The sequence below is a fragment of the Simochromis diagramma genome, unplaced genomic scaffold (assembly GCF_900408965.1).
Source record: "Simochromis diagramma unplaced genomic scaffold, fSimDia1.1 OVJJ01000685.1, whole genome shotgun sequence".
Lineage (NCBI taxonomy): Eukaryota > Metazoa > Chordata > Actinopteri > Cichliformes > Cichlidae > Simochromis > Simochromis diagramma.
This window is the reverse complement of record NW_024387477.1, coordinates 4,538,506-4,826,863: the sequence shown is the minus strand read 5'-3', so window position 1 is coordinate 4,826,863 and position 288,358 is coordinate 4,538,506. Positions and strand designations below refer to the sequence as shown.

General features: G+C 42.2%; 1 protein-coding gene across 8 annotated transcripts; it reads left to right on the top strand.

Annotated features, from left to right (window-relative positions):
• Positions 1-75,730: 75,730 nt before the first annotated feature.
• On the top strand, positions 75,731-286,991 carry tenm2 (teneurin transmembrane protein 2). Of its 8 annotated transcripts, none has more exons than XM_040015147.1 (37): positions 75,731-79,021; positions 131,354-131,704; positions 152,136-152,429; positions 159,730-159,780; positions 232,445-232,676; positions 243,523-243,761; positions 253,720-253,842; positions 255,213-255,418; positions 255,954-256,149; positions 257,642-257,743; positions 258,257-258,451; positions 259,905-260,105; positions 262,968-263,153; positions 264,114-264,140; positions 268,545-268,691; positions 268,940-269,150; positions 270,063-270,182; positions 271,530-271,791; positions 272,070-272,337; positions 273,572-273,715; positions 274,722-274,971; positions 275,353-275,373; positions 275,521-275,750; positions 276,922-277,076; positions 277,369-277,470; positions 277,708-277,881; positions 277,965-278,602; positions 278,860-279,035; positions 282,153-282,388; positions 282,481-282,777; positions 283,023-283,580; positions 283,674-283,943; positions 284,042-284,452; positions 284,569-284,679; positions 284,772-285,039; positions 285,432-285,562; positions 285,738-286,991. In XM_040015147.1, exons 2-37 carry the CDS (start codon positions 131,479-131,481, stop codon positions 286,473-286,475), a joined length of 8,196 nt encoding a protein of 2,731 aa, XP_039871081.1. In that variant the 5' UTR covers positions 75,731-79,021; positions 131,354-131,478; the 3' UTR covers positions 286,476-286,991. The 8 variants fall into 8 exon arrangements, with proteins under 8 accessions (XP_039871081.1, XP_039871080.1, XP_039871083.1 ...); XM_040015146.1 differs by having other exon boundaries at positions 255,192-255,418; XM_040015149.1 differs by lacking the exon at positions 159,730-159,780 and having other exon boundaries at positions 255,192-255,418.
• The last annotated feature ends 1,367 nt before the right edge of the window (positions 286,992-288,358 follow it).

Below are 288,358 nucleotides of genomic sequence, written 5' to 3'. Positions count from 1 at the left end.
GTTTTGAACTGTTAAATTCTTCCTTAATCGCGTATCCCATTTTAAAGCTTCACGGTGTGTGCTGTGCAGACCATTTCCTTTATTAGCAGGGTTCTGCAGAACTAGTAATTCCCAGGTGAGATGTAAGAGAAAGGCAAATGAAAAACAATAAAGCCATGTAAAGATGTGCTTAAATATGTCACATACAAATGGCCTTGCACTGCATCAATGCTCTGTTGAATACTTATACTTCTTCTTTAACAAATAACCCATTGTAGTCAAAGGTCTAAATAACAAATTTAAAAAATATATATATTTATCTGAACAGCCGCTGGTCTTGAGATATAAACTGGAAAAGAACAGAGATCATTTTAAAGATGAAATAACCTGGTATATTATTCCATTTTCCAGCATATACCGTTCATCTGGTTGTCATGGGACTTGTTTTCTTTGAGAACCTTTGCACACAGCACGGTAAAAAGATGTTTCTCCAATCCATTTCATTTCAGCATTTATGTCGTTCCTGACACAAATAAGTATGCTTCTGTGTAAAATTGCTATTAGTCATTTGGTTAAGCCCTTCCATCTTGAATCGGGGTAGCATTATGCTGTAAAAACAGCAGCGTGTTCCCAGCCTCATCCCAGGTTCTCAAGGGGGAAGAGCAGCAGTTGTTGTTGTTTGAGCTCCATTCATTCTAAGCTGGTGAAAACACACCAAGGCATATGGCTGCTTGATTTAGTTAGCTTGTAAAATGATTTCAGAAACTACATTTGGATGAAGATAACAAAGTAACCAAGCAATTAAATCGAGTATGGTCAATTTGAAGCACCTGATAGCGCAGACCCAGCTGTGGCGCAACATCTGGTGAAGGCTCCACAGATCAGTAAGGCAAAAAGCTGTGGATTCCACTCGCCTTTGCAGATTCGCTTGCAGAAGCATGCATAAGTAAAATGATGTTCTTTTGTGTTTGTGTGTTACGCTTGAAATGTAATGTTACATTCCCATTCAAAGGCACATTTAGAGGTAGATTCAAATAGTGGTGGCATTCAAGAGTAAAAAAAAAAAAGAATGAAAGAAAGAAAGTGTTTTCTGCCACCTGGCAAATGAAAAGGGCATTTGCTTCCTCTGATCTCACCAGCATGGCAACAGCAAGAAATGCTGGCATATAGCCCTGCTGCCTAACCTGTATTGAAAACTCAGCTGCCGCAAGATCTCAAGCTGGACTGGAGCTGACCCTCGGCGCACGTGCTTGTAATTTTTTGAGCTTATTTTACCTGAATGAGTCACCTGCCTCACCTTCAGTAACCTTTCTCTTCTCATGATATGCATTGAACTGGCTTTTTTTTTTTTTTTTTAAAAAAGACATATCTTCATCTGCTAAGCGCATAAAAACAGATCCTCGCCGCTGCACAGTAGCAATGTTTGAGCAGAGATGAATGCAATCAATAGATGAAAGACTAAGTGAAACAAATGGGAGTTAGCGAAACAAATGGGTTTGATTTGAGGTTGTAATCTGTGTGAGTGCTGCATGGGGGCCTAAGAGACAGTAACAACTAATATTAATGGTAAACAGTGAATAAAAAGACCATAATAAGGCATGCATGATTAGATAAAGAGGAAAAGGTCACAGCAGGTTGATGCATCTGTCTCATTAGCTGCTTTATTTGTGTCCCTTCGTTTACCCTTCATTAGCTTGCCTGTTTTATCCTTTTTCCTTCTCCTCTTCTCTAAGTCTCGCCATTCATTAGGCCTGCTGCTCTCCACCGCTTCCTCTCTATGTGTTGTTTCTGAGTGTAATGGCTTCCCACAGTGTGTCTGTCTTTCGAAAATGTCACCCCACTATCCAAACAGCGTACTACTTTTGACATGAGCGCAATGTGCGGCAGACAGGGCACAGGGATTAATTTACCATGTGTGTATACCTCTGCGCCAGACAGGGGTAGAGACTGTGACTGAGGTCTATCTGACAGCAGAGACAGAGCTTTACTCATTGGATCCTTCAATTCTCCTACTGCACTTGATGTCGCAGGCAGTAAGGGAAAACGGGGAGGTGCGTGATAGACCAGGAGGTGTGAACGTAGCCCTGTGAGAAAGATAGAAAGAGGGTGAAAGGGAGGGGGTGGCAGGTGGAGATATAGGGTGGGAATATGCATGGCGTCGGGGTGAAAATAAGCAAAAGATGGATCCCAGCAAGGAGAAATGTGAAAGTCCAGCTTGCAGGGAGTTATCACTGTAATGCAACTCGGTGCCAAAAGAGGTCATGTGTGTGCTGCAGATTCATTAGTTTCAGAAGACATTAATATCCTATAATCATTACCAGTTATAGCAAAGAACATTTTGTATGTGTGAGGCTTTATTAAGCACCATTCCATAAACCTTGGGTAAAGTCGGAGATTAATGAAATTGTCTCTACAGTGTCCTGATCTGCAGTTCATTAGTCAGTGCTCTGGGAAGAAAAACTGTTTCATCAGATGTGGCTGCATTCATTTTAAATATAAGACACTCATATGTCTTTTTATTCCCTTCTTTTCAAGTTCATTTCTTCTCTTCATTTCTTCTCTGAATACATTTGGCTGGTTACATTTTTAAGTCACCTAGATAGATGTGAACTAAGTGCAATGTTCTTTTTTCTTAGAAGAATCTCGTGGCCTTTAAAAGGAACAAAACTGGGAAATAGCAAGGTCACTGACACAGAAGCAGCAAAGTCTCTTTTCATATATCAGCTATGGCAAAGGTCGAAAGTCTGAAGCTGGAATAAAGTTAAGATGCTTAGATATATATATTTATTTTTTATGTTTATCAAATAGATCAAAACTGTAAGCAGCAAACAAAAAAAAATGATGTTCATATGGTTATGTCAGTCAGAGATCTGATGCTACACGACTGTGCCTTGCTGTGAGTTTTGACAGTCTGGCCATTTGTCATCACCATCTCAGGACACGAAACAAAAAAAAAGAAATGTTACTGCTACGCACACAGGCTCCTTTTACAGCAAGTGCAGGACAAAGTGCATGACTGTGTAGGAGCTGCCAATGACTCAGCAAGTGTTTAAATAACGTGGATAAAAGTAAGCAGTGAAAGCTAGTGCTGAAGTTACTTAGCAAGTGAGATTTACTGGCTGCCACTTCTGTTCAGACATGTCATGTAATGTAAAGCATTCCGTCATAGATGACTTTTACTTTAATGCTCTTTACAGCTTCAGATGTAAACGGGGTAAAATAGCAAGTAGCGCTCAGGCACAGTCAGTTCATTTCAATATCAAGGGCAAAAAAAAGAGACAGGGGTTTTTCAGCACAATTGGCAGTAAAGTGTGTGTTGCAAACATTAGCACATCATTTTGTGGGCTTGATTTAAATATTCTCATGTGCAACAGGGTCAGTCACAAAAAGTCCCCAAGTTCCCAAACCCAGTTTCTACCTTAAGGAAGATAAAGTGGAGAAGAAGGTGCGATCCGTTAATTAGACTTATTTCAGCTAGCCTGGAAAAGTCTTGATTTGCTTTTAATAACTGCTATTAAAAACAAGAACAACTTCAGGTTTCTTATCAGAACTGTAGCCAGGTGGACAAAGAGTCACGGCTCTGTTGAGCCTTGTATTCCTCTCAGCACTAATGACATCATGAATTTATCTACAAATATGGTTTTAAACATCAGAGGGAAAAAAATTAACAAGTGCCTTTCCACTGATGTCACAGATTAAAGCTGTTCTACTTGAAGTAGAGCAGCTTTAAAAACCTCAACAGTTCATTTAGCTTAATCATCAACATGTCTGTTAGACTCCATTCCTATACATCTGCAATTATTGATTCTACAGAAACTGTAAATCATTTCTTTAACAGCATACACACGATCCAGATGTTTCAGTCAATAATATACGATCCAGATGTTTGAGACAATAATATACTGGTTTTCAGACTTTTTTTCTTTACAAAGTTTCTTTTTTAGTTTAAATGAATGATGTGATCATCTGTCGAAGATTAATTTAGTGATAGAGTTTCAGTCAGGATTTAAAGTACATCATTGCATGGAAATGTCACCAATGCAGGTTACTAATGATCTCCTCACAGCCTTATACAACAAACTCTGTTTGTCCTGACAGATCGTCATTTGATACCACTGATCAAAACGTTTTACCATTAAGACTACAATACCCCACTGGGATTAAAGAGCACATTTTTGTGCTCATTTTGTGAATCCCAATTATCTGATAGATTCCAACATGTTAATTAAGGAATGAATTTTCCTCACACACAAAAGTCAGGTGTAGAGTTCCACAGGGTTCTGTACCGAGAACAAATAATTTTTAAGGAGTGGGTTGCTTTTGTTCCTGGATGCCCAATCACTGCTAGTTCCCCTTTTTGCTAATCTAAGTGTCCTCTTGAGTTGTAAATTGCTGGTTTATAATTACTCACCTGCCTTTTTTAAATCATTTTTAATCAAATTTGTATCTGTGTAAAGCTTTAGTCTCAGGTTTGCAACTCTTGAGTACCAGTAGCTGAACTAGGTTTGTTTTTAGCCTAGTTGCTATTTTAAAAGTATGGCAATGCAGAGCTTTCTTCAGCTTTGAGAGTACAAAAAAGACTACTACTCCCAGCAAATCTGATGTCTATCCTCTTTTTTAGTCATCTATTGTCAAGATGGGGAAAAAGATTTTACTTTACTGTTCATACCAGATGGGGATAAAAATCTTCACTCTCAACCTCTCTTGCCCCATTTGAAGAGCTGATGGGGGTAGTGACTGCATGTTCACTGGTGTTCACTTCAGAACATTCCAGCTTGGTTTATCGTTCACACATGGCCAGAAAGCTGCAATTACTCCTGACACCTCCGGTGTCCAGTGGAAGTGACACCGTAGTCATTCCCCTCCTGCGATTCCAGGCTTTGAGTGCATTCCTGCCAGGCTCCAACCGCTGACCAGCCTACACAGTGGTGTACTGCTGTGGCTAGCAATGCCATCCCATGCAGTGACAGTCTCCCTCTGGCCTACCACCGAGATGAAACTGCTTAAATAATCTTGGCTGAATTTGATTCTACCCCAGCTGATATCACAATCAGCGTCTTTCATTAAAACGTTGTGTTTACGATAGAGGAATGTAAGGTGTTGTGGAAAGAGGACAAACATCCTAAAATCATCATTATTGGGGATTTCATTGCTAGATCTGATGGACTTCCTTTTATTATCTCATATTATCCTTCTGGCAGCAAAGTCGCAGTCATTACTGATATTTCCCCAGTCTTCCCCTCCATCTCTCAGCTCACACACCAATTGTTCACTTGGGTACCAATGACATCATAGATAAACAATCAATTAAACTCGAGTCTGTGGTAATCATGATTCAGAACATTTCATTTACAGTCTGCATGAATGGCTAAAATCCACCAGATGTAACCTTCACAAATAAGATGGTTTATACCCAATCACAAAAGGTGCTAAACAACTTAATAAAAACCTAATTTTGCAAATTAGCTTTAATTCTGACTCAGCATGACCCTGCCCTAGAAATCACTCCTGTTCAAATTGATGAGCATCTCAACCAGGGTCCCGCTGAACACTTCCCCACATATTCTCCATCTGTGAGGGTCACATTATACCGTCCTGTATACAGACTGTGATCACTGCTGAGCCTGTTTCTAAATTTTCAGTTGTGTTTTGTTTACTTAATGTGAGATCTTTAATGTGCCAGCTCACAATATTGATTTCTTTTTTATTACCGAGTTCTGGCTCAGTTCAGGAAATCATGTCCAAGTGACTGAGATATGTCCCCCCCCTATCTACTCCTGCTTTAATCAACCTAGACACTCAAGCCATGTAGGTGGCATAGCTATCATTTTTAATAGCATCCATAAATGTTCACCTGTCTCTCTTGCCACATTTTCGTCTTTAGAAACTCTGGGTTTTCATTTATATGGCTAGCACCCATCTTGTGTGTTTGAATTTACACGCCACCTAAGGCTTAGTCTTTCTTCTAATTTTATTGACCTTTTCTGGGTCCTTTAATATGAAACAGTGAAGAAAAAACAAAACATAACAGGGGACAAACACTTGACCTTGTGCTGTCCCATACCACGTCTCTAAATAATGTTTAACTACTTATTTTTATTCCCTGTCATCTACTATTTTCCGTACAGAAACAATCAAGATGCATTTGCCCTCACTGTCTTCATTCCAAGTCATCCAGAAATTTGTGTGAAAACGTCTTTTACTCCTTTACCCTGATCAAATGGATCTGTTGGTCAAGGAACTGTTATACAATTTCAATAGAAAATGTAAATCTGTCTTTCATGACATGGCCTTTTAAGGCAAAACATCACAAACACAATGCTCTCCCATGATGCTGTGATCATATGACAGATATAAAGAGGAAATGCCGAAGAGCTGAGAGTAAATGGAAGAAAAAGAAATATATTTTATCTTTGTATAATCTAAAAAATACAGATGTCAGCCCATTATCATAGAGTGAAACAAGCAAGGAGTACTTATTTTCTCTCTTATTTTTAAAATTTAATCTTTAGTATACAGGGAGTGCAGAATTATTAGGCAAATGAGTATTTTGTCCACATCATCCTCTTCATGCATGTTGTCTTACTCCAAGCTGTATAGGCTCGAAAGCCTACTACCAATTAAGCATATTAGGTGATGTGCATCTCTGTAATGAGAAGGGGTGTGGTCTAATGACATAAACACCCTATATCAGATGTGCATAATTATTAGGCAACTTCCTTTTCTTTGGCAAAATGGGTCAAAAGAAGGACTTGACAGGCTCAGAAAAGTCAAAAATAGTGAGATATCTTGCAGAGGGATGCAGCAGTCTCAAAATTGCAAAGCTTCTGAAGCGTGATCATCGAACAATCAAGCGTTTCATTCAAAATAGTCAACAGGGTCGCAAGAAGCGTGTGGAAAAACCAAGGTGCAAAATAACTGCCCATGAACTGAGAAAAGTCAAGCGTGCAGCTGCCAAGATGCCACTTGCCACCGGTTTGGCCATATTTCAGAGCTGCAACATCACTGGAGTGCCCAAAAGCACAAGGTGTGCAATACTCAGAGACATGGCCAAGGTAAGAAAGGCTGAAAGACGACCACCACTGAACAAGACACACAAGCTGAAACGTCAAGACTGGGCCAAGAAATATCTCAAGACTGGTTTTTCTAAGGTTTTATGGACTGATGAAATGAGAGTGAGTCTTGATGGGCCAGATGGATGGGCCCGTGGCTGGATTGGTAAAGGGCAGAGAGCTCCAGTCCGACTCAGACGCCAGCAAGGTGGAGGTGGAGTACTGGTTTGGGCTGGTATCATCAAAGATGAGCTTGTGGGGCCTTTTCGGGTTGAGGATGGAGTCAAGCTCAACTCCCAGTCCTACTGCCAGTTTCTGGAAGACACCTTCTTCAAGCAGTGGTACAGGAAGAAGTCTGCATCCTTCAAGAAAAACATGATTTTCATGCAGGACAATGCTCCATCACACGCGTCCAAGTACTCCACAGCGTGGCTGGCAAGAAAGGGTATAAAAGAAGAAAAACTAATGACATGGCCTCCTTGTTCACCTGATCTGAACCCCATTGAGAACCTGTGGTCCATCATCAAATGTGAGATTTACAAGGAGGGAAAACAGTACACCTCTCTGAACAGTGTCTGGGAGGCTGTGGTTGCTGCTGCACGCAATGTTGATGGTGAACAGATCAAAACACTGACAGAATCCATGGATGGCAGGCTTTTGAGTGTCCTTGCAAAGAAAGGTGGCTATATTGGTCGCTGATTTGTTTTTGTTTTGTTTTTGAATGTCAGAAATGTATATTTGTGAATGTGGAGATGTTATATTGGTTTCACTGGTAAAAATAAATAATTGAAATGGGTATATATTTGTTTTTTGTTAAGTTGCCTAATAATTATGCACAGTAATAGTCACCTGCACACACAGATATCCTCCTAAAATAGCTAAAACTAAAAACAAACTAAAAACTACTTCCAAAAACATTCAGCTTTGATATTAATGAGTTTTTTGGGTTCATTGAGAACATGGTTGTTGTTCAATAATAAAATTATTCCTCAAAAATACTTGCCTAATAATTCTGCACTCCCTGTATGCTACAACCCCAGGGTCTTCTTTCAGACAGTACCCCCATTACCAGGCTTACCAGACCTGCTCCTACACAGCAACGAGAAGCACCCATAGACATATGAACAGTTTCTTTATCATTTCTTTAACAAATGAGAAGACGTCCAGTTTTACATCAAACTTGGAACCAAAAATTATCTGTCTTTTTTAATGGGATCTCAGAGCAAGAATTCATTTCTCCACCTTTCAGCTTGACAGTATTCCCTCTAGATTTGAACTGACCACTGGTCCTCATATTTTCATTATGACCAATTTTTTGATTTGTTTTGTTTTTTGAAGCAGTTGTTAGTTTTATCTCCAAATTAAAATAACACTCGATGCTCTCAATTAATATTGCATATGAATAACAATAATGTTTTTCTAACATTATCAATCAGGTTTCTGTGCCCGGCATGACACAGAAACAGTTCTTATCAAGGTGACAAGTGATTTATTTAATTGTTGCTGACCCTGGTGTTTGCTCGATTCTGATTCTTCTGGAACTGCGTTCTGCCTTTGATACACTTGACGATGACGTCATTATAAACCACCTTGAATGCAGTGTTGTAATCAAGGACATCCTTGCCTGGTTTCAAGGGGGGGTTTCTCCTCACCCTTTCTCTGACGGTCTTCCTTGGGAGTCAGTTCTTGTTCCTCTTTTATGCTCTATTTATGTCATATACAATTATAATAATCTTTGCTGTTTTGCAGATGATACACCACTGTATGTAGCACTGACAGGTAGTAAGATAAATACAACCTCAAGTCTTATGACCTCACTCTCTGATCTTAAATGCGTGGAGTCAGTAAACTTCTTGAAGGTCAGTGATTTCAAATCTGAGGTCCTCTTGTTTGCCACCCCCAAACCTGACCTGAATTTGACAAATAAAATCTGGGAAACCTGATCTTCAAAACCACTCCACCCACAAGCTGAGTGACTCAGACCTTTGTCTATACAAACAAATCACCAGCACACTACATCCATTTTTTCTGCAGCTAAGAATTAGTGCAAAAGTTAAACTTTTTTTTTATTTTTGCTTTTTGTTTTTGTTTCTATCTCAAGCAGACCCTGAAAAAGTCATCACAGGCTTTCATCTCATCACAACTGGACCTCTGAATAATTTAATAGTTGCTTTCATCATTACAGAAGCCACATCCTATTTGTGGGAAGACATCCATACTCAGATTAGTAAACAAATCAGACAACAATTAAACTCGAGCTTTTGTGACCATGTGACAGTTCACCTGGCTAGATTAAGGATCAAATGATGGCAATAAATAAACTTATTGCTGTTGTGGTGCACGCATAAATGAATGCAACTCTCTTGCTTTATACAAGCTTGTGAAAGACTTTTTTTATATTGCAGGTATGAAGAAAGACTTCTAGAAATAGCTGAAAACAACATCTTCAATGTAAATTGAGCTGCCGTGGTCATTTTTGTCAAAATTCACTTTCTTGATCAAGGTAAAGACAAAGTAGAAGAGTGGATAAAACCTCAATTCTCAGTTTGACATGAACATTTGTGTGTATACATTTTTAGTGTTGGGAAGGTTACTTTTAAAATGTATTCCACTAGAGATTACAGAATACAGGCCCCCAAATGTAGTTTGTAAAGTATTCCGTTACGTTATTCTGAATACTTTGGATTACTTAATATAGTGTCATGCTTTTAACAACTACATAAGTGTACTATTGCTGTGTGATTTATTACTGGGTGGCTGTAGCTCAGGTGGCAGAGCAGGTCAGCCACTAATCAGAAGGTTGGTGGTTCGATCCCTCTTGGCTGCATGCCAAATATCCTTGGGCAAGATACTAACCCCATGTTTGCCTACTGGTGGTGGTCAGAGGGCCCGGTGGCCCCTGTGTCTGGCAGCCTCGCCTCTGTCAGTGCGAGTATGTAGCTTGCTATCGCCAGTGTGTGAATGACTGAATGTAGTATAGAAGAAAGAGATGGCAATCAGGGTCAGAGATCAAACTGATTCCTGAAACTGAGAGAACAGAATCAAGCAGCACAGACAACAAAGGTGCTGGTATATATATATATATATAAAATATCTTTTATTTGTCCCAGAGCATATAATGCACTAAAGGCAAAAATCTGGAAAGCCATGTTATTAATATAGATGTTTCCCTTGTTTTCTCAAGCCTAAATAAAAGCCTTGTCCTCACACATGGGCAAGTTCCTTGTAAAGATTGCTAAAAGGACATGTGATTCAGTGTTCTGTTTCCTGGCACTTTCTGATGTAAGCCCTGGACAGCAGGATTTAATATTGATGCAGGATTTCCTGCAGAAGAAAAAAATAGCAGATATATTTTAAATACATCGGGAATCATCACAGAAATTGAAACAAAACTACAAAAGCGTTCTAAAGTGAAACACTGTATCATGGATCAATACATGTGGCTTAAGTTTTTTTTTCTGAAAAACACACAAATGGGGAAAAAATCTTGCTGAGAATCTGACTCTTTTTATTCTTCCTCATAACATCCATTAATCAGCCCAACAATACTCAGGTATGATTATTTCATACAACTGAATCTATTCTTTAGCCAGCATATCAAGGACATTAGAGGACTGTTAGAGCCGTGTGTGCAGCAGAAGCACAGTTAGGCTATAATAGTGATCTTAAGTTCTTCATGTTTTCACATGCTGCTCTCACCATCCACACTAGAAGAGCTCAAACGCTCAGCTCATCACAGGTCCTATCGTGTAGGGGGTCATGGTCACAGCTACAGACAGCCCACTGGTGTGACCAATATGACGTTTTCAGCCTGCATCCCACACTTCAGCACAGTCTGAAAGAGCTGTGATGACACGGAATAAATGCATAAAATAGGCAAGGTCAGCTAACTGTGAAAATTCACCCATATCTATGAGGAAAAATCACAAGCTCTATCCGCTTACGAAAGTACTTCTTCTCTGGCGCAAATCAAATCTGTCTTAGCATGAGAAAATTCTTGCCCAGTGTCAGGGAGGGAAAATAAGGTTTACAGGCAACCAACCAAACTGTACGCAAATGCATAGATTCCAATGTAAAACCACATTTATGATGAAAGTTTAATGAAAGTTTTAAGCTCACACAACTTTATGAGTTATCAGGATGAGTGGATCCTTTTTGGACTTTTTTTTTTTTGCCCATCATTGCCCATTCAGCTTGTGACAGTTTTCTTGGCAGGTTCCTTTCACTCACTTTACTAAACTTTAGAAGGGAACATCCAATTGCTGTGACATTTAAGTTCAGCACAGTGTCCTCATCTGCTGGCTCATACACGGAGTGCCCATTGATCCTGAGACTCTCTGTGATCCAAGCTATTCTGCATGCTCAAAATGTAAAGGTTTTGAAAAACGTCTTCAGGAAACTAACGTTTTTTTGATCGGATCAATATGCCCAAATTATTATGCAGAATCCATTCACATCAATGATGTTTCTCCATTTCACAGCCATAAGCTAGTTTTAGGAGTGTTAATATATGATGATATGAGAAAATTGTTTTGACACAGCTCAGCTGGTATTAAAATGTGGGTAAAAACACTTTTCACATGCTATAACTTGTTTTGACCGACGACCTGTCCCACAGTGATAAGACCTTTCAAAGTTTACCCAAAATGTCATCTTTAAAGTTTTTCCCAGTAATCACCAGTACCGGTGCTTCTGTGTGTCACTCCATGTCACAGATATTAAAATGTTGCAGTATTGCTGATAAAACTATGATAGATACCTAGAAATCTTTTTTATAGAAGAAATCAGTCTGAACAGAAATGACATTTTGGCTATGGATTGTGATCATGGGCTTGGAATGGGTGTAAAATTGATTTGGTTGCAGAACTTAAATGTGTTTTTAGCTCTGAAACTTTAATGTGGCACTGAATCTGCTGTATTTATGAAGTTACGAAGGATTAACATTGCCAAATAGCACGGAGGTAAACATTCATAATTGGTAAAATATTTATAGAGTATTTATTATGTAGAACTAAAAATTTATATCCCTTTTTAAATCCATTCATACATCAATCCACATCCTTCTATTCAGAGCCACAGGGAGAGAAGCAGTGCACACCCAGATTGCCAGCCTGTCGCAGGGCTGACACAGAGAGACAGCCATTCACACTCACATTCAGACCTATGGACAATGTTGTATCACCAGTTAATTTAATCCAACTAACTGCATGTGTCTAGATGGGGAAAGGCCCCCTTATATGTATATACTAAAATTATTTTTTATACAAAAGTTGAGTTGATTTTGTTGTCCTTGTTTCACTGAATTAATATAAAAAAAATTTCAATCTCCAAAAAATGTTGAACTGTATATCTTAAATTGAATGAGGACCAACTGACCAGATATGAAAGGGTTTTATGATTTTAGAGATGTGTTAATTGTGCACCCTCATCAAGTAAACCGTATTGTCTGCGTGCTTGGTAATGCGTATTGATTAGAGAATGTGCTGAAATGTTAAAATCACCTCATATCCAGATGTGAAATTGTGAAAAAAAAATGTATTGAAACAAACTGAAATCAGCAGTCTCCTGGCAAACTTGTTTTCCTCAGGTTATTGTTGTTTCATATCATGCGGTGAATTGAGCAACTCAAGTTTCAGAAGACATGTGTGCAGCTGTTGCTTGGTCTGTTGACAATGACACGTAAATTCTATTAAGGTCTGACCTCGAGAAACTGGCCTGCATCTTTAAGAGTGCACATTCCCACATGAAGCTAACATGTTCAGATGCTGTCAGATTGACCGAAAGACGTGCACGTCTGAAGGTGACTGATTCTAACTAGCTATTCTGCTTTTTCAGAGGAATGCTAAACAGACAACATTAGAGGTCCTCTAAAGTGCTACAAGCTCTAAAGATCAGACAGCCTAGAATGTTTAAGAAACCATTTAAAAAAGAAGAAATATACAATGTGCATTGCACTAATGGTTCATTGTTCTTGACTTGTTGTCATTGCCTTTGTAACACTATTCGCTTTGGGCATTATTCTGAATAATAGGCTCTACGGTTGCTATAAGTTCCACTCCCAGCTCTTTGCAGTACAGAGTTAAAGAAACTGTAAGAGTGGTAACATTATGTAGTTGAACTGCTGTCCTGACCTTTTTCTAGTCTGCAGGGAACATGGCAATTTACAACAGAAAACAACAGTGAAAGCCATCCCGCTCTATTCTCCAGTGATGAACTTAACCAATGCATGCACCACACCTGCATTATTACAGCACTGTTCATGCCAGCCCACTGCAGCCTCGCCCTCTTAATAAAGTAATGTCTGGAGTGGCTGTGAGAGCCTTGTCTGGGAGAGTATGCAATGGGCTGGGGAGTAATGAGCAAGTCTGAGATAAATAATGGATCGCCGTCATTCACATTACAGAGGAAATGACTGTAATGGTGCTTGCAGGGTGAAAGACCTCCATCTAACACATTAACACTCGGGACAAAGACAGAGAGGAAAGGGGGGACCAAGGGAAGGAAGAGGATGAGTGGATGGCATCAATGTGTGGGAGGAGAACGAGATCATCACCCACAAAACACGCTGCCACTTGAGAATGGCACAAAATGAAGTGAGAAAGGAAAGAAAGGAAACGAGCACATGACTATTTTGAGGTTGCGATCGATTTAAACACCTGAAAGCTTCATTACCAATATGACTTATATCTGAAGGAAGTTCTCTTTCATATTCTGATACCTTCCTTCTCCAGCCCCCCTCCCACATGTTCACCCTACCCTCCCACCGCCGTGCTCTCTCACTCTCTCTATCCACTATGCTCTCCCAGGGCATTAGAAACAGAATGGTCTGAATGTGAGCCTACAATAGTGGAGATAAATGGGATTTGAAGCACAGGCTATAAGGAGTGGCAGTCATTAGACAGTAAGTGAGCCAAGCGAGTTGTTAGGACATGAGCTGTTCTAGTCGTTAGGAAGGGATGGAGGGAGAGAGAGAGAGATGGAGCAATGGAGGGAAGGAAGGAGGCCACTGGCTGTTTGTTCTAGGACTAAGTGCTGGATAATGAGATCAGACTGACATGACCCCCAGAGCTGAGAGAGACAGCTTTGGCATTACACCTCTCTCTCTCTATCCCTCTGTTTCTCAATCTTATTCTCTTTGTCTTACACATACTTTCTCTCTATTTCTGTGCGTATCTTTCTTTGTCTTGTGCAAACTACATCTTCATCAACCAGTGGTATGTGAGCTCTAAAGCTAATAAACCACTGGCATTGTATAAATCTAAACAATAAAATAAGACTACGCTTAGGTTAAACCTTTAATTCGCTGAATGGAGGTGAGCACAGAGAAGACGTTAGTAAAAACTGTAAAGACTCAAGAGAGCAGGCAGGGAATGTGCTATTTTCAGATATTTTCAGAGGCAACAGAAGGAACTAAAATTACGGCTGCGTTATATTTTATTTCACAAGCTCGAGGCCCTCACTATACACTAAAGCACTTGTCAGATGATCAAACAGTGTCTGAAATCCATCTCCCTCAGCTTATAATTTCTATGCAATCTGACAAGCACACCCACTTCATACAATAATGGGCCAGGTGTGAAGTGAAGCTTCTATGCAATAGTCAGATTTCTTCCAGTGTTTCCCCCTCGTATAGCTCGGCAACAATGAGGAGCATGAGGCAGAGGATAACTGTCTCCTCTAAACTTCCACGGTAGCTCTCAGAAGCAAAGTCATGTAGTCATGTAAAACAGGAATGCAGTACTTTTGAAGTCTGCAGCAACTTGTCCTCCACCCTACTGTGTAAAAGAAAATCCTGTAACACTTTAAAATGAAGGAATCTTCCAGGGTTTTTTCCACATTAAATTTTACAATTTACAGAAACTGTTAAAAATGATTTATGTACTGGCAGAAAATTACTGGGACATTTCCCTTTTTTTAACAGTGTTGTTTACTTCGTAAAGTGATCAAAAGGTTACTTTCAGCAGACAGATCACCATTCAACAAGGTATTAGTGTTTGGAAAGGTGAGGTACTTGGATCATAATGTTATCTCTGGACAAAGAGACGCCAGCGTCTTTGCACGTTTAACTAAAAACGTAAAGTCATATCAAAGCCATGTTAGCACAACCTAAAAAATATAAATGGAAGCCGACCATACTGAAAGCGTCCTCAAAGTGTGAAAAGTGAACATAGTTGAAAAAGAAAGTCGCTTTATATAAATACTAGGTTCTGAATACTCCTATATTTCATGAATGCCCACTGTGACTATCTGCAATACTGATCTTAAGGTCTAACATTGCTAAGATGTCCTGTTTTTACAAAAAGCATTAAAAATACACTCTGTTAAATAGGATTGGTTGAGAGATTTTGATTCAGTTCAGTCATCTGAATCCTCTAAACCAATTGAGTTTTTAAGTATAGGGTGATGCTCTCCCTGTAGCTGCAAAATTGCAGGGCACACTAATCATATGCAGTTATCCAGTGGAAGTAAATCAATATCCTCCCAAAGAAAAATCTCCAGGCTTTTTTTTTTTTTTACCAAACTCACTCTATAAACTCCTCCCCCCCCCCCCCCCCCCCCCCCCCCCCCCCCCCACGTGGATACACAGGGAGTAAAAATTCCACCAAGTCTTACATATGTTGTCTCATGACAATAAAAGAAAAATTTCGGGGGCAATTTTCGCCTTTACTAAAACTTGTCTATCAACCAAACTGTAGCAGCATATCTCAGTAAAGTCATCAGGCAGCTAGAAATACTATCCACAGGCAAAGAAATGACTCTAATGTAACTGTAGTACATGAAGAAATCGGGCGTGTCCCAAAGCCCCAAGCAATCTCTTCAGCCTGCAGACAGCAGTTCACCATAAGGGAGCTGTTCGGGGGGTACCGCAGATGTATGAGAGTTGGCATCAGCATCAGCCAAAGCTAGTACAGTCAGGCCCATTTAATTATACAGGTTTGTGTGGGTACATCATACAGGAAGTCTTAGGGAGAAGAAATGCTCCTTAAAGCAAGCCACACGTTGTTCCACAATCCTCTGGTGAGCTTGTAGGACTATTCAACATTTGATATGCTCCTATGGTATTTATATGGCTGGTAGTTAGTTTGGTAATATATTGTATAAAAACCAATACGCAGCCTCAGACTTCAGAGCGCGAGCATATGGCTGTTTCCTGGAGGCAGTACTTACCCTTGCTGAACCGACCGATGTCTAACCTGCAAAGTACCATTAAGAATGGTTCATTTTTGGCTAGAACTACCTGAGCTAGGCCTAACTGTAATTTTAAACAGCATACAATTTTCATAGAGACTCTCTAAATGGGGAGGAAAAACACAGAAAAAGTTAAGATGTTATTTGTGAAAGAGGGACTGATAGCTCATCACAGACTGTTTTTATGTTTTTCTATGTTGAATTTAAAAAAAAAAATCCAATACTTTTACACAGGGTTTTTTTTTCCCTCTGTGTGTGCACTAAAAAAGGTTATGTTGGAAAAGGTGGCAGCTGCAGGCCATTTATCCAGAAGATGATTTCTTTTTTTCTTTTTTTCTTTTTTTTTTTTACAGTTCTGCAGCCACTTTTGTGAAAAATGAATCCAGGTGGCCATTGTTTTTGCCAAAGAACAGATAGGCAAGCTTTAGAACAGTGAATGTCTATTAATGACTGTTTGACTGACAGTTGTTTGAATGCAGCCATCATTTCTTATTTGGCAGCTGATTGATTGAGTTCTTGGATGACTAGGATGAACGCCTTTAGATTTGTGAAGTTGCTAGTGTATAATTTGTGGGCTTTGATGTCCCAGAGTAAGTAACTAAATTGCATTATATTACCTCTTTTCTAAAATCTCAAGAATAAGTTAGTTGTTAGCCTCTATTTCCACCTCTTTTGTTTTTGTGATGGGGATGCTGCTACAAGTCTTAAGTATATTATTCAGTTAGACTTGAATCATACACTTTAGACTTGTAGCAAGTCTAAACTCCAGCATGATTGCCTCAAACCAAAAAGACTTGGTTTGAAGGTTGGACAAACATGGTTCAGACCTTGTACATTTGTAAAACCTTCATTTTTTTTCTTTTAGTTTTTAGTTTTAGTTTGGTTTTAGTTTAATAATTGCACACCACTGCTTTTCTCTTTTCACAAATTTCTCTGCCTTTTCAGATGAGCAACCACAGGGACAGTCGCCAGAGGATTGAGATGACCAGGTCAATAGAGCTGCCAGAGGACAGAAGAATTAATTACTCAAACTTTCTTATTACTGATTTCATAAATGTGTCTTTTTTTTAGAGAAAGCATATGGTAGGGTACCAAGAAAATAACTGTTTTACTGCATTAGGAAGTCAGGAGTGGCAGGACATATATGAGGACAAGGAGACAGAGCAGACCGAGGGGTTTAAGGTGGGGGCGGGATTAAATCAAAGATCAGCTATGAGCCCCTTCTTTCTTGCATCGGTGATGGACAAGCTGAAAGATGGGGTCAAGCAGGAGTCTCCATCTGCAGTAATGTTCACAAGTGTCATTGTGATGTGTAGTGAGAGCAGGAAGCAGTTTAAAGAGAGATTAGAGAGGTGATGGCATGCTCTGGAGAGAAGAGGAATGAAAGTAAGTAGAAGCAAGAGAGAATGTGCTTGAATGAGAGCGAGACAGGTGAAACAGTGAAGATGCAAAGAGCACAGGTAGTGAAGGTGGATGAGTCTAAATACTGTGGGTCTAAACCATCTAAAGCAACGTAAACTGCGCAAGAGAGGTGAAAAAGCATCTCAGAGGTGATTTGTGACTGAAGGATGGCAGCAAGAGTGAAAGGAAATCTTTAAAAGACTGTAGTGAGATCTGGGCTCATGTATAGTTTGGAGACGATGGCGCTAACAAAAAGACAAGAGGCTTAGCTGGAGGTGGCAGAGTTAAGGATGTTAAGATTTTCATTGGAAATGACCAGAATGACCAGGACTGGAAGTGAATATATGAGAGGGCCAGCTTAAGTTGAGCTGTTCCAAGCAGTTTGGACATGTGCAGAGGAGGAATCCTATGTTGAACAAAGGATGTTGAAGAATAAGCTGCCAGGCAGGAGGAAAACTGGGAGACCAAAAAAAGCTAAAGTTAATGGATGTAGTAAAGAATGACATGCAGAGGCGTGGTGTTGCAGACGATTCCAGGGACAGGGTGAGATGGAGAAAGATGAAGAAATATTAATGGAGCAGTGTGTGTGTGTGTGGGGGGGGTGCGCGTGTGATATATTGTTACATAAATTTTAATATTGACAGAACATAACCCCAGCAAATACAAAATGTAGGAAATTTAAATTTACTTCATTGAAAAAGGAATCTGTGCTCTCGTTAAATCATGGATTAACAGTGATTAACTGCATATTTTTGAAAGTTTAGTTACCTTTTACTATCCACACCCAGGCCTGTTTACTACTAGGCCTGTTGAATCAACAAAACACTAGAACCTGTCTGACAAAATGAAGTAGGCTAAAAGATTTCCAGAAGCAATGTGTCATGCACTGAAACTGCTGCTGACATCTGTCAGTCTGAGGCTACAGAGTCAAGTATTTGGGACTCCAACCAGTCACAGTGAGAGTCATTTTCCACAAATAGAGTAAACTTGAAACAGTAGTAAACCCTACCAGGTGCAGTTTTGGTAAAGTTACTTGAAAAAAGTAATCAGTAACTAATTACTGATTATTTCCCAAAAAAGTAATCCCGTTACTTTACTGATTACTTATTTTCAAAGTAATTAGTTACTTAGTAACTAAATAACTAACTTAGTTACTTAGTTGTAATCAAATTACATTTGATTACATCATATAAAATGTAATCAAATGAAAAAGTCTCTTTTTAAAACTTGTTTTATTAGTTTTAATCTTTTAACTTTATGCATCAAGCAAACATTAAATTATATGCAACATTCTCTGACTGGAAGAAATTTGTTTAACATTTAAACCTATTTTCTGCACATTCCAGCACATAAAATAAAATCGTTTTTTGTGTTTACACTCACTCTTTCAAATAGATGCATGTAAAACACAGCAGAAGACTCAAAGACTCAGCGGTCCTGTTGCTCTATTTTCACCTGTATAGCAGTTGAGCAGGCGGAGGTTTGCCCTGGTGCAGGTGTGACGCAGCGGTCAGTGGAAGGATACGGTGTTCTGGCAGTTTCTCTGTGAATTTCACATTCCAGCAGCAGCACACGGTGCTTGCTTGGACGTTTAGGGGTTTTTTTTGCTGTAAAAAGAAGTTTTCTTCCCACTCAGTGAGCAGCGGACGCTAATGTTTTTGTCACTTTTTACAGAATTAAACTCAAAGTAAGGTCAGTACTTCCACTCGTTAAATGCTGCACGGTTATATGCTCTCCTGCACTCCTTATATTATCCATTTTTGATCTTCACACAGCTGTTGTCACGAACGTTGCACTCGCTTACGTCATTGTCATGAGACGCTCTCGCAAAAAAATCACGGTTTTAGTAACACGGTTTTAGTAACACGTTAACGCAGCATGCTTACAGGAAAGTAACAGTAATCTAATTACCTTTTTTGCAATAGTAATCCCTAACTTTACTCGTTAACCGAAAAAAGTAATCGGATTACAGTAACGCGCCTGACCAGGTGTGGCCAAAATTACTCCATTGCACATCGACGACTTATCAAGGAGGTAAAAAAAAGAACTGAAAACAAAATCTAAAGAACTGCAGGACTCAATTGGTTCTGTTAAGGCCAGTGTTTCTGATTTAACAATAAGAAAGAGACTGGGCTATTATGGTTTCACAATTACCAGACTGAAGGAGCAGACTCAGACAACTGTAGAAAGGTTTAAAAGATTTATTTACAAACTGGACTGAATAATGGACCAGCAGTAGATTTATTGAGCAGGAGCTAACTTCAACACTGATGACCAGAGAGAGTCTGCGGAGAGGGAGAGAGGCTATTAGCAAAGACCAACAGTGAAAGGGAAGCAGTAATTGCACTGTGAGTTTTTACTTTGAGTCCTTACTTGAGAACTGACAGAGCTGCGCTGCAAGAGGGATTGCTGTGGAGCAGGTTTGAATCCAAAGGCGATGGAAAGAGTCAAGCAGAAAGTAGGTAGGCAGGTGAGTTTCAGGTAAGTCCTTTTTTTCAAGGATCAACAGGACTAGTGTGCTGATGAGATTCTGACTGAGCTTTGGACTCCACGAGAGAAAACAGGTAAGTACTTCTGTTGGTGAGGCAGGAAATATAGGTGAGGAACAAGATAGCAGATGAGAAACAAGTGTTACAGAGCAAAACATACAAAGGCAAGAGTCAAACAAAGGGTGCCAATTTACTGTCATGGTGCAGGCAACGATTTGGCAGAGGATCACTGCCACAGCCGGTCATTTAATACTCAGCACTTGATGGAGCAATGAATTGCAGGTGTGTGAGAGCAAACCCAGGAAAGGCAGCACTGCCCAGAGGCAGAGGCAAAAATGATCTGCCCACCTGAGAGACAAAAGAAGGAAAGGGGGGCAGAGAAAGAGAGAGTAGAGAAAACAGACAGAAATGGAAAAAATCATATCATGGCTTCAGGACCTGGCAGACTTTTTAATTCCAGAGTGTTAATCTAGTGGACAGATACGTGAAAATGATGCTCTTTAATATGAATTGACGTCTTCCTCTATTATTTGCATAGACATCGTCTCACATACAGCGATTCCTGACATCTGTATATTTAAATTTCCCAATTCCAATGCCAAATCCCAATTCTTTTGATTTTCATATTCATCATCATCCCGCAAGTTCAGTATTATGTTCTTTATTTGCATGTTTCACATTCAACATATGCTGCCTGCACATAACTTTACGGTCACCGAAAATTTGATACTGCAACAGTTTTTCTGTGAGAAACCCGCAAATATGGAATAAAGAAATCAAAAAAGTGCCACAGGCTTGGCAGAAAATGCTTGTATGGTTGTGCACCTTTGAACTAAAGCTGAGGGCCATGACATTATATATAAAGTCTACATCTAATTTCATAAACATTCTGACTGCTTTCAATTCAGCAGCATACAGCAAACACTGGAAAAACACATGAAGGACCTGAAAGAAGAACAGAAAGTTGACTTCCTTGAAGTTCAAGCATTCAAACACCCTCCTCCAAAACCAAGGAAATCAGACAGTTCTTGGAATCACAAGGTAATATAATGGAGTAGCGTCTATGTCACTGACAAGCCTTCCAAGATCAGCAAAATGACTTTTTTTCATAAGGATGCATTAATATAATTACCACACTCTTTTATGAGAATTATGCGTTTATGTTTGCACACCATTAAAATGCTGCATAGAGATCTGCTCTTTGCACAGCACATTTTAATGGGTGGAATCAAATGGTCCAGGATTATGGTGCCAGCTGTGGTATGGGGGTAAAAGCCTCAGGGGTCAAGGAAAAGGCTTCTATTTTCAAAGAGCACTTTAGTCTAGCAGACCTAACTATGTGCAGCACCAAGGAAAGTGTCGCATGCAAGCATTCTTACACTAAAGTAACAGGCTCCATACATGTGAAGATGTCTCTTACACATGAATTTAACTTGCTGTACTGTAGTAAATCATGCGATATGATTTATGCATGCAAACACCTTTTTTTGCAGTGTTGCTAGTTGTGCATATTTTGTGTTCATATTCCAGCTATTTCAAATGTACAACTGAGAGAGAGCACACTAGCAAATAACGTTTTACAGGATTTTGCAACTGCCATACCCAAGACTAAAAATATCTTATGTTTTTACATTGCATTGCTAATGCTGTTCTTTCCCTCCTTACCTGATGCTGTGATAACAGTGTTTTTCCATAGTGGAACTATGAAAAAACAACAGGACTTCAAAGTAATGTCGAACAGGTTTGCTGAGACAATCTTTGTCAAGTTTTTCTTTACTTTTTCTGTGCTTTGCTGACACACACACACACACACACACACACACACACACACACACACACACACACACACACACACACACACACACACACACACATAAGGCTAGAAAAGAGTGATTTGTGTAAAGAGGCTTTAACAGAAACAGGAGGGGAGCTGCTGAAACATTTCTCTCTTTCTTTTTTCTCCATCCAACTGACGAGGGATATTTGGAGAAACTGCAACTATATTAATTTTCAAATACATGTCTGTGGAGAATTCCGCTGGGATCTTCAGCTACATGATAACCAGTGCGTGTTTCCCCACACATAGGTGCATAATAATAAGCTTCACAGAAATGTAAGCGTGTTCTTTTGAATATTTCAGACTATTTTTCTGTACAATTCGGAATCATGGTTCTGTCATGACTCATTCCATTATCTTCAGTGCTAGCTATTCTCTCAAGCCACAGTCAGTTTTACTGGTTTTTTACACGTACCAACAGTATTTCTCTCTGTGGACCCATCCTCCATTTCGCCTTTATCTTCAGGCCTGTCTTCTTACCAGCCATGCTCACCTTCAGCTGCACTTACTAGCTAGACAATTTTGCCTTTTTACAATAAAGCTTTTAAATCTTCTCTCTGTGTCTGTGTGCTGTGTGTGTTTGGGTCCACCATGTTGTTTTAAAGAACAGAGACATGTGTTAAACTTCAAGATTAACACAAGTCTTTGTGAGTTTACCCTTGTGAGTGAGGTCCGAGCTGTGATTGATGAGTCAGTCAAAGTCTGTGTGTTGATGAGACGACTGTTTAACACGCACCAGCCTGAATACAGGCTGCTGTGTTTTGAATGGTATCGACTCATTCTGAATCATCTTTGGAAAAAAATGAAGCTATACATCATTTGAAAGCACAAAGCCTCCCTATTTAAAAAAAAAACACTACACTATTCTAGGATATCAAGACCACAGCAGAAGCAGTTCACCATTTTGTAATCAAATGTACATTAGCTGAACAAAATGCTCCTGCGCTTTTAGTCCATGTAAGTATGTGGATATGGATATGTTATTTTGAGGTTGCATCTACAGTTGTTTTGTCTTGCTCATCTATCGCATAACTTCTATTCTTCTTTTTAGGCATGTGTCCGTTTAGCAGTTAATTCCTAAGGTGAGCTCCAAGATGGGTTAAAACTGCATGACAAAGGAGAGATGGGTTCTGCAGGCGAATCAACAAAGTGCCACAGCGAAGCAAAATGTGATGCGTGCTGCTGGGTTTGTGGAATCGCAGGATGGGGAAATTGAAATCAGCTGGCTTTTCTATTTGATAAAATGCATGTGAGCAATTTAGGGGAAATCTTTTGATAAAGCAGCATGGGCCTCTCCTTTTTTTCACTTAGAGGTTTTATTTCAATCACATTTTTAGCAGAATAACCCACCTCTGCCAATGAAAGGATTCACACCTAGATCAGTGTTAATGAACTGGGAAAATAGAGGGGAGTGGATGTGAAAAAAACTGGGCTTTAATGTTGAAGTGATTAAAATTGGACAAAAATAGATAATGGCACTTTTGTGGACAGTATTTCTGGCCCAAAGTGAATGAATGAATAGTTTCTATGGGCATATCAGATGGTTTGATACTAAGCGAGTTTGCACTTATATGTTCTGTCTCCTGGAACTAGCAACTCCAGCACGACAAAAGATCTTTCTTTCTCGCTGTTATTCAGTTCTAATGTGTTACACAATAAAATGGCAGTCAAATAAATAGCAGAGTGGCAGAATGGCTTGCTTTAACATTTCCAGGTGGTGAGTGAGTGCATATTCTTGCCCTTCTTCTTTCTTATAGCTGTATACTTTTGCTGCAGTGATCGTTGGGTATTTCAAACTGATACAAAAGGAACTCAACCGAATGGGAGCTTGAGGGCTTGCCGGATTCCTTCATGTACCGCAGTCAGATGGTAGACTTACTGCTTGTTAGCCTGTTGGCCTATTAGCCTGTGCATATTACTTTCTGATTTCTGCTGCCTGACAACTTTGGAGAGACTTGGTGCAGCAGCTGCAGTTTGTTAAAGTTACAGAACTTTTAGATCCTTGAGAATCCTTTCTGGTATCCCTGTGCTGGTCTTGGCAGAATCCAATTAATAAGTTGGTTGCACAGCTTAGTGTGTGCTGTTCCTACTTGCTGCTTTGCCCTGAAGTCTGAGGCATCTTCACTGTCCTACAAATGACCTCTTGTTTCAGTTCTTGTATTAAGTCCAGTCTTTATCAGCTCTTTCTCAGATATTTTAATATTACTTACCCTTTTGAATCAACCAACCTTTCCATTTGTAACGTCGGGTTGTGTTTAGTGGTTGAGAGGAGGCGGTAAAAACACTTAGCAGGATAGTCAAAAGAATACACACTCACACTGGCATTGGGAATTCCACAGCGTGTTCTTTAATATAGCTTCTCTTCGTCAACCATATAAGCCCGGTTGAACGGCTGCAGCTTAACAAACATAGCGCACAGTGTTCGTACAACCCATAACGTTGCAAAACAAAGGTGTCTGGAGAGGTAAAACATGAAATCCGTCCCTCCTCATGCACTAGCGTGCAAACACATGTCCACACAATCACACACAGAGCAGTGGCGCATACCGATGACAACATTAACCCTCGACTTGGGTTATCTTACCACTATACCACTGTGACTGTTACACATTGAACTGCTTCTTTTTCCTCTCCATTTACAAATTCACCTGCTGCAGCAAGATATTCTCATGGCAGGTTATTGTGCTTTGGATTCAGTAGGGACCATCCAGAAATAGGCTTACATGTTTAATCTCTTAGTCACGGTCCCCCTTTTTTCCCAGCAGGTGTGTTCGGTTAATCTTTTTATATGACTGACTGGTTGGAATCCTTAAATCATTAAGATTCTTGGTGTCAGCAACTTTCATGTCCCAGCTTGGCACTTTAAAACACTATATCTGAAGGCTGGAAGGGTGCATGTGTTTCATGAGCTTCAGAGCCTCAGTTTGAGCTTAATCACCTGTCTGATTATGTCAAGATACTGCACATAGCACACTTGAATAATCAGTGCATATAGTGTATACTGTATATATATATATATATAGTGTGTGTGTGTGTGTGTGCGCGCTGTTCTTTTTATTATTATTTGGAATGGGCTTCTCTATTTTGGGAAGGTTAAGTTCTGTTGATTTGTTCTGGAACTGTTTTGTTTCTGTGGAAGCTTCAAAATCAGCTTTTAGGTTTGTTTTCTACGTTGGGAGATAGTACGGAACCTCATTGTGTTTCTTCATCTGAAAAGAAGATTAGACATAGAAGGAAGCATGAAGAAAATTCTCTTTTTGGAAGAATACGCTTCAGAACTGAATTAGATTGTGCCTGTATTAACACATATCCTCTTCTGGCTTTTCCTTGACAAGCTTGTTTTTTCTTGTCTATATTTTATACTATACATCTCTTGAACAACTATTTGTCAGTGGTATTAGTCAATGAGTCTCTACAAGGTTTCCATGACACATCCCTCAGTTTGACTGTTCCATTTCTAATTGGTTCCTTCTACCAGAAAGAAATGGCACACATGGATTCACAGATGAGCGGTGAATATTGTAGGAAAGATTCTACAACAAACTGTGTGCGCTGTATCCTGTGTCAGCATAAAAAAAGCTGAGTTGAGTTTTCAGGAAACAGATACAGCAGTACTATCTAGTCTGAGCACAGTACACATAAGTATTCATGGGTGGCTCCCACTTGAGCTCATCGGCTGTATCCTATATCACCAGCACGTGAGTCAGGTTTCCAGTAGGCAGGCTCAGTAGTCCCAACACATATTGATTAGAAGCACCTGAATGAGGACAGTCTGCAGCTTTCAGTACCATCTGTTCACTAAGAGTTTGCAAATACCAGTGAAATGTGTAAGAAAAAAGTTTTTTTTTTTTCAGTAATATACCATTCATACTAAATTATACTAGATTGAGATATGTGAATATGCTTGTGTAGCTTACAGAGCTCCCCTGCCAAACCTTAATAAGCATATACTTTGTGACAAATAAATAACAGACTAAAATTATTAGCTCTCTCTCCACTCAGTTTCTCATTTCATAGCTGGACTCCAAGTCCACAAGTTTTGAGTCCCACGGATGGACTCCAAAATCCACAAATTTGGGCTGCTGCAGGCAACATTAGTCCATGTTCTGCTCAATGAGCTCAGTTTTCCTTCTGCAGTTCTCCTTCTGCTTAGAATGGCCATCCAGCTTGCAGTGGATCTAAAGAGAACAAGGACTACAGTCAAAAGCTGTAGTCTAAGACGCTAGAGTTGGAGTCCATCTGGTGCCGATCTAGAGACTCACTGAAGAGGCAGCTAAATGATACAAAGGACCACAATAACAGCAACCTGCCCACCCAAGGTGAACATGTAAAGGAAAGGGCCTGGGCTAGATGCTTAGCAATGACTTAACTGTCAAAATAAGAGCAAGCAGATTATCCAATAATAAGTCAGTTGCAGATGGTGTCATTCTCTCAGAGGGCTTAAAAAAATCCAAATTTAGTTGCCAAATGTACTTGGGTGGCCGTTGATAAACCTGGGTGGCTGCCCAAGTGCAGACTGTGTGTGGGAAACTATTGGGCTCATGATGGACAGTAAAAAAGATCCAATTTGATGCAGCAGTATTTAATGTGTCATTTATTTTTCCTTTCCTCTTCTTCTTCTTCTTCTTCAGTGTCAAAACCTGCTGTTACCCACAATGCAACTTGACTGCTAACTGTCTGTTCAGAGATTTGTTTGTGCTATGCTTGTGTCAGCTAATGTAGCCTTAAGCTGCTAGCCTCAAGCGGAGATGAGGAACGGGTTACAGATGGTAAACTCACATTTTTTTTGTCTTTGTCAAACTTCCAGTCTTTACGCTCAACCAACATAACTTAAGGCAATTGAGAAGACTTCATGAAGCTCCCTCTGGGGCCACAAAAGGCTTTAAAGAAGTTTTTTTTTCTCCCCACATTTGCAGTAGCATTCACTGAGACCTGTAAACAGCCTTTGATGTACAAAATTGTCGACTTTTCCCTTTAAACCCTGGGATGAAAACATGCGTCACCGCCCACACCGGTAAGAGGAAGCAACACTGTGTCAAAGTAACTGTTTCACCATGGAGTCACTTTGTAACATTAAATTAACATTACGACCACTGGCAATGTGGAAGCGTGGTGATGTTTATACTGCAAGTCATGGGAATAAGGGGCAAATCAACCTTCTTTGATTAGACGCCACCCACAAAAACGCCCCACAAAAAAACAAAAAAAGCTTCCACAAATGACTGCTACTAATGAGCACATGAAATCAATTTATTTCGTATCTGAACTGTAATGAAAAGATCATACTGGTGATGCGGAAAATATCTGGCAAAACAACAGATGTGAGTTAGCAGAGAGTATTAAATTCAGTCTTTTAGTTTCCCCTCACTAAGATCTGCAGGTGCTCTTGGAGGAACCGCAGAGACCACGGCAAATCGCAGAGTATCTTGCCTGGATACAGCTGAGCTCTAGGCTGGGGTCAAAACCTGGCAGGTGGTGTTCCACAGCTGCCCCAAAACATCACTCTCAGTTGAGCCATAACAGAGACCAGCAGATGGACTGTTGATTTGTATTGTTGATTTTTATCTACCACACTTTTGCATTTACCCACCTAACCCAACTGTTCAATAATTACAAAAGGTTGTATTTAAAGTGTTTAAGTGCAGTGATCTCTTCATGGGTCTAGATGACAAATGCATGAAGAGTACTGCATAGTAAAAAACACCATTGAATTACCAGAAACCTATTTCAAACTCTGCTTATAGGACTTATAGGTTATCCCAATTCTATACTGTGTGCCTCGTGGTAACACTGAGGCTTGTTAACGTCTGCCAGTCTAGACAATGATTGTCTGTCTATAACCTTTGGCAAGCAGTTCTTACAATGCTTCACATTGTGATTAGGCCCTGATTCTTCACTGGAGACGTGCTCCAAGTGGAGTGAAGATACTTTGTGACAAAGGCATTTGAGGAAGAGGTGAAGACCCCAGAAAACAGCATTTATCTTGTTGATAAACCTGTTGCCCTCCAGTACAGCCAGGATGCCCTTCAGAAACTGTTATCTAGAATAAAAACCCTTGCTGAGATTTCAGGCTGTTTGGGTCCCTCACTCTCTTGTTTTACCATGGATTGAGGAACTGGACTGAAGTAATAGGAACTCTGTGATTTTGAAAATTGGTCTGACAAGGTACCCATTTAAGACCCCACTTAATGCCCCTGCATTTGAGGTTTGAATTTTTTCCCTTCACTTCCATCAAAACATATTGTAACAGGAAGCTCTGGGCAACAGCTATTTCCTGGCTTATTCATTAATGGGTGGAGTCAAAACTCTCTTTGTCAGCAGCAGCACCTAAACTGTAATTGTGAGAAATAGTTGGCTGTAAAAGCTGCAAGTGGAAGCCAAGAAAAGAAGAACAACAAGTGACGTTAAAAAGCATCCTGCAAACTCACCAACCTCCACCCGCCAAAAAAAAAGACATCTTCCTCAGCAAAAGCTGTCCCAGCACCTACTGGCAGCAATAAACCACTCACCACCTAAAATCTTAAAAGACAACCAGGGTTTGACAGAAAAGCCGTTGTCCACCTTCACACGTGGAGATTACACTTTAAGCATATTCATTGCAGTCACAAGGTGCGTTAGGTGTAAAGCACTTACTCATTTGGTGTCAGCAGCCACACAGGCAGGAAGTGTAACTGAGAGTCGCTGTAACTTTAGAGGCATGCTGTTTAAGAAAATTGAGATGTTTCTTTGAGACCTCTGTCCATTAGGTCTTTGAGAGTGTCGTATTTTTATGTACCCCACCAAACTGAGACGATGTAATGATTTATAATACAAATGTAATGTATTTTAATAGAATACACATTCCCTGCTAGTTTAGTATTTCAGTCTTATTCAAATTAAAAGTACAAAGACCATAAGCAAATGCAAATATATGCCCAGTTGGATGTAAGTTAATTGTATTTCTATGGTTTACATATCCATTTGTTTAACAGTTTAGCCAGCATTGGTCCTTTGTGCATAGCAGCTCTTTTGGGTCAGTTACGTCCAGAGGTTAATGGTTTCCTGTGAAGTTAAATATAATTTTCGTTGCACTATAGCAGGGTATGTCAGGATTTGCAGTGCCAAGGGCCAACTGTTACTGAATGTTATTGGCTAAATGCTGTCCATTTAATCTTCAGTGTTCCTGTTAATTATTCCCATATTAGTTAATTAGTTTTGTTTTTAAAACTATGAAATGAAGCAAACAACTAATATTTTGTCAACATCAACAATTACAGTTTTATAATCACTAGTACTTTTTAAGAGTTAAAAAACAGGTATAAAAGCTATAAAAAGGCAAACAAGTACAAATATAAACCAAATATCTGATCTTTAACAACCAAAGAAACTGTTAAAGCTTCCTCAATAAAATTCCAGAGTCCATCAAGCCCATCAGGCTTATCTCCGCCTTGGACAATTAGAGCAGCATGTTCCACTGATAGCGAGTCAATAAAGTCTTTATGCCTGTTCTCCATACTGAAACAGTTTGGTTTTCATCGTTTTCAGGTCAATAAAATGATCCATTTGGCTGATAAAATAGCCAGTGCTCTATGCACACTTTTCGATTTTGCCTCTGTCATTTTCACATCGAGGTCTGACAAATTTTCTGTAATATTTATTCTGAACAGCTCAACAGGAGGGCAAGGCTATACCCTCTACTTCACAGCCATGCCAACACAATTGGGATGATGTATAAGCAGTTTTTGTCAAAAGGAAGGTTGTGATGTAGTGATGTAGGCCATGTGTACTACATTTAGTTGAAAGCTCTTGACATCGTTCCATATTTTGTAGTATTTCCGAGCGCTGTGTCCCGCTCTGTTATTATTATGGATATACCCGAGTCACATTCCCATTGCAATTCAGCTGTTCTCTGAAGTTAAATATAATTTTCATGCACTGTGTACTGTAAGGACTATTACTGAGTGTTATTAAGACTAATGAACAAGGTCGCTGCTAATTCTTGTCACTAGCATCAGATGATTTGAAACTATAAAATTAAAAACAAGCAGGGGACGTTTTCTCAGAGTTCATGACCACCATCAATGTCAACATCATCATCATCATCAAGCAGCTAATGTACAGTCATGTAATGGCTTTTGAGGTCATTGCGTTATTAAAAGCCTACATCTGAGCATATTTCATCAACACCAAATAATTAGTGAAAAATGAATATTGACTCTAATATTTCTTGGAGATTGAAATGGTAACGTGTTTCAAATGAATGTTACAGTTCCCATGCCTCAGATGCTCTACTGTGGGCCAACATAATGGAAAGACAATTTACCAGTTTATATCAAAAAGAACTGCTATATCAGTGTCTAGATTATAAATGAATAACAAAACTGATTTCCCCTCCCCTTCTCAGAGTTTGTAGTCTACACATACTCCCCGACCCCTGGACTGGTTAAGAATGAGTTTCTGTCTCTTTTCCACCCCCGTTTTTGTTTGGTTTTTTTCTTGAAATCCTGATTCATTCGCACCTTTTTAACTTTCTTCGTGTTTCTGTCTAGACTGTTGCATCCTAATTTTCTGTGTCTTATCCCTGCATGCACCCTCTGCAAATATAAAGAGCTCCGGTCACAATGTTAATTACATTAAGTTGCTGATTGATGAATGTTATTAGAAAGCACTTTCATGAGCTATTTTTAAGCTAAGTGTTTTAAAAGAAAACTGTAGGTTTTCCCACTAGCCCTGCCCGGTACAGTTACCAAAACATCACAGGACCTTCCAGTGGTTTCTTCTCCCTGACAGTCTGTGTATTGATTCAATTACCTGAAAGTCATGTCAGTGTTTGTTACTGCCACTCTCCCTCCTTCATTTCACAATGTTAGCTTTGTCCACGTTACCCACACACGGTCTCCCATGCTCCCTGGTTGTCAGTCTCGTTTTCTGTCCGTCCAGGTCTCTGTGCGTTGAGAGCCTCTCTTCCTTTCCTCTCATGTCGACATCTTACATTCATTACCACATGGCCTTGGCTCAGTCTGCTCTCTCCCCTTCTGTGGTGCTCAATTACTCTGTCTTCCTGGGGCAAGCACTGGTGTCAAGCTACTGTAATGACTTTCTGATTATCTGTCTTTATGTGATGAATGAGATGGAAATGTACCACCGCGGCCAAACGGGGGCTGGCGCCAGGCCAAGCTGCCACACCACAGTACGGGTGGATGCGAGGGGGGGGGGACACAAAGAAAATAAACATTAGATTATAATGATGCAACTCTTGTTGTGTTTGCCACTCAAACCAAAGGAGCCTCGCTCGATTTCGGGATTTCAATCGCTCTGATCAGACTTATTGTTTAGGAGTGAACTTGCGAAACCGCGGCTTGCGCCCATCCAGTGATTAAATAATCAGCTGGCTTGTGAGGAAGAGATAAAGACAGGATGCAGGATGCAGGATGCCGGTGACACATGGCCATAACCTCTGCCTGAGTGGGCGTGCTCTGTGAGAAGATGCAACTGTGCGGAATTCACCCAAAGACATTAAAACACACCCATCAATGGCAAAATCATTCTCCGTTTTAACATCTAAAACTGGGTGGCTTCTGTGATGTAAAGCGATTGTTGATGCTTGACTTGACCTTCTAAAACTCTCCTATTGATTTTCTCCTTTTTCCCCCAGATGAGTGTTGATGCCTGCTCAGCCTCTAATGTGCTGGAGGTGAAAAATGAGGTTGACGTAGACATGGTTAACCATAATGCGAAGGTGGATGCCACCCGATAGCAGCCAGACACCTGAGATAGCAGGCCTAAGTCCAGCTCGCCACTCACCCCCCTCTCCGGTTCTATTATTCATCCCTCTTTCAAATGCCTTTTATGCTGCTCAATTACCCCTCCAGCGGCCCAGTGTGGACACTGTAATGACATTCTGATTATCAGTCTGTAAATGAGAAATGAAATGAGTGTGTGATGCCGTGCCAGGGGAAGAATGGAACGGCGAGGAGCCTTTCAAAAATGGAGCCTGTGGAGGAGAGAAAGGGGCGGGGGGTGAACAGAGGGAGGGATGAGTGCGGCACTCTGGTGATCATCGACAAGACGATAAAAAGAGGAAACATTTTGTAACACGCTGCAAATGTATGAAATTACACTTTAGAATTTAATTGCCCCCTTATTCAAGGCTTCACTGTGCTCACCAACAATGCAAGGAGAACCTTTATGTTTCCAAACAATCAGTCGAGTAGAAAGGAGTCGTGTTGCAATTGAAAACGCGTCCAATCGTTTCAGGGCGAGCTTAAATACCAGATATCCTCTTCACGTGGTGAATTGGGTTGAATGGAGAAGTAAAATTCGGCGCTTGCACCATTTACAACCAAGATATGATATGAAGGTAGTATAGCTAAAATGCTCGTAAGAAGAAGAAGACTGCCATCTCCTCAAGATAAAACACTGTCGAGGCAAATTTAACACTCCAACTAAAAAAGCCCATGTCAGAGTTTGCTCTGGGAATTTGTAAATGAGGATTACAGGCACACCTTGCTGTACTCCAACGGTGAATGGCGGCGAGTTTAATGACAAATAAATGTTGATTCAAGTCGGCTGAAGTGAAGGATCCTTTGAGAATTATTATACTGTGTGATACCATGTTAAAAGTGTGATTTTCAAAGCCCCTGTTCTTGTCCTTTGAAAACCAGCATAACTGTCTGGTTCTGGCTCACATGACTAGAAAGTTGTCTGTCCACTTGGCGTTTTATTGCTCCATGAAATGCCTTTCAGTAGCAATTACCCAAAGTTGTTCTTGTCCAGGTTTATCTGGCAATAAAATGCAACTCTGGGCCATCTCTGTGTTCATTAGATCAGCAATCTAACTGGCCCACTAAACTACAGTCACTTCATGCTGGAGAGTCTCTCTCATTTCAGCCCAATCAACAGAAATGCTCTGCAGCCCCAGACTGCTGTTTAATAGGATATTAACATCCTGATCAATCACCTTAATTGATATTTTTTAGGCATTAACGCTCTCAAACTCTAACAGATGTAATTGTCAGATAGGGAGTGGGATCCCCATTGGCAGTAATTGGGCCATTATGGATGCAGGCATGACTGAGAGATTTAGAATGCCAATGACATAGGAGATAGATAGAGCCTGGGCCTTTGTGGGTGGATCTGTATATCACTCATGCTTGGGCACCAGAGGATTGTCTGCTAAAAGGCTGGTCTAAATTAGCCAGGGATGCACTTAGATGTGATTTTAACAATCCTGCGCAAGTGTGCACAAACGTGTGTGCAAACAAATCTGCAATGCCTGTATTTTCTCTCAAGTGCACTGGGGTTTCAGCTCAAAAAGTTCCCCGTGTGTGAGCGGCAATGGTGCCATATGGTGTCCTGTGTTGACTGCATTAAGGTTGTGTGCTGTGCCATTAGAGCCAGGAGCCAAGGGGTGACTTTGGCATCTTCATTAATCCTGGCTAAATTCCGTGTGCCGGAGGAGCCCGTTTCCTTGAGCGCCTGCTGACGCTAGCACAATGTCACAGCTCACTCAGTCACTGCTTCTTCTCCCTTTGGTGCAAAGTAGGAGTAGAGGGACCAATTGTTTGCAAAATACCTTTCATTACTCCATTGGCTGAGAGCATTTGAAGTGAATTTGTGTGAATTATTGCCCATAGCTGAGTTTATGATGAGAAATTTCTGTAAGTGCACTTCGAAGACGGCTTTTATCCAAGCGTGGAAGAAAGCGCTGAGAAAGGACTGCGCAGGCTAAGTGGGAAAATCACACGATGTAACATTTTCCCTCTTCTTAAATATTATCTGTGTTCCTCCTAAGGAATAAAATCTGTGAAAGCAGCCTTGTGCACATACAGGTGACTAATTAACAATATTCCCTCAGTTTAGTTGGAGAACGCTGATCGGGATGACTGGGAAGACCATAGCATACAATATATATTTGTCAAACAACTATAAAGTGACGCACTCATGGCTTATCCATGTGTGCAACAGCTTCCTTGACCATCCGGTTAGGACAGAAGTGTTTCATCATGCGATAAATCTGATCGTTAAGGTCACCTTTGTATTGATTTGAAGCCACATGTCTCCTCAAGACAACTAAACTTCAGATCCCATCGTGATTAAGCATCAAACCATCTGCACATGTCTGTAAAGAAGAAACAAAATGTATGAAAACAGAACTGATCAAACTCTCCTTTTCACATATCTGAAAAATATATACACACAAGGTCCATGACCAGTACGAGTGTTTCATTGATGTCCAGAAATGTTCTATTTGTGTTAGAAAAGATCTAGTAAGCATTGAGCATCTTGGCTGGCCATGAAAAGTCCTCACACTTTGTGGCATAAGACTCTGATAATAGGTAACATGCTTAATATGTGGAAGAGAAAAAAATACAACCTGGAGATTTTTTGTGTGTGTAACAAGTAATAATAGGTGCAACACACATCTTGTTTCCATAACAACAGGCTGCTAATTTCTTTTACCTGTTGCCTTGTTACAGGCATGTTAGATTTTTTTGACGATGTTTAATTATTACAACAACAAGTTTCTCCGCTGGCACTTTTCTCCACGTTTATTATTCTTAGGGGGAAAATGAAACCCAGCTTGTCCATTGTTAAGATTGATTGGTTGCCAAAAAGCATTTAGCGGCACTCACATTTGTTACAGAGGCCACATTCTCAGCATTACCATATGCTGCTGCTACCTGTAGGTTTTTGTGAGGCAGCAGCAGTTAAACATAGCCTGAAGCAACAGCTGTATGTATTTGATATTTACAGAGCAGCACCTGCTGAAAATCCTTATTTTTTTCTGACCTCAACCAGCTAATCCTACCTTTCTGCAGTGATGTAGATGTACTCCAGGGTTTGCCAGTACATTATAGCAAAGCTGGTGGGTGTGGTCAAAGGGACAGGAGTCTTGCACTCTTGTACTATGAATCATAAAAGTGTACCCACTCAGTTATTAGGTTTTTGTAAAAAGAATCATGCATACCACTTGCAGTGAGTGAAGTCAGACTAGGCCCTATTAGGGAGATCAGGTCCCTCCTATGTCACTGCAAACTTTGCACATCGCCACTGCTGTAGTCTAAATTTTGTCAGCCCTCAGGGCCCCCCACTGTCCTGGGTCCCAGAGCAGTCACCTGCCTTGCCTAGTGGCAAGCAGCAAAACACTGCTGGGTGCAGGGTTAATTCAACTGACACCTGACATGTTACACTCACATACATATACACATTTTTTTTTTCAATCACCAATTAATCTAACACAGATGTCTTTGAAAAGTGGGAGAAAACTGGAACCCAAATACAAAATCCTTGCAAGCACAAGGAGAACATGCAAATTCCACAGAGAGCGGCCCCAGCTAACGAGCAAACCTACAGCCTTCATGCTGTGGGGCAAAACCTACAAATAACAGATACAAATTGTCTTTTATCCCCTAATTATTTTTACTATGAATTCATTTCATATCACTTCGGTAAATGTAATTTTCATTTAGTTAGGAGGTAGCACTCACTAATATTATTTGATCGTAGATAGATAGATAGATAGATAGATAGATAGATAGATAGATAGATAGATAGATAGATAGATAGATAGGAGCAGTTTTCTGTGTCCATTAGTAAAAGTTACTTCTGAGTTGTGGAATGTAAGAAATTCTGTAGTGTTCTGCAAAATAATAATAATAATAATTATTATTATTATTATTATTATTTCATTAAAAAACATAGCACACATAACCTGCAAACTTCGTTGTACACTTTTTTTATATTTATTTATATGTATTAGCTCTTATCGTGATTGACACAAGCCATTTTTAATTTCGTCATATTATATCTGTCTCTATGTTATACTGATTACACACAACAGTATTTTACTTTCAGTCCTGCTGGTGTATTTTCTTTTTTGTCTCCGTTTTTTTTTTTTAACTAAGCCCACTATGCTATGGCCCTTTTGACTGAGCAGGAAAGCTGCTCCAAACAGAGCCATTACACAAGGTCAATTGTATTTGTCAGAATGCATCTGACGGAACCTATCACATTATCTCATTGTTTCTGCTTTAGGGCTTGTGCATCTGTTCAAGTAGCAAATGAGCCTAGAAAAGAAGACAGTGCTGACAGTTTTCCTCTCGCCGTATTCAGGTCACACTGTCTGGTAGTTAGATAGGCAGATCAGACTGCTTCAGCGCCAGAGGAGATTCCTCTGTCTGGAACATCATTTTTTAGCATATTATCAGTTGATGCTAGACTATATTCAGAGTATTCTATGTATGATGTGTTTCCTGAATTTCAAATCTGTATGTATTTTGTGTCACGGCAGATACAACGAGAATTGCGACTGCAGAGGGTGGACTTTATATAGCCTGCGTTGTTTTCATGACATTGTTTTGAGCACATGAGACCTTTTCGGCATTTTACTTCATCGTTTTTGATTTAGATGTTCTGCAGCTACGACTGCCAAATATTTTCCTCATGCTGGTGATTTCTAGAGAACCACTAATGACTGAGGAGGAAAGTCAAGAAACTCAAAATCCAATTTTTTAATATTTTTAAAATTTATTTATTAATGAAGGTTTTTCAGGGAAAGAAATGACCTGATGGTGAAGCTGGAGGTCGGGGGAAGATGTCAAGTCAAACTTATTACAAATTTATCAAGTGGAAAACATGAATGTTTATACCAAGTTTCGTGTCAGTAGGTCAAAAGTTTTTCACACTTTTCTCTTGAAATCATGAGCGTGAACCATGCAGTGGCACTGGTGGAAAGTCGGACTGACTTGATGTTTTGGTACCACAAATCCCTGTAAAAATGTTTGTGTCAATCCGTCACATAGACGGGAAAAAAAACTGGAGTACTACCAAAGTCAGTGGGATTTATCCACTGGGGAGTGTTCCAAATTTCATGGCAATCCATCCAGACTTAGTGTGGACCAAATTGGTGGACTGACCATCTGACAGCCTGACATTGCCTAAAAAGTTGAAAAAGGAACTCTGATAGAGACAAGAAAGAGACGAGAGCCACGATCGATGAATCAAACAGATACTCTGCCCACATTACCTACAATCTGGTGCTTTTGAGAAAGTTTTAATATGGAGAATACTGACACAAGCTAATCCGTCGTTGATTGAATAAAGCATTTTTCAGATATTACAGCGTGGACAAAGACCCTGAAATCTGAGTAGAATTAAATAAGTGACTTTTAATTCTTACCTTTAACATAAACGTAATAACAGGTCTCACTATTGGGCCGTGTCAACAATGGCGTTGTGTCTCTGTAGTGTTTTGGATACGCTTTGAGCAAAACTCCAGTGTGAAGTTGCACTTCTTTGTCAGCACAGAGAACTTTGTGAGAATACATCTGAGATAAGCGCATTTGTCTGACTGAGGGCATTCTTTTGGAGATGGGCAGAGTGCTGTCTGACTTTGCACATTTGTCTTCTGCACTGAGGCACATCAGCAGTTCATCTTGATAACGGAAAGGGCTATGCGAGCGGATTTGGCGAAATAACCTTTTGTGAATATAAAATGAAAAACAGAGCATGGGTGGGTGAGTGTAGGGGTGAAAATAAAAAGAAGAAGCGGAAGTAGTTGCATCATTTTATCAGATTTCCATCATATATAACATTTTACCGGAAAGCCTTTTGTAGCATTAACCTGTGTGATGGTTTACCAGTTTAGTAGCAATTAGCTTGCTGGTAGGCTGCACTTTTCTTTTCTTTGTTTTGGTTTTTTTTAATCTATTTTATTTTTTCTGGATGGTAAGCATCCCTTTTATATCTGTTTATATTTAAGTTGTTTATGCCATTAGAAAATTCCAGATTTTAGCGCTATTCTAAATTGTCTGTTTCAACGTCTGTAGCATTAAATCGAGCTGCTGGAGCACACATACCTTTTAAGAAGAGCTGGTGAAAAGCAAAATACTATCTCAAACAGGAATGTCAAAATGTTGAGATTACACATGACTCGTATGAAAATTAAATTTATTAATAAAGAAAACAAAAGTGAAATATAACATTAGTTCATCAGTAGTACGTGTGACAAAACACAAAAAAATTATGGAAAAGCCTGTGATCATATTGGCTAATATTCCTAGTAAACACAGCAATTCCTACTTGTTTGAAAGAACTGGGAATGCCTATGTTGTCAAAACATTTACACTGATGGGATGAGCGTCTTCTTGTCCCACATAGGTTAGGGCAACTTTTGCAAACTTAAACAGACACAGTCAACTGTGCCCAAAACTACCTGACAAATATTGCCGCACTCTCTCAGAGATGTTCTTCCCATGTGTCACAGTACACAACCACGTCATCTAAATAAACTGCAAAACCCTCCAATTTATGCACCATTTTGCTCATTCGAATGTGCTTACTGCATTAAGCAGTCCAAATGGCATGGTGGTCTAAGAATGTAGGCTTGATGGTGTTACAAAAAGCACAGATTTCTCTGGCTCTTTCAGAAATGGAAACCAGACAATAACCCTTAAGAATGTCAAAAAATACTGATAAATTTCACACCCCCACTGCAGACGCAGATGTGAGTGAGAAATTCTGTTGTTCTTTCTGAGAAATCCTTTTACAGGTAAATACAGTGTAAGTTGCAGCTGTGATAGCCATAGTTTTCTGTCATGTGACCGACTCAATAACGTGGCGACTCTCCCAGAGCTCCAGTTTGTTAACATCTGCGTGTATCTTGTAAAGAATCGCTCGCTTTACGCTGCTGCCAGTTGCCAGACAGCTGCATGTATTTTTGATCTGGATGGGTAAAAAATGCCACCACGTGGGAGGTGAAGAACAAAAAATTGTTCATTGTTAAAGCAAAGGTAAGCACTGCTATAAATCCTACGTTTTGTTGACTTGGACTTTTAAGCTGTAGGGTCGCAAAAGTTCAAGTAGCATTTATTTGTCTTATTATTGTAGTGCTGTAACAATGAAGTTGATGAATGTCAGGTAAATGTTTCCTACAGTTTAAATGAGTCGCCACTCTCTTCTTCACAACCTGGGTCACTGTGGAGAAGCAGGAATTATTGTGATTTCACCTGTGAGGCAGGGTTAAGAGAAGTGTGATCACATGTTGGTGCCGTACCATCCTTCAGGCAGCTGTAAATAAACACTGATCAGTGCATCTGATAGCACAACTATCTGCTATTTTAATTAAGTTAAAGTCGGAAACGTTCAAAGGAAGGCTTTTTTTAAACCTTCACATTCATCTCCCAGGGCCTCGCTGTCAGTGTGATGTTCTAGATGTCTTTTGTGCCATCTACCATGGTACCAACAGTTTTCCTGAAACTTCACCCACCCATCCATCCATCAATGTTCTGCTTCTTGTAGTGGTCTGTGTCCTGGAGGAAGCAGTCTAATCTGAAAGGTAAAGAATCCCTGGCCACCTTCTCCAGCTCATCTAGAGGATACTGAAGTGTTCCCAAGCCAGTCTTGAGACATTATCTCTCTACCGTGTCCTTAATCTAGCCTGGGTCCTTCTCTCATTATGACATGCCTGTAACACTTTATTCAGGAGGCATCCTTGTCAGATACACAAACCACATCAACTGGCTCCTTTTGATGTGGAGGAATAGCTGTTCTACTCCGAGCCCCTCTCAAACGACAGAGCTCCTCACCCTATCTCTAAGAGGGAGCTCCTTGTACCTTGTATCCATAATTTCGTTCTTTTGGTCAGGACCCACAGCTCGTGGCCATAGGTGAGGGTAAGAACATAAGTCTTCACCACAACAGATTGGCGATTTCATCACTGCTGAGGCTCCGTCTGTCAACCTCCCACTCCGCTCTGCTCTCACTCTTGAAAAAGACCCTAAGACACTATTCTATGCCCCTAAAGCCAGTCTTAGCAACCAGGGATCAGACAACTAGAGCCTCTGCCCCTGATTGCCAACCAATCCAAAAGGCACCCTGCAACTTTAAGTTAGAGTCACCATTTTTGACACAATGGAAGAGATTCCTGCATGCATTACAAATGAGAAAATACAAGCTGTCAGATTGAGACTTCCAAGGAGCATTTTAAAAGTAGCTGTAAGGAGATGGCATCAAGAGAATAGAAGCCAGATTTAAATCTTTTTTTATTTTATTTGTATGAATGTTTGTTGATTTCTGCAGAAGTGTTTGAGTTTAACTTTTCCACAATTTCAAATTTCTGTCTTTCAGCATTAACACGCTGACATGGCTCAGAGCAGTGGACGTATGATAATAGCTAATGGTAACGTTTTGTTTTTGTGAGAATTTTGACATCAGAAGAAGATGCTGGGTTTACATTAAAATCACTCTTGCTTTTTTTTTAGTTTATTCAACCACTAGCCATTTAAACTTTAAGAGGTTTTTGCTGCTCAGGCAGATCTGATCCGATATGCTCGTGTCGGTTTTACATCACAATCCACTGTAAGCAAAACGCCACATTCAGAGATGCGCATTATGATCGCTGAGGAAAAGGACAAAATAAGGGGATTGTGTTTTAGATTTTGGGATTCTACAGACATACTGGGATTAAATATTGAAGTTTGGAAATATTTTTCATAGCATGTTCTCTTTAAAAAATTCTGGCAAAGATGCAGTGCAGTGTATGATTGACAAAAGAGTGGCAAAAAACTGAAATTGTCCTCTAAGTGTTTTATCAGTGCATCCAAGATCTCTATTTTCCATGTGAATAGGACAGTGAAGTGGCTAGATGGAACATGCAATGGAAAGAACCTGTGAGTGGGACTCTAAGAGGCCAAATGGAACCCTCTTCAGCCAATTAGAGTCCTGGAGGGTGCAGTACAGTTAATCCCCATGGTAACACGGATGAAGGGCACAGTACTACATCCTCCTGCTCCTTTTCTGTCCCCAGCTTTTCATGTGAAAATGTATTCCATTGTCTCGAGCTCCTGCTGCAGAAATAGGCTTGTGGGGGGTAAAAAAAAAAAAAAACATCTTCATTGACAGGAAGAGATGTTTTCCAGGAAAGAAATACAAGTGGGCAAAAAAACAACTTAAAAAAAACCCCAGAAATACCATTTCAGATGAGATGATGGAGAGACTCGCTAGCACACTGACTTTGTTTACCTGTTTACTAATTTAACATGTTTTCAAGAAGTTGTAAAATGTACTTTGTCTGTTGTGGAGGAAAGAAATGATTCAGAGATACATTAGCACATGAATTAAAATGAGACAGTTCCATTAGCATGATTGTCTCAACATCCTGCCATACAAGACCTGCATGGTAGATGGGCTTTGGAACCCAAAAAAAACAAAAAAACAAGAATGAGTCATGGGTTATTCATACCTGTTTCGGGCACAGTAAAGAGGTTAAACTCACAGTGGTGGCAAGCTACAAAAGGATCTATGTGGACCATCAACCCTCATTTGACCACAAGTTAGAGCTTGGCATTGAGTGATAGAAAGTGTACATAGTAGCGGGGTGGGATTGGGGATTATCTCAGGCAACATTTATGAACACTGAAAAGTGCATATAAAGCAGTTATCATCATTATTTATGATTAATTGTAATTTGGAGTGATAATGGCCATGGCAAAAATTGTCTTTTTGACATCACAAGAAAGCATAATATATATAATATATATAAATTCAAAATAGGTGAGGGGAAAATGTTAAATATATCAGTTTTAACAAATTAATCAGCTTTTTAGCTACATTTACTCTTTGTGTTTGTCACATAGCAAGTGTGACAAAGCATCTCTTCCCCATGCACATGCTTACAGTGTATTTGCCTCTTCACCACACTCCTCACCAGCCACCAAAGCATTTTTTTTGCCTCACCTTGTCTCTCCAGACATATTTTTTTTTTGCCACATATGGCAGATACTTTTCACACTTGGTAGACACTTCTTGCTCGAGTGTGAGATATTTTCAGTTGTGATGGCAACTACTTCCTACTACTATGGATTGCACCTGTCGCCAGCTCTACTTGAGATGAGCCGATTCATATCTGTATGTAGGCTATATAATGCCAGGGCTGGGGAAAAAGGGGTGGCCCTCACAAGTATGATACTTTTTGAATTCAAGCCAGTACTGTATTAGTGTACATATTTTACAAGCATGGCCATGTTTTGTGTGAGATGCACTTTAAAACTTTATTATTATCCCTCATTGTGCAAAATTACATGAGCATAAGACTCAGAATTAGACCCCTTTCATCATCCCAGCTTTCCTGAGATGAGAAAAATCTAGTATTCATAGTAGTACTCATATTGCCTAGCCTAATCATATTTGAACTCTTCAGTTTGTTATCAAAGTAAAATGTAGCCTACACATTTTTTGGTTGTGTAATTTTAGAAAAAATACATCTAACTCCACCTTTGCAACCTATAGGCTACAGATGACTCTTTTTTACCTAGCCTATTTGAGGTGAGGGCATACTTAAAAAATCTACAAGGAATTAAAGGTGAGTGGTCTATTCATCACTTGCTATTAGTGCAGACACCCCTTTCTGCTTGTGTCTGGCACAGCAGGTTAAAAGGCAGTTAAGGCCTAAGCAAAATAATGACAACCTTTTTCTATAATGGTATTTGCGTGTGTGTGCCCCGATTTCAGTGCGTGTATCTGAGAGAGTAAATGTAAGCCTGTTCACGTGCGCTTATTTATGTTTGTGTGCACGCATGTGCTAACCAGTGGTACAAGATGACCACGCCAAAGTACAAGAAGCAATTATACCCCGGGCTCCCGCTTAGCGGAATTTAGCTGTTGTGAATGTGGACTTTTAGGAGAGCCTGGGGTGATCCAGCAATTGGAGCAAGAGACGGAAATGGTGTGAGACGGATGAAAAACAGGAGCGCAAAGATAGGTGTGTAAGTGAAAACGCTCAATCTGGAAGAGCGAGGAAGTGCTATAATAGCTGCAGAGCAAGGCAATCTTATGGAGTTGAATGGTGTTGAAAGTGCCAAGACGGAACGGTAAAAACGGTGGTTAGCCTGGGATGAATGCTACAGTGAGGCAGAGGTCACATGCAGGAAGACAGAAGCATCTAACTAACGTGGGTAGTCTGCTCACATCTGCCCCGAGCGTGAGCTGATGGCGAATTTGTGAGGGCTGCTGATTTCCTCTATCTCACCTACCTTCCTCTATTTGTGCTCCTCAGATGCGGTCAGAATGGGTCATTGACACCTGAACACCAAAAAGAGTCTACAAAGGTCACGCCAAACTTCCCAACGCCATCTGCAGCACAAATGTAGGTGTGTGAGGGCAGAACATTGGAAGAACAGAAGGTCCAACATTCAAAATGTCAGATCAAAGCTTGCTTGCAGCAGGGCAGAGGATAAAAAGATTGTGGCCTTGATCTTGGAGGCACACAAGCCAAACCACATGCTTGCACATGCACACTGCAACACGAAGCCAAATGGATGTATTGCTGCCAAACTGTTCATCCAGATGGTTCGAAACAGGGGCGCTAAATTAAAAGTTTTCCTTATAAAATCACACTTTATGGAATCTGAGGGGACAGGATGAGTGGGTATTGTACTTAAGGTTTTCTTTTTGTTAGAACAAATCACAAATCTGCCTTAAAGCTATGAAGCATCTCTATCCAGGTCATAAAAAACTTAGACTTCACCAGTGTGGATCTGCACCCAATAAAAGAGCAAATAAAGTAGGAATAGGTAGGTGTCCTTTTTTTTTTACTCAGAAGCAAAATAACGCCTGTATTGTTAACTTTAGATCGGAAATACGTAAATACCTTTACCTTTGGTGACAAGAAAAAACAAATAAAGGTGACATCTGAAAATCTATAGCATCCTATACAGGTATCCAGTCTTCCACTATTAAAGCTATTCCTAGGAGACAGGCAAATGCCCCACTAGTTGCTCCTCAGAGATAATGAGCTGCTTAGTGCTGAGTGAGATGTTTGCAGGGCCAGAGGGCTGGGATTGGAGCTGCTTCAGTGGCTCTGTATGGAGAGGGCCGGGGCTCGGCTCTAAATTAGTGAGCCTTCTGGATCAATGTGGGTTGTAATTAGCTGGTATTGATCCCAGACAGATCAGCCACTACAGTAGGCCACAGCCAAGCACCTCTCAACGTCCATCAAGTTCCATCCCCACAGCACAGCAGCACAGCCTCAGATCACTCTGAGAGCAAACAAATAATATCAGCCAGCACACTCAGCTCATGGTAAGTGCACTAAAGATACTGTTGGACATTTCAGGATTCACTTACATATTCCATTAGTGCACTACACAATGCATCTTTTTGATTCAGTGTTTTATCTTGCTTTCCATTAAATCTTATAGATTACATTATGTGCTTGCGTAAGATGCAGAGGGGGAAAAAACGGGCCAAATCTTGGATTCTTATCCTGATGCATCACCCATAAATCAGCTGTCATTAGTCGCCAGAACTGCGGACAACACCAGAGATGATGACATGCAATCTGGCATTTGGAAAAAGAGATATCATCTTCTCGAAAATGATCACAATCAAGGGTTTTTTTTTAAAGATATCTCATCAAACCGAAGCAAGCGATTTTGCTAATTTCACAAATGCTAATGGTCTAGGCCCCCTCATTAGAAATGTGATGTGTGGGGGGTTTTTTCCTCTCTTTTTTTCCCCCCGTGCTCAAACGAAGCTTCACAGGGTGGCCCTGAAGTGATTGGCAACAACAAGCCTTCATCTAAATAGGAATCTTTTCAGATTACCCCTCATTTTTACCCATTTTAAGAAATTGTCACCGACACTTGTAGAAAGTTTCCTATTCTCTTTCTCTCTTGCCTGAATTTGTAATCACAATAAAATATATTGCCTGTAATTAGAATAGGCCTGCCTGTCAGAGATATGAAGCAGAATTCAAAGCCTGAATTATTTAAGTCTATTAAACAAATGCAATTCAAACAAAGGCAAGAGAACTGTGAAATGTGGTCAAAATTACACTCTTCACGTTCTAATTTCTCTTCAAGAGCCACTGTCTAAGGACCTCGTACTTTCACGCCTAATAGACTTGAAATTTCTCCTCGTGTAAGTTAGAAATGATCATGCTCAAATCGTTTCATTGAGCATGCTTCAAAGAACAGTAATGGCAGCATTAAAGATTCAAACCTGTCCACTCTGTTAAGGGAGGGTTTATGAAAAACCAGCTTCAATCTCACAGGGACATTCATCCTTGTGAGGTGTATAATTAACAGTGTTGACCTTTTCAAACAAACAATTTCTCTATTTAGAAATGCTGCTGAGTAAAGATGGTCCTCACCCGAGGGAGGAAATAAAGTCAGGCTCCAGCAGGAAAACAGTGGGACAGAAATAATGTGGCAGAATATTCTCAGTCATCCAGGTCATAGGATATGAGGAAGTTCAAGTAGAAAACATGATGACTTGTTTGTTCTTGAGAGCCTTTCACCTCTCATATAAGAGTAACCATCAGCTCCAGTGATAGCAGTAATGATGCCATTTGGATGTGTTGTTTTATTTAAAAGCAGTTCAGACTTTGGCCAACTTCGGTGTCGAACATGAATAATTGCCTTTGCCTCCATCCAGTTCTGGCCTCAAGCTTATTGAACTACTAGAATATCCAATTTCATCCAGTCCAAATGTCCTTTTTGCTGCAGTCTGGCTTGGTTAGATTCAATATTGCGGTGATGTGAGCAATTCCAAGCCCAAATGAATCTCCCAGCACAAGCCCATCTCAGAAAAGATGTTTCCAGAGATTGAAGCACGGGGATACCAGGTGGAAGAGTACTGGTGCAAAGTGAGTGAGAGTAATTTGCACTCTGTAGGTTAAACCAAACTTTTCTCTGATATACAAAAATAGAATCTCGAATCAGCAAGAAAAAAAAAGGTGAGCGATTTTCTCAGATGTTTTAAGTTTGGAGTCGTTGTGTGTGTTTTCCTTTGGTTGTTTTCTTCTGCTTAGACTGGATTAAGAGGGACATTATTTCAAAACCATCTACCAACAAGTGTAGCTACAGCTCTTTGCAGGGCTGATGAACCTTGGCTTAAACTTTTACAAGAAACAAAGAACATGTAAACAAAAACCCACAATTATTACCTTGGGGAAAAACACAAGAGTGACTACAATCATTGCTATGCTTAGCCAAACTTTAACTGACCAAAACACTGCAAAAGCGTACTACACAGAGGTCCCCAGGATCAGCTTCAAAGCTATTTGTTGTTTTTATGTATGTTCGGCATAAAAAAAAGATTCTCAGCCCTCATAAACACGAGGATATAACTAAGTAAAATGCAACTGAAGTATATAAAGTCAAAGTTTTATTTATTCAAATAATTGATCATTAAATTATAATTAAAAAGGAACATATATTTTGTATAAACTGCACACATATGAGTCAAGTACATAACATTTGACTAGATTTCTACAAAAATTTAGTGTTTACATTAAACTTACCAAAAATACATGGAAATTTCATATTTGGTCAAATAACTCAAAGTCAGATTTTGGGCTTTTTTTTACTGCAGATTGCTAGCATTCTGAAATATGTGAAATATTACTGATCATACGGTATATATTTTTGTTCAGTTGCACACTATCTGGTTAATTAACCAATTAACTGATTTGCAGTTGAAATGTTTAAAACTAGACTCCAAAAGGGTTTGTTTTTCCGCCTACATTGTTTAAATAAAGTTTGTGTGTACTTTAATATGATTATGTTTATTTTACATAAAAAGTAAAAATGAAATTAGCCAACAAAATACTGCTTTATATAAAAAAAAATGTTGTTTTTTTTATCTTGCCATGATATGTTAGTGTCATTCAGATGGCCCTGCCTGGATGACTGTGTTTGAGATTCTAGCTGTGTTGCGTCCTATAGTGTCCACTTGAGTCAGTGCTCAGACTCAGAGATGTGTCAGTGGCTCCGATGCGGCTTGTCAGGCATGCTCTAGCTTCTGGCCAGCCTGGTCCAGCCAGGCCCAACCCTTCTCACCCTCCTGGGACCATCTACAGACAGCCATCACAACCCTGGTCTCTCTCTGTCTCTCATCCTCTCATCACCCTTCTCCTTGTCCCTCAATTCACACCACTGGAGTGTGAACATCAGGATTAGGTAAATGACAGGACGAATCCAAAGTTGACTAGGCAAATGTCCTTTGGGTCTGTCTTTTATCCTGATATGTGGACTTTGGAAAGAATGCCAATCTTTCTTCTTCTTTTTTTTTTTCCCCCGGAGTTAAAAACTGAGTAGTTTGTTATTGCTCTGTGTTTGCATTAGATTAATCAATTTCCATCAATTTTACCATCAGCCGCATCAATAAACTTTAAAGATTTTTCTTACACTCTGAGGCCAATCAGAGAGCTTCTCCTCATAGAGACCAGGAAATAGAGACACGCTAGATTTACCCACATCACTTAATGTCATTACCACCGGAGGGGAAGCTGTCAAAATGAAGATGAGCTTCACTGCATTACACCTTCATTGCTCAGGGTGCTCTCATGTGTAAGGTATACACTCCAAAACAAAGCAGCTACTATTCACACATTCACAGCATTCCATTTTCACGAGCCGCCTTTCACTCGCTTCTATTCAGTTCACTAATTTCAGGAAATGAGTGAAAGCCGAATGACGAAAATGAAAAGTGTTGGGCCTGTCACGTTAGATCGGCTCCAAGTTTTGCAAGTCTCACTGCATTCCTCCTGCATTTGGTCTCGTGTTGAAACCGTCTGTACCGTAAACCTTCACTCATCTGCCCTGTCTGTATGTGTGCTCTAGAGTCCCAGGAGACGCTTATTACCCAGTCATTAGTTTAGTTTCATCTACAGAGAAAGACTGTTGAAAGCCTGATAAACCTTTGACCCTTTTATACTCCTGTATGGAATTTGGCTGCCCTGTGCTACTTTGTTTCTTTGCCAGAATGGCTATTTCAGCCATTATAACAATAGTAAATTGCAGCGAAGGAACCAGTGCATGGATTGGAGTTTATTCATTAGCACTCAATATGTGTTATGGAGGGCTACTGAAAATAGAGAACCTGTCAGGCATAAAAAGGGCATGTGGCTGTTCTTTTCTTGCTCAAAACTGCATTTGTGCCTTCAGCAAAACAAAATGGCAAAAAGATGTGATTTGTTGGGTCATTTGTCCCTTTATTGCAAATGGCTACTGCAACAATTTAACTGGAGACATTGCAAACGTAAGCTGTAATATCGTCAGCTAAATGGTTATAAATAATTTTTCAAACTTTGGAGTTATAATGTGCTATCGTGTAGGCTTTTGTCTGGTAGATAGAGACCTCATTTATGCCAGGGTTTGAAATGACTTTATTTTCTTTTTTTCCCCAATACTGTCCAAAAGTCTTCAATACGTCAGATGTTTCCATTCTTATGCATCACACATTACCATCATAAAAATGTCTGACCCATCCCAGATGACCGCAAATATACATCTTAAACAACAAGAACAAGAAGTCCTGCAACAGATGATAGGATCCCGCAGAGCCCAGGGGCTTGTTCTCCGTATGTGGATGAGCATTTTAGGTGGATTAAACTGTTGACAACTTGTTGTGATCCTGGATTTTATTTTTATTTTTTTTAGAAGGGGGACGGGGTCTTCAAAACTGTTGCTGGATTGGTTGTCACAGCAACATATCTATTAGGTCAGCCCAACACAGGAGCAGTTTATTGAATGGAACAAAAATAAATACATGATTACCCTAGTCTTACACATCCTTGATGTTCTACAGTAATACTTGTTTACTAAGGAATAAATAATCAAACTATATACTGTATAAATGACTATAGACTATGAATGCAGTGAACGAACACACAGAACAGTTAACATATAATATGTTTGTCTCTTGTGGGATCTACTAACATATCCTCTCTCTTCAGTCAAAGGCCACTCCATTTTTCTGAGTCAGTTTCCTGGTCAGTGAACAACAAGCTTAAACGTTAGCTATGTTAGTCATGATTGCCTAAAATAAAGACTTCCTTCATGTTACAGAGTTCTCTTATCACTACCACATACACAGTTTTAAATCAGTGGCTGCCTTACATGCATGAGACAACATGTGAGTCCAGGACAGGAAAAATGTCAGCTGAGTCTGCCAGCATCACCCCTGTTCCTGTGTCAGCAGATATTTTCCCCTCTCTTTGAGTCAAAAACAGCTAACATGCCCCCTGTTACAGAGTTGACTCTTGACTCAGCAGATATTTCCTCTATCCCTGAATGTGACTACAAGTCAGTTGACACAATTGCTCTAGCCCTGAGTCAGCTGATGTCCCAGTCATCGCCCAGAGTTTTTCTCCCTAATTTATCTACACTACAAAACCCCACCCCGATTCTGAACCTGTTCAAGAGTTGTTTATTGTACATTTGAAGGGTGACAAATATGGATCCCGAACCACAGCAGTTATAGCCAAGGCTGATTTGCAATGCCTATCCCAAGATGGACCTTTAGATACAGCTGTTAAAGTTAACTTTTAGTCCAAGGAACATCTGTCTGCCCTGCCAACTGCTCTGGTTTTCTGCCTTTTGGCTCTCCCTCATCGAGCACAGCCCTCCAATATCTTTTTTGCTTGACTCTGAGGGCCCAACTCAACCACCATCCACTTGCTGGACCCGCCCGAGATGTCCCAAGTTGACCACTATTTGCCCTGACTCTTAGCTATCTCCAGCCCCCAAAACGGTCATGCCTGTCGGTCTCGCCTCTGGGCTGTCTTGCTGTCGTAAAAAAGAAGAAACGTGACGTTCCACTCAGCTAGAAATTATGCCCACATCACACCAGTTTTAGCCAACCTACACTGGCTCCCTGTTAATTATTGTGTCAATTTCAAAATTCTTTTGCTTACCTTTAAAATTTTAAATAATTTGGCTCCCAGCTATCTATGAGAACTCCTTCATTTGTATATCCCTAATAAGGCACTTAGATCTTCCAATCAAATGCTCCTGACGCAACTGAGGTGTTGTCTGAAGTCCAGAGGTGATCGGGCCTTTGCTGTCGTAGCTCCCAGACTCTGGAATAACCTCCCTCCTTATATTCGTTCCTCCGAGTCCATCCAGTCTTTTAAATTGCATTTTAAAACTTATTATTTTAGTCTGGCTTTTGATTCTAACTAGTATGTTATTTTGTGGCTAGTTTTTGTCTCAAACAATTGTCATATTGTTTCCTACCCTCCTTTTAACTGTTTCTTTTTTATTCTGTCTTATGCTGTTGCTCTTACCGACTGTGAAGCACTTTGGTCAACTTTGTTGTATTATTATGTGCTATAGAAATAAATTTTCATTTGATTTGAGCTAAGGTCAAAAATAAGTATACAAAGGATGATGATGAATGCCAGTTTCATTCTAAGACCAACAAATACTTTACTGAAGCAGATTATAGATTCTTGTTGGTTGACCAGCAAGAATCCATTGAACCCAACCTGTCTTGACTCAATATTTGTTGGTTGTGGTGCAAAGGTCAACTGTCTCTTCACTTTTCAAATCTGAATCCAAAAGAACACAGATGAGTTGCAGTATACATGCAGCATGATCCTGGAGCTGTCAGAAGTACAGAAATGATATGATGTATTCATTTTAATATTTACCGATGTCTCACAGTGAGTTTCTGAGATCTAGTGGAATCTATGCCATGAAGAACTGAAGTTATGCTAAAAGCAAAGGAAGCCCCCACTTAGAAATACTATGTTGTCAAGTGCTTGGCGTGTGAATATGCATATACAGTATTTGTTTATGAAGGCACAAAACAGTAAAAAATAATATGTGCCGAACATCTGTTTCTTTATCACAAGATGGGAACACTGTTGACGTGTAATGTAATTAAGATTTAAAGAATACTCTGGCAATTACCTGTCTAATGGGGCGTTTATCAGCCCTCATTCTCCAAGCTGTCTGTCTTACAGGCTGGCTCACTGAGAGGCACGCAGATGGATATGAAAGCACTTTCAATATACAAAGGAGAGAAAGGAGAGGCTTTAGCAGGACAGTCGTCTTACCGCAAGAAGTGCTTGGCCCAGCTGACGCTGACTCTACACTCTACGCTTCTTGTTGTCATGGAGGAGAAAGAGCAAGCATTTCCCAAAGTAGGAGAAGCTGTTGATCGCTTCGCCAACTCCTCGCCAACAAACTACCTGTTTCTGGCACTCAAGCATAAACGGTAAAAAGAGGGCACCACCAGCAGTAGGAGCGTAACCACATGGAACAATCCATATTCAGTGATGCAGTGAGGTGGGTGGTGGGGGTGGGGGCTTTACCTTTTCCATCTCCAGTGACACCTGAAAGACACCCTGCAGTGTTGCCCTGACAACAGTTATGAACCTGCTTGCCCCCCTGGGTATGAGGTCAGGGTTGAGTGACATCTTGTCTTCCTGTCTTTTTGCTCCAGTAGGTGGTGCAGACTGATTGTGGCACAGCGGGTGTGTGCGTGTGTGTGTGTGTGTGTGTGTGTGTGTGTGTGTGTGTGTGTGTGTGTGGCAAGAAGAGAGAAAGAGTTGTGCTGTGTCTCTAGGGTCAAGAGGTTATAATATTCAAATGATCATTGGGCACTTAAAAAAATAGAAAAGGACAGGAAAGGTGAAGAAGACGAGGTCTTCGCAAGCTGAATTGGTTTTCTCAACATAACATAATGTACTGACTGGGAACGCTGCCTGTTTCAAATGGCGTTAATGTGTGGTTGAATATTAACATATTTTGTATTATATGACATTGAATGTACCTTAAACACTTGCAAGAGGTCAGTGAACAACGTTGGTGGATTAGAGCAATGCCGTATAATTTTAAGAAGAAATAATGACACCTGCAGAAGTCCTATGATGCTAAAATATTAGCATGTGTGCGTCTTTTTCCTTCCCTTGCTCATAAAACATCGGGAAAAAAAAGAAAAAGTAAATAAGTATTAAGAATTTACAGTCTACTGTTGTTCAATTTATTCTCAGTGTCCTGAGATTTTTTTGCCTGTGATAATGAGCCTAGCTGTGTTTTATAGCTGTCTGTGGGCGTCTGTGTATGCTGAAAATACAGCTTTGTCCATTTGGATTGATCAGTGGGTGGTGGTTGATTAATTTAATTGGGCTCTGTGGTGCATCAGGTTAGTGGTTGTCAAATTATAGCTCTTAATTGATTGATTCATTTTTATTTCTCATGTAATGAAATTACCCATTGACAAGCCAGGCAGACTGGTTCTAATCAATACACGCTGGTAGAGGATAAGGTTTCAACAACCGTCTGTGTTTTCGACAGTTATTTATGCTTTTACGTTTAGCAGTGTCTAATATATGCACGTAGAGATCATAGTGAATTGGTAATGATATTAAAGAAGCAGCGTTTAGTGTGAAAATAGTTTTGATAACATACAGAAAGGATAGTAAAGCAATAATGTACTGATGGTAGGAAAAATATGCAATAACAGTCCCATCAGATTAACATGAGAAACCTTTTACCAAATCCTATTTTTTAAATGAAGGATGTGTCTTGATATAGGCAAAGCGCACTGCAAATGAGATGTTAATACCATTCTGTTAAAGTATGATTAAAGAGCATTGAAATTTTGTTGAATTTCTTTCTCTTTTTTGATTTTTAAATTTCAAAGAATGCAGTACGTGTTTGAAATAAAAGGTTTTTCTCTAACTCTATAATTTCACGTGAATTGTAAGCACCCATATTTCATACTTTTGACAGAGACTCCATTGTCATTTTCTCTGGTTTTTTTGATTCAGTCAGAGATGATTACAATACATTTCATTTTACTCAGCATTAAATAATAACTTTCAACACCCTCATCATTTCATCACAATGAGACCAATTACATAACCTCACAATTCAGGTAGGTTTGTCTTTTCAGTACAAAGTGCAAAGTGAAACTCATATTGACACAATATATTATAACTCCCTATTATCCTTCAATCAGCCACCAGCGCTAGCTAGTGCTGATACTGTGTGTTTTGCAGCACTGGGTTGGTCGCCCTTTTTACCTTCAGAACTGACGTCTTTCTTCATAGAACAGATTCAGTGAGGCGCTGGAAACATTTCTCAGAGATTTTAGTCAATGTTGACATGAGAGCATCACACAGTTGCTGCAGGTTTGTTGGCTTCTCATCCATAATGTGATGTTCCACATCTCCAAGTTGCTCTATTTGATTGAAATCTGGTGACTGTGGAGCCTATTTGAGTACACTCCACTCAGTCTTCTCAAATAGCCTCAAGAAACCAGTTTGAGATGATATGAGCTTTGTGACATCTCGCTAAAAGCAGCCATCAGAAGATGTACACTGTGGTCATAAAGGATGAACATGATCAGCTTTAGTATTCAGGCAGGCTGTGGTGTTTAAAACAATACTCACCACACCAGCAGCAGATAAAAGGCAGGATGAGTCCATGCTTTCATGTCGTTTACACCAAATTCTGGCCTACCATCCAAATGTTGCTGCAATGGTCCGGCCAGGCAATGTTTCTCCAGTTGTCTTTTTTCCAATTTTGGTGAGCCTGCACAAACTGTACCCTCAGTTTTCTTGTAGTTGGTTGACAGGAGTGGCACCCAGTGTGGTCTTCTGCTGCTGTAACCCATCTGCTTCAAGATCAAAAATCTTGAACATCCACAGATGCTATTCTAAACCGAACGTTACAGGGTGGGGCAGTTATTTAAGTTACTGTTGCCTTCCTGTCAATCATTTTTCTCTGACCTCTGGAATCAACAAGGCATTTTTAGCCAGAAAACTCTCGGTCACTGGATATTTTCTCTTTTTCAGACTTTTATCTGCAAACCCCAGAGATGATGGTGCATCAAACCCCCAGAAGATCAGCAGTTTCTGAAACAGAACCAACGACAACAACCATGCCACATTCAGTGTCACTTAAATCACCTTTCTGGTAGTTTGTGGCTGTAAAAAACATTAATTTAATTCTAAAGCCAGGCTGCTGTTTCAGTAGATTGGTCAATGTACTGTGACACCTCATAAGGAAGCGGTTGAATTTGTTTTACCATCTTCCATTCATGCTACTCTCTTCACAGAGAACAACGTGTGGATGTTCGTGCAACAACACGAGTATATGTTGTAGTCTAAGCAGAAACTATCTTAATACTAAAACATACTCCCCTGTCATTCACCGCTTCATTTCTACACTTGGCTCTCTTTTTTTGCTGCAGGCATTTGCTAATAGGAACCTTGCCCGAGGCGCCGTACCTCACACTAAGAGTATCGCTGTATGAACACTGGGCCACTATATGAACAACACATGAACTTTCTCATTAGTTCTGCTTCATTTTCTCAGGACTTTCTCAGCTTTTGGTCATATGGAATCTTGTCATATGGAAAAGAAAAAGGTTATTAATGATGAGAGACGAGATGAATGAATGCGTTCTCCTCTGTAGGCCATACAGAGGACATTATCAGCAGCAGCATGCTGGGTCCATGTCTTTTCCAATCATCTGACCTAGTTACAAAATCACTCTAAGACACACAGACCCACACAGCTCTCTAGCGGGTATTGCTGGGGATAACTAGTGTCATTTCCTCAGCAGTGTCTCGTGATTCAGTGTGTAAGCATAGTGACAGTTCAAGGAGACTGAAGCAAAGGAAACATTGGCTATGAGGACCTCATTCAGTGTGTTTTTCTATTGTGTCTGTGTGTGTAGTGTGTGTATGATGCACATTCTGGCTGACTCTTCTCTCTGTGGCAAAGCTGCTCTATAGCACACAGACCTCACAGTTTCTCCCAGTTCAGCCTCCACTCAATCAGCTGGCGATCTTTCCCCGTTATTCTCAGATTTGACATAAACGCTTTCTCTCACTCCTCTCTTGTACTATATTTGTCTTTTTTTTTTTCATTTTACCTTTTCCGATGTTTTTCTTCCCTCAGTTTGCACGTGCTAAAGTTAAATGCAAATCAGAAAATAAATCAAGCCAGTAAAACCAAGACATTGCTTACTTTATATGTGATTACTATTGCACTTCGCCAGCGTGTGCCAGTGGTCAGCTTTCACAGAAATAAGAAATTGTGTCACGAAGGAGCCAAAGGCAATATTTTTTTTCCCCCTCTAAAATGTTGGCACACAGAAGATAAGTGCACCATATCCAACGCAGACAGGGGGGAAAGCAGTGAATATATTTGTGTTTTGCACTGTACATAGCTAAAATAGCAGGATGCGTTTTTTTCTTTTTTTTCTAACCGTGCGTGGGATGTGGAAGTATACACATTTCTTGAAGATGGTCTTAAAGGATATATTGTTAGAACAATCTGCCCACATCCTGTCAGACGTGAGTGTGTAGTATGTCATGGGAATAAATGGCCTGTTTATAGGTTCGTCAGTATGCATGCAGAGGGTCTGTACCCTTGAGGCTGGGGTCTGCCTGATACATTGACGGTGAGTGTCTGAAACAAGGGGATGGAGGCCCAATGACAGACTTGAAGCCCAAGGTGGGAAAACCTGCATCCAGCTGCATTTAATTTTCAGTGTTTCTCATTCATCTCACTCGCTCCTTAAAACCCAGTACAACATTGCAGTAGGTGTTTTCGTCATCCAGGATATGTTGTCTTATTCTCGGGGTAGAAGGTGTTTTTGTGTAAGCGTTAAGTACAGGGCCTCGTTCCATAATTGAAGCGGGCTCTGAAAGTGTTCGGCTGGAGTGAATAACTTAGGCAGAGGTCTGGAGCAAGGGCACACAGCCATCATCTTTGGCCGTGGCTTATGTCAGGGTTGTGGCAGTGATTGCGATGCCACACAGCCCAGGGATATAGTAGCTGTGGCTCTTGCCCCTGTTTGCTTCCTCGTCCTCCATGTTGTGAGGCACACTACTGCCCTGGAGCCGGGAACTGTGGCACAGAGCCTAGCTGGCCTACCTGCTTCTGCCCTTATCCCATCAGCCAGCTGTGGCAGCTCTGGGTGTGAAAAGACAAAGTGTGTTTGTGTGTCTCTTTGTATTTTAAGAAAGCTGCAAAAAACAGTGGCTGATTGCAAAGCGTGTAGGTGCATCGAAGCTTGCACTTTATCTTTTTGGGGGAAAATCCAGGGGGAGTTCATTTATTTTGAGATTTGTTGAGGGTTCCACCTCTTATTGGACCAAGTGTACTCTGCAGCCACACCGCAATGTTACAAATGACAGAGTCTAAAGGATGTCAATGATGGTTCAAAAACTGCCATTTTGCTATTCAAAGGCAATTTCTTCAAGTGTGAGACAAGCGGGCTAGTCCATTTCACAAAAGGCATGTCATCCATCAACAAGTTGATTTGAAAGCGAGTTGAAGAGACAACACTGCCCTTTTCACTACCACTTTATGATATGGACTGTATCTCCTTTGATCTGCCAATATTATCAGCTTTGTTGTCTTTTCAATATCTCAGTTTCCAGAGGTCATCAAAATCCCTCGGGGGTTAAACGAATTAACTCCAACAATAAAACATTGTAACAAACTGTAATGTTAGACTTTTTATCAAGTTTTTAGTTTTTTATCAATTAAATTCTTTTCAAGTACTTACAGTAATACATAGTCTTCTTTTGTTTACAAATTTATATCTAGGCATAGCCTTATGGAACCACAATGGGTCATAGTAAGGAAGTTATCCTTCGTGTTATGTGATTACACGATGAGATTGGCACCTATATTTTTCCAGCTGTTATTTTATCTCATTGGAGTTCAAATCCAACATTACTTTGTGTTAGTGCTTTCTGACTTCCTCATGGAGTGTTTGTGACTCTCACCCCTAATGCCATTTGTCGTTGAGTACATTTATTTAAATTCACGTATGTATGGATCCTTTAAAAAAAACAGGAGGTAATTATTGTTTTTAGTATATGTTTGCCAGACAGGAGCACTGACTGAAGTCTATTTTCTGCTATTGATTTTTACAGAAGTACAAAGGGTAATATCGGACTAACAGAGATTAAGCTACAGTGCCTATTTTCAACATGATGAAAGAGCATGTAACCCAGTGCAAAGGTCTTGTTCACTTACATGCTTTTAAGAGCTTCTGAACAACAATGCTTGTACTCTACACTGTAAAAAAAAATCAACATTAAACAAATCTGTTATATCTCCTGGTAATTTTCTGACATCAATGATCTGTTTTGGGGGGTATTTTTAGTGTGTGTTTGCATTGTTTACAGATATTTGTGGACATGTCTGTATGTAATACACAACAAAATCCAAAGTAGACAAATATCCATGAAAAATATCCGTAAAAAAGATCTTATATTTTAAAATGGTCCATTACACTGTATATTTACGGAATATTTTTTCAGCTTATATCATGGATGATTGAAATTACATTTAACAGGAGCTACATGGGTGATAAATATTTATATTTATAATTATTTTATTGTTTGTTTGTTTTTTTTGTTCCCATGAACAAAAAAATAGAATATGACCAGACCTGTATGCAAGTCAATATTTTATGAGCCAGTATGTTGTGCACTTAAGCTTAACCAGTACTTTAACAAAAGAGAGTGCATCATAACTATATCCATGACATGTTATGAATGCTTGTTACTGAAGACAGTAAAATAAATAAGTAACAAAATAAATGGTAAAGATGGAGTAGATTTAATTAGCTTAATGATTTCATTAAATTGAAAGTAAAAATTGAAACATAAGATTCTTCCTGGAAACCCACAAGCACACAGGGATGTCTTTTTCTTCTTCGTCGTCTTCTTCTTAATAATAATAATAATAATAATAATAATAATAATAATAATATTCTTAGCCATTTTTTGGAAAGACTAACTATATACAGATACCTAATAACATAACATTGATAAAACAGAGTGTGAACAGCTTTGCAGTTATTTCATGGCTAATCTTCTGTATTTTATACACACACTTTAACATTTGCTCATTTTAAAAGCTCACTACTGTTCAAGACTGACTGCTTTTCAATAACTGTTTCTAATACTCAAAGTGAGTAACAGCATTGCCAGCTACAGGTCCTGTGTGGATATAGTTATTGGATAAACATGAAGCTTATGCATAGGATCAGTAAGGATGATCTGTAATCACTCGTCTTCCTGCTTTCCTGCCTGTTTAGCTGCTAGTCCATTCTTTACATTGCTACGACTTTCCCACACTGTCATACTCAATGCTGTTAGTCCAATCATCTTCTTGCTCGTCGTCTTTGAGCCAATCAGCCTCAACTGTGCATGGTTTAAATCTGCGGTCTCTGTCATTCTCCCTTTCAGGCATTCGATCATGTAACCCCCAACTCCACCTCACCTGAGTCACTCCATCCAAGCCTCCATCTTCATCTTCACCACCACCAGTGACTAGACTCTAGGTGGTCCTGTCCTAAATCCTGTCACTAGTGATGTTTCCCAGACAGGAGCACTGACTGAAGTACATTTTAAGTAGTAATCACCAAATACACTAACTTCTCTATCTCAATAAATCATGTTCAGCTCATCCAAATTATCCGTCCTTATTAACGTGATATTAGAGCTCTATATCTATAAATCTTTCTTCTCCATGATTTATGCATATTGTGATATATTTGCTGCTTTTACTTGTTTGTTTGTTTTTGTTTATTAAGTGAGTATGTGGCCTAAACTTTGCACCTCTCTTTACTGAGAATTTGTCCTCACCAGACCAAACAGTGCCTTATATACCAGATACAATCCTTTATTTCCAATGTCCTGAATACATCCATGACCCCAGCCACTCACCCCAGAGTATGCACTTATCCTCCATGTTTCCCAGAGTCACCCCTCACTTCCTCTGCCCAAGGCTATCTATCATTTGTCCCAGATCCTTCTCAGTGGGATGCAGCAACATTCTCCCCAACAACTACAGGGTCCATTTGGACTTGCTCCAGTTACCACAAAAAACACAAAACAAAAAAACAACAACAAGTAGAGCTGTGGCACGAACAAACAGTAACAAACAGTCTTTAGACACAAAATAACTGCAGATATACTTTAATATGCATGAAAAAAAACAACAACAAAAAACCACTTAGACAAATGAGGACTTCATCCTGGTTCACTTTTGTTCTACACGAAAACTGGTATCTTCAAACTAAAAGGACTGCTATGGCTTTTTTGCTCTGTCTATCATTTATTTAACACTCCAAGACCGGAGTGTGTGTGTGTGTGTGTGGGGGGGGGGGGGGGGGGGGGGGGGTTGGGTTTGGGGACAGTGCATAAAGAAAAGCCCCCTGGTAAAATGCAGTGTACACATGTAAACTGGCACAAAATCATGACCCAAGACATTCATTTCTTTCTTTCTGTGCCATTCTTTGTTTTCTCTTCCACACTCACACCGACTGACTTAACCACTGAAGAAAAATACACAACATCATTCAAGCAACCTAACACATTCACACACAATGACTCTTAGTGAGACCAATTAATTTTGCATGGCCCCACACACACACACACACACACACCTTCTACACCAACACAAATAAACTCGTGGAAGTTTGCCCCTGGGGCAAAACAGTGCACCCAAACACATTCCTAGTAGGGAAAAAGCTCAAACACTTCTTACAGTCCCTTTTTATCTCAGTTGTTCTGTTTGACATCGGCTGCATCCCATCTCATTTCTATCGATCTGCGATCTGAGGTTATAGTGTCCAAGGTCAAAGTTACACGGGAAGGAGGGGGGAGTTAAAAAAGCATTCAGCCTTCAAATTCAAAGCTATAAAAACTTGTCTGTGCTAGGGATGTCACAAAAGGATGCGTCTTGCTAGTAGACTTGCATGCAAACACACACAAACAGACACACAACAGGCTCCTGCAGCTTTCCAATGCTGTAATTTCTGCTTTTTGAGGGCAGACTTCCTTCGCGGTGCTGTCCAAGGTCCTGACCAGCTGACGTGATACAGGAGCTGTCCAACGTCCTGAAACTTGTTTTGGCTCTTGCATACTAGGTGGTGGCAAGAAGCTGGTTTACATGTTATGAATTCGATGGACTCTGTTAAGGTGTTTGGGGGTTTTTGCTCAACAAAAGTGTGAAAAACAATCAAATTCACTTTTTTTTCCATTTTATTTTATTATCAATACCTCAAGCACTTTAAGATCAGCTGTTATCTGAGTCGTCTTAATGACATTTTTCACCATTTAAGTAAGCAAAGTTAAAGTAAATATAGCCTGTGAGTGGCAGAGGGATGCTATAGATTCTATACAGCTAGGTCTGGGGCAGAATTTCCAAGGTACAGTGAGTCATGATGCTGTGGCAGACCTACCGTTTAATGTGATTTCTCAGACTTCTCTGTACTTAGCAATGTGGGACACAGTTCAAACGAACAGCTCAGACAGAATATATCGGGGATGCTGCGTCTATGTGTTACCATGTGTATGAGAAAGCTGATGAAGTTTGCGTGTGCGTGGAGGCGATGCATTTGTATGTGCCCGGATGCATGCGGCGGTGTGTGCGTGCACGCACGCGCACACACTAAGTTGGGCGTAACGATGGATTCAAAAAGAAGCCTTTGAAGTATTTTGATGTTCCCTGGCTGCTCTCTTGCCAGTTTCCTAAATAGGTCAGAGACTCTGCTCTCTGCCTCCTGCACTGTGCTAGCTCTCCTGCAGCCTGCTTGAGTCAGAAATGGCAAGAAAAGAAAAACAATCTACTTAGCTTGACATCGCCTCGCATGAACTAAAAATCGTGCCGTTCTAGTGGATAGAATCATTTTTGTTTTCATGCCAGTGTTTGTATTTCTACCTTGAAGACTCTAAAAGTCAGTTCCGTTTAATTAGAGATGGAAAAAGAAAAGCAGACAACTGCAACAGATCAGAAGAAAAAGGATGTAAAATGGATCCGGACATTTAAAAAACAAGAAGACTGACATAGAATGAGGTGCTGATGAGAGGGATGGCACAGAGGTAGCTTATGTGAGGGCTGGTGTGGTCCTGCAGGCCATCTGTCTATGGTGCTGTGTGGGTTCTGGCTTCGTGCTGCTGGTTCCATGTAGGCCAGTCATTTGCATCTTCCAGCCTGCTGATTAATTTGGTATCTGGAGGAAGCCTTTTCTCAGACATATCAACTCAGTCATGCCCATTTCAGGGCTGGCGTGCACGTGTCTCTCTGTGTGTACACATGCACGTGTGCTCATGCCGGCATGTGTGGCTCTTAATTCTGAGCTTGGAGGTGGTCTTGTTCCAGTCTCCGCAGGTGCTAGGGTGAGTTCAGCACAGAGCCAGACTCAAAACTTGAATGCCAAGCTTAGATAGCAGGTGTCTTTTGGGGCAATAAAAAAGATATCAGGGTGGTCAGCATAGCTGTCCATTTATCCTCCTTTTCTCGTTCTTGCTTCTCATTTACACGCAGTTTAAGGAGGCATCCTCGAGCATCTGAACAGGCACACATGAAAGCAAGCAAGCTCCTTCTGCTCACCATTCCCTGGGACCCTGTTAGCACCTCCTCTTCTCCTCCTTGCGATGGGAGGAATAAATCAGAATGAGTGAAGTGCTTGTTTTAGTTGCCAGTGGTGGCATGTCCAACCCTTCTGGGTGGAGGGGGGGGGGGGGGGGGGGGGGGGGGGGGGGAGTGGCGTGATTTATTGTCGAGTGGCACAAAGTGGGAACAGGAGACACCCCCACAGAATGTGATTTGCCTTCTGTTGGGCTGGATCATATTAGCAAATAAGGCAGAACCCATCCCCTGCCCAGCTCCAACACACACACAAACACCCCTTTTTTCTTGCCTGAAATACTGCGGATAAGCCAGTGGAAATCAGAGAGAGAGAAGCTGGTGTATGAGGGAGGGAAGCATTTATATGTTCGGAAAAACCATATCCCTGCTTCCTTCTGCTCCACCCTGCTCATTTGTGGCCCACAGCCCTACAAAAAGAGTCCCAAACTCCTCTCTGATCCTCCCCATCCCCCCCCCCCCCCCCCTACCAGCAGGAGGTCTGGACTCAACCAGAACCCCCCCCCCCCCGGGCTTTTATGATCTCCTCCATGTCCCCGCCATGGATAAAAGTTGTCTTACATCCTCACAGATGTTAGGCCAATTTTCCAACACTCAAGGCCCCCACACAGATGCACAGGTTTGTGTCACAGTCAAAGGCACGATCACCCACACAGCCACCGCATTCGCACAAGTGCACACATAGCACATGCAAATGTGTGCACACATAACTAATGTGTGTCACTGCTGCATATCAAAGTCTTTATGCCTCCCTACAGACTCCAAAAAACATCGGATACACTCGCCCTCTCCCTCTGACAGACGTGCTTGATGCACATTTTATAGCATGCAGTGCTCCCTTGCAATACGCTTTTGTGTTCATTTGTTGTTGTTTTTGTTTTCCCGTTTTCGTTATGCAGCATGTTTCCGCGGAATAACCACGAGATTAAATGCAACTAAGTCAAAACTAGACAGATGCCCTATCACATTTGAAGTATCGCCACCTGCTGTGCTTTGAAAAATGAGTGGCTATATTTGAAGCATGAGCGTCGGGTCTGCTACCCTCCACTGTTTATCTTAGTTGACTTCCCATGGGGGATTGTAATGCTTGTGTCAGTGGGCACACTAATAGAGATGTGTGAGGTTAACACTATTGTATACATCAATGCTGGGGATCTGTGCTCCACCATTATAGGCCTGTCACCTTCCTCCGGGGATTATACAGGTTTAGAATAGAAGATGGGATTCTTACAATACAATACTGAGGGGTTTTAATCTAGACAAACAACACCTTCATATGAGGTATTATAACAGACTGTCATCCGTAGATCTCACTTCTTGTAGAACAGGACGTGGAGGTGCTTGCAGAAGACCTGCCACAGACCATATTATGAGGATTAGTCAAAGTGAATCTACCTGTAAAATGTTAATGTGCTAAACCAAATGAAACTGTCTCAGCCTGCAATAAGAAGCATGAATTGGTAAAGTTTGAGAAGGTTACTTTCAAAATGTCATCTGAATCAGAATAGAGATTTTCCGCTGCAGATTGCATGGGTAGCATGACATTTTGTGTCTTCCGAAGTGCACTTCCGATCCTTACAATATCCCAGCTATAAATTTTCAGCCACGCAAGTGACGCGACTCGAGAGAGGGCAACGTTGGGCTATTGGCTGTGATTTTTAGCGGGAATTTGTTGGCAAGTAGCGTGTGGAATCAAATGGATTTAATGTGCTGTTTACATCTGATTAGGCAATGTTAGCATGCAAAATGCAAGATGTAAGACATGAGCATTATAAATGCTAAACATCAATATGTTAGCGCTGACAGTAGGAGCATGTTGGCATGGTGATGTTAGCAGTAACTCTTAAATGTAATTTTTCCCTGATAACAACATCCTCAAACGTGTGATAGAACATTTTTATTTTGTCACATCAACATCATGGATACACATCGAATGAGCATGAACATTTAGCATTTTCTCTAAAAATAAAATGGTACGCAGCCGTATGGCTCAGACATTTAACCACTCCAAACAGGTTCCTTGGATTTAAAGTTTTTCATTACTAGCTCAAAGCCATTTCTGACAACTGGAGTGGCTGTACAGAGGTGAAGAACAGTTTCCCTTAACCCTGAGGCAAGGTGATTGTGTTTGTTTTCTTTTGTGTCTATGTAGATGTTTGTGTGCCGGTGGAAGTTTGCGTGGCAGATACATGTTTTTTTTTTCTTCTTTTTTTTCCCATTTCTGAAATAGCTTTCTGACCTTTCTGTGAAGTTTTTCCTCCTCTTTTGTGCTGTCAGCCATATCCTCCTCTCCTAAATCGATGGCTGCTACTTGTGCTCTCTTCCTAGCAGCAGCACAGGACTGGCATTGCTTAATGTTTAATAATGATAACAATCTTGATCTGACCCCCTACCTTCAGTTTGACCTCTCCTCTTTCTACCTTTATGTGAATTTATTCATAAAGGCACACAGTGATTTAACCAAAAACCAAATAGCTATGGCAAAGGCCTGAAAGAAGGGTAACAAGTTGAGGGAGAAAACACATCAAACACAGCAGTCTTCATTTACATTTTCATTTAATTTTCCTTTGGCCTGTAGCGCTGTGTACAGAATCAATCTTTCTAACTCCATTTCCAATATGTTACTGAGAGACAGCAGGAAGAGAGGGGAAGTATTGATTGACTGAGTGTTCATTGTGTCTTCTCACAAAGTGCGCACTTCATAAGCACGGCAATGAAATTGCTGTTTGTTTCCTTTTTCTGTGTCTTTATTTTATATGAAATAGTAATAATGGTTGTTTGATATGGCTGAGGTGTGACAGTCAATACACATCTCTTTGTCTTTCTGCATCTGACCGTTCACTCACTGAGCAGCCTTTCAGTCCTATCTTAGCAACTGTAACTAGGCACAATATCTCTGTCAAGGTCTGGAATTCTCCACATGTGGAGATGATGTGCATGAGAGCATCTTAAACATACATAATTTCTACCACAAGGGCTATCGCAATCAAACCAATTGAAGCAGTGGATTGAGGATGTCTTTAATTAACTGCAGCTACTGTAGCTGACGGAGATGAGTGGTGCTGTTTTTGTTTTTATTTTTAGTCACGCTTTTTACTGATACTTTCAACACCATAGAAATGATTTGTGTACAAAATGATAAGCTATGTAAAATGATCCACCACGGTCTCTTACAGTGATGTGACAAGCGTGGGCTGGGTCATGTGACAGAGGGCTATTTTGATCCAAATAAGGCACAAGTCTACAGTTTAAAGTTTAAAAGAGATGCATCCCCACACATAGCATATTGCATTTCTAAAACAAAATTGCTGATATTGTTTTGATGACTTAATACCAAATGAGTTGCGTGGGAGTATTGATCCAGCTGTGTGGATCCAACAGGTCTTTGTATCTGTGTGGGGTAACAAGCATATTAATTAATCTTTATGAGCATGTTTTACTTTGTGTGTTTTGTTGTGTGTACAAATAACACAGTAACAGCACACATCATTATGCAGTATTTATTCAGTTTCCCCAGAGGTACACCTTTACATCGAATACAATTTCAGATTTAGTTTGTTTTGAAAACTAATGAATAATGTGGGATGTTGTAAGTAGAAAATTAGCAAAATATTTAAGATTAGACACTTTAATGGGGAAATTTTACATTGAATACATTTTTGGGGTTTTTTTTATATAAATGATGTAATACTGAAAGCACACAAACACCAGAGGGTGGTTAAGTGTGTATTTAAAGCAAGGCAGAATTCTTAACAAGTCCAGCTTGCCCAGTAACACCAAATGCACCCTATTTCATACAAGAGTTTGAGACCCTTAGGTTAACTCTAACCCATCATCATCAGCGTGACCCTAATGCTAACTAATTATATAACAGTAGCTACAAATAATAAAATGTAGAGTTGTATTTATAGGTGCCAAAATCCATAGTTGCTGAGCGGAAATGAAAAGCATGCTTCTTTTAAGCCTAAAATAAAAACTACTAATAATAGCCTTATTTTAAAAAATAAATGATTAAGAAGAAAAAAACTACTAATTACGGAGGGGGAGGGATTTAGGGTCTCTAAAACTAATACTAAGCCATTGTACTACATTGTGGAGGTAAACAGAAAGGTGCCGTGCCACAATTTACTTTAGTCTTTCATGTGCATACCATAGTGCACATGATTAAAAGCACATAAGTATTAAGTTACGCAAAGCAAGAGTAAATAGTGGATAAGTCAGTAAAACTGCAGTGAGTATTCTGTGGCTTGTTGCAAACATAGATTTTTGTCTCTAGAGTTTTTGACATTAAAATAAAAATTCAGGCTGTCGGGTTCATTTGTCTTCAACTATCATTGGCAGCTGTGTATGCGATTCGCTGCCGCCACTGATGTTAGTTGCCAGTGTTTGTGTTAACTGAAAGCCTGACACTCATTCACACCTTCAGCTGGAAAGGTAGGCCAATGCGCCTCAGGACAAGTGCTCCATATACTTGCAGTATCTACTGAGATTCCAGTGATTTTCGGTGAGGAGGAGATACTCCTAATGGAGGTGTATATTAGGCAGCCAGCTGTCTGTTAGTGCAGCTCTGTGATTGATGGGAGGAGACACGCGCCATTTACTGGCCAAGCTGGAACTAGAAGGAATCTCCATCTTCTCCTTCACAGAAGTCACAAGATACTTCACAAAGAAAATTGGCCTATTTCCATGAAGGTAAGACCTGCTAAATTCAGCACCAGTCATGCAGCAATATAAGCAAGCACAAAGTGTGTGTGTGTGTGTGTGTGTGTGTGTGTGTGTGTGTGTGTGTGTGTGTGTGTGTGTGTGTGTGTGTGTGTGTGTGTGTGTGTGTGTGTGAGCAGTAATGAGAACCCAAACAAGGGCCATTGTTCAGGTACATAAATTGGTATTATTGCCATGGTTCATAAATTGGCTTGCAAAAGAGTTTGCAGTGACTAGTTATACGATGCATCCATAACTGCGAGCACATTCACACATACAAAAATATGAACACAAACACTTTTTTGTAATTCCATCTGTCTCAGTTTACAGTTGAACTTCAGATAAATGTGCTGGAGATGCCTGTCAGTCACCGTGGCTGAAAAGCCACCCACTTAAGCGTTCAGATTTTTGTACTTGAATTTCCATAGCTTGTCAGCTTGGGTATGCTCCAGACATCCTACCCCCAAGTAGGTTGATGGATGTATGGATGGAAGCGAGTTTAATATGAAAACCATCGTTCTATATGAGAATAAAATGATCGTGCCAGATTTCTAAATTGGAATAAACAGAACAAGTCTATAAAGATAAAGTTTGTTCTCAAATAACAATAGCGCTCTTTGCCTGTGGGATCTTTTGTGTCTTATTTGCCAAATTGCTCTCTTTCAGAGAGAAAAAACAGGATCAGACTCTTACTCTTGCATTACCACAAGTACTTTCATAACTGACAGTGTGGCAGTTAATTAAATCACCATCTCGTTCTCTCATATGTATGCTGTCCTGTGTTTAAACAGAGTAAGTTTGTCTCTGTGACTGACATACAGCATTCTGTCACCCACCCATTCATCAAGCTCTTGTGAAAACAATGCGCTGTTTGGAGCCGGTCCTGCCATCCTTTCCAGTCCAGAGGGACATGGGAGCCAAAGACAGATGCTGTCTCATCTCTGCTAATTTGATTTCTGGTGTGTGCCTGTTGCAGTTACATGGACTGCACATTAATTGAGATCATGCAAATAAGAGAGGTTTAATTTACTTAATTATAGCTTTTGTCCCTCACAATATTTTTTCTTGTCCCTCTCTCCTTTCTTGGGTCCGTCAAATGAATGTGTCATCTTGGTTTTCCATTAATCAACATCCTACTTGAGAATGCTTTTAATCACTTGAGACAGTGTTTAGTATTGTTTGTTTTTATAATAATATAACAATGATAATAATAATAACTATTATTATTATTATTGTTATTATTAGATAAGTGGAAGAAAATGCATGGATTGGTAGTTCTGCTTTGGCACAACTGTCAAAAATATACAAAAGAGTAGAGATAATGTTATATTATAGACAGCCTTCTATATAAGGAATACGTGATTCTGCTGAATAAACTATTGAACTGTGATGTGATTAAAACTAGTTTGTGATCCTGAGCAGCAACCTTCGTGGCTCATCAAGTTGTTACTAATGTGTTCAGTACTGGTTAATGCGACTTTACGTGTTATTAGTCCTTCACTTGTCAGTAATGATGAGTGTGGTTGCTTGGGAAACCTTTATATCTTTTTCGAGAGGGTCCTTCTTCCAAATGGTTTTACTTTTCTGTGGAAGGTGCAAACCATCATGATAAGAAAAAAAAAAAAGAAACACACATACCAAGTTATTCATTTATCCACTTTAACCATTCTGTTTGCGTTCATTTGACTGACTGAAGTGGCACAAGTTCAGTTTGCTCAAGGTTTTGGAGGTGAAGGGAAACTGTCTTCAGGTAACTTCAAAGCTGATTTAGTTATATGTTGCAGACTCACCGGGAATTCAGGAATGGGTCGGTTTAGTTAAGAGCTTGAGGGTGTTTGAACTGCAAGAATCCCGGAGTGCATCATCCAGTCCCCGAGGTTAATGCTGAGCTAGCTGGTGATGGTCAGTAAATATTTCCAAGACACTGGCTGATGCCTTTTGAACCCCGGTGTCATGTTTTATGTTTGTTTGCATGCCTCGGGAGTCTGAGGGTATTTTCAGACAGTCTGAGCATGCTGACGTGCTCTGATGTTTTCAGTTTGAACAAATGGAAGCAGCAGTTTGAAAGTAATATGACTTATTTCACATTTAGCACAAATAGAACATATTTCATTTGGTACTGGTAAATTTTAAAAAATGTTTTAGAACTGTCTGGAATTCATGGAAAAATTATAATGTTAATCATTGTGATGAGCTCCTTTAATTGCTTAAGGTGGTTTTGTTTAGCCAGTGTTGTGTTTTCAGAACTATGTAAGGATGTGCTTGGTCCTGAGCAGAGGCAAGTACCAATACTTCGTTACTGTACTTAAGTACAATTTTCAGTTATTTATACTTTACTTGAGTGTTTTTTCTTCTGACCACTTTTTCCTTTTACTCCCTACATGTTTAAACAAATATCTCTACTTTTTACTCCTTACATTTTCAAAACAGACTCGTTACTTTTGTGTTTGGGCCGAGTTATTATTTCGTCACTGGGAGCCTCCAAACATCAAAGCGATATGAAACACATGGAAGGAAGTCCTGTTCGCATAAAAAGAGATGACGATTGTCAAAGTCGGGGGTTAAAAGTGGGACGGCTTTTTTTGTTTTTGTTGTTTGTTTGTTTTGGTTTGGGGGGTTTTGCCACAACGACTACATACATAGTTGTGGTTGCGGTACTTCCGCATCTAGCTACCCCTACGGAAGAGGAGCATAAAGGGAGTGACTTTTTTAGTAGCAGGTAATTTCAAATGCAACGTTTCTATCAGTTCAACAAACATCAGCAAACACAGAGACTGTTTGTGAGCAGTTCGTCGCACAGTGTGTTGCTAGCTAAAGGTCCAGCTGCTGTATTTCACAGGGGGAGAAAAGAAAGAGAGCTAACTTCACTCAGAGAGGGAGAAAGATAAGAAAGAAGGAGGGTAAATTTAAAGGTAAGGACTGCTGTTTGATAAACTGTAATTGTAAAGCTTATGTAAGTCCTCAATATCTCATTTTAAATCCGATATTGTGCATCTGACATTATGTTTTATCATATAGTGAAACATGCTGATAAACAAACAGAGGTAGACTAACTGTTATTGAATGTTAGTGAAGGATGAACTGGTTAGTTTGCTGTACTGTGACGGATTTAAAGCAAAGAACAGTGTGTGAATGGTGCCCAGTGGCTGTGGTTGCATGGTCAGACTTAGGTCACATCAATTGTAGCAGAGACTCATGAATTCTAGCTGAAAATGCTGAGATCCATTCACTAACTTTATACCGTTTAGAAAAAACACAGGATAAAGAGTGTACTGTCAGTGTAGAGGATGGACAACCAATGAAACATCTGCTGACATCTGGTTTAATTAAGTTGTCTACAGCCACAAAGAGCAGCAGGTCAACTGATCACAGACTGCACATTAAGAAAATCTACTGGAGCTCTCAAAATAAATTATTGTGAGTTATGATTCTTTTCCCCACACTGAGCCATTGCAACCAATTTTAGGGTTCCTCCACCTGCTGAATCCACTTTAACCCCTGACTATACAAATTTTACTGTTTAGAGGCAGGGTGGGAGGGGTCTCCTGGGACTCCTCCCACATTACACAGTGTAAATTGAGTTTGAAATATGCTGGGAGATTTGACTGAATGTACACAAATTGTAACTCAGCTTAATTTGCAAACACCCAGTGCAGTGGTTTAGTGCAGTTATGTGGTGATTAGTACTGTTGATTCATAACCAAAAAGCTCCGGGTTTGAATCCACTGGCTGGAAGGGCATTCTCTCCCTATGCCACTCTTGGTTCCCTCCGGGTCCCACAGATTCCTCCCACAATCCAAAGAAATGCATGGATTAGTTTAATTGGTGATTCTAAATTGGCAGTGGGTGTGAAGGTGAGTGTGAATGGTTGTCTCTATGTGTTAGCCCTGCGATAGATTGGCAACCCTTCCAGGGTATATCCCACCTCTCACCATATGACAGCTGGGATAGGCTCCAACAGCCCTGTGACACAGATCTGGATGGATAGATGGATGGATGATGGAACCAAGCATTTTCATTAAGGTCTGATTTTAAAAGAAATTCTAATATGATGTTTATAGCTGACGTGCATTTACGTTAAATCCAACTGGAGTTGAACTAAAAACTGTAGCGTTGATGCTTTGGAACAGTTGCAAGAAAACTGACACAGAGCAGCCTATATATCAGATGACTGCAGATTTGCTTAAAAAAGAGCATTTTGTTTCATTGTAATTAGTTTAATTCTGTCAGGCCTATCTTTAACCCTGCACTAATCAACATTGCAACATTGTGAGCTGTCTTTGAAGCCAGTTCTGTACAATAAGAGAATGAAGGCAGCATATGCTCCTGGAGTTTTTGCTGTTGTTTTGAAATCTCACCTTGGCAGAGTGAGAATAGTGTTTTACCCCGTTTGTTGCAGAATGTGCCAGGAAATGGTAATATGGCAGACAAAAGTGTCAAAATAAATTATACATCTCTCCAAGACACACATATCATATCTGAATACATTATCGCAACACAACCTGACTATGATTCAGTGTGTATTTTTATACCGATGTACTGATTTTAGGAGCTGCACGGTATCTGTGTCGAGGAGGCACCTGCAGATAACTGCTATCCATTCCAGACATAATAACATGAAATAGCAGAGGCTGAACTCTGATCCAGGTGAAAGTTGAGGAGTATCAAAAGCAATATCTCACAGATGGCCACAGCTTCCCTTTAGAAACATCTGTTTATTGCCGTCCAGCCCCCCTCCCTCCTGTGCAGTCGCTTCAGTGTACCTCGAAACAAGTCTTGAGCAAACATCAGCTGTCTCATGGGGCTAAAGGGGTCCTCTGCATGCCACGTCTCTGCGACTTTGTCGAAGCATTACCACGGGTGAAACTATCACCAACTGTTGCTAGCAAGTAATATCAGTCACATCAGCAGCATCGTCAGGCATTAACGATTTTTATTCAAAAACAGGTTAACTATTGTTATTTGGCAGCAATTATACAGCCTGTCATCAGGCCAAGTGTGTAGAATAAACACATCATTTCCCACCTATAGAGCAAGTGTGCTGTGGCTGAACCCCCCCCCCCCAACAAACACACACACACACACATGCATGCACACCACCACCACCACCCACCCCCGCCTCCTCCACTTCTTTCCCCTTGAGTGAATCTGATAAAATTAATTGAAAAGAAAAGCAAGTAGCATCCTAAGGCAGTGTTATTGTTATTATTATAATTAGCAAACGTGGCGTGGCCCTCTGTCTCTGTGGCCTGTTAGCTCAGGGCCTAAAGCCTCTAATGAGGTGGCAGTCATGTGGCGTCAGCTCCACTTTGAAAGAGCAGTGCAGACAAAGCAGAAGGAGCTCATCACCATATCTTTGTGGGCCTGTGCGTGTGTGCATTTGCGTGTATATGCAGACAGAGTGCAAAACGGGGGCCCTGATAGCATTCGGTTGTGGTCAAGAATAAAGCGGACACCATCGACAAAAAGCATTCCAGTCCGTTAATGCACCGTTTGGATTTTTTTTTTTAGTTCTGCTGCCTTGTTTACCCATATACTGCTAAAAGCATGGTCATTCATTATTTCAAAATGAACCTATAAAAAGCATAAAATTGGATTTATTTTAATAGGAAGTCAACAATTACTGTCTAGACACGAGTGAAAAATGAACAGTGTAGTCACTGGAAGCAGAGATAATTGTCTAGATCATCACATCATTACATCATCCAGGCATAAACATCTAAACATGAGTGAGCTTTAACTATACAGTAAGTTGGGAAAGATTTGTATCATTAATCTTGCTTTATGCTTGTTTCTGGGATTGGAACAGAAAATATGTTATCACTCTGTTGATACAATCTAGAGGAAAGCTCTGTTCTAGTTAGTGCTCCAATCCCTTTCCCTTGTACATCCCACATATTTTCTCACAACTCATCAAAACAAAGAGACGTTCACGCTGTTTGTTTGTTCTTGTGTTGCATCATGGAAATACAAATTTGAGCTGTTTGCACAGAGAGCAGAAAAAGACTTTTATTTTTGCGGAGTAACATTTACTGCCATTTATGGCTGTTTCACAGTGTTTGTAGTAGCTCCACTGTGGATTTGAACCATGGACCTTGATATCACTATGTGATTCTTCACACAGTGTGTGAGCTAAGATCAAACTTTGTCTTTTATATGAAATAATAGTGGCTGAAAATGTTTCATTATGGTGTTTCTTGGGTGTCAGATGTGCAGTCTATTCATGCAGACACAACAAAGCGCAATGTGCCAACGCTTTGGTATACAATCACAACCCCCAAAAGAGTTAGCAATGTAGATAAAAACTGAATGTAATGATTTGCAAATCTAAGAAAGACAAAACAGTAAAAAGCAGCATTTTATTTACAATAGAACATAAAAAGATATCATATCATTACATTAGACTATAAAATGTATTTTATACCATCCCCTCTTCTTTTAACAGCAATTATCCTGCTGAAATGTCCAATGTTTTCCCTGAAAAAAGATGCTGTCTGGATGGGAGCGTGTAAACCTGTATATACCTTTCAGCATTGATGGTGCCTTTCCAGATGTGCAAGCTGCCAAATCCATAGGTACAGATGCACCCCTATACAATCAGAGATGCAGGCTTTTGAACCGAGCAGTGATAACAAGCCAAACGATCCCTCTCTTCTTAATCTTTAACCTGGAGCATGAGGCATTGATGATTTTCAAATAAGAATTTAAAATTTCAGAACAGAAGAGTTTTTGACTTTGTCTCGGTCCATTATAAATGAGCTGTGTCCCCGAGAAGACGGTAGATCATGTTCACATATGGCTTCTTTTTTACGTGATCGAGCTTTAATCTGCATTTGTGGGTGCCACAGTGATCTGTGTTCTTCTCAGACATTGATTTCTGGAAATGTTCTGACATTTCATGACAGAACCATGCCTGTTTTTAATGAAGTGTCGTAATACGTCCAGTATTGATTTCCAGCCTTTTCCTTTGTGCACAGAGATTTATCCAGATTCTCACAATCTTTTGATGATATCATGTCATGATGAAATTTCCAAACTCCTAAGAAACATTAGATTCATATTGTAGACACTCATTCATATTTTTTTTTCTTTTGCAGATTGGTGTCTTTACTTCTGAGAAACTCTAGCTCTCTAAGATGCTCCTTTTTTTTTATACCCAATCATGTCACCGACCTGTTGACAATTAACCTAATTAGATGCACATACTTTTCCAACCTTTTGTTTGCCCCTGTCCCAACTTTTTTCAGATGTGGTGCTGCCATCAAATTCAAAATGAGCTGCTAATGAAACAGTAAACATGTCTAAACATTTGACCAATGTTCTACTCTTTATTGTAGATAAAATCGGGTCTGTGTTTTTTTAAATTGGGTTTTAGATTGCCAGGTATTATTCATGTCTGACAGCAGACAACAGCAAAAAGCAATGTTTTTTGATGTTTTTATGAAATAAGTTTCTTTCTGTTTTTTATCAGTAGTGATTGAAAAAAAAAGGTGTATTTATGACAAGTTGAAAACATATATTTTGAATATACAAAAAAAATCAAACAGACACAGTGAAGAAAACAATGTGTAAGGTTTCCAGGGTGACTAAGCAACAGAGTGCAAACTGTAGAGATAATAATGTTTTATTTTATCCCGTATCTCAGCTCATGTTGAGATATTGATTTAGCAGTTTAGCTAGTTTTCTTAGGACTGGATTAAGCTGCTGCCTCTAACTATAGTTATGAATCCAAGATCTGGATTCATAAAAACTGCAAACTGTTTTCATGGAGATATATATATATATATATATATATATATATATATATATATATAACCCTAGCTAAACAGATTTCAGTCTTAACAACATTTAAATTCAATGTTAGAAGATAATGACTGTGTTTCTTCTTAAGGCAATAGACCTCAATGTTTCATATCGTCAAAACATTTTGTTAAGCAGCATATTTTTCTTATGTATGTAATAGAAAAGGAAATGAATGTATTTATTATATGCGAATGTGCGATAATGGTAAATTGTTTATCGAGCAAGCTTAGAAATGAAATCAAATTGGCAAATAACTGGCCGAGAGTGAATCTTCGTTAAACTGGTCCAGCTCATAATTAGTCATTAACACTGGAAAAAGAAAAAGGTTGAACTTGGGTGTAACCCCAGGTCCTCCCAGCTGAGATCACAGGCTGATGTTCGGCAGGAGGCAGGCTGTTTCGCCTTGAGCTGAGACTTAGCACTAAAATTCAGGGGCGCACGCAGCTGTCAGAGGCCTTGATTGGTGGAAAAATGTACCAGTCATATAACCAAAAGTGAGCCCTTGCGGAGGTCTTTGAATGCAGTTTGCTGCCACACAGAAGTGTTTAGTTTCTCTGAGCCATCATGGGAAATTGCTGAGTAAAAATAAGTGGGTGTGTGTTCATGCGCACATATATACACATGGTGAAGTAGAGGGGGAGACTCAATTAAAAACCAGCTGTGCCCTATTCCTCTGTAAGCCCTCCAGCATTCCTCACCCTCCTCCTCTCATGTCTTACCCACCATCCCCTCCTTCTCCAGTACCCCCTGCCACAAACCCCCCGCTGCACTGTAAGCTGCCTGTAAGCTTCTTGACTCATGCTGATGGATCTAATGCTTCCCCCGAAAACACGCCGGCACGCATTTGAATGTGCAGACATGTGTGCACACATGGACATAATGAAACATGCAAACATAAAACAGCATAGCCTGCCCCTCAAATACACAGTATATGCTCATTTGCACCCCCCTGCTACTCGACGTAATTACAGCAGACTTGTGTGCCAATCCGAACGGGCTCCTTTCCATTCTCTCCAAGTCCCCGATGTACCTGTTACTGCCTCACATCAGCCAGCTCCCAGTGGCACTTGCGGTATTGAGGGTGAGATGAGAGAAAAAGAGAAATGGTTGGGAGCAGAAATACAAAGTCACAGCCTTTTGTTACTAAAGAGACAAACAAATAGACAGGCGCTGGAGAAACAGACTGAAAGGAATGCCCAAAAGCCTGTTAATATGGACTTTAATAACCAGCTTTATTTTGTGCAGCAAAGGTTATTCTGAGCGCAAATTGGATAAAGAAACTGTGTGTCTAACACCCATTACTGCTGCTTTTTTCTCATATTTGTTAACTCAGAGCCCATCAGGTTTTCTTCATCCTTTTCATGCTGTTTTGAATAGTTATAACTTACGAGCTATATTACTGCTTTATCGAGAAAGGCACAGTTAATATAGCTTAATAAGGGTCTATCCAGAGGGCAGCAATAGTGCTTAGCCAGCTAATCAGTGGTAATTCTATAAGTTCAGGTCCTTTAATTAGCTCATTTGCATTTTGAAAATTAATCAAATTGATTATATAATTAACAGTGCAATGCATCTTCTTCATTGTGTTTGTAAGGCACACGTTTTCACCCGGCGCATGCACAGATGCAGTTCGTATTGAGAGTTAACCCTTGTGGATGTAGATGTGACTGATGGTGATATATCTATGGGACAGAACTCATTGCACAAGGTTAAATAGAACCCCTGACACTATGCAGTCTGTAATAGCAGAGATAGCATTAGGAACACAATTCACAGTCAGAGCGCTGTAAGGCTCATGGACCCTAGGCATTGGCTATAAGCATTAAGTTTTGATAGGTTGTAATAGCCTGTGCTAATATTGGCTCATGATAGGGAAAGGTCAACTAACTCATCTACACGTATAGCATGTGACAACTGGCCTCGGGATTATTTTTTTCCTCATTCGAGCAAGTCTCAAGCAACACATTCATCCACGGGTCAGATTGTGTGCCTCACTGTTTCTAATTACAGGGTAAGGCAGAAGGATGGGACAGAAGGCTAGGTACCGAAAAGGCTAGGAAATGCAGTGCAACCCCCTTTTGAGATTAAGGATGGCAGTTTGCAGCAAGTGTGCAAGGCATTAACTAGTCTTATGTTAAAGAAGGAGTTTCTGGGTGGCTGAGGCCTTTCTCAGTGTCTGCATGCACTACACACTGTTGCTTTGTGCGCGTTCTAGGATTGATCACCAACCTTCCTGAGAAGGACCCACACATCTCGTCCCATTTAATCTCAGATAGTCTACATTAGAATAACATTAGAATAAACATTTTTAAACATTTTTTTAATTAATAAATGGATGGACAGTCTGGCCTCTTGTCTGCTGCTAATGTGAGACTCTTAATAATTTTCATAATCATGGCCAATTAAACACAGATGTTAGATACAATTAGCATTTATTTTTAGGTCGTTCGTGACAATTTGCTAAAATTAGCATTTCTGCGGGCTTAATTCATGCTTCGTCAACAGGTGTTTGATTAATTGCCCGTTGTTTTGTTGCCAAGTGTAGCCTGTGTTTGTTTGTGTCTGTGTCAATCTATGCGAGGCTCACGCTTGTGTTTTAGAGCGCAGGAGTGAGGTCCTTTTGGCAGAAGTTGTGATATTATCAGCAAAGCATTAAGATTGAATGTGGGTCACAGTTAGGAGTGAGATGAAGGCTTGGGGTTAGTCACTTTGTGGTTAAGGTTGAGTATATATACAAAGGAACTGCACAAACTTGTCTGTGTTTATGTCTCTGTATGCATACATGCACGTGTGAGAGCGGCCAAATGAGGGAGGATGTTTAAGTGGCGAGAGTTAGGCAAGACAACCACTGAGAATCGGGTTTTCACACTAACTTATTTTGTGCAACTTTAAATACTAACTAAAAAAACAACAATACTTAAAAACTAGCTTACTCAGTAGCAACAATATCTCTTCATTGTTTGGATTTGTAGGGGAAGACCAATTTACTTAATACTGACAGAAAATTGGAAGCGAGTAAAGACAAGAGGATGGAGGATTTCCACAACTGATCCTGCTTTGTGGCAGGGCCGTAAGCAGAAGCTCGAATTAAAAAGAAAAACCATGAGCAAAATGCTCGTGAGCAAGTGTGTGGTTTTAGCTTCTGGTTGATCTAATCTGGGGTTTATTCAATGGCCAGTCTCTGCATCTCGCTGGCTAAGTGTTGGCCTATTATAGGACATATTAAGGCTAATCTCTAGGTGTGTCCATATGCAAGGACTTAAGTGCAGATGGATAGAAAGGACTGATTTAATACTGCTGACATCACTGCTTTTAAGTCCACACTAACACCCTGCAAAATCAGAAGGAAAGGTGGGGGTGTGCCTCTGTGTTTTTTGGGTTTTTTTTTTTTTACCATTATGATAATATGTGGTCTTTGTGTCTTTTACTTTAAAGAAACAAAGATGTGGATGCAACCATACGAAGCAATCGTACACTGTTGTCAACAAACTAGTGCTGCCTTGCTATATCTTAATGTAGCTAAGCTCATTAGCCTCAAGAAAACAAAACTCCACATTGGACAGTATGAGACAAATAAAAATCCCTGGACAAAGCTGCACCTGCATGATTAAGAATGGGTACCATGAGCCCAAGTCAAAGCTTTCTATTTTTTTTTTTTTTTTAGGTTATCACTTGGGGACTTTAAAATGGTTCAGTACGCCGTCCTACCCTCATCTGCATTTTTCATCTTGTATTGCACCTGTGTTACCCACTAGAGATCCAGTGATTCCTTCCTCGTTCCTTTTACCCTTCGCTCTGAATTCAACCAAGCCATCTGTGAATTCAAACCCATTTGCAGTTTTGTTAAATTTTACTTACGCTATAAGTGGACACCTTTGTCCCAACCAATTGTGTGCAGGTTGATGGATTGCCAAAGCCAAAAAAGAAGAAGAAAATGAAAGAGTAAAATAAATAAATAAATAAAGCAGAAAGTGGGAGGTTTATGTCCCCTGCCAATCCCCAGTTATGCATAAAAATGCCTCTGAAATGAAATCTTTATCAAAAGAGCCACAAGGTTCTCCTTACAAGGTGTTTTCAAATAAGCAGGCGTTATTATCATACCTCCATTGGGAAATATGCATTTACAGCTCGGAGAGTGAGAGGCAATAGGGTAACTGTTAACAATGTTTTCCCTAGTTATGGTGCATAATTGCATGCTTCTATTATTGCACCTTTCTATTGCTGCTAATACGGAGAAAGCCCATTAGGCAGTGTGCTAATGTGAACAGTAGCCTGCAGTGCAGTGGGTGCACTGTTTAAAAAGAGATGCTTGAGGACCACTGTAATGAGCACCAGGCCCTGGAAAAGAAGGCACTAACACCAAAAGCGGGCATGTGTAAGTTTCCTGAAAAATGCACTGAGATTCAATTTTTGCTTGTTAGGCTGTAAATACATGTGGCAATGTAGCTGCTGCTGCTGCCGCTGCCTCTCGTGAAATTGTCCCATTATGTCCTCAAGTATTCATATAATAATACTGAGTGGAATATGCATTTTTCGAATAAATCCTACAGCATGTTAAATATGTTTTAAAGTGACAATAATATGTAAATAGATTTAGATTAATAGAGGAAGTGCCCTCAATAGTGATCTGCTATTCAACATAGCATAGTTCAACATTTGGGATTCAGATGGTTTAATCGCTGTCACTGCTGATCCCCTGCATCTCATCTCGTAGTGCTGCAGCTGTGGCTGTAACAGCCTACTGTGGATTACTCTTCGGCATGCGCTGATAATGACCACTGACTTTGGCTGGGCCGTGAACGCGCGCTCCGCGAGCCACGGTCATTTCTCTATACCGTGTGTGTGAATGGTCGCTCCCTGGGTGCCGCTGCGCGCAGCCTTTACCGATCGGCCGTGGTTCAGTGTTCAGAGCATGCCCGCTCGCCCCGCCGTTTCTCGGGTCCGAAGAGAAGCAACGGAAGACGTGCCGTTTGCGCACAGCCGTATTCATCCGGTTTTGGTCCATTTTGGGGGTTTGCTTTTTTCTTTTTCTTTTTTCCCCCTCTTTTTTTGCCAGTCAGCACTGTTTGCCTGTAACGACCACCAGCGCAGAACGGATGGTTCCGTTTGATTCCACGATTTTGGTGAGATGCTGAACTGGAGGCTCCTTGCCTGCCCTCTCTATCAGCTCATCCCCTCGTGCTGTCATCTCACTTCGCGTTCAATAGCGGCTTGACAGGATAGTCAGGGCAAAAACAAACAAACAAAACAAGAAAAAAGAGCGAGAGAGAAGCATGCAATAAACAAGTGTCAAGTAGCTTCGGGCTGGTTCGGTTGGAGGGAAGGAAAAAGTTCAAGTTGAAGAAGGAGGATTATGCAGTGAGTGCCGCACGTAACTATAAACAGGTACGTGATATTTTGCAATGTATTCCTGTGGAAACGATGCTGCTGATTAACCCGCCAGCTTCTGTGACCGAGCAGCACGTGTGTGTGTGTGTGTGTGTGTGACATGCACAGTCATATCTTGTGGCAAGTAGGAAGGGGAGGAGGGCAGCGCAGAGCGATGACATTGAGGTGCCTTTTATCCGAATATCATTCTGTAGTCCTCATGCGAGCCCTTGACGCTTGGCTGACATTGGTGATCGGGGTCATCTCCCCGCGTCTGCAGTGTCGTTCACGTGCCATGCGTAGAGACGTCCAAAAAAATATAGTCCCGTCAATAATGACCTTATTAATTGCGGTGGACTTTTTGTGGCGTGAGAGGTTTCCACATAGCAATCTGCGCGGCATATTTTTTTTAAAGAAATGTAGTAACCCTAAAAGAGTCAGGGTGGACTGCGAGGTGGACTGCGAGACCCTGCCGTGACTCGTGATGAAGAGCTCCTGTCCGACGCGTTTATGGCTGCCGCAGCGCAGCATCCTCTTTTCAGCGCTCCCCGTAACGTGCATGAGAAAGTAACCTAAGTGAGTGCCCTTCGAAAAGAAACCAAAATCACGCTTTCAGTTCATAATAACAAACATGGAGCTGCTGGAGGGCTTTAATTGGCTGCTTGACTTGTCATTGCCTCTTGCCTCCCCTCCTCGGGACGGCAGCAACGATGCATTCCTGTCTCTTCTGTCTTGTGCACTGCACTTTATCCAGCTTTTTTCATTCATATTTATTCTGCTTGCTCGGTATTATATCAGAGGTGAGGGCAGTGGAAGTGTGAGCTTTCTTCTTCTGCTGCTGTTTTTGGTGATGTGCTCATGCACAGGATAGCTGCCCCCCTTCAAGCTGCAGCAGAACATAACAGTGTAGGACACACAGGAATGAGCATGAGTGAGACTTTTAGTTAAGGATTTCAGGCACAAAGTTTAAGGATGAATAAGGAAAACTTTTAAAGTCAGTTGTGTATCAAGCAGGGTGGCGAGGGATATGAGGCCCACACACCAGCTGTATATCCCAGAGCCTGGCAGTCATCGGCACCTTATGACATGAAACACACACGCAGACACACACACACACACACACACACACACACACACACACATGCCACGAAGATCTTGGTGATGAGACGCACTGTTGAGATTCACACTTCAATCTAACTGGTACAGTTTCTCTCTGCGGCCCTGCTATCTCCTCCTCCACCTTTTTAGCTCTCTTCAAGCCCGCCTGCAACTGTGTGATTTCTGACGCTCTTTGATCTCTCTCCCGCTTTCCATTCCTCCATCTTGAGCTTTTGACAGGGGCGTAGAAATCAAAAAGGAAGCAAAGCCCTCAGATTTGCGTGGGATCACTTCTGACACACTTTTAAGCGCATGCATATGGAAACAAGTGCATATGTTGCTCTCTCTCTCGCCATTTGTCTGTCTGGACGAGTGCACAGGCTCAGCTGTTTGCCAGAGTGTTTGACCTGCCAGGTGTAATCACGGCCAGTTTGCCGTGTTTGTGTGTGCATATAGTGAGACTCGGTCTTAAGTGCTAATAGGCGCTCACGCCGGAGAGCAGCAGGCTGTGTCAACCGCAATCTCCAGACTAGCCTTGACGGTGTCCTATTTGGCATGATGACACACACACATGCACAAATGGGCCTGAGATGCATAGAGTTGACTTAAGGGTCTGAGCACTACAGGTTCCCTGAGTCCATGTCCTTGCCGTCCGTTCACAACTAATCATCAAGATTAAGTCAGTGCTGTTACCATGCAGATATTCTGCAGGTTGACTTCTACATAAATATGGCTTTTTTTGGTTAAATCACACATAGATGTTGTTGGGGACGATCTTTCTGTTAATCTCTCTTCTTTTTCCCAGTGCTCTATATGGGTTATATATTTATACATACATTTCACTGAAACACCTGTGAGTCCTGGAAAGAGGAGCATCAATCTTCATTAGCCTGCAATGAGGCTGGCCTTGTTGAATAAATGACTAGCATAGAGAAAGTGTGTGTGTGTCTATTTGTGTGCGTGTGTGTTTGGCTGTGTGTACGTGTGCACTCGTGTGCGAATCTGTTGAGTCCTGTGGCCCACTCCGACCTGGCTGACAGATGACTGCAAGTGATTTCCAGGGTTCAGCAGATTAGGGGATTAAAAGACTGAAGGCTTCACACAATAACCCTAATGCATGTGCATGTCAGCAGGCACACGCGCATTTTGGGGGCTGCGGGGCTGTTCGGAGGTCAGCGATATCCAGTCTGACCTCTGTGCTGTGTGTTATCCCACACTGTGCAGGACTGTCCACAGTCACAGATGGAAAGCGGCATAAGAAAATCTCAAAGGTTCGATTTCACTTTACAGGTGTGAACCCGTAGAGGTACTGAAAGCCCGGTTGATACATTTTGTCCTCCCCAACCAGTTCAGAGCTTACTTAGTGTTGGAAAATGAACCAGCATAGTAGCTGAATAGTTGTGACTAGGCCAGTGCAATTTTGTTGCCGATTTAGAGCCAAAAATCCCTTTTAAACACAAACCAGTTACCATTGTTTCCTTTGTTTTAATTCCTATCAACTAGAACTACATTGCACCATGTTAATTGATGTCACAGGAAAAAAGCTGCTTATATGTCTCTCAGGTATAATTACCTGAGAGCAGTAAAGTGCCTCTTATTTGAAGGCTTTCGCATGATTTCATGTGTTGACTGGCTTGGTTTTGGAAACAGCCATTTGCTGCTTGGTGTTAACATTTTTTCCCTTTACCTGGCCATTTCGACAGGGTGTGAACTGCTAAGCACTGTTGTTTCTGACAGCGTAACCATAGCAACATCGGCAAGTTTTTAAATAACTTAAATCCACAGGGTTCAATTTGGGATTCCAAGTTTAGATCTTCATTTATTTTTAAGATGCTTGGAAGAATGAATTGAGCAATCACACCCAGATAATCTACACACAGTTGTATCTTGAAGCATCCACTTCTTTTCGGTATCGGAAGGTTCGGAACAATTTGTGATGTTAACATATACATATATATATATACATTAGCAATTATTGCTGCTCTACAGTACATTAGACTATAGCACTTTATAATTTGGGAAAGAACAAGATAAGTAGTAACAGAGGACAAATAGCCTCTTGTCACTGCTGATTAACTAAGAACACTGACCTTTAGAGAGAGTAGAGGTAGGTGAAAAGGATGTTCCTTCTGTCAGAATATGCAGAGAGGGTGATTATGTTTACACTGTTGCTGTAATTGTCAGGACGTGCTAGTAAATAGAAAATACTAAGCTTGGTGGCACAGCTCTATTAGAGGCAGGTCCGCCCGGCCTTCCACCCTCCCAGTTATTTCACAAGCTCAGGGCTTTTTTTGCTTTTTTTTTTTTTTAGAGCCAAATATACAATCATCTCAGTGTCATAAATCCACATCCAGATAGAGAAACTGCTGCAGGAATGGGCTCATTCCTATGATACTGCCCTGTTTGGCCTCCTACACAGTAGAGTTTGGGCAGCATGACATACAACCGTGTTGGAAAGGCTTTTATAAGGACAGACTCAGTTAACCAGTTATGCTTCCATACTATCCCCCCTTCCTTTTTCCTGCCTCGTCTGGCGAGGCCTCACTTTGATCCATTCATGCTCGATTGTCCTCTTTGTGTTATATTTCAACATTTCAACTTTCAACATTAATTGTCCTCCTTTCGAGAGCTTGCCAAGGCATAGGTAGGAATAGCATGCTGTGGGTTTTTGAGAGGCTAAAATTACAAAGGCTTGCTGATGAAGGAGAAAATTATATTAATTGCAGTAATTGATTAATTGGTGGGTAGATGAGTAAGAAACCACAGAGTGTGAAAAAAAAAATAGAAGATGACATATCCAGTGGCTTTCTGTTGAGATATTTTAAAGCTGGAGTTCATAAAAGGAAAGCTAAAATCATTATTAGTATTAGTATTAGTATTATTATTATTAACCTCCTGATGTGATTACAAGACTGAATTCAATTACGTTTGGTACCACTATACGTGTGACGAATCTGCCAGTGCAGTTAAATTTTTTATGTTGAAGCACTTTTTACAAGAGCGCCTCAATTAACAGTCCTCCTTAATGTCTGTGCTTCCAGTAGTCCCATCAAATTGAACCAAAACACTGACTCAACATATCATCTTAGCATCTCTCTAAAAGGCCATGACGCACATGGCTGTTGCTCCCTATTATCTAGCATTTTTCAGTGGAAAAAGAGAGATCACATTAACGTAAAGCATCGGATAGCTCTTTATCGCAACAAGGATTCTTAAAATAGCCACGAAAAAAACATATAATAGGAGAAGATGACACAGCAGCCAATACTTAGATCCCAACGTAACATGAATAAAATTTTAAAATGCATAATAGTCTGAGATTTGTGTTGTGTTGATCTTCTGTGATTTTTCCTAAACGTACAAGAAATTTGAAAACCATAAACTCATCGTTCATCTGGGATTTGGACACTCCTCAGAAGCCTTTGTGGCCTGTGATTTTATTTGACGGGTTTTGCATGTATGTGTGTGTGTGTGTTGCTCAGACTATACCGCTAAGCGTTACATGATGAGAGCGTATGCGTGTGTGTTTGCATGTGTGCGGTGTGTGACACCCAGCATTAGCTGTGCTTTGGAGAAAGTGACGCTCGTAGAGAGCAGCCTTCATCTTGGATTACCATGCTCATGGATCCTGTGGGTTTTTGTGTTGGAAGTGATGGCAGAGTGGGATAATATTTACTACATCTGTCTGACAGCTGACCGACTGGTTTTAACTCATCCCTCTCATGGACTCATGGCGCTTTGTGATGAGCTTCCTCCCTGCATTGAAGTGCAGCCAAGCACATGCGCCTGCTTGCATGTGGACAACGGCTGGTACCGAGCCTTTCATCATAACAAGGCTGTGTAAGACCATCAGTTTCAGCGGATGATGTGGGTGAAATTTGGAACACACAGAAACAAAGGCCGCTGACCAGTGAGTGATGTGTTCACTCATTTAGGTGCTCAGCGTTCATGTTGATGTTTCAGCGAAGGCGAGCACTGTCAGTCATCTGTCAGTGAAAATGACACCTACAGCACTGTGTGTGAAACGGGCTGAAGGCTGATCTTTTTGCAAAGAAGTCATGGTACAGCTGAACATGCACCTTATTGGAAACGAATGAAACTGAATTTCATGGCTAACTTTCGCAGAGGAAACTTAATTGAAGTCACCAAGAAATAACATCCTTCGTCTGTTGGTCTTTGTTTAACAGTTCAGGGTTTTCTTTCTCAGTGTAGACAGTCTTTTTTTTTTTTTAACAAGTTACTAAAATTATTTTCTTCTGTTCCCGAGGAGTGGAGTTAATAGTGGGAAAGTCCTTATCTGCCTTTAAGAAGACATTGTGACCGGTTGAGTCATGCTCAAATATACTGCCTTTATTACTTAGACTTACAGAGTCATTAAGGCCTGACCCCATTGCTCCTTAGATCAGGAAGTGTATTAACAGCATTCATTGATGATACTTAAGGATCTTTTGTAAGAGTGAACTTTCGTAAAGCCCTCTGACCCAGGAACTATTGAATATTGTGGGGATTAGACAGGTATCCGCTTTAACCTTGACTGGTCGAACATGTAGAGACTGAGGACAACTTCAAGAGGAAAAACAGCATAAAGGTAGTAAAGGGTGCTCAGCCACCATGTGCCATTAGAACAGCTTCAGTATGCTTTGGGATTTATCCTCCAAGTCTCTGGAATTCTACTGGAGGGATGGCAAATTATCCTGCCCAAAAATATTCCCTTATTTTGTGTGTTAATTCCACTGGTGGAGATTATCATTTAATGTGTCAGTCCAAAACAGTTCCACAAGTGTTTAAGTGGACTGGGATATAAAGACTTTACTCACCAACTCATTCTGGGACCCCCTGGCACCCGTGCATGGGATCATTGCCATTCTGAATAAGATCACTTCCATCAGCATTCCCATATAGGATAAAAGTGGTCAATCAGAAGAACTTTGTATTGGTTTGCAGTGACCATTTCCTGTCAGGGCACACGTGGAATGAGTGAATGGCCTTACTATAGGAATCAAGCATTCAGGTTTTATCTTTAACATGTCATCTATGTTCTCTAATAACTGCATGATAGCACTGATATAGCTAGGCAACGGACATGCACACAGTTTCAGACCAGTCAGTTGACAATAATCCCTTCCCTTAATATGTGGGATCATTCAATTCCATGCCTTTCCTTGGCCAGTGAAATAACTACAAACTCTCTGTGGCAGTCAGTGGAATCTGTATATTTAGTATACCATCTATCCATGTTCTCTCTGCCTCTCTCTGTCTCTCTTTCTAAGCAGACATGTCTAGTTACAGTCTAAAATGGCCTTGTGAAGGAGGATGGGAGTTAAGATGGCATCCCCAGAGACTTTTCAGAGAAGTAATTTAATAAACTGTTATATTTTCCCACTCCACAAGGGAAAGGGGATAGACTCAGAAAAGTAATGAAACTCAGCTGTTGAATTTTTAATATTAAAGAATCAATTTCCTATTGCTGAACACAACTAAGTAAAAGGTCCTTTCTTCCACATGCATTGCAGCTCGCACAGAATAGCATTGACTTATGACTGGCCTCCTGTTCTTACTGTGGGAAGATGTAAAGGTTTGATGAGAACATTTGTTGAGCAGCATCTTCTACCTCCCGTCCACCCTTGAATGTTTAAGCATCAGCTGGAAGCACACATTGTCCTCACCTAAGTCCCTACTCCAAAAAAAAAAAGAAAAAATTGGACTGGCTATCGCAAGCATAAATGCACTTTAAAAAAAAATGTTAAAAGCACCAAAAGCATTTTCTGAATTAAGCTGCAATCCATCTGAAGGTCAAGATTTCACAGTGTGTAGGTACATTTGCAGAATTATGACGCTATACATGCTTTACACTGCTTTCATGTAGTGCTGTAAAAAAAAAAAAGAGAGAAGTCATCTGGATACAATTACTGGAAATCATTTCTTCAGATGTCTTGGCTGTCTTAACAAATAACCAGTCAGTCATTCAGTCTGTGATTCCTTAAAAAAGGGTCTTCCAGGAAAACGTTTCACTTATGCATAGGCCAAGGCAGGGTATGCTGAAAATATATGCAAAAATAATGCCTTTCAAAGAAGTGGTCATTCAGACCTTGTGCTATATATATCTATATTTTTCGGATGCAGGATTAACAATAAAAACACACACACACACACACACACACACACAATGTGTTACAGTTTCTGTGGTTTAGGAATTTGTGGAAGTATTTAAAGGCATTTATTAATGCTTCCCAGCATAGACAGTATATATTGCATGACTATACAGCCAAGTCAAACCCAAATTAGTCCGCAGTAGTGATGCTCTTGTAGTTACTGCAATGAGATGAGGCTGGCATTTTTAGCATTTTTGTTGGAGTTAGCTAAAGTGGCTCTGATTCTGTTTAAAATAAAGACTTTTAGAGCATCCATCTGCTTCTGCGTGTCTCCAGCAGAGGCAGCTGAAGGCCAGCATTTTCCTCTTTTTTTTTTCTTTCTTTTTTTTTTTTGCTAGTTTCTTCTCCCATTTGTAGCTCGCATTGTCTTCTTTTTACCTCTCTTTTTTTTTTTAAATGGTTCTGACCTTAACAGGTTTCTGTAACATCTGATTGATGCTAAACGCTGGTATTTGATAATTAGCAGGAGTTTCCTACCTTTCCCGCTTCTGTCAAAGCATTCGGCTGTTTGTTTACTGCAGATATGCAATGACACTCCTTTTACCCTGACTCCACTGCTACGTGAGGGAGACAGAGAGAGAGAGAGAGAGAGGTCAGGTGATGATATATGACCGCGATGCTGCATTCCAGCACAGGATGATTAATCTCTTCTGGGAACACTTCACGAATACAAGTTTAACCTAGCTCGGCCTTGCACATGCCTGGACGCACACATGTGCGGGCGTGCGCACGGCACAGCAAACACACACAGGTGTAAACACGCGCACACTCTGCATGCTTAACAAGCTGGACATAAATGCTGGGCCAGAGTGCATGTAGTTGTGTTTGTATGCAATTCATGTGCAACTACCCTACCTTCCCCTTCCCCGACCCTCTCCACCTAGCATCCAGACGGATGTATTCACACAAAATCACACTCCCATATACACCCATATCCTCTTTTTTTCGTCTCTGCCTGCCTTGTTCATTCTGTCTTTCCCCCCTCTATTCTCACTGGCCTCAGTGGTGCAATGTCTCACATTCACCCCTCTCCTCTTTTGCCTTGTCCATTCATCACAAACAGTCACAGATGCTCACACTCACACAGGGAGAAAGAGAGTCAGAAAAGGGAGGGAGAGAAAGAGTGCGAGCTGCTCTGTATAAGGCCATTTGGCTCCACTAACAGTGAGCATAAGGCTATAGGATTAGTGCTGCTAGGTGCTAACAGCTTCAATGTCTTAATAAGCACAGAGAAAGGCAGGATCTGGCCCTCTTTGTGCGATACAGCTGTGTCTATGTACATAAGTGTGCATATTCAGGTGCTCTGCACAGGTACAAATACTTTTTGGCAGTCCTGGGCCAGCACATTGAGAGGATAAGTGTAAATACAACGGGCTGCATCCGAAGCTCCATTACTTGAGCGCACTTCAACAAATTGTTCCACAGTTGTACTCATTGAAACACAGAGGGTGGTTGAACACATCTTTATTTTAATGAAGTCATTTATTGTAATGGAGAGCATTTACAGACAACTGTAGCTTAGATTCCTATGCTTTTGTCATTTCTGCTTCTCTGCCTCTTTACATAGTAACAAAGACACAGAGCTGGCTATGTCTCTGTATCACTGATTGAGTATAGCTGCGAATGCAGTCCATCTTCTTTCCTGGGACTGGATGGGAGGGTGGGCATTGGTGGGGGTGGGGATATGAGTTTTGTAGAAACACACTGTCATGTAATCATGTAATTAAATGTTTCTAGCAAGACAGGAAGACTTGAACAAATTCAGGATAAAATGAGCATCTAACACCAAAGCTTTTGAACATATTTTATTTTATTTTTTTACATTATTTACATTTGATCTTTTACATTGTATATAATGTCTATTGATTTTATTGTTTATTTTAATATTTTAATATTTGTGTACAGCGCTTTGTGATTGCCTGTCTGTGAAAAGCGCTTAATAAATAAAGTTTACTTACTTACTTACTAAATTGTGGTTAGCTTTTTATCCAAGACTACACCGATGGAGCAGACAGGGACCGGAGTCTGCCCATTTTTAGCATTACCATCCCTTACCAGTGAGCAGCCATTCATAATGTTCAATTATGAGTGGATCTATTTCATGCATGCGCAAGCAAATAGTCACAGCTTCACGCTAAAGTGTCATTAGCTAAGTCCACCAGAGTAAGCTATGAAAACGTTCATAGCAAAAAACTAGTCAGACTATTAAATCAAAAGAAGACAAAGTGGCTAAAGCTAAAAGCCATCTGGAAAGCATCAAAGCAGTTACGAGGGAAATTATGGAGACGAACAAAAAAGGGGGAAACGGTCAATGTCCTGTTATCTGGTGAATTTACATACATCATTTTCATCAGTATGTATATATAAGTCCCTGACATTTGTTTTGTTACTTAAGTCTATTTCTCCTGCTTTTGTTAAGGTGGTAAGGTAAAAATAGATCAAGGTCGGTGTACAGCAGCTCATTTTCAATTCAGTTTTGGTTAAAGCACTTTATTTGAAGTTGTTTAAGTGAGAGAAGATTGTGGAACAGGCTGCAGTTTGGGGGGAAATTTCCAGTTAGAAAAAGCTGATATATGTTTGCATGTGCTGTCAGGTACAGTTTTTAAAAGTAAATCAGAATCAGGAGAAATTTTTCTCTCTAAGTGTGGGAATGTAATCGATGTCTACCCACATAGGTGTACCTTATGTATAGCGAGTCTCGATTTATAAGCTATTGTTGTTGCACTATAATCAGTAAAAATGTTCTATATTTTTATCATTAATCTTAGTCTTATCCACCATGGTCCAACTTGTGGTTAGCGGTGGTGAGAAGCATGCTTTTTAGTAAAGCTTCTTGCTTTGCTAAAATACAAAACATGAAGCCATTATTAGTATAGCAGTTTACAGAGCTATTAAACCAACTTTCATTATTTAAATTAAGAAGTCAGTAAAGACTAATTGGTTCAATCTGAACTGCATTCTGTCCTCTTGGTGTCGACTTTAAGGAGTTTGGAGTCAGTTGCATAGCTCGAGAAGTTGAAGATTGGAAGCATTTAACTTGCAACCTGAGTTTAAATGAGGTTATTACTTTTTTTATTACTCCCAGCTATAATTAAAACTGATCTGCCACCGAAAATGCAACAGCAGCCCTGTTTGCATTACGTCGCATGGATCCTGTGTGCATGCGAAGGCAATTTGGAGTGGTGGATTAATGCAAGTTGGCAAAAGAGAAGCATACGTATCTAACATGAACATATACTCGCAGACGATTGTGTGTTTTATCTCTTTGGGTGTTAATCCTTTATATAGCACCAGCTTAATTCATAACATAAGGAGTGTCCATTATCAAATGCAAAGATTTGGGAGAGCAAAATAGTACTGCATGAAGGGGATGAAAGAGAGTAATGTAATCCTTTGTGAAAGTGCCATCATATCACCCAGCCCCACTCAATCGCCTCACCAGCAACAGAATAGATGAATGTCCTGGATGATTCTAATCTCATAACCCGCATACACACATTATACACACACACACTCACACACAGATGACTTGTCTACACTATATTCATATTTGATGTTATTACTATTCACTCATGTGAATAGTAATAACACGAATGGATGTAATGATGTTATTGGACTTGAAAATGCCCTCTGAGACTTTTGTGTGTGTGAATGTGTCTTCTAAAATGTGAGCTTGGCGTGTTCGACTTTGCCAGTTATATTTGCAACTCCTGCACAGAACATTCGCACTTAAGGTTAATGCCTCGGTTTTTTATTATTACCACATGTTGTCGCGTCTCAAGAGTTCTTTTGTTTCTAGAAGTGTCAAGCCCTGATGGAGCTTGCGGTGCGGTGTGACACTGTGCATAATAAGGGCACTTCACGTTCACCGTGTTTGCGCGGTTGTATCTAGGCAGAGCGGTCTAATCTTTAAGTCCACTTCTCTGTTTTCTTTACCCTGCTGTCGCTCAACATTGATTTAAGAATATAGCCCTATTTGCACGGAACGCCACGTAATAACTGTTGAGCCTCTTGAAAGACAGCAAAATGTTCCTTATCGCATGCTGCACTGCGTGTTATCCATCTCATCATCCCGATGTCACTCTTCTGATAGATTTGAACCTGCTTTCTGTTACTTGGTCTGCATACTGTGTAAAGACATGAGCCTCTTGATAATTTCCAGCAGAGCCTCTTTAACTCTGATGTAGGAAACAGACAGAAGAAAGAGGTGGAGGACAGCAAATAAAACTTTGAAAAACAAAAAAGAGACACCAAAATCACCAAAATGTACAGGACTAATAATATTACTGGACCTCTGTGTTTGGTGAAATGTGGTAGGTCATTTGTGGTGGAATATTTTACTTATCAGCTACAAAAATCACACATGAGCACAAAAAGCCTAAACAAACCTGACATTTTTTAACAAATAATTAAAGGTTGGCATATGTGAACAGCTGCCAAGAGTGGTTTGGGAAAGACTGCTCACAGGAGGAGGAGTTGGTTCATAATGTAAGGTTTTCTGGATGTTTCAAGTTTTTAATTGTTTGTTTTGAGTGAACTTTGAATGTTGTCAGTGATGATAAAATTCTAGTACTGCCTGGAAACAACCAGTCGATAGGAAATAATATGTATTCCCCGACTGGTTGACAGTTGGTTGCAGGAGGTTGCTTGTTGGAAATTTGCTTTCCCATGGCCATCCATAGTTTGTATGGAAGGCACAGACTTGTCTCATTCACCTTACCATCTGCTCACTGGGAGGTATTCAAACTGTGAGGACTGCGATACAAACTGGAAACAGAGACCATTAAAAATAACAGTTTGCACCTTTTCAAATGTCTTAATATCAGTCTTTACTTTGAAGGATAACATTCTTCAGTTGGAGATCTCTGTACAAACTATGGGTGACTGTAGCAATCTGCTCACAACCAAAGCAATTACAAGGAGGTTTTTTTGTCAGCTAATCTCTAAACTATCCAATTGATGTGTGACTTATAGTTACACAAACCATCTGCTGAACTCTAAAGGTTGTGAGGCCAGTGAAACAGTGTTATATGTAAATATATTATCTGCTTAAATGGCCAGAAACTGACCAATTGTGACACGGGATCCAAAAAAGCCAGCACAGAACAAGAAAACGCCTGTGGCGATAATGCTGTGTGGATTGTGATCAATTGATGGTTTCTCATAAACTTGGTGACGTTTTTATCAAAAGTTTAGTCATTTACAAACACACTACAGGTGAGTATTTATCAGTAATTCAAAGAATGGACACAATTTAACATATTAAAGTAAAAGACTGAAAATAAACCAAACTAATATGGATATCGTAGACACACAAAATAGATATATACTCAACTGATTGTTATTTGATTGAAAGTAATTTATGTTAGAGCTAAACTGAGCTCCTAATGAACAATTATTCTTCCTGCTGCAACCTGCAAGACAGGCGTTAATAGCTTCTTTAAAACTATCCCTGTGCAATATATTAAATACATTAAAGTCATATAGTGTTTTTTTTACTAATCCTTCACACCAAAAGCAGAAAAGATGTGAAAGAAGATATTTTCAGTGATATAAAAGAAAAAGAAAGTGTAATATGGCATTAACATACATAACATAATGTCTAGTAAAATGACTTCAGCTCTAACTGAGTCATATCCACGAAGTTTGGTGGCAGCAGAGCTCGGGTCTGTGATTAAACTCTAAATTAGAAATTTGCCTCGAACTGAATCACCTCAAATATCATCTGCTATAAGGTCAGCATAAGATATGTGAGAAGGCTCAAGTTCAATTTAGAGGAGTGTGTGTGCTTTGCTTTTAACTGCTCAGACTATATCTTAGAGCAAACACTTGCATCCTGTGTTATTTTCATGGATTTAGTTTTGTGGATTTTCATGGATTTAGTTGGTGAAGGCGCACTGACATAATCACTTAAACTGCCTTCATGTTTATTATGTCTGCCAGTATAATATTTTCCTCAACATGGATTTTATAACCCCAGAAAGGAGCTAAACCCAAAGAGAGTTTGAAGCAGAATGTGAATACTCATTAAATCAGAGGTGCAAGAGCATGAATGTATTAAGTGTTTTCATGGACACGATCACAGTCCATCGAAAACCTCAAGGATGTTTTGAATTCTCGCTTTTTTCCTACCCGAAGCCAGCAATTTTATTTTATTTTATTTTTTTGTCTGCTCCCTTATGTTCCTTTTACATTTGTGTAAAAGGATAAAAACAAACTGTGTGCCAGGATTTGCACTCGTGTAAGAGTTTAACAATATTAGGGTCGCAGCTACTGTCAATTAAATGATGGCAACAATTGTTGCCACCAGCCCCTCTCACATCCTGATACCTTGATCGCTTCTGACAGAATGTTTTATTTCCTGCCAACCGCAAATCTGTGGCTGATGTTTGGAAGGCGAAGCTTGGAAATACAATAAAGTCGTATATCTGTACGTTTTCATTCTTATGAACCACATTACATTTGTCTCCTGAGGTTTTGTTATTAAATCTGCCTCAGTACTGCCACTGTATAACCAGATGCTTTTATATTTCTGGCACAAAATAATGCCTTCCATTCATTTGAGTCATGTTTACTTGGGAAAAGGAATAAAAATGGAGTTAAGAATACATATGTTTTATATACCACCAGCAGGGTTTGTGTGGATGCTCAGCTGAGTAGCTTATCACCTTTGTTGCCTTGCATCTTCTCTTTGAAAATTCCTTCTCTAATAATAAAAAAAACCATGTACTATAAAATATGAATACTAAACAATAACCGTAAAAAAAGAAGAAAGAATCAGCGGAAAAATAATTTGACTGCATTCAGACATGTTTTTGTTCCACAGCAAGGACTACGACAGAGCTTTTAAACTGTTAGATTCCTGCTGCTTTTTAATATCTTGTGTGATCTATTTGTGTCCTAAGCTGCTAATAGCTAGAAGGAATCAGGGGAACACAGCAGGGGTGGCGCTCAGATAATGGATTGGTTATTTTATGTTTCTCCCCCAAAAAAGAGATTTTGTGAATTTGTCTCCCCCCCCTCTTCCTTTCCTTTATTTATCACTTGTCTCAGTTTTGTTTTACTACAAAAAAAACAACAAAAAGATTTTCTTCTGCGTTGAAGTGCTATAAAAATTCAGCATCACAGTTGTTTAGAGGAGTGCTGGAGTTGGCACTACTTAGCTCGAGCAAAGACAGAGCGTAATGTTTTTTGGTAAATCAGTGTAGGATGGAATTTCAGGACCCTGCACTTACCCTCGGCAAGAGGATATCACTCTGGGTGAGCTGAACTAGAGGAACACTGGCCCAGTGGGCGAGAGCGATTTTCGAGAGCGCTGAAACTCTATTCTCCATTTCACAGTCACAGCACTGGCATAGCTGTGATAACAATGTGCCCTAAACCTGACTTATGTTCTTATTTATTCTGTGTGCCCCTCAATTCCCTAACAATTATTCAGGGGGGAAAAAAAATAAAAAAGTAATTGCCGACATTGTACGTGCGCGCCAACTTGTCGGCGGTGCAGCAAGGCAGAGCTGCAGCCAGTGTGCTTAATCATACAATTTAGAAACGCGTGAGAGAGAATTACTTTCAAAACCTGCTCCTGACGACTTCAAAGTTTTAAGGATGGCCAGCGTGCTAATTCTCCATTAATTACTGATATAGAATGAAAAAGTCAAAACAAGTTAATGGATGTTTTTTTGGAGTGGGAACCGGGGGGAGGGGTGTAAACTGCGCCTCTTCACGCAGTTCCACATGACTAGAGAAGACAGAAGTAACTGGCAGAGGACTGGTTTATGAATTTGCGAGACACTTGATCATCTATAGGGACCAAACAATTCTCTGAAGTAAACACTAAAAGCTGTAATGTTGGGCGATGTTGCATAAATGCTTCAGAAACGCCGCGCTTGTTATGGGCTAGCCCAAACCTCAGTGGACCAATTTAGACAGCCTTATAATGGCATCTCTAATGCTCCAGTCTACATGAAAATAAACAAGTCTGTAAAAAAGAATATTACATTCACCGTATTATTGTTTATTCCCAAAGAAACAAATTGATCTTTTTATGACATTGAATCTATAAAGCGGGGCGTTTGCTATTTTTTACAGCAGTTACCAAAGACAAACTAGTGAGCTGGGCTTTATCACTTGCAGTGTGGATAGAATTTTTAAAGCCGCCCGATTTGTTACACCTGCTGTGAATGGGAGGGTTGTGTGCAGGTAGAGCCTGTGTCGCCATTCATTTGAGTGTTTTTCTATGTGGGGGACTGTGTGTGTGTTGCCTTTCAGCCGTGAAGCATGGCTGATTCCCTGATCCAGCAGGTTAAGGAGGGCTTTGGCTCTGTGCTGCTGACCCATCTGGACTGTTTGCTGGTTTTCAGCTTCATCCCCGGACTACAGGCGGAGTGCTCATCTCTGCTGCCTTTACTTAAATCAGACCTCCGGCATTACAGCTGTGGCGAAGTTTTGTCGGTTATCGACCGAAAATACCTCGGACAATTTTTATATGAATCACAATATGCGATATGCGAGTAATCCCACGGCAGATGCAGCTCTTGACTCAGACATAGCGGCACGCACACACACGTCGAGACGTAAACGGTACAGATGGATAACTCAAATTATTTTTCCATATTTTTTTCTGTTTTGTGATAACGCTGATCCTTCTCAATCTGTCATTGGTGACTTTACTGCCTGTCCAAATACCGTATCTCTGCTGCTTTCCTGCCCGTCTTATCCTGGAGCTCAAGCTTGATGTGACCCCCGTACACACGCTACGAGAGCCAAAGAGGATCAGTGCTCAGATCCACTCAGATTACGACCTTCTTTGTTATTCTCTCTCTGTCTCATTCTGGCCCTCCCTCCTTTTCTCTTGTCCACCTAGCTGCAAATGACAACTCCATCCAGAAGTTTGGACAAGGACAAATAGTACAGGAGGTACACACACACACACACACACACACATGCACACAGAGGCAGACACCGCTGCAGGGGCTGGGTAATGTTTGAGGGCCAGAATAATGTCAGCTGACCAAGGCCTTGGTGGCTCCCAGTCATCCATGGCTGCCAACTTCAGTAACATCAGCTCCACTACTCAGTAATAGGACAAAGGCAGCCCTCTTTTTTCTGAAGCTTTTAATAGGTCAGCTTGTGTGTGTGTGTGTGTGTGTGTGTGTGTGTGTGTGTGTGTGTGTGTGTGTGTGTGTGTGTGTGTGTGTGTGTCTGAATCAAAGACTGACAGAAAAAGAAGAGGAGGAGCAAAGCATCAGTGGGACTTTGTGTCTTTTTTTGTGACTTGAAGGGAAACACTAGCAGGTATCTGTGCAGCAGAAGATGACAGAAACACGGTGGTGGGTGACATAGCATATACTTTTACCACAATGAACTGGATCGATCTGGAGTAGCAGAAAATGTCCTGCCTGTAAAAGTAAAAATCTACTGGATCTCAAAAATTATGATATGACTTATTTCTAAGTGACCCTTTTTCTCCATGCTGCGCCATTACAGCCAACCTCTGAGTTCCCCCATCCTGCCAAAACCCACTTTAACCCATGGTGGATATCAATAAAAAATAATAAACGGCTAGTTCCTGGAGGCTATAGACCAGCTGTGTGTGGTATAACTCACCCAGAGACTCTGCCCATAATGTCATAAGTTGAGTTGGATTTGGGCTACTGCAGTTGCCATGTGTTGCCAAGGAAGAAGATATTGTGTAAGGCAGGGGTAGGCAACCTTTTTGATGACGAGTGCCATCTAAAATTTCCCTCAGAAGTCAATGTGCCATATGATCGCATTAGCAATAAATTTAATAACGCTCTATATTAACAGTTGCTGCACTGAGCGGACAGCTCCTGAGGCATTTGAAGTGTCAGAATGTGGAAATTTCAACATCGCCTGAAAAAACTGACAGCTAGCAATGCCCCTCTCACCAGTAGGCTAAGGGATTTTTAGCCAATTACAAGTTGAATCTGGTAGTTGGGGTTGTTAGCTAAGATAAGGTCATTAAGAAGCGGCACGACTAATGTGTCTATGCAAGCTAATTTGCGATGTGCACTGCTGGCCCGGTCATTTATTTTTTAATGCACCCTGGGATTGGGACAAAAAATGGGCCCGGGCATTTTGACCAGAGACCGGCCCACCAGGTATTAAAGCCATAAAGCCTTTGAATGAAAACAAACGCTGTTGTGACAGTGATGTACAGTCTTGTTGGTATATGTATGATTTCTATACGTTGTACATCAGATAAAAACATTGGTTGTAAGATTCAGATAATTATTTAATAAAAACGAAACATTTTAAATGAGAATAAGACAGAAAAGTATTTCTTTGTGCCCCCCTACGGGACGGTTGGCAACTCTACGAACTAACCCTTATGAATATCAGTAACATTATAGCACCCACCCAGCTGTATAGAAACTCCGTCATGCTAGCTAGTACGCAGTACCAGTTATTGTAACTGATGGTAAAAAGTCAGCACAACGAAAATAAACTCCACCTAAACTTGGTTTATATCTGACCCAGATAGACTGCAGGTCATAACTTCTTACCTGAAGTTCAGTTCAGCCGGACACTCGGACCAGCGGCCGCCTCAGGTCTCTGCTCCTCCTGCCTCCCCTTTCCCTCATCCACCTGGCCTCTTGTGGCAGCTCCGCCATAGCCACCACCAAACAAGTCATTTTTACACATCTGCCAGCATCTGGCCAATCCACCACCTTTCACTGTTTATACTGTTATAAAATAAATAAATAAATAAAAATCATCGGCCCATAAAAATGAAAAATCACCATCGGCCCACCGAGCAAATGCCCGGTATGCTCGGTAGCCAGTCCAGCTATGGTTGTGCCATCAGTTAACCCTTCGCGTGCCAACCGTGGTGTAAGGTGATAAGAGTATGTCTAATTCTCCTGTGCCAACTCTGAGCCATTTTTTTGCCCATTAGGAGTAACTAGAGTTTTATGAGTGAAATACTAATACTGTACAGTAGTCTTACAATCTTATCAAAAAAATTAGGAATTGAAAAATGAACAAAGAATTGTGTTCCCTTATTTTGAAAGAAAACTATCGTGGCTTGTTCTTCGTCATTACCAAGCAGCTAGATTTGTAGCGAGGCAGTTGAGGAAGTTGGGTGGAGGGTGAAGCACTTAGTATTCGTATGATTTGTTGCAGGATCGTTTCTCTTAAAGCCTTGCTGCAGTTACTGGGAATGGGGTCTAATTGCAACCCTGTGGTACCTATTTTGGGGGGTCTAATTTTTCCTAAAAGACTATGATTAGTTAGAAACAGCTTTATTTCTGTGTAAGAACCGACTAATGTTCAAGTTAATCAGCCAATGGCTAACGATCAAGCGATGAAACACAGGCTATGATGACGGTATCTCTGTGTCCTCAAGTATATTCATTCAGGGTGTCTCTATAGCTCACCTGGTGAAGCTGGTGGCCTGTATACTGCAAGCAAGAGTCCTTGCTGCAAGGGTCTGTGTTTGAGTCTACTCTAGACAATATCATGTAGGTCATTCCCCCACACTGTCGCCTTACTTTCCTGTATACTCTCCACTCTCCTGTTGAAAAAAGGTTAAACAGGAAAAAAAACTTACCATGATCTTTAACTTCTAGCTTATTACTTCTGTTTATCACTCTTTGCAGTGTGCTTTTTTCAGCATCTCAGACTGGATGCTGCACATATTTTACCTTTTTCTAACCTCTAGGTATTCCCACTATCAGTGTAAAAAAAAATGCAGTCCATTATATATTCACACGTATCTTCACTGACCAACAATACATTTCAATTTGTGTAGAAATAGTCATGGTATGTACTGGAATCTGACGTTCAGGTTGAAATGTTGCTCAGGAGATGTGGCATTGAAAAGAAAAAAGCTGTGATAGACACATGTACTGATGCACACATAAAAAAAGGAAAAAAATCACGCTGTGTTCACTTGGCCATTGTTACTTAACTCCCAGTCATCCTCCCACACAGCAGGGCAGCCAGCCTCTTGACACCATTCCATTTAGCCCACACTCCTGCCGGAGGATTCAGCTAATAACTCACATAGCCCGAATACAGCCATAGCACGAAACAATTACTTTTAAGAAGAAACAGAGGAGTCAGGGGAAATGAGAGAATGCGTAACCTTGAGAGAGGATAACGTTGTATAACATCAACCAAAACCCCCGTGCTCAGTGATGTGGCAGAAATAAAAAAGAAAAAGAAAAAGAAATCATCAGAGTTTGTTAATGAATCTCTCAACTGAACTGAAGTTGCATTACAGCACACACTCATCATTATTCAAGGCCTTTCTCGTACTCTCTCCGCAGGCTGAAAAAAAAATACAGGCAAGGAAAAGAAAAGAGAAAAAAATAAACACTCCCAATGTGTCAAAAATCGAATGTCTCTCCCAGTAGAGAATAAATTACCTGAAGCGACTAGGAGTATGTCAGAAACACGCAGCTGGTCTATATTTTTCCATCAAACACATAATTTGCTTGTAATAGTTATAAAACAAAAACAAGTTGGTGGCTATTGATTGCATGTTAAAATTAGCCCTACAGCAAAGAGGGCTCTGTCTGATCAATGGGTGTTAAACTGATAGAAAAGATGTTTAGAGATGAATGAGAAGGCAGCGGGAGAGAGATTGCATCATAGATTGGTGTGTCATTGTTATTGTTATTTTCTCTTCACATTGCAAAGACATAACAATATGTGGTTTACATGTTATATATTTTGCATTCCTCTGCCATCAGGGTTTCTCTTCAGTAACTGAAAAACAGCCTGAGATCAGGTGATTGTCTAGGCCATTAAAGAATATCCCATTTCTTTGCCTTGAGAAACTGTCGGGTTCCTTCTGTGGCATGCTTTGGGTCATTATCTGTGCTGTCATATGCGCTGTCTGATCGGGTTTGAAGCATTTGTCTGAATCGGAGCAGAGACTACAGCCCTGTACCCTTCACAGTTCATCCTGTTGCTTCTATCAGCAGTCACATCATCAATAAACACTAGTGACCTGGTTCCACTGGCAGCCATATATGTCCACGCCATAACATTTCTTTCATCTTGTTTGACAGATAATGTGGTATGCTTCGGATCACGGTCTGGGTTTTTTTTTTTTCTTCTCTTTTCTCTTTCCATCATTCAGGTTAATCTTGTATTCATCTGTCAAATGAATTTTCTCTTCCAGGGCTGTGCAGGCTCTTTTAAATGTTTTCTGGCGAAGTCTAATCGGTTCTTGAGTGTTTGCACTGTGTGATAAACCCTTTCCATTTACGTTTATTTTTCAGTGTAGGCTTTAAAAATCATGCAGAATTGTCGCAACTATGTCATTGAGAGTGTTCTTGACTTAGCTGGAGATTAAATAATTTTTCTACAGTCTTTAGCTGTCTTTTGTGGTCTTTCAGGTGTTTTGGTGTTGCTGAGCTGGTTGTTGCATTCCTTATAATAAAGAATGTACCAGATAGTTGATTTGCACACTCCCAAAGTTTGTGTTATCTCTCCAATTGGTTTATTTTGGTTCTTAAGTCTAATGATGGTTCTTCATTACATCCCTTTGGACTCCACATTCAGAATTCTACTGAGTTCAGCTCAAGACCTTGTATCTGCTTAATTTACCATGAAATGACAAGGAAAAAGGCCTCACCTGGTTTGTCTGTCAATTGTTAAATTTCAGCTTCTAAAACTGGGCTGTTATGTATGCATAGGTAAAACTGGAGGTCTGCACATCAATTACATTTTAATTTTTTCATTTCAGATTCATTGTGGTGTTATACTGAGAATGTGTGTTTGCTGGGGCTCTATTGACTGAAACATGAAAAACAGAAAGGGAATATGAGGAAAAGACAGTAGGGGAATGAGCCAAGATCGAAACAGGGGACTTGCTGCTCGAGGCATCAGTGCCAAAGCAGACTGACAATGTAATTTGATACAATTATGTTACCAGTGATTCATTTGAGAAAGATAGACATGTAAATTATCAATAATACAACCTAATAATCAAGAGTAAACAGACATAACCTACTTTTGGGAAATACAGAAAATCAATGAAGCACACTTAGATCAAAGATGGTTAAGAGAAGGTTGATACAACAGAAGGGTAATTTCTGCAATTTGTTTAACCAGTAGACTCAAACATCACATGTTAAAAGTAGCTAACATTGAGATTAAAGCTTTTTTTATTTATTCATTTTCTGTGATTGTGTTGTTCCTGCTCCAATTAGTGTACATGTCTTCTCACTTTAGCTCACTCCCTTATTACCCCAATTAGACCTATTCTTTGAGTCTAGATGACAGTGCTATACATGGTAATAGAAAAACATACATACTGTAGTTCACAACATAAACAAAGCCAACGCTGTGTGGAGGAGCTGCATTTTCTGCTTTACTGATAAGCAGGCAGAATCTCAAGAAAATTCCAACATTACTGTAAATATTACCTAATGTAATAAGCCACAGTGAGACAGAGAGAGAACCATGTATATAGAGCTACTCTATATAGCTCTATAACTCTAGCTACTTTAGTTCTATAGAACTACAAATTTTCATAAACAAGATTCTGCAACTTAAGGAAACACCAGTAACAAGAATTTTCTATTTCCGTTTTCGTTTTTCCTATTTCCGTTGTGTTTTGTGTGCTTTTGCAATGTTTTTCTTATTGCTGGTGTTTTCTTAAGTTGCAGTCCATTTGGCCTCTCAGGGCCGCCGTAGTATCCTGTAGAAAATCTTTCCAAATCAAATATGCATATCATCGAGAATAAGTTTGAGCCATAACAGATTAGTCGTGCATCCAGGTTAACGGTGACCACCAGGAAACTGTCCTACTGAAGACTATGACTAAAGGGAGAGAGCTGGCTGCCATGATGGAGAGATGGAAGGTAGATATATTGTGTGTGCAGGTAATTAGGTGGAAGGGAAGCAAGAGCAGGTGGATTTAAGCTGTTCTACCATGGTGTAGATGAATAAGACAGGAGTACTGGGAGGCTAGGTGTATGGGAAAGAGGTGGTAAAGGAAAAAGAAAAGGCTTGTAGTGAGAAAGGGACTTGTATCGATTGGGTAGGCAGAGAAATCGAGCTGGAAATGATGTGCAGCAGGTTAGTGTGATTAAGGATGGAAATGGAAATGTACTAACACTTGAAGACAGTGTGCCGAAAAGATGGAAGGAGTACTTTGTGGAGCTGATGAATGAAGATAATAAGAAAGAGAGGAGAACATGGGGAGGAAAGTTAGTGAATCAGGAAGAGCAGGGCATTAGTACGGAGGAAATTAGGGCAGCTATGAAGAGGATGAAGTGTGGAAAGACAGTTGGTCCAGATAACATACGTGGAAAGGTACAAAGATGTACGGTAGGAGAGACGCCAGTGGACTTTATAACCAGATTCTTTAATGCAATCCTGGAGAGTGCCCAAAGAATGTATAAGAAGAAGTTTACTGATACCGATTTTCGAGAACGAGGGAAGAGTTGTTGAAGCTAGATTAAGACGAGAAGTGACAATTAGTGAGTAGCAGTAAGCCCTCATGCTGAGAAAGAGCACTACAGATTGAGAGTGTTGATGGAGAAGTACAGAAAAGGTCAAGAGTTTCACTGTGTCTGTGGATCTAGAGAAACATTTGGTAGGGTGCTGTGTGAGGAAGTATGGGAGGATCTTGCAGGACATGTATGAGGACAGTGAGACAGAGGTGAGGTGAACAGTAAGAGTGACAGATGGGTTCAAAGTGGTGGCAGGATTATATCGGGGATAGGTTTTGAGCCCCTTATTCTTCCCAGTGATGGATGGGTTGAGAAATGAGGTCCCGAAGGAGTCTTTGTGGACTATAATGTTTGCAGATGGCATTGTGATCTGTAGTGAGAGTAAGGAACAGGTGGAAGAGAGCCTGGAGAGGTGGAGGTATGTTCTGGAGTAGAAAAGGGTTGAAAGTAGGTAGAAGCAAAACAGGTTGCATGTCTGTGAACAAGAGGGAGACAGGTGTTACAGTGAAGATTCAAGGAGCAGAGACAGTGAAGGTGAAGAAGTTTAAATACCTGGAGCCAACCATCCAAAGCAACAGACAGTGCACAAGAGAAGGGAAAAAGATGGGTGAAGTGGGTGGAGACAAGTATCAGAGGGGATTTGTGACAGAAGGATAGCATCAAGAGTGAAAAGGAAGGTTTACAAGAACATAGTGAGATGTGCTGTGACGTATGGTTTGGAGATGGTGGCACTGACAAAAAGACAGGAGGCTGAACTGAAGATGTTAAGATTTTCATTGGGAGCGACCAGACTGTAAAGGATTAAAAATGAGTACATCAGAGGAACAGGTTAGGTTGAGCGGTTTGGAGACAAAGTTAGAGACGCAAGGCTGAGATGATCTGGACATGTACAAAGGAGGTATAGTTGATATATTGGACAAATGATGATGAATATTGAGCTGCCAGGCAGGAGGAAAAGAACTCAGATAACATTTGTGGATGTAGTGAAGGAGGACGTGCAGAGGGTTGGTGTGACAGAGGATTCTAGGAATAGGGTGAGATGGAGAAAGATGATCTGAAGTTGGTAAGCTTTAGATTTTACAGGTAAATGTAAACCGAACAGAAGAAGTAGAAGCAAAAGCATTTTTTTCCCAACCCGATTGTGATCCAGTAAAGTCCAAAAAATACCAAGGTAATCAAGTCTGAGGCTTTGTGTGGAATTGACATTTTCACCGAGTGACTCCGAAATATAAGGGCACCAAATCACTGGCAAAATCTGAGCTACTTCTCAGCTGTGCAGATGTAAGGTGATATGTGTAAAGAGAAATATATGTGTATATATATATATGTGTGTGTGTGTGTGTGTGTGCGCGCGCGTCTTGGGGTGACTTTCTTTTGCAGCTGACTGTGGTTGAATGGCGAGAGCTCGTTTGAGAAGATGCGATTTGAGGAGTGATCAGGGAATTCCTCCGACATCGTGTGCCTATAAATCATCTCTTTAATCAGCCTGAAACTCCATCCCAGCACACAGCTGACAAACACATACACAGACACACAACAATGCAAAGCAAAAAAACAAATAAATAAGCGCCCGCTGCAGGCTGACAGACCGTGACTACGTCACACAATGAATAAAAGGAGAGATAGAAGATAAAAGTAGAGTGAATGAATGAAAGCAAACTAAGGGAGGTGGAGCTGAAAGACATAGCTCACACAGGTTGGCAGAGTCAGTGCTGAGCCAAGCAGTGCCAGGTTGGTAATTGGATCGGGGAGTCTTTGGGGAAAGGAGGATAGACACTAGGGAAGTAACGTGGGCTAAAACCCTTTTCTCCTGAGCCTATCAGCCAAGAGGGGCTATGGAGCATATTACACACTCATTTACTTGATAGAATTCAACACCAAGTCTAAACAAGACCCAAACCTAATCATGAACCAAGCAGCTTTTTTTCTATGGAAATATATAAGGTCTTTGCTGTAAGGCATTTAAATCTGATATACATAGAAATGAAATGCCTTCGCACTATAGCAGAATCTATATTAATAACATCACTCTCGCTGATGTTCAGCCTGAATGAGAGAGACAGAGGGAGATAGAAAGAGATAGAGTTGTCCGATAGTTGTATTACAGTAATACCTTGGTTTAATGGATGTCTGGTTTGGAATAAGGCTGTACTCAGTCCAATTGAGATTGTGTTGTGTTGAAGGGATGAGGTGCGCCCCGTCATAAATCCTCTCCGAGATGAGATTGGGGTTCAGACTGAGGGAATGAGCGGACAGTAAGAAAGACAGAATGATGCTCGCAAATCCAGCTGAGGATTTTGCTGTTGTGACGGTGTGTGCGCTTGTGTGTGCGTGTATGTGAGGATGTGTGTGTGTGTGTGTGTGTGTGGTTGGGTGAATCCCACATATGGGCTGTGTTAATCCCCCAGTCAGGCATGGTGCTGTCTATGTGACACACACACTTACCCATACCTACGTAGAGGAAGCGCCAATGTTTCTCAGACAGAGCTCTTTGGAGGACGACGTTAGCTCTATTACTCACACTTTCTTTTGCAGTCAGACAGACAAACACACACTATGTAACACATTGTCCCTCTATGGCCCCTAACCTCTGAATGTAAATGGGTTAAAGGAAAGAGAGAGAGAGTATGTAAGAGTGAAGCCAGAGGGAGGAGGAAACAGCTGGAAGTGCAAAAGGTCAGTCAGCCAGTGGTTCTGCTAAAGCCGCTGTTGGATGCTTACAATTGTCTTATAGGAGAATACATCGAATGTAGACAAAGGAGGCAAAGGGGGTGCTGGGAAATGACAGAACACGAGGAAGAGAAGGGGGTAAAGAGCCACGAGTAGGCGGTGCAGAGACAAAAGAGCAGAGATGAGATGACAGCAAGGAGGGCAGCAAAAAAAAAACAAGCTCAGAAATGCTTTGGGAGGCAAAGGCAGTCATCTTGAGCAGAGGCTGATGATTTTATTGGGTTCTTCGGGGGCCTGTAGCGGAGGGGAAGGGTCAGGTTGCCCATGTGTAAACAGCAGATGTGGAAAAGGCGCCTGCACACGCCACCACCCCAGGGCTGCAGCGAGCTGCACAGTCAAGGACTCGCCGTGTGTTGCTGCTCGCGAAGCCGTCGCCCATCTGCTGTTTGCTTCAGCCCCATAAGCTCAAGTCCTGTAAAGACATTGACACTGACAGCTACCTCGAGCCTGTAGGATTCAGGTGCGATTAAAACAAGCGTCGCCTCCATTAGGTTTTACACACTAGTCAGCAGTACAGCGAGCAGGCCCAGGCACGCTCTCGCTCATTAGTAGTATGGACTCTGTACTGGCAGGGCACTAATTGTTTTTCTGTTTAACTGAACAACTTCATCAATAATCATTAAAAAGGTGCTCAAGCAGGTGGGGCACTCCTCAACTTTGTCAGAGGCTCCACAAAACAAAATGCGCAGCAAACACACAAACAAAGGAGCTCGAACGCGCAACATATGAGTCATACCAGGCGTGCTTTCTTAGCTTTTATTAAATTCCTGTGAAATTAGTCTCACGATGCTAATTTTATTCGGTTTTTTGAGACTTCTGATTGAAACCTTGAATCAATATCAGTTCCAAATGGGACTGAATGAAGACCATTACTCATCGGCTAAAGTGGCGGAGGCTGAAAAGAAAGAGAGTCGAAAGCGAGACTTCTTCTGGTAAAACAGACGAAGACGTGCCTTTCGGAATTGAGACGTGGATTTTATTTAGCCACAGAATTGATCACATTTTCAGTCCTCCTGATGTAAGATTTGCTTCTGTCAGCTGTGCTGCCTGTTCCGGGCAGATATGTCTTTCTCTGTGTGGAGCTCTTCGCTTGCTTACTGTCGGTGACATTTCAGCTGCACATTTGGGAGCATGCTGAGTTCTGTAAAGGTTGTCATAGCAAAGTCTAAGGCAATGTCTCTCTCCCTCTTCCTCAGTCACTCACTGTCTCTTCCCCTCTTTTTTTCCCAGTCTTCTTCCCACTTTATCTCCGTCTCTGTCAAATTCTGTCAGTCATTTAATTTGTTTGTTTATCTCTTTTGCCTTCGTTTCTCTGTGTTTTCCCCCCTCTGTCTTAGACGCGCTTTCGCTTGCCTTTCTGTCTCAGTTGTAACGTATCATTATTTTATACACCCACACTTATCTTCTCAGCAACCTATAATGCTCAGAGTCATTACATGTGACCTGCATGGTAAACATTCTGCCTCGCCAGTTCTCACCTATACAGCAGTATTCAGCTCCATTTATTTAAGATCAGATTTTACTTGTAGCACTCTTTTGCTTGTTTGGGACAATCGGATCTTTTCCCGTCCGCGTGCCGGCCGGTCCTTCTTACGTTACACTCGCTGTACCCTGAGCCAGCCTCGTGTCTCCCTCTGTTAGTGGTGATCTAGCTTTTGTTTCCTTCTCTGTGTTTCTCCCCTCCCCTGTTCTGTCATCTGTTGCTGATAGTTGTGGCATATTAGAGGAAGCCAGCCCTGGGGCAGCCTATTTGTATGGGCCGTGTGCTCTCAGAGCCTGCAGAGCTGACAGAAAAGCTTTACAGCAAAACACATTGTGTGTTTGGTTCCACACTTACACACAAATCACTCTCGTTCATTTACTTTTTCTGTCCTGAGGTGATGTCGCAGCGCTGGGGGAAAGTTTGCCTGCCGTCCCCCGCCAAGTTCTGTCTGTGTGTGTGTGTGTGTGTCTGTGTGGGGGGGTGTATACACACACACACGTATATATATGTGGGTGTCTGTGTGTGTGTTTGTATACTAAAGCCAACAAGTGAGCATGTTAAGAATAGCTGAGGGAATGAATGCTTTTAGTCCCCGAAGGCGTGCGTGAGTTGGAAACAGAGAGGAGATAAAAGCTGTTTCAGGGAGTAAGCTGATTGAGAACTTTAGTCGTAAACACAGAAATTAGAGATTTAACCAAAGAGCCATATGTTAGACAACCGAACCAAAAAAGACCAAAAAAAATGCATGGACAAAATTACATGTCTGTTCATTCATTTTTTTAGTTAAGAGATTTTTACTTAATTTTCTCGTGTTGTTTGTGAAAGGCATGTTGGTCTTGCACGAAACAAAGAATTTGGCCTTTTCAAAGCATCACCTCTAAAAAAAAAAAAAAAAACATCTCCTCCATCACTCTAATCATGTTTTCATTGTCTCTTTGGCATTTGTGTTATGGTGTGTGAGTGACAGAGAATAGATGTGGATCTTGAGTAGTAATTAAATCAAGGTCTGCTGCCGTTAAACATGGGGTTTCCAGGGGTGACAATGCCTATTGACAAAATCTACATAAAATGTCAACTGCTCCTTTCTGTTCCAATTTTATGTTATGTACCATTGTTGTCAAGGTAAATTGCTCATTTGTTGGGGGGGGCTATAAAGTCAAAGGAGAAAAAAAAGGCATTCAGTGAGAGGCATTCTGGCAGAAAGATTATAAAAGAGCACCTTGGTTCTTTTTAGCGATGTCTCAACTTTTTTTCCATCTCCTTCCCAGTGGCAATCTCTGTTTCTCGCTTTCTCCCTTTTTTTTTTCTTTCTCTTTTTTTTTTGGCGCCTGTCTGTTCAGTACAGTTGGTGAGATTGCTCTCCTCTGGCTACTCACAGTTAAGAGAGGGAAAGAGAAGCAGCCACAGGAGGCTGACGATGCCTTGAGACAGACAAGGCATCAAAAATGTTTGGCGAATTTTGTCCCTGTTTGATTGCAAATGCACAGGACCAAAGTTACGAAGACGTGTGTAAGTGTGTGCGTGTGTGCGTGTGTGTGTGGTGACTAAGAGTCAACGTTAATTGGCGACATTGTCAGCTGTGCATCAGAAATACGAATGTGGCAACAAAATGTCTTCGGCTGATCAAAGCCGAGCGTTGATGCGCCATGTTGGCTGTTGTAAAAGTTGCCCTGTGAGAATTGTAAGGTATTCGAAGAGGGAGTTGGGTTTACTTGGTGTGCCCTAATTCTAGGATGTCAAGCATAAGGCTTGGGGACCACTTTCGGCCTTACAAAGAGTCCAAACCGGCCCACTGAATGGCTTTGGAAAATATGAATGAGTGCATAGATTTTAAACTGCATTTTCCTAAGTTTTATTACTTTTCCTATTCACCATTCACACCACACCAAAGTAATGAAGTAATAGATAAACATTCCCATTTTCTGCTCTAGAAATACCTTTTTTTTTTTTTTACTGTGAATCCACAGGTTGTTTTCTTAAAAAAAGGACATTTTTGTGAATTTTTATAATTTATAATTAAAAGACAGAACTTTTACTGTGATCTTACACATTTATTGTGTCATTTTATTGGTTCGACCCACTTGAGATCAAAGCGGGATGTATGTGGCCAACAATGTAAAATGAGCTTGACACCCCTGCCCTAAAAGTGATATACAGTCACGGTGGCAAGCACGGTCGTGTTCATTCAAGCACACACACAAACATGCACACAGGTAACGCTATTCCCTCAGCTACATTCATGATACATTTGAAAAGAAGCACGTTGCTGCTCGGCTATGCAGGATGAAATTAACATTTAATTTGGTATAAAATCAGCTTTTAACACCATTCAACATGAAAAGTGTATCAATGGTAGCAGGGTTAAAACTCTGTTTTTATGCTCCTAACTCGCTGAGCCATCTTGATTAAATGAGCAGAGTAAAGCGCAGAGAGGGGAAGAGGAGCCGGAGACACGAATATAGAGAAAAGAGCACTTATTGGTGTGATCCTTATGAGTTGGTCTTAATTAGCATAATGAGGAAAAGAAAGGATTAAACGAGAATAGAGAACATGCTGCCAGTTACCATGGAAATGAAAAATGAGTTGGAAAGAAAGCAAAGTTGGGCCATAGGTTGTCCTTCACTGTATCTCAGGTTTTTTTAAGGGCACAGGAGCGATCATTATACATTGTGTCATTCCAGAGCCCCGTGGAAATAATCTCACAATGCAGCATGCGATAAATTTATATATAAATGCACCACCAGCCACTGAGCCAGTCAATAACGGAAATTAGAATACACGATAATATGAAGTGATTAATAGTAGCAAAGACAAATAGCATTTTCTGCCACCTTATAAACAAGGTTATTCAACCACACCCCCAGAATTGGCATTTAAGAATGGCAGCCTTTAACCCTCAGATAAATGTTTTTGATAGTTTCAAACAAGCTTCTGATATCACTCATTTGAATATTTTTACCCCATTTCTCAAACACAAAGCTTCCAAGTCTACTAGTATGCCTTCATTTCTTCGCAGCCAGCTCTTGTCTTTGAATTTCACCAAAGATTTTCAATTAGATTAAAATTTGGTGACAGAGACGGCCAGTCAAGGACATCCCAGGGACAATTCGTGAATTAAATCTTAATGGCTGAATTGAAAGAAAGATGTGGAGAAAAAAGTGTTGAATTCTTCGAAGGTAAAATTATATTTATAGACCAGAATGCCTTCCACAGTTATCCCCTTATTCAATATTCTCCAAAGGAAATTGTACCTACAGGGTACATATATTCTTTATCTCTACCATTTTTCTGGGATTTTTTTGTTTTTATTCTAGCAGAGATGATAGCAGTCTGTCCACAGGTCTGTGGAGAGATGTTTATTCTTTCTTCCCACATGCTTCTTTTCAGCTCTTTGTTGGTTGGATTTTGTTCCTCAGCCTTCAACTTTGAAAATGCACTAAAGGTGTTCTATTGGACAAAGTCAGGGGACATGTTTGGCCAGGTTCTACTTTCTACTTCTTTTAAAAGTCTTTTGCAGTTGCTGTAAAGGGTTTAGAGTCACTATCATCTCAGAAAATGTTTTTCTCTTCAACCAATATAATTGTTACTCAGTATTTGGGTATATGTATTTATATTTTAAAACTCTCACAGCAAGGTACTTGTTTTGCCATATTCCGACTTGCACTGATTGGAAGTTGCACCACCTACCATTATTCAGCTGGAGTTACTAATGACTCTTGAAATCTACAGTGGAACAGAGACCTTAGTGGCTGAGGAGGTTCGATATCTTGCCACCTAGGTGCCCCCCTTTTTTTCCTAGTTGTCTGCAATCAAAAGTTTGGTCCAACTTTGAAAAAAAAGTGCTGTTTGGTTTTTTTTTCTGTGCCCAAAAGTTTTGCTGCAGGGTCATGAGATTTAAACTTTGATACTTTGATGCTGCCAACGTGGAAGTCTCTTGAAAATCGAAGCAGAAACAAATTAATAGTTGTTCTGTCACGTTTTACAATAACATGGTGTCCTTAAATGCAAATAATTGTATTAAAAACTGGCAAAAATAACCGTAAATAAAAGTAAATCCCTAATGAAAGCCTGGTTCTGCTCTAGGTTTCTTCCTGTTAAAAGGGAGTTTTTCCTTCCCACTGTCTCCAAGTGCCTACTCATAGTGTACTGTCTGAATTTGTATTATTGTAAGGCCTTTACTTTACAATATAAAGCACCCTGGGGCAACAGTTGTTGTGAATTGATGCTGTATAAATGTTGTCATTGTGTATAATTGTGTGTTAAATAATTAATGACATGTGTGACTAAAGGAGGTCAGAACGTCAATATTTCACTTGGATTTTTCAATATAATAAAAATAAAACACAAAGTCACAAATTTAATGTTGTAGCTGTTGACTGCCTGCTGCAGCTAACAGTCAAAATAAGTCTACATATCCAAAAACGCTTTGTAATAAATCAAAATATTATCACTGCTCATCTCTTTGCTGCTGAAATGGCTTTACCCCTCAAAAAGAAAACGGTAACTGAAAGGAAAAAGGTAGAGACCACAAAAAAAGACTCCGCTTATATCATACAAGTCAGAGAATGGGGAAAAAAAGCAGGGGTTGAATGAAAATGAGCTGTTTGTTGCAAAGAACTGTTGCATTACAATAGAGTCTGTCCTTGGAAGAAAGACTTGTGAGTCTCTTTCCAAGTGTTTGTATGGTGCCAGAAATATGGAAGAACTGGCATGAATGAGATTCACAGTGAGTGAAAGTTATCTCATCCCCCTGGTTGGTAAACTGGAAGGTCAGCACAGATGCCGCTCATAGGTATAAATTTAAAGGTATGAAATTTTTTCTGTAGTGTCTGACCTTGTTGTGCTTTTCCACTGCTACTATTTATTGTGTCCATTACCGCTCAAAAAATCAACCTTATCACAGGAAAGGCTTAAAACGGGACAGGAAAGAAGCCAGTTTGCGCGATCCCTGTGGAAATGTTGTAGCTGGTTTTCTTGTGTGACTTTAGTTAGTAAGGTGCGACTTGTTTTCAGGCCCCAACATGAACCCTCGGTAACTTCTAACGTTTTGAACTTGCAGCCATACAAGCGTACAGACACGCACACACACACTGCTGTGGCCACTCATTTGCATGACAAAGGCTTGGTTAATTATTTAAGGAGCCTTATTTGATCAATACAGGAGAGCTGTATCTGACTGCAGGGACAATCTGAGCCACTGGATTCTATAGGCCTTCATTATTCATGAGAACCACAGAGAGGGACCAGGAAAGAGGGAGGAAGGGAGCAAAGAGATAGAGAGCAACAACAAAGGTAGCGAGGTCTTGTTTCATGTGTATTAAAAGTTTTCCTTTTTTAGTGCTGATGAATATTTTAGAGGATTTGAAACTTAGATGGGACCTCTCTATCTGTAGAGGTGAGAGCGTAGGGGAAGGGTTAGGTGGCGACACTGCTGCTGTGGCAAGTGCGGTTTGTCTCGGGGTAAGGAGGTCACGGAACTAAAAGCTCCGACACACAGGCTGCGTGTTAAGTGTTATATTTAAAAGAGTTATTCCATGTTTTCCCTCCTATTCGACCACCAGAATCCGTAATGGCTGTAGAATCGCTAAAATCATAAATGAAGTCATATCTTTCACATTTGCATGCACGGGCTGATCTTTGTGCATGTGTTCCAGCAGAGTTTGTGTGTCTGTGTGTGTTTGCATGTGTTGTGGATTAGTCACAGGTACATGTCTGCACGCCAGCCCGGCCAGGGGGGCGCTTATCTAAAAATAGTCATAATCCCACAGGAGCAGGAGCATGTGAGTGAGTTCTGTCTACCATCGTCGCTCCCCTCCGGACAGGCCTAGAAGGGTTGGAGGTGTTACACAAAGGCCGTGCATGGCTCAAGTGGTTATTTCATCAGGTTGTGTATGTACACGTTAGCACACGGGTTCAAGATGTGTAGATGTTTACTGTTTTTCTTTTCTGGGGGGTCTGGATAGCCCCACTATCTCCAAAAAATGAAGGGGGGAAAAGCATCGAAACACTTATACAAAAAGATACACATACAAAGAGAAGCAAATACTGAGGTAAACATCATCCCACAACAAAAACACGTAATTGTTCCCCAGTTGAAAATCCATCCACTTTTATTGACTTCTCCTCCACTGCAACGCGCAGCTCATTTGGTTCTTGCTTCATCAGGGAATTTTTATGCGGCCCTGATGCAGCTCAGCCTTTTGAAGAGTAGGCGAGTTATGTCTCTGTATAGTGTAAAGAAAGCAGGAAGAGAACAGTAAAGCCAGGGCCCCCACAAGCAACTGCTGCAGAAAGATTTAAGTGAAACCAAAAGTAGCACAAGTTTTAGGTTTTTGCTTTTTTTTTCTAAATTTCATGTAACCTTTTTTTCCTGTTTTTTGTTGGAGGCATAAAACTTTATTTCACTAAGCGAGTTTTTGCAGTAAGTGCAAAAAAAGAGGGGGGAAAAGTACTTGGATGTTGCATTGTAGCCGGTCAAGGCCAGGCAAAGGGTCCTTTGTGGGATCATCTTCAGATTGAAATACCAGATGGTGTTCATGAGGTGAGATGCTTTCTGGTACTGGAGGAATGGTGAAGGGAAAACCTGGGAGAGTGTGAAAAGGAGGCTAATATTCAGAGAGACTTCCTTTTGCTCACCTTTATGACATCTGAGGGGAAGTTACGGTATCCAATCAGCATGTGTATATGTGTGTGTGGGTGTGTGATTACGTGCACGTTTGACCAAACATTCATAATTGGGCCCTTCAGCTCGTTAGACTTTGACTCAACGCCGTCGTCATGCCAACCGACCACTTTGCTTTTGTGCAGGTCCTCTTTTTTGAAGAGATGGCAACCACATGGAGATACTTTGCACAACATAGCAAAATGCACCATCATTAGTTGTTTGTATGCAACCTTACCTTTTCTGGGGTGGGGGGGGGTGGGGGGGGGGGGGGGTGATTCCTTTGTGTCCATAGGTTAACTCGGTGTGTTCCCATTTCTTGGTGACTCTCTGTTACTGACTCCGAGCCAATCCGCCAGTGGCACGTGCTTATCTCACATGTGTGTGCGCATGTCTTTTCTTGAGTGTGTGCGCAAACTATGTCAGTATGCTAGTCTCATTAAGGGATTGCTCCCGTTCACCTGGACACCTCTCTGGGCGTCTGATTGAGCTGAGACGAGCTGATCCCAACCGATCGCAACACCTGCTGTGTCGACATCTGGAGAGTCGGAATCACCACTTATCAGTGCTTAAAATAAAAAGGAAGGAAGGAGGGGGGGAAGCAGCGAAGGAAAGAGAAAAGAAACAGCCAAGACAGAGTTGGGGTTGCAGTCAGCTTATGAATTATATATAAAAACTATTAGACATAAAGAGAATGACAGAGGAAAGGCTTGGATGAGTAGAACTTCCTCAGTCACACTCGGCACGTCAAAGTGTGTTTTTTTTCCTCTCTCTTGAAACTGACTGTCACAGGCAGCCCCGTTTCTGAGTCAGACCCTCTCTGTTCTTAAATAACTTCTTTCTCATCTCTGTCAGCCTCCCTCAAGCTCTCTCCCTCTGACTTTCTTTCTGCCAATTAAAGGAACGCTGCCAAAAACTCATCTAATTTGATCTGTATTATATTTAATTTGTTCGCAACTATATGTTGGCTCTTAAAGTGTGTTCAGCCAATCATCTAATTGGATTAAAACGCTTTTTTATCGCGGCAACCTGTTGCACTAACAGGAAGATTATACCTTTAGTGCACCTAGCTGAGCATCAGGACAGTTTTTAGCTATGGCATTTTATTGCATATTCCCTATGAAAAAAGAAAAACAAACACAGACTTGATAATGTAGTAACAATCCTTTTAGATTAAATAAATGCATCTGCGCTGTTTGATTGATAATTACTTGGAGCTATTATTCTAAAATTCATCCAATGAACAGATTTTCTGTGGGCTAAGGCAGCCAGGCTCCCGCCCAGTACAAAATCTGAGCTCAACTTTAGCCTGATTGGTTTACTTCAGCTCAAGTGTTGCATTTGTGAGTGCAGCTCTGTCAGCTCCACGAATGGACTAACGGTCGGTGTGGAAATGCTGCCGTAATGGCCGCGGCTCTCGTAATTGTTAACTATGAAGTTCACATCAAAACCGATAGCCAGTCTAATGCCATTACCCCCAAGCTTCTGTTGCCACTGGCTACCAATACAGTCTGCCTCTTTTTTTTCTTGAGAGCGTGCCGCCCATTTGAATTGAATGTGAGCGAGAGAGTTGATAGACCAAGCAAAACAGCCTGAATAAAGAGGGAATCAAAAGAGATATGCTGGATTCTGATCATTCAAGGAGAAGAAAAAGGACACACACTGGGTCTTGACAGATGTAAATGTCAGCTGGATTGTTTGCTTTGAAGGGCTCGGAACGAAGAATACCTATACCTGAATTCTCGTCTTTTGCTAAAATGTTTTGCTAAAATGTGTGTGCTTTTCTAATAGGCTGCGGGGGCTGAGATCCGCAGCAGAGCTATAACAGACATGAAGAACCTCAAGGAATGTCTCGTCCTTTACTGCGCTTTTATTTTAACACTACACCATATGTATCACAGTCCTCTATGCGTCTTACCTGAACTTGTTTGCTCATTCCTTTAAGCACGCAAGTGGCTGTTTTTTTTTTTTCTCGAAGGTGAAGTAAAGGAGAGGAGGCACTTGATGCAACTCATCACTGAGCTCACTGCTACTGTCTCCTGCCTTGTCTGCTCAAAGCGCTCTGGCACCCCGCTGGGAAAGATGAGAGGCTTGATTACAGTCAAATTAGCAAATGAGCAGGTTAATCACAGAACCAAATTCCAGTATAAGGACTGTCATTTTTCTGAGAGATGCTCCTGCTTTTCCTCAAAGAGCCTAAAGAAAAAGAGAGGAAGGATGGAGGAGGAGGAGGAGGGAGGAGGAGAAAAGGCTGAGGACGGATGTTTTTTTCTCCTTTCTTTTTCAAGAAAAAAAAACTCCCTGGTTTCTGCCCTTCTTAGCTCTGAAGCTCGCCGTTTGAGGTTAAGGGGAAATGGTTGCATCAATGAACTATTATTTTTTTTAAGAGGACACTTTTTCCCCGTACATTCTCCCTTTTCTCTCACTCCCTTCCCCTCACTCAGGAGACTGCATCAAACCCCTCACTCCAAGCTTTTCTACCCACTCTCCCACTCGCTGGCTTTCATCCTTCACTTCACAGGAGCCTTTGGGAGACTTCAGATTTTTTATTTGCTACAACCACGTAGAAAAGGAATTTCTGAGACATCGCCTAAAGTTTGCAAGGACGTTCCATTTTACACAGAGAAAGAATGTGCGGCAAACTCACTGAAGAAAAGGCAAAAGTAATTAGGGAGAAAAGGTAGAATTTCTCTGCTGACCTTGGTCAGCTGTGCCACTCTTGTCGAGTTTGTTCATGTGACAAGCTGAAGATAAGTGTTTAGGAGCTATGTGATGCATCAGAGTGAATGCTCTGCTTTGCCTCGGTCAATGGCCTTTGGGCATATTTATGACTGCAGATAGTGTGCATGTGTGTACGTGTGTGTGGGTAACTGAGACATGGATGGATTTTTGCGAGCAGATGTGTATGAAGTCTGGAGCAAATGGAGTGAGAAGCTGAGCAGCTGGCAGAGGACAAGGAGTAGGCTAGTGAAGAAGATGGGAGATTTACGCACGCTCACAAACACGCACACAAACACACACACAGGCACGTAGACGCGAGCGATGATGATTCAAGCTGGTGGCGCACACGCGAAGTGACATGACTCACACCAGTTCACTTTCCAGATGCCGTCATTTGTGTGTCATCTCGGCGACAACCTACTGCAACACCGCTAAATTAATTTCTCCTGCCTTGTCACCCGCGTGTCATCATCTGTCATCAGTTCAGTGAATTATATTTTCACTCCGGCAAGTGTTTCCAGGGAATTTGTCTTGGATGTGCTCAAATCTCTTAATGGACCCAAAGTTGTGAAAGTTGGCTCTCGCATTTTCTGGGTGCTGCCGCCGCTGCAGCCAGAGGAATTCACGGCGGAGAGCTGTGCAACATGGCGAGGGATGCCTAAGTAACTGCGAGCACTCAGAGGGCATCTATATTTTATTTGTCAGTTAGATTTGAGCGAGGGAGAAGATCTGCGCTTTGCTTTCCGTTGATCGCTTTCTTGACAGAAACGTATCAGCGCGTGTCCCTCTTCGTGCTCAGCATCAGTCCCACTGACCCCTCCCCTGTCTTTCTTCTTTATTCCTCCATTTTTCTCTATCCATATTTCTCTCCTCCTCCCCCTTTCCCTCCCCCCCACTTAGACAACTCTATTGGATTTTTAGTCCATTCCAAATGAATTGAGCTGCAGCACTCATGTCGAAACGAGCCCAGTCGATTGCCTAAATGTAACTATGCACAGTTATTGGTACTGCAGCGCAAGCCATTTGCGGGAAGCCTAAACATTATAAACAAATAAAGCAGCCGTATTGCCTCCAGGCCTTTGGTAGGAATGCACTGCAGTGTCTGGTGAATGGGCAGCCAGCGTGAAATCCAATATAGGCCCGTGCGTTAAGGAGGAGGGAGAACACTCCACTCCAATCTTCATCAATATAGCACTATACAAGACTGGTGTGGCTACTGCCACCATAATACGACCACTTTTTTTTTTTTGACCACTCCATGCCACATGATACTACTAACACCAATACCACCTGCTATTTCCTTTACTACAAAGACAAAAAAGGGAACAATCTGCAAGGGTTTTTGGTTACAAGAGTTCCCCGCAGAGCTGTAATGAATCTTTGTGGCTAACCAGAGCAGGTGATTCAGGTGGTTCTTAAAAATGTCTTCAGATCTTTTGTGGATCTTAAAAATGCCCCCAGACACGGGTGATTTCAAACATTTCATGCACTTGTACTTGTGAGTTTCATTTTGCAGCACAGTTGTGGCCTTTTTGAGCACTTTTCATAAACATGGTATTTTAAAGTCCAGGTGTAGGCGTAGGATAAAAAAAGGCAACTTTTCCAAGTCCTGCCTTTGCCTATTATTTCCACTGCAATCACAATGGCCACCACAGAATAAGTGATTGGCAGTATAGTTACAGGAGCTGCAGCAGCAGGTGTTATAAATGTCTCAAAATTGTGATTAATGTATGTGTGTACGTTCGACACTCCAGCCTTTCTAAAGGGAAAAAAAAATATAATGATTTTACAGCACAGCCAGAGACGGGTTCACATGGCAATGAGCAGGCTGTGTTCTACCCTATCTACCCCACAGACTCTGTCCTAGACTTTGTTTATCTCTTATCACTGTGCCCTAATGGTTTAGCGTGGTACAAGAGCAGTGAGGGATAAATCACCAGAGGTCTTCTGGTTGCTACAAGACATGCACACCCAGAGGAGTCCTTTCTCCCTCTCTCTGATTTGCTGAAAACCCTCCGGTTACCTTGGAAACCCCTTCATCATGAGCAGTTATTGTGACACTGACCTAGAGCGTGACCTAAGTGTGATGACCTCACACCATTAGTTGCAGGGTGTCTTTTGGTGACCTGTGCGGTGTTTCTAAGGGACATGTTCTTCACAAGACCGCACGCACACAGTCTCTGTGTGAGGTCACGCGGCTTCATGCATATTTGAATGCGCAGAGATTAGGGAGAAGGTTAAAGGGTAACATGTACATGTACCAATCCTCACGGAGGAAGATCCTGTCTCCTTCCTTTCCTCGGTATGCTGTTCGAAATGACAGATTTTTAACCCAGCGACAGTCCCGCATCTGTCCCCAGTCCTAGCTAACCTCTCAAACAGCAACACATTAATCGCCTCAACTTCTCTTTTTCCCCATCACTGCGAGCAGTATCCATCTTGACAAGTCATTTATTCTTATTTTCAATTTTGCAGACTTATTTTCCTTAATAGAAGAGAAACAAATCTGCCAATTGGATGCGATAGCTCATTTGTATCTGTCATGCCAAAGTGGGACATTTCTTGAATTAAGATGGGGTTTTAAAGCTTCAGCAGGCAGAACACTTGTTGCATAAGAAATTATGTAATACCTTTACCCCACCGGGTAGATTGTTGGATTGTTTGTGCTTGAAATGTGGTGAACACGTTTTCGGGAAGACTGAATAAAATAAAACATCATTATTATTTTTGGTCTGTAATTGGCTTTCATTATTTCTTCTTTATTGTTAAATGCAGTTTTCACATACTTTGTTTTGCAGGTTACAGCAAACTTTTGCAAGAGCTGCTTGCCAGGCCGTAATGTAGCCTAGTGTGGGGTGCTTTTTAATTCAAGTCTAACTGCTGCATTGATTTCCTTCATTCATCCATTTCTCTCTATTGCGTTGCCATTATGGATATGGCTGCTTTATAAAGTATCTTTATGAGACAGCTTAAGCTTTTTGTCCACCTCTTCTGCAAAGTGGGCCCTTGCAAAAGCTGAGCAGTCATTCTCCCATCCCATCCCCCATCCCACCACCCCACCTCTCATTTCATTTCTTCTGTGTGCCTTCCCAGCCATATCCTCTCTAATGAAGCTAAATCTAGCATGCTAAATGGGACCAGTCAGCTATGTCATTGGTGCTGGAGCAGCCTGGGCTGTCTTCTATTGGCCCCAAAGGCACAAACACTTCAAGACGGTAAGTCGGTGGCATTAGAAGCATTCACAGTACAGTAGGCACAAACAATATAGTCCCAAGTAGCGGGCACTTATCAGTGGTAGCTCTGAAATATTGGTACCATGCATGCAGCCGAAGACAGAGGTACCCATGTGTGGGCTGTAGAGAACAGATAAAAGTAACAGAGTCAAAATGTGCATGTGAAAGTGCAACTGTAGCTCCAGCTGAGATCGCTACTGTACCAGAGATCAACAGTAGCGAGACGTGCTCGGTGGGAGACCGGCTTGTCGATTGCACCACTCTCAGCTTTAAAGTTCTCAGCTTCAGGATTTTGTATAGAATCTAATGGCTTTGGAGTGTAAGTGCACACAGTAACACAAGTGGAAAAGCACCGTACTATAGGACCCTACATGACAATCCAAAATGCGCACACACTTACAGGTACGCACACGCGCACACACAGTGTGCCAAATCTCCTACTGAAGTCCAATATATCCCTCACAAACCCATTAAAGGTGCTTCATACAACAGCCTCTCAGCGAGAATACAAAGAGGGAAGTGAGAAAAGAACAGACTGAGAGGGAAACAGAGCACAAGAGCGTTTTTTAGGTGGTAAAAGTTCAAACACATTCTGGTGTACATGTGTACACCGCTTTATACGCAGATTCATTTTTATGACGCTTTGAACAGTAAAACATGCGGTAGCAACAATTTTCTGCTCATTAAGTTGTTTAAAACTGTACATTTGTAAGCACAGATACATTTTATTATGAAGTGTCCTTGTGTCATTGTAGTGCATAAAATGCTTTTATCGCTAGCAAATGCCTCTTTATCTGGAAATAAACCGGGGCTTTTCAGTCGGGCGTAGGATTAGCTCAGGCATGCCAGAAAAGTCGAGTTCAGCTGCAGTCCTGGTAGATCAACTGACCTCAGTGCCAGCAAACATCATGTGATGGCTGAGCTGATACAGTCCTGTGTGTTCACTTGATAAATCTCACAGCCTTCTGCATATCTGCAAGCTTGGTGGCCAACCTCCATCGCAGCCTCCCCTTTTCATGCTGCATCTGACTTAATTACTGTCACATCTGTTATCTGAGCTGGGGTTTTGCTGTTGCTCTACCTTCCTCCCTTTCCACGTATGCACAAGGTCCCAGAGCAGAACCATGGCACCAAATATAAATGACCGCAGATAGAAATGTTGCAGAGAGAGTGCTGACGGGGGCTAGAAAGAGAGAGCATATTTTGCCCATATTGGCTTCTCTTTACTGTTAAATCTGAACTAATTTAAATTCATCTCCTCACATACAAGGTCCTAAATAATCAGGCCCCATCTTATCTTAAAGACCTCATAGTACCATATTACCCCAACAGAGCACTTCACTCTCTGACCGCTGGCCTACTTGTGGTTCCTAGGATATTTAAAAGTAGAATGGGAGGCAGAGCCGTCAGCTTTCAGGCCTCTCTTCTGTGGAGCCAGCTCCCAGTTTGACTTTGGGAGAAAGATACGCTATCTAATTTCAAGAATAGACTTAGAACTTTCCTTTTTGATAAAGCTTATAGTTAGGGCTGGATCAGGTGACTCTGAATCCTCCCTCGTTGCAATAGGCCTAGGGTCCTGGGGGCTTCCCATGATGAACTGTTGGGGTTCTCGCTCATATTATTGTAGCATCTTTACCTTGCAAAATAAAGCGCCTTGAGGCAAATGTTGTGATTTGGCACTATATAAATAAAACTGAATTGAATTGAACAGAAATAACTTTCTCCTTTTCATGGTTTGCTTGCAAAGTACCTTACTTCGCAAGCAAACCATGATATTACTGGAGGATACATTATACTGAATATGAGCATGCTGCAATGTGTTTTGGCAAGCAAAAATATACATTTTGGACACATCCCTGGCCTTCACATTTTTCTTTTAAACTGTCACATGTTTGCCGTTGCATTTTTGTTAGAGCCACTCAAGTTTGAAAGTGCACGCAGACTTCGCTGTTAGGATAAGTAGAAGACATCATTTCTTATTTACCCAATAAATAAAGTATCTTTTAGATCCTCTTTCTGGGAATTCCCTCAGCTTTTAGTGTGTGTATGGGAGGGGTTACTTTGTTTCATTTTAAGTTAAGGAATGAATCACTGCAGCTTGTGTTTGACCTACATACATCTACCTGAGCTGAGGTAAGACACCCATATAAGGCTGACGGTGTGTCTCCTCCCCGCTCTCCGACTAGTTGACATTTCAGCCTGAAGAAATGAAACCTTCTTTGGCATTTATTCACCGCTCCAGGGTTGCTCAGCCCTATAGCTGCTGTCATTTACACTTTGTAATATGTGTGTTAGTGCTACACTTTTCTGTTAACTTAAACAATAGCTGACTACCCTCTAAAGAGACAGGATGGCAGTATAATCGCTACAGTGTCCCTCAACATTTCACTTCCGCACAGAGTTATGGCATGCACACGTACACACACACAGACGATGCATGTTGTACAGTAAAAGCCAGCCAAAGTCTTCAGTGTGTCACCTCTGTCATAGTGTTAATTAGACAGTGTCACCGGCTGTCCCCAGTGACATTTATTGCACATTTGAATATTTTACCCAGACAGATGGTAAGAATGTCAAGGCGTGACACTGAGTTATTAAGCCCTAGCCCTCTCCCTCTGCGACAGAATGCAGGGCTTGTCAGCACTCGATTGTTTTAATAACTCAGTGGCAGTGCCGCAGCGAAGTTTGCCCTCACTCTCCGTGCTGCAGCTAGTTCCTAGGGCACAGGTGAAAAAAAAAAGCCCCACACACTACCAAGGGTGTGATTCTGCTGAATGAGGATGAGCAGGAATTCCCTCAATGAATAAAAGAACGGGGTAGCGTAGCTCTGTGACCCAACTGCTGACATTATCCATCTGCAGATTGCCAAGCTTTCTATATCTCACATGACCTTCACCTGCATTATAACACTCTTGTCAGACGCACAGCCCAGCATGGATGTGCACCATAACCTCAGAATAAGACACTACTGTAAAGTGGCTGGAAATATCCAGCCCTCATATCACTGCAAAGATGCCGAGATGGATGGTACTCCAAAATACACTGAAGTTTCTTTTTTTTAAAATACAGCAGCACTTTCCAACTCAAAAAATCTAGAATTAGGAGATTTTGAGAGGATGTCCGCACACTGGATGCCTGTGGAGGAATAGGTCTGCTCAAATTTAGTTTGGCTGGCAGGTGTTGGGTTGGATCCTTATCAGCTGATGATCACACAATGGCAGATTGTGTGGCAGAAGCTGTGGCAACAATCCCTGTCGCAGAGGATTCACACTAACACTAAAGAGAGGTAAATAACTGTGAAAAGACCAAGTTAAACTGTCTTTGTAAATGTAGACATCATTCAGGCTCTACAGCTTTGAGTACTTGAATAAGATCATTCAAAAATCTTTCCAATAATGTTAGCAATATGTCAGCGTGCCCACATACTGGCACCGTTTGCCTGTATTTGTGCTTGCTTGGTTTTTATATCTCATTGAAAGAAAAGTTTTTTTTGAAAAGTTTCCCCGTGAAGAGATGAACCAGAAAATAAACCGAGCCCACTTGTCAGAATTATTACATGTTGCATTTCCAAAATGGAACTTCAGTTATTAAGATTATAGTGTAAAATTAGGATTAACAGCTGGGTGAACACAATTTAAGCAGTGACTTTTTTTTTTTTTTTTTGCATTATTCATTTGCCATATTGAGGGGAAACGGGATGGAATTGTGTGAAAAACACAAAGAGACTTGGAGAGCAAATTCTAGCTAGCAAATGGGTTTCGTGGAGAGACTGAAGTGCAATGTAAATTTGTAGCAGGTTCTGACTTGTTGCACTGTTTGGGTGTAAAGGCCCTTTAATACAGATAAATACTCAACAAATATTGATTTGTTGGCTCTATGCTGTGTGTGTACTAAAACAAGCCAGTACACCCAAGGTGGACCTCTGGCATTTGATGCTTGTGAGTAAAAAAAACAATCCACACACATAAAAAACCTTTTCTCATTTGTTTTCGTAACAGTGCAAGTCTATAATATAAGCCTGGTTTGTTTAGTTAGCCAAGTATATCCTCCCTGCTGTCGCCGCGTCCCATTCCCACAGCTCATTCTCATCTTGTCCGTCATTTCTCCCATGAGTTTTTGAGCTATGTGTAATTACCCAGTTTGTTTGCACCTTGGCTCTAACTGGCTGTCTTGTCACAGCCAGCTTGTGTTCACAGGAAGCATGTGTGTATGTGTGTGTGTGCGCGCGTGTGCATGAGGGTTTGCATGTGCCAATCAGTCTTTAGCAAATATGGGCGTGACAGGCAAGAGTATGCAACAGTTCTTGTGTGTTTCTCAGCACATGTGTGCGCCACCCCGAGCCCGCTCTGGCAGACATGGAGAGACAGAGAGAGGGACCTTGTCGTTCCTAATCCCTTTGTTTTGAGTCAGATTAGAGCTTTGCGAGGCGTTTGCGAGGCCTGCAGAATGTGGATTTAAGGATTAGTCTAATAAACAGAGGCTCTGTGGCACTCTGCAGCCCAGTGTGGAGATTACACAGGCACCAAGTGCAAGAAAGAGAGAGGGATGGATGCCCCCCCATCCACCCACCACCTCCTCACATCCTTCCTCATTTGTTTTCCATCCTGGCAAATGAGAGGAGAGAGCGAGAAAATGGAAGGTGGATGGGACCTTTCCTCCTCCCAGCAACTGTGAGTCACATATGCAGACTCTGGGGTTGGTAGGCCTAAATCTTATCCTGTACCCATGTACAATCCCAACAATACTTCATAAATACTGGCTGATCAAAGGGGATGTTGCCTCACTCAAACCCAATACTCAGCAGAGCACAAACTAGGCACAGAACAAGGCTCTGCATTGGCTTGAAAGCCTAACACAACTATTAGCTCACTAAGAATCCCATCTTGTCTGTCTGCATTTCTGATTAGCATTTTCCAAAGCCTGTACTACTGGAGATAAATGAATGTGTTCTTGCTTTCCTTTCTATTTCAGTACAGTATGAAAATCAGCTTGCAGGGACATGAAACACGATAGAACTAGGCTCAATTACGGAGAATATATCTTGCTTTATTTTTCTAGGTGACCTTATTGTTGCATAGCAGTGCAGATGAAAGGCAGCCTAATTTGTAAACTCTACTACAGACTCATTATGTGTACACTTGCTAATGATTGTTTCAAAATCTGAAATATGGAAGTTTGCCGCACATCACTGCACTCAGATGCTGCATTGTAAAGTAGTTAAACCCAGAATGTACACAGTAATCAAACACGGGTACCATTACAATTATCATGTAAATCTGACAGCTTCATGCATCTCCAACCTGATATTATTCTTAAAATGTAATTTATTTTCTTGTGTGTGAAAATCAGCAATGCTTTGAAGAAAATGTGTTTCAGCAGAAAGTTTTTTTTCCAAGATTGCCCTTTAAGCGAACTCAGAAACAAACCTTTGTGTGCTAAACAAGTGAACTGAAAGGCTTGTAGCGTGCGCTGCAGCTAAGCCATTAGCTTAGCAAAGTACCAGGTGAAATAGCTAATAGCGCTTAGGCCTAAAACGATCTGAAGATCTGGATATAACAGTCATGTCATGTACCTTACTTGACCAGAACGGAGGTAGATGAAGCAGTAGCATTTTATTTTGAAGTAAGATATACTGAAGGGTGATAGATCAATGTGTTAGCCTGCTAACGCTAGCAAACAAGTGTTCACTTCCTTAACTAGTCTGGCTAACTGGAATTCAGTACCGGCTAGTCAACAGACTGACAGTCTGCCAAGCTATGTAGTTATTAAAGAGTTGTCTCTGTAGATGAAAATCCTATGATGCCACTAACTAATGCTTCTCTTTAAAACTGAAAGCACTTGAGTATAATTCACCTCCATTAATGCTGATGAACAGCTAAAATTTGGTCACTATGTTTTGAACTGCCATAAGACGTGCAACATCTTGGTATTTTAGCAGCAATACCTTTTTTGTTTGTTGTTAGTAAATAAAATTAAAAAGAGAAAAAAAATTCTTGCCCTTGAACAAACCGAATACGTTGTGCTTTTGAACTGCAATGAGACTGTGTTGGCATTTCAGTGTCAATATCTTATTTATTATTATTGTATTTTTTGCATCTGTGTTGCAATTTTCTACCATGGAAGCAATTTTCTTTTTCACTAAGACAACTTTATTGAATTGGTTTGTCAACAACACAAACAAATAATGACAGAACCAGTGAATACAACGACTGATCACTCATAATAAGCAAGTGATTTTTACCTATTTGGCTCAAAGAGGTGTTGGAGGTAATGATGCGAGGTTTGTGGAAGAGAGAGAGCGAGAGATGAGATGTTTCCTGTCCTGCACCCCTCAGCTGCTGGCTCGCAAAGCACCTTGGATCCAAAATGGAGTTGTAGTTTCCAGTTGAACTGGAGCCATCCAAGCATGCGTCCATCCGTTTGCCTTGTGTGTATACTGTACGTGTGAGTCTACACACGTTTTTGTGTGAATATTCAAAGCCACCCGAGATCGGAGACATGATTAATGGCTGTTCGTGGTGAGGAGCCTCTCCGTCGGGGCGCAGTGCAGAGCTCGTAGACGGAGCGCTTGAGTGTGAGTTGTATGGCGAATAATGGAGGTCGCAGTGCACTGATAAAATTGTATAAATACAGGAATATTTATCTGCTGAAGCTCCTATTAGCCTTTGACACAGAAACACGCGTTTATTTTTACAACATTAACTTGTTATCTGTAAATGAAACTCAAATTCTGATATATAAAATAAGAAATTAAGTGATTTTTTTTTATTACTACACATTCTAAAAACTAATTACTATGATTCACCTTTACTTGTATTCAGCACAGAAAAGAAAAGATTTTACAGTGAAAAGAACAAATTATATGTTAGGATAATAAGGATTTACACCTACACATCGGATGTCAAGTACACGCTGCTTTTAGGGGAAATCTGAACATGTAATTGAATGCTTTGATGAACTGTGCATATAGTATTTCCATTTAAAGCGTATTTGGACTTTGACTTGGATGTTCATTCCTGAAGTCAAGATGCACAGAGGCTTTGTGGCGATGTATAATTGAGTATGAGTTTCATTCAAGGATTTGTTTTCCGTCTTTATTCTCTCGCAACCTCTCTGTACTCAGCTCTCTTCTTGTCTCCTCTTTTGTTTTTTCTCAGTCACTCCGTGTCTTCCTCTCTTTGTCTTTGTGAACAAACTGCGTAAACAACTTAATTTGAGCAGCGGCACAAAAACAGCAGAAAATTGAAGCCAAACGCTTTATAGCCACAATTTTGTCTTTTGTGATAACAGGGCCAGGTTTTCAATAGGCCATCTTTTGCTATACAAATTCCATTCAAATTTTTAAAAACCCACAAAAAATCCCCCACACAAAAACACAAGAGCGAGCGATAGAGAGAGAAAGAGATCATGAGAGGGAGAGAGAGACGGAGAAAGAAAAAGACACCAAATGAACAACTTCATCTCCTGTTGACAAAGAGTGCTGGAAGAGTGGATAAATTTTCTGATGGAAAGGCTCCATGCTGTGTTTTATCAGGCTTTTAGCTGCCAGTCTTGTTGGCTGATTGCTGCTTTTGGTGTGGTTACAATTGAATTAAATGAGCCAGGTAATGGCTGTGTTACAGGCTCCTCTAATGCAATGATAAGAAGCTAAAATAAAGATAAGACTAGATAAGATCAGATGAGATGCTTATAGGATATAAAAGATTAAAAAGTACATTGAAGGAGTAACAAAAAACAGTAATAATTATTCTTATGTTTGATGCTTTAAAGAAGCATAAAAAATATTAAACCTACTTCACAGAACAAAAGAAAAGCTATATAACAGAATCAAATCCTCATGCATAAAATTGGATGTGATGTAATTACATGGTTTTAGTTAAACAAGAAATGGAGTAAATGAAGTTTTACTATGGATAAAACAGCTGTAAATACATTTAACAGGTTCAACATACTATATAAAAGTGTAAGTTACAGGTAATATTATAATGTAGCACTACTTTAGTGTTCTATTTCTTGAAAACCCGTTTAAGCATCTCATCTAACAAAACAAAAATAGGACATGTACTTTTCTGTATTTTCTGATATGAACAATTATTGAGACTTTTAATATTCTCAATAATGCAAGTGCACAACTCTTAGAGCTAAGAACAACAGCAGCTATTTCTGGTGTCTTGTAAGAAGAAGTCAGCAGAGTGAACATGCCCTATTTGTAACCTCCTAGTTGGCTGCAGTAGGAGTCATCTGGTCAGGAAGCCTCCCACAGTGTGATGGCCCTAAACAGCATCTATACTAGCGCTCACACATCGCCTCCGTGCTTATTTGTATGATAAATGTGAGCAGTGGCTTGATGGAAGATTTGCAGCTAATTGTTTTCGGCGATCGTGCCAGTCTACCTGTAATCATCAGAAAACAGAGCAAAGGATTGAGGTCTGAGTCCGGTCAAATGTATCCAGCACGTTCCCAGAGCTGGATATCTCGGCAATGGTTTCCTGAGGCAGATTTGTGTCACGATGGAACAATACCTGTGGCAATTTCAAGGCACAAATGCACCAATTTGCCCACTGATTAGTAGGTCTTATTCACTTTAACCTCCCACCCCCATATTCTGCTAGTTTGATAGAATAGTTTGCGAGAAAACAGGAAGGGAGAATTGGGATTTGTTCATGACTTAATATGTCACGTGTTTCGATTGTGCCAGGTGAAGAAAATGAAGCCTCATTTTGATCCATAAGAACTGAATCTTCATTGTCTGTTACTTTGCTTTCCTTGATATTTGGTTTTTGTTCTTTAGGAGGTTGTTAAGGTTGAACACAAAACCGTCTTGTTTGATACTTGCTAATCCACTGATGTCATTAACATCCTATTAACTGGGTGTGATTTCTAGTTACAGTGGATTTACATTGTGCGCTCCATATTTCTTTTTTTCCCCCTTCAAAGCTGTTATTTGCAGAGAAAAGGCCATTATCTGCACCAAACTTCACCTCTGTAATTTCCAAAATGAATTCCCCGCCCTCCCTGTCATCTTCCAATTACATTTCTCATTCTGCCTGGATTTCATGGTCACTTCACGGTTGCATGCATGTCTCTTTTCTCCTTCATCTAACCACGCTTTCTTGCCTGTCAAGGAGACGCGGCTGTTTTGCAGGCTCGCGCACGTCTTTCTATAGTTTTGCATTTATGTGTGTGTTTGTCTGTCTGCTGAGTCTGTGTGGGTGTCTGCACATAAATATGCATGCACCTACGTGCTAGCGTACCATGGAGTTGTGGTATGCGAACAGTCAGAATGACAGTAAGTCATTGTACTTCTGATAAATGAGATGATCTGCCTCGTTGTGACGATCTGGGGGGTTGGACTGTTGTCGCTGGAGTAATTAACTAAGAAAAGTTTGCCTGTATGTGCTTCAGTGACCTTGAGGAAACACCTGGCTGGATGGGATGTGATTGATAATGTGTTCCAGATCTCAAGGTTGTTTCCCTTAGCTTCCTCCAGTCTATCCATCAGCCCGCTATTGTGTGTCTTCTCTTCTGCTTCTACTATTTTTTTCCATTAAAAAGTAAAATCACAAAATCCAGTTTATGACATCACAACTCAGTGTGTAAGGCTCACACCTAAAGCTTAGACCTTTGGATGACTAAAGGGAAATTTTCCACTTATGACAGATGAGTGTTCATATTCGCAGTTTATTCTGTACAGTGAAGCTCAACTGTACAGACAGTACAGTCTGCATCATTAGTGTAATTCTGTTTTCTCAGCCGATTTGACATCCAAGTTTTCATCTGATGTAAAGTGACCAACTTTTGCCTATATTTTTGGCTCAGTATATGCTGGTAGACCAGCTTTAATGTGCCATTGCACTGGCTCAGAAACTCTACAGTACACCACAGATATTCCCTCATTTGACGTTTTTAACGATGGCATCGGACAGAGCTGTCAGTCCGGAATCTACCATACTCGATCAAGTTTAGAGCTGTGCGACTGCAAAGGCCATGGCATATGATTCACATCCGTTTTATACATTTCAAACCATTCAGTGACCCGTCATGCCCTATAGATGGTGGCATTGTCACCCTGAAAGAGACCACTCCCGTGAGGATAGAAATGTGAAGGGGTGGGATAAATCTGATCGCACAGAGTACCGCTGTATTCGTTTGTGGTCACATGTCTGTCAAGTAGACCTAAACCATTCCAGCAGAATGCCCAGGAGCATACACAAGAGCTCTTCACTGTAAAGATCAATGGGGTCCTTTTCTGGTTTTGTTTTTTCCTTTAATTTGTCACCCACCTGTGCACACCCACAGCTCCACACGGAGACTCGTTTGGCCATTATTTCTTTAACCCCAGTCTGAATGTCCCCACATTTTCTGAGCCAGTATCACTCTCTATTTCCTCGCCCTCCATTCAAGGTACAAACACATTAAGGTCGAACTCCTAATAGCCTGTGTGATGGATGCCCAAGCATAATGAGCTCTTTATGAGACTTAATACCTACTGTTAATCAATGGACATAGCAGGGCACTTTTCAATACTACCTTCTAAGCATTTTAAAATGAGCCCTCATTGAATAGATTGACTCACATTCTGTATACTTGTCTCTCCTTCTCCTCTCTCTTCTAATTCTTCCTCTGCTCCTGCATGTAATTAATTACATCACATATTCAAAAAAGAAATGATGCCTGTCCTTTAGAGATGCCCTTGTCTGCTCTCATATTGATAAAAACTATTAAGACTGAACAGTATTTTTGGTGCAAATGCAATGCAACGCTGTAATTCTGTGGGTGGATCGGACTTTTTTCAGCCTCAAGTAATGGAACCATGGGTTCATTACCATAAATATCCCATAGTAGCTATAGCTGGAGGAAGTGTGCCTGTCAATTACAGCTGGCTGTTTGGTTGTTGTCATATCGTTGTACTTTGATCCTTGGACGCCAGCGTAATGCATTCCTCAAGGCTGCAAAACTTGCATCAAGCTTTATTAGCGTCATTATCGTATCATAGACGCAGTGTCATAATACAAATGTTTAGTTGCCTTACAGGCTGTTTTACAGTTTATGTCAAGTTTAGGAGACTCTGTTGTCTCAGGTATCGCTGGACTGAATATGTGTGTTAGCGATGTTCTGTTTGCGTGTATCTGTGTTTGGGTGTGTTTGATTATCCCTCAAAGCCTCTAAGGGAGCCGGATTCATTCCCACTCTGATAATGAGGGAGAGACTAGCAATGCCCTCAAGTCATTTCTCCTCTTCTTCCATCCTTCCTGTTGCTTTTCTTTCTTTCTTTCTTTCTTGCCTTTTGCATCTTCTTTTATTATTATTTCTTTTTAGTCTCGATAATGCACCTGCACTTGTCCACTTTCGTTGTGTGCATACCTCCGCCAGCATTGGTTTAGGATGACCGCATTTGAGTCCCTCTCTGTTCTAATAGATTTAAATGCCGTCTGACCATTTTTCATCAGCGCGGTCAATGGCTGACTGTCTCTGTGGACCACAGTGCTAACAGCTCTGTTTCGCCCTGCAAAGCGTAAGCGCAACAGGGATGCTCTGAAAAAAGGAAGGGAAGCAAATTAGAGGAGCCACCTTAGACTGAAGGAAAACATCTGCACCAAATAATTCTCTTTAGTGATGGATTGCACATTTTTTCATTCAGTTAATATTTAAGTTTAATAAAAAAGACTGGAAATTTATATTGTCTGATTCATCGCTTTCCTAAAGTGCAATAAACTATATATTTAAGGACTTGGGAGTTTTTAATAGCAGAGGTTGGCAGCATTCACTCCTGTGCAGTAATAAAGGAATTAGTGTGTATTTATAAAGGTAATATACAGTTTTACTAAATGTACCCACCTAAAGAACTAAAAGGGAGCTTTGTGTATGTGAGCGAGGGCGAGCATGCACCAGGAAGATTATGTGATATGCCTCCATATGTTCAATGTGCACCACGTGAACACGTTTTAGATGAAAACAAAACAAAATGTGAAATGCGAGCTTTGACTGTAGGATACATAATAATACATCTCAGTGAACAAAACCAGTTTATGTACATTAATAAAAGCAAAGCTTAGCTGTGCACAATTTCACTGGGATACCTGTGTATGGGAAATTACTAGTGCATGAAAGAGAAGGAAATTCCTTGGTGCGCAGCTCCACGAGCTGGCAGTGCTCCCTTGGTCTGGTTATGATGAGCCAGGCTCAGAAGAGTTGTGTGTGTGTGTGTGTGTGTGTGTGTGTGTGTGTGTGTGTGTGTGTGTGTGTGTGTGTGTGTGTGTGTGTGTGTGTGTGTGTGTGTGTGTGTGTGTACAGGTTGAAGAAAAAGCGGTTTGTTTTCCTTGCGGAGTTGAGAACTTGCCTTGTTGCTCTTGCTGCTTGCTCGGTAAAGTTTGCTGGAAGACTTTGTGTTGTGGCTGCTGTTACTAATTAAAAGAGAACCATCAAAGACATGAGAGGGGTCAGAGAGTAAAAGTAGAAAGGAAGAGAAACAATGGGGACTTGGGGGTTTTATTGCCCTGCTATCAAGTTACAGTTGCAGTAAGTGACTGGAGGAGCGGTGTGACTCTTTCCTTTTTAGTTCACCTTAATCACACAAATTAACAAGTTAATCTGTGGAAATCCTAATGGTACCTACAATAGCCTTACTTATCCTGCATCAATACTCTAATGTGTTTTATATTTGCCTGGCTACTCATGTCCACTCATGCTGTTTGCTCCTGTCTTACTTTGTCTGTATATTCTGCTGGGAGTGCGAGGCGAGAGTGAGTCACAGCAGTGCATCCATTAATTTCAGACCAACCTTTCTCTGTCTTTTCCCATCTCTCCATCTCTTCCTCTTCCTGTCTCTGTTTTCCAGGTGACTGAAGTGGAGACTGACATTAGGGAGGCCCTTAGGAGAGCCCTTCCTCTCCCGTCACTGCCTTCTCCTCCGTCTACTCTGTCTTCTTCTCGCTGCATTCAACCCCCCCACACAACATCAGCATGGATCTGAAGGACCGCAGAAATCGCTCACTGACCAGGGGCCGCTGCTCCAAAGACTCCCAGTATAACACCTCCTCCCTGGACACCGATGAGTGTCGTGTGCCTACCCAGAAGTCCTACAGCTCGAGTGAAACACTCAAGGCCTTCGACCATGAGCAGAGGCTGCACTACGGCGGGTGTGTGACGGACCTGGTTCACCATGAAGCTGATGAGTATTCTAGGCAAGGTCAGTTTGCCCTAAAATCCCCTGTACATATATATATATTTATGCACCCACTCTATGCTGGACTCAAGACATTACTGAGAAAATCACGTTACCTTTATGACCTCAAAGGACATCTGTTTTGGGAAACACACTTATTTGCTTTTTTGCTTATTTGCCCAAAGGTTAGAAATCCACCTAACGAGACCTAAGAGGCTTATTTATGTATTCAGATAAAAATAATGATATAAAAATAACATGCTGTCGGTTAAGAAGGTGTATTGAATTATGTCTTATTTTTGCACATTGCATATACACTGAGCAAATGCAACACAATAAACAGCTATAGCAGGGCTGTCAAACATAAGGCCCGGGACCAGAATCGGCCTCACAAAGACTCCAATCAGGCCCACTGGTTTACAGCTTTTCCACTCAATAAAGGACCCTCCTCAATTGCCATTCATACTACACTAAAGTAATCAAGTGAGGAATGATGAACTAACAGAACTTTTTCTGTAATTTTACACATTTATAATGGTCACTGGTCCGGCCTACTTAACATCAAAGCCGTATGTAGCCCATGATGTAAAATGAGTTTGACATTTCTGTGATATAGCATCTCTCTGTTTTTCTATTTGTACCTTCGTTGCCTTAAATATTTTAGGGCAATGAAGCAAAGGTTCAGATTCATTCAGCAAAAGAGCAATAACACATTTCCCAAAGTGTCATATGATTTTTTGGAATAATAATTTTCATTATGCATAATTTACCTGCATAAAATACAGCTTTGTATTGAGCATAAAAGAGAGTTTGGGTTTTTTTTGCAGGCAATATGCATCCAGGGTAATAGGAGATGACGACTACTAATTGAGATTAAAAAGCGAAACTCAAAGCTCTTGGGGGTAACATTTCCCTGTCAAAATCTGAACAATTATTTCTGATGCCTGTGTAACTCCAGTATTGTTCTGTCCAGCACAGGTGGGTGAGCCTAGCGCAGTCATAGACTTCAAAAGCCTTTCCACTCCTTTTCTGTGATCCAGCATTACGTAAAAAAAAAATTCTATCACATTGTGAACGGCCACGTTGTTGCATGTGAAAAAGGCTTCCAGCTGTACGTTACTTTTAGCCACTATGCGTTTCTTGCTTCTGTTAGCAAGCTGTTAATGTAATCAGATCCTGCACTTTGCGGAGGAGGACCAAAGCAGACCTTTAACACTGGCAAGGCTGTCATAATGAACTTCTGTATCCCCCGGTGAGCAAGCTAGCCGATAGGCCGATAGGTCATTTTTAAAGGGGTGGGTCAGCCTTCGTAGCCCATGTCTTTAAACTGTGTGTGTATGTGTATGTGTGGATTTGTGTGTGCGTGTGTACGTGTATTGCAGGGGGACATGAAACAGGCAGTATTGATCCTTGGCTAGTGAAAGGAGTCAGACTCAATGGGATTGATCTCTACTAAGCTCTGTTTTCTCTGCATGGACACAGACAGAGGAGGAAGCCAGCTCAGAGTAATACAACACTACAATGCCTACGATAGATAAAAAACAAAATCCCCCCCACCTCCGTCAAACAAATGCATAACTAAATGTGTATAGTATGTTGAAGAATCCTTGGTGGTTTTTTGCAAATAGAATATCGTCATTAAAGCTTTAAAGAAAAGGTGTAAAGCTACGGTAGCAGCTTCTAACTGCATGTGGTCTCAAGAAATTTGAGAAATGGATCAATCGGGCAGTAGTTTAAAGAAGAAAATGTGCAATGGCACACTCACAGGGGAGAAAGGTTTTGGAAGAAAGGAATACAACAGAAGAACATACTTCTTCTGAGGCAAAGGTAACAGCAGAAAATGGAGGATTGATTGGCAGAATGGATGAAAGACTGGAAGCAGTGGTGTGTGTAGATTCAGACACACTCCAATGCTGCACTGAGCTGACCTCACACCAGGCAATAGCTGGTCGATACCAAAGTCCTCTCAGCCTATCGGCTCCCTCGAAAGCCCAGAGCCGCAGATGCATCGTGGGAAGTGTGGCCACAGGAGACCAACAGTGTTGCAGCACCATATGGACTGTGACACTACGGGAGGAGGCATGGTGCTGGAAGGATGGAGAAAGAGAAGGAGTTGAGTGTGAGAAAGATAGAGCGAAAGAAGCAGCAGACAGAGTTTCCATGATCCTCCAACTAGATATTTTTATAACTAGTATGTGAGATAACGAGGGATGGAAACGATGTGTTCATATTTTGTCGTTATCGAGTACTTTAGCGGTAAGATAGAAAGAAGCGAGATACTTTATTTTCCTTACAGATAGTAGCTGGTAGACGGATTTCAGAATATTGACTTTTTGTTCTATTGATTTTCTAAAAAGAAAAAAACCTAAATAAACCCAAGGAGGAACAGTTTGATATCTGAAACTGATTTGTAGTATTATTGATTAATAGCTGATAAAACCACACGAAAAATACGATCAGCTGTGATCGAGTAGGTAAGCCATCCTGGCATTTTTCTATTTTGTGTTGTCAAGACGTTCTGAGGTCATCTAAAGATTTTCTCACATTTTTATTTTGCTTTAATGGTTCTGTGTAACACAAACCAATTTGCAGTTCTGTCGTGTGCTAATGCATATTGACTCACCCTTACAGCTGTCATTAGAGTCATGTGTAAGAAAGCAAAGCTTGAGTCGAGCACAGGTGGGAATAGAGCACCCACTGAGCTCAGATGTGCATGTGATATGATTTAAGTTTTTTGAATATATACCAGTAGTTTAAAGGTAAATGCAGACTCAGTTTATATTGTCTTGTAGAATAACTAATAATCAAATGATGGTTTTTACTGTCTTGTTCCTTTACATGTAAATGAATACATGGAAATACTGTATATATGGAAAAAACAGAGTTTTCACAATTATAAGAAGCTTTAAAGTCTATATTTGGTATAACCACCTTTATTCTTCAAAATAGCCTGAACTTTCTCAGGCAAGATTTCTTGTAGATTTTTGTAAGAAGTATTCATGAATGGATTTGGATTTTAGCTGCCTTTTGTTCCAATCCCTCTCATGATGATCCCTTACTGCTTCAATAATATTGATAATGTTCAATAATGAGGTCTGGGGTCTGGGGAGGTCAGTCCATGACTGTTAGTGTTCCACTGGGTGTTTTTCTAGCCAGACATGCTTATACTCAATTGGCAGTGTGTTTGGGATCTTGGCCATGCTGAAAAATAAAGCCATCACCAATCAGAGGCTTTCCAGATGCTACTGCATGGTGGATCAATATCTGATGGTACTTTTCTGCTTTCATAATTTTATCAGTTTTGACAAGATCCTGAACACTTGAGGCTTGAATGCAGCCTCAAACCATAATGGATCTCCTGACCTGCTCTGTACACACTGAGAATAATTTGAAGCATAAATTTCTCATTCAGATGCATCATTCCATGAGACCTGTTGTCACTGGTTTTCAGTTCTCGTGTAATTTAGCATACCTTTAGCATATTTATAATAGCGGAGTCATCTTAGGCCAAGCATTACATTGATCAGATGAAGATTGGATGGTTCTCTTGGGTCCTGCATCAGATCTTTGCACAATTTCTCTGTACTTCAGATACAGCGCATCCACTGTAGACAGTGTTTTAGGCCTGACACTTCTTTTGTCCTCTGCTTGTCAAGTTTCTTTAAGCACACACTGTACATCATGCCAAGATTTCACCTAATTAAAAATGTTATTATATGTCTTCAAAAATTTGTTATATTAGTTCAATATAACAATTTTTCATCATTTCAGATGAAAAGGTACAAGAACTGGACTGCAAATGAGTGAAAAGCAGCCAGTGTCCAAATAAAAAAATTCAAACAACTTGAAAGATTTTCAGGAGCAGTTCATGACTTTTGCTCAGCACTGTAAATTAAACTAAAAGCAGCATCTAATTTTGGAAGCATATTTGCAGTGTGCTTTGGAATTCAGCAATGATGAGATTTTTCTCTGGATTTTGTAGTATTAGTTTTTTTTAAAGGATAAGATAGTCAAAGGAGCTTGCAAAGAAAAGCGTCTGGACTTCTTTAAGTTACTTGAAGACGTTTCACCTCTCATCCGAGAAGCTTCTTCAGTTCTAAGGTCAAATGGTGGAGAGTCCCAGATTTAAACCTAGTGGGACAAAAGGACCCCCTGATGACCCTCTAGTCGCCTGAGCCAAGGTGTGAAACTGGGTGTGGGTCCCAATCAGCCAGAGTTTCAGGTGAGCTCATTGTGAAACCTGGCCCCACCTTATCATGCGAATTCCTGAGGTCAGATGGCCCAGGATGTGAGTGGGCGTTAAGGCGTCTGGGGAGGGAACTCAAAACTGGATTATAGATGGCAGACAGTTGGTGTTGTAAACCACCGCCTCTGTTCAAAGATGGTCACTCACAGTGGACATAGATGGCTTCTTTCACTCCTCTTTCAAACCATCTGTCCTCTCTGTCCAAAATGTGAACATTGGCATCCTCGAAAGAGTGACCTTTGTCCTTAAGATGCAGATGGACTGCTAAGTCTTGTCCTGTGGAGGTGGCTCTTCTATGTTGTGCCATGCGCTTGTGAAGTGGCTGTTTGGTCTGTGGCTGTGATGAGGTCTGTGGCTGTGATGAGGTCCACTATGGACTCCCCAGACGCCTTAACGCCCACTCACATCCTGGGCCATCTGACCTCAGGAATTCGCATGATAAGGTGGGGCCAGGTTTCACAATGAGCTCACCCAAAACTCTGGCTGATTGGGACCCACACCCAGTTTCACACCTTGGCTCAGGCGATTAGAGGGTCATCAGGGGGTCCTTTTGTCCCTCTGTGGGGGGATACTCCCACTAGGTTTAAATCTGGGACTCTCCACCATTTGACCTTAGAACTGAAGAAGCTTCTCGGATGAGAGGTGAAACGTCTTCAAGTAACTTAAAGAAGTCCAGACGCTTTTCTTTGCAAGCTCCTTTGACTACGATGACCTGGATGACTGAGAACCTTCACAGACGTAGTATAAAATACATCTGCATACATATCAAATGAAAAATTTATCACAAAAGGTCATCTGCTTTCTGCATTTCACATTAATGTTTGAACTGTACAGCATGTTGAGTTGTGTTCACTGACTGCTGTTTCCTATAATTAAAGAAATAACTCAACGATATTGAGAGATTATCGCCTCATGTGACTTGCAAGGTATCATTCATTTGAAATAGCAACAGAACAAAATGACCTCTGCCTTGCTAAGAGGTAATCAGTCAGCTAACGTTCATTCATGGGCGGCTGAATGAAGCATTTAGGAATTTGGTCTGTTTATCTGGTTGAAAGATGAATTGTGCAATATGTTCCTGCATGTGGCTGAAATCCTTGATTTTTTTCTGGGTTTTTTGATCCTATGTCAGTCCAAACATACTGCAGATTTGTGCAGCCCTTTTTCATTTCAGTTTATTTCTAGTGTTTGAAAACTAGCTGTCTGAAATGGCTCTTTGGAGATCCTGATAAAGCGGGCTCAGTTGTGTCTTCCAACAGACCCCCCACTTTCATTGGATATCAACTCCACTGTTTCCCCATTACACACTTATTACCTAGTCTGCTTGGATAAGCACAGCCAAATAACACAGTCTTTTTCTCAACATAACATGCAGCAGCCTGGAAAGCTCATTACAAGTGTTCACTATTTAACACCACAAAGCCATGCATTTGAAAACACGAGTGATCCCAATAAGGCGCAAATCTGACTCCCATAAAAGCCGAATACGAGAGACGCATTGGCTGGATTTATTTTATACATAAACCTGTGACAAGTTTCATTTCCCTGTCTTGTTTTTTTCAGCTGGTTTGTTAGCAGTTTGAATCGCTTCCAAATTGAACCCACGATAGATATAAAAATATGACAAAAGTGTAAAACATCACTCTGAGCGATGTGCAGAGGCACACTTCCCCATACTCTCCTACTGCACTTTCTCTTTGTTGTATTCACCTCACTGTCTCTCTGATCTTTCAACTCATAGTACATCTCTTTGTCTCTCTCCAAGTCCTTTCCGCGGCTCCTATTTAGCGCATCCCAGGGGTGTGTCATCCCTGCAGGTCCACCTCGAGACAGCAGGCATTATCACAGCCACTGCAGTCTCTAGAAGCTGTGGCCTTTCCTTTCAGATGGATCTAAATGGGCCCTTCTACATTCTCTTCTGCTGTTTTACCCCCAGGGCTTGAAATCAGTGTCACAGAGAGAATCCACCACCCACCTATCTACCTCACTGCCTGGACAACACTCAACATCATCTACTGTCCCTTCTCAATTGTGTATCTGTTGCTCTCTCTTTCTGTCTCTCACTTTTTTTCTCACTTTCTTTGATGTCCTTCTTTGCTTTTCTGTCACACCTTTCATGTCTGCTCTTTCACTCACATTCACTTTCTCCCCATTTCTTTCACCCTTGCTGGCCCTGTATTGTTGCTTTAGTGGTCATATCACACCTTTGTGTTATGTTCAGGCCCCCTCTATGGATTTGAGACCAAGCTCATGGGGTGTGACTTCATTTTAGACTGCACACAGGCTTTGCCAGCTATGTGGGTTCTATAGGTCTGGCCTCTCGTTTTCAGAGATATGGTCAAATGTGCACGCGTGTGCCTATATTACCAGAATGAGGCCACTGAAATCTGAAGAGCTGCACTATATATCCTGTGTGGCCATTTTTCCCTCATTTTGCATTCCCTTTTGTCCATTGACTTTGATTTGATAAATCACTACAGTGGCCAAGGAATGCCTTGTCCAAAAACTCTGGCCAAACTCTGCCACTCGTATCCTGGCACGATTACCTCCGCTGTCTGTATTCAAGACCGAATGGCAAGGAAAACCCACTGTGAGGTGGCTGGGAAGAAGCTTTATGCTAGAGAGGCTTCTTTTGTTTTCTCTGTCCTCTCCATTCTTTGGGGAGACTTCCAAATATCTGTGAGAAAAGCAGCAGCAGCAACCTCTCATAATATGTCCTCTTCAGCAGGATTCAGGGACTCACCCTAACCCTCTGGAGAGTGCAGCCTTCTGTGTGACTGTGTTTGCAGAATCCTCCATGAAAAGATCAAAGGAACCTGTGTAAAGTCTTACGTGATGAAAGTGTGACTATTTCAAATCCCTCCTCGGCTTAGGTGTGTATTTACTCGGCCATACAAACATCCCCTAAAGGCCTCTTTCCATTCAGAGTGAGCTGTCCACCGATTTTAGCAGTGTCAAACTCATGATGGGCATTGCTGTTGGAACTCAGCCCCCAACGATTTGTTGCAGATCCACATTTGGACCCAAATTATATATTTTTTTCATTTTCCTACTTGCCATGTTCAGGCCCTAAATACTAATTCAACTTTAAGAAGTTCCCTCTACAGTGACAAACTAGTTTATAGCACCCTCAGTGGCTTGTGAACATGTTTAGCTGCACAGTAGTAGCATTTCCCTTTCAGATAAACATCCCGTGGGTACACGGTTGAAGAAGCAATATATTTGTCTCTTCCATCTGATGTGTGATTACAAGTAGAGGTGCCTCTAGTCCTTAAAGCAAGGCTTCCAACAACTTTCAACTGTGATCCCCAGTAGGAAGCCAGTCGGTGTTCTCATTTATGATGCTTTACTCCTTTGTCTTCTTCTTGGCTGTGACTCTTACACAGTGGTGATTTGAATTAGGGTAGCAGATTGTACCTACCACATATTCCTTACTTAGTGGTGCTTATCACTTGCAGCAGTCGGTGGCACCATGCCTCTCAGAAGGAATGCCCATTTGTTTGTGGTCCCTTCGTGGACCAATAGCATAGCTGTTCTGCACCGGGGACACAGAAGAGTAAAAAAAATAGTGTAAACAAGTACGAATTTCCACAAAATTAAAGTAAAGCAAAATAGAGAATGTAAGTTTTGTATTCTTCTTTGTGTATATTCATGCACACATGCTTGTCTGTGTGTTCGTGCATTCCACCGAGTTACTGTCAACCTGTACTGCTGATGATCAAAGAGAGAACAAAGCAGCTGCATGCTATTAAAAATAAATGGCGGTGAGATTAAATACAATCCCTCCCCTCTTCTTCCGATCCCTCTTTATCTTTGTCTTCTCCCTGGCATTCTGTGCCTCTGCCAGCTGCTGACACTCAAAAGCATCCCGTAGCTGCAGCAATAGAGCAGCAGAGTTGCTGAAGAATATCCTGGGGCCGACTCCACTCCACTCCTCCGATCCTCAATGCGCCCCACTCACCCCATCCCCACATTCGCTCTTTTAGACAGGAAACTGCTCATCTGGGTTTGTATATGTGGCCCCTAAACATGCAAGGATGTCTTTAAAGGGGTTTACAACTCAAAGTAGCATCTGGTCCAGCATTTGGCACACAGACTTGCGTATATATTAAAGGGATCTGGTTTAAACACTTAATTTAGTTATTTTCCCCGCATTACGAATTTGTGCACATAAACCGTGTTTGTGAAAGATTGAAAGGGATTATGAGTTGTTTTGGGAGTAAGTGCGGGCCTGTCAGAACCCGATGTGCCCTTGGAATTCACTCTTCGACATCATCTACACAAAACCAAAATGCACCTCGGCTTAGTTTTGTCAAATCCTCCCCCGTGCTATAAAAGTAAAAGTGCTTCGCTATTAGGAATGATGTTCACACAGGTGCATGCACAGCACATGAAAACACAGGGTAACAAATGAGACAAATAACTGGGAGAGGCTGGGGAAATGCATGCTGATTGTGGCAGCTATTTAGCACCGGCGCAGGCTTTTATTCGCAGACACACGGGCACACACAAATATTGGGTAACAAACAACACTATTAATTGACAGAGTCCAGGGAAATGCATGCTGACATTTGCAATTTTCTTAGAATAAAAATCATTTATCAGACAATTTTGTGTGGGTTTTGTGAGAGTTGAGTTAATCTATGTTTACTATGTAATGACCCTCTTTGACTCTGCTTTGGCAGCTTTTGATAAATGAGGCAGATTGTAAATGTCACTGTTATCAAGTGTTTTTTTCTCGCTCGCTCTCAGTGGAGTCAGTTGCTTCCTAGGCTGTAATTAAACACGTTCCCCCACGACAGAATTTAAATGTGTTTTGCGTGCAAAGATATAGGCCACATTTCTTACATTATACATGTCCATATATGTTTTGACGTTCCCCCTGTCCTTGCCCAAGTAACAGAAAGGTGGGTGAGGGGGGCTGTGCAAAGATTGGGTTTGCAGCTGATTTTGCAGCATGTAGAGGTAGGCTTCCATATGTCATGGGATTACAATGCATAAAAATCTTAGGAATTATAAGTTTCAGAAAAGAAGCCTAAGTAACCACAGATGAACAGGTGGAATCCTATCATGGTATCACACTGGCTCAAGATTAATGGATCAATTCTTAAATCGTGCTTTTGAACTCTACTTGAGCACTCGAAGGACTTACATCAACAGGTCTCAGTCAACCATTCACACACACATTCTAGATTTAAGAGCTTTCTATCATCATAACATTCATATTTGAATGAATGTATTGAGAGCAACTAGGGGTTCAGTATCTTGCCCAAGGCATGCAGACTAGACCGGCCAGGAATTGAACGACCAGCCTTCTGATAGAGATAATAGATGAGCTGCTCTACCTCCTGAGCCCCCAGCAATCTATTTAAACCCAGAGTCGTCCATTGGATTCCCAGATGGAGAAGCATGATTTGTTGCTCCAGAGAATACATCTTCACGGCTCTAGAGTCCAACGGCGGCATGCTTTACACCACGGCATCCAAAGCTTTTCATTGTGCTTGATATAAGGCTTGGATTTAGGTGCTCTGTCATGGAAACCCATTCCATAAAGCTCTCTACGCGCTGTTCTTGAGCTAATCTTGAAGGCCACATGAAATTTGGACATCTGTAGCAACTGACTCTGCCGGAAGTTGGTGACCTCTGTGCAGTGTGTGCCTCGGCGTCTGCTGACCCCGCTATGTGTTTTTCTGTGGCCTACCACTTTGTGGCTGAGTTAGTGTCTTTTCCAGTTGCTTCCACTTTGTTATAATAACATGAACAGTTGACTGTGGAATATTCAGTAGAGAGAAAATTTCACAACTGGACTTGTTGCATAGGTGGCATCCAATCACAGTACCACAGAGGAATTCGCCAAGCTGCTGAGAGGGACCCATTCTTTCACAAATGTTTGTAAAAGCTCTCTGCATGTCTATGTGCTTGATTTTATAGTGATTGAAACACAGAAATTCAATGATTTGGATGGGTGAAGGAATACTTCTGGAACTACAGTGTATGTTGAGCGTAAAGTTAGAGTCTTCAGTGTCATGAAGCATGACTGTGTAGTTCTCAGTCATCCAAAGTGGCATGAAGGTGGTCTCTTTTTAACCTGACCATGTTAACTTATGCTGAACCCATAATTAGTCTAGAGAAGGTAATATTCAGAGTTTGAGCTTAAAATCAGCTTGAAGTGCCACATTTTAAACTGATTGCAGTAAGCGTGATATAGATCATCTGCTGAAAGGGCGCAATTCATATATGCAATTTGTTAAGCCACGCCTTGGTAACTCGACCGAATAAAGCCCAGCTGTAAAGTTACAACAGCGCAAACTGTGCTTCACATTGTCGCTGGAATTTGCATGTATTCATTTAGTGATGTAGAAAATGTATAAAGGTTTTTACGCCTGGCCCTATTCTACTGCTAAGTCTCTTTTACACTGCTGAAGTCAAAGCTACTAGAACACAGTTTAGAAAATTGATCGACTTGATGATTGACTTATATTTGCAGGCTATTTATCCCCTGTTTAATCAATACAATTCATTTCACTTTCATCTGGTAACAAACTGAAGCGATTTCCACGTCTCCTTTATTAGACGACAGAGCAACTAATAAAGTACCCGAAGGTACCGAGTACCCTTTCGTGTTAACTGATCACATTTAAAGTTACAGAGTTCTAATGTCCAGCTGTCACGTTAGAAACACTGAGCATGAAAATAAAAGTATTAATATTATTTAATATATTTATTTTCAGCACTACTCAAAAATTCACAACGACACAGTTACCCTTTTCTTCTTCTTTCTTCTTCTCTCTTTCCTATTCTCATAGCAACAGTGTTAAAGCTACATGTTACTCTTATTTTTTATAATCTCTCTCACCTCAATTATGGCTGTGATTGGAGCAGGCAGTGCTTAATTGATCTACTCTGTGCAGAAGAAAAGTCAAATGACACGTCAAACACCTCCTTTTTATGTGAGCACACACAGAGCGTTGAGTAGAAAGACTGTGTTAACAAAGAAAGTTGCTAACCACCTTTGTGAAACCTGTTATCTTTGACTGCGGTTTTGTCAAGCCAGCTAACACAAACAAATCCTGCTTAGGTTGCTTTGTACTATGCCCCCCTGGTTTTCCTTGTATATTGGAACAATAGATAAGGCAAAAAAAATTCCACAATCTTTTGTGGTCTTTCTTTTGATTATTTTGTATATGATGATATATTGCTCCTGATGTGAGAATCTCAGTGGAAGCATTCTTTTTTGGTTTGTTTTTCCCCCATGATCACATGAATAATATCCTTTGTTTGCTTACCCTGGGCTGCCCGAGGTGAAACCAAGGTTTAAAACATTACACAGCTGGTGCAGAGTAAAGAAATGTCGGATTTCAACCTTGATTTGGCCCATGGAACACATTTCGCCACCTCGCCGTTCTAGGCAACCGAGATGACAAATGTATAAATAAAGCAAAAATCTTCCTGTTCCGATCAAGGTTTGCCTTGGAAATTCTGTGACCTGCTAAAAAGTCATCTTTTTTTTAAACTTAAACCCTGTAAATCTATTTTTCAGGTGAAGGTACCATAGCATAAAGCAGACTTGTTGTTGCTGTGGTTACCTGCAGTTAAATATACCCTTGACTGAGAGATGAATTTTTGTCTGCTCTGTGGACCTGGATCCTACGACGGGCAGCTCAGTGCAGTAATTGGCATTTTTTTTATATTTGGAGGAGGTTTTACCATTTTTTCTTCCACATTTTAAAGGCTGCACATCTGTTGTGAAAATGATGAAGCAGTTTATATATACATAAGCAGAGAAGAGAGAGAACGAGAGAGACAGACAGTGGTACTTTAGTTATCCCATATTTGGGAAATTCTTTTGAATCTTTGAACACTACAGATGCTGTTTTGTACCACTTACCAGAGCTCTGCGACAAACAGCCCAGCATGTCTCCTTTTGTATTTACAATAGTAAAAGAAAAAATTATAAATCATATCTGTTTGACTTAAAATTTAGTTCTCCAGTGATGACAACAATCCTGCAAATCTTGATCTTGATTTTTTAAAAACAAATGTGACACTTAATGAAAAGCTCTAATGGCATCATTCATAATTTCTTTTAGTAAATTTAAATTTTAGATAGCAGATTTATATTTATAAACAGTTATGACTGATTTGGTAATTTTGAACACAAAAAAAAAAAACGTGGTAACATTTAAAAAACACACCCCAAAGTAGTGCTAGTCAGCCGCACATTTCGACAGGTGCCTTGGGCTTCATGTGTCACGTTGGGCTGTTCAGTTAATCAAACTTTAATTTTAATTACAATTTTGGTCTCCAGTGATTATTAAAACAAGGTAATCATGATTTTAAAAAAAAAAACTATTATTCTGACACATTTTATGACGATGGTCTTGTTTTTGTCTTTCCAGATTCACTCCCTGCCAGGCTGTGGCATGTTTAGTTTAATCCACTTTTATTTGTTTTTTCAATGACGTTAGAAATCAAAAAGTACAAACAAATCTACTTTTTCAAAGACACATATTTTAAGTAACCTACAATCTGTCATTTTGTTAAATAATTGTGTTCACAATATTGGGTAATAATAACGATTAAAATTATTCCCACATTTACTTTTACGCTTTAATAAAAGTCAGTTTAATCCCAATGCCAAAGAAATATGCCAGTGTCATAACCAAGGATAAGCCGTGTCTCCCAGTCTAGTCAGTTTTGGCCCCTTGCTTATGGATGAGAAATACCTCACTGCTTAGAGCTACACTTCTCAGTGACAAGACCTCTTCTCAAGTGCATGGTGTTGTGTCATGTCTCGTCATGTCCTGTCCAACCCGGACTGCTGTCCTCTGGGCAGAAGTAAAATGAGTTCAAGAATGGATGACATTTGTTACACCTATTTTGGTCTCTTCATTAGAAGGTGCAAGGCCCCTGTGGCTCAGGCGGGAACTGAAAGTACGGGTGTCATCTGGGAGGTGTGGGAAGTGTTTGACCATAGCAGTCTGATTTGTGCGTATCTGTTAGGTCGTTATTGCACTGCTAATGGTGGCGTTAATGACATGTCACACGCTATGGGATGTATATGTGTGTAATTGAGAGTGTGCGCTGCCATCGTGTCATGACATGTCAGTCGCACAATAAAGGTAATGCCACAACAGCTTGGTTGCTGGCCGCTGACTCACAATAAATAGCAAGAATTCGAAGAACACTTCACTCAGTGTTTTTAACTTGAGTGAAGTGTAGCTTGTAAATGGAAAAACAGAGCAAGGAAAGGAAGAAAGCGAGATTTAAAAAGAAACATGATCATTTGTATGTGAGAAAGAAACGGAAAGACACCGAGCGAGACAACTAAGTTAGATACCAACTGTTAGTGCACACGGAAACAGGAACACGAGGTACACAAGAATGGTAATCAGTATAATCAAAATCCAATTCCAATAAGAGTAGGTTTAAGTGAATGAAATTGAACTAACAAGAGAGAAATAAACAAAGCAAATAGATTAGTGTGTGTGTGTATAGGTGAGTGTAGACATCTGTATCGAGGATTGCAATAGGACAAAGCTTTAGGAACTAGAATGTTCTCAACACTTTGCTCTAATAAAGCAAAGGGCAGTAGAAGATCAATGGCTGCTATGGTCAGGGTTAGGCTTCACATTATGGTTTTAGTTAAAAAACAGTGTGTTAATTAAACTACTACACTACCGCGTAGCAATTAGTAAGCGCTGGCATTATGCTTGCAAGAATGAACCTGTTCATGTATGGTAACTGTCAATGTTAAAGGACACTTAGATGAAGTATTGGTTAGGAAAAAAAGTTTTCTGTCTACAGATTTGTTAACGTTTCCTGCCTGCCTTGCTGCTCTGTATACTTATTACTTTCCTGTTGTGATAATTGCTACTGCTAAGGTACACTATGCCGCTTGAATGCAAACATGTGTCATTTTTGGCCACTTAGAAATACTGACGGTGTCGTTTATTCTCTACTGGGGTATAGCGACTGAGAACTCTGGGGTGACTAGATCCCAAAATACTAAATGCTGGTTGGACGGTATGTTTCTGTGTTTTGTGGACAATGTGGAACACATCAAAGTTCAGAGGTGTATTGAAACGTTGATAGTGTACTTTGCTAGGAAACAAAACAGAATGCTAGGAAAATGGATTTTTTATATTCATAGATTGTGCATGTGTATTTGTTTTGTTTTGTTTTTTTGACAGGCTGCTAGTAACAAAGATACAATATAAAATTGTTGTCTGTTATGTGCAGACATAACACTAACTCATACCTTAAGTTAGGTGCTGTTTCTATGCTTGAATCATTCACAGGTCAGTGTTAAGTGGCTTAGCAAACAAAAAATACATTAATATCTCCTTTTAACCACTATGCAGTTGTTGTTTTTTTAAGCCTTCAAATTCCTGAAAATGACTGTATTGCCTCACTGGTACAAACAGTGTTTGTTTGTTTTTGTTTTTTTTTTTCTTTATTCAGCCAAACAGAGTCTTGTAGATTTATTTGGATTTACCTTCACAGACCTATCATTTGGTTGAAACACTGCATGTTATAAGCTGCAGATTTACTTGTTACTTTGCTCAGCAGTAAGTTTAGCTCCCTTTACCCGAGGTACAGTACATAATCATTTGGAGTATTCATGCGCCACACGCTGTGCCTCAGAAAAATAAGTGACATGGGGGAAATAGCAAGCATCTTGCTGAAACTTACAACAATACAATAGTGTGAGTGGGTATGGCATTGGCAGTGATCCATTAAACCAAATGTACTTCCCTTGATAAAACTCATTATGTGTGTGTGTGCGTGGGGGAGCGAAAGTGTGCAATGCACAGTGTATGTGTGTAAGTGTGACTGTTTGTGAGTAGACAGCTTTGTGGGATAGAGGGCCTATCATTAAAAAATCATTTGTGCTTGTTAGCAGTTTGACAGGCAAAGTATAGGCAGCAGGACTCTGCATTATGCTGGTTGACTTTCCTCCACCCCACCGTGTAATTCTGTAAAGGATGTAAAGCAGGCAGAATTTGTGGGTTTCATTGCCTGCAATTATGCTGCTTTTTTTTTCAGATTGAATAGTTTACAGTCCGGGCCACCCTCGGACATGCCATTTTCAGCATTCAAGGGAGTGCGAGTTCAGAACAAGTTCTGATTTGCCCTGAAGTGCCGAACTAGTGAACTGATTTGCTCCTCAGTGGAGGCTGCATCAAAATCAGGAAGCAAATGCCACTGTGCACGGTAGGTTCTCCAACAATCTCCTGACATACGTAAAATTACTGTTAATAACAGTAAAAGCCTTATTTTCTTTGGCACAGCTAAGAAATGCAGAAATTTGTTGCTAATAGCAGCCAAAATGTGTCATTTCTTAATATTTTCCATTTTCATTTGCATCCAATTCTGAATTCATCTGCGCTGCACTTTAGTATGCCTGAAGAAAATGAACTTCTCTTTTGTGTTTTCTTTTATCTGAATTTTGAAGCAATAAAAAATACATCTATATTGCTTCTTAATAAATGCTTTAGTGATGACATTTTTCAACAGATCCAAGAGAAAGGAAAAGGACAGGAGAGTCAGGGAAGCAGCAGAAATGACCAAGTAGAGAATAAAAGGCAGCTTGCAGTTAAGGGTCATGCTTTCCAGATCAAAAAATTCCCAGAATTCGATTTATCTTTATTATCTTATAACCTGTCTCCACTGAGTGCATAATTAATCTGTGCAATTAGACAAGACATAAGAACATGCAAACAGATGCAGAGGAATTTAGTAGGGGTTTAAGGATCCTGAAGCAGACCAACACGAACCTCACCTCTTCTGTTTTCGCATATAGCTACAGGACCCTATCCTCCCACAGACTCTACCTGCTGCTACCTGACCTTATTGAGCTCTCATTATATTACTAATAGAGGCACAATAGTAACCTGAAGGAAGATTGTAAAACTGAAACACTTCAGTGCATAAACACCGACACAATAGGAGGATTATGTGACAGAGAAACTCTAGCATGGAAACTACTAGTAACAGGTACACAAACGGAGCTTTAAAATGTGCAGTTTCACTGAGTGAGATTTTCCCTTAAGAACACCTTTCAAAAGATTAAAATAAACTTTTCTGTTGCTGTAAATAGTTTGTGTGAATATAGGTTGTAAATAGTAGCAGAGAAAAGTGTGCATGTAATGGTATGCTAATTAGCCATGCACTGGTGTTGCTTATGCTAATTAGCCAAGTGAAGCCAGTTCAGGCCTTGTTGAAATATGCTAGCTCTGTCAGAGCTGTAAGACTTAAGTTTTATTGCCTGAAGAGTCTTTAAAAAAAATCATAATATTATTATTTTTTAAATATCCTAATGAAGTGAAAATACTTTTGATTTAACAATTTTTTTTTAATATCAATATAGTCCAGAGACAGTTCCTTAAATTTTGAGTGAGAAAGCTGGTGATTGAATTAACATTGTGTCAAAGCAATGAAAAATGATCCACAGTTTCATTTGCACAGGCTGCCGCTGTGCTACACTGTGTGTGAAGATGGGGGTGGGGGGTGCGCTTCCTTTTAAGCTGATAAGGGAAAAAATAGGGAGTGAAACAGAGAGTGAGGCAAGCTGATGACGAAAAAGGGGATCATAAGATGCGGTAGTGAAGACTGATGAAATCCTTGGTCATGGTAAACACTCTTTGCAGGGAGAGAGATGAAAAGAGGAAAAGATGGAGGTAGAGCAGACAGACAGAGCAGTGAACAAAACGGCAATAAAGTGGATTTAATGAAAGCACCTCAGCAGAGAGACAAAGAGCACGGGGAAGGAGGTTAGCCTTAATGGGAATGCATGTTAAGAAAAGGGTCAAAGTTCAAGGTCTCTTTTTCTGTCTGAAGTAAGAATGGACGATATGAGACTATTTTCACAATACTATTATGCTTATATGGTTATTTTTTAAAAACCTACATCGGTGGTGGAAAATGAATAAACAGCTTCCCAAATCACTGTTTCCATGGTGATGAGGTGAAGTCATGTGTAAAATGAAGTGAGTATTGCATGGTTGTTTACATCAAAAATGGGATTGCTAATGATCAGTATCTGTCTGCTGATTTTGATAAATATCTGAATGACTTCTGTGTTTTAAAAATGCCTTTCTAGCTATAAATATAACTTTTCGGTAGATTTTCAGTATGATGCCCAAGCTAGTTTGTGGCAAAATATCACGGAGTGGAGATGAGGGTTGTGGATATTCTGTGTAGCACACCTGATTTTTAATCACGGATCAGTCTTTCTGATCATTAGATATTAGAAGCCAGGACTAAGATACAGATGCTTAGATAAAGTTCGCGACTAGAGAACTAGTTCAGTTCATTTTTATTCAGAGCATTACAATAAAAAAGACTTGAGCCACCCCTTTTTTCTTTAAATTTTGCTTCCAAGGAGCCAGACTTTCTTGTACTTTTTTAAAGGTGCTCTAAACTAATTGTTCTCCGGTCTTTCTAAAATTATTATAGGTTTTCTATGGACATTTGCTGATTTTTCACACTTTTTCAGTGTCCTTGTACCAATTTTCAGGGGATTGTTTTTTCTGTTAAGTCACTTAACAATGACATAACACTGACCTATGCTTGAATGATTAAAACATAAAAAAAAAGCACGTAACTCAAGGTAGGAACAACTGTTGCGTCTACATGTGAAAAGCTAGCAAAGAACCAGCTTTAAATCCTCTTAGCTAGCAGACGCCAAAGGACATCATTTGTTCCCAGTTGTTGTTGAATCTACAAAAAATGTCAACAACAGGCTGCCAGACTTTCGAATGTCCCTCGAGAAGCCTTGAAAACTGTTCATGAAGGCTACTTAAAGAAGTGACAAGAAGGCTTGCCTAAGAGAGTTGAGGCTGTGTTGAAGACAGGTGGTCATACCAAATACTGACTTTAAAGCATTCTTTTTTACTTTATATACTGTATAGCCCTGCATGTTTGCTTATGTCTCAATTTTCAAATTTCCTAGTAAAATATACAGACTTTCGCAAAGCACTATATATTTGCAAGTACTATTGGTACTGTGGTGCACTTGAAGACTGATAAACTTGGGCCTTTAGTGAACAGAAGCTCTCTGGAACATCAGTAAAATCATGGTGGGATAGCTTTTGGCTCTTTGGATCCTGAAACTTGTTAGCACACAGACAATTAACAGACACAGATGTGAGCAGCCCAAGTTTGCTGCCAAAATGGCACAAGCCTTAAAACACACATTAATGCGCATAAGGGCGGGCATGACAGCGACGGTGTCGTATGGACGGACAGGAACTGATTTGATTAGAATTCAGTGCCACATTTTGCCCCCACATCTGTCATAATATCATATAACAAACATGCAATTGGTTTTCTGTTTGAGGAATAACTGAGATAGATTTTCACGTCTGCTTCAACCCCTCACCCCAATCCATCTTTCTTTGAATACATAGTGCATCGGGCGGTGTCTCCAGCTGATGGTGATAAGGAGAGATTGGATTTTACATGTGTAATCACTGGTTATGAGATGTTAATTGTACAGAGCGGTGTCCTGTGGGATGTAACATTAGATACGTGCATGCACGCACACACGCATACAAATGCACTCAAGCATACACTTAAGTGTTGTGTAACTGTGTCCACGCAGTGTTTGTGTAGACTAGCTGTGTTTGTAGCCCAATTATTGTCATTTTAGGCGGATGGGATAATCTGCATAAAAACTCATCCTGACTGTGATTGTGGAGTAGACGCTTTTCTAGCAAGCAGAACAGTTCTGGATAATTTGCTGACTGATGTTAAAGAACCCATGTGCTCTACTCTCTCAGGCCTCCTGGAGTTCTCTCCTGTCCTCCTGCGATACTTCATCTCAGGTATGAGTTCATCGACTTTAGTTAGATCCTGTAGTGTAAATTGCCAACAAATTGTCAAAGTCCCTTGGCTCACGGATTGTAAAGAAGGTTCCTTTTGTCTTCCTTTTATGAGAAGTGGGAGGAAAAGACAATGAAGCGAGGAAAACGAGAAATGGTAATACTCGCTGATGTCTTGTGGTGCTTGGGTGCCTTTGCACTGTAGCTTGTTGGAAGCTTGGCAAGCTGTAGCGCATTAGCCGAATCCACCTGTGGAGCTTTATACTTGCCTCTGCTCTCTAGCCTAGTCCATCTGTTTGCCTGAGTAGAAGTATAGAGCCTTTCACCACTTCCCTGGCTGCGTTTCCCTCCGCATTACTTTCAGCACAGCTCTCGAGTTCCGCCGAGCCTGTGAAGAGGAGCCGTGAAGATCCAGCAGACGATTCTCATCTGTTTAATTCCTCTTTCTGTGATTGCGTCCGTACGCCTGATGAGTCACAGTTAACCCAGTCACACAGCTGTGCGATTCCCAGCGCGCTGATTCATATAGTGTGCCGCCACAATGCCAACCTCTCTCTCTGCTCGCCTCTTCCTTTACCCTCCCTCACAAACTGCTAATGAAGTGAATCACAACTGTTTTTCCCCCGATCCCTTTACCCCAACAGCTGATGGTGAGCGATTGCATCCACAATACTCTTTTAATTAGTATAGAGAATAAATTGGTTGAGCATGCCTTTTTCCTTAATTGCTTTTTCCTCAGCTTGGATTTAATTGGGCCGCAGCTCTGTTTATTGATCTCCTTTGATGTGCTTTAATTTGGATAATTTTATATATTTATTTTGGACGTGACGAGTCGGTTTGTCTTGAGGGGGAGAGTGTTAGGCGGTGGGGCTGGTGCTGCAGCAGACTGCGGTACATTCGGCAAGCCTGGGGTCCAGCGTGCAATGGCAACTAGGTGGGGAGATGATCAAACCCAGAAGGCAACGAAGCAGCCCCACTAAAGTCTGAGAGGCCTCAAGTGAGCAACTCTTTGATCTCACATCAACACCTCATGAATGCCAATGTGGATCAGTAAAGCAAGGCAGCCGGGCCTTCTCAGCCAGCCTTAACAGGCTTGCAGGCCAGTACATATTTCTTCCAGCAGCTAGTTTTTATTTTGTGCCTGATTCATGCTGCGTCATCTCTCCCCCTCCTGCCTGCCACAACAAAGCGCAATTTTCCTCCTCCGCCTCCGTGGTTTCATAATTAGTGTGCTTCTCTGCGTGTGATGGTGGGTTTGTTTTCCAAACGTGCGTGAGCATTTGCTTGTGCGAGCATTCGTTTGTGCTAGTGCGATCAGTTTTGCTGCATTTACGCACATTATTCTCAGCAATCCCCTTAAACCCATCTTTCTACTTCGCAGGGGGCAACTTCACCCTGGCTGAGCTCGGAGTGTGCGAGCCGTCTCCCCCTCCGCACCCCGCCGCTGTTCCCTACTGTCCCGACCTCGGCCTACTCCAGCGGGGTTACTCCCTTAGCGCTGGCTCTGACGCCGACTCAGACCCCGAGGGGCCGCTGTCTCCAGAGCGGGCCATCCAGCTGTGGGCCGGACGAGGAGGGGTAAAGTCCCGCCGAAGCTCAGGAGTGTCCAGTCGCGAGAACTCAGCCCTCACCCTCACTGACTCTGAGAATGATAACAAGTCCGATGATGAGTCAGGTAGGATAAAGGACTCTCAGAAGATCGAGATGTGTTTCATTTACTAAAGTTGAGGCCCATAATCTGAGAAAAAAAAGAGTATGAATTCGATGAGAATGTGTGAACATAGTGAGGCTGATGCTCTGGGCTGATGTTATATGAAATGGGATCATGAAAGGGAATGTATGCATAAATCTTACACAATATTGTGAAAACCTCTCTCCGACAGACAGCCATTGCTTGAATTGCGAGAGAGTTGGATTTATTGATTAAGTCTGTTTGTGATCTGAAGAACAGTAGTTGGACACCCCACCCCCCACCCCCCAGAGGGCCTCTTTATTTTCATCAATAGCACTTAGCCAAAACCCTCTAACTCCACCCTTTTAAGCCACTTATCTGCTGATATCTCACCACTGGTCTGTCAGTCTTCAAAACAAGAAGATAAAAAAAAAACTTCTGAGCTTTTTTTGGGGGAGCGCCGATTGCATTTTAGCTTTTGTGAGAGGAGCTAATCTCGCTTCTCCAATTGCATCTTTTCTCTAAATCGCCCCGTGACTGCGAGAGTGCGTTTCTCCCAGGGGAAATCTCATTCCTCCGGCAACTTTGTTTATTGCCAACTTCCCATTTCCTTGTTAATCCTGACGCAGTCGTAAACCCGCACACGGGCCTCACGAGGTGTCAATGGAGGTTAATGAAAAGTGGATGGAAGGAAGAGCAACAGTCTAATTAATTGAATTCTCGGCAGCCGCACATATCAGCTGTGGATCAACCTCTGTTGGACTGTGAGCCTCAGAATCCGAAACAACTTCTGTCGACTGATCAAACTACTCAACACCTATTAAACACGTCAAGAAACACCTTCCCTGAGATGCGCTTCTCTTCCAACCACCCGATAATTGCTTTGTGGTTAATTACCAAGCTAATCTTGCAGCCGCAGATATCAGCTGCAGACGCGGCTCTCACTCTCTCTGTTTCAGGGCCAGAGGAACAGCATTGAGCACTCGGTCGCCTGTTTTTCAGGACCTTGTAGAATTAGCTTCTTAATCCACCTCTGTATTGTGATAATCACTTGCCTGCAGTATGATGTCACCGAGTGTCGATTGTTCAGGCGATCAAAACATGTCGCTTGTCAGTGTCGCAACATAAACGTTGTCAAAAAAGTAGTATTCAAGTCTATTTATACACTCCTGGGGGGGTCAGACATTTATACTTTTGATTATGCAGTACACGTCTCAAATCAAAGTGATTTTAATTTAATTCCACTTCAAAAGTTTGCCTTCTATAGAAGCATTAAGGGAAACCTCCATCTCACACCTTTAGGCCCGTCTCGTGGTTTCACAGACTGTAGATTTAGATCAGGCGTCTGCACTGGTGTCTCTGCCAGCATGAAGAGATCAGAGGCAACGCAGCAGCCTGATAAAAAGACGAGTGTACGTGTGTCTGATCAAGTCAATCCATTAGTTATTTAGTCTCTCTGAGTGAGGAAATCTCACCCTCTGCTCCTGCTTCTGCTTCCAAACAAAACACCAGATACAGCCGCACGTCACATCTTAAAGTGCCCTCCGAACCTTAGCATCGAGCGCGTGTTGATCTTGTGTCGATTTTGCACACGTGCATATATGTTTCTGAGTTTGACATGTGTCCTATATCGCTTGTCTATCGGCGTGAGAGTGTATAAGTCTGAACCGTGTGAGTGGAAGTGTGAAACAGGAGCAGCGGGAGTGTCAAAACAGCAGGAGGAGGATCTGAGGGTCTAATAATAGAGATTGACAGAAGCAGACAGAGAAACAACATCATAAACACATGCTAACAAATCAAAAAGACGGTGACGTGCCAAAACACCAAGCAGCATGCTGCACCGCTCTCATCTCGCCGTGTCTCTAACAATCTTCAGAAGTCTCACCTCCACTTGCTTCTCCTCCTCCTCCTCCTCCTCTTCATCTCACTCCTCTCCCATCTTTCTTCTCCAGCTTTCAAGCTTCCTCTTGTGTCTTTCTGTTCGCTCGCACGGCGCCTCTCACCAGCTCTCGTTACGCTCCTGTCAGTATAGCTTGGCAGTGTGACTGACAGGTTTCAGTTTGAGGGTCTAAGGTTCCCCTTCAGGGTACATGTGGATGAATGTCTGCGTGTGCCCTAATGCAGATTTCACTACCAAAATAGAAAACCCACAGAAACCGTGACAGATATTACAAACCTCCAGGTTATTACAATTTGTGTTTGTGTGTTTTATTTTTTTATTCATTTTTTATTTTTTGTTGTCAGCAGGGCAACTGACTGAAGAGTCAGTGAAGTATATATTTACAGATTTCTTTTACTTCACATCTGTGATCTTTGTTTTTCCATTCTATGTCGTTATAACGGCGAACAAACAAAATACACACGTTTCCCTAACCGTGTAGTTGGACACCCGTATATCTGAGTGCCTAACTACATGTACTATTTTTGTATCTTTGTTCCTGGAGGAGGTGAAAAGCCTGGAAAACAATCAAAACAAAAGCTGAGTCAATAACAAATTAAAAAGTGTTATCTTTTTTATAGCAATCACGATGCCTGGTGCCTTTGTTAGTCTCAACACAATCAGCACTTCAAACTGTACATACACCTAAGGAGATGTTACATTAGAGAATCTTGAATACAGTTTTTTCCCCGTTTTTTTACATTTACAGTCCACTGCATAGATAAACAAAGTGCACAAGTGTCACTATGTGTGATCTGAAGTGTTTGCAAAGTGAACTATATTTATGATTTGGGATAAAAACTGCATTTGAAAAAAGATTTACCCCATCTGTGCTTTTAAAATGGCTGTCAGTGTCTCACGTTGGGAAATATACTTTAGTTTACACTCACCAGCCACTTTGTTAGGTACACCTGATCAACTGCTCGTTAACACAAATATCTTATCAGCCAATCACATGGCAGCAGCTCATTGCATTTAGGCATGTGGACCTGGTCAACATCAACTGCTGAAGTTCAAATCAGGCATCAGAATGGAGGGGTGGGGGGTGGAGCGGAGCAGCAGGTGTGGTTTTAGAGGAAGGCTTACCAACACAGCTGATTTCCATTGTATAATTGTGCGTTCCCTGTTTGAATAGGATGCTGGGACCTAACAGCAGAGCTGTGTGTACTGCACTAGAGAGAGGCGGCTGCAAAACTGCCTAACTGGAGTCACTGGAGACATTATAAATAAACATTCAACTGCCTGCAAAGCTGTGTGTCGCGGGTGCCTTCGTCACAAGTGACTTTGAGCTGATTGCTTTGAGCTGAAAAGAAGGCCACAGTAACTGAAACTAGTCGTTACAGCACATCGAATCTTGAGCAGCAGAGAACATGACACGAGGTTCCTCTTCTGTCAACTAAGAACAGGACACTGATATTCTGAAAATGCTTACCAAAACTGGACATTAGAAGTTGCCTGTTCTGCTGCAACATTCAGGCAGTACTGTCAGGATGGATCCACCCTGCCCTGTATTGATGGTTCAGGCTGCAGGTGGTCTAATGGTGTGAGGGACATTTTATTGGCACACGTTGGGCTTCTTAGTACCAACTGAGCATCAATTATTTGCTGGAACCTGCATGAGTACTGCTGACCATGTCCACCTCTTTATCACCACAGCGTAGCTATCTTTTGATGACTGCTTCCAGCTGAATAACCCTCAAGTTTGAGTTTAATAGTTTGTATAATAGTGAATATATAATATGTAGAATAGTGTATTCAAATGAATAGTAATTTATGTGACAAAGAATCAATGCAGTTCTGAGGGAAAAGGAGGGTTAGACAAGGTGCACTTAATAAGGTGGCTTGTTAATGCATATCTGCTGGTGTGACTGTTTTACAGGCCCTGTCACCATTCCACACCCATACATGGAAAGCATAAGCAGCAAGAACATAGTAGCTGTCATCACAAAAGGCATCGATGAGATTAACACAAATAGAAAGAGCTGATATGGGGATGGGTGTCAAGGGTCTGCAGAAACTGTAGGTTAAAGAAATCTAAATATATTTCCCTTTAAGTATCTATGTATATCCAAAAAATGGGAAATGAACAATACAAAATAGCTACGAGCTCCTCCTACTGACATTTTACATGTTGTTCTGTGAGCTTCATCCACTGATGAGGATGAATTGACCGTTAAGTGAATAAGTTACCGCTTAAGGAGCAGTTTGAGTGTATTCATTTCCCCTGCAGAGCTCTGGTATCTGTCACACCAGCTTCCTGAATCTAACTCTCAGTTCATAAGAGGATTTTTCATTTTCTGGTTTGTTTTTCGCTTGTTGGGGTGTTTTCATTCACTGGTAAATTCCTTTTACAGAGAAGTATGCAAAGCCCATTAAATTAGTTTCATAAACGCAACTCAGGGATTTCAAAGTTTCCCTACATCCAGTTTTATTGTCGACTATTGAATAAAGACACTTCCCGTTTATTGCCCCTTCCAGACACTATTAAAATAAAGAGACTAGAACGTTGACTTGGCAGAGCCAATGCAAGTTTCTTTAGCGGGAGACAAACAAATATGGGCATAGTGAGCAGCATTTGGAGATTTCATTTTGGCAAAGTGGAGGAAGAGATTTACTGTCACACTGTGCACTGCCTCGTAAAACGTCCGTCTGGAAACACAGGCAGGAGAACAGGAGTGCTTGTAAATTCCCACAGCAGTGCCTGATGGTCACATCCAAACTGCATTGATCAGAAGGGAGAATGATTAAAACATGCATTAAATGAAATAAGATCAGGCTCTGACATTGATTTAAACCTGAAGCCCAGGCCAGACTTTATGGCCACAATCCATAGTCCAGCGCTCCTCATATACTTCTGTGTGTGTTTGTGTGTGTGGTCCATATGCCTCTGTGTTTTCCTCTCATTATACAGCAGCCATTTAAAGGAAACATACAGAGTCAAATTCAACTTCAGCATTGTTTCCCATCAATAAATCTTGCCTTTACCCCGCCTGCCAACTTTATATACACAGACTAGCCGCTCAGTTGAGGACCGGCCCAAATCACACATGCATGCTGATTAGCTGTTTTCAGACAAACTCCCTCTCCTCCTCCTTCCTTCTCTGGCTCAATCTCTCCATCTGGTTGACTGGATAATAAATCATGAGGTTGTATTGTGACGTATGTGACAGGATGTATTAATCTCATAATTAGAGAATGAAAAGGTGGCGCTAAATTTAGTCTGGCCTTTTCTGACTAACCCTGCCCCCGATCTGGGCTTGCTCAAATGCCTTAATTCCCCTCCTTGCAGAGCCTTTCTTCACTCTGTTTTTATTAAGGAGCTTTGCTGTGATGCTTTTATTATGCTACAGTATTAATTCTCTTTTTTGAAAAGACCAGAAACAAAACTTTCCAAATGTCTCTAAAAACATCTGCAGTTGAGAACTTTTTTTTCCCTTTTGTTCTTTTCTTTTTTTCATTTCCTTGGTAGCTGGAGCTGTAATTATGCTTTATAAAAGCAGAGTTGGGCAAAGTGATTCCTCTGATTAACTAATCAAATCTACTAGCACAGGTGGCAGAGTGCCTGCACCAGCGCTGTCCTCTTTTTTTTAATATTCCCCCACAATGCGAACCGTAAATCAAACTGCATTCAAATCGGCTGACAGGGATTTTTCTAAATTTTTTTACCTTAGAAAGTCACGTCGCTCAAGTGATTGTCTTGTAATCAAGGATATTAAGATAATGTTTAATTATGATCATTTTCGTTTTGAATAAAAAGTGCTTTATACTATGCAACGCAGATTATAATTATATGCCACAGAGTGACTGTAAGACCTTTTTTTTTGCTTTCAGGTGTTAGCAGTTAGATTTACACTGCAGCCACTCTCAACACGAGTAACTCAGTTCGTGCCTCGCCTGTCTATCAAATTCGAGCAACACTTATAGAGTTGGGCTGGTGGGGTCCCCCAAGACCACTGCTGTCCCCTCAGGGTCTCTGTGAGTGTGTGCGAGTAAGAAACTGAGAGTGAGAGCACGCGTGTTTGTGTGTTGGGAGGGTTGGGGGCATTAGCCTCTGATTGAGTTTTCAGAGAGCAACGTGGGGTGCGAAAGGCTCGACAATGGTCTAACAGAATTAGTAGCTTGTGATGAATGGTGTGTGAGAGCAGCACTGACAGTTCGCTTTCAGAAATACACACCACTGAGAGCGTGCGCATGCTATGTGTATGTGTGCGTACACCTCCATACTTCACCCAGCGGTTCAAGGACTTTTTGTCCATGTACTAAGCGCCGTGCATGCCGGAATGAGAAAAGTGGTGATAGACACACACGCGCGCGTGCAGCATGCATCTGCATGCGTATGTCCTCTGGTTAAGCCAAGGGTTTGAAATATGCCCCGCAGTCAGGATCAATAATGATTGGTCTATTCAACATGGTGCTCATAAGTGCTCACACACTCGCACAAAATTAAGCGATGAATAAAAAATTTTCCCTGTCCTTGTCGAGCATTTCTGACTGTATGGTATTGCTGGACCTGGAGCTGATAATACACATGCACAAAGACGGGCAGGCAGGTCCACACCACAGACACACACACACACAGATGCATAAGAGCAGTGTTTAATAAAAGCCCCGGGATATCGATCTCAGTAGATGGATGCTAACTCACATTAAGGGAAGGGAGCCGGGAGTGATAGAAAGGCAGAGAAGAACAGGAAAACCTAAACGATGAATAAATGGAAAGAGGATGATGAGGGAGGGATTTTCCTATACAGCTGACAAAGAGGGCAGTCAAATATGCGTTATTGTGCCAACTTGCTGGTGTAAGCAGGCAGTGAGGGTCCACTCATAGTAACAATATTATTATCAGTTTTTAAAAAAAAGTTACACACATTGTAAAATATCGTTTGTGTTGGACTTGTAACTTGCTGACGACTGTGCTGCCATCCTAATAGGGAATTTAGTGAGCCGTAATGGGCTCTCATGCCATCGTCAGAACCTGCCTAGAGAAAGAGGGGGGAAAGGAGTGTAACGGTGAGAAGCAGCGCTGAGAGCAAGCTGAGAATTCTCTAGTCAATTATGAGTGATCATATTTTCCTCCGCGTGGTGCTGAAACTACTTTTGTAGTTTAATGGTCAGCGCTTTGCCTCCTAATGAAGGCTGGAAGTATCAGGCTGAGAACAAGAATGAGTATAAAAAAAGGCAGATGATCGGAGGTTAGAAGACTGCAATTCGCTTTGTTTTTGTTTTCGTTTCTCTGATTGTCTTGAGCACTTTCAGTTTTGTTTTTGGTTTGTTTCTCATGCTTTCTCTCTTGATTTTTCACAATCTTTTTTTTGTTTGTTTCTTTTCTCTCGCCTTTTCTTTCTTCCATTACTTCTGCTCCAGCTTACCTGGATGATGAGGATGATGACGATCCATTCGGAGACTATGTGATCAGTAAGTCACAACTGACTGTAGCCTCCTTGTGATTATTGAACCCATTTTAGATCCCCTTGTATGTGATGTGCTACGATATTTAACTGGTAGTAATATGCATTGTTCAAACAAATTACAGGAACACTCTGAAAACACATCGGGTCAATGGGAAAAGAAATATCATGCTGAATATCTACACTGATATAGACCCGATGATGTGTTAGGAACAGAACGCTGTGACATTGTTTGATGGAAATGGAAATTATTAGACTACAGAGGGCAAAATTCAAAGGCACTGCAAAAATCAAAGTAAAAAAAACCCCGATATAGTCCATTTTACCAAAGTTTCGTTACAGCAACTCAAAATAGTACTTAATAGTTTGACCACATGCTTGTATGCATGAGACGTTGGATGGTGTCCTGGAGGATCCCCTCCCAGATCTGGAGCAGGGCATCACTGAGCTGCTGGATGGTCTGAGGATGCAACGCGCCGAATGGACTAAAACATGTCTCTGAGGTACTGGATTATTGGAACGTATTGGATTCTGGTCTGGCAAGCGTGGGAGCCAGGCAGTGGTATCAATTCCTTCATCCTCCACTGCCTATACACTCTCGCCACATGAGGCTGGGCATTGTTGTAGACCAAGAGAAACCCAGGACCCACTGTATCAGTATAGGGTCTGACAATGGGTCCAAGGATTTCATCCTGATACCTATTTGCAGTCATGTTGAACAATGTTACAGGCAACATAGCGTTCTCCACAGCATCTCCAGACCCTTTCATGTCTGTCACATGTGCTCAGGATAACATTTTCTTTCTGTGAAAAGCACAGGGCACGAGTAGTGCACCTGCCAATTCTAGTATTCTATGGCAAATGCTAATTGGCTCAATCGTGCCAGGCAGTTAGCACAAGGTCCACGAGAGGAAGGGTGTTGGTTCCTCAGACTACCCTTATTAAGTCTATTTCTGTTTGTTTTTTAATCAGACATTCACAGCAGTGTCCTGCTGCAGGTTTGTAGCTTTCAAAGTGCTCACCCTGTTCCTCATTCAAAAAACCAGCAGATACCGGTCCCGCTGATATGTTAAGGACCTTCTACAACCAAGTCCAGCTCTCCTAGACTAACTGCACGTCTCCTGGAATCTCCTCCGTGCTCTAGACATGGTGCTGGGCGACACAGCAAACATATTGATGTGCCATCCTGCAGGAGTTGACACCAAAGCATCTGAAACTGATTAACAACCCCCTCTGCTATTTAAATGACCAGATCAATATCCCAGAAGTTAAATTTATTTGATGCTATTCTCTGATTAAAAAGTGTTCCTTTAATTTTTTTGAGAAGTGTATATTAGTTGCTGTGTATAGGCACTGCAACCTATGTAATCCTATTTTCTAACTTGGCTACCGCTGGAAATTATTATAGCATTATTTTCCTATCCACGCTTTAAATCAAGACTTGACATTTTCATCAGTCCATCATTAGACAGTGTCAGGATGTTGGGTAGAAAGGGAACAGTAAAATAATTGGTTTCCGTACATTACTCTTGTGTTTCATCTGATACAAGACGAAGCCACTGTTCTTCTTCACATGCCTCATCTACATTTACGAGCGCCTCTCATTATGATCTTCTGTTCATTAGCACACGTCCAACTGGTTAATCTCTTTGCACTTGATCAGAGAAAATTTCCCAGAGGGTCCATTTTTTTTCTCCTCCTCCACTATTGAAAAGTCAGCCATATTTACTCCTGTTTCAGAGATTGTTTGTCTCTATGAGCGTGGGTTAGTGTTAATGCTCGCGTTATTGGGCCGCAGAGTTTTCATCTGTTTTTATTAGTAAGAAGTGGTAGAAAGGAGTAAGAGCAGAGTGCGTATTAGAAAAGGAAAATAAACATTTTTTTTATGTTAGAGGTTGAAGGTTATTTTTTATTTAATACCATTATGGTTCGTTTAGCAGGATTTTTCTCAACCTTGAAGGCAATACAAAGGTATTCATTCACGTGGCAGCAAAGACGTGAGGAGATGTTGGAGCGCAGATTATCTAAATCGGATCATGTAAAGGTTTATCTTCTTGACATATTCTGACCCACACTTTTACAGTAAACAAATAACGGAGGGCTGTGACACTGACACTTTCAGGTTAAAATTGTTGCTTCATAAATTCACAGAGTTTGCTTTTCTGGCTCAGTTTAAATCCTTATGGAAGCAAAGTTTTTACCTTTGATATTTGCTGATGATAATTTCCCTCAATGCCTTATTTTATTACTTTCTGTCCGTGGAAGCAAGTCAGAAATATACTATTTGCTTTGTGCAGTGTTCTGTGGTGAGTAAATAGCATGACTTCTCTGGAAATTAAAATCTTAAAAAACTGTATATTGCATTTGCCTTATAGCGCACAAGAAATACAATAGGTGGGAACGGCTTTATTGTATTCGCATGCATTTACTTTGAGAGTGGGTAGCAATAAAAAAAAGAAACTATATCAAGTCAGCATTTAGGTAAATGGAAAAAAAAAGATGAGAAAGTTCCCATCTAAATCGCCGGCTCCTCCCTGATACTAATATAGAACATACAGTACGGTCATCAGCCAAATCCTGACAACCGCACAAATCAAAAAACTCTCATTCTCCGACCACCAGTTCTGCAATTATTAAAGCCGTATTTCATTTCGGTGTATTTCAACTCTGTTTCAGCGCTTCAGTAGCACCATGGGCTTTAAATATCATTTAAGGTCTATGTAATTTATATTTAAAATGAAAGAATTCAAATTATAAAATAAAATTATTTATCATGTATTTCCTTGTTTAAATTAATTTAACTTCAGCGACATGCTATATGAGTATAAATACTTAATTGTGTAAAGCAGCCAACTATCTTTATGCACATCTTTGAAGATGACGGCCTTATCAACGTCTACAATCTGAAACCAATAACTGACAAACTGTCTACTGGCTAAATCATTCATACAGATGTCAGATGTCCAAAGAATGATATACAACCCCACCAGTCACTGTAGAGGACAACAAGCTACTCTATCATCAATCTTCTCAACAGTTATATTGATATGAGCTCCAATGTTCAGCATGCATAGGTACATAACTAGACCTGAAAAGACCTATACAATTATTGTGCCTTTTTGTTGTGTGTGTCTCTTGCTTGTTTTTGTTTTGTTTTGTTTTTGCTTATTCATCTGTTAACACTCACTTCTATATGTCTAACATTTATTATATATGCTTAGAATTTTTTCCACTGTTCTAACACTTTCTGAAATAGTAGTAACCTTATACTGCCAGATCATTTTGGACATTTTTCACAAATCTCGTGGTACCCAGACGATAAACCTTAATCACTTTGGTGATCTGACTTTCCCTGTATTAGCATAAATGAAAATAAGTCAGAATTATTAGATGAATTTGATCCAGACGGTGATGTTTCGCTTGGGATGAACTAAAGCAACACTGTCAGTTTCCTTTTGATGTTTCCTTCCCACATTCACATTGATTTTGACTTTACTTTCCATACAAAACACAATCACCCTATGGACAAAACCAGGGCTTACCAACAGGGCATGGACCTCTTATCTAGTTAGGGGGTGATCAGTGACTGTAACTGTTTAATGACCATAAATAACTCCATGGTTCAGTGATGTGAAGAAAACAGTTTCTTTTGAGCATCCCACTGCTGCTCCAAACCAGACTGATGGTGTCCCAGTAGAACATTGTATTCTAATTTGATAATAATTGCTGTGCACTTGTTAATGTTCTTGTCTAATGTGTGTATAGTTTCAGAGTGGCTGCGTGGCTTTGTTTGGGTGATGACAGTGAGTGAGAGAGTCTTGGCTGTCTCCTTCCAATAACGCTATTAAATCAATATAGGCTTTTTTCTTTAAATGGCACATATAAAATGTCACACTGACCAATCACAAACCGATTTGTTGGCTAGTACATGTGGGTTGTAACAGCAGCCACGCTGTGGGAGTGTAATCCTATGTTTCTGACACCGCCTCGGTTTTGCTGCAGGCTCACTTTAGTCGCCAAAGCTCCAAACATTTCTCACAGCACGATCTAGGATCGCTGTTCTGGATTGATGACCTCAGAGCTGACCGCGTTCCTCTGACGACAGCCATCTTTCTTCTCAGACAGCGTCACACAGTGTAAAAAGCCCTTCCAGTTGGTTAAATAGTGTGATATCGGTAACTTCTAATAATATATAATTTGTGAAAACAGATACTTTAGATGGTAAACTAGCAGAAAGCTTGCAGCTTGTCACAGAAACAGAAACGAACAGCATCAGAACATTTTGAACTGCCATACAGTGTTAAAAAAGTAACCATTAACAAAAGACATCTCTATTGTGCTTTTGATGCTTTATTCTGCTCTCAGACGTCGATGAATCATGTAACTATTTTGTTTGTTGAATATTTGCATAATACATGAAGCTGTGAGATGAGAAGCGACTAAAAAGACAGAAAAAAATGTCACAGCATTGGTTAATGTCACCACCGGTTGAAGTGTGGATGACAGGGTCTTGTGATTAGGGCACTCTAGAACAATATGGAAGAGTGAGTTAATTACAAACTATAATATGTGTAAATAATTTAAGGATACATTTTACAGATTGACAGTACAGTCATTGTAAGAAGAAAGTATGCACTCTTGCATTACTTAGGTTTTATGTATCTGGATAGAAGAAAAAGTAATGTGGTTCTCACCAGGTCAATGAGGTAAATACAACCTAATTAAAACAACCCATATTATGCTGTATCTATGTCAAAATGCAGGAGCAGTGCTGAAAAGCTAAGTACACCCCATCACTCAGTAACTTGCAGAACCAATTGTAGTAGCAATGACTTGAAGTAACAATTTTCTGTATGACTTTATCAGTCTCTCACATTGCTGTGGAGGAATTCTGGCCCACTCGTCTCAACTTTAACAACAGCATTATTTTTTCCTTTTTCACACGTTCTGTTGTGGATTTGCTGCTGTGCCTGGAATCGTTGTCCTGTTGTGGGACTCAGTTTCAGCCAAGCTTTCGCTGTCAAATTTCATACAGAGGAGATCATGGTCGACTCAGTGGCCGCAAGGTACCCAAATGCTGTAGCTGCAAAACAAGTCCAAATCATTACCCCTCCACCACCGTGCCTGACAGTTGATATCAGGCGTTGATGCTGTGTTTGGTTTGCTCCAAACACGGCGTTGCATTATTGCGAAACATCTTCATGTATGTTCAGCTGTAACTTTGCAAACTTGCGTTGCCATGTTCTCGTTAGAGAGATGAGTCTTTCTTCTGCCAGTCCTTCCAAACAAGCCACAATACTTGTTCAGCCTTTTTCTGATTTTGTACTGTTATCAAATGTAACATGCTAACCGAGGCCTCTAGAGTATGAGATGTAGCTCGTGGATTTGTTGTTTGTTTGTTTTTTTCAATTTCTATGACCCATCAAACCTTAGAAGGGAAAGAGCGAGCCTTTTCTTTTCACCGTGATTGTATTTCTTAATGTTTAATTAAGATCTAAGTGCATCACAGAAAACATTTCAACCTTACTTTTATTGACTCTTCAACATCACCAGTGGTGGAAAGTTGCTGACGTATATGAAGACAAGAAGTTTGCATGTGTTTTGCATGACAACAGCAGTATGAGGAAGTTAACGGGCTGGAGACTGCTGACAGATCGTAAACTGCATTTATTGTTTGGAAGTTAGCAGACACAGTGTCCTGATGAAAAATCCTTTGGGACGAGTAGTTAAAAAAAAGTACAAGCTGTAGAGGGCAATTTTTATGAGTCAAATCGCAGTGAATAAGAAGGGAAGCTGCGGGAGACCAGATACCATTCAGAGGTTGTTCCTCTGTAATTTTTTTAAATGAACAGTCCCGGCAGCTGTCGCTTTATTGTTCCAGGATACAAATAAAAAAGGAATGAGAATCAGTATTATCATTAGCAGAATGGAATCAACAGTGTAGTTAATAAACCTTCGAATTCCCTTTTCTGCATATTTAAAAATAGAACGCATCCAGTAAAATGTTCAAGCAACAACAACAAAAACAACCCATACTACTATGAGCTGCAGCGTTAGCATTTCTGCTTTCTCTAATTCAACACGTAGCAGCTGCGCTTGGCGTTCAGAGCTTCCTCTTCCAACAGAGTGATTATGACAGGCTGATTGGTGTTTTGTGTTCTTGGGGATGAGAAGATCAATGCGGGGCTGATAGCGAGGGCTGGGCTGGGAGCGGAGAGAAAGGATAAGAGAAAAATGGGGATGATGCCTTGTCGCTCTCGAGTAGAAAACAGGGATCAAGAGATTTTAGGGGAGGAGAGGATAGAGTTAAAAACAGGCGGTAGGAAGGGGTTAGAGCAGGGAATTTGAGGAAGATTGCTAGTGGATTGTGGGGGAGAGGATGTGGTGAGTGATGGATAAAGAAAGAAGGGAGATTTGTAGGAGGAGCAATTGAGAGTAAGATCCAGATTTAACAGCACAGTAGAAGAGATGGCTGAGGATTAACATTCTGTGACTGTCTGCAAGTGTTGGGATAATCTCTGGTGTCCTGCAGTGCACTGTGGGAGGCCCACCATTGCCATGGGGGTTGAGGCCTACCACCAGGGCTGTCACTCCGTGTGCATGTGTGTGAGTCCTCGTGTGCGACGCTCAGTCTAGGTGTGGCAGGTGGAATGAGGTGCTGATTCCAGCCCCCCCATCATGCTGCCCTCTAAGCAGCATGATGGATATGAACCACGGGTGTCGTGAGCTGGACGCAGCACAGGTGCTTTTCTTCATCGTTAAGGTAACCCTTACTTTACAGCTAGCTTATCTCAAACTCTTCACTTTTCCTCTCTGATTTAAAAGGGGGAAAATTCAGCAATCTGGCATACTAAGTGCACACGTTTCCCTTCTGTATGTAGTGCGAGGAGGTGAGTAGATAGCGCCTTACAGAGTTTTAATCCATATTGATTTGTGCTTCATGCTGCCTCACCGAATGGAGCGCAGCACCGCGGGGCATCACACAGCATGGCGAGGCATGCAATGGCGTTACCTTGCAGGTCTCTGCCGGCCAGTGTTTGTTTATGTGTGAAAGAGAAGGAGTGGAAGATTACCTGATAAAAAGGCAGGTACAGTCTGGAAGCAGAGAGCAACATTTTTAATAAGAGACACCTATAGCACACATGCACCCACCTATGGAACGTCATTGCTAGATTAAGATTAAAGAGGTGCTCTCGCTATTGACGATTACTGTCGATGACTGTTCACTGTTCACACTTGAAGTAGCAGGTTCCTCTTATGAGCCTGATGCTTGCGAGGGTGTTAGGCATTACAGTAGCAAATTTAGGTAATTATCTCTGATTGGACAGTTATTTTCTCTCATTGCCACTAGTGCTGTAGTGGTAAATTAAAGTGTGAATAAACCTTACGATATCTCAGTTACACTATCCAACAAGCACCACTGTGATGAAAAGATGTACCCATCAGTCGTGTCACATATAACACATATATAGTAATTCACTGGTTTTAAACACGAGGCACAGACCATCCTTCCTCATGAATTTGTTGCATTCATAAACCTAAACACTGTGCTCAGTTATTGTATGGATACCAAACAAAGAAACAGACTCCGATTAAAAGCGCCCTGCTCAGCAGAAACAAGCAGGCAGTGGTAATGTCAATATTTCTGTTAAAACCATTTCTTCTCCACTCAATACTTGCTTTAATAGGTTGGCTTTGTTTCGCGGCAAGTCAAATGGGAGGAAAGAGACGAGATGAATAGATCTATATTCGAGTCGCTAACCTCTAATTGTGCAAGTCTTCTTTGTTTTGCCACTTAATACTCAGCGCTGGCTAATCATCAGACAAGTATCTGACTTTATCCTCCATCTCCATAAACGGGGATGGAGACAGCCTGGTATCTCAGCTGGTCCCAAATCTTCCTTTTTGAGCCCTTTCCATGGCAAAGCCAAGTATCAGTTGTACAGGCAGGCAGTCAGGCGAAAGCCCAGAGAACAGAGAAATATGACTATTTGGATTCTCATCAGCTGCCATTTTCATAATGTCTTGACTTTACAAAAGAAAAAAAACCTAGGAGAAGTGTTCAGTCTGTCTTCATCTCCTCTCTTTTCTCCATTTTGTCAAATTGGAAGCTTTGTCCGGTTTATGCAGGAGTATGTCTGTCCTGCCCAGTTGCAATCGATAGTGCACCACGGTCACCTTTGTACGTAATCAATGGGTCACTCTAGACTACCCCATCCATTGTCCCCAGTGGTCCCTTTGCAAAGTCATAACTATCTATTTTAGGAGACAACAGCAAGTTGCTGATATCCGTTACAGTATCCTACATAAGCTTATACTTGAGATCAGTTGCAGAGGGATGTTTTAAAAAATTGGTATGAATTAAAATACTGTAAAACTATATCTTGATGCCGAAGGTTGTAAGCGTGTGCACAAAACACAGCCGCCTCAGTAGTAGCAACCACTTCAGTGAAAGTTAGCCTCAGCAACCATCAGCGGTCAACGCCAACAGATCTGCTTTAAATTAAAACAAACAGCAGCTTTGTATCTATTTCAGCAACATTTTGCAGGATTACGACATCACTAAAATGCTGTTGTTGGTTGAGAGCATATGCTAGGGATTAAAAGAGAGAGGCAGTCCAAATCCTGTTCAAACCTTCCTGCCATTATACTTCCACACTGGCACTGCTCATTGCACAGAAACAGTATTAAAGTGCCATAAAAAACCATTAGTTGTTTTTCTCAAACACAGAGTCATTTAACTGCAACAAGTATCATCTGACAAGTGTCTTCAGATCTTAAATCTAAAGTTTATGATACTAATTGTTCTTCTTGTACCAATTCAGAACTGTAAATCTGTTGTAGCTGTGGGTCATTTAACAGCAGTGGGTTTTAATTAAAATGTTAAGTGATGATAAACATCTATAAAAGATCTGATAAAATTGTTTAATCGTCAATTAACAGTAGATCTTTGGAAATGAGAGAACCACATTATGTCAGGATGGAAAGAAAAAACCTATTTTCATTTCCAGATTCTGGCAAAACTGCTCATGTTTGAGAGGTACACACAAGGTGTCCTTTGGCATTAGTGCCAGTACTCAGTGGGTAATTGCAATGGTGAGATGGGTCTTACTCCCAACTTATTGCACATATATCCTAAATCTGGATGCTTTACCATCATATACTTAAGAACAATGGCAGCCCTTGTTTAGTACATTTGCCTGGCATGTGAAAGATCCCCGAAACTGAGAGAGGAACCATCAGGATGATTATCCAGTGTCATGACCCCTTGCAAGGGAGTCAAAGCAGTCAAAAGAAGTTTGAGTACCCTGAAGTCTGGTGGCTGCGAGTCAAGTGGTGGAACAAGTCGTCCACCAATTGGAAGGTTGGCGTATCAAACCCCAGCTCATCACCTCTGCATGTCGAAGCATCCTCCTGTATGTGTGTGTGAATGTTAGACAAAAAGTGCTAACTGACTGGGTGAGTGAGACTTGTAGTAGAAGATGTTTTGAGGTGCAATATACATACAAGTCCATTATGCCATCTGCTATTTTCCCCCCAAGCATGTTTTCCTGAACCTAACCACATAGTATTATAAACAAAAGTAGGTTAGAAGAGCTGTCGTATGATAATGCTCACAAAAAACAGACAGCTGTAGAGACAAACTGCGAAATTAATCAAATTTCTAAGGCAGTCTTAGGTTAACACGTGACCCAGCACTGGCCAGAATTGATGATATTGAGACATTACGTATGCAGATGCAGTCATCAGGTAACTTTCACCCCACACCTTGGCAACTAAAAGACTAAATCGGAATCATCCAAACCGATCAATATTATTATGCTCCTGTCACCCCTGGGCGTAATTAATGCAACACAGCCCTCAGAACCTATTAAAAATGAATTGACTAATTGCAGATCGGTGGAGCGCTCTTGCCTCTATGTTTCTATCCAAAGACAATAGAGACACGACATTGCAAGAGCAAGTATCACACAAAGGGCACAAAGCATTGAGAAAATTCCACGTCTTTATCTATTCAGTGTAAACCAGTTTTCAGTCTCAAGTCCTTTTGTATCTTGTCTCGAGCCTCTGTATTGATTTTTCTTACTTTTGATTCTAGGCCCCATCTCATTCTGCTTTTTCTTCTTCAATTTCTCAAGCCTTTCAGCATTGTGAATTTCCTCATCAATGTAGCCGACACGAGGTGCCGGGATCACTCCAGTAGCACCACTTATTTGTCTGTTGCCACAAGACGTTTCCATTGCTTCTCCAGTGTTCGCTTTCTTTTTTTTCTTGTTACCATATTCTGTTCTGTTTTTTTTCCTCCAAAATAACTCACTCCCCCTCGGTCTTGAACTATTCATTCTCACAGTGTGCGTGTTTGTGAGCTGTGAGGAGGCAGGAGAGCTATATCTGGCCCTATCAGAGTGAAAATGTCAAGAAGGGTGCAAAAGAAAGACCCATGTGTCTTTTGCTCTGTAGATTCACCTGATCTTTGAGCCCTTTGCTCTGCCAATGTTTCAGTATGTTTTGGGGTTTTTTGTACGCGCGCATCTGTTAGTACCTCAATCACTGTTTTTATTTTGTTTGTTTGTGCTTAAGTTTGCGTAGGCACGCACGTCTGCTAGTGTGAGTCAAGACAAGTGTTTGACTTTTTTTTTTTTAAACAGATCTCATTTTTCTCCTTTCTTCTCCATCTCCTTTTTAATGTTTTTTGTTCCCCCGGCTTTCAGTTCTTCAGACGTTTTCGGATCTTTTCTGTTTTTGCTTCTTAGCAAAGTAAAACTCGTCATAAAGGGATCCCTTGGCCTTCTGAGGCCAAATATAGCAAGCGGTATGTCTCATTTGCTGTTTTTTTTAATTTCTTTTTCTTTGTTTCGCAAGCGTATTTTGTACTCTTTTAACCTTAGTTGGACAAAGTTGGAGTTAAAGTTAAAAACAGGATTTGCTTGTCTGTAATTGCAGACATGTTGGAATAGCTTTTGCAGTATTTCTCAAAGTGTTGCGACACAGTCTACACACACATGGACAAACACGATCCAAAGAAATGTTCATAAACATACAGCATATGCATGCACAGAGCCACACATACACAACATTAACAATTAGGCTTAAGTATACTTGACTCTGTATGTTAAGGAGCCATCCAAAGATCACTGGTGAAAGATGAGAGGTATAAAATGTGACAGATTACTCACCCTTTCCAGTACGCCCACAAACACACACACACACACGCACCTCTTCCTCCATCTCTGTCATGTGATTCAAAACGAAATCCTATTTTGCGTTCTCAGGCCCACACATTAACACTGTGACACAGTGAGGTGCACGTTATGAGTCTGACTAGCTCTGTAGCAGTGTCACATCGCCAAGTCCCCGCCTAATCAGGCCACTTGCGCACACACACGCATTCGCATGCACACACTTTGCGGAGGCCATGTGTTGGGACGGTGATAGAGGGTTGGCAGTTGGCAGACAGACAGCAGACGCTGTTCTTCGACATCAAACGTCTCAGAGCAGAATCTCACTTTCATGCCTACTCGCTCTCTCTTTCTCTCTCTCTCTCTCTGTGACACACACACAAAATCACGAACGCACACTCGCAAACACAACAACACACATTTCCTCTGATCTTGCTGCCAAAACTCAAAGACTTGGAAGGAGTAATACGCACACACGAGCAGGCACATACACACAGACGTATACCCGAGTGCTAAAAAGTCTTGAATTAAATTTCGTCAGCCAGTGTTGAAACCTGTGAGACATGAGTACAAGTTACATGTGTGGCTGGAAAAATTATTACTCTCTCATTTTTTTCATTTTAACACTGAATCTAATCAACCATCGTGGTTTTATTTATAGCAAACAAATTAGCACCGGCATATAGTAAGCATACATACATTGCATTGTAGTGAGGCTCTTATTCAATATATACAGATGGGTAAGAAATAAAATAATAATAATAATTTCAGATGCACCCATAACAAGGCAACATGCAGCTGGTACAGTCAGTTTAAACTAACACTATCCTTTCTAGTAGTTTGATCAAACAAGCTGCAGTAAATGTTTTGAGTTGGTTTTACATGGTCACTCTTCCTAACATGACACATTTGACTTTTGGAAAAAGTTGTTTGGTTTAGGTAAAAAGTGGGTATAGTGGGTTTTAGATTACTTCAACAATCAGATAACCCACTCTAAGCAAGAACGTGGCGACAGTAGAAATGAAAAACTCACTTTTAACAGGAAGAAACCTCCAGCAGAACCAAACTCAGGGAGGAGCAGCAGTCTAACATAGAGGCCTAGCTGGTTGTGTCTTGAAAATGACTGGACCCCTTGTGGATCAAAGGGTTATATGGACAAATCTGTCCATATAACTCTGTTTATTAACTTTTGTTTTGTTGTAATCAGTCAGTGTGACCAGGGTATAGATCAAGGAAAAAGGTAACCATGTTTTCCATGATCCTGGTCAAGCAAACAGAATCCCGGGGCCTGCGACCTTTGAGGTCCTTCAGAGGACGCTACCAGTGAGAAAACATCATGAAAGAATTAAGAATGGAGCTAATGCCTTGATTAAACCTTTGCTTAGCACCACTGAATAATTCAAAGGTCTCCTTTATTCATGATGGATGAATGGTAACAGACAGTGATAGAGAGTGGACTCAACAGACAAGATGGAGAGGTACCGCATAGATATGATTGATAAGATGAAAAATGATTCATCGGCTCATCTTGACCCAGCGAGAGCTGCAAATGGAGCCATGGGTGGCAAGCTGGTGAAGGAGACATTGACTTCTTGCGTCTTTAGAAAGTTTGAAGGAGGACTTGTGAAATAAATCAAAGAGGAAGTGAGCAAACTTGTGCTCAATGCCTCTATGTTTATCGAGATTTACAATATCTGTGTCATCACATGGGAGCAAGCTTTGGCCACTTGTGTACACACTCTCACTGACACACTTCAGCATATGCGTGTGTTTGTGTGTGTGTGTGTGTAACCACCCACAGATCCATTTTACACACACAAGCTCCCTTTACCTTGACAGCAGGCCGACTTAAGACACAGTATTGATTCAAGGAGTAGCAGCACTCTGCTTCTGTGAGTGTGGTATTGGGGGTGGGGGATTCGATGAATGGACCATATTTATTCTATGCTGTTTGCGTGCATGTTTGTAACCAGCTTCTCCTCTAGAGAAAGTTGGTCGGCCCCTCTGCCCTTCAAAGTCATTTGGAATTCATCTGCGAGCCTGACCCTGACAGCTGTTTGTTTTTCCTCTCCAGAGAGCGAGGAAGAGAAATGGAGGGATGGCAGTGGGGGTGTGGTTAATGAGTGAGAAAGTGATAGAGATTGGGGAGGACAGAAGAAGAATGGAAGTGAGACTTGGGTGAAAACTTGGGGGGGAAGCAGCAGAGGACTGTTTCTATTCTTTCCTTAGCGGTCTCAGCGCTGTTTGGTTTGTTGAGCATTTGAGACACACAGGACAATAAGTGGTGCTCTGAACGACTTCCATTAGTATCCCTCATAGACCACTAGTTTGAATGTGTTGAATCTGTATAGCAGCATGAATACAAAGCAGGGAAAGGCAACTGAGATAAAAGGACAGAAGAGTCTCTAAGCAATCCCTGGGTGTAAATATAGGTTTTTCATAAGAAAAAAAAAGAAGAAGGGGAAAAAATTGTGGGTACTGAATTAGTGTGTCGTCTGGGATCAGTAAAAAAAAAAACCTTTCTGGCTGAGTGTGATGAAGAAGAAACCCAGTGGGATGGATTGGTTTTGTGTTTTGTCTGTGCTGGATTTGGGGGTAAGCAGTCACGTCAATGAGCAGAGAAGGAAGGAGGGGAGGAGGATGCTGGGGGAAACCAGTGAAGAAGAATGGTTTTGAGAGGGGAAGCGCAAGGCCACGGCAGTCGGAGGTGAAAAGAAAGGGAATCACAAAACGAGGAGACTTGTGATTCGATAAATGGGCAGAGTGGAGCACCGGCAAGAGAGAGGTGCTCGCCTATTTTTATATCCCTCCTTGTGGGAGCCCCTGTTCGCTTGATCTATCCATCATAATGACAGAAACCCCCCAAACTCACCTGCTTCTTCTCTCCTCTTACCCCCTTTTCTTGCTTTCGCTCCATTCTGCAACTCTGTTTTTCTGCATATTTTACTGTTGAGTCAAGGCCGACTGCTGTAATTGAATTAATAAGGCTGTATATTGAAGCCTCTCACACAGAAATTGCTTATTGACTAACAATAACTATTTTAAGCATGCACAGCTGACTCTGGCAACAAGCTCACACACACACACACACACACACAGTGTTACGTCGCCCCTCCCCTCCCCCAAGGGTTATTCTTCCTTGCACAAGTTTTGTGGTCTTCCTTACATTGCCACAAGCAATTCATATGTCCATAGCTTGTGAGTATTGATCCATGAGGCTTGGGTATTGTAATCTCTTCAGTCTACACAGTAAAGAGCCAATACAGGACACGTACACACACTTTCCAGCAGGAAAATGCACACATGCATTCTGGACTGTAGTGTTTGTTTATGGCTGGATAACGTGACTTTGAATCGAGGCCAGAATTTGAGAATTTCTGTGTATTTTTATTTCACGTCACATATAAGGTTACGCGTAAGCTTTGTATTTGTTTGTACCGCGCTGTTTACTTAACCATGAAAGGTTAGCTGTAGCACTACCTGTGTACACTGTTGGAGTTTGATTAAATTCCTCGTGGAGGGATTCATCATCTTTAGCAGGCAGAATAGAAGAAATTACAAGGCCATCAATCCTTGTGTTTGGTCTAGCTCTCACCATCTACCTTTGTGTATTTTGCCTTCTGTATTCATTGGATACAAACTTTGATTTTTTTTTTTTAACCCGGTACTGCTCATACCCACCCTGTTCGTGGTGCTAGGAGGTCATTTGTCTCTATGTTAGAGCTGTCCTGTCTCCCTCCCTTGTTTTGTCTGGATCCTACAAATTCTTGTAACTCTTCATCAGATATACTTGATATATGTGGGGGTTTTGTTTTCATTTTTTATTTGTTTTTTGTTCTTTTGCATTAATGTATGGCCTTGTATAAATATTTTAGACCCTTGAAGCATTGCAGAGGCATCTGTTCGGTGTAGAATTTATTCTGCACTTCATGACGGTGACCGCAAATGCACAGCCAGACTCAATAACAGAAGAAAAAGAACATAGCATGCCACTTCGTTTAAAACAAATTGACAAACAGAAACTACTTAAAAGCATCCTCATAATGGCCCTGTCTGACTCCATTCATCCATCCGCTGTTATTTTGAACATGGTGCTGTATGTTTAGATCAGGAGAAAATTGTCACGCTGAGCCCATGAAGGAGATATTGTTGTTTTTCTTTTAAGGGAGAGTTCTTGAACAGTCAAGCGCATGTTATCGAGGAAGCAGATAGGTAGTTTGCAAGAAAAAAGAAATGTAAAAAAAGACTAGCAAAAACTAAATAAAAATGAATTTTTAAAAAGCCCAACGGGAAAAGTACTGGAAAGCCAAAAAGATGATAGGAAAAACAAACTCATGAGACATGAGGGAAGATGCAGGAGGAGAGGCTGATAACTTGACAAAGTGACTGTTGAAATATTCAGAGTGGTAATAAGGCATTGGTAAGCCAAATTAAACAATAATGAGGGCAGAAAAAGAACAAACACGAGAAGTAGAAACAGCAAGCCATGCCAGGACATAACCTTCAAAATACAATGGGAAGCCACAGAAAAGAGGACATGAAACACACAGGCAAGCAGAGAAAATGCAGTGAGGGGAGACACGGGGACGGGTAGAAGGCAAAAACACAAGAAGAAAAACAAATGAAAATCTAAAGACATTGCAGACCTTGACAGATATTCCAATCCATCTCAAGGAAACCAGTCATTTATCACAGTCTGTGCAACCAACAAGCTAAAGCCGGTGTGTTATAATAGCGGCTAGGAAATGAAGAAAAGTTGGTGGTCATTAGATTATTTTAAGGAGCTACTCACAGATTAAGACATCTCTACCTGTTTGTGAGTCACAGAGAAAGAGGCTGGATTGATACTTCCTGAAAGAAATGTTGCCTTACAAGCTTAAGTCAGAGAAAGAATAATGCCAAGAATAACTGAATTGTTATGAATGATGAAAAATAAAGCTAGATTGTATCTACAAAATTACCTTTAAACAAGGAGACAAACAAGCTCACTTGTGTTTTGGTGAGTTTTTTTTATTACATATCTTATCAACTTTTTTCTTTTTCTTTTTTACATCTGACAAACAACACAGACCAGTCAGGTAGACCCAAAAAACCATCTTCATTAAATCCTTTCATGCTCAGATGAGTTCAGTTGAATTCATTCTAACTAGATCTTATTTTGTCCTTAAATTGTCCTGTTAGCCTACTTTGCAGCCATTCAGCCAATACTTTTATCCTGATGCTTTTTTCATTAAGCTTTGTGACCAGTCTTACCCATGTATTGTAAGCACTTTAATTCCTTAGAATAAAATCAAATCATTTTAGCCATCTATTGTATTTTATTGGTTTTCTTTTAAACTGGCGATCACACTTTTAGCAGCGAACTTGAACCATTCATTCGCTTTATGACCATCACATTACATTTGCTTATTTTCTGCTGCCTATCAATTACTTTTAGTTACCTGTTATGTTTTTGCTCAAACTTTTAGTCCAATAATAAATTATATACTTTACATACTAGCTTGTCTTTCTATTTAGTCCCAAGTAGCACCGGATAATAGCAGGAGGAACAGATGGGCAACAGATGTGCTAATAATGGCGGTGTGGTTACAGACAGAACACCTGCCAACCAAATATTTTTATTATACCAATCATACTGTCTTTCTATATAGATATAGATAATGTACTGACTTTGTGAAAGATCTGCAAAACGATTAAAAAAATATTAAAAGAAAAGTCTTAAGTATACTTAAGACTTAAGGAGTTTGGGGGGATTGTTTTAAAAAAAAAAAAGTCTGTTAATACAAGTAACAAAAACTCAGCATGTTTAAATACATTTTATTTTACCATATTTTAAGTAAATAATATTTGGCTTTCACTGGGACCATGTCTGGTATGTTAGGCCCAGGAGGGTCAGTTAGTCTTCATATACACAATCTACTTTTAAGATTCGACTCAAAACTTTCCTTTTTGACAAACCTTACAGTTAAAGCTTGATCAGGTGACCCTGAATCCTCCCTTAGTTACTTTGTAATAGGCCTAGGCTGCTGTGGAATTCGAATGATGCACTGAGTGTTTCTTCTTCACTCACCTCTTTTCACTCTCTGTGTTTATACATCACTTTACATTTAATCATTAGTGATTAATACATTTTCCTCTGCAATGTGTCTTTTGTCCTGTCTTTCCCACCTCACCCCAACCATTCACAACAGAGAGCCTCCCGTCTCTGAATCTGTTTCGGCAGGAGAATTCCTGTTAAAAGGGAGATTTTTCCTCCCCACTCTCACCAAATGCTTGCTCATAGGTAGTCATCTGATTGATGGGGTATTATCTCTGTTATTATGCAGCCTTTAGCTCACAACATAAAGCACCTCGAGGTACAACTCTTGTTGTAATTTGGGGCCATATAAATAAAACTGAACTGAATATGGATTTGCCAAGAGGTGGTCATTTTAAAAATAGACATATTTTGCATTTATCATCCTCAACAAGTTCCTGTTGTTTTTGTCTCAATTAAGACAAAACAGCTACCTTTCATTTTGTAATATTAGATCAAATATATTTCAACATTTTGTTCTTGGATTTATTTTTAGGTCCGGTAACTAAATTATGATCTGTGAGGTCAATAACCCTGCCAACCCAATCATTCATTTGCCTTTTTTTATATATTGGTATGCTTCATTGACATGCTCTTGACAATTTTGAGTAATTTCTAGCACGTAAAGGTCAAAACACAAGGCTTCCCGCTGAGAAGAGCGCCGTGGAACCAGAACGGCTCTCCGCACTTCCAGCTGTGAGGTGATAACCTTCTCTCACTTCACCAAATCCCTTCTTTTGGCATCTCATGAAACACAACCCATGTGTGTGTGTCGGCAAGCGAAGCAGTCAAATGCGCATGGAGATGAAGGCCATTTCATGTAGTCTTGCTCGAATGTGTGTCACTGTGTCTGTGGCACGGGGTTTAAGTTTGCGTGCGCCACAGAAAAAAAAAATAGAGAAAGCACTCAACCTCCCCTCGCCCCCCTAAAATCATCCACTGACAATCCCCTCTTTTGCTTTTTAAATCAGGTTTTACAACCATCCTCCACTGCACCGTCCAGCCATCCATCCAATAAAAATCCAGATTTAAGTGATTTCAGTGGATTACAGAAAAGGTATTATGCTGCTATCACTTGCTTGGAACATGCAGCTATACCAGCTCGGCACTTACTGTTAACATACACGTACCAGTGTTGTTTTAGCCATACTGAGAAAAGGATTTCTCTCTGTTGTTGTCACATCAGCTCAAGCGTAATGCGCGTGCATCTTGGTTTGTCTTCCATTGTAGTTAAATTCAACAGTGTGGAAAGCCTCCAAAGTCACTATTGGGAAGGAAAACATCTGCTAAATGGTCACATCTCACTCTCAGAGCCATAGCTAAACCAGGATTTACCTGGTGTGTGCTCCAAGCGCGCACGTGTATGTGCCTTTGTGTGTGTCTCCACCCCGTGTAGTTGTGCGTTTGGCAGCGCAGAAACCCTGGCTAACCCCCTCTGCGCTTCCCAATGTCCCGTCTCTGAAGAGCTATGACCATTAAGCAGCTGTTCACTTCTAAAGCCACGGAAAAAAATGAGAGAGCTGCGAGAATGCAAATGAGTCTCGGTATGCGCCAAAACTTCTCCAGGGGGACGCACTGTTAGGTCACAGACACACATACAGTACAGTACATGCGCTGCCACACGCACATACACGCTTACATGCTATGCACTCACATGTAGCTGAGTTAGACTCGCTATTATGTAGCGCAAGGATCCTCTTGAGTATCAAATGATCTTGCTGTAACTACATTTCTCTTAGAATTGGAGTGCAGAGACATTACAGTCCAATACATCCGATTAAACAGACTCCAGGTAGTGACTTCTTCAGGCGTAACTACCTGTCTCAAGCAATACCTTCCTATTTGCGTTACGGTTTGATATAGTGTGTCTGTTTGGCACGGTAATTGTTCGGTGCGTTCGGTACACATATTAGGATGTGAGTGTTATTACAAAGAAGGAGTCTCTCGCTGTGCACCAAAACGCCAAAGGACGCTGTTTCAGGGACTCTTGAAATGTGTTCATAAAGCGCCTCCTTTGTGTAGCTGTCCGTGGTGCTGAAACCAGGCTTAAGGTGATAGGAGGCATGTGTGCCTGTGTTGGTATGTGTCAGCAGCAGCAAACCAACAATTGGACACCTATGAGTGGTCGACTGAATCGTTGTAAAAATGTTGACAAGTGACTGAAAATGTTGACAAAGACACAAGAAGACTTGTAAGTTTTTTATGGTTTTTTTTTCTTTCTTTTTTTTTTTAGGCAGTTGTAACTCAATTGTAGTGAAGTGCTTTACTGGAATGCTTCCCTCTTTTTCCCCGAGATGTGATTGTGTATAGCAGAGTCAGCCTCTGGGTAATGAGAATATATGGTGAAAGGTAGCGTTCGATGTCTTTTCTTTTCTTCTGTGCCCTAGTTTTATTTATACTTTGAAGCAGCCTGACACTAGTCATTCTTTGCCCTGTGCATGAAAGAAATTTGTCACTTTTGTATTTTTGTGCATGCATGTTGGCCTTTGTGTGCACCGGTACATGTGTGTGTATGTGTGTGTGTACTCCTTTTTTTGTTGCTCCCTCAGTAATAAGAGCTTAACCTTATTAATCACATTAGTGTGCCGAGGGTGGCTCTGGCAACACTCACACATGCCTCCACAGACACACTCAGACATGCGCACACAGGCAGCGACATGTCAATCTGTCATTAGTTAATAGCTCATTAGCACAAGGTGATTAATTACTCTGGCAGGGTGTGGGGATGAGAAGGATTGGGGGGTGGTGGGATGAAGGAGGAAGGAAAAGGACCACGGAGACACTGAGTCTTTATGCTGAGGGAAAAGCGAGTCGGGGAGGGTGGTGTGGTGGTGTAAAAACGGTAACCTCTCTTGCTTCCCGTAGATATCGATTTCTGGAGACTATGCCGCAAGCGCCATTCATGCATGCGTGTGTGCACGTGTGTGTGTGCGTGTGTATACACATCCATGTACGCTCCGCCTTCTCCTGGAGGTGTTTTGCCTGGCTGTGTTCTTTCCCGTCTCGCGGGAATCAGCTGTAAAGGTTAACTAGTCTTTTCTTAAGCTTTCAGCCTCATGACAAATGACCATGTTCAACCCATGGGGCACCTTACAGCAGACCTGCCCTCTCCCCTCCTCTTCACCCACTATCCCCTGGTGTTTCAGTTCATGAGGCGGGTAGTAGTGGGAGAAACGAGAAGGTAGGTGGATGGTAGCAAAGTAAGGAAGAAAGAACAAAAAGTGTCACTGAGGGAAGAAAGAAACTAAGTGTTGAATAGAGAGCACGAAAAGGGGAAAAAAGTACTCAATGACCTGCTAGGAATATATAAATTGACAGGTTTCCATTTAGACTGCCTAGTTTGAGCTCTAGAAACCCCGTATTAACCTGTGAGTGTAATAGTGAGATGAAGAAAAGGAAAGAAGGAATATAAATCTGCATAAAGGCTGCACAGGTTTCGCTTCAGCTCGTGCAGTTACATGAGCCTTGCTCACCTTTGCCTGTGTGACCTTTGCATATTCTTTTCTTTAACACATACGTCTGCTTCTCTTTACATCCTCTCCGCACAGCCTTGTGTCCTCTATACTTCAACTACAGGTTGAACGGCCTCTCCAGTGAGCAATTCACACTGAGTGGGGAAATTGTGTGTGTAGCTCTCATACATGTATACACCTGATATATATGGTTATACAGATATGCCAGGTATAATGATGCTGAATGGCATTGATAAATAGCCAGCTTGAGGAAAATGCATTGCTTTGTGTTTGCGCGCGTATGTACGAACATGTGTATATGCGCAGGAGTGTGTGTGTGTGTGTGTGTGTGTGTGTGTGTGTGTGTGTGTGTGTGTGTGTGTGTGTGTGTGTGTGCATGATGGAGTATTACAAGGTGTTGTCAAAAAAGCAATTTGTTTCTCTCTCAGATGTTTTTTTTTTCTTTATCATGACAAATCGACGTGAACCTCATCTAAAAATCCAGCATCTCCTCCTGCACCCCCTCCGATTCTACCCAGGCTGCGCTCTCAACTTTAATATGATGAAGTCATAACCACAACCCACCCCCCCCATACCCCTCCCTTCTACCCTCTTCCACCGCCACCCCAATCGCCACCCCTTCCTTTTCCCGCCATAAATCGACTCTCAGCACCTGCTACCGTGGGTGCTGAGGGAGAGTACCTGCACGCGTGCGCGCGGCTCTTGATCTCCGCATACATATGTGCGAACATGTGTGTACATGCCCCCACATATCAACTGGAGTGTGCGCACGCCAGGGTGCCGCAGCGGCACATTGTGCACAAGTCACGACGTGACTCGTTGAGGATGATGAATGGCATGTGAGAATGTTGCATGAAGAAATAGAAAATGGGGCTGACAGTGGTCCCCTGGAGTAGAGCCTCATGGGTCATACCTGCTCATCTCGTCCTCTCTCTTCATTACTACACACACCGGATTCTTTGCCTGTGTAGCAGCTTCATACCTGCCCCTCACCGCATGCAAGACTGTATCTGTTTAATAAGCATCCATTTCTTTTTGAGCAGCATCCTTGTTGTCTGACTTATAGCAAAGTTTACCTTCCACATTGGTTCTCCAGTGTGCAAAAACAGAGGAACGCACAGACTGGCTTACCAATGACTAGCTTATATATCTTTCATAGTAGCGTTGAAATATCTGATGAGCAGCTTTGAAGATGCATCGCTGCATAATGTCTGATAAGTGTCTTAAATGATGTGCCTGGATGCATACTGAATGTTGATTAATGTGTTTAATCATGTGGGGTTATGCTAATATTGTAAAAACATGATGAGTTGGTTGGCCGCCGCCTTTTTTTTTTTCTTTTTGTGGTTGATATTTGACTAGATGTGTGCCCTCTGCTGGGCAGTGCGAGGACCTTCACTCACCTGGTAACCTCCCACCTGAGACTTTGGCCGGAGTCCATTTATGGAGATAGAAAGTACAGTTTTGTATTTTCGAAGATTTGTCTGACAAGCTTGATGTGCGAGGTTCTGTTTATCATTGTCTGTCACTGAACAAATAATTTATAATTTTTTTTTTTAAAGAAAAATGAAAAGTACCACTTTTTTTATTTTGTCTTGTGAGGTTTAAAAAGTGTTGTTTCACAGGCTGCCATCGTCCTGCGTTGTTTGAAATTGTATCGTTCCTTTTTAGGCACACGGTGTGGATGTGAGCGTGCCCATGTGAGATCTGACATATTACCGGCTTCAGCGCCGCAGTGTCCTCTGCCCTTCCTCCCCCCGTCCTGCTCCACGTCTCCGCTTTGCTGCCTCGTCTTTTCTCCTTTTAACCTCACCCCTGTTCTCCTACCTTTCCTTTCCTCCTCTCTTTTTCCATCTTTCCTCTCTCACACCCACTCCCTTGTATTTTCCTCGTAACCGTTCTATCCCTTCCCCTTTCCTCTAATGTGCACGCTTTGTCACATTCCCATGATTCTGTCACTCTTTTTCACTCTAGCGCTCGTGGGCTCCATTGCGTGTTGCCGCCCTCGTTGCCACCTCCTACTCCTCCTCCTCCTTTCTACCACTACACCATCCCTCTTTCACTGTCTCACCCCAACCCCTTTTCTCTTTCTCCTTCGGCTCATTCGTTAGTTCCCGCCGTCATCCTTCCTCCCCCTCCATCTCGCTGGTGCATCGCTGCTGGGAGAGCGAGGGAGAGAGCGAGCGAGAGAGAGAGAGGGCGAGGGAGCTGGTGTGTGTGCGTGTGTGTGTTGAGTCTGCTCTCAGTCTCAGCTGTGGGCAGATGGAGGATGGAGCCACAGCCACATCTCTCCTTGTCTTCTGCGCTGCCTGCCACAGGCTGAAAGGCGCTCTCACTCTCAGTGTTTTCTCATCCATCCATTCCCCTGTGCCCGAGTTGGCCTTGATCTGTGACGGATTGAGCAAAAAAAAGGACTGAGGACTAGAAGCAGGAGGGGAGACAAAAAAGACCTGCAGTCTCCTGGAAAAGCAGGGAGAGCAGTGCAGGGCATTGCGCTCATCATTTCCCCCCCCCCACCCAGTGTTTTGGTGTTGTGCCGTTCATCTCTGCAGAGCAACAGCTACACGTGCGCAAGTGTGTCGATCCACATAGCGCAAGTGTGTGTGCGAGCACGCGCATGTATGTGTGTGTGTGCGTGCGTGTGCTCGTAGCTCTTCGTTCTGCTCTGTGTCTCTTTCTCTCTCTCTCTCTGCTCCTGCGCCGTGCTCCAGCACTCAGCTAGCGGATTGTGCTTCACAGAGCTCACTGAAATAGGCAGAGAGAGGAGAAGGGAGGGAAATCAAGAGTGAAGAAGAAGAACAGCGAGGCAGAGGCGACAGACAGCGAGGACTTTGATAAGAGGGAGAAAACAGAGTGCAAAAGATTGAGAATCAAGAAAAGAGGACTCTTAAGGGAACAGAGAGGAGTGGAGCGTGGAGGAGAGGAGATAAGGGTAGAGGGTTAATGAGAAAGAGCGACAAGTACGGAGCGATGCATCACGCAGGCAACACAGGAAGGACCAAGACCCTCTCTCACGAGACAGGTAGGACTCTCGGATACTTCTTTGTCACTACAGCGGTCAGATGGCATGGTGCTGTGTTCTTTGCAGACAGCGGGAACAATAGAGCCACGCTCGAACTTCACTCTACGCAAACCCCTGTAATTCGTCTGCTGTGGATGAACACACACGGATCTTGAATTATTTATGTTTTTTTCCCAGCCTGCAAATGTTTAATTTTAATGACTCGCAGTTATATCACAGGTTATATATATACATATGGCGAAGTGCGAGAATGTGCGTGCACGGTGGAGGCAGTGGTGGTGATCAAAGGGCATACATCTGAATAGAACTTGGCTTTGATGTGCCCTTGAAGTTATGATTGGCATCCGTGAATGCCAGCATGCGCCGTTCGGATGCGATTCCGAGTGGGGTTTTTTTTATTGATTTGAAGTTGGATGTAAGAGCATCTTTGTGTGTCAGCCACCCCAGCCTTCTGGTGAGCACGTTCCAATTGACGGCGATTGCAGTGATTGACAGGCAGCTGATGGGGAGAAATGGATGGGACAGGTTGTCCCCCCTCTCCACCCCCTCCACGTCGATCTATAATGTATTCATCTGTGTGTTCTTCAATATTTACAAGGTTATTTCGAGCTATTTGCCTTTCTAGTCCGCTGTTGATCAATTGATTGACTATTTAGATGTGGGTTTCATTTATTTAAAAAAAAAAAAAATCAAACTGGCTTGATGAGTCTCAACTCCCACGTGTGAACGGACCCGCAGGGGTCATCTTTAGCGTGGCGGTGTTGTTTGACCAAATAGTTTGACCTCCGAGGGAAAGGTTAAGCACGTCTGCGGCACATCTCTACGTCTGTATCCATGTACGTGTTTGTGTTTGTGTGCGAGCCATATAATAGTTGCTTGATTGCTTTGTGGGTGTGTGGGGATTGCTAGCACTCGTCAGGCTAATCAAACAGTTCCCACAGAAAATCACAACGTGGCACACACCCCTCTCGGCAGCTCTGACACATCTGCCTCCTATCTGAACAAACATTATGAATTTACAAGCTAGGCAGGCGTAATGTGTGCGCATGTGTGTGCGTGTGGTTTTTTTTTTTTAAGATAAAGGCAACATTGTCTAAGGAAATACAAGCCTTTGACAAGCTCATACAAACTCCCTGAACCGCCCACACGCATACACATGCACACAAAGCCACCCACCAAACACACACACACACTCATCTGTTACAGGGATCCGGCCCAGTGGTGGATAAATGTGCCTTTCTGATTGCTGCCACAGACAGGACGTGATTGGCATGGCAGACCGGGGAATTAGCCATGGTTTCTATGGTGACTAATTAGGAGGGTCCTGACTGGTGGGTTTATGAAGACAGATGACAGATCGGTGGTTCACTTCCTGCTTTACGGATTGTGTGGTCCCATTGGCTAGCGGGAACCCCCGCTATCTCAGACAGACAAACCCCCCCACAGGCCGCCTCACACATGTTCAGCTGTCACCAGATATACAAAAAATTAAAAGTTGTCCTAAACCGCGATGATGACAACATCCGACTGTGAGCATATTTGCCGTAAGTTGTACTTTGGCTCCGAGCAGACCGACGCGCAGAGTGATAGGTGGGGTAGATGTCTGCCGTGGCCTCGTTGCTCAGCCTCTGCTTCACCCACAAAAAACAACACTCGCTCGCCGCTGCAGGCTAGACGTATGCATATTTAGAGGCTAATTCAGAATACACTCTTTTTTTCGTTCTTTTTTTTTTTAATGTGACAATAAACTAGTCAGAGTCACACGCACACACCGATTATGTAGCTATAGGGCATGTGAGAGAGAAATAGGTGTGATTGGGTCCATCTGTGACACAGAGAGAGAGACAGAGAGAGCTCCATCTGTGGACACCTGCCCTTCCTCCAGGCTACCGTCCCTTTTTCTCTCAACTGCCAACAAGATCTGTGGTCGCACAGGTGCATGTGCGTCTGTGTGTTGTGTTGTGCGTGTTTGTGTGTGAGGTTGTTTTTTTTTTTTTTTTTCACAAATCAGAGGGAAGATCTGCGTGTTTCATCCGAGGTGTCAGTATCTTATTGTGAGGAATTTCACACAGAATCTCGCTGATTTCCAGCACATTTGCGAAAACTAAAACTCAAAATGCTGTCACAGGTAAACGTGTGAAAGTAATTGATATTGGTATTGTCCTTAAACACAGTCTGTTTTATAATATTGTCTTGAGTGAAGGCGTTTCTTTTTGTTTAGTTTTTGAAGGTAGGGCTAGCTGGATGCTTGTTAACGGCACACCTGTGCTTTTATTTAAGGTTACAAAAAAAGAGAAAAATAATATTACTTATTCTTCTGCTTTTGCTTTTTTAAGTCTGTAATCAACACTTCTACTACTCATTGTACCATGAATAATTGATTCCCTTGGACACAAGCAATCCAGCCTACAACACACTTGGACACCTTTAAAAACAGACACACAAACACTGCCAGGAAAATCTGTGATAGCAGGTAGAAGAGAGTGAGCCTTCCTTTCCGTTGCGCTCAGCTATCCATCTTGCCTCTGTCCCTTTCTTTCAGCCAAGCACCAGCTCCACCTAATGGCCTCTACAGGTACTGAGGCACTCACACACACACACACACAAACACACACAGACAGGCTGACATGCACACACATGCTTTGATTAAAATGGCTGGAGCGCGATTCCATGTCACCAAGACGAGCGAGGTAGTTAGGAAGCCGCGGAGATAATGGCCCTGATTTTTTTTTTTTTCCTTTTTGGGTCGGACGCTATTTATTGGAACACAACCCCTCCACGCAGGCAGCGAGGGGTGGAGGAGGAAGAGGGGGGTACACACACAAAAGGAGAGGTGATTGGAAGAGGCACAGAGTGGGAGAGGAAAAAATAGCAAAGCGATTGAAGAAGACGTGGATGTCAGGGCTAAACAAATAAGCATGTGTGGGAACAGATGGTAATAAAGTTCTCTGTTACAAGACTAGTGGCTCGTACGCACGCTCACACACACGCAGACCCACACAGGCACAGCTTGATTATGCGGAGTATCGGGTCATGAGTCATTAAGACTTTGCCTCAGTGAAGCTGACTCAAAAGTGAGCAACAACAGTCATCTACAAAGGCCGGTCACTAGCAGTCATCTCCCTTTCTCCCGTCTCTGTCTCTACTCCGTCCATCTGTCTCTGTCTGCTCCCACCCCCCATGTTTCCACCTATTTCGGCCTCTTTGCCTTCTCCTGTACTACTCCGCCTTCCCCAAACAAATTCCTCTTCCGCTTCTCTCTGTGTTCCCATTCTGCTTCAGGAAAATGAGTTTCACTCTTGCTTTTCCTATCCAGTTCCTCCTTAAGCCAGAATGCGCGTATACGTGTGTGTGTGTGTGTGTGTGTGTGTGCGCACGTGTGTGTGTGTGTGTGTTGGTGTGTGAGGGCGATGCGTCCTCAATCACAGTGAAAGCATTTGTTTCCCTCCACCAGGGGAGATAGATTAAGTATTTCACTCCCTTTTCGTCGCATTGGCTTTTTTTCTCCCCCCCCCCCCCTTCCTTCCATCACTGCATTTTGTCCTCCCCACTCAAGGTCAGTTGGAAGATTGCTTTTAGCCCCTTGTGTCCTCCCCAACACCCCATGTTTTTATTGTGCACACGGCCATCAGTGCGGGTGTATAACACGTTCGTGCATGTTTGAACTCACAAGATTGAGGCAAGGGGGTGGGGCTTAGGTTGTATTGCTCTGTCTGACCTGTCTCTCATCAGGTAAGCACTTACGTGGCTGTTTTGTTTTTGCTTTTTTTGGTTTGGATTTTTGGGGGATGTGTGTGTGTGTCTTGAAAAGCTGGTAGTCAATCTTACTTTTCGAGTCCATTTTGAAGGAAAAAAAATAAATGGAAAGTGAAAAGAATCGTTAAGCTTAAAGACGCCGATATTAAAACTTTAAGATCCTGGAGTGTTTTTTTTTAATTGAACACACTTTTAAAGTTTTATAGTAAAATGCCTCAGAAAAGGGTTCCTCACAAATTTTATAGATACATTTTCCTATGTTAATATTTAATGCTTTTATTGATTACTGATAATACTGTATACTGTATGTGTGTCTGCTATATTGTGTGTTTGTGTGTGTGTGTGTGTGTGTGTGTGTGTGTGTGTGTGTATGGACGGTTGGCGGTATTAATTTTCACAGTGGTGATTTGGGTGAGTAAAGGGCTGGCAAGCTAACTGGTGTTCTCAGCATGCTTTTGAGTGCGTGTGTGTGTGTGTGTGTGTGTGTGTCTGATCAGTGAGCTGGCTGGTTTTACGCTTCACTACCCTGGCTGCTCATCCATGTGTACCATCTGCATGTGGCGCTGCCATGTGTGTCACCTGTACCCCCAACACATCCCACTCCTCTCATATCTCTAAGCATCCCTCCATCCACGCCTGACACTGTCTCAGTGTCTTCTTATCTCTTCTGGCTCTTCTGCTTTCATTTCAAAAGCTAAATTAGAAAAGGAGGAAGAAAACAAAAGCGTGGCATCGCTGTTAATTTCAACCCTTTTTCTTACATTCTCCTCCATATTAATGCAGAAGAATTCGATTTTTTTAGAGGTATTCATCATTTGTTTTATTCACCTTTTTAACTTTCTCTTAAGCATCCCATCCCTGAATCTGTGCAGCTGTGTAGGATGCAACGTTACGCCATTTGTTAGCCATGCAACACTAACGCTCTGAGTGATCGATCCGTGCCAAAGCTAACTACGAGACAGATGAAAGTGTCACAATTACAGTCAGGCTCAAGTGATAAATTGATCCCCATATTTCTGCTAGAAAGGAGTTTTTGTCCTAGAGATGCCATCGTTCATCTATACAGCCTCATTATACCTTCTGCTGCAGCAGCGACAGCCGTGACTCATTGACTCATCACGCCGTTGTTTGTAAACTCGAAACCCGACTAACCATTCTCCTTTTCATTCCTCATCTTATCTAATGTTTCGCATTTCTCTGCTATCTGCACCCCTCTGCTGCTTCTCCTGCTGCTGCTGCTCCTACCTCCCGTCCACGTATCCCTTCTCAGCACCTCCCTTCATCTTTAATATCCTTCTCCCCAAAGCACTGACTCCAGCTTCCTGAACTCTTCACCTCTTCTTTTGTTCTCCCTCCTGCATCTCTTCCTCTTTTCTCGTGAACACTCTCCTCAGGTTCTGTGTTATTACCATAAAAAGAAGAAGAAGAAGAAAAAAAGGAGGAGTGACTACCTTTCCTCCAGCCCCAGACTGTGAGTCACGCCGCGCCGCCAGCTACTGGCTGCTTCCCTGGCTGTCAAGTCGGGACAGATGTGAAGCTGATTTTAAGGGATTGGGTGAGGACAACAGCTCATGCATTAGTGCGTTACACCCGGCAGTTTCAAAGAGCCCTGCTTCTGCCGGGGAGAGTCAGGTATTTTGGCTGCGTAAAAAGAAGAGGTCAAATATAGGATTGTATTACAAGCGCAGAAAGGGAGGTGTTTCTGTGCTCGCGTCTAGCGGAGGAGCTGTCCTCATTGCTGTAGTTTTGTGTAGGGCATAGCTTGAGGTGCTTCTTTCCCCAATTGCCAGAGGGTACCGTGTTTGGATACTTGAGTAGCTTAATGCATAAATGGCACTGATGGAGAGTGCAAAATGAGGTTTCCCTTTAGTGCTATATTCTTCCCCTCACTGTAGTGCTGTCACATTCATTTTTAAGAAAGAGATTATCGATTATGTGTGTGCCTTAAATCACTTAAAAAAAGGGAGGGGGGGACTTTAAGCTCGTCTCCACGCAAAGAGTAATGAATTACAGACCAAGTTTTATTACTTCGGAATTACTTTGACGAACAGAACGAAATGGCTCATCCGAAAGACGTACATTAGCCGTCCATCAATTTTGTGAGGTTGGGGGCGGGGGGTGATACACATTCGGCTAAAATGTTTTTTCACTTCTCCCTCAATTAACTCGACATAATGTTCTCACTTCCGCCAGGAGATGATTAAACAGAAAAACATCATCACAGCTTCCATTTTCTCTCTGTTGCGGTTTTCTTTCTTTATTTATTAATTTTTATTTCTCTCTCTGCGCTCAGTCACAGTGCAGGCATATTTACAGCTCAGGAGGGATTTACTCACTAGATTCAGCTCACTTTGAACTGCAGATTCCGACTTTGAAAAGACTTGTAAATGTCACTGTTGCACTGCACAAATAAGACATTATGTGGCTTCGTAGCTCAATGCATAATCTATAGTTGCATAACAGTTTTTTTCCATTCTTTTCATTACCAGCGTTAACGCCGCTCTCATCCTAATTCAGCAGAAAGTAGCTCCAACTACAAAACAGAAGACGCGTGCTGAGGAGACGGTGCGCTGTGACCTTGCCTTAGGGATGATGACAAAGTGAAAAGGAGTCTGTGCATGTGTGTTAGCGCGTGTTTGTGTGTGCGTGTGCCTGTGTTACTAATGACCAGCGCTTAAGGGGGAGATGAGGGGGAGATGGGCCGTGCAGGAGGGCAAAGGGGGCACCGAAATGATTCCATCGATCATTCTCGATCACCTAAACAATGTCACCCGGCACATTCATCTCGCCGCATGTGTGTCTCTCTCTGTCTACTTCACTCTCGCCGTCTCTCATATTGACACACATTGTGGCTCTCACCTTTTGTCTGTCTAACCTTTTTCTCTGTGTGTATACACATGTGTGCTTTTCAGACTGATGCTTCAGTGATGGCACTGGCCAAATGCCAGCTATTCCACACAGTTCCATTAGCATTGCGAAGGCTGGCCGTAGATTGCTATTGATTGCCTATGGCCTCTATTCACTGGCTATTCAGCGAGAAGCACACACACACACAGACACACACGTGTGCGCGCTGAGAGGCTCGTGCACAAGAAAAAGTCTGGAGAATGTGAAAGCAGATGCAGACTTGAGTGTTTGAGGAGTTTGGATTTGTTGGGTTTTTTTGGTTTGGGCTTGTGATTTATTCATTTAACTCTGAAAGCGAAATGGATGAAACAAGTTAAATATTTTATTAATGTCATTTCAAAAATATTCACGTGTTATTCTAAGTATTTTAGAGAAATAGAAGAGAAGAATATCTTGGTGGTTAAACAGGCCTGTGTGCGATGCGTGTGGTTGTTGGCTTTGACAGGGACTTGAGGACACCGAGCCTGTCGATGGCTGAGCTTTGGATTTTAAAACAAATCAATGCCAAGCGGCTGGACCCCGCAGCCACTTCTTAATGAGAACCCCTCCTCAGAGATGTTCGCACTCCCCGCGTCCCCACTTCTTTCTGTTCTCTTTTTCGCCCGCTGCTCTGCCTCCATCGCTCCACGCCGCTCCCACTTTCCGTTGCTCTCAATTATCGCACCTTTTTTGCGTCTCACCCGCTAGAGAAGATCATCATATGCGCACACACGTACTCCCAAAGCTCAGTGTTTGCACACCTCTGTTTTCTTTTCCTTATATTTACACCCGTATATCTTCTTAGATAAGCTCAGTGTCAGTAGACTCTTCACTAACAGCGGCTCAGTCTTATAGTCATAAAGGACTGTGCCTCTACATCCAATCACAGTGAATGTTTTCTATAAGTTTCAGGAGATTGTAGAAAACCTGTCACTTGATAATGCACATACTACTGCTATTACTTACTACTTCCAGAAAAGGAAAAAAAAATCTGCAGTACCTGCAGGTGTGTAAATCCTCCAAAAGCCGAATCTATTGTTTACCGTGTGTGTGTGTGTGTGTGTGTGTGTGTGTGTGTGTGTGTGTGTGTGTGTGTGTGTGTGTGTGTGTGAGAACACGTTGAGGGGATTAGGGATGTAATGCAGGATTATCCAGCAGGTAGACTTCCCACTTCTTCTGCTGAGGAGGAGATGGAGAGTCGGCGAGGATAGGGAGGAAGAGACGGATGGACAGAGAGGAGTGAGCAAAGAGAGCAAAGGAGTCGAGGGAGGAAGGGAAGTGTAGCGAAGCGCAGTTTGCAAACTTTATACAGAGAAGTAGTTTGGAGGAGTTTCACATGCATGAAATTAAAAATAAAGATTTACATAACAGATATTGGGAAGGGTGTTTAGAAATCGTGTTTCAGGGTGATTTGCTTAATAAGAATGACAAAAATATACACACATTCACAGCAATGTGCACTCCAGACCTTTAGCAATTTGTTCTGCAAGCACGCAGCAGCTCCGTGATGATCCACTTATCTCTGTTCTTACTCTAAGAAGCGGCAGATGATCTAAGAGCCCAGTTCATTTTACATTGTGCAAACAAGTCAGCCATGCTTCTCAGGGCTAAGTCTTTTAATGATTTATAGACAAGACGTAAATTTGTTTCTTTTAATACTGTGACACACCGGAAGCCCGCGCAGCGCCTGAAGAGCTGCTGCAGCAGCGTGCGAGAGGAGAAACGAGGAGGCGGGGGAACAGGGGAGCGCTTTCCAGGTGAGTTTTCGGAAACCAGCAACGGGAGCGAAGCATTGCTCCATCATGTGTATTTGTATATTAGTGTCAGCAAATTTCCCTTTGCTCTTTTTGTCAGGGCTCTTAACATTGTTAACTGCGCATCACTGTTGGAACATAACCACACAGATATAATGAGACTTGAGTCATTGCCATTGCTCTGTTCAGAGTGTTTTGTTTTGTTTTTTCAATTTTATTTAGAGCAGCATAGTGCTTCAAGGTCCCCGCTACCTTTGCTCATCAACAATTGCCAAGTATTAAATAAAACGTGAGCTGCGTGAGCAATGTGAGCAATTCCTCCGCCTCCCACCCCCAGAGTATAAAGTCCACATGGGGCGATAGAGGCAATTTCACACACACACATATGCGTGCGCACAAACATACTTAGAGCATCCGTGGCTCTGGATCTGTAGCTTTTTGTAATTGTTTTGGACTAATCCGAGTTTTAATATGTCTCACACAGTGGGGAGGCCTTCACGCCTAATAGACACCACGGATTTGTTAAATCACGTCTGTCTGCGAATGTGTGTTTTGGGGCAAGAGAGAGAGCGAGAAAGTGAGGGTGTGTTTGATTATATACGAGCTCCACTTTGATGACAGTTTGTTTTGGAACGTGCCCGTGTGTATTTTAATGAATTTAAAATAACTATAGGAGTATATGAAAGCGAAATGACACACGGAGGCACAGAGAGCATCTGTGTGTATAGACACAATACTCACACAAAGATGGGGGATACACACACACACACATACACACATCCAGCAAGTGAACCCTTGGCAGTACTTCTCCAGTCTGTTTGAAGTAGCGTCTCACGGGAGGCAATAGGACTGTGGCAGTGTTTCACCCACTCAAACACACACTGGCTCCCAGGGAAAGAGGGATTGCAGAGAGAAAAGGCAGACAGAGGAGACAGTAGGAGGAGTGTTTCTGCTCAAACACACTCCAGCGCGTCTCATCCCTTTCTCCAGGTCTGTCGGAGCTCTGAGAACAGGTTGAGGTTGTTTACAGCCACACTTCCCTTTCCCCTCAGTGCCCATACGCTCATATCTCGCTCTCTCATCCTCACGCCGACTGGGTGAGATTGAAACAGCGCACTGGGGGATGCAGCAAGGATATTACCCGGGCTGCATCAGCATCAGACGGGGAGACTTGCCGTTTCATTTCGTGGCAGCCTCAATTAGAATAGCCGGACGGAAGGAGATGACTTCGTCCGCCGGAGCTGAACTCAGACACCAGAAAGCTTCCTGATAAAAGCCTCCCCTCAAGAATATTTTAAAACTCGTTTAGGGCTCTCTGACTGAGAAGCACTGCTCTCTGTGTCTGCTTTAAAATGCGTGACCTGATCAAGGCCACACAAATTTAAAGCACCACTTGCCAATTTTCAGAGCCCATAACCTCATCTTTGAGAACAAACAAGCAATACAAGCAAATATGGCACGGAAGAAATAAAGTAGGGGAGTCAAAACATGCTGCGTGAGTGATGGCTGAGTGAAACATATCAAAGGTTTTTCTCTTTTCCTTTTTTCCCCTTTCTTTCCAAGAATGACTTAAAAAGCAGCTCATTTGAATGTTTTTGTTTTCCAGCATCAGCCAGCAGGCAGCCCACGAATACTGCTTGTTTTCTTAAGACAATGGGTACATATGCATAAAAAAACAAACCCAAAAATTACAATCGCACAAAGCAATCCCGTTTAAAGACAGCGCTGCAGTGCTGCCAATCTGCAGAGCTATTATTTTGTGCCTTGTTCTGCTGTTTTTGGCTCGTGCGTCTTTCATACAGTCCACTCTGAACCTTGTCATTTTCCAGTGCATCCCATATATGAGAGCAGGTAGAGCATGAGGATAAGGTGCTGCATCCAGCTGTGGCTCTTGTTTTCAGTCGTCCTTTTCTCTTACTCATTTCTCCAGATCTTTTCCTCCCTCCCACCTACCCAGCCCACCCCACGGTGTCCCCTGGCACAGCAACAAAAGCAGCTAATGGAGAAGGAATGTACCTACACACAGTCACAGATGGAGAGATACAGAGAAAGAGAGAGAGAGAGGGCGAGGGACAAAGAGGCACACAGGCAAAAGGAGAGAGAAACAGAAGGATAGAAGCAGGAGGAGGAGGCACAGTGTTGTATGGTGCGCAGCGGAAAAAGAGAAGTAAAAAGCTCTTAGTCATGTTGCCAAAGTAACACCCTTGTTCCATGTGTTTCCACAGCTTCTACGCCAAGTTGTGAAGTAGTAGAGAGTGCGCGCTACTTTTTTCTTTTTTGTTGTTTCTTAGAATGCATGCACACGTGGACGTGCGTATTTGTGGGTTTGTAACACTAACTAACTAACGTAGGACTCGCTTAGTTAAAAAGTGAGGCGCAGAGATAGCGAGAGTATGCGCATCTTTTTGAAAGTTCAGCCATGATTCATTGGATAACATCTCACACTTGCAATTAAGGCTCGACTGGCAAAAAGGAAATAATGTAATACTAATAATAATTTGAAGGGCACTGACAATGCATCCGTCCTTGCAGTTTCCAGATATTCCGTTTATTTATTTATTTATTTTTCTTCTTCTTCTTTTTTTAAGCTTAATCTTGCCGACAAACAGACAAATATTTATCCCTCTGCCTCGCTTCTTTGCTTGGCGGGGGATAAATTGTGTGTGCGCTTCTATACAAATATCTACATTCTTAGATACATACAAACACAAATGCTGTCAGCGAGAAACAAGGAACGGCTGACTGAGAGTGTCATAAGAAACACACCACGCTTAACCAGCTAATGCCTAAACTTTTCCTACGCCTGTCGCTCACTTAAGCTTTTCTGCAGCCTCCTGTAATTTTTTTAATTCTCAAAAATTTTCTCTGGCATTTCCATCATATAGCCATTCATACGTTACGAGTCCCAGAATAAATATATATAATAATATATTGCACTAAAACTGCACCATACAAGCACACTTTTGTCTCCTTTTCCTGACATTTCCTTTCCTTCCTCTCTTCCATCCTCGATTCTTTTCCCCTCCCTCTCCGGCCCTTCACCTTCTCTCCTCCTCTCCTTCATCCTCTCACTCATCCTCCAGTTCTCGAGGCTATTTTTTTTTTCTTATCTCCACTTAGCTTTTAGTGCTCTTCTGTGCCCCACTCCAGGGGAATCCACCTCTTTCCAGACTTGCCCTTATTTTAGCAACACAGGCTGGTCCTCAGAGAGCACTGTCAGACCTCATACACTATGCCGTCTGCCCCTCTGTGCATGCACGTGTGTGTGTGTGTGTGTGTGTGTGCGCGCTTGCATAAACGTGCAGACTTTCTGACGTTTCAAGGCTGACGGGACAAGCTGTGTCATCAAGAAAACACGGCCATGTGATGTTTCTGTATTTCTTTCTTTCTTCCGCCTCTTTCTTTCTTTGGTTCAGTGTGGTGCAGTCAGAGCTACAGGTGAATTATTAATGAGAGAGGGAATTGTCGTTCTGCTTCAGATCGCCCACCGCTTCTTACAAGAAAAGTCTCGGAAGGAAGGCAAGCATGAAATACCAAACATTCGTGGCCTTCTGTGAAATTCAAGAGCCATAAAGGAATTGGAGATTTTCTTTTTTTCTTTCTTCTTCTTTTTTGGGGAGTTTCTTCTCTCAATGAATGCGCACACGTTGGTGTCAACATCAGATTCTAACCAGAAAGAAAGAGAAAACGGAACTAATCAGTTATTGTCCTTTCGTTCGTCATTTACTTTATTTGGGATCTTTAGATCACCAAGTAGAGTTGCATTCCTCTAGTTTTTGCAGTGGTGTAATGAACACAGGTAGAAGAGATGAAACGTTTTAGAAGCATCACTGCGGGCCAAACGCTTTATTATGTCAGATTTACAAATTCCCCACACCCGAGTTGCAGGGAAAAGTGACCTACATAACTACAGACCACGGAAAAAAAAAAACACCAGTGGCCCAATTCTCCTCTCCTCCACTCCACTCCCTCATTCTCTATCTCTGTTGCTGCTTCTGTAGCTGCTCTTTTTCTCTCTCATTTCGTCACCCCTCGTTTATCTCTATCCTTTCCCCGACAGCGGCTTGGCGAGTTATCACCCCTCATTCCGATGAGAGGAATGGCGTGTATGTCTGGGTTTTTTCTTTGTTTTGTTTGTGTGTGCGTGTTTCCAAGTGTCTGTGTGCGTGTCTGTTGTATACTCGGTGTTGCTAAAATGGTATGGTCGGCAGAGGGGGGTGGTTAGGTGATCCAACCAACCTGCTACTAGGTAAACACCATCTGTTCACACAAAATCCCCCCCCCCCCCCCCCCCCGACACCATGACTAGAATAGAGTGATCCAATTGTACCTATCCTCCAGCACTTCTACCATGCCAGGTTCACACCAAGGTGTGTAGGTGTGTGTGTGTGACAGTGATCATAATAGATAATTACAGAATTGTTGGATTTTTTGGTTTTGGATCTTGCTGCACGAAGCACACAAGAAGCTTATTTTCTCTTCATATATATATCTATATGTGTATGTATGTATATTGTGTGTGTGTGTGTGTGTGTGTGTGTGTGTGTGTGTGTGTGTGTGTGTGTGTGTGTGTGTGTGTGTGTGCTGTCAGTCTCTGTCAGATGTCTTTTCTCCATCTCAGCCTGCAGTACAATTGAGTCAAATCAATCAATTCAGGTTTCTTGGGCAGACCAGTGGTGTGGCAAGAAATTGACCTTTCATTTCAATATGTGTGTGCGTGTGTGTGTAGGTGTGTGTGCGCACCAGTGTGTGCGTGTGTTTGTACACAAAGCAGAGGGAAGCACTTAAAGCTAAGTCTCTATCTGCCTCATAGCGGATGGAGGCATCCATTGTGGCGGTGCCCCTAGCTAGCCACTGAGGAAAACACACACACACAAATGCACAGACAGACAAATACAGCTTTTCATCCTCAGCTATAGCAGATATGACAAGTACAGGGACTGTGGACACAGCATTAGCTCGGCTCTCTGCTTTTTTTTTTTTTTAGCTTTTATGTTAAGCAGCATGCCATTGCAGGCTTTCCATTTTCACCCGACTGGGTATTGAGTGTATTGAGTGAGTGAGTTAGTCTGGGTTAAGTGGCTGTGCTTAAGGGCACAACAGCACTGCTGAGATCACTGGCTGCTCCCGTACAGCTTTGGAACGAGCCCTGCGAAACAAGATAAAGGGCTCATGAAAACACACATCGTAGCCAACAAGAGACACACGCGCGCACACACACTGAAGAGAAAGCGTACGGACAGCGTGCGGTTTGATTTTCTGTCATCCCTTTGTTTTTGCTAGATTGTCAATTCATATTTATCTCATTTCCTCTCCTTTTCACCCACACTTTCATTTATAGATTTCAAACCTCTCTCACACACACACACAAACTCGCAGTGCCAGATGTGGGCTGACGCTCCCCATCCATCCAGAAGGTGGGGGTTTAATAGAGATTTATAATGATTATCTGGAGACTGAGGGAGAATATATTGTTGCTGCTTAAAACTCTGCTGGTAGAGGGCATGCATGGAGGGAGCGAGAAAAGAGAAAGAGTTCAGAGGAGGATATGGTGGTGAGGTACTGACAGCGAACTGCAAACGCAAGCCTCCTCAGCGTGCGTTTGCGCTGCAGGCTAGGTCACATAAACAAAGCCAAAAATCTGAGGGGCCAAAGCTGCTGGGGCTATAACCTGAGGGCACTGTATTGAAAAGAAATCCATGTGTGTGCGCGCGCTTCTTTTTTGTGTGTTGTTCAGCGTGTGCTTCACCAAGACTACCCACTCCTTGCTTGGCCCGTGTGGCCTCTGTAATATCATGATAATGCACTGTGATTCCTCCACTCCTGGACCCTGCGTGCTCTCCAGAGATTTTTTCCGTGGAGAATTTCTTGGCCGACTGCAGTCTTCCAACTCCTCCGCCGTTGTCTGTCTGTCCTCATCCCGCTGTTTTGCACTAAAACAGCTCATAATTATTGTCTTAGCATCCTTCATGTATAATTTATCAGCCGTTTAAAAGCGGAGGTGCATGCAATTAAATCTAGAGGGAGCTTCTGTCTTTCCAAATCTCCCCGTCTTCTCTCGCTTTCAAAATTCCCACCCCGCTCTTCCTCGCACGAGCTTTCAGTCGTGTCCTTTCCGTCTCTGTTCTTTTCTCCTACTCTGCGCTCTTGTTTATTCCGCTTCTTCCCGTCTCTTAAACTCAGTTTTTAAGTCCGTCCTCCCTAACCTCCTCTCCTCCCTCACCTTAATATCTAAATATGTGATGGAAAATTGGATAAATCACGCAGAGGTGTTCTCGTCCTTTCCCTCTTCATATCTGTTGTCTTTTCATCCTTCACTCTTTTGCTCCCTTATTCCCTCGCTCCCAAAGAAAAAGAAGAGGAGAGAAGAGGCGCAGAGTAATTGGATTCCCCCTAATAGCGAGGGTAATGTTGACAGTACATAAATCCTGCCACTGAAATAGCGCCTCGTTTATCTTCTGATTTTGTCTCATTGTTTTTCGGCGCCTGTTTCCCCCACACACCCCTCCTCCAACTCCTGTGCATTTTCCTCTTCCATCCTTCCTTCTTTGCCCCTCCCTTCCCTACATTTCCCCCCAGGGTCTCATCAGGTAGCCTTGATTGTCTTAGATGGGCCCCGTATGGGACAATGCGTCTCCACATAAATTGGTCGACACGGTTTGGTTGCTGGCAAGCAGATATTGGAGGGAACAAGGCGGGGAGGAACATAAGCTCGAGACGCAGATAAAAGGGAACATGCACGTTGCGTCGGATATGTGGCGCAACATAAGGCTTCACAGGAAACAATAAGGGATGCACTCGACTCGGTTCTATGCAAATAAAATCTGTTCCTTCTCTCACCCAGCATATTTTGCCTCAGTGCCTTCATCTGGTTTCAAGGATGGCGATACTTCAGGAGGACCTTAAATCACATTCAGTGTCAGATCTGTAGGATCCTGTGCCTGTGAAACAACCACTCGTTTGATAACACGTGCAAATCAGCTCTGCTGCAATTTTCATGCAAATTATAAATTGGCACCGTAGAGACTCCACATTGCACTCATGACAAGAGACAAATTTAACAGGAATATTCAGGAATATGTGCAGCAGAGGTTGAGATACCCTGATTTTTAGTTGCCAAAGAGGGTCAGAGCTTAAAAAAGCAGGATTCTTTTCCACAATGAATGCAATCGGCTTGGTATCTTTTTTATTAGCTCTTGTTCAAACTTGTGCACATCCACATTTATGCACGTGAAACCCAGGTTCTCTGCTATGAATGACGCCAAGTTGAGATAGCACACTGATGGTTAGAGTCAGACTCCTAGAAGCTCCTACAGAAGCAGTGACGCAGCTATTTTCACAGTCTGAGCAGCTTCTACCATCTCTGAAGTATTTAAGTACATTTACTCAAGTACTTCTGGGAATGTTTCCATTATGATATCAGCGTAAATCTCACTACATGGCAAAGGGACTTCCCTGTTCTGTTTATGATTTACATTTAAAATTACATTAAAATTATTTTTTAAAAAGTATTTTACGTAAATAATTCCCATTTAGCTTCTAAAATCAAACATGAAATAGGTCTGCACTAGCCAGTTCATACTATGATTTCATGGGATCGCAGTTTTTGGTTCAGTTTACAGTGTTTAAAATATCAGTTATGTTTAAGGACATGTCATGTAGGCATGCAGAACTGAAAGAATGAGGCCGGTGGCATTACGCACGTCATTGTGACAGTCTTAGGTTACAGCTAGGTGAGACTTTTGTACAATAAAAGTAGAAATATGGCAAAATTCAAAATGCTTTTCCTTCTTTTTTTGGCACAAAATGATTAAAATGGGTTTTCCTTAAATTCCTGCTAATTACTTAAGTAGTTCTTCACTGTCACGTCTTAACTAAAAGTATATATTTTCTTGATGCTAAAATATAGTGATCTCTCCATCTTTGAGGACGCTTTGTGTGTGTTCAGAACATAAAGAGTAAAATGACTGAAATTCACACACTGTATTTATCTGTTAACTCTGCTGTGCTTCTTACAAAAGAATATTGCCTGATTAAATAAAAGAGGAAGCTGGCTCTCAAAGCTGTGAACCCTAAATTTGTGCAAACAAAAGACTTTAACTTGGGTATTTTTGTGATCACATTACAGGCAAAGATAATCAAAATAAAGAGAAGAAGATTTTCCCTTCTTTAAAATAAACACAGAAAACAGTAGTTCAGTTTCTTGATAGTTATTTATGGAAAAAAGAATTTTTCCACTTCTGCAGCATTGGAAACACAATTACAGATTTAAGGTTATTTAGTATCAAAAGTGAAAATGTCACTGTGTCGCCTCTACTGCGGCATTAAGGCTGGATTGGAGCCAATTTTGGGTGTGTTGCTGTTAGCATACGCGACACCTGTTACAGTTTTATCCACCACTTTCTTACTGCGGTCATCTAAGGTAGCACTAAATCCAGAATGGTCTCACACAGCAGACCGAAACAATGCTGCTGCTGGCGCATCCTCGATCGCTTTGGCTTTACCGTTAGCTATTTTCACGACTTGGCTGCTGCACAAGACATCTAAACCCTCTGTTCCTTCATTTGAGTCAATGGTGCAAGGCTTTTACGAGCATGCCCTGAACCGAACAACACACATGTCTAAAACCAAGACAAGCAAACCGAACCGTCCCTAATCTGCGGATTGTTTCAGAAGAAAAAAAATCCCTCTTGATAGTTTAAAGAATGATGAACTTATAAACTGAATGTAAAAAAAAAAAAAAAAAAAACCTCTCTGTCAGGAATTAAGGGTAAAAAATAATGTCTCTGTTTCAGATTCCTCCTCTTCTCTCAGTCGCTATGGGTTCTTTATAGTAGCATCAGGCGCCCATCATACACACACCACAAGCATCCTTTCTTTCATCCTTTTTATTGACACAGGAGCGCGGGTCAGGCCAACTAATCAATCACCTTTGTGGCATTTGAATTGTTTGCTCTGTCTATAGGCTTCCTCTGTGCTCACTCCTCTGATCTCTTCTGCTGCGAGCAGAGAAACACTGACAAGGTGAGCCATGAGAGAGGGCGCTTGCTACAGAAAAGCACTGGGTGGGGGGATTCTGAATGGTCAAATAGTACATAATGCACATATTCAAAACGTTGCAGGAGTATGAAGGACAAGTCACGCTCTTTCAATCTACTTTCCCTGCTTGAGGATCCACTCGCTCCTTTCTTATATGACAGCCTTGGACAAACAGAGATGAGAGGATGATATAAGAGCTGTATTATGTATATTATAATGCATGCAGAATCTTTTTCACAACTGGCTGTGCAGGCAGACATCAAAGCACCTCAATTTCAAGTGCCTATGTAGGCCAGAAATCGTGTATTATTTGTTGCTTCCCTGGGTGGTCTGAAGCTGCTCTTAACACACCACGCACTCGTTTAATTGGATTGTCAATCTGGGGGAGCACACTTCCTCCTCTGTTTAACACTCTCACATAATAACCCGCCGCAGCCCTCAGGCGCCGTTACCTTAACCACACATCATAATCATATAATAATCTGATTTTATCCGTGGCAAAGCCAAATCATGCTAAAGATGTGATGGCAAGTGGCTGGATACGCTCACAGGAAAAGAGGAAGACATTTTGTCCCCGTGCCACCCCTGACATCAACCCCCTCGACACTCACACACACACACACACACACACACACACAGAGCTTTGACATCTTTCTACAACCAATCAATAGGTCACATTTCTTATTACACTCTGCCACCCATCTAAACCAGTTCCCGCTTGTGCACACAAGCAACACAAACACAGACGCCTACACTAGCTATTAAACTACAGTTTCCTCTTTTACTCCCTTTTAGTAGGGGAGCCACCACACTCCCCCCCACTTTAATTCCTGCAATCTGGTCTCCTCTTCACCCCTGCTTCATCTCCACATTTCAGGCACATCCACAGCCAGTTTTTTTTTTTTTTTTTTTTTTTTTGTCACTCGGCCTATTTTTCGTGCCATTTTTATTCAACCTTCTCAAATCCTCTTGTCCACTTCGCCCTCCCCTCTCCTCTTTCTTCGCACCTCCTCCTCCTCTTTTCTTGGCTCTCATTTTCCAGTTTGCTGCTCTCCTCCTCATCAGTCAGTCAGCCCGTGGTCTGACAAAGACGCGCGCTCTGACGAAGGCTGCCAGGCTGTCAGCGCATATCTATTCATCAACATAAACATGCACACAATTAACGTACAGCAAAGGGCAGGGAAAACAGAGGGGCGAAGGGAAAAAACAAAGCATTGACTCACTGACTGCATCTGTATTACCGAGTTCTGTTTGAAGTTCGGTGTCTTTATTTCTTGTGAACGTGTCTTACAGGCCTGTTGTCAAACAGAAGGGAAAAAAGTGCTGATTCACACTCTTTAGTCTCTTGACAATATAATTGGAGACTGTACGAGAAGATAAACAAACTTTAAAACCATTGTTTGTGCGCCAGCCTTCAGTGAATGGTATAAAATGCATTAGCTATCAGGCTGTAATTTTTCAAAGCCACCATATGTAACAATTATTGCCATTCACCTGTATAAGCAAATGGCACTTGTCTGTAACTCTTTACTGTAACATTTATTGCTTTTTTGCTATATTTGACTGGTGCATTATACAGGCTAGTATTCAGTTCGTATTTGTTAAGCTAGCATTTAGCTCCTGAATAGTATTGGAACAAGATTTAGCTACTCATCGAGGCGGCTTTGATAGAATTTTGCCTTCACACACAGTGATGTCAAAGGAGATATAATTTCTCTTTACTGAAATGAGTTTGATTCAGTCCCCTCTCTTGTAGCGAAGAGTAAACAGACACAGCAGGCCTTTGGTTTGGCATACTGATGTCCTGTGGGAGTTGGTCTATGAGCAAAGATGAAAATATGCACAATTTGATTCCAAGGAAAGACATCCTCAACCCTGATACTTTTTCCTCCAGCAGCCTGCGTCTTCCAGCACTCTGTTTTCATCCCCCATTCCCTTGTTAGCCCGTGCTCACCGTCTCCAGGGCTTTCGGAGGAACGAGTGGGTGATCAGTACGGGAACCTATCGGCGCTCGCGGCAGGATGCGCGTGGCTGTGTGTGTTGAAATATGCGAATGCTTGAAGTGAGATAATGTGACGGAAAGCCAAAGGAATTGATGTGCGGCAGTTGCATCTGGTAGATTCACCAGCAGGGCAGCAGGGACAAGGGTGGAAAGCCAAATTCAGCCTTCCAAGTGCTGCACAAACTGCCATAAGATTCCATTCTTGGAGTGCATAATTTGGAGATTTATAGAAATGGGATGAAGAAAAAGAAGAACAGAAAGTGCTGGCCTTACAGGAGTCAATCTGTTCTTCCGCTCTATTGTTGGTTTAAAAAAAAAAAAACCCTCGCAAAAAGAGGGGCTCAGCTTTAGAACCGGCCCTCCTCTCTCCTGCTACCGCTTTCTGTTGTGGGTGTAATCGTTAATCCACTACCACAAGTGCCATCAAGCCCCTTCTGGTGCTTTCACTATTTCCATACGTGCATGCACTCTTCACGCTTCTGGCACCGTTTCCCTTTTCTCTGGTCTGCAAGCAGCTATCCAACAGTTAACCCCTTTGCCACTCCATTTGCTTTTTCTTTTTTTACTCGCAGTCATATGCTTGAGTTTCTAAGTCAGACTGGCAGGAAAGTGAACTCGTCATCGTCAAAAAGGCAACATGACAAGTTACCCTGGTTTCCTCTGTGGCGCACTCAACAAACACTTTGAAAAAAAACACAAAACACCACATTTCCAGCCAAAAGAAACTTTTAGAAAAGCATTTGTTAAATGGATCATCAGTAAATGAGGCGCTGCCTGTTAAATGAAGAATCGAATAATGTGCAGTTAACGATAAACAGAACCTCATCATCAGCCTGGTCTAATGATAGTCTAATTGAATTTTTTCATGGCAAAGAATTAGAACGATCATTTTGACAGTGTGAGCCACGGGCTACGATGCAGCTCTGAGTTGTCGATAAAAATAGTGAGCCATTTGGATCTGTCATTTCCTGTCTGTTACTCTTTGGCTTTATAATTTACTCATTGTTGTTTCAGGATCCACTGTAACCCGTGGTGTTGCTTCAGATCTACAGTAGCGTTTTTTATTTTCTGCTCCACTAAAGAACTGATTAAATTGTTATACTCGCTAACAATTTTTTTTACCCCAGACACAGATTAAATTTTCACTGCAGAGGATGTATATAAAGCTTTTTAATGAATTGCATTTCCCCCGTCCTCTTTGAGCTTGCTGTATGCTGGCGAGCCTGCTAGCAAGGCTGCCCCCAGATGCGACCTAACCAAGGCTGCCTCTGTTTTGAGGGCAAACAGTGCCAGATGGGGGTTTGTACAGCAGCTCGATAGATGGAAGCCAGGGGCCCTCGAGGCAAAGTGGAGCCCTGTGACATTGAGGGGCGCAAGTGGGCGCAGAGCTGACGAGATGAGAAGTGATATGCCCTCACCAGTCCTGTCACGCCACCTCATTAGAGACTGAAACGGAGAGGGAGAGAGTTTTTAGGGAAAGACGGCAGCTGTGGTGTTTTTGTTAGCGATGGATCTATTTTGGGTTAAATTACAATCATAGGAATGCTCTACTGTCATCAAGGAACCTTGCCAAGTACAGTAAGTGTACTGTACTTGTCACACGAGCGTAGCTGTGAAATGTTGCTGCAGAGGCAAGAAGCGCATGTGGTGCACATGTTGGAAGTGAGAGGTAGAGGGTAGGGTGGCGGCATGACAGGGGAGGGGAGGGGGGATAACATGAAGGCATGAAATATTAACCCCTAGCTAAACACCCGAGACTAGCCGTCTGTGAAATCCCGCTGCGGACAATACTAATACGTGCATTCACGGGGGAGATGATAGGGCCTTGTTGCACTGCCAGATGGGAAGTGTGCATTAAGGAGCTCTCTCATGTATTCATGCACCCATAATAGGATCTATAAGACGAAAATCCCAACAGTCATTTCAGTAACGCAGACGGAACAATACTGCAGAATTCAGAAATGCGTGCACGCGCTCAGACATGCATGCATGCATGCATGCTGTCTCTCTCACACACACACAGACACACACACAGACACAACATCCTTTGCCTCCGAAGCTAAATAGTTGATTGATGGTCTAAGCTGTGAAGAAATGCTCTCCTTTATGTCTCTAAAGGTTTGTAATTGCTGCAGTGAAAGGATGCTCACTCGCCTGGAATATTGATCCTAATGGGATTACTATCCTGCACCAGAGAGAGGGTGATGGAGGGAAGGAGATGGAGAATTTGAGAGAGATGAGGAGGGGTCCAGGCTAGATAGGTGAGCAGGGAGACACAGGGAGAGGTGGAGTATGACCTTGGGTTTTTTTTCCTTCATTGATCTTTTTTTTTTTCTTCACCACAATCCTTCGGTAACGACTTCCGTACAGGAACGATTACGCCTCGCCTTGGAAACCAGAGATGGGGATAAAAATGTGGGGGTTCTCAAGGGAGAGATCATGGAGGGGCAACGCAGCCCTCCTCTCTCCCAGTCCTTTGGGACAGTAGTTGTTGTTGTTGTGCATGTTTTCTGCAGCAGAGACGATGCACCTTACGTCTCCAATAACTGCAAACAAAAGTGGGTTCAAGGAGAATGCGGAAGAGATACATTGGAAAATTGTTTTCAAAGAAGGCAGTTCGACTTATATAACTGCTGAGCCGGAGGTGTAACAGAAACTGAAATAGAGAAGAACCATATGCTCTCGGTGACCATATTGTAATTCTGGGAAAAGCACAGCTCACTGCCTCGACTGATTATTTCCATCACTGTTCTGCTTTCACCCCGCCCTCCTCATCTCTCCGAATTAATCAGCATGGAGGGCCATCAGCCTGTCTGTCATTCTGTCCATCCATCCGCCTGCCTGTGTGACTGCAGTAACCCCAGATGGGAGGCATGGCCATCAGTGTGGGGCCAGACTGTCCTCTGCAGCTAATTGAAACATTACGATGAGAAAGAGTCACGGAATCTGCATATGTGTGTGCCTAGGCCCTTCTGCGTGTGTGTGTGTGTCAGTCAGTTTCAGACTGACCATAATGTTGGTCATCTGCCTGTGTTGTGACTAACTCCGGGCTCATTCCATGCTGCTGAGCTTGAGCACATAGTGGCACTCACACAAAAGTCACCTTTGTGAATAATTATCAGAAAACCATTATGTCCGCTCAGTGCCTCTTGATGTTCCTCTGTGGGAGTGTGCCTTTTCATAGAGGAATGTGTGTATGTGTGAGTCATTGTTTGGCCGGCTTTGAAAGTTTGTTTTTCCCCAGTGGGGGGTTTCAGGGAGAAATGACTTTCCTTAGAGTTCGAACGGCAGAAAGAGGTAAGGATTATCCAGACAAAGATGTGCCGGGTGGTGGATGGAGGGCTGAGAAACGGCGACGGGCTCGGCAACAAACTGTAGCCGAGACAATAATAATCAACTGCAAACCGACTAAAAGAACAGAGAATATTGCCTAACCCACCTGGTGAAAACTACACACACACGGGCTCTCTCTACCTGCCTGTGGGGTGATTGTGAAAATGAGTTTTCAATACCTTCAAAGGCTTGTAATGCAGCCAGCAATTTCATTTTGACAGATGCACTTCTAAAGGTTCAGTATTTTTTTATATTTTTTTATTTTCTGCAACACAAAGGAAACTCACAGTGTGTGTGTGTGTGTGTGTGTGTCCGTGTGCGTGTGTGCATGCGGACGCAGTAGTGACCAGACTCCCACAGTGCCGTCTCAGCCTTTAAGAACTGCAGGAGACTTGTAGAGGACAAAAAACAGCATGAAAGGAGATAGGGGGGGAAAAAGGAGGAAATAGAGGAAGGGCAGTGTCAGGTTCACGTTCCGACTGTGTATTTGCATTAGTTTGTGAAACTACACTTTTTTTGACAAGGAGGTCTTTGTGGGATGATTATCGGAGCGTCTGCGTGAAGCCCCGCTGCTTTAAAACTGCTATTCAGTGCGATAAGCAAACAGGTGTGGAATTTGAATTACGGCGTGTTAGGGGTGGTAGGGTGGGGGGAGGTCAAGTTTTAATAGATGGACGGCATTGTTTATACAAATCGCTATCAGTCAGACTCGCCCATTAGATGGATAGCTTATCGACTGTGTGTCAGCTCGCGCTGGTGTGTGGAGGAGATTTAAATCACTGCTGACGTGATTTAAATTTCCACACAAAGCTAAGCAGATGTTGATAGCACATGTTTTATGCTCCAGTTGTGCTGAATCCAGTTTGGATTATTCTGATAGTTCAAACTGTTCCGATGAGTTCCTGTAATAAGAAGACAGCTTGCTTGGCTGTGTCTGCGACAACACGTCAGGTCTCATAGGGTTAAGACAGCACCAATTGTACTAGCTACACTTGCGCTGAGTTTTTCTTTTCTTGGCATGAGGCTTGTTCCAAGCATCTTGGACAACTTGCCACTGTTCTTGTGTGGAATTATTGTGTCCCAGACTGACTCCATGATACTGATATGAGGGCTCACTTGGAGGGGGGGGGAGGCGTACCATCTGTTGTAGAACTCTTTCTTCTTGTTGCAGATGATAGTTCATTATGGCTCTAGCTGTATGTTTGGGGTCACTGTCTAGCTGGAAAATGAATCTCAGATGCTTCCCTAAGGGTTCTGGATGGTATGTCGTATAAATCAAAGCTTTTATGCACAGATCTCTATATTTAAAGGCGTAGACATGCGCCCATGCCATTAGAGGCTTCACCACTAGTGCTCCTGCAAGTGGTTGATCCTCAGCCAGTACATGCGACTGATGGTCTGGCACTGATCGCTTATGACACAGGCAGCCACGGGGGGTCCTCGGGGCCTATGAGGGCCACACAGTCTCATTTTGGCTTGACATCACTGGCTCTGACCTCAGAGGCGGTGCAAAGCTGAAGGCGCAAAGTGCCTCATTTGATTGAGCAGAGCGAGAGCTTAGAAAGACAGAGATAATGATTTCCCTCTGTGAGCCATTCATAGTATTTGTGCTGTTGTGGAAATCAACAGACTGTGTAGAACAAACACACAGGGCAAGCATCTGTACTCGAGAGAAAGACACCTCTATCTTCTGGAAAAAAAAAAGTGATTCATCTCAGTGCAAAATAGCAATCATATCTCATTCTTCTCTTAACCGCTGGCTACACGATGACATAGAAAATGCAAAGTATAGATATTCACAATGCTGAGGTTTATCTGTGCCAAACACACACAAGTCAGCATTTTATATACGCAAGTAATCAGTTAATGGTCCGTATATGTTTTTGGTCATTACCTTTCCAAAAGCAGGTGGCAAAAAACAAAAATATTAGGTGGTTATTTTGCGATCGTCGCCGTGGATCTTGATGCACAGCTAAATTCTTGATCCAGACCATCAAATAGTTTACTCGTAATTAAGACTAACCAGGCGGGAGTTTGAAGTTTTCCTACTAATCCCCAACAGATTTGAGTTGAGAAGGGAAATCCAAAGATATAGATTATTTGTGATTGATGATTTCTGGAAGACAGAATAGGTTATTGTGTCTGAAGATGAGCCTCATTTCTTACGCGCTGATTGCGGCCGGAGGGCTCCGCAGGTTGTTCACGCCTGTGTTTATGCACATTTCCCAGGACACAGCACCCTGAGACTGATGTGCCTCGCGTGTAATAAAGAAGCAGCATAATGAGATGCCTAACTTTCCCTCTTTGAATGATATTTTACATTAAAAATGTAAATTAAAAAGTCCCCCCTTCACCACACCCGACCCCCCTCTCCTCATCACCATGTCCAAAACAATTTTCTGCATGGCTCCCTTGCGGTACTGGAGCAGAGTGTGTGTTTGTGCGTGTGTGCACGTGCGCATGCGTGCGCGTGTGTGTCCGTTCTTGTCTGGACCCTAAATGATTGTGATTGCATTTCCATCGGATTTTCTCCCCGGCGAGAAGGAAAGCAGGGCCGGAGACGGAGAAATGGGATCAGAGGGGGAAACTCATCTCCCCTTCCCAGACACAGTCCCTTTCTCACACACACACACACACACACACACAGACACACAGACACACACTCTCACACACTCACACAAATACATTGAATGGTGTCTTCTATTACTTGGGGTATTAGCATTACTAATGAGGTGTGAGAGAGGGACAGAGATGAAGCAAGTGAAAAAAGGAAAAAGAGGTGGATCAGGGAAACAGAGCGAGCGAGAGGGAGAGGAGTAACTATCAATCTCATCGCAAAGGAATCAATGAAGAAGGTATAGAGTTGGAGAGGAAGGCAGGGAGCAGAAATTTACTGGGAAAGAGTGAGAGTTGGTAAAGGAGGGAGAAGCAAGACGGGCAGAATGAAAGTAAAGGCGTAGCAAGAACTGAGAAGTTCCCATCCAAAACCATCTGTTCTGTGGTGTAGACTGCATGCGTGTGTCTGTGTGTCTGCTCTCTATGTACATACGTGTATTATCACAGACATATGTGAGAAGCTGGTTATCGTATCTGGTAATCCAGGAGGATTTCACGACTCATCAACTGGGATGAGAGGATATCCCGATTTACTAACAATGGCTTTAAGAGATGCTTTCAAACTTCATACTCATATATTCTGCAAGTGTGTGTGTGTGTGTGTGTGTGTTCAGACAAGTTGTACCCATTGGACACCTGCTCTGATAACTCAACACTGACAAGCTTATTGTTCAAGTGCTACCAACACTATAATTCCCTATACTGTCTGTAATGCACAAGTAATGAAACATCCTACAGTGTGTACGTGTGTGAGGTCGTGTGATGTGTGTGTTTCACCCCAGATAGCATCTTTGCACTAGATAAACCTATTGTTCTCCCCTCTAACCACCATTATCCCAATGCAGAGGAAAACTGCTTCACTTGTTCAGTGCAAAATCCAGAGTATCGCTCCTCACCCATCTCCTAGCGCTGTCTCATCTCATCTCTCCATCCATTCGCTTTTTTAATTTCATCTGTTTTTGCGTCTCCATCTGGGGCTCCTCGGTTTTTGGTTTGGTTTTTTTTTTTTTTTTTTTTTGGGGGGGGGGGGGTTGTTCTTCCTGCACATCATTTGTGCAATCACTCTCTTCTTTTTACCCCCCCCTCCTCTTCTTGCACTCCTTCTTTTGTCTGTCATAGCTGGGTACAGCGCAGTCATTTGCTGCTATAGTCTATAGCTAGAAGCCCTCTCGCAGAGATAGATGCCTGCCTATGAAAGACATTTGTTTCCTTTACTGTCACTGTGCAATAATCAGCCACTCTAACGTAATCAACATATTGCCCTTGCAGTAAATACAGCTGAGCAAGTGGATCTGCGCACACTTGTGTGGGCATGTGAGCTTCTGTGTGTGTGTGTCTGTGTGTGTGTGTGTCTGTGTGTGTGTGGAAATGGGAAGGGAGTGCAGGTTTTTTTTCTTTTTGCTGTATTTGTGTGCGTGTGTACCTGCAATCGTGTAGATGGGGATGGGTGTCTGTTCGGCCTCTCTTCTTTTCTTTGGCAGCGCATGCAAATGCAGATTCTCATGCATGCGTATGCCATGTGACAGAGAGAGATGATTCTTGGTGAAAAACCAGTTTGTTAACGAATTAGAGTTAATTAGCCAACTTTCAGTTCCCAATGCTGTAATTGGGCCCATTTCTCTCTGTTTCCTCCAGCTGGCGTCTCTCATCCACTGCGGAGAAAGGAGGGGAGAGATAGAGAGGAGTGAGGGGAGGAGAGAGCGGAGGGATGAGTTGGAGGAGTTGTTGGGGAGCAGGAGGGGGGGCATTACATGTCTGTAGGGGTCTGTGGAGTGCGAGCGAACTTACCCCCTGGGGGTAAGAACCACTTGCACCGGGATTCGAGACAGTAAGAAGTATTAACTGAGAGATAATGACGAAAGGAAGGCTGATGGGAATGAAAATGCAAAAGAACGTGTGAGATGAGGGCGGAGAGGAAGTGCGAGGGAGGGAGGGAGGGGGGTGATGGTTTGAGGGGAGGGGGCGCGAGTGGGGTGACAGAAATATTGAAGGATGAGAGGGGAGACGGTGAAATCATAAGCCATTGCAAATTGAGGGAGAAAGATGCACAGTGGTACAGCAGTTTAGGGGCGAGCACGGAGCAACTGCGTTCAAGTCCAGCTCATCTAGAACTTTCTCACAGGCTCCTTCTCACGTCTCCTTTCTTTTTTCTGTCTGCGCCAGCTTAATAAACCCAGAAATGCCATGAAGATAATATTTAAAAAAAACGACACTGCAGGGTCTGGTTGAGAAATAATGCTACATATAAAAATCATGAGGCAAGGGAGTCGTGAAGAGAAGGAGTGATGAAAGAGAGGAACAGGCCCTCTCCTGGTACCACAGTGTGATGATCAGTAGAGTCTAATGAAGGTGGAGATGTCCCCCAGGAGTCCTGCGCTCTCTTGACGACCACTGGGAATGGCAATTAATGCATGGTGTACTGAAGGAAGATGCACACACACACTGGCTGGTGCACACATTCAGATGCACAGTTACATAAAACGAACCACAGCCCAACTTGCCATGGTCTAAACTCAAACTGTGCAAATGCTGCATTCAACCATATTACATTTGCCATCAGTTTACCTAATGAAAATGGCGGAAAAACCGGAGAACAGTTTTATTTCCCATTATTCCATACCGGCTCCAGAAAGAATAATTCACAGCTCAAGTGATTGGCTCCATTGTGCACGTACATAACCACCCAGAACACTCAACGACACAGGCCTTGTTTTTCCTTTGGGTTTCCTGCACAAAGGAGTCCTGTTCCCTCTGCTGCATTGCCCTATATTTCATAGATAAATCTGTGTGTACGTGTGTGTGTGTGTGTGTGTGTGTGTGTACACCAGCGCAGCTAACTCCCCTCACACTGGCCCCTCTGCTCATTATCTTATTGGTATTTTCTTCCAGTTGGTGCACTGGCTTGAGTGGAGAAATGAGGGAGATTTAGAGTTGGGGAAACGAGCCTCGGGTGGATGGGTCCCTCCCTGCACTGCGGATTGTTGCATGTGTCTTCTGTGGAACAACTACTTTTAGAGCAGGTCACCGAGGGACCTCACAGTTATGTAAAGATGAAAGGATAAACTGCTGAGGCAGTGAGAGTGGAGAGGAATGGACAGTGTTAGAGCATGCATGCGCATGAATGGGTGTCTGCGTGCGTGTGTGCGCATTAGGCGTCTTTGCATGAATGAGTTGGTGAATGTGTGTGTGTGTGTGTGTGTGTGTGCTAAGCAAATGTTACAAGCCAAATACGGCTGGTCTGCCCTCTTATGAGATAAAAGCGTCTGCCTCTATACCACTGAGACTGCAGTGTAATGGCACTACAAGACTGAAGCTGACACATGTGGTTGGAGGAAAGGGCTGGGGCGGCGGAGAGGGGGAGGCGTTATAGAAACGATGGGTGGGTGACGTCAGTATCAGCCCTGACATTTACACTGCAGGGGGTGGAAAATAAGACCTCCTCTGTTCCGCCTCAACCTCTCATAGTTCAAGAGAGATACTAGGAAAGTTTCGCTTTTTTCCCCGTTTGGCCTCTTCTTTATCCATTGAAATTACCTTGACCTTTGCATATGTCAATTGAAATTGCTCTTCCTTTCTCTTCGTCTTTGTTTTGCTCTCTGCTGCTCCTACTTGTTGCCCACTGAATTTTTCTTTTCTTTTTTTTATTTGGTCAAAGGCTACATAAAAATGATGACCGTCCCTGCCCCATCTTTGTGCTGCAGAAAATGGGCACAACAGCATTTAAGTTACAGGCCAAGGTTTTGTATTCTGTACTTGTTTTATTCTTTCCCCAGCCTTTTTTCACACTTTCAGCAGTATAATTCCTCAACTGTAAAAGGAGATTCACTGTAGTTATTTATTTTCACCAAGGACAGGCAGTTGGGATGGAATAAGCCATCTGTGAAACGTTTTTTCTTTCTTTTCTTTTTTTTAATGTACGCACACGCACACACAGTTTAGCACACAGCAGAGGTGCTATCAGTTGTAGTTAAGGAGGAGGGGTCTTAGTTACCTCTAGGTTAATGATCCTCATTAATATGCGCTAATATACCCCAGGTCATGCAGTAATTAAAAATCTCATTCAACGCTCTCAGCTTAAACTGACTGACTTGGCTTCGTCCTATAAAGATTAGCATTTATTATTTGTCTCTGAGGTCTCTAGTTCACAATGAGAGGTGAGCCTAATAGTCTAACGTGGAGCATGCGGCTGTTGTGCGTCTCCTAGAGTGCCTACTAAAGGCTTTTTGCCTCTGCTTGGCTGGGCATGACTGTTTGTGAGCTGAAAGGGCTTGCAGGTTGTGCCTTGGGGAGTTGCATCACATTTGCAGGAGAGTGTTTGTGCAAAAGGGGACCACAAACAAGCGCTCCGAAATACACACTCAGGCGTACACCTAGATGCACAACTGCATGTCAAGTCCATTAGCATAGGGACTTCCATATTCCTCTGAGTCAGCTGATGTCAGCTGATGCAAGCTGTGCTAATTGTAAGGGTGTATGACTATTGCATGATCATGTAGGAAAGAAGGGTAGATACATATACACTATGTACATAAGGAGACAGAATAATACCATTTACTAGCAGAAGGCCCAGATATAGTGAGAGAGCCGCGGCAGAGTGTGGGATAGCAAGTTTGTGCTGCACTTTTTATTCCGTTTGAGCTCGCAATCTGCATGTAATTAACATCTGATTTTCTAAGGCAGCAGCTAATAATGCAATCAGTGATAACGCTCGCCTCCTAAGCACATCCTGCAAGTGATGATGACTTCAAAAGGGGGGCAGTAGGATTTGTCAGAGATCCACCCAAAATAATATTTTTGTAATATCCAAAATGTCAGTTCCATTAACTGAGCTTCTTAATGAAACTCAAACAGGGAGAATAAATTGGGTGTCTATTATGGTAAAATTGTAATAATGACCTATTTATAGAAATGTACGTAAAGGTTAAACGGATGAAGCAATTGAGCCTGCTTTTTGATGGAAACTGTGGTCATGCTAAAAGTTCCACAGGACACACAGTGCTCCAAAAACCAAATGAGATTGAACTCTGTGACAGTGAACCTTCAGAGCCGCTGTAAAATCCATGCATCCATCTGTTACGCCTCACTCCTTAAAATGCACACAGTAGAAGCAGGTAGATCAATCCAAATATAAATAGTATCAGATCGATACTAGCACAACAGGACCGATACTTTCTGTCCTCTAAGTTGGCTATGTAGCACACTGAATTGTGTAATTTATTTACTTAGTTGAAAATGTCTATTTTATTTGTAGCCTATAGCACATTTAAACAGACACAGGCACACTTACATTCCACATCTCCAAAATACATGAAAAGCTTAAAGGAATTTCTTGTTGTGTTGAATGTAAAAATCACAGTGATATAGTGGTCATTAAAATGTGTTCATAATTTGAAAATTAACAATGAGTTATATAAATTATGTCACGCAGCTCTCCCCTACATAAGCTGCCTTTATACATTAAAAACTATCGGTATTGATATCAGCAAAACCGGCCTTGACTTTACTTGGTGTCAGATCGATACCAGAATTTGCAGCAGCACTAGCAAACTGCAAATTCAACAATGCTGTATCTGTCTGATAAATAACTTCACTGCACCGAGGTGCAGGATGTGTCTAAACCGAGGTGCCAGCGGCTCTGTAAATTCTGCCAGGAGTGTTGAGACACTACCGCCTGCTCAGAGAGAGCACAATGCTCAACAGTAAGCTAGTTAGTGAGAACAAAATGTGGCCTATGTGTTTTCCAGCTCTTTCAGTCCTTTTTTCTGTTGTTACTATAAATAGAGACTGCAGAACATCAAAGAGAGGAGAGGTTTCTCTCAGCAACAGGCCACAGTACAGCCATTATCCACTGGCTCTAAATACATCATCCCTCTTTCGGCTGATCCCAACGTAGAGGGTTCTGGGGACTGTGAGTGTGTGTGTTAGTGTGAGTGTGTGTGCTTTATTGTCAAAGGAGACACTGCTGACTCAGCCTCACAAGCCCACTGTCTCACACGCATACATCAAATAATGTAACAACTCACACAAAAGAGTGTGATTGAAATTGAGTTGATTCACGACTTTCCAGTTAAATGCGATATCTCCGATTGCACGAGGTCGCAAACTAGCGTGCACCAAACGGATCGCTTTCCATCTCCTCTTTCTCCCCTGGCTCTCGCTCTCTTTTTTTGTTCTTCTTTTGGATTCTTTTTCTGCTCTTTAATTGTTCTTCTCTGTTTTTCTGCATCTTTCTGTCCTTTTTGTGGTCTTTAAAGATTTAGCTCGTCATAGCAACCACACCAAAATGGCTGATGTTTTTGTAGAGCTGTGCTGAATAGGTATTTGTGCAGTTACCTGTGTGTGTTACTATGACCGTGTATGGTATGTAGCTGAATGTGTGTTTTTGTATTATTTTTGCACTTGTCTTTATTTGCTTTTTTTATGATGCATTCCACGAACACTTGATTTTTAATGAGTGTAGTATTAATTTCGGATGATTGTGGGTAATGCAGGATTTGAGTTTATTTTTCGCACTGGCCTCATGTAATTAATAAGAATAAGCACATTCTCTATCCACCACAGAAGAAGACCTAATTATTAGCTGTGTGGAAATTTAGGCTGTCTGGAAATGGTGTAAACATTTAATTCAAGCTTGGGTGACTCACATTTAAGTGCTTATTAGTGAGAATGTTTTGAGCAGTGAATTTTTTTCTTCTTCTTCTTTTTGGTGAAGCTTCGTTCTTACCTTGATCTTTGTCAGAACATTGAAACTGTCCAATTTTTATCTTTTAGTAAACATTAATTACAGCTAATTACATTAAATGAACTGTAACTCGCCTTTTTTCTCCTTTTTTTGCATGGCAAGCACATAGACATGTTGAATTTAATTTCTGCTTCTACTCCTAATTCATGTCCCTAGCTTGTACCAGGTTCACAATTTTTCCACACACCACTAAACACTTCTGCGAGTGATTCAGCAGCATGGAAGATTGGAGGGAAAGCTCTGTCTGCCCAGGTTTTCACCCCACTGATTTTTCTACTGCAGCATCTAAAAGCTTTCTCCAGTGGAAATAACAAACAGAGATATTGGACTTCCAGATAGAATATAAATTTAATGTCCAAAGCTGCAGGCAGGTTTCTGTTGTTTTTGTCAGTGGCTACACTAAGTGCCAAGACCAAGTGCTATCTCCGGTAATCAAAGACTTTGTCCATATGTGACTCTCGGCCCTTCTCTCAAGTGCGAAAACATGGAAGCAGCTTTGCTGGTGCCATGAAATCTTTTGGATTTAATACAGAAAAAGTGCTTTTTCTATTATTCAGATGTAATATTTGTTTCACTTGTCTTCGTTTCGTAATAGGAATGAAACTGAAAATAATTGGGTGCCATTTTTAAACGCCGGCTTTTATTCAGTGTCATATTGAGGATGTGTTTTGTGTGGTTCTTGTTACTCTGTTCACATATCTGCACGGATCAGGCACGATGTTAAAACTGCTGGCACGTTAAGGGAACGACATTGATCATCCTGCTGCAATGCAACGTTAATGGCAAACTTTCTGTCCTGGCATCCATGTGGATGTTCCTTTCACACATACCACCCACCTAAACATTGTTGCAGACCAAGCACCCCCCACCCCCCCACCCCCCCTCCCAGCCATGGCAACAACACTTCTCTCACATCACCCCGACTGCTCGAGGCAGATGGCTGACCTCCCCGAGCCTGGATTTGAGTGAAGTTTCTTCCTATTGAAATTGAGTTTTTTTTCTTTCAACTGTCACAAGAAATTGTTGGGTTTCTTTCCTTTAATATTGACAGCTCTTTACATTACAGTGCAAAGTGCCTTGAGATAACTGTTGCTGCAAATTAGAACTGTATAAATACAAGGTTTAATATATGCCGTATGCATAATTTTTGGTGATTTTGCTGATTAATAATTTATTGTGTTTTCTTCCCTGATATGTCCATTTTTTCTGCTTGGATCATTAATAGGCAATGGGTTGCTTAGTGAGCACAGCAGCAGCACAAAAGTGATGTATTGATACGGGTTTTTGCAAACGACTCACACACACGCGCACACACACACCAGCAAACCGACTTTTCTGCACAGAAATGTCGCCCTGTGCTCCTTTCAGCAATTACTGAGCATGTTCAGAGTTAATGGAAAGCTGAGAGGATAGCTATCTATAGCTCTTCACCTTAGGTTGAAGGTCTGGCCGTATTTTTGTGCTTACCATGCACGTATATTGTGTTTGTGCACGTGCAGCTGTGGTGAAGTGCGCTTGCTCATGCATCTGTGCGTGTGTTTGCATTGATGTGGGAGGAGGAGGCTATTTATTTTGATTGTTTTCAATGAGGCTCCAATGCGTAGAATCCATAACAATACCATCAATCCACAGCAGGAGCAGCAACATGGATGTAATTTATATGGTAATGCAGCCTGCGTGGTTGCCCCAAGTTACACAGTGGACATCTCTGACAGTGGACAGCATGACTGTGCTGTAGCATCCTAATGCTATGTATAGCCACAGACACACACACACACGACACACTCTTGCACATTTCCACAACAGGGAGGCATGTTTCAATTAGCAGACGCTGAAAGATGCTCGACTGCATTTGTGCTGCTGGGGCTAAAGGTCGAGTGTATTGTTTTGTGTCAAGCTGGGTCTGCTCTCGTATCCCTGGTAGAAAATAAAAACAAAAACAAAAAAATGTTTCTTGACAGGAGTGAGAAAGGACCTCCTGAAGCAGACGCTGGAATAATCTGGGAAGTATTTTGTTAGAATTCATGGCCTGCATCATTTGTTTTCCTGCAGCACACTGTAGCATACTATACGACTGTGTGCATGCAAATGTATCCACGTGCATTTGTGGTCAGGCTTGCTGTAAAAGCTGTCGACTCTGGCCTCCACCTTTTTGATCTATACAATGCTCCTTTCTGTTTAATCCCCTGGGAGCATTGTGTAGTTCATCTTCAGCTCTCCATCCTGTCCACTATCTTTGCACTTCGTTTAGGTGAATATAGGCTTTTGTATTTGTATAGGTTTTAAAGCACAGCAAAGCTCAATCAGTCAGTACTTTGTTGCGGTTGTGAAGTACGACACACAACGACTTTTGAGGTCTGTGTCTGTCTCTGTTCCTTCGTAGAATAGTCTTTGATGAGACCATCAACACTTATTCAATTCATCATCTCCTTGCGTTTCTTTTCAAAGTTCTGTTGACATTAGTTTGTAATTGGTTTCCATTATCCCAGTGCACTTCACATTATATGAAGGCCAAAGGATATTGTTAAGAGGCCACTAATCATCAGAACCTATTACTTCTGAGTGACCTCAGAGCCATCTTCTGTAGAGGTGGTTTTTGATTTGTGATTGAAAAGATGGAACAAGGTAAAGGTCTTTTGAGGATTTCTGCCTTTAACTTTTCATCTACCTGCATACATATCCTCTTTCTTTTCCCTTTCAAATAATCCAGTTTCATTCATTCATTCCTTTTGTGCTGCTTCTGTGAGGCTGGCTGTAATTTTCACAGCGTTCAAGTTTTAGATAGCATATCTGGCCAGATGAGAAATGTGTCATTTAGGTTTGTATTTTCCACTCAATTTAAATTTTTATTCCTTTTTTTAATTTTTGTTTCGAATTGTGTGTAGTTTCACTTAACAACTGGACTGGGTTTGCTCATTTCTGTTTAGTTTTTATTCGTTTCTGGATTAGTCTTAAGTAAAAATCGATGGTTGCCCTTTGATTGCACTGAATATTTTGTGCCATCTGATGCAGCAGCCAACTGGTTACTTGGAAGTTGAATAACCTTTGGATGACTTCTGTGTGTGATTTGACTCACAGTGAAGGTGATCACTCTCAGTCAGATCGGCCAAGGTCTGAAAATAATTTCCATCTATTTTATGAATGCAAAGGCACTACCAACACATTGCAATCAACCCGAGTCACTCAACTGTCAGGCGTCTTTGTAATACAGGATTTAACACAACTGGTTGCTAACTGGTTGTATTTGTTATATTCTTAGTTCCAACACCATGGTATTGGAATTGGAAGTTAGGCTCTTTACAAATTCATTGATTCATGTTCACAAGCCTCCTTGTGCTGTGTTGTGTTGACCAGCTGCATCAAGTTACTGGGTATTTTTCAATCAATATTCCATTTTCGTATGGTCAATAGTCACAGTGGTGACACTCAGTCACAGGCTTATAAATCAGTCATACAAATTTTAGCGAAATGCTTAGTTATTTTAAAAAAAAATTGTAAAGACTGGTAGAAACAGTTATTGTGTAAAAGTGTAGAAGCTTTGTTCTCCAAAGCAATGAGTGCATAATGAAATGCAAACCAGTAATTTGAAGCTACTTTCCAAGTGGTACATAGAAGTACTGTGGAGTACTTAATTTTCAGCTCACTGAAATATTTCAAATATACCTGTTGCTCAATGAGAATTAACATTTTTTTTCTTTACATCTAGATGACATTAACAGGAGACTTTTTTTTAAGCCTACACTGAGAATTTGCTTATTTAAATTGTTTTTGAGTAAGCGAGTTAATTCTTATTGATTTAATTAATCATGTTGAATGACATCCAGCTCAAAGTTGGCTCAGATATTTACAGTTTGAACTTTGGTCTTCAGTGACTCCAGAATAAATACTTCATGTTTGAATGGGAGCAGAAAAACAGACTAGTGAGAAATCGGTGGTTGCCGATTGAGAGTGAACAAAAAACTGTTAAAACAAGTAGATAACATTAATGGATAGGCTCAGTTTAAGCTCTATTTAAATTAAAGATTCTTAGAAATGCTTGAGTGAGAACCCGCAAACTCAAATGTTATTTGATTTCATTAATAGTGATGATTAGCATCCAGCTCAAAGTTAGTTCAGATCTTTACTGTGTGAACGTGTGGTCTGGAATAAAACATTTTTTGTGCATGGGAGCAGAAAAACGGAGACCGAACAGAAAATTTGATAATTTTTTTCTCAGAACCTTCATTTTTCAAAACATCTGATATTTTTGAGAGACACTCTATGAGAACTTGGACCGATGTACTCTGAGTAAACCAGAAGAAGACTCTGAGTCATGCCCTGAAGTCTGGATAGCACCCTTTCCCCTACTGAAAGACATCTTCAGCCACAGCCCCGGGCTGTTTGTGTGTCCGTGGAGGATCTGCGTGTTTGGGAAGACGGCCCCTACACTTGCGAAGCGACAAAGTGATGCTGGCGAGATGAAAGAAAGAAGCGTAGCACAAGCAGAGGAGAGCTCTAGGGCAGAGAAAAACCCAGACACTCTGTTACACATCAAAGAGGGAGCCAGTGATACAATCATCTCTTTAGGCAATGAAAGCCCAACTTTATTAATTAAAACACGTCTGTTGAATCATCTTCTCATCTCTCCCTTCCCACTTTACTCATTTTATCACTCATTTTCGGCAATGGCGCTGATTACGAAAGGAAAGAATAGAGGGGGTGGATGTGGGAGGACGCATAAAGCAGGCCGTTCCTGGATAGACTTCCACATCCAGTTGTTGCTCACCCCAACAACAGGTGTGCGTCTTGCAAGTCGTGCAAAATGTGTAATATTAATAAGCAATGAATAAGAGGAAATAGGAGGCGAGAACTTGAGAAATAGGAAGAGAGGGGAGGAACAGGAAGAGATGAGATGGAGGAGATAGACTGAACTGTATGGATAAATAGAGAAAAGGGTCCATTGTGTCAACAGCTGTCTAAATAGCCCTCAGATCACTGTCAGGCACTATCGTACGCGCGCACACACATATATGTGCATAGTTAGGCACACACTGACTGACAGCACCCCCTCAGTCCAACATCTGTGCTGACAGCAGCCATGGTAATGAGTCTCTGCATGTGCCAGCATGGGTGTGTCGCTTCTTTTTCCTCCTTCTTTCCCGGCGCATAGCTCATTCAATCATTTCACTCGTCTTGTTGTTTTCCCCCCGCTCTTTTCTTTTCGTTATTTCTACTTTTTTTTTTTTACCCCTCGTCATCTTTTTAGGAGCACGTGCTGATTGACTTTTCCGCGCTCGAGTAGCAACTAAATGAGAAACATTGTCAAGTGTGAAGTTGTGTGGCAGATCGGAGCGCTTTTCAGGTGCACCGCGCCGCACGTAGAGGTGTGGAGGAAGAGAGGGATGAATGAAGGGAGAGATGAAGAGATGATGAATGGCTCTCGTTAGAGGGGTAATTTGTCTCTCCTTGTCTGACTGGGCTCCAGCTGTCGCTCCATCCTTTGCTCCACTCTGCTCTCCTCTCCCTCGGCCTACCGCTCCTCACCTCAGCCAGATGGGTGGACGGATGGACGGATTGAGGCAGGAGGGAGGGAGGGACGGAAAGGAAGGCAAGGACGCGGAAGAGAAGGGAAGGGAAAGCATTGAGGAGCCAACTAGCAGAATTATGCCTCATGTATAATTCCGTTGCAGAGTAAGGAATGGCTTCACGGGGAAACAATAGACGATGCTAAACTCATTCGCTCATTCACATGCAGTAGCTCAGCAACAGGCAAAGCTTATACGCTTGCATGACTCATACAAGCAACTCAAAGCCTGGTGCCCGCAGAACAAACTAATGACGGCTGTGTGCATGTGCACGCGTGTGTGTCTTGTGTTTTACATTGTACACAAATCATCAAGGGACACTGCTAATACTTCTAATACAATGCTACAGTCTTAGGATTGCCTAGATTCTCCCCCATGATACGCTTCTTTTTCACACTAATCAACACTTGCGCGAGAGAGCTGTAGATTCAAAGTGAGTGAGAGACGGGCACAGGGAGAGGAGGACTGAGAGATGTATACAGATGGCCAGGGAGGCGGCTGAAGGATGGCAATGAACAAATCATCAGGAGAACCACGTGAGCTCATTGCCAAGTCTTTGTTCTAATAACACAAAGCAATTTCCACTGACCTTTCTAGAAATGTAGCGGGCAGAAATGACTGAGTTAAGGATGCCCCACAGCATAATTGCTAAGGAGATTAAAGTTCCCTTAATTGCTTTTGGCCAACTAGTGCAATTTTTCCTTTTTTTGTGATTAAAGGCATTTAGAATATTAATAACAGCATGTGCACGAGCTCTCACACACACAGACACAGCTGTGTGGACCCGTGATAAAAACATGCATGTTTCTTCTTCTGCTTCTTCTTCTTCTGCAAGGTGTGCTGCTACACATTTGCCATTTTTCTATTGCCAGTGGTCACCAGTAGCCTCATTGTAGGCTTTGTGAAATATGCAAATCACTATGTTCCGTCTCATCATTCTTTAAAAAGTCACTTCATATAGATCATTGGGCCTTTTTTTTTTTTTTTTTTTGCTCGTATCGGTGGCTTATTCCCCCTTTACCTCTTTATTCGTTTTGTTCCTGTCCTCCATCTTGCTCAGTCCCCTCTTATTGCCTCTTCCCCTCCTAATTCCCTTCCTCTATTGCTTTCTTCCTCGCATTTTTTTCCCTTTTATTGGCAATAAGTTTTGTCAGCTCATAGCTTCTTGACTGTCCCCCAAACCCCCTCCATACCTCTCTCTCTCTCTCTCTGTCTGTCTCTCCTGCTCTTGATTTCCCCGGTTAACCCTGTAACCTCACTGTCTCCCCCCACCTGCATCCCCTTCTCTCCATCAGTCTCTGCCTGTCCCTCTCTGTCCGTCCCCTTTCCCCCCCTGTCGGCCACAGTGTTTGCTTTGCCATTGTTTATCCATTTTTCTCTGTTTGCTCTGATGAGATTGACCGTACACACACACAGACACACACACATACCTAAACAGAAGACAAGGCTAGCATGTCTCTGGGGTGTAGTTAACGTGGGGCTGTGGATCGATCCTAGCTCTGGTTTCCATGACGCAAAGCTCTGAGCTGGAGCAGTTTGGACAGCAGGATGGAGGCATCAGTCTGTCTCTGTTTCTATCAAATAAATCTCTGCAAAAGCCGCGACAACACCTGGAGTCAAAGGTGTATTTACCATGATTAATGCGTTTCATTTTGATGCCGCATAGAAGGGCGCGTTAGCCAACAAATATGTCCAACCGCTTTGTTTCTTAAGTGATGTCTGCATTGATCTTTCTCCTCTCCCTCGCCCAGGTGCCGTTTCCCCCCCGAGGCGAGCAAAATTGCATTGTCACTGAAAAAAAAGCCCATACCCCCCGATCTATCATGCCCTTTGCAGTTTTTTGATTCCTGTCAATGCTCTGTGATGGGAAGATGAATGCTGTCAAATTACAATCACACCACATCTGTATTCTGAAGGAGCGCCAGTAAGGGGAAAAAAAGAAAGGGGGGGAGATAGTGCAATGATGAATGTGCAGCTATCTTTTCTTTTTCTCCAAGGTCTCAATGCTTTTCTGTCTTTCTCCTGCTATGTTGCTGACTGTTTTTGTTCTGTGTGAAAAGAAAGAGAAAGGAGACTGAAAGGCTGTGTTTTCGATTTTCCCGCTGAAGTCTTCGGCGACAAACGAACAAATAGATGAAGTTTGTAGAACTGGAGAAGAACTAGACCGCTTTCCCCCACACACTTAAACTTTGGGGGAGAAAAAATGGGTAATTTGTTATTGTAAAGAAGAAGAAAAAACATGGCTGGCTAACAAGGGATCTTACTTTGAAGGAGGAGAAAATAAGTGATTGTGTTAAAAAGTCTTCGGTCGACTATCTAATTAGTAGTTATAATAACCTGAGTCCTTCTGTGGATTGACTGGACTCAGTGGCCTCATTCTTATCATATTGTTGATTGATTGAGCTGCAAATATGGCAGACATAATTATTCTATATTTTGAGCCGTCTCTAAATAGAATTTATTAGATTTGTCTTTGTCCTTGATTCCAAACCTTTGGAGAGTAGAGTGAATTCTCTCCATCCCACTCTTCTCTCTCTGGTGTACGGGACAGCCTGATTGTGTCCACGCATCCCATGGCTCCTACTATTTAAAGACTTGGCTGTTAACTTTCTTTTGTCTTACCCATGTAGAGGACAATCGTATCATGGATGTAGGTCCTAGCAGAAGTCTTCTACCATTGGTGTTGAACTATTTTAATGACAAAATAACAGATGCTTATAAATTGCACCGTTGGTCAATTCAGTATGACCCCATTGCTTCATTTGGTCATTTTTTAGGTGTTTACAGGAGTAGATAGTGTCCTGTGTTAGTTTTGGCATGTGTATGAAAAAACATGTATGTATATAGGTGTGTGTGTGTGTGTGTGTGCGTATAGTACTGTGAATGGCTTTAAACCACTTATATCAATATTTCATTAAAAAAAAATGAGAAAACGGCACTAAAATTGTCATGACTTGAAAGGAAACTTTTTTTGTACTCATTAATGCACTTAGGAGATCTGCACTGATCGTTCTCTGTGTCTCAGCCTTCTGTGATTGTACCCAGCATGTTCTACATTATTAATATCAGGGGATGCTCAAAGAAGCAAGTTTAATTAGGGGTTAACCGGATAGCTTTGTTGAGTACAGTGTGCGTGCAGCAGGTGTTTCAATCCGTGTGCAGATTTTTAAGCCTTAAAGGTTAAGGTTAGCTCAAATTAAGTAAAGCACAAAAAAATAAAATCTCTCATTCAGAGACATTTTGATCTTAAATTTAGTTTATTTCCCAACAAAGACAAACACATTTGCATTAGCTCCGTCCAACCAGTAATCAGTAATACCAATAAAACTTTTTTTAAAATTTAGATATAGTTACCGTAAAATTTGGATTGATCCCAGAGTTACCTGTAATTTGAGTCAACAGGGCCCTTAAAAAAATGGTGGCATCTCCTCATTAAAAATATCCACGTCTCCCATTCAGGTTGCCTCTGTGAGCAGGCCCCTGTATCACTGTCAGACAATGCCATCTGTTTTGTCTAACGTCCCCTCCGTCCTTCTCTGCCCCCCCTCTCTTTCTGTCCCTCCATCCTCCAGGTCGTCCACTCCCTCCAACCTCTTCCTCCACCCTGCTCCCTCCGTCCCTCCCGTCCTCCTCGTCTGCCCCCCACCACCCCTCCCCCGGCCCGTCCCCACCGATCAGGGAATGCCAGGTGCCCCTGCTGGAGAAAAACTCCACCCACTCTCACCTGGAGCCCCACCCGGAGGATTCATACTTGCTCCGGGCCCAGCCCTCGTCCACTGGTAAGAGAGCGCTCCATTCAACCATCCTTTCATTCTCTCTTCTCTTTTTTTTCATTTTAATGTTTGCATCAATATGCCATCCATCACCTGAGTCGATGCATTACCTCATCATGTGTCCATTTCCTGATCTGATTTAGTCGTTCAGTAAAATGCCAAGCAATGCTGCGCTTTAATTTAATGTCACATCTTGTTCGGCTCTGGCCATTTGTTTCTGCTTCTCTGCATTCCACTGAAGTCAGCATTTGTTTGCAGGGCTGGAAATCAAACTGAGGGGACGTTTTTACTGTGATTGCTTTAAAATAATAAGAGAATGTAAAACAAAATAAATAAATAAAATTTGTGGCCAGTAATAGGGTTTTTTTTTCGAGAAGACGTAAAACTTTTAATTTGGATCATTCGTGGATGAATTCAAAGCAAACAATTACAGCGTCAGGTAATCGTTATATGACACTGATTTTAATAAAAAACTGTTTATAATTTTTAAATCAGTTGTTGCATAAGCATAAAAAGAACTAATAAAAAAAACCCTGTCTTCCTTTTATTTTTTTGTGGCACATGTGACAATCCTAGACTGACAATTGCTGATTCGTTAATGGATTGCATTTTAAATGTAACCCTCCCACCTTAACCAAAAAAAAAAAAAAACAATGATGCAAGGGGAAGCAACCCCCTACTCTCTGCAGAGTGCAGCTTGGTTGCCACTGAGTAGGTGTGCTTGTAGTTATTTTCCATATGACATTAATAATCCGCTGGAAAGTGAAAGGTAAGGGGATGATGAATTTTAAGTGCCAGCAGGAGGATCAGCGTAGCAAAGACAAACTAGTTAGTTTCCCCAGCTTTAAGCTTTCTCTTTCATCACCGGGCCCTTCTTGTTGGCTGTTAGAGGCCTCGTGTGCTTATATCAGCACCTCACAACTATTTTTCTCCTCTTACGCTGTGTGCGCGTACACATGCACGTGCAAACGTCTGCAGTGATGAGGCTGTTCATCAGTATACGCATTTATTCTCAACAATTAGCTACTGTGGGGCAACTCTATGCCTCCCTTTCCCGCTCTTCCCTGTTTCTCCATTCCTCTGTGCATCTGCACTTGTAATCAGTAGATATATTTAGCAAAGGCCTGATGGGAGGGAGAGGGGTGGGCAGAGAAGTCCTAATGTGATTTTTGGTGGAATACAATCTATTGTTAATGGCGTTAGGCTCTCCTTTGATCCAGTATAAATCTTCATTAGGGAAGGCCCGGGTCCCAGGTTCAAGAGCAACGTGATTAGGAGGCTTTTAAAATGACGTTACATCAGCCTTCTAATTGGTTTACTGTTTGCTGGGGCAACATCAATCATTAGCCCAGTAACCGCACAGCAAATAAATTCACTCTGCCACTGACACCCTAATGGCAGACACTGGTAAAGAGGGAGAGTGAGGCTCGCAGGCGCACTCTCTCTTTCTCTCATTCTTGTTCGTATACACCCACACTTTCTGTTGTGGGGCTTCTTTCAGTCTCTGCTGAGCTTGTACGCGCAGACAGCGAGCAAGAGAGACAAAGAAAGAAAACAATGACGGAGAAGCTGGGAAAGAAAAAAAGAAGAAGAAGAGGCACAAAGAGGCAAATGGGAGCAGAGAGAGAGAGGGGGGAGAGAGAGAAAGCCAAACTTTGACTTCTTGAAGTTGTTTAATGAGACATCGTGCATGAAAAAAAAAGGAGAGAGAAAAGAAAGCAGCCAGAACACACCAGTAAAAATAGATGGGGATAGGGGGGAAGTGAGTGAAAGGGAGACAGAGACGAAGGCACGTAGAAAGTTAAAGAGACACGGGGTAAAAAAGGGTAAACTGATGAGAGCTTCGAGGTTGAAAGGGAGATATTTGGATGGGAGAGCAACAACATTCGGATGAAAGTGCTACTTTTCCAAGCTAGGACTGCCGATCTAATGGTGTGCAGAGAGAGTCCTTGGCTTTGGGCATCCATTAAAATCGGCCTAAATGAGTTCAGAGTGTCAGTCTGGCACTGCATAAACATAGCCTGGCATGCAGGCGAGGCGAGCGATGGCTGCGAGCAAATAAAACACCTATAACCGGCGACTGTTTATGCATGTGCTGTGAAAGTGCATGCCTGTCTGAATATGTGTTTGGTGTGGTCCTGGAGAGAGTAGATGCTGGGCAGGAAATGAGCCTTACCAAGCCAGGCAGAAACTGACCACAGCGAGATAATCCTCAGGAAACTGCATGCTGCGTGTGTGTGTGCGTATTTGTGTATGTGTGTGTGTGTGTGCTCCTCTAAAGTAGTCCACCATTACCTAAGCTAACAGGTGGACAGACATGACTTGTGTTCCTAGTGAAGCGTGACAGGTGAATGGGAACGGAACGTTGTTGCCGAGGATTGGCTGGGAATTGGTCTGCGAATGTTTATATGGGAATACTGTCTGGCTCGGAGCACCTGTCTGGGAACGCTCCCTCGGAACGACGGGAGAGCTGAGACGACCAAACGGAGCGTAGCAGATCGCTCCTGGAAAGAGCTAGCATTAGCGCTGTCTCTGGCCATTCATTATGCATGGGGAACACTAAGCTATTTTTAGCTCAAGCCTCTTCTAAAGTGGCTAGCTATCTGCTGCCAGGGAAGCCACCTCAAGTCACTGCCGAAGCAATGAATGTTTAATGGCTTTGTTGAAACAAATCTACAGAAACAAAGGCACAGCAAAGACACACTCCCTTCTTCTCCGCTAATGTTATTCTTCCCTAATGGTGCTTATGTAAGGGTGACATTTGCAAAGCAGTTGGACAATTTGTGCATTTGTATTTGTGTGTGTGTGTGTGTGTGTGTGTGGTGGGGGGGTGGGTGCAGGGTAAAATGCACGCATGCATTTCTGCTCATAGACTGTTTGTTTTTGGCTGAATTTGATGACTCTTCTCTAGCGGATTATTGCCTCCTAATTAGACAGAGATGACTAGCCAAGGCAGAGGCGGTGTGTGTGTGTCTGTGCGCATGTATGTGTGTATAAATGTATGTCTTTAACTTTATTTCCTCTTTGTGCCAGCACGTGTCTGTTGTAGTGTGTGCAATGGTGTACAATAAAACCTTAGTGAGAAATAAGCTCCTTTGTCAGGCTGTGCGTGCGCGCGCGTGTGTGTGTGTGTGTGTTGGTGTGTTTCACCTCAAGTTCTCCTTCCATGCTCAGCCTCAGAGCTCTGAGAAGAATGACAAATGAGGAGCATGTGACATTCTCAGATAGAGGACGCATGAAGCAGCAACACATGGGAATATACCACCCTTAAAAACATGGGGAGCATGGCAATTAGATTGGAAGGGAAGGTGCATGAAAAACAATGAAGGTTGGTGCAGCAGTTTAAAAAAAAAAAGGAAAAAAAAAGGAAAGTGGAACCAGTGGAGATATGGGGCGTGAAATAAAGAGATGGGTAGACAGAGGGAGTGAGAGGGAGTGAGAGGGATAGAGGGACGATAGGGAGCGAGGGGTGGGAGCTGAGCCCTGCAATGATCCCTTTTTAACTGCTGAATGGGCATTTCTGTCCTGCACACAGACACACACACACAGATGCACATCCTGCCCCGTGACTTTTCTCTGTTAACCACAGAAAATGTCAATAAACAGTTTACCCATCCAAGGCTGCAAAACAAACTGCCTTGGTTGGTTCTTGCTGCCAGTTGGCCACACACACACACACACACACACTGTGATATTAATATGATGTGCGAGGCCCTTCTTCTGGCTGAAGTGTGTTTAACAGGTTAGCAGACAGGCTAATGCTCTTCTGCTGAATGAGGCCACTTTGAATTGGCGAGCATAATGAACTTCCAGGGATTAGCCCGAGCCAAACGCACCAGCTTACAGCTATAGTCCCCCTCTCTCTCCGGTCGCAGGGGACCTTGGACAAGAATAAACTGGGTCAGGCTTCGACAGCAGTCGGAAGGGGGCTCAGAGCTTCTCCACAAAAAACAAAACAAAACCAAGAGCTGTCAAGTAAATGCTTTCTGTTTACTCACACTGGCGAGTGAAAGGGAGGGAAAAGAAAGGAGGAAAAGATAAAGTGGAATAAAAAGTGATCTGCTTGGCTGCTCACTAATTGCTCTATTTCCTTTTTCGCATGTTTGGTCTTTTATCAGACCAGGTTCCTAGTAAAACGGTTGTTCCTATTAGCCTACCTGCGGGTTGTAGTTTGGAAACCACACACTTTATCTGACTAAGTCCCCTATCTTAATTTATTAGAACCATTTAGCTCAAGATTGCTCATTCCTGCATGCCGCCTCTGTTCCAGTGGTTACTCGCGTTTGTGTATTTGTGGCCAAAACAGAAACGCAAATGTTTTCTTCGGTTCTCTGCATGTATGAAAAAAACAGCCTTGTACCTCAGCCTTGCTCCTGCAGCAGACCCCACTTCTCAATATGTTTGCGTTTTCTCCAGCGAGCTCTAAGGGTTGTTTTTTGGGTTGTGTTTTTTTATGGATTTGAAGTCTGCATGAGAACAAATTTCTTTGACATCAATCTCCCGTGCTGTAGCAGAAAAAGGAAAGCAATTTGTCTCTGATCATAAATATTTTGTAGCACGTCTAGAAATATTTTTCTTCTCTTTTCTGTTTTTTTTTCTTCCTTTCTTTCTTTCTTGAACTTCTACCAAAGGTTGAGGGACTTTTTGGAAGAATAGTGCTTTCTTTAAAAAACTTGTTCTTTTTTTTCGCTGCAGCACATTCTACAACAACACAAGCAGAGCATTAGTAATGAGTCGTTATCCACTTTATTCAGTAAATATTGATTCAGCGAAGAATAAAAGGAACAATCGCATTCTATCATGTAACAATTCAGTTCGGTTAGCCCGACAGAACATGACAGCCGCGGCGGTCCCAGTAGGCTATGAAGAGAGTTAATGCATAGAATTACAGGCAATACTTTTCTCCGAATTTACATTTTTCTGACATTATCTGGAGACGTGCAATTGAATTTGCTGCTGAATGATAGATAACAGGATTAGCATTTTTTTTCTCTTTTGCTTTGAGTCTGCAAAGCAAAATGCACTTATTACAAAAAGTGGTGGATGCAAGTTTCTGCAGACAGAACAGAGCGTGACTCGATACCTGCGCAACATAATTTAGTGGCTGGATATTTGAAGAAAACCCTCTCCGGTGGTTGGAGTGTGTCTGCACACACACATACACACAGAAGATTTTACCACATTCACGCACCCAGGCTACAGCAGTTTGTGGGAAAAGTAGGGCTGGGAAAAAAAGTATTCCTCTTCCATACAAGGTGTGCCATATATTATTCATTCAAATTTGAATGAAAAACCTGTTCAATATTTATGGGAGAGAAAGTGAACAAAAGCATAAGGCATGCATTTTTGTACGCAGATTTAAACACGGGAGACAGCAGGCTGGTCTAGTGAGCGTGGGGTTGCCTAGTTTTATTTTTTGCATCGCTGGGACTGTGTCCGTGCCTGCATACGTGCCCAGCCAGTATACGGCTTTTGTTTTTTGTATTTAGATGTTTGTGTGCTTTTGTTGATATGGGTACACTATATAAAAGTATTTATGCAGATAGGGTGCAGTAAAAGGTATTTCACATTTATAGGGACATTGCAGGGAGGGGAAGTCTAGTTAATTTTATTTATAAAGTGCTTTTAACAAACAAGGTTTATCTTAAAGTGCTTTGCATTTCAGCAAAGGAACACAAGGAAAATGCAAATAAAAGTAAGATGAAAGAGAAACAATCCTTAACAAGAAATAGGGCAGTATAGGAAGGAGGAGGAGGGAAGTACACGAAATAAACCCCACCGCATGCTTTAATATCAATTTACGTGCAGAGTTTATGATAGAGAAGGATGGCCTTTCGGGCTGTGTTGTGGCTGCATGTATGCGGGTGATTGCATGCACACATGTGTATCTGTTTCTCCCAAGAGCATCTTTGCACGCACAAACAGATGTTTAGCGTCTCTCCTGTGTAGCAGAGGTCAAGCCCCATCTTTTTTCCCCCAGTCTACTTCCCCCTTCTCGCCCCTTCTCTCCTTTCACGAGCATCTGTTCTCCAGCCACGGCGGTGACACCTGCATCCCCGCGGTATCGCAGAGGAATCAGGTCACCTCGCAAACTGGTTGTCATTACAACGGGAGTTGCAAGCAAGCCGGGTTCCCCTTAAACACCCATTCAGGAGAACAAAGAAAGATGCATTTGCATAATGTAGATGCAAAATGCATTCGTCTTCTGATTTGGTTTCTATCTGTCAAAAGTCGTCACACACACCACCACCCCCCCCTCCCTCCGCCACACACACACACGTGAACAGGCAAATATCAAAGCGGAAGAGCAGACAGGAGAGTTCAGCACATCCACACTTCTCCCTTCCTCTCGCACGCTGTTTCTTTTCTTATCAAATCCCAGAGAAGATGACATATGGAGGAGGGCAAGTGTGATCACGCAGCTTGACAAAGCAGTTGCTTTTTTGTTGTTTTCACCCCACACATATGTGTGTGTACGTGCTCCAAACTTTGATCAATTGGAGAAAGACGCACCAAGTAAACAGTCTCATGTATCTCCATACTCAGTAATGATGAAAGTCTGATGCGTGGCATCGATGAAAGAAATAGCAAACGATGTCGTAAAGCTGCGTGAAGCATAAATGATGTGCAGGTTTTGCACTGTCATGATATGTAATTTTTTAAGCAGCTGGCAACAAAAAAAGTATGTTAAGATCTCCTGTACCGTATAGTATGTGGTTTATTGATTTTCCCGTGCAAACCCACACACACGCACGATGAAGATGGGCTCAAATCCCCCACTGATTCATGGAAAGAGGGAGAGGGGGAGGGGGAGAGAACTGTGATGTGTGAATGGGTGTTCTCGTCTGAGTCATCCGGGTTTGTTTTTCAGCTCTCTCACTCAACAGTCCATTAGCTCATTGTTGGAAGGGCTGGTATTGGATTCTAGCTGACATGTTCCCCCAAGTCTGAGAGCAAGAGATGAGGGCGCACGCTGTGCTGAGTGCTCTAATATTGCTCACACGCATCTTTTTGCTACTTGGGGGGGAAAGAAAACTGGAGAGAAAACGTAAAAGTGAGACAAGGAGAGAGAGGAGTGGATAAAAATGAAGATGGACAAAATGGAGAAAAACGTGACTCAAAATGTAAGAAGATGATTATCAAATTCCACGTATCTGTTGAGCTGGAATTTCCTTCTCAAATAAGTTATCGACCGTTTGGAAAACATGAGACCTACTCCGAACCAAATGATTGCAGAGGCAAAAGTAGTACATAATGGAATGATAATGAAGTTATTTGCAAGCTGAAGAGCTTTGCTTTTGACATACTGCGAAATAATCACCAAATATCAAATAACATTTCTGTTCTACTTTTGGGTTTGTAGCATTTTGGAGTCCTTGATCCCTTTGATCTGAGACTCTATTTTCACACAGAAGTGTTTTTCTTAAATTCGTCTCTGTGCTTGTTTTCTTCCAGGGGCTGCCAACCACCAGAGTCAGACCACGCTACGACCTCCACTGCCCCCTCCACACAACCACCACACTTTGTCCCACCAGTCTGCCAACAGCCTGAACAGAAACACCCTGAGAGGCGGACGAAACCCCATTCACGCACCCGCTCCAGGGACGGGAGATGGTCCGACCACCCCTGAGTCTGTCCAGTTACAAGACAGCTGGGTGCTTAACAGTAACGTGCCGCTGGAGACCAGGTCAGAGTATATATTTTCTGTTTTGTTTTGTATTGTTTTTCTGTTGACGGGTTTACCTGACGCTGATATCTGGAGCCACTTACAGTAAGCACAGCAGTTGAATAAGCCTTGAGTAATCAATAGTGAAGAATGAAAGGTCAGATCCATTCAGCAACATTTCTGTAAGCTCAGTGTGGCGGTGTCAGACAGAAATGTTAGAAGAGAAAGAAAGAAGCTGTGGTGTATTTGGCCATGATGTAAAATAACAACTATTCACTCACTAGGACTACCACAAAACGTGTTACACTAAAAATGAAAGAATACTTAAGAACTTAAAAAGGAAGGCAATTAGGGAACTGGGAACAAATCAATGGAAGGTCTTGGCAGACTAGCAAAAAAAATATTAGACTCCATGGGCCATGGACACTTTTCAAACTATGTCCTTTTGAAATAAATGGTGCTGTAACCTAAGTGATGAAGTGACTATTTAGTAAGCTGTTGTGGCTGACAAGCTAACTGGTAACAGAGTGTCTTAATAACACAGGCTATCTCTAGCCAGTAATAAGCTGTCGAAGCTTTCTTGCCGTGGCAACTGCTGGTAAGCTTTTGGGAGCCTTTTAACTAGTCTGTGTTTAACTGCGAGTTAATGATACGGCAGCCCTGAGAGGTCAAACACACTGGAGCTTAAGAAAAAAACACAATGGAAATATAAAACTACACATTGGAAGTATAAAAAAACAAAATCTCACAAAACACAACAGAAGCGTTTCTGGGGACACAATAACGTGACGGATCAGCGGAAGTGAAAGGAAGCAAAGCATGCAAAGGACTGCACTGAGACATGCTTACAGGAAGCGGAGGATGTGTAGGGTAATATGTGTTTACATCACATAGAGCAGCGCTCCCCAACCTTTTTTGCGCCACGGACCGGTTTATGTCCAACAATATTTTCACAAACCGGCCTTTAAGGTGTTGCGGATAAATACAACAAAATAAAACCAGTACTGGTACCAAAAAAGGAAGATTTATTAATAACACAGGGAAAAGACCCAGGAAAACAGAGTTAATTATAAATTGATAAAAAAAAATAACGATAATAAGCCCCAAAATCTGTAAATATTTATTATTTAAATATTTGCATTCTTGTGTAAGAACAGAGAAAATAAATATTAATTAATTAATAATAATTTGCTTAGGCTCCAGCTTAGTGGTTATTAGCAAATTACTAGCAACATTCCACTCAACCATTCATCAGCTGCTTTTTCTTGAAATCTACATATAAATAAATCAAAAACTTTTGTGTTTTTTTTAAATATTTTGGACCATTAACAACAACAAAAAAAATCTATCCATCCCAGCTTTAAAATGAAAGGTCCACTTTGACATCACCATTCCTTTAAAGGTCAGCAAAGCTTTTAACACCGAAAAGTGGAAAAGTAAAATGTAGACACTTCTCCAGCTGTAACACAAACCTATCACAGTCAGAATATTCATTAACTCCAGTCTACAAAGCTGTGTTCACCAAACCTAAAAAGTTTTAAAACGTGATCTAAGCCTGCGAAATTTCATTACAAACTCCTCCTCAGAGCGCTGTACAAACTACTCTGCCTTCACAAGTGAAACCACTTATTGCAATTGCACTGGAATTAACTGACCCTGTATTTGCTCTTAAAATGCTGCTTTGACCGTTGTCCCTTGTTATTTTTTGTTATTTAACACCCACCTAACACCAATTTATTTTTTAATTCAACAAATCACTGATTGTCTCCACCATGATGAGTTTGTATATTTATTCTTGTTATAAATGTTATGGAACCCTGAGATATGGATATCAGTTCATAGGCACTGTGAGAGTGGAGCACCTGCATGAATTGTCTGAATAATACAGTTCAGCTAATTGTCTCTTAAACGTTCATAATTAGGTCCATAATATGTTGCACAAAGATACAATTTCTGTATTTTTTCCTCTTTTATACCAACACAATGGATTTTAAGTCAACTATATGATCAAAGTGCACACTAGCAAGGGTTTTACAACATTTCGCATTAACTTTGAGACATTTTCAGAGTCCCAGAAATAATTGTGTGTTTGTGACAAACATCATCATGACCAGACAAGTCCTGTTCTCTTACAGACATAATAGCTGAATGTTGAATTTGCATTTTATAGTTTTGTCACTATCAACAGATATCAGTGCAAATATGGTTGCCATGATTAGGTTGAACAAAACGAAATGAACCTATCAAAGAGATAGGAACAACTTTAGGAGTGGCCAAATCAACAGTTTGGTACATCTGGCACCAAAAAGGCCTGGGAGACCACAAGTACAGTGCACAGAATCACAGAATTATTTCCATGATTAAGAAAAAAATAAAGTGTAAAACTCTGATTATACTCAAGAAGAAGAAGACCAGATGAGCCAGAAAACAGCTCAGGTACACCCGTAATATGGATAATGACCCATATACAGGAAAAGTCTTCAATGGCAAAGTCAGTGGTTTGTTCTCAGCCAAAAAGAGAATTCTCTTGATCTTAATAAGTATTGAAATTGAATTCAAAGAGACCCACGCAACAGAAGGTGGCTGCAAGAGCATCTCAGTGGAGGACACACAGCATTTATGTGCCGTCCACAGTTCTAAACTTCAAGCAGTCACTGACTGCAAAGGATTTCCATCCAAGTAGTAATAACTATGCTTGTATTTAAAATTGTTAGTTTCTCAGTTTGAGCCTCTGAAAATGGGGGACTGTGTTTAAAAATTACTGTCATTCCTAAGCAGTTAATGCAAAATGTTTGTAAAAGCCCCAGAATTAAAATTGAAAGTCTGCACTTTAATCACTTATTGATTGTATGCTTCAAAAACCCATTGTGGTGACGTACAGAAGCAAAACTACAAAATGTGTCTCTTTGTCCAAGGAATTATGGACCTAACTGTATCTGCACAGTTTTAGTTCCCAAAGCAACCACGATCTCACACATTTCCATTATTTCTAAACCAGTATACGAACCTTTAAATGAAAAGCCAATGGCTCCAGGCTGTGATTCATAAAAGTGTGCTGCTCAGTTTCCTTCTCTACCTCATCCCCAAACAGGACGCCTTACAAAAGAGTATTATGCATGCAACCTGGAGTGAAGAAGCAGGAAATGCAAACCTTTTCACACACTCTACACATGTGGGGGGGGGGGGGGTCAGTACACAAAGAACACTTACCAGGAAAACAGAGCATTCATGCAGGGTATTACTATTCATGAAGCATGGCATTGAGAGGGAGACTGCCTGCATGCTTGTTCGCATGCGCGTGGTCAGTCTCCGAGCATTTACTCTGCAAGCTGTACTTGTGTTTCTCCTGCTGGGTGCTGAGGCTTCCAGCACTGATGGGCCTGGATAAACTCCCCAGAGCGTTGGACCTGTGCAGTATTTATGAGGCCTGACTATGTTTAATTCATCCCCACTGATCTCAGGTCTATGCTCAACCTGTGCTCACACATTGTGCTTGTATGCATGATGGGTAGGAACAAGAATATGTACACCTTTAAAAAGAAGCTGTTTCCACTGGCAGTTTCTTCTTCTAGGCCTGCGTTGTCATGTTGACGTGACTGGCACAACATCACTCGAGATGAAGGACGATTTGTTTTTCTTGCAATTTCTGATCCAGTGATGTAGGATGAAAATAAAATGTATTTAAAGTTATAAATCCTTTTTCGCCTTATGACTGCTATCTTTGCAGATTTGAAGCGTCTCACACACACACGCCCACACTGTTGAGGCCTCTACAGTGCCAGTATTTGGTCATGTTCAGGTGGTGGGGTTTGGCATGGCTCAGAGCCTGTCGCTGTGAATGGAGCCCAGAGCAGCACACAGAGTATTCCAGCTCCACCCTCCAGCCCAGATTGGGCCCTCCTCTCCAGTCCAGGCTATGGTGGAGGCTGGGTGTGCTGGCTTGAGCTGCTGGAGTTGCTGGAGCTCGTGATTGGGACGGAGCCAGCCAGGCAGAGCCAGCGAGTCACACCATCCCTGTGCTGGCAGAGCCTGTCCTCCATCTCATTATAACCTGCAGCTATAGGAAATGATGAGCAACCTGTTCATGTGAGGGGAGGGAGTGTATGTGTGTACACTTGTGTGTGTATTTGCATCCAAGCATGTGTTTTTTTGTTTTTTTAAAATCAGACTGCTCCCCACTGTAATCATATGTAAATCTTGGCATTTGTTGTCCACTCATTATGCATTGTGTGTGTGTGTGTGTGTGTGTGTGTGCGTGTGTGTGTGTGTGTGTGTGCGTGTGTGTGTGTGCGTGCGTGTGTGTGTGTGTGCACATGCGCTTTGGCTTGACCCGACAGTGTGACAGCGGTGAGAGGATGAAGATTGATCACCTAAGAACACCCCAGGGCTTGGATGACTGGCAGAGACAGAGAGAGATAGAAACAGACGAGGGGGGGGGCGGTTATATAGCAAAGAAATATAAGTCAGGAGAGTGGGAGGTGAGAGGGCGGGGGAATGTGGAAAGGAATGGTTTACGGTAGAGGAGGGAGAGATAAAGAAGGAGAGAGAGGGAGAGAAATGAAGAGAGGTGGTGATTGAAGGAGATTGTTTTGGGGAGTGTGTGTGAGAGATAGAAAGGCAGAAGAGGGAGATTGAGGCCCGCAGAACATGGATACATTTACCCGTGTGAGATAAATGACTATAGATGGCTGGTGCCGCTGCGTGTGCGTGTGAATGAGAAACACAGAGACAGAATACATTTCTCTGTGTGAATGCGACCGCATGTGTGTGCTCGTGTGTGTGTGTGCGCACGATTTGTGTGAAAGCATCTGATTTCCAATCGCTCTCTCTGAGCCCCTATGGGTGGCTCATGCCAGGTTCAATCTCCGTGATCTCGGGATATTCCCTTGCACCCCGGCACGCTCCTCTGTGGGCCACAACCCTGGGGGGTGGCGGAATAAGATCACTGAGAGGGATGCGGCATCTCAATTTATCTGGAAGGAGCTGGAAAGGAAGGGGTGGACGTTACTACCGGTTACTTTCAAATGCATTACTGTGGGGACAGATACGAAGATGCTACCTGTTGGAACAACAACCGGTGAAGAAGAAGAAGGAGGAGAGGCAGTATATCTGTTCCTAAATGATATACTGTACGCACTACTGTAACAGGCACAGCTGTGTAACATCAGGTTTATTAATGACATGACCTCGTATTCGTACATTAAAGCTACAAACTCAGTAATTTTTTAATGTTATTTAACAAAAACAAAAATGTTGTACTTCTAAATATACATTGATTAGTGTGTAATTACATCTTCCAACAAACTGACACATTCTCATACATAATCCATTAAAAATACATAGGAGCATGCACCAGTTTGTTATTCCCCCAACATATTTGTTGGTCTTCCTCTTCACCTCAATGACAAGAACATATGCATAACATACTCATTAATTTCCAATATTGTCACAGTTACTTATTGTCAGCAGATTAGACAAACGACCATCTCCAGACAAAAGTCTGCTAAACAACAGCAGCAGCTGGTTATAAGCTAGCGTTATACCAGCTAATGTTATGCTCAAGTGTCCTAAAAATCACACTTTTAATCTGATAAACAAGTTTGATGTTTTATGACTTTTATCACTGAGTGTCCGAGTCCACTTCAAAGATAGTTTCACTAATGCTGGCCAACAGAAGCTAATAGCAGCTAACAGCAGCAAAAACAACAGTGCTTATCAACAGAAACGTTCAGCATATCCTAAGCAAGAAACAACTGTAATGTGATTGCCAAATTTTATACAGCAATGCATTACATTACTGCATTGCTGAAAAATTTTATGGGATTACAGTAATGCAATGATAATGAATTGCAAACACGTTCCACCCAACACTAGTAGTGCCGTTTTACCCACAGAAGTTGCCTCCTGCTGGCCATTAGAAAGAATGCAGTTTTAAGAGGCTAGAGGCTAAGTCCAGTTTTATATAAAGTCAATGACTCAATGCCTAACTGGCTTCATTTAAAAAGGATCTCTCAAATGTTCCTTTAACAGAATTTAAAAATGGATAAAATCCCAGTACAGCGCCTAGTTTGCAAGGAAAAAAGAAAAATCTAAGATATATACATAAACTGCCTGGATTTTGCTTTTTATGAACATTAGAACTCTGAATTTTTCCCTCATCTGCACAACAATAAGCAAATGAATCCCAATCTACTGTATCCATCTGCACACAATTTTTTCCTACAATCGTAGCAGGTAGCAATACTCACGACTCCGTCCTTGAGCATCTTCCTCTCCCTGGGCTCTTTGTTTCATTCTCAGATCTGACTGTTTTTCAGTCACCCCCATACCGTGTAGACCCCCGTTAATTGTTCTCTACATCTGATGATGACTCTGAAAGTGCTATGCTAAGCAACCGCATGTTTGTGAGAGCTGAGAATATGAAGAGTGTGCGTGTGTGCGGGCATGCAAAAAGCTTGTGTGTGTTTGTTCGCTCAAGGGGAATGCGAGCTTTGACTTCCTGCTAATTACCCAGCATGCTCTCTGTTCTGTGGTTAATTGTCCAGGTCCTCTTTTTCTCTCAATGGGGAGCGGGGTTGGAACGGAGTGAAAACACATCTTCTCGTCTTCTCTCTGTCTTCTAATCTATAGCCTTTATCTCCATTGTCTATCCTTCCCCTCTTGTGTCACTGTTTGTTCCGCAAGGATGAAAATTAAACACTCGGTAGCACATACGGGGCAATCTCATGAAAGAATAACCACATAAATTTATATTTTACTGCGCGTGGGTGGGCGCCTGTGTGTGAGCCCGGGTAAATGTGTGTCAGTGTGTGAGTCAGTTTTGGCTAATGTTCTGTATGGATGTGTGTTGCATATATAAGACAGAATGCATGACAGCGAGGTAGCGGTGGTTAAGGGAATCTCTGTCAGCTCTCTCTAATTATGTGTGACATTTCCACGCTGGACCCCTGTCAAAAACCCTACAATAGGCACACACAAAAGCACAAACACAAATACAAGCGCACACACGCACACACCCCAGCCTAATGATACAGAGTTGTGATTGCCGGCTGCCTGCTATGATAGAACCCCTCCATAGTCCTCAGCAACATAAATCAATGTCAATTACCTCCCCAGAGCACATTAGACACTTTCCATTCCTACTCGTAATTAGTATGGCCCATAGACATATTCCCATCCCACACCAAGCTCACAGCGGAGCTTCTGCACACAAACAACAAAGCCAGGGAATGAAATGATTTCACTGCTTAAGTTCAAACACATACCAGCACATCGAATCATACGCTTCGTGTGGCACAGAATACAAACAGTTCAGCAGCTCACCCTCTCCTTGTGCTCACACGTGCATTATTTGAGTATCACCATTAATTACCGCTGGCCTTGCCATCACAGTGAGTCAGCAGCTGTGAAAATGAATTGAAACGAGCACATGAGCCGCTTGACCTTGGACGGCGCGTGTGTGTGTTTGAGCATACATGCATGCATGCCAGAGCATATAGGTTTATGCAATGCATAACAATGTGTTGATGTTGGTGAGAGTGAGAATGTGGTATTTTTAGACAATAACCTCTTTTTTCTTTGGGTGTCATCGCCTCGTGGTCTTTCAGCCTCTATCTGTCTTCAGCTTTTTTCTCTCTCTTTTGCCTTTTTTTTTTTTCCTGGAGTCACAGGCCATACCTGACAGCTAAAAGAGAGGAACAGGGAGAGAAGCAATGGAAGAGGGAAAAAATCCAGCAAGATAGCAGTCCAACAATCAGTGGCTTAAAATGATGAGAGAGAAAGAGAGAGACAAAGCACAGACTGGCTGAATAATTGATAGAGAGTGGAACAGCGCTCCCAAACTAAATCTTCATGCTCTGAGCACGTCACCTGGTTTTGCCAACTGTTTTCAGATGAGCAGACATGCTGTTATGAAACAGCAGCGATCAAAAGGATAGAAGACCACAAAGTGCAGTGAAACACCTTTTTAAACAGAGATCATCCAGTCCAGTAACAGTGGTGGGTTATTACTGGTCCCATTAGACTAGTCTGAAAAGAAGAGAGAGCAGGCTGCAGAAGAAAGAGGACAACTCAGACACACATCTGTGCAGGAATGAGTCATTTGTCATGGTGTGGAGGTAGAGAGAAAGCACGAGGCTGGGGACTTGGAATCTGCTTTACTCCAGCTTGTCAAAGAGAAACCCGGCAACCTTCTCGGATTTTTGTGTTTTGTTCGACCACATATGAAAGATAGACGGGGCTGTCATGATGTTGCCCACTGATTTGCGGACTACTTTTGGCATTTTAGCCATCATTATCTTGGACTTTTGAAACCCCATGTGACCATATTTAAACTACGGGGTAGAGCTTTTGGTTTATCCATTATTCACCATTATATTAACTGGGATCAATTCAATTCAACTTTATTTATACAGCGCCAAATCACAACGACAGTCACCTCAAGGCACTTTACATTGTAAGGTAGACCCTACAATAATACATACAGAGAAAAAAAAACAAAAAATCATATGACCCCCTATGAGCAAGCACTTTGGTGACAGTGTGAAGGAAAAACTCCCTTTTAACAGGAAGAAACCTCCGGCAGAAGCAGGCTCAGGGAGGGGCGGGGCCATCTGCTGTGACTGGTTGGGGTGAGAGAAGGAAGACAGGATAAAGACATGCTGTGGAAGAGAGACAGAGATTAATAACAAGTATGATTCAGTGCTGAGAGGTCTATTAACACATAGTGAGTGAGAAAGGTGACTGAAGAAGAAATACTGGTAATGGTTAGCGAAAAAAACAGGTGAAAACCAAGGATACTGTGTGCATACAGTAGCACCGATCTTAGCTAAAGCTACCCTTTATTTATTTATTTATTTTGCTGTATTGAAGAAGACTTAAAACCAGTGAATGAGACCATAAAGTCACCAGAAAATGTTTTCTGAGCTGATAAGTCAAGTGGGTCATCGGGTAATTTTCTCATGGGCATCTTATATACACTCAGATATTCTTCTTTTTAAAATTATTTCAACATTATTAAAGCAGCGTGGGATCATCTTGACAGAGAAAAGGCACAAAAGGCAGCCAACATCTAAAGAAGAGCTTTGAATGTCCTTCAAGAAGCCCGGGGAACTATTCCTGAAAACTTCTTAAAGAAATGTCAAGAAAGGTTGTCTAAGAGAGTTCATGCTGTGATGAAGAATAAAGGTGGTCATATACAGATCTTCAAGCTTGTTAGATGTGCGCAAACTCTGTTTTTGCCTTATATGCTCTGTTTTAATTTATATTTGCATCTGTTTCCTATTTTACTAGCAAAACATCCAGAAATTAGGGGTTCAAGACTGGTTGGTTTGGGGTTTTTTCATGATTTATAAAGACTTAGTAGTAATTTGGTAGTAATTAGTTCCACCTATTCATAATGCATTCCACCAAGTCACTGCTTAGTCCTGTGAATCTGGCCTGATTAGGCAGGAGATAAAATTAGAAGTCAGATTTTAAACAAACCCCTGGCTTTGCCAAACATTTAGGAAGAGAAAAACATACAAATTGTAAAATAATTACCCAAATCCTAAACTGTTGGCTTGTTTACTCCCCATCCTATTGTCTCGCCACTTTTTTGGCCTGTCAGAGTAATTATTTTTTGTGAGGATAATGTTATCCTAACAGAGAAGTTATGGAAATAGTTTAGCATTTGTAATAATCCAAAATTATCCATTAATCATGACAGAATGCTGAAAACCCAGGCTCTAGGCCTCACACTGCATTTAGATGAAGTGACGGCCAAAAATTGTTTCCCCTCTTTGCAGAAATGTCTGTGTGGCCAAGGTTCATTATTCACAAGATAAAAGTAGGAGAGCATTCAGAGACCATCTTCATATGTGCACACAAACACAGTAGCAAACACACAAACAAGCAAGTTCCACAAAAAGCTGGCACAAAAGACTTTATTTTTCTGTTCAGTCATCTCTGAGGCAGTGGAGTGACCTTCTCTCCTCTGATAGATCACACTCACCTCACCTGAGGGCTTTGTTCTGTCATACCACCTGAGGTCTGCGTAGGGGCTGTGTGTGTGCATGCATGCCACAAAAGATGTCACAAAGGTTTCACTGAAGTTCTTCTTCTTGTGTCCTTTAAAAGAGTCTTCAAGTGCAGTCTTTCTCCTTGCTATGGCGAAAGTGTTCTTTCAAGGTCAGATAACAAAAGAAAATCCGAAAGAAGAAAGGGACTTTTTTTTGTAGGAGGGGAACGAGGGAAGACATGATTATAGGAATAAAAAAGGGGGAGAAAGAAGAGGAATATTGGAGTGGTAGTGGAAGAGAAAAGATAAGACAAGAAATAGGAAAAGCAGCTGGGGTAGGGGGGGAGCAGCGAAAGAGTGAGCGGGTGAGCAGGTGCAGTGATAGCAGAGGATAATGGGTAATATGAGCAAAGGGATGATGGTTCAAATCCCCCTTTTATCCTCTCTCTGAGCTCTGACCCTACCTGGACAATGAGGACAGCAAAAGGGGGATGGCAGTGATCCTCTCCAGCCATTAAGGGCAGAAACAAGGCAAATTATAAGTGGGGTGAACAGAGGAGAAGCGAAGCCACAGAAGAAGGAAAAAAACAGGGCAGAGCAGGTGGAGGTTAAAAAGAGACCTCGGACTGGAACAGCACTGAATTGGAGACACAATCAGTTCAAGGATGTTAAAACCCATATGGCAGGAAGGGTTCATCGGAAAGTAAATTGGACAGAAGCTTGCACATATGCCCTGTCATCCAGACGGTGATTAGGTTATAGTTTGGTGTGTTTGCACTCAAACAGAGCTTGTTTTAACCACTTACTTTATAAAGCATCTTTCTGTGTGTGCTGACTTTTCTTTTTTTCACCCCTTTTTCTCATCTTCAGGCATTTTTTGTTCAAGACGTCGTCAGGGACCACCCCTCTCTTCAGTAGCTCCTCCCCCGGATACCCCCTGACCTCGGGAACAGTGTATTCTCCACCGCCTCGCCTGCTACCCAGAAACACCTTCTCCCGCTCAGCCTTCAAACTAAAGAAGCCGTCCAAGTACTGCAGCTGGAAATGTGCCGCGGTGACAGCCATCGCAGCCGCTGCCTTGCTGGCCATCCTGCTGTCTTACTTCATTGGTAAGTGAAAGCATTTTTATGAAAAGGGTTAACCAGATTTTATTTTATTTTTTGTCTATATATACACCCCTGAACAAATACAAGCTCAGTCGACACACTGTGTCGCATTGACCTAAAATGCATAAACCTCCCACACCTCCACGACAAAGTGTCAAGTTAGTAGCCCCTGCCTGTAAAACACAAAGCAGATTCAGAAGGTGCGAGCTTTGTCACTTCAGTCGACTGCTGCACTGTCAAAATCGACCCCAGCTGGAGCCTCGGCCTCCAGTCAGCATCAGTGCACAGGCAGTTAGAGGGGCAGAAAGATACACAAACCGCAGCATACTGCGGCTGTTTCTGCAAGCAGGTATCAGTCAAGGTAGGAATCCTAACAGACCCAGCAGGAAAGTGGATGTTTTTCACTGATCTGAAGCCAACGTGCGATAGTCATACTTTAAGGAATGGCAGATACTCAGAGGAGAGCACTTACCCAGCACATCAGGAAGAGATTCTGATGGGCTGTCTACCGGCAAATCTGTGTGAAGAGAAGGGAGGAAAAAAATACAAAACATTGCTTAGAGTGTGTGTGGGAGTGTGTGTGTGGGCGTGGATTTTATTCCTTCTTGACCTCATTCACTGGACAAAAGAATGCAAACCTGTGTGTGTGTGTGTGTGTGTGTGTGTGTTTGTGTGTGGAAGACAATAGAAGGAGGAGGAACAGAAAATGAGGAAATGTAATTATGTATGAATGTGCATGTTTGTGTGTTTGTCTATTTCACTGTGTTAGTGTGTGTGCAAGAAGGCAGATGTGCCACTGAGCCCCTGATTGGCCTCTTACCCAAGAGACCAGAGTCAACAGATGGGGGGAAGAGTGGCATCAGCAGAAATAACAACCCTCTCTACATATATTATTAAGATCATTTTTTTCTTTATTTATAAATATATTTATCCAAACGTGACCACATCGATCTAACCGTCCATAGTGAGTTTGTGATATATGCACCCATATGTGTGTCGTATGCATCCCGACCTACCGAATTTCATGCATGTGCACTCCAATCTGTGCATGTGTCAGTATTTGTGTGATTTGTGTAACCCCCGTGGAGTGCCCTTGACAGTAGTGGTGTGTGTCCTCCAGAGCAGATCAAGGCCTCTTGCCGAGGGCACACAGTAAGATCCATTCTCTCCTGAGCTTTACACGGTCACACTGCAGTAGACAGCCACATATGGAGCCACAAAACAAAAGCCGGGAGAAGGACGAAGGACGGCAACCGCTGCCCTCATACCCCCTAACCCCCCCCCCCGAAATCCTCTCCATATGTACTCAAGGGCACTGGAGCGCAGAAAGGACCAAAGACCTCCCGTTATTCATCTTTTACTCGAAGCGCAGAGCTCACCTGGGGCTTTAATGACACAAATATTTGTTTTCTTCAGAACATATAATTGTTAAATGAACATCTAATTGGGGAAATAAATCAAAACACATTTGTTTCAAAGACTAATTTTTGCTTCTACCTTTCTCCACTCCATCAGTAATTTTTGGGTACCTGCAGACACATAAAGCTTGCTAACAACAGCCTGTCTTAATAATAGGTACTTTTAGATTGTTAGCTATATTATAAAAGATTTTTCTTTTTTATTATTGGTGTATTTACAGCACAAAAGAGCAAGCTATCCAGATACCCTGTCAGTATACTGTATAATATTGCATTTTTAATGGAATTGCATGATTAAGGGGAAATAGAGTGTAATATTTTTCCCTCTAAGCCCCACTTTCTGTATATTTTTCAGTTTAGTTTTATTATATGCCAAATAGTGTGTGTGTGTGTGTGTATGCTTCACCACCAAACTTAATTGTCCAACTGGCTATAATTCAGTAAGCTGAAACAAAGCTGAAATGATACTTTATTGTTATTATTACTATTGCTAACTGTGGCCCCTTTTCAGCTGTTGTAAGGAAATGTTTTTGCTCCGGTGTTTTTTCTACGCTGAACAAAGCTGTAGCAGTGCTGCCAAGCCTGAAACCCTTGTGTTTACCATGCTTTTTGTAGCGTTAATCGTGCAGCGAGTTCACTACTCATAAGGGGGATTTTGTACTACCTTGTTTGTGTGTTATGTGTGCGTGGGGCCCAGCGCTCACTGTGGGGATTGTGCAGAGCACCCAGAGCCATGCAGCGTGAAGAGGACCCCTCTGAGGCGTCCGCCCAGGAGCCCACTCATAAATTACACCAAGACACATGTGCCTGAACAGCACTTTTTCATTTTTTGTGCTGGTTGGCGTGTGTGTGTGTGAGAACTCCTAACTTCTCCGTGTGTGTCTGAGAGTGTGCTGGCCTTCAAATGATTTGCCTTTCCTTCTTTTTTCTTTATTCAGACTTCACATGAATATTAAGAAGAAAAAAATTGCTTGACAATCTTCCAGAAACTCAGGCGCGCACATGTGTGTGCCAATTGAGGACGACAGCTTCAGAAAAAACATGACTTTGCATGTTTCAGGAGCACAGCTGACTCGCTGTATCTCTGTGAAGCTTATTTACTGTGTCCTACTGTTAGAATGAAGCCTTGGGGATGAGATAAACATACACACGTAGCATGAAAAAAGCGTTTGGAGCTGCGAGTCGTTATTTATGTCTGTGTGAGTTCGAGGGAGTTTATTTGTAAGGGAGGACAGAAAGCGTTTTTTTTTTTTTTCTCTCTTCAAACTCCAGCGGAGTATGGCCTCCTCTTTATGTGTGAAGGAATGACTGAACGGATGGAGGGAGGAGGATAAACGAGAGTGCTTGTTCTTCATTCCCCCGGCGTCTTGTTTGCTTGCTCCGCATGGAGCACCTGAGCCAAAGGAGAGGTGGTTGCTAGGATACAGGTGAGCGGTTGGCATACAGGAGAGAAGACAGGTCCATCATTGTGAATGGCAACCTGGAGAGAACGAGATAGAGAGGGGTGAGAGAAGAAGAAAAAAAAGGAACGGGGTGGAATGGAGTTGGTGCACAGGGGGCAGAGGGGAACATAAAGGGGAAAGAAAAAGGAGGGATAGATCAGTGGAGAGACAGAGGAGAGGAGGGCTGATATGTCACTGTCAGCACTGTAAGGTGTGAGATTGGTTGATGGGGGGGCGCGGGTGAGGTTGTTTGTGCTGCTGAGGAAAGTCGAGGAGATGAGGAGGAGGAGTGACAAGACAACCAGGTGTGGAGAGAAGAAACTGAAGGGAGGCAGAAGGGGGAGAGATGAAGGAGAGCGTGGCCTCCTGAGGGCTCTGTCACCTGGAATATCTGCGGGACTAATGTCTCCTAATTGATCACAGCGAGCAGAGAACAGAGGGAGTGTGACAGAGGACAGAGAGAGGCTGTGAAGGACAAGGGGTGACGAAAAAGAGAAGTTAGAGAGGATTAAAAAAAGAGAACAGGGATGTAAACCTCTGAGAGCAAAAACATATCCAGCAAGGGGGGTAAAACAGATAGAAATGCGCTGTAGTGAGGAATGAGAGGAGAGCCTGGCTTGATGGATGAGAAATCGAGGTCGTGTCAAACTGCTTGCGCCCAGGTGGACTGTTTTCATACACACATGCACAGGTGTGCCCTTGACTGCAATGAGTAAACTTGCTAGCGGGCGCTTGTGTCACCTTTGCAGGGGTGTTTGGCGCCGATGTGTGCGCGTGTGCATCTGCGGAATTTGTCAGGCGACGTGGCATAATCCACATGGTATTGTCACCACTAATGAGTAAGAGCGCACATACGCACGCACAGGCGCGCGCACACACACGATGTATTTTTAGTCTTACTCTCAGCTCCCCTGTCTGTTGATTCAACAGAACCACACTCCACACACACACACACACACACAGTGGCACTGTCATCGAGCGTGACCTTCATGCCTCCAAGCCGACCACTTTCCATCCATCACCGCTGTCTTCCTGTTCCAGAGTGATCACAATCGCTTACTGCCCATTCTTCCCGATTACAAGTGTCTCACTACAGTGCATTCATATCACTGCTCCCTTACATAATCACATGTTAATGATTTTACTGTTCTGCCAATTGAACAGTTTCTGGACTAGAAATACAACATTAGTTCTTCGTCCCTTTCCTTATCAATCATCTTTAGAGCCTTTATATTAATTTTAAGCTCCCAGCCTTGTGTGGATGGGAGGTACTACTGTGCTACTCTTCTGAGAAAGAAAAAAAAGATTCAAAAAAAGTACCTAATTACACTTTTTGATATACATGATATACAAAAGTCTACTCTTAACAGGCTAAATGATTGATGTTTTAAAAAGTATTCATTATGTCATATTAAAAATAAGCAAAAATCGTAAAAGCATACAAGAAAAGGAGCAATTTTTTCCTAACTTGATCGTCCTTTACGCAAGAACAACTTCTATAGTGCATGCTTGTTTTCCCAAGTAGTTATATGCCAAAGTTTGTATTTATTTGAATAAGACTGCTTCTTTTATGAGTAAGTATAAAAGCAAGTCAAGACAGTCAAGTGGATAGTTGTGTTGGCCATGCAGGTCTCGCAATGTGGCTGCTTTCCAAACGCACCTCCTTGACCCCAAAGTCCCCTCTCACATTGCATGTGGCTTCCCTTCTGCTGAACTGAGGTGGAACAGCTAGAGGTCAGGATGTGTCACTCATGCCAGCGTAGGCGTCCGTGTGTGCATTTAATGTGTGTGTGTGCGGAGGTGAAGTTGCAATTGGGCATATGGTGAATGCAGGAACCTGGGCATAAGGATCAGACGTGGAGCGTGTGTCCGCAGCAGCAGGGCCTGTCGGACTGATAAAGGTTAGGATCTTACCACACGTTGCCAGTCCAGAAAATGGGCAGGGCATGGCCAGGACCAGGCACAAGGTGCTATACCATCTGCACCAGAGGGATACATGGGTCAATGCACTGGTAAAGGTAATGCAAAGCAGGGAGCAGGAGTTGTTTAAGTGGTGACATCGATGTTCTTCCTTTGACTTGAGCTTCAGTACATGCTTTGAAGGAAATAATACCCATGTGTGCATAAACCGAGGATTTGCATCCTCAGTGATGTCACTGCTGAGCGATGTTCATACCGTCTCGTGCATTAGTGTGCACGAGCTCATTTCATTCATTTATTTCCTCATTCATTTATTCATTAGTGCGGGTCTTATCGGGGCCTCAATCGTTAGTCCAATTAGGCCTATGGTGCTTCACTGGTACTGTGTTGGAAACAGGAGATGGATGAAGGCAAAGCGAAAAGAAATTGCTGTCCTCCCTTTTTTTTATCCTCTCGCTCCGTCTCTCATTTTCTTTCGGTTTCTCCGTCTCTTGGCCTCCACAGCGAACTCTTTTCTCTGTCTTTCGTCCTCACTCATTCTCTCCCACTCTCTGATCTGTGATAAGATAGCATAGTTCCTCATATCCTGTTTCTAATACAGATCGATGAGAGGGAAAGGAGCGAGGTAGGAAGGGAGGGATGAGACGAGGCAGAGTGGGTTGATGTTGCTGGGGGGAGTAAAGCGGCGGGGGGGTCAGGGTAGAGATATCTGAAGAGGAAATGAGGATTCAGAAAGGAGGACATCACTCAGATTCACATCTCTTTTCATTTAACCAATCACACACGTGCACGCACACGCGCACCCACACGCGCGCCGGGCGGCTACGTCTGCGCCGGGCCGTCTCAATATTTCGGTGCCAATAAAGAAACCATTTTCAGCTGTGTGATTGAGTGAGTTGCTGTTTCTCTCGGCTAGACACAGCCGTGCAGGTAGGAGCTGCCAGCAACTCGCATAACCTTTTGTGTTGCAGTCAATTACAGTTCAGTTGCATCAGCTGGGTGAGAAGGTCCCGTCGGGGGTTGCAGCGTGCGTGCGCGCTTGTTGTTAATACCATGCAATTTTCAGCATGCATACGCAGATACACACTCAGAAGCAGACAAATTGTGTCTCTCAGTGTATATGACCCCCAAGGGCAGCAGCCAACCGCCGCCCCCGTTCCTCTGTCTGAGGCTCTAAATGATCTCAGCAAGCAGCGCCTTCAAAACTTAGCCAAGAGAGAAGGCTGCTTTATTTATAGATTACATAAGTGGATACTGTGTGGTAAATTCTGAGAAAACGTCCCAAATGGCCTGAATATTGAGAACCTGAGGCGGCATGCTGCTCTTTTCCTCAGTCTCTTCAATATTAGCAGCACTGCACCTCTGTGCCGCAGAGGTACAGACGCCTCTTTTTTTTCTCAGGTGGCTCCTTTTTTTGCATGTATGTTTTGGGAGTGTGCAAGGTAGGGAAAGCAGGGGAGGTAGAAAGGCTGGGAAAAGGGTTCCTAAACCAATTAAAAGGCAGACTAAGGATGGTGGGGTGAGTTGGGGGGGGGGGGGGTGGTCTACAATTACTGCCCTAATTAAGGTCAGAGTTGTTAATTTAGTGGTGAATTAGAACGGTTAATATGCATTTATCGGGATGGCCAGGGGAGAAGGCAAAATGGGGGGAGAAAAAAAAGTGTTGCCACCGACCAGGGCTTGTGTTCTTTGTGCAATTTTGGTTGCGTTGCGTGCGATTGCATGCGACAACATGCGACAACATGCGACAACATGCGACAACATGCGAGAGGCCGTTCTCCGGCTTCTGAGCAATTAGGAGCATCGCAAATGGTTCAGCGGGGATACACTGGCTTTTAAGCAGGCAATGATAAGGTTGAGTTGAGACAGAAAAGGGTGAGAGACATAAGAGCATAGAGAGAGAAAGAGGGGTGGGGAGAGGATTTGAACATTTGGAACATGTTCCAGAGAACAGAATGATGATGATACAATATTTTCCAGTCAGGGGACACTCGCTGCAAAGTCACCTTTCTCCATCTCTGCCTCGCTCTTTATTTTCCTTCTCTTTCCTTCTCTCATCCAGAAATCCATTTACACCCTTTAACTCTGAGATATATAAATATTTCCCAAAACATGCGCATGTGCGTTGTATTTCTGCCTGATTGCCCGTGTTGTGAACCACTTACTGTCAAAGGATGAATCACCACCATCCTTTTTTTTTTTTAACCCAACCAGTCAATGAATACAGGGCCACTTATCCCTTAAATCTTTTCTTCTCCTCACTTGCCATCTTCTTCCCCCTTCCTCACTTTATCCGTGGGGGCCTTTATTCATCTTTTCCTCCCTTTTTTTTCTGCAACATCATCTGTAGCCTGTTTCTCTGCTCCTCTTTTTTATATTTCCTCAGGGGATTTCATGTGTTCTTTAATATTCTCTCAGTTCTCGCTGTCCTCCAGTATTCTCTCTGTTCCCCCCATGCCTCTCCTCCTCCGTGCTGAGGTTTGGCACAATTTCTCTAAGAGCTCCTGACCGCTGCCCCCTCTCCGAGCCCGGCCACCACCTCTCCCTTTTCATCTCTCTTGTTTCTCCGTCCATCATCCTCCGTCCTTTTTTTTTTTTTTTTTTTTTTGTCATCACAGGATCACGTTTTGTTTTCTTCAGACGCTGTTCTTTGCAGATGATACTGGCAAGCACTTTGCCTGTCTGAATTATGCATCGAGATTACATAAAAACCTCACGGAGCAACTGATCTATTTTTAATCTGACTCGTTTGCTTGTTAAACCTGCTTCTCTGTGATCTTTTCTATGTGTGCGTATATGCAGTGTGTGTGTCTGTCAAATTGAACATGAGTGAGAAGACGGAGATTAAAAAGAAAAAACAGCCCAAGTCTGACTATCGCTCTTGTTCTTCCCAAGTCTGTCAGTCGGATCTGATTCAGATAGGCTTTATTGGCATGGTATTTAATAAAGCCTTCCAATCCAGTTTGAAAACAGTAATTATGGCAATTATGATCAGAAAAGAAAATGCTTAAAATTATGGCAACACAAAGCTAAATACATCAATTTCAGCAGTTACATTTCAGCTAAAATTACACCCTAACAAACTTAGAAGTGTTGTTGAAATAAGGGATGGCACTTGTAAAGAAAATGATAACAAGTGTCTCTCTTTGTCTTTCTTTCTTTCTTTCTTTTGCACGTCTCTCCTGCTCTGTGTCTTGCTGCAAAAGAATCCTGTTGACAAATTGTTGGCTTTTGCGCTTCTGTCGCTAAGGAGTAAGTGTGCCATCTATTGGTCAGCTTTCCACAACCACCCACAGAAGAAGAAGATGAAGAAGGGGGAAAAAAACAAGACAGGAAAAACAAATTTGAGAAAAGTGTGCACCAACCCTCACCGACACAATGATGAGACACACACAGTAAGCTAACTATAGGGCTGTCTGCTATGTGTGTTCTTGGGGATGACCTAGATTGAGAGTGCCGTCACAATAGACTCACAATTGCTTACTGTCTCCAGATGGTTCAATAGGCAAGCTTTCAATCGACTGCTCCCTCTGATACAATCTTTGCGCGCACCTGTGTGTGTGTGTGTGTGTGTGTGTGTGTGTGTGTGTGTGTGTGTGTGTGTGTGTGTGTGTGGATGCATGTCTGCATTATCTACAAGAAGGGACAGGCAGAGATAAGACTAAAACGAAGGAAGAAAAAAGGGGAATTAAAAGGAAAAGTAGGAGAGAAATGAAGGTCAGCCCAATGAAAGAGGAGAGGGCAAGAGTTGGTGTAGCAGGGGAAAGAGAAAGGGGTGGGAGCACTCTTTTTGCTTCTCCCAATCCATCTCTTGTTTTCTATACCCCCACGCCCCCACCACCACCCTCACACATGAAAAATAAAAAAGAGCTGACAGTGGAGGCCGGGCAGCAGCCAAAGGTGTCAGCGCTTTCTTTTGACCAGGAGCGAGGGAGGGAGGAAAGAGGGGAATAGCAGAAGCATAAAAAGGAAGAAACAAAGAAGCAGGGTGAGAGAAAAAGAGCGACGGGACACTTTAGGGGGTGAGAATGAGTCTGCCCCGGCAGCGAATCCTAAAGGCGCATCCCCTTCCCTCTGCAACTTTTACACTCCCGGCCCCTGTGTGTGCAAACGCTCGGCAAGCAGAGATAGAATTTGACAAGAAGGAAATTGATTCCCGGGTTTCGGATTCAGGTGTTGTGAGGCTTCTGCGGTGGGGATAAGGCCGACGCTGAGAAGCGTGCGATAGCGCCTACGTAATGCATTGGACTCGATCACAGATTCGTGCTGCGTGTATCATCAAAGCTCACATCACAGTGTTCACGTATACGCGGGAAAATGCTGGTGCATTCCGCCGTTAACATTAACGTTATCTTCGATATTCAGACGCGAGCAGGCGATTCATCTCCGTTTTTTTCTCCCCACTACAAAGATTCTTTGAAGGCATTAAAGAGATCAAAACAAATCATTTACAACAAACAGAAAACATACCTGTCACCAAATAAATCGCTGAACTTTTGCAGTACGGTCTTTCTGTTTCCTTTTTTTTCTTTCAGTGTTTTTGGGGGGGAGGAGGGGGAGTTGGATGGGGAGGAGGAGGAGGAGGAGACGCTTGGCAGCAGGCTAAGGAGGGAAGAGACGTGGGGAGAGTAAAGAGCTGACAAAGTGAAGAGCGAACACACTCGAGCAGCCTTATACCACCAGCACACAATAACACAACAGAGGACAAAAGAAGAGGAGAAGCGAAAGGAGAGCCATAGAGCATTCTCTTCAGAGAGCAATCTGTCACTTGCTCTCTGTGAGACGGTGTAAAGGCTTCCAAATAAAAGCTGAAGATGCTTTCCCCGTGAAAGATGGCTGCGAGAGGTCGGGGGTTAAGAAAGCAAAACAGAGAAGGATTTTTTGGGAAGGTGGTTTAATTGCCTGATTTGTAAGATTTTACCTCTGTTTGTGTGCCTGTTAACTAAACCCGCCACTCTGATGACCGTGCGTTTGATTCATGACTTAAATATAGAGGTGGCTGATTCTATTGATGCTACAGGATTTGCTGTCTAAATGAAAGATCAGATTTAAGAGGGCTGGCCTCATATTTCTTCGCCTTGATGAGCCTTCATCTTGGGCTTTTTATTTATTTATTTATTTATTTATTTCCATCCTCCTTTTCCTCCCCTATATCCTCACTCTTCATCTCTCTGCGTGCAGCAATCAACTTGCTGGGTTTGACGTGGCAGCTGAAGCCATCCGACGGCCCCGTGTTGAACAACGGACTGGGAGCTGGTCTGCCTGTCAACAGCGATGTGGCCACACTGCCCTCTGGAGGGAGAGGTATGAACTGCAACACACACGCACCCCTCCCACACATCTTTGCCTGAAGAAGCAGGCACTTTACATGTTTGGAAAAAAAAGAAAAAAGAAACTTAAAGGTTAAGGCTGCTAATGTTCTGCATTGTTTTTCCCCTAGCAACAGACCTCGTGAACATAACAAATTCAACAATAAATAGATCCTAACAAGTGCTGTTTGTGCAGCCAAAGCCTACTCGTTTCTTTCTGCCACAGAGCTCCGGTGCTCCTTCATTTTGATGAGGGGACGCTGGAGTTTATTTTAAATCGCTTCCACCATTTTTTTATACCATTGTGGAGGTATTTCTCTAAAGCAGCATCCTAATTAGCATGCCAATTGCGTAAAATGAATCAACAGAAGTGACTTTAGTATTTTTAATGCATTTGTGAATATTTATGGCTTAGCTGGCTTGAGGCTGAATGCACCACTCGTTGCAGGAAAGTCAGAAAGTTTTGAAGGACAGACTGCCACATCTCTTGTTGCAAACAAGAAGAATGTCAGCCTTATCTTTTATGGCTTATAAATGCTATATCTGCCGTGTTAAATACTAAAACAGCCCAATAGCTTCTTTTTTTCCCTCCCAACCAGACAGCCTCGCACACATAAATTATTTCTATAATTCATGACGCAGTAGTAGCTGTGCTGTCTGTGTATGCTGTTTAACCACTCTGCTGAGTTGTGTTGAGCTGGGTTTCAGTCAGCAGCGAGGTAAAGCTCCCCTCGCTCACCCCCTCTCTTTAAAGGCCCCCATGCGGTTTTTTCCATCTATTCTTCTTTCGCCTGCTCAATCTCGCTCTGCAACATACACAGCGTGTACTATAGGTATCTGTGGGCTGCTGCTCTGTGTCTGTATTCTGTATTAATGAGAGGACTGCTGTGTGTGTGACTGTCTGGGCCAGATGCCGCTGTTGTTTTTCCACATTGTTACTTTTATTTCTTTGCTATTCTGCGCACAGACGTGCGCTCACATTGCTGTCTTTTCCCTCTCTGGGCTCCAACACTGTGCTGTTAGATGACTGACCTGATTGCAGGATGTTTCTGTGTGCGGGCCTGTCTGCTTGGAAATCTGTGCTCTGCAGTTCTATCAGCCCTCTATCATTTCAGCCCAGACAACAGAGTCAACAGTCGTGCAGGCTTTGATACAGAGGCGTCATTTTGCATCCCGCATATCGCGCCTAACAGCGTTCATTTTAGTATAAACTTTGAACAGTTTGCACAGCTAATGGTGCGTGTCCTCTATACCATTCAATGTTTGTGCCAGGTTATTCCCATTAAAGTGCGATGATTAACTATTGACTGTACCAATCAATGTCTGGAATCACAGATTATGCAGTTTCTTTCCCCTTTGCTCCAGGTCCATGGGCAGGCCGGAACAGCAGTATAGACTCAGGCAGCATCGAGGTTGGGAGGCGGGTGACCCAAGAAGTCCCTCCGGGAGTGTTTTGGAGGTCCCTGCTCCACCTCAGCCAACCACAGTTCCTGAAGTTCAACATCTCCCTCGGCAAAGATGCCCTTTTCGGGGTGTACATCCGCAAGGGCTTGCCTCCTTCGCATGCGCAGGTAAAATCTGTACAAGGACCATCATAATGAAAGAATAATCTTCATATTCATCTGAGTGGAGAATGTATTTTTAAAAAAGAAAGAAAGAAAGAAATGGGCTTGTTTCTTGGGACATCTTAAAATTCATTTGTGATTCATTGTAATAGTTGTTTGAAAAAACTAATTTAGACTAAGATTTACACTTAATTAAATTTCACAGTAATGTAACTTTTACTGCCTCTTATTAATTAGAAGCTACTCCATTAACAATGGATTCGATTTGTAGGAAGGGATAATTGCATTCAGATAGCTGTTTCACTGCCTGACCTGACTTCAGCTGGGGGAACTGCACAGTCGGGGCAAGTGTAAAAACACTCCCCTGCAATGCACACAGACACCCAAAGAAAACCCTGCGAGGAGCTTTGTGTTCCCTTCCTCATGCTTCACTGTCATTTGCCAGCTATCTTATTTACCAAATTCCTCAAGCATATAAAACCATGCCACATTTTCTGAAGCCTGAAAAAGTGAACTTGCTCTCACACGTTTTCCTCTGCAGTATGACTATATGGAGCGCCTCGATGGGAAGGAGAAGTGGAGCGTGGTGGAGTCTCCACGGGAGAGGAGGAGTATCCAAACCGTGGTCCTCAATGAGGCGGTGTTTGTCCAGTACCTGGACGCCGGTGCCTGGCACCTGGCCTTCTACAACGACGGTCGGGAGCGAGAGACGGTTTCCTTCAGCACGAATGTCATGGGTGAGACAGAGTCGGCATCTGTCGCTGTGGGCGGAGAGGTGGCAGCGCGGCAGGGAAAAGCAGAACGGCAGTGAAAATGAGATTAGGCACCGGATTTTAGGAGCTGGTTAGAGAGAGGCACGCAGAAACTTTCTCTACCACTGGCGGCAAAGCAAGGCTGCTATTTTAGTCAAATAGATTCCCCATCAGTTACTCTGTGACTTTACACATTCACGACGTGCAAAAATGCTCCCCGGCAGCATGTGAACAATGTTGCCAATGCAACACAACCATAGTAACATTGTCAAGTAGGAAAGACTGCTCAGTGAGTTAAAAATGTACGTTTGCCAAAACATAGTTGGGCACGCTAATATGTCCAACAGTGTGACAAAAAAAACAAAAAAACCCACACACTTACATTAAACAACCTTCATCTTTGAGGTGGGTGAGGACCACAGTGTCACACGGCCCTGTAAACAGAATGATTTTAGGATCCTAACCAGATAATTTCGGTTGCATTCGAGCCAAAGGAGAACAAAAGGACAAAAGGCGGGGTTGGATGGAAAGAGTCAAGCGGAGTGAAAGAATCCTTCACTGTCAATAACGGAGGGGTAGAGCTTTCAGCAGTTGGAGTAGTGGCGAGATGGAGAGGCGGAGGCGGCAGGGGCAGAATGAGAGTGGAGTAGTTAGAGGGGGAGTTGGAAGAAAGGCCTAATGGTAGGGGCAAAGCCAGAATGGGATGAAGTGGAGTGAAGGACGGGAGGAGGAGCTGAAGAGGAGAATGAAAGAGAGGGTGGCATTAGGGTAAAGAGGGAGGCGAGGGGCTTTAGTTTTTTTTTATTTAGGGGGGGGGTGCATGGAGTAGGGGAAGTGTTAGGAGAAGCAGTGAGGCTTGGCTGTGTCATTCTTTGTGTAAGAAGAGTGGAAGTTGGAAGAAGCATATAGAACAGAGAGGATAAAAGTCCAAGTGTTCTCCTTGTGATTATGATTAGCGCCGACCCCGTTCCTTCCCACCAAACTGTTTCTCATTTCTAGTGAGTAGGTTAGAAGGCAGATGGAGCAGCTCAGAGTCCAGCTAAAATCTGGCCTAGCTGCACCAAACATCCGCAGATTGATGAAATATTAGTGACCTCAGTGGGGCCGGACATGAGTGAGGAGTGAGAAAGTGAGCCATGGATAGAAAAGGGTCGAAGAGAAAGAAGGAGAGTGGAGGGGGATACTCTTATTTTCTATGAGCGGAGCATTGGTGGATCCCATCTCGTCAAAATGGCTGATTCATAATACATTCCTGCCACATTATGAAAAATGCAGACAAAAAAAGAAACGCATGGATTCTTGGAGGAGGGCGTTTGATGTCTGTGCGACTGTGAGACTCGGCAGCGCTTCGACTCAATTTGTAGTATCTTAAAGAATGAATTGTGCCAATGGTTTAATGGAAGGCTTTGATGCTTGCCGTCACACTGTCTCACCCCTCGCCTCTCCCTCTCTCTGTCTCACTTCATCTTCTTCACAGATTCAGTGCAAGAGTGCCCGCGCAATTGCCATGGCAACGGAGAGTGTAATTCTGGTGTGTGCCACTGCTTCCCAGGATTCCATGGCATGGACTGCTCCAAAGGTATTAGCTGTTTACGAATGCGCTTCTTCCGTCGGAGCAAGGATGAAAAGGAAAAAAAAATCTGTCATTTCCGCTGTCTAATTAGATGAGCAGACACATTTCAGCTTCGTGCAAAAATAAAACATAAAAAAAAGGAGAAGAGGATTAAGAGTAGCAAGATGGTGCATGGCCTTAGGTGGAGCTGAGACAAGATGACTGATGATGAATGGCAGCTCCCCTAGCTAACGACTCCCTGGCTCTGTGCTCACCTGGGGTAGACAGCTTTGATGAATAGTTTAGTTACCTCTGCCTGTAATTACTCTTCATGTCATTGGCGCTCTCCAGCCCTTTAACCACTCTATTCAACCCTCCTGCACGGTGGGATGTGGATCTGCGTGGGTGGGCGACATGCACTTTTCGCCGCTTTGGCGATCTTTTAAAAAGCTTGCTAATTGTTTTTTTTTTTTCTTTGTTTGTTTGTTTGGTTTGTTCTTATGCGCAGGGTTTAATCTCTCCGTTTCTCTGTTCCTACAGCGGCATGCCCGGTGCTGTGCAGCGGCAACGGCCAGTACGACAAGGGCTCCTGTGTGTGTTACAGCGGCTGGAAAGGACCCGAATGCGACGTCCCTGTCACACAGTGCATAGACCCTCTTTGCAGCGGCCACGGCACCTGCACTGATGGAAACTGCGTGTGCTCCGTCGGTTACAAAGGGCCAAACTGTGCAGAGGGTGAGCGCAGGAGGTGTAATGGTGCATGATTGTTTTTTTTCTTTAAAACTGTTCTGCGTGATCGCTTTGAAAGTAAGGTGAAGCACAACAAACTTCACAGATTTACCCCTTCCAACACCAGTGAAGACAGCTTATTATGGCATAATCTTACGCTGACTGAGCGTCCATGTATACAGATGAAGTATGATGGCGCAGCCAAACATATCACAGATTTTATTAAGGGCTGAAATCGCTTCTATTGATCTTTGTTAAGAAGGATCAGCACGCCGCGATCGTAGTCATCAGAAAGCAAGGGAGAAAAAATATAGGGATAAAAAGATGCTGAGGAGGGAGCTGGAGTCAGGGTGGTGAGAGGTGAATATGTATGAAGAAAGAGAGAATAGGTTGAGAAGAAGGAAAAGAGAAAGCAGCACGCCAGGGGTGAAGAAGAAGATCGGCAGAGAGGGAGATGCAAAGGGAAGAATAGAGATGAGTGGCAGAAAGAGTCAAAACATGGGGCCTGAGAACAAGGTCAGCATTTTCTCTCCTCTGCGCTTCATTTTTCTCTCCCACTCCGCCGATCCCCGATCTCCCTCTCATCCAATTTTTCCCCTTCTACTCCAGCCTCAAATCTGATATTCATCACAGCAGAGTCCCTCAAACAATTTACCTGAAGTGCCAGCGACATGAAAATCGATAACTGTGATCCGCCATTTCTGCCAGGCAAACAGAAATGGAGGGTCGAGGTTGTGTGCGAGGGGGCTGCTTTTATTAATACTGCGTGTGCGCCGGGGTCAATCATGCCCGAGGTGGTGGAAAAAGAGGGAGGAGGTGGAGCTGGGGAGAGCGGTGTCACAAAGAAGAGGACAAGATGAGAGAGAAAGAGAGAGAGGAAAATGCGAGTGACCGGGACAGAGCAATGCGAGGAGGCCTGAGAAGGGGCGGGCGAGCGAGTGGGTGGGTGGGATGGGTGTGCGTATTGCCGGGAGGAGGTAATTTGTCAAATTGGTTTTCACTCACTGCTTGGACTCAGAGCTGCCTGTCAACCTGGCAGACTGACAGTGTCAGATTCTCCCCGTGTATTGGCACGATACACGCATACACACAAATCAACCACACACACACTTCCACATCCACACGGGCGAAAAGCTCACACCAAATGATGTGTCAGCGAAGCGCACTGCTCTTTCAGAGTGGAACGCATTTGCTGCTGTGCCCCAATTATAGACTTAGCTATTCATTATCGTGTGCTTTAATTGCTTTAGTAATACGTCTGGTAACATTTTACTTTATTTCATTATCTTTTTATAAACACAGAGTGAAATGATGTCCTCTGTCACGTCTGTTTTTTTAAAAAACAACCATTAATTTGTTTTTGTCGTCAGCTCTGTAATGACATTTTTTAGTTTGTTTGTTAATTTCTTTTTTTTCTGCTTTTTTTCTTTTAAATTGGTGTATTGCTGGCTTAATCCAGTGGACTGCATGGATCCAACATGTTCCAACAATGGCATCTGTGTGAACGGGGAGTGCCACTGTAAGCCAGGCTGGGGAGGACTCCACTGCGAACTGCCCAGGGCCCAGTGCCCAGATCAGTGCCATGGCCACGGTGCCTTCATACCAGACACTGGGCTGTGCAGCTGTGACCCCAACTGGATGGGACCCGACTGCTCCATGGGTGAGTGTGATTGTAAAGCTGGTTCAGCTGCGAGAGTCAGATACATCGGGTAAAAATGGGGGTTGTGGGTTTGAAAGTTGGAAAGAAATAACTGCTGATTACCCTTTGTCCAAACATATTTCGCGGTCCCAGTATGGCTAATTAGTTTGCCATTTTATTTCATACTGTTCTGGTTTTCGAGCTACACTTGGACCAAATCTACCAAATCGTAAAAAAAAAAAAAAAAATTACAACATGCTCAGAAACAGGGTACAACAACTGTTGTGGTATCGAAGCCAAATTGGAACATGCAGGAATAAAAATGTGGCAAGTTTGTACTATCAAGACTATATAAAATTATCTCTCTCAGTAGACTGTCAGTGACAGTATGGTAATGACAGATTTTTATGGTTATCAGGGTAGTGCTTAAAATCCTAATTTGGGAAAGGCAGAACACTTTTATTTATATACCAAACTACAGTACTCTGGGTTTTGCATAAAAGGAATATGAATAAAATGACTCTGTCCCTGTGTTCTGACACATATTAAACATGGCTGGGCTTTTCAGAGCATGTATAAGTTGCATCTACGAACCAAAAGCTTGGGCTTCAAACTGCTCGAAACTCCTTAATGATCCAAATACGGTCATGTCGGATACACTGTTCTGGCGTTTGAGTGCAGAAGCCCCGCCCACCTGCAGTTCAGACCTGCTGTTTATAGGGTCAGCCAATAAGAAAATACAAACACTGGAAATTTATAATGTTTAAACAAGGTAGCTGTAACACATCTCAGTTCAGGCCAAAGTAAAACTTTTTTTAATCTTGTAGACTCGAAAGACTGTATGACCCAAGAGGTATGATTAGGCTGCATTCAGTGAGCTACTCAGAAATGAGGTAGGAATCCTAACTTTGTTAAGCCTTCATGATTACTATCAGAATTTTTTTAATTGGTTATGTATTGCTCTGGGAGCCAATTCTGTGATTCTAGTACCGCGGAGATAACGGCATGCTAGTTCCAAGGCTTTCATAAGAATGTATTGGAGGTGTTCTTGCACTGCGGATAGTAACACATACAGTTTACCAAGATGGGATAGGAGGTTTCACAGTTCTTTATCTCAATAAAATGAAGCCGTTAAGCTTCCACTTTAGAAAGTAAGACAGCCACCTCCGTCATGCCAGCCTGGGAACGCTTCCTCAGGAGCACGACGAGAGCTCCAGCATTTGTTATGAGAGAAGCAATGCTTAACTTTAATAAAGACAACATTGTTTCACACTGCAGGATCCCTCAGCAAGTGTGTATCAAAACGTCTGTACATACCGCGTTCCCTGCACACCAGGGGGTCCTGAGCACACAAGCGGGATTGTCACATTTCGCCACATGCACTGTCGCCGACTGCAACATCTGAGCCTCTCAGACAGCGACTGTAATAGAAGCTCAGGAAATAAACCCTGTTGTTGCACTACTATAACTACTGATTTTAATTAAAAATACATGACAGAGAGTTGTGTTTTCGTGTAATGTGGATTTGATTGTTTTGAAGCTCAAGGTTCTCTCTTTTTGCACTTGCCGATGTGATTTGAAATCAAATGCAGACACATTTATGTTTTCTAGCTTTAAAAATTGACTAAAAGGATTGAAAATGAAGTTTTTGCAGATATTTTTTTCAGATACCACCATATTTATAGGCATTTCAAGTTAGGAACTGGTACTTTGTAACATTTGCTATTATGTTATTCATGATCATATATGTATCTGAACAGCAACCATGTTCACTGCCCAGTAGTGTCCATTATGAATACATATAGTCATGTGTTCCTGTGAAAAACTAAGTGCACCCTTACTGCTTCCATTGGAGTAAAGAGGGTAAGTAGCAGCCTGGAGCTGCTAATCAAATGCACCGGATTAATTGATCATCTGCAAATATAAGCACGTCTATAAAAGCACGTCTTTGCCGTTTCCTGCACTGGAGAATTCAGATCTTCCCAGGAGTAAGTGTCTCAGCAAAATTACCTCAAGGTCACATCATGCAATGCTTAGAGGAATTCCAAAAAAACTAAGAGCTACATCTCAGACTCTGCAGACCTCAGTTAACATGTTAAATGTTAAAGTTTGTGAGAGTACAAATAGAAAAAGACTTAATAAGACTGAACACCGTGATTGGCCTATTTAGAAAGATTGCCAGGAGAAAGCCTCTTCTCTCTAAAAAGGATATGGCAGCACAGCTTAGGTTTGAAAAGCTGCATCTGAACAAACCACAAGACTTCTTGTGTCTTTTCCACTGAAGAATCGATGTGGAGATGTTTGGCAAATCCAAAAACCAACTGCCAAGTGTGGTGATGGAGGCATGATGACTTCAGGCTGTTTTGCAAAACAAGCCTGTCATCAAACTGAAAGGACAAAGACCTGGTCACCTTGTAGTCACTGAGTTGCCCATGACTCTGTGTAGAGTCTAGAGTCAAAATTCCAACACCTGAAGTTTGACCCAAACTGGTCCGTGATCCAAACTTACCAGTAAATCTGCGGCAGAATGGCTGAAAAAGCAAAGAATCAGGATGCTCCAGTGGCCCAGTCAAAGTCCAGACGTCAAGCCGACTGAAAAGCTGTGGGGAGACCTTAAGAGAGTTTAAATGAATGCCTGCAAACCTCAATGAACTGAAGCAAAGTTGCAAAACAATACCTCCACAACAATCTGAACGACTGAGTCTTACAAAACACAATTACTTCAAGTTATCATTGGTTAAAAGCTTTTGAATCAAGAGCTGTATTTGGTTTTTTAACGTGACTGTATATGAAATTTTAGAATACTAAAAATAATAAATACAGGAAACTCTGACTTTTGAGTCTAGCACCGTTTGTTTGTGATCCAAATCTTTTCTCCTTCAGAGGTCTGCTCAGTGGACTGTGGAACCCACGGAGTGTGCATGGGCGGAGCCTGTCGCTGTGAGGAAGGCTGGACCGGTGCAGGCTGTGACCAGCGTGTGTGCAACCCTCTCTGCATCAAACATGGAACCTGCAAGGACGGGAAGTGCCAGTGTCACCAGGGCTGGAACGGAGAGCACTGCACCATCGGTGAGTGTGCTCCCGTGAGCGTGTGTCTGGAGGTGTGTGTTTGACGTGCGTGCCTGTGTGTCAACACGTGGGTGTGCACAGAAACACCAGCACCCAGTCAGACTAAAATGGCAGCTCCTTTATACTTTCCTAAAGGAATTTGGAAATCAGAAGTGGAAGCAGGAGGAAGGCCATGGGGAATTGAAGAAGGGGCTGACGTAGAAGGTGGGCGAGCAGAGAGAAGAGGTGCAAACTTCTTAGAAGTGGGGGTGGGAGATTACACAAGAGCAGGATTTAGCTGTTTTATGCTGCCTCTCAACTGCAGACCCCAGGAGTTTTAGTTTTTATGGCCTTTGAAACACCAAAGTTATGTGATGAAAGGCACAAAACAAAATCCCCACTTCACCTCACTGCAATCAAAAAATAACTCTCACTTTGTTTATGGTGTGTGCATGCACACAGTTGCGCTAGAGTGTGAGTGAGCGTTTTTGTCAGTCAATCACTGTCTCATATTGACATCACTGTCACTTTGGATGGATGAGTGCCAGATTCCTTTGATTCACCGTCAGTGCTTTGAGACACAAAGTCTCATTTCCTTGTCACCAAAAGCACTGTGATTGCAATCTGATACACACACACCAAACAAAACACCAATATATATATATATATATATATATATACACACACACCTACACACACATAGGCACATACATATGCACAGGGGAATAACAGTTTATGATCTCCCGATTTCCCCCATCAGAAAGTAGGGCAGCTTTGACTGCACCATCAGCCCAAGATGAAAGAGTTATCAGGCCTCAGCTTGGCGCAAAGCACACTTCACTAGCACCAGACACTCTCAGCGTTAGCTTATCTCAGCTTGCCTGTTATTCATTTCAGCTCTGCATGATGTTGCTTGCATTTCTTTCAGAAAAAAAATACTCTCCCCATCTCTTACCTTTTGCACATTTTCTCCCACTGCAGACCATGGGAGCATGGTTGACAAAGCAGGTACCGTATCTGACTCTGGTGTTTTGTTTCTTAGCCTGTGGTGGTAGAAGCTAGCTGCTGCATTTGTGGGTTCTTGGCCTGGCTTGGCTCTGTAGACTCTGTGGTGCTATCTGTCCGTAGATTAGGGCTCCAGCCTCAATGATGACTCCCTACATGTAGTGCACTCCCATTACAGCAGTGGACTACAGCAGGGGTTAGCTGTCATTGAGCCTTGATGTGTTGTGGGGTACCGTAGAGCCTAGTGTGGTATCAGCAGTGTCGAGGGGCTGTGCTGTGAAAAGTGTGATCGTGCATGCGTGTGAGCGTGTTCTCCTAATATTTCCAACGTGGAGCCTGGAAACACAAAAAAAAACACTCAGGTATTCCACTCATGTGTTGTGTAAACACAATCTGCTTCACACGAGGAGAAAATAATGAAAGTTGTAAAAAAGTTTGGAGGTAATTGGTGTATTTCATAACCCAATGATGCAGGTCCTCAATGTGGTGTCAAATACATACAGAACTGTTAAGTGTGTGTGTGTGTGTTTACATTTGGGTTTGTGTGGCAAGTGTCGTGGCCATGGTAGAGTGGCTGCTAAATTTATTTTGTGCACGTGTGTGTGCTTGATTATGCTTGTGTGACTGAAAGGGCCTACAGTATTAATTTAAGAATTTCTGATTTTCAACATCCCCGCCAAAACCAAACCAAACCAAAAAAATATGCCGTTTAGTCAGATCACTCAATAATAAACAGAATAACAGCTGAGGTTAACACACAGAGACGAGTTTGGGTCTGAGGTGAGTTGTCTCACACGCACAACAAGAATGCTTAATAGATAGCCCCGCAGCTGAACCTCTGCCGGGTTGCACGGAGCGGCACAGATTGCCTGACAGTACAGGTCCCTGGAGCGCCGTTGAGAGTGTCCTCTCACCCTCTACGCTTAATGGAATAGCTCTCATTGTTTTATGAAGAGCCAACCCAGAGAAAAGGTAAATTGCAGGGTTAAAAAGGGAGCAAGAGGCAGGGCGCAAAAAAAAGAAAAAGGAAGAGACGGAGCCAAAGGGAAGCAGAGAGGCAGGTCAAAGAACAATTTGGGATAAAGCAATCAATGTAATTTCAAAGGTAGCTTGTTAAGAATAGGAGAAGCAGCTAAGTGGGGTATATTTGAGAAAGTACAGCGTTATCTGGTCCATCTATGAGCCTCGATCGCGGATTTATGGCTGTGACCTTTACTTCATGACCTTTAAAGGAGGCAGAGCTGGGTACAAGGGGAATGGAGAGAAAGGTGGAACTTTTCAGTACAATGTCTCAACTTACTTTCTTTCATACACTTTGTTCTCATTCTATCTGTCTCTATCTCCGCCTGCCTCCCTCTCACTTCATCCTTGGAGTCCTACACGATATCTTTCGAGTCATATGCCCCACCATCCACACCCACACCCACAGACACTGCACACCACATAATATGTGTGTGCGTGTGTGTGTGTGTGTGTGTGTGTGCTCACCCATAACCCAAGGCAATTTCTTCTCCTTTTTAGGAGGATTTCATCAGAGTCCAACCACATTACTGGGGAGGGTGGACTTAATAGTTTCTGAAATCCCACTTTATTCTAGTTAGTATGAGGGGGTATCGACTGGGTCCTGGCATTAAAGAGAGAGGAGCCTCGTGCCGGCCTGCCCAGGCAAGCCAATCAATGCCCGCTATGGATTGTCCTGTCCGGGTGCTTCATAAGTATTTGGCTGCTTTTAAATGGCAACTCCATTTAACAGGCAATCACTGCTAACTGCCTTTGTTCCCCGAGCTCAATACTTGGGGACAATCTATTCCAGGCTGACTGTTAATACAGCATCATGAGCAGTCCCCTGATGCAGAAAATGGTCATAATTAAAGATAAAACCTTTGATTTGAGTCTTCGTGTTGAACTGAGTAACGTTGTTAAGCTCGCCCGGCTCCCCACCTCTTCCACCACAAACAAGATGGTGCGCCGTCTTTCTCTAAAAGTCCTTTGTTGACTTTCCCCCCTCATCGTCTGTTGGTTGAGACATATGATAAAATGCCAATCGGGGTGAAATGCCTGTTAATTTAGCCGCTGCCACGGTTTAGATTGCACTATTTGTATTCATAATGCATGGCTTTATTGATGCAGCGATTTGTTAGAGGGCAAAATTCTACAGTGCAACTTGAGTGAAAATATGTTCATTAATCTACTGAGCAGGACTCAGTGAAAAGCATTTCATATTCATAATCTCTTACTGGGTTATTTTGTCCTTCCTCACTCTGTCGGCACAATAGTACCGAGTGAGAAATGTCAGGTCATATCTCCAGGGTGTGTCGTGCTGGGCGTGTGCGTGCGTTTGCGAGCGAGAGCCTTTTCGTGCATGCACGTATTGTTTTATCAGTCAACCCTTTTCTTTGCCTTCGTCTCCCGTGGGTAGACTTAAGAGTGTCGCACCCCGCTCCCTCATTTGTTTAAGAGGAAATCACTGTGACAAGTTTGTTTGGGGCTCTTTGTGCTGCTGGAGAAAACATTGTCATTGTGTGTCATCATGCCTTTTTTTCCCCACCCCTCCCCTCCTTGATAGATTATAATGTGGCAAACAGACAGTTTTGCATTAGAGAGGTGGGATTTCGAAAGATACGGGAAAGTTGTAAGGGAAGCCAGGAGTTAAAGGCTTTTTTTTTTCCCTTTAAATGGCATTGATGGGGTACGTTGTCTCAGCATGGGTGCAAATGATCAAATGGAATCGAGTGATTTTTAAAGAAAAGTTTTGATTTTGTGGCATTTAGGAGATATTAAATGGTCCCAATTTGGTGAAATTGTCTTAATATAGGAGTCAGTTAAAAGGAAGAAATGAACATTTTGTGGAAAATTGATGTAGTCTCAGGCCTATCTGTTCATCACAAACGACCAGCCATTTGGCTAAGATTAGCATCAAGCCAGGAAAAAGCTAGCTTCGCTGTACAATGTGCAAAACTGTCTCACTCTGGTCCACAGTTTGTCTTTGTCCTGTCTTCCTCCCCTCACCCCTAACCAGTCGCAGCAGATGCCCCCCCCCCGATCCTGGTTCTGCTGGAGGCTTATTCCTGTTAAAAGGGAGTTTTTCCTTCCCACTGTCACCAAGTGCTTGCTCATAGGGGGTCATCTGATTGTTGGGGTCGTCTTATTGTAGGGTTTTTGCCGTACAATATAAAGCACTTTGAGATGATTGTTGTAATTTGGCACTATACAAAAAATAATAATAATAAATGAATTGAATTCAAAACAACTTATTACACGGGGTTATGCATGAGGCTTGTTTGTGCCCTATAGCGCTATAACTTTCTGGATTTTCTCCTGGATTCCTGGCCAACACGCAGTCACAACACTCCAGGAAGTCTCTGCTGCCTGGCAAGAAATAATCCCGCACATACCTTCCTGTAAAATGACAAAATGCAAGTTTTCGCACTCCACTTTTAGCATATAACATGTTATTTTGTGCAATTTTATCAGAACTGATTGATGGATATTATAACATAAGTGCCAAGTTAGCTGTTTCCCTGCTTCCAGTCTTTATGTTAAGATAACTGGCTGCAGTTTACAGCCTCACATAGAGAAATATGGCATGTATAAAGCATACACATATATATAGCATATATAAATATGTATATATGATATAAGCCTCCAAAAGTTACCAGATAATATTAAAGTGAGAAAATGGCACTTTCCTCTATAATTGCAAATTCCCTTATCCAGAGCACCTCAAAACGTCCGCTCTGCCTTGCCTTAAAGTCACTCCTGAGTTGAGGGTGCCCTTGCTATGCTAGTTACAGAACTTACTTGGCTCCAGGGTCGTAGATTCTGGTAAGGGTTTTTTGCATACGCCGAAGCGAAGGTTTATTAGTTCATGGACTGCCACCACACAGACACACGCATGCACGCACACACTCTGTCAAGCATAATCTCATTCTCTCATGAGAAAGCATTACTCTCAGGCCATCAGAATCCCATTACCTACACTGAATCATAAGTAAGAGAGAGAGAGTGAAACTGCACCCGAGAAAGAGAGAGAGATGATCGGGTTGGGCTCCATCCAGTAAGTGAATAAAGTGATCTATCCACCTCGGTCCACACACACATATACACATACTAGGAGGCATCCCTCAGGTGCAGAGACATAAAGATGGAAAGGTGTGCATGGAAACTGACCTCCTGATTGGAATTGATTCCTGAACAATCAGCACTGGCAGTATGCTACCATTATTTGGTTACCACACTGAGTGTGACTCATTGATCTATCATTACCATATGAGCATATGTGTGCGTGCGTGTGTTTGTGCGTGCGTGTGTGTGTTTTCATCTGTGCATCATTAATGATAAAACAAACATCACCTTGTTTCTCTCCCTCCCCCCCTCCCTCTCTCCTCTCCTGTCCTCTTCTCACAGATGGCTGTCCTAACTTGTGTAACGGTAACGGCCAGTGCACCATGGGCCAGCAGAGTTGGCATTGTGAATGTCAGACGGGGTGGAGGGGCCCTGGTTGCAGTGTTGCCATGGAGACCTCCTGTGCCGACAACAAGGACAACGAAGGAGGTGAGTTTGGGTGGGGGGGCGTATAGTGCCTTAAGAATTCAATTAGCAAAATCTGCTTCTTCAAAGAAATAAAGGATGATGGAGAAAATAATAAATTAAACAAAATATAAAATTAAGGTCTCCTGAGAAGAGCCTTGACTGTGGATGGCAAAATTAAACTTTCCTAAGTGAAAGAAACAGATTATTCAAAGCTTCTTCTTTTTTTTTCGCGTCCCTTAGAGCATTTATCATTGCTCTTCTTCTATCAGATGGACTGACAGACTGCATGGACCCAGACTGCTGCATCCAGAGTCCCTGCCAGAACAGCCCCCTGTGCCGGGGCTCCCGGGACCCTCTGCTAGTCATCCAGCAGAGCCCGATGTCCCAGCCACGAGTCCGCTCCTTCTACGACCGCGTCAAGATGCTTGTGGGACGGGACAGCACCCACATCATCCCTTTGGAAAACCCGTTCAACTCCAGGTATGGCAGGAAATTCAACCGCTAGCAACTAAGGCCATATCTTAAGAATGTGACACAAAAGAGCCGTTCACAGAAACATTACAGATCTCATATTTTAAAATATGAGAATAATATGAAGTCACCGGTGAATATCTATACATACAGTGTAGTGATACTGTTCTACGCCCCACAAACTAGCAATACAAGCCACTAATGAAAGTAGGAATGCAGGATAAAAGCTTTGATCATTTACATTTACTTTGTCTTTCGTTGGTGTTGCAAACACTGTAACATTGTGTGGTGACTGTGCATGACTGCAAGTTTGCATTTCAGGCGAATCTTAAAAGATTTGACATTTAAGTGAAAAAATACGAGCCGTGGAAAATTTCCAATCTTTAGATTTCCAAAAACAAATATCAAATAGACTTTGAAATGGTTCGTACAGCTAGCCAAGACCTTAACAAATCCCACAGCCAATTGCTGGCAAGCCAAGATTCCCCATAGATTTAGAAGAGCTGTGAAGCGCTGTCCACTGTGTTGATTTTCCTCCGAATATATTTACACATGCTGACATCGGACGTTTCAAAGAAAATAACTTATCAAAGCGACGCTACCCTGAAATGTTTAAATGTTAATCTGCGTCTATTAGTTCTCGAGAATGCAATCTCTCGCCCGTACTTAACAATACGTGCACATCCCATCTATATTGTCATGGTTTGTTTACGTGATTGACACGAGCTCATCTAGACGGTGGGGGTAGCTGATTGTTTCTAATTAATGAGTGGTGGAAGAGCAGGGCAATAATTGAATGGGCAAATTGGATGATTGAAAGATGGAGAGATTAATCAAATCAGATGATGGATGGTTTGGGAAGACTGGTTTGACAGGCTGACTTTCGCTCCCCTCACTTGTGTCTCCTCTGTCTTCTTCCAGCTTGGCATCTCTAATTCGGGGTCAGGTGTTGACTACAGATGGAACCCCTCTGGTGGGGGTGAACGTGTCTTTTGTCAACTATCCCCACTACGGATACACGCTGACACGGCAGGATGGAATGTATGTACAACAGCCACCCAGCACTCCTTGCTGAAATATGGAAACTACCTCACCACATAGGCTCTGTTATTAAATCAGATTTGATTAGATTAGGTTAGAAAACTGATCCCACGAGAAGGCAGTGCTGTTGGTGGAACAAATAATTAGATACATGAAAGAAAAGGAGATTTCAAATAGCAGAGGAGTAAATGTATGTAACAAGAACAACACAACTGAGGATTGTAACACTAGAATCTTCTCTGAAGTGAAACTGCTAAAAAGAAAAACATATGTACATTATAGCAAATGCAGAGGAAGAAAGGGAAAAACAAAGTGCATAACGCAATGTAGGGTTTAAATTCTTCCTTCTACTTCATTACCTCTTACTTCTTCCTCCTGTTAAACTTGATTTGATTTCGTGATTTCACATGTGATTTTCTTTTTCACTGTAGCGATCAAAGCAAGGTTGAATCAAAGCCTTAACAGCTTAATTTTTGAATTTCTTAGGTTTTTTTTCTTCTTTGATAGCCACTTTCCAAACACATTTAGTTAAGTCATCTTACATGTCTTTTTAGTTCCTCTGCAGGAATTCCAGCTTCTCGGCTGCTTTGATTTGACTTCTCTGTCCAATTTCCCCCCCAACAACTTCTATTGAATTTAAGTCTGGCTGACGTCTCTAACATGTTATTTCAAAATTTGATTCACTGGTTCTTCAGCCTGATCTCCACGCATTAAAAATACATTTTTCTCCTCTCCCTGTCTTCTGTCATATTCTTTAAGCAATCGCCTTTTATCATTTGTTTCTTTGCAGCGTTTTCTTCAAGAAATATGCAAACTTCTTGTAATGTTTAATTGACCTTGAATTCCAGACGCGGTCTTCAATGAACACATCTGCGTCTGGTCTTGTTTGGTCTCGCGGATTTTATGTTATTTTCTCGCAGCTCCTCACGCAGCTCTGGCCATTTCCCATAAGACGTGTCAATTGTGTGCGTGTGTGTGTGTGTGTGACCTTTTCCTCTACTAATCATTAACCTACAGCTGTTACCCATAATTTAGTGACAAAGGGTAAAAGGATAACATCTAATAAAATCACTTCTGTTATGAGACATGTGTTCTAACGTCACCTTGTTCATATTTCAGAGCAGACCGATGGCTAGGTTGGCCTTCAACTTGTCACCTTGTTGTGGTCTGTGTACTGTTTTTTGGACCGTAATTAATAATGTCGGAATATTTATTTCAGGTGTTTTGTTGTTGTGGAGTAATTGCTGTGTTAAGCTCTGTTTAGGTCTAAGTAACTTGGCCTGTCCATCCACCACGGCACTCCCCATGTATACCTCATTCCCGTCCTCTTCTCGCAAACCTCTCCAGGTTTGACCTGATAGCTAATGGTGGTGCATCACTGACCCTTCGGTTCGAGCGCGCCCCCTTCCTGAGCCAGGAGCGCACCGTGTGGCTGCCCTGGAGCCAGTTTTATGCTATGGACACTCTGGTGCTTAAGACAGAAGAGAACACGATCCCAGGCTGTGACCTGAGCGGTTTCGTCAGGCCTGACCCACTTGTGATTGCATCCCCTCTCTCCTCCTTCTTCAGCTCCAAGCCAGGGGAGAAACCCATCATACCGGAGACACAGGTGCAGTACCACTGACCTCTGGCTGCCGGCTAATCTTCCTTCTGGTTCCCTCGCTCTCTTCCCACTCTCCTGTATGCTTATCTTTTTGTAGCTCTCTTTCTCCTTCCGCTTCCATAGTTCCCCCATTTTATTCCCTCTTTCCTATTCCTTTATTTCTCCCATTGTTTTTTTGCCATTTCTTGTCCTTCAGCCATCAGTGGAAGCGTGACCCCCATTACTCCCTCTTTCTCTAATCCTCCCTAATCCCTCTCTCCCGCCATCCTCTCTTTGTCTTCCAGGTGCTGCATGAGCAGATCGAGGTGCCTGGCACAAGTTTAAAGCTGTGCTACCTAAGCTCCAGGACCCAAGGTTATCGCTCCCTCCTCAAGGTCACCATGACTCCAGCTGTGGTGTCCATGGGCCTTCTGAAGGTTCACCTGATGGTCGCGGTGGAGGGCCACCTCTTCCAGAAGTGGTTCCACGCCTCGCCCAACTTGGCATATACCTACATCTGGGATAAGACAGATGCATACGGGCAAAGGGTCTACGGGCTTTCCGAAGCTGTCGGTAAGTGGAAGGGATGGATAGAGGAAAAGCTGTGCTGGCGGGCACAGATCATTTTTTTCTCCCAGCCTTGCACACCCTGAATACATTAGACACTTTACCACTAAGACAGCACTGGTTATGACAGAGGGAGTGGGGCTAATTAGTGAGCCTGAAGGGAAGATAATACACCAGAAACCCAGCTTGGATCCACTTCGCAATATGGCCCCAGTGAAGGGCTCTTTTTTTTTTTTCATATGTCTATTTTTCATTGAAGCCGCATTTGGTTCAGTCAGCCAGCCGTAACTGTGGTGAAGGGTTATTAACCATCAGGAGGAGTTAGCAGTTAACTACTGGAGCAGCAAGCAGGAGTCCAGGGGAGCCTCAGTGCTATTACATTCTGCTGTCACAGTCGCTCACAGATGCTGTCAGCCAAACACTGCTGTCAGGCCACAGATGCAGTGGACATCTGGGGCTTCAGTGTGGAGGGGCACAATGTTTGGAAAATTGCATTCGCTGAAAGATCTTAAATGTCCCTTGAGTAGGAGCAATTTTCCAATTCCTGGAGAATATAAAGGACATACGTGGCTGATGATTAGGTTATGTTTTGCTAAGCATAGATACAGACACAGGTATACTGCATTACTGCTTGTAGTGAAGCTGAAAATGTGCTGGCAGCAGCACTCTCTTTAACTCAGGAGGGAGATGATGTGTTAACACACTTTTTTCCCTTTAACAAGCAGGAACACAACAGCACACCCATGACATGAAAAAAACCCAAAAACAAGCACGTAACACAAACACTCTCTGAGTAGTCTTCAAAAATACACCTGATCGCAACTAATTTCCCTTAATTGTTCAATTTATTTACTCAAATTAACCGTGGCTCAGTCAGGACGCGAACACGATCAGGGCATTATTTTTCCACGAGCAAAGTTTTTACCGTTGCAGCCAGCGTGGCCTCCAGGTTTAAAGGGCAATCTTTCCAATTAGCAAGCTTTTTAATTGATTTAACAGCATGCCAGAGTGTTAGTAAGGTGCGAGTGCAGGTTTTGGTACAGGTGCTAACTAGCTTCTCTGTGTTTCACACCTTAAATGAACTTGGGAGATTATATTTTGATGAAGTTTCACAGCCTCTCTTCCTATGTTGTTTCTTAAATGATTCTTTGATGTTTTCTCATCCCTTTATTTTGCACGTTCCCCTCCACCCAACCCCACCCCTCTCGTTTCTCTTGCCTCTACTCTTTCCTGCATGTAGTGTCAGTGGGCTATGAGTATGAGTCATGTGCCAGTCTCATCCTCTGGGAGAAGAGGACGGCCCTCCTGCAGGGCTACGAATTGGATCCCACAAATCTGGGCGGCTGGTCGCTCAACAAGCACCATATACTCAACACACGCAGTGGTACGTATACACACACACTTACACACTCATAGTTATGCAAAAGCCTTTTCTGTTTGTCCCCTGTTTTGCCTTCCAGTTTATATTTAGCCCGTTCCCTGTGTGTAGCAGGTTTACAGTACACAATGTGCTATTGTCTTGGTGGTGATGGTGGAGAGGGGTTAGACCACACTGCGCTTCCTCTAGTTGAAGTTGCCAGACTTTTACCTGTCAGTGAGGATTTTCACAGGAAGTGTTGTCTCACCTAGTTTGACTCCCTCATCTACTAAAAGTGTGCACCGACCAATCAGCAGCAGCTACTAAAACAGAGACAGGTGGTGTGGTTGGCAGAGACACCTTTGCCAAAACTTAGTTCGGGATCGCTTGAGTGGTATTCCATAAGCTGTATATAAAAGATAGATGATCTCACCTATTGGTTTGTGAACTCCAATTGTGAAGCCTTAATTTTAGCATTATGGCCATTGCCGTGTTGGCGCAGGATCAGCTAGTGCCAGTAAGCTCGGTTACCAAGTCCGTGTCGTTTTCTCGAATAGACAGAGATAAATGTGAAATAATACTAGAATTTCATTCATTAAAACTGGAACCTCGGCTTCTTGGACATGAGCTGACATAATATTTGTCACCGCAAACCCAGTCGTGAAGTCCAGTTCAGTGAGTTGAATTAGCTGATAGCTACCAATTAAAGGGAACTGTAGTTTTGTTTTGGGGGTTTTTGGCACTTTTATGTTGGCTTCGTTTTTCAACCCTAAGGGTTGCCGCTTGGTTCGAACGAGCTAATTAGCTCACTACGCACAAGTTCAGCCGAGGCTAAAAGCTTCCAGGTATTAAATTTAAAAAAAACATTGAACAAGATAAATTTTGCATTCTTGATGGCTCCACCAACGAGTTAAAGTAAACCATTTCTACATCGGGGTGGATGTGATTGGGGGTAGCTGATTCCACTGTTACCTGTGGAATAATGAGCCCTTATCTGCTTTTGATATATCTGTTTGTCTTTTGTTGTTCACAGGCATCCTTCACAAAGGCAGCGGGGAAAACATCTTTGTGACAGAGCAGCCTCCGGTAATCACAAGCATCATGGGGAACGGCCGCAGGCGCAGCATCTCGTGCCCCAGCTGTAACGGCCTCGCGGACGGCAACAAGCTGCTGGCTCCGGTTGCTTTGGCAATGGGCATCGATGGCAGCCTGTATGTCGGGGACCTCAATTTTGTGCGCCGGGTCTACCCATCTATGAACACAACTGGCATCCTGGAACTGAGGTAAACCTCCAGATCTATGGGAGAGTAAATTACGAATTAATAGAATAGTAATCAATAGGAAAGCAGTTGTGAATTTAGAGGTTTCTCTGTGTTGCAGATATATTGAGGTAAGTCACCAGGAAAAGGAAAAATTGTGGATAAAGACTGGATGTTTTCAGTGCTTACAAGATGTTAGATGAAAGAAGTGAGGTGAGAGACTTGGACTGGCAAGAAATATAGACTGTGCTAGATAACATTTCCCCAGGGTGTTTTTACACATCTTTAAATGTTGCTCTTCACACCACTGCCAGCTTTGTGTTGCTCTCTGTAGGTTGCTCTGTGCAGACTGTGTGAATTAACATTTGTTTTGCTGTGCTTCTGTCTCCCTTTCTTTTCTTAAAGGAACAAAGATTTCAGACACAGGTAAGAGGCTCAGGATGAGAAATTAACAACATGCCAGTAAAGGAAAAAATAAATGCAAAAGCGCTTCAAAGTATCATTTACAATGTAAATCCAGGCTGATTTTATAATTATACCCGTTTTGGTTTTTTTTGTCTTTTTTTGCTTCAGTAATAACCCAACCCATAAATACTTTATGGCTGTGGATCCGGTATCTGGGGCGCTGTTTATCTCAGACACAAACTCGCGACGGATTTACCGCGTGCGGTCATTAACCAGTGGTCGTCTGCTGTCGGATAATGCTGAGGTCGTGGCGGGGACCGGGGAGCAGTGCCTGCCCTTCGATGAGCGCTGTGGCGACGGTGGAAAAGCCACTGAAGCTACACTTATGAGCCCCAAAGGTGAGCCACTTAGGGGGAATTTCACGTCACAGTTAACTTCATATTGTTCAGATTGCATTTTCTTGTATTACAGTATAAAATGTGGATACAGACTCTTAAGACATCCTTCGAAATGAGTTTTGTTGAGGAGACTTTGTGATCCACAGTTCAGTTCACAAGACGTGTAATTTAAGGGGGCTTACATTTTCACTGATGAGGTTTTTTTTTTTCATAATGCGCCCATCTTATGACTCAACTAAAGCAGGACAGAGACAGAAGGAGGTTATAAACCAGGTTAATGTTAAACTTATAATGGGATTATTTTTGTGGATCATTGGATCTCAGAACACTGTGACACCAAACTGTCAAGGATGTCACACTGTCACATTTCTTGTCATGTGTGTACATGTAGCGCCACAGATGTTAGAATATATACACTGTGTGCATGCGAGAGTGCATGCATGTGTGTGTGTATGCACGGTTCATGAGATAAGATGGGACGATCAGGGGAAGACAATGAACTGCTGATTCTCTCTTACCCATCACGCAGTCAGAAAGCGTCAGTTCCTCCCTTTTCCTGTTTCTTCTCTTCCTCCAGCTCTTCCGCTCTTTTTCCTATTTATCTCCGTATCATTTACTCTGTGCACCCTTCGCTGTATCCTCCATCTGTTGTTTACTATCCCAGTGCATCTAGAAGTTATTTCTGGGCACACTTTACTTGAACAGTCACACCTCTCTGAGCGTCTGCTGTCTGATAGACTGACGGGGTGACACCAACCCAGTGATAAAGGATAAAACGGAGAGAGGTATAAACAAGTCGAAAGTTGGGTGTCAAAAAACAAAAAACAAAAAAGAGATCAAGAGGAAACCAAGGAAGGAAGAGAAGCGCAAGAGATCACTCGCCATTCTAGATGATCTGCGTGCCGTCTGCGGTTGCCCTCTAAGGGGAGTTCAGCTCGGCATCCCGATGACTCATCCCAAAACTAACATTTCTCAACAGTTCAATGCCCGTTCCATCTCTGTGTTCCCTCTCATTCGATGAAGCATTGAGCAATTGAGCGGCCCGGGCTGCTATTCATTTTCAGCGGCTGAAAGAGTGAAGTTTAATTGACTTAAAATGTCTATGGGTATGGCCCCGCAGTGTTTGAGTTATGAGTCGTCATTCACGGTGTTCATCTCCCCCCGCTGACAGGTATCGCAGTGGATAAAAACGGGCTGATGTATTTCGTGGACGCCACCATGATCCGCAAGGTGGACCAGAATGGCATCATCTCTACTCTGCTGGGGGCTAACGACCTGACCGCCGTGCGGCCTCTGAGCTGTGACACCAGCATGGACGTCAGCCAGGTGGGAGAGAAAGGGGGGGAAAAAGAGACAAAAGCCGACGGTGTGATTGATGATGATCTAAGAGCTCCCTTAGTGCTGAGCTATGATGACTCTGTGGAGTAGAGCCAGCCGGGAGGTCAGGGAAAAACTGATTTAGGGAGGGATTAAAGAGTCAATGGATAAATGAATGGATCAGAAGAAAGTGAACACTGCTGCAGTCACTTAAATGAATAAGAGACTTGTCTGAACCTTGGCACCCTTTCGGTATAGATACCGTCTCACAGATCGTATAACTTCTGTTTCTGCCCGTCAGGTGCGTCTTGAGTGGCCCACAGACTTAGCCGTGAACCCCATGGACAACTCTCTGTACGTCCTGGAAAACAACGTCATTTTACGCATCACTGAGAACCACCAGGTCTGTACATACAGGGCTGCAAACCCATTAGAGTGCACACTCACCATAGGCTTTGACAAGATTTCGTCCCAATTAGCCTTCCTAAAGCCAATTTAGAAGTAAAAAGTTCAAATTCGAAGTTTTGCAGGAAAATTACTGATTAATTAGTTCTAGGAAGATACTACTTACTACTTTGGAATCTTATGTTGGCATCCTACTTTTTTGGATCTTCAATAATTTCTGCATTGTTTCCTAAAGGTGAGCATTATAGCAGGTCGGCCTATGCACTGCCAAGTGCCGGGCATTGACTACAGCCTCAGTAAGCTGGCTATACACGCCGCCCTGGAGAGCGCCACAGCCATCGCCTTGTCCCACACCGGCATCCTATACATCGCCGAAACAGATGAGAAAAAGATTAATCGAGTGAGACAGGTATGCGGTTGTCTGGTTGTTTCTTTGTTCAAAGTGTGGGTGTTTTTATTTATTTATTTATTTGTTCATTTATTTATTTTTAGGTGAGCACTAATGGAGAAATCTCTCTCCTGGCCGGTGCTGCCTCTGACTGCGACTGCAAGAACGACGTCAACTGCAACTGCTTCTATGGTGACGAGGGCTACGCCCCCGACGCTGGCTTGAACTCCCCAACTTCCCTGGCCGTGTCCCCCGACGGGACTCTTTTTATTGCAGACCTCAACAACATACGCATCCGAGCCGTGCGAGCGAACCGGCCCGGCCCTGCCCTCTCGAGCGTCGGGTACGTGGGATCGGCGCAGTACGAAGTCGCGTCTCCGAGGGAGCAGGAGCTGTACGTCTTCAACGGGGAGGGGCTTCACATCCAGACAGTCAGCCTCGTGACTGGGGAGCCGCTTTTCAACTTCACCTACAGCCCCGACGGCGAGCTGGCCATGCTGGTGGATAACTGCAACAATACTGTGAAAGTGAGGCGGGATGGGCTGGGCCAAGGAGGAGGAGCCGGCCTGCTCAGACTGGTGCTGCTGCCTGAGAATCAAGTGGTGACCCTTGCACTGGACCCCAGTGGGGGGCTGCGTAGTGTGTCAGCCTTGGGCCAAGAAGTGGCTCTGATGAGCTACAGTGGCAACACGGGCCTTCTGGCAACCAAAGCTGACGAGACTGGATGGACCACATTTTACCAGTAAGTGTGTGACACTGTGTGCATTGTCTTCTTTGAGTGCTGTCGGGTTCATTTCCATCAATTCCCGTCCTCTGATTCCTGCTTTCTCCTTGAGTTTCACAAAGTGCTCTGCTGCCCCCAAGTGTTAGCTTTTATATCTACAACCAAACACCCCCACCCCCTCGCCAAACTGTTTTTTGTGACTGTTGGGTGTGCGCTCGATTTTCAACACACAGGTGGCACAAGTGTGAACAAGTCTGCAATCTCCCATTTCGCAGGTATGACAGCGAGGGTCGACTGACCAACGTGACGTACCCGACGGGCATGGTGACAAGTCTGCACCGAGAGATCGAGCGCTCCATCAACATCGACATTGAGAGCTCGAGCAGAGACGACGATGTCACCGTCATCACCAACCTGTCCTCGGTTGAAGCCTCATACACCGTGGTACAAGGTAGGGGACACGCTTAGCACATACCTGGACACACGGAGGAAAAATGATCCGGCATTGAATTTTTAAATACTTGTGAAATGATGTGGCACAAAGACAGGCTAATCCTGGGTTCAACTTATCAACATGGAACAGTGTAAATCAAGCAACTATCGTTCATTAGTCATTCTGAGTAGACTTTTAAGTAATCCTGATAACGGTGAAGCAGATCTGTTTATGTGGTATCATCGCCCTAATGAGATTCATGCAGGCTCTAGCACTGCTTTGTCTTAGCATTCAAAAAAACACAGCCGCCCTCTGATGCTGAATGTGCTCAGGCCTGCCGGCTCTAATTGAAAGTCTTCTAATTTTCACTCAGTTATGTGCATGCTCCAGGAGATTATTTTCTTTCCCCCTACCCACACCCAGCCCTCTCTCGCTCCCCTCTTAAGGAGTAAAATTACCAATATATAGTTAATCCCAGCTGGGATCATCCTGCTTTTGAATATCATCACAGCAAAATTCATTAACTCGTGTAGAGTGAATCCTCCTCATCCCTCAAGCTCTCTCCTTACACACAGACAGAAACACACGCACACATACTGACAGTTCCCATGATCCCTGAGCTTATTTGGTCTGTTTAGAGAGGTGGGGGGACAAAGACAAAGAAGAAGAAGAAGAAGAAGAAGAATTCTCCCGACCCCCCCCACCCCTCCACTGACCGGTGCCGTGTGACGGATGTCTGAATCCAGACCAGACTCGTTACGGTCCAAAAACATTGAGAAAACGTTGCGTCTACATATATGTTTAGTCGTCCACCTTTGTTGTGGTAGAAGAGAAGAGTTGTTCACACGGCTGTAAGTAATTTAAGGTTTCCACTGCACTGTGTGGGTTTGAGCACAGCTCTCTGCTGACATACTCACTTAACCGTCTCCCTCACTTTCGGCTCTTTCTCGCTCTCTTCATTAACTCCAGCACAGTGAATTCTCCTTGGCCCTCCAGCTCTCATTTCACCCTCTCTCTCTCACGCACGCTCGCTATCCCTCTACCTCGCTTCTGTTTTATTACGAGGTTGTTCAGACAGAGAGAGCGGAGAAGATTTATCTAAAGGCTGTTGCTGCCAAGTCAATGGAAAAAGCTTCACTTGTCTGTTTGAGGCATTGTTAAAATGTGCCTGGAGCTTTATTACAAATTGGCCTTATGGATTACTGTCATTTATGGCAGGACTTCAAAGAGACAACCATCCAATCCCCTACCCCCTCACCTTTTGTAAGTGAAATAAAGAAAGCTCCCAACTCTGCATCTTCTCGATATTTCTGAGCTGAAAACAATTTAATCTCGCTTTTAATCACTTCATTGTGGTCGGGGGTGGGGAGGAGAGCTTGCTTTCAGACATCAGAGGGAAAATTTAGCCTCTGCATTAATCACGGGCTTATCTGTCTCTATTCTTGTTGAAGTCGATAAATTGGAGAGATGTTGATTGTGGAGCGATGTCTCTTTAGCCTGAGGATTTTTCTATTTAGAATAGCGCGCAGTTTGTGGGAAGGAGTCAGAAATCAGGTCCGCAAACGTTTAATGGACACGATCTGATTCCGACTGACATAAGCCTCTGTGACTCGGATTTCCCATCGCCATCAGATGCTAAAGTGCCCGTTCTGTCGGATCACTTCTGATTGGTCCATCGGGTCTAAGCTTGGATTTTGTGCGGTAAAAAAACAGAGTAAATACGTGAATCTGTCAACACAGGCTGCAGTTTGCCTGACAGAATCAGCTCATCCAAACAGTAGAAAGCTTATGTAACATTTCCCAGACCACAGTGAAAATGCAGTACGGTTGAAAAGCAGTGCAAAGATAAAATGATACAACTTGTCTGATGGAACCTACAGTGTTTTTTTTATCTTTTCACCTTCTTTTACTGTACGTATAGTAATTTTCAGAGTGAATGATCCTATGTATCCTTGCCTGAAAGGTCATAAAACGTAATGTATTCTCCTCACCAGTGTTCATGTCCTATCTATTGCCAATATCCTCTACATGAAACTAGTACCTTCACATTGCTATTCTGATTTCATAGATTATAATTTTTTTACCGACTGTCTGACCTGAATCGAATACTTTGAGGTTTCGATTTGCTAAGATTTAGGTACTACGCTTCTTCTGAGGTACTGTCATTTGGATCTCAACACAAGAACTTAGGTTGCAGTTGAATAGTCAGACTTTCTCTGTTTCAAACCACTTTTCATTCACCTCAGTGGAAAACATCATGAAGCAAAGGAAAGGTGCAGAGGAGAATTTGCAAAGATGTAGGCAAAGAGACTGCACTTACACTAAGCTGTTTGATAATATGAGGAGGCTGTTGACCTGAGTGTGCCAGGTAGAAGCTGAAATTGCCCAAAGATGAAGCACTTTCCACTTTATTAGTTAGATTGGAGTTTGTAAGAAGAATATCTTTTCCTGTCACAGCGGTGGTGTTGTCTTAAGAGATGTTGCTCCCCCTCCTGTCCACTCGTATTTTCTCTTTCTGTCTCTCTCCGCTGAATCGACTTTAACTCATCCTTTATTGGGGCTTTCAGCATCTCTGGAGCAAAATTAAGTAATGATAATCCTAAAAGTTGGCAGTGAGTGCAGCAGCTCCCAAAACAAGGATATAAGCACACAACACTAAACTAAACAACCTTCCCTTTTACATTATTTTAAAATGGCTAATTAGCTTTATTTATATACCGCTTTTGTAAACTCATGCTGAAAAATACTTCACATGAGGCAGCAGCAGATTTAAATAAAGTGGAACGTTTCGAGTTGGTTTAACAAATTGTTAAAAGTTTTCGAAGTGTTTGCATATCAGCTCCAGATGTGGCATTAGGCTGACAGTTTAGCAGTCTAGTCATCACTTTGTTCTCAAGCATTATCTTCTTTCCTTTCATAGTCCGCTGTAGCCTGTGCTTAAGGAAGTCATAAAGGAAGCACTAAAGCACTTTAGTGTTTACCAGCTCTTATTATGGTCGCCACACCCATATTTCCGGGTCACTTCACTCATTGTGGAAGCTTCCCAAAAGACATTGGCTATTCAGTTGGAACCTGGAAGTCTCGTGTGCCTCTCGTCTTGTCTTTGATGCCGTGTCTGCTGGTGTCCCCCTACAGACCAAGTGAGGAACAGCTATCAGCTGTGTAACAACGGGACCCTAAGAGTGATGTACGCCAATGGGATGGGCATCAGTTTCCACACAGAGCCGCACATCCTGGCGGGTTCTGTCAGTCCAACCATCGGCCGAAGGAACATCACTCTGCCTACAGACAATGGTCTCAACTCCATTGAGTGGCGACTGCGCAAGGAGCAGACCAAGGGCAAGATCACCGTATTTGGGAGGAAGCTGAGGGTAACCAATTATACTAACCTGTCCACTGCTTTGTTAAAATCCACATGTGCAGTTCACTTAACTTACCTGACAAACGCCTTCCTTTTCTTTAGGCTCATGGCCGCAATCTCCTCTCCATCGATTTCGATCGCAACACCCGTACGGAAAAGATTTACGACGATCACCGCAAGTTCACGCTGCGCATCATGTACGATGCTCAGGGCCGGCCAGCTATGTGGTTGCCCAGCAGCAGCCTGGCCGTAGTCAACGTGTCGTACTCCGCCACCGGACAGCTTGTAGGGCTGCAGAGGGGAAGCATGAGTGAGAGGACGGAATTTGACCCCCAGGGACGCATCCTGTCTCGCTCTTTTGTAGACGGGAAGGTGTGGAGCTACAGCTATCTTGACAAAGTGAGTGCATTTATCTTCAACACTGTCATCCGCAGAGTCACATCCAGAGGAAGGCATTAGCAAGAAAGTACAGTAATTTGGATTGTAGGACTGAGTGAAATAATACATCATTTTTATGGTTATGAAGGTTCAGATTTGTCAGGGGAGAGAGCAAATTACTCCTGGTGCTATTTCACAGGAGACAAGTCACCCAGTGATAATGCTATTATATTAATCCGTATTTCACCTCCCTGCTCTGCTTCCAGTCCATGGTGCTGCTCCTGCAAAGCCAGAGGCAGTACGTCTTTGAGTTTGACGCCTCGGGTCGAGTCACAGCTGTCACGATGCCCAGTGTCGCTCGCCACACTATGTTCACGCACGTGTCCGTTGGCTATATTCGCAACACCTACAACCCTCCAGAGAGCAACGCCTCCATCATCCATGATTTCAGTGAGGACGGCAGACCTCAGGCCGTACATTACCTGGGCACCGGGCGGCGTGTCCTCTACAAGTACGGCAAGCTAACAAAGCTGTCGGAGATCGTTTACGACAGCACCGCCGTCACTTTTGGGTACGACGAGACAGCCGGCGTGCTAAAGATGGTCAACCTGCAGAGCGGGGGTTTCTCCTGCACCATCCGCTATCGCAAAATGGGCCCGCTTATCGACAAGCAGATCTATCGCTTCAGTGAGGAGGGGATGGTCAACGCGCGGTTCGACTACACCTACCATGACAACAGCTTCCGGATTGCCAGCATGAAGCCGGTCATCAGTGAGACGCCACTGCCTGTTGACCTCTACCGATATGATGAGATCTCTGGAAAGGTGCAGAAGATTTGTTCTGGTTTACTTTCCTGTTTTAGCAACGCCCTTTCCAAGTATTTGTAGCTTACCTTTCTTGCTTTTTCCTCCTTACAGATAGAACACTTTGGAAAGTTTGGGGTCATTTACTACGACATCAATCAAATCATCACCACTGCCGTTATGACACTGAGTAAGCATTTTGACACCCACGGTCGCATCAAGGAGGTCCAGTACGAGATCTTCCGTTCTCTCATGTACTGGATGACAGTCCAGTATGACAGCATGGGACGTGTGGTGAAGAGAGAGCTTAAGATAGGGCCCTACGCCAACACCACACAGTACCGCTACGATTACGATGGAGACGGGCAGCTCAGTGGCGTCAAGGTGAGAAGAGAGGCTGGGATTCTAACCGTGCGGTGTGTCTTCATTAGAGGCTGAAGTATCCATAACTCTGATTTACAAACATCATTGTTTGTTTCCAGGTGAATGATTGGTCTACCTGGCGCTACAGCTACGACCTTAACGGTAACCTCCACCTGCTGAATCCTGGGAACAGTGCCCGGATCTTGCCTCTGCGTTACGACCTCAGAGATCGCATTACGCGCCTGGGAGATGTGCAATATCGCCTGGACGAAGACGGCTTCCTGAGTCAGCGTGGGACGGACGTTTTTGACTATAACTCCAAAGGTCAGCTCCTGCGGGCGTACAACAGAGGTCCAGGAGGCTGGAGCGTTGTATATCACTATGATGGGCTCGGTCGCAGGGTGTCCACGAGGAACAGCCTGGGGCAGCACCTTCAGTTCTTCTATGCTGACCTCAACCATCCAACCAGGGTGACGCACATCTTCAATCACTCCAGCTCTGACATCTCGTCACTCTACTATGACCTCCAGGTGGGCGTGGTTGGTTAATTATAAGATCATCCTGTAATGTTTGTGGTACAGACTGATTAATCAGCACAAACACGATCCTGAACTAAAATGGGAATTTGTAACTGTCCTATGATCAGGGTCATCTCTTTGCCATGGAGGTGAGCAGTGGAGAGGAATATTACATAGCTTCTGACAACACCGGCACACCGCTAGCAGTCTTCAGCAGCAATGGACAAATGATCAAACAGGTATCCAGCTGTGAATCACACCTGTTCCACATTTATTCCCTCCACCATCCGCATTGTTGTTTATATTTGACTGATCTGCTTCTCTTACCCAGGTCCAGTACACCGCCTACGGCGAGGTGTATCTGGACTCTAACCCAGAGTTCCAACTGGTGGTGGGTTTCCACGGCGGCCTGTACGACCCCTTGACGAAGCTGGTCCACTTCACCCAGCGGGACTACGACGTCTTGGCTGGGCGGTGGACCTCACCTGATTACAGCATGTGGCCCAAGATAGGAAAAGATCCCGCTCCCTTTAATCTGTATATGTTCAAGAACAACAACCCACTCAGTGACATGCTGGATGTTAAAAACTACGTCACAGGTAGATAGTTACAAATATTATGTGGGCCAAATGGTGAAATGTGTTGTATGAATATTTAGCCCTTGTACTCTGTCTCAGATGGTTGGCTGTGTTTCTTCCTGGCATATTAAAAAGCAGGGAAAATAACGCTTCTAGTTTACTTAACAAGCTCATCTTAGCTTATGTCCTGAGACTGTCAGGAATCTCTAGTGTTCAGCAGAACAGATTGTTGTGGACTAGATAGTTTATGCTAGTAACAATGTACTACAGATGGCACGGACGAGATAAGTCACAAAAGCAAACACGCTTTCAGTTTTTTGGTTTTTTGTTATACTAAAACCACTGCTTCATTTGCTACTGTGTTTAACTTTGTCATTCAGCAAAAGTAATTTCCCCTCGTCTGCTTGCTGTAGATGTGAAGAGTTGGCTGGTAATGTTTGGCTTCCAGCTCAGTAACATAATCCCAGGGTTCCCTCGACACTCGCTCTACTTTGTGGAGCCACCGTATGAGCTGCAGGCCACCCAGCACTGTGAGAACGGACAGGTACACCTATTTAAAATATATACCCACTCTCATTATTAAATCAAATATTGACCATTTTCTTTTAAATCTAATATAAATGTGCCCTGTATTTACTCACTGCGGTCAGCTGTGTGTTATTACATTATCATCTCTTTCAAAAAAGTGACAAAGCTTTTCTTTAACTTTTTCTATATAGCTCATAACCGGCGTGCAGCAAGCAGCTGAGCGCCACAACCAGGCCTTCATGGCCCTGGAGGGTCGTCTGCTCAACAAGGAGCGTCGCAGGCGCAAGGACAAGCCTGGCCACTGGTTCGGCACCAGCACCCCCATAATAGGCAGAGGAGTAATGGTGGCGCTGCAGGAGGGGAGAGTGGTGGCCGGCGTGTCGGCGCTGGCCAGCGAAGACAGCCGCAAAGTGGCTCTGGTGCTCAATGGTGCGCAGTACCTCGAAGGCACGCATTACACACAGGATGGAAAGGACTGCCACTATTTTGTGAAGGTAGGCTCTGCTGACAGCGACCTGCTGGCCCTGGGGCTCACAAACGGGCGCAAGTCACTGGAGAGCGGAATAAATGTGACAGTGAGCGGGCGGTCGAGGAGAGGAGTGACCGTGGAGTTTGCAGTTCCATCATTATTACTGAGCGTTCGGTACGGGCTCGCTGCAGACGTGCTGGACGAAGAGAAGGTAAGACTGTTGGAGCTGGCCAGGCAGAGGGCGCTGGCAGGGGCCTGGGCCAAGGAACAGCAGCGAGCTAGGGACGGAAAGGGAGGCAGTCGCCTCTGGACAGAAGGGGAGAGACAGCAGCTCCTAACGACAGGTCGAGTACAGGGCTATGACGGCTACTACGTACTGCCTGTGGAGCAGTATCCAGAACTGGCTGACAGCAGCAACAACATCCAGTTTCTCAGACAGAACGAGATGGGCAGGAGGTAACAGCCCACTGGAAGGGCGGACTCTTCCCACTCTCTCCCACTTTCACATCTCGAGATTTTGTCCCGGTTCCTTTTTTTTTTCTCTTACCCTCCCTCCTCTTAAAACCCATGGAGATTTAACCAACAAACGGGGTTATTCACGGAACGCTGCAGGGACTTTTAAAAAAGAATGACTTACCAGACAACACATTGTTAATTTTACTGCCACAGGCAAAAAAATAAAAATACAAATAAAAAATACAGTTTAGTCAGTCAGATTTTTTGTTCTGTTTTTTTTTTTTTCTTTTGAAAAAACTTTGAACAACTGAAAAAGCACTGAAGAACTTTGAGAACTGTTGCTTAATGAGTAAGAAGATTCCCCTTTTTAAAAAAGATAGTGATATTTTTGCCCATATTTTTTGGGTCACACTGAGAGCGTCCATGACAGCTACTGGTAACACGGAGGGTTTGCACTGCGGTGGCTTCTGCGATCGAGGCTTATCTGTCTCTAATCGACGCTAGAGGCAAAAAAAAACAACAAAAAAAAGGGACCAAAGTGGAGGAGCACTCCAGAGTGCCGCCATTAAAACTGCTCATCAAAAGGAGGACGTCGTGCACAGCGACAGACACGGCAACGCTAAGAGTTGCCCACCACTATGAGTCGTCTCCCTGTCTCAGGCCTCCCATTGTCCACCTCGGACACCCAACCAAGCAACACGCGGGCTAACGGCATCCTTGAAAAATCCACGCTGTTAACAGACTACGAAGTAAACTTTTTAACAAAAACAAAGTCAAAAAAATGTGATGGCTATATTTGTGGACAGTGGTGTCACACGGCATTGTTTATTTTGAAACGGGGAAAAGAATCATACTACTTACATATGTGTCCGACTACACTGAATTTCAGGATGTTGCGTATACTGTAGATGCCGTAGTTTTGTACGTTCCAGTCGCGGTAGAATTGTGAGACTTTCACATAAGGCACTTCTGTACAGAACGATCAAACACACCGATCACAGAGTCCAGACAACATGCTTACGTTAGTATTTATTTGATTTTCTTCTTCTTTTTTTTTATTTATTTATTCTTAGTACTATATGACAATCATGAATGAGTCACCAGTTCTATTCAATATGAACATTAAATGGATGAGTTTATTTTCTTTTGTAAGATATGTAAGAAATTGTTCATTTTTGGGGTTTTTTTGTATTCATTTCCGTTTGCTGCCAGGGCAAATAATAGTCACTCTCAAAAAGAATAATTTATGTAATAAAGTGTTTTAAAAAAAAACAGTTTATACTTTAAATAAAGTCTTTAAAACTGTGAAATCTGTTTTTTCGAAATATATTTCGATGTACAGTGTATAGACTTACCTTTATGCAGCACAGTAGAATATTGTTCAGATTATCAAGTTTTATATTTCTAAGAGGAAGTGGCTTGTAATGTGCAAAATCTTTAGCTGGTCTTACTACTCTAGAGTTTTGTGGCACTCTAATACTCCATATCTACAATATCGACCCCCCCACCCCACCCCCAGTTTGTTGTTTTTGACTGGGGGTTGTTTTTTTTTTCTTTTTGTTCGGAAGCTGTCCTAGATCCCAACAGCAGTAGCAGTAATGGATCCCTCTCACTGTGAAGAGACTCGTGCTGGATGTCATAATGTACCAAATCAGTATTATCAAAGGATGATTCTTATACATTCGCTGAAAACGAGACTCTTCTGAGAAACCTTATCAATAAAACATAATTGTTTACTTCAGCCGAGTGACGTGTACTTCACTTTCATCCCACTTTTCCGTTTGAAGACTACCGATGTTACTCATACGGAACATCCTCATTATTTTATGACATGCATTCGTATTAGTTGTGTGATGCTGAAATGCATTTCAAAAGGTATCTTTGAGC

Coding starts and splice junctions, on each gene's coding strand:
- tenm2 (XM_040015146.1), top strand. CDS start 131,479: ATGGATCTGAAGGACCGCAGAAATCGCTCACTGACCAGGGGCCGCTGC. Junction 255,419..255,953: donor TGCCTCCTTCGCATGCGCAG/GTAAAATCTGTA, acceptor TTTCCTCTGCAG/TATGACTATATGGAGCGCCT. Junction 275,374..275,520: donor AACAAAGATTTCAGACACAG/GTAAGAGGCTCA, acceptor TTTTTGCTTCAG/TAATAACCCAACCCATAAAT.